The sequence below is a fragment of the Podarcis raffonei genome, chromosome 11 (genome assembly GCF_027172205.1).
Source record: "Podarcis raffonei isolate rPodRaf1 chromosome 11, rPodRaf1.pri, whole genome shotgun sequence".
Lineage (NCBI taxonomy): Eukaryota > Metazoa > Chordata > Lepidosauria > Squamata > Lacertidae > Podarcis > Podarcis raffonei.
In genome coordinates, this window is record NC_070612.1 from 52051516 (window position 1) to 52339873 (window position 288358).

General features: G+C 43.3%; 1 protein-coding gene across 1 annotated transcript; it reads left to right on the top strand.

Moving 5' to 3' along the window:
• The first annotated feature begins 22191 nt into the window (after positions 1–22191).
• ROR2 (receptor tyrosine kinase like orphan receptor 2) lies at positions 22192–181933 on the top strand. Its single transcript, XM_053409288.1, has 9 exons — positions 22192–22596; positions 134007–134084; positions 140210–140497; positions 142060–142090; positions 154870–154997; positions 168735–169049; positions 172475–172720; positions 176375–176577; positions 178851–181933. The coding sequence occupies exons 1-9, from the start codon at positions 22524–22526 to the stop codon at positions 180288–180290; spliced, it is 2802 nt and encodes a 933-aa protein (XP_053265263.1). The 5' UTR covers positions 22192–22523; the 3' UTR covers positions 180291–181933.
• Positions 181934–288358: the final 106425 nt, after the last annotated feature.

The following is a 288358-nucleotide window of genomic DNA, read 5'->3' on the forward strand; positions in this document are numbered from 1 at the left end:
AAACCAAAAATAAAATCTTAAACATTTCAAAAGTACTAGTTACAGGTAGGTAGCCATGTTGGTCTGCCGTAGTCGAAACAAACAAAAAAAATTCCTTCCAGTCGCACCTTAGAGACCAACTAAGTTTGTTATTGGTATGAACTTTCGTGTGCATCTGAAGAAGTGTGCATGCACACGAAAGCTCATACCACTAACAAACTTAGTTGGTCTCTAAGGCGCTACTGGAAGGAATTTCAAAAGTAAACATTGCTCTTTATTCTTCTCCAAAGCTCAGATAACCTACCACATGCTGGCCGAATTTGGAAAATGTACGCAAGGTTGCCGATTTCACCTTTTCAGGCCGAGAACTTGGGTTAAGCTCATTTCACATGTCTAAAGGCTCAGGTTATGCGCTGTGCATGTCACTTGGTAAAGTATTTGTGTATGTAGCACGGAGCTCCACCTCACTATTGGATTCCACCTAGTAATTTGCTTTATTTATATCCCACCTTTCCTCCCTGGGACTCAAAATAATACATTGCGGGTTATGAAAGAATCTCCCATCCAGCCGCTGCCCAGACCTACCCCTGCTTAGTTTTAGCATGATGGCTGCATCATACACCTCCAGGCCAAGCTAGTAAAAATTCTTTGATGCTTCAACTTAAAGCATTCTCCATTGCTTTACATGCTGCATGGCAACCAATAATAACAGCAAAAGTTATCATTATCTTTCCGTTCTCATGGTGGGAGCAGCCGGAAAAAATTTCTGCCTAAGCTGCAAATAGCTACAAAAAGGAGAGTTTGGTCTTGAGCAACTATCAATTTTTTAACGCGTTTTTTTGAAGGAACCATTACGGCATCCACCCCATTTTTCAGCACCATCAAACTTCATTTCTAGCACCGTTGCAATTTTCCATATTTAAATTGTAGAAACAAGGCCCTGAGAAATTAAGAGTGAAATATTCCCTCCTCCTCTCCTTTAGAACAAAAGGTATTTCTGGTTTTTATGAGGGGTCAGAGAGTTCAGACTGCAAAATACTACTCAGGATCTCATTAATGCAGATCGCTGGGGATCTGTTCCTTTGAACGTATCTGGGCTGCTCTTTTTTTCCAAAAAATAATAAAAAAGTTAAGTGTTGAGTTTTTGCTTTTGTGTTTAGGAAGAGGAAATGCCAGAAATATTATAGTGTGTACCGCTTTCCCACATATCACTTCTGATGACATGAAAGCTCGTCAGCATCTGTCTTCTGCATGGAATTGTCCAACATCTGTTTCAGCAACATGTGGCGTGTTTACAGGGGCAAGAGAAACCCGGAGACAGATGCTTTGTGTGTGGACTTGAAAGAGAAGGAAACAAGAGGAAAGATGCCTTCCAAATATTTTTTAATGATTTAGGAAATTACTTCGGGGAGGCGTACAATGTATCAAAGTCCTTTCTGAACTACTGAGGTTGTTTTACATAGTTATCAGGGTTGGTGCGGAAAATCCATGCCATAGATGAGCAGCAGATTGAGATTGGCTCTAAGATATATTGGTCTGTAGCTGAAAGCAGTAGCTGTACTGGTTGGAATGGAAATGCTACTCATTACAGTAGTACCTTGGTTTTCAAACAGAATGTGTCTCAGAAGTCTGTTCAACTTTTGATACGTTCGGAAAGCAAGGCGCAGCTTCCGATTGGCTGCAGGAACATCCTGCAGCCAATCGGAAGCTGAGGAAGTCGCGCCGGACGTTCGGCTTCCAAGTCAAAGTTCACAAACCGGAACACCTACTTCCGGGTTCGCAACGCTTGAGTTCCAGGTTGTTCGTGAACTTTTTATTTTATTTTATTGATGCTTTGTTGACAATCTTATATAACAAATATGGTGTACATCTTCTTGAATAAACAAAAATATAAACAGTATAAACAAAAACCATATGCAAGCAATATTCTATATAATTACAGAAATTAAACTTAATTTATATTTTTACTATCTCTTATTTTCTTATCTATTTACTAACATAAATTAAAAGAATGTAATTGAACTTCCTATCATATCCCGGTGTATACTCTCATTCTGATAATGAATGTACCTGTCATTATTAGCTTATTCTTTATATTTTTTTTCTAATACATTCTTACAATAGTTTGTATCATTTGTCTTATTTCTTATGTGTTTCATTAGACAGGGGAGTTGTTCATGAACTAAGCTGTTCAAAAACCAAGGTACGACTGTATACTGAACTGGAAAAAAATGTTTGAAATAACTTTTTCTAAAAAGCCCGGAGCCTTTCTTTTAGGAATTTTAGGTGTCAAAATACCAACGGAGCAGAAAAGGTTGTGTATGTATACCCCCACAGCTGCATGGATGTTATTGCTCCAGAAATGGACAGAGTATAAAGTCCCGACCAGAAAAGAATGGTAGATGAAGTGGATGGATTATGCCGAAATGGCTGAAATGACCAGAAGAATCAGAAATCAGGAAAACCAAAATTGTAATAAAGAAAGGGGGAAATTTACAATTTATCTTAAAAAACATTTTCAACAGTTAAAATTGCTAGTAGGATTGAAATAACACTTGTAGTTTAATGGTGATTTTTTGCTATACAGTGGTACCTCGGGTTACAGACCCGAGGTACCATGTGCTTCAGGTTACAGACTCCGCTAACCCAGAAATAGTACCTCAGGTTAAGAACTTTGCTTCAGGATGAGAACAGAAATCATGCTCCGGCGGCGCGGCAGCAGCAGGAGGCCCCATTAGCTAAAGTGGTGCTTCAGGTTAAGAACAGTTTCAGGTTAAGAATGGTCCTCCGGAACGAATTAAGTACTTAACCCGAGGTACCACTGTAATGGAGAGGTAAAAGATTTGGATTATTATAAAAGATGCAGGAGGAAATGATTAACCAGAGGACCCACAAAGGGGAGAAGGAAAGTCCAGTCCAGGAAATTCTATGAAATCTGGCAGGGAAGGTTGTCACTATTAATAACCAGGAGGGAGAGGAGGGAGGCACCAGAGAGGTTGGTGTTGTCCAAATGCACTGGCAGAGTCAATCCAGTGAACCAGGAATCAGGACCTCTGTGACCATAGAATGCTGGATTAAATAGGCCTTTGCTCTGATCCAGTAAGACTCTCCTTATGTTCTTAATGTGCGTAGGCAACTGGATGTGTATTGCTAGAGATTTGGGGGGTAGCCCCCTAAACTCTAGACATTAATAAATTGCAGTGTTTTGGTTATTTGGGATGTGAGGGGAGAAATAAAGGCTGCAGGCTAATTCCTGGGCGAGCCTATGCAAAATGACCTGGCCAAGCTCAGACCTAACCAAAGTTTATTTTGGTTAGTATGGTGTGATGAACTATGCACATATAGCAGCTATCTCTACTACACATTTCCGGGACTGATCCATGCGCTACAAATATGTTCTGCTGTGCCCTGGCTCAAATGAAGCAGTATGTTTAATTTCATTTACAGTGGTACCTCGGGTTACATACGCTTCAGGTTACATACGCTTCAGGTTACAAACTCCGCTAACCCAGAAATAGTGCTTCAGGTTAAGAACTTTGATTTAGGATGAGAACAGAAGTCATGCTCCGGCTACAGCAGGAGGCCCCATTAGCTAAAGTGGTGCTTCAGGTTAAGAACAGTTTCAGGTTAAGAACGGACCTCCGGAACGAATTAAGTACTTAACCCGAGGTACCACTGTATTGTCTATTGGTTGGAATGCTTTGCTCTTTGAATTTAGAGAAAAAGGTGTTGGACGATGAATAGTTCAACTACTTTTATTTATTTTAGGGGGTGTGGGGAGAAGAAATCTGTTTGCAACTGGAAGCAAGTTTTCCTTGCATTTTAAAAGTTTTTTGTATTTAGTTTTTGGGCAACAGATGTGTAGGTGTAAAGAAAAATGAATTCAAAAACTTATGCTTGGCATTGATTTCTGTATGAGAAGTATGGAGTAAATCTTGTTGCAAAATCATACTTGGGCTCCCTTACATAGAAGTTCTCTCCCTGATCATGGAAGTGCATTTTTAATTTTTTTAAAAAATTATACTTTTCAAATTTATACATTTCACTAATTGTACCATCATTTTGACATTTCAAAACTTGACTCCCTTCTCCCTCTTTCTGCGGTTCCTTAAATTTATTTTTAATATCTTCTGCATATCCAAATTAGCTTAATTTGCTCGTTTATTCATCTTCTTTAAATATATACTCTTATAAAATTGCAGGTTATTACAATAATCCTGCCAAAGTTTTTTTAGGAAGAAATAGAGGCAATGGCACTCTGCACATGTGACAGAGCACACTTTCCTAAATAAGAACTGCACAAGTCCTATTGTGATGAGAAACAACAACAACATGGTAACATGATAATAATTAAACTTTTGGGTGGTTTTGCTGCACTAGACTAGTATGGCTCCCTATGTCATGCTAAAAAGCACTTTATTATCCAGGGTGAATTGGACTTCCACACAGAAAGCCTACACCCTGCCCATGTCCTATTTTGAGCCTTCAAGTAAGAACATAAGTGAAGCCTATGTCATATCCTGGCTCTCCACACAGTGATTGATTTCACCACAACTTGCTGTGTCAGTAGTAAAAACAAGTTTCCACTTTCAGTTTGAGAGAAGGTCACATCTCACTCAATTTTACCCAAAGTGTTATGAGTCCTGTATGCACTGTGTTGGAGTTCAACACACTCCCCCAAGAATATGCAGCAACTGGAATGGGATCTGAATGTTTTGCGTATTTTACAGATACAGTGGAACCTTGGTTCCCAAATTTAATCCGTTTCGGGATCCTGGTTGATTCCCAAAACAGTTCAGGAACCAAGGCACAGCTTCTAATTGGCTGCAGCAGCTTCCTGCAGCCAATCAGAAGCCATGGAAGCCACGCAGGGCGTTCGGCTTCCAAAGAACGTTCAAAAACCGGAACAATTACTTCTGGTTTTCATCCGTTCGGGAGCCGGAACGTTCGGCTCTCAAGGCATTTGGGAGATGAGATCCCACTGTATAAAAATAGAGCATGTTTACACCTGAGGAAACAAAGACCTCCATGATATAACTGGGGAAACTGCTTCCTGTATTATACACCAGCTGGCGTAAAGAGATGGGGATTCCAATGAATTGGGTATGAAGAACTATCACAGGGTTAGCCTGTAATTTACCTCGATGTACTCATTAGAAAGGCTGCCATTTGCTGCTGCATGCATTTAGCTATAGAATAATGGGAATAAAAAATAGCTATAAAAATTGTGCTGTATGCAGTGTACTTGCAAAGATGTTTGCAGGAACTCTTGCTGATTAGACCAGGCAGTCTTGAGCGAGATGGATTGAGAAAAGAGAAGGCAGTTCCCCATGTCCTTTTATTCAATGTGAGAGCTTGGAATGTCACACAGAGTGACTGAAAGATCAGAGGAGGGCAATGGCAGCAATATCCCATGTCGCAGCAAAGTGCCGTGGGGTGCAGCAAGTTCATGGGAAGTTGTTCACGAAGAAAGAAAAAAGCCACAATTGTCTCATGATCTTTTATAAGAAGAAAGCAAATACAGAAGATATTTGCAAAAGCTGTTCAACCATCTGTTCTGTTCTCACTTTTTGTGGCTTTTGCACTTCTGACAGGCAGAAATCAGAGGTGAGACAGGGCATGAGGGCCAGTGCAGTGGAATGGTTTGAGTGGGAGTGGGAGACCAGGGTTCAAATTCCCATTCGACCATGATACTCATTGCATCACCTTGGACCAATCACAATCTCTCAGCCTAACTAACATCACAGGGTTATTGTGGAGATAAAGAGGAGGAGAGTGATGTCTCTTCTCTTTGGCGATCCCTCGTAGCCGAGTAAGATTGTCTTCCATAAACATGGTTTTAAAAGTTAGTCTGTAAGTGACTGTGGAGGCCAATTCTGAATACATGCGTCCTTCCACAGTGGAGACATAGGTTTCTGGGTGGGAGTTGATCACGGTGAGGGTTTGCCAAGCGTGCCTTCTTCTTAGCACGTTTCTCCCTTTCATCCTGAGTTTGAGTGTCTTCAAAGTCCATGACACCTTTGGTAAAGGCTGTTCTCCAATTGGAGCGCTTGCAGGCCAGTGTTTCCCAGTTGTCGGTGTTTATACTACTTTTTTTAAAAATTGCCCTGAGAGAGTCTTTGAACCTCCTTTGTTGACCACCAGCATTACGCTTTCCATTTTTACGTTCGGAATAGAGTAGTTGCTTTGGAAGACAATAATCAGGCATATGAACAACTTGACCAGTCCAACGAAGTTGATGTTGAAGAATCATTGCTTGGACACTGGTGATCTTTGCTTCTTCCAGTACACTGGCATTAATTCACCTGTCTTCCCAAGTGATGTGTCAAAATTTCCGGAGACACCGTTGATGGAATCTTTTGAGGAGTTAGAGATGGCGTTTATAAGTGGCCCCAGCTTCACAAGCGTACAGTAAGGTTGGTAGTACAATAGCTTTGTAAACAAACATTTTGGTTTCCCTGCAGATGTCCCAGTCCTCAAACACTCTGCACTTCAATTGGGAGAAAGCCGCACTCGCAGAGCACAGGTGATGCTGGATTTCAGCATCATTGTCAGCCCTTATGGAATGATATCTGCCCAGGTAGGAGAAGTGACCGACATTTTCCAACGTTACACCACTGAGTTGGATTTGTGGCACTGCAGGGGAGTTGTTTTGTGCTTGTTGGTGCAGCACTTTAGTTTTTTGTATCACCTTGAGCTGCTTAGAGGAAGGGTGGGCCATGAATGAATGAATGAATGAAACTGAAACATACCATGGCATGAAGTTTGGGTGATGCAAAAGAGTCACCTGTGGAATTTCTGCCTATTGTGCAACTTTTAAATGCACTGGATAATACAAAAGATAGCAACATTTGTTAAGGAAAACAGATATAGTGACACACACACGCACACCCCGGTTGTAATTAGGATCACATTCTGAATAACATAGGACTGTATCTAAATGGTGGCTTTGTGCTAGCAGGAAATGCTTTTGCTATGGCACTTGTCCCTGATCTCCCTCTCCTTCAGTTTTCTAAGCTGTATCCTATACTGTTCTAGAACATCCCCCAATCCCCAGAAACTGCTTTTCAGAGGCTGCAGGTGGCTGCGGTGGGGAAGGATTGGCAAAAATTGGGCGCCTCACTTTGCGCAAGCAGAAAGACTTTCAGCGATAGCCAGGGGCATGGATAGGTACTTAAAAGCGCTACAGACACAAATTTGCATGATCTTTGTAAATTCTAATTCATATGCATAGATACGAGTTTAACTTTAAATGTCACAAGAGGCAAGCTAAAGTCATTTGAATTAATTTAGCCTCCCAAAGTAATATCCTCAACGGTAACCAGGACCATAATCCAATTCAGTTTCCCTGAAATTAATTACCTTCCTGGAAACACTCCAAAGTCAAACCCCTGGACCCCATGAATTCACCCCTGGCAATGTGTCTGGTGGCTGCTGAAGGCCATCATCACTGGAAACAATTCAGTATTTTTCCCTTTACAGTGGTACCTCGGGTAACCTACACTTCAGGTTACATACGCTTCAGGTTACAGACTCCGCTAACCCAGAAATAGTACCTCAGGTTAAGAACTTTGCTTCAGGATGAGAACAGAAATTGTGCTCCAGCAGCGTGGCAGCAGCAAGAGGCCCCATTAGCTAAAGTGGTGCTTCAGGTTAAGAACGGACCTCTGGAACGAATTAAGTACGTAACCAGAGGTACCACTGTATACATTTTAAGCAACCACAGTGGTTAAATAATGTTTAAGAGGGCAGACCCCTCACCTCTCCAGCCCTAGTTTCAATGTATTCTTCTAGACTGAATGATGATTTTAACCTATATTAACAACCGTAGACACAAAATTAGTGTGAGATGATAATTCTAGATGCATTCCTCTGGAATGAAGAAGCACGAACCTGGTGCTAAGACAGTTCTGCCAATGCAAACTAAATTAGATATAACTACTGCTGGGGAAGTGATAACTTTACAAAAGTGGGACCAATTATCTTGTTAGTTCCAACCGTGCATTTTAAGTGGGGGGTGGGGGCTGTTTCAGCATGGCTGTTTCCATGACACTAGTGGGGGGGGATCAGGCCCCCAATAAACAACTAACATTTGTGGTAGGTTGAGTGTGCTGAGCCAGACGAAGTTTCTCTGGATTCTGGAAGCAATTATGAGACCATTGGAAACTTTACGAACTAAAGCCTTAGCAACACCAGATCTCAACAGCAACATGAAAAAACGAGTCAATATATAAATATAAAATAGGCTTTTAAAAAAATTAATCTGTCCAAAGTTTATCGATGGTTTTGAAGTATGTGGCTACAATCCTAAGCGCTCTTCCTGGGAAGGAAGGCTCATTGAATTTATTGGCACTCGCTTCTCAGAAAGCATGCATAGGATCGGGGTGTTAGTCAACTATCAGAAAGCATCTATGGCTTGTAGCATCAGACACATTTTAAAACCAGATGGTCATGCAAGCAGATTTCTGCGTAGATGTTTTTTCATCAAATGGAAAGCAAACAGTTTGGGACCAGATGTTGAAGAGCACCAGCATACATTCTAAAGATGTAAAGGAATAGGATGAGCAAACCAGAAGCTGTCTGCTCTTTAGTACTTGTGGGCCTTTATTTTATGTTTTCAGCATGGAGTAGGAATTTATATGGTGGGTGGTTTTATCCTTCATGAGGCTAAGATTTGGGGGGTTGATTACCGGTATCTCAGCTATGTGACGCGTGAGCATCGTGAGAACCAACAAAGAGGTCTTACATACCCTCCAACATTTCTCCAATGAAAATAAGGGCATCTAATCATCATCATCCATGCTTTTTTCTGGGGGTATGTAGGGGTACGCATACCCCTAAACATTTAATGAATTTTTGTACTTTTGTCCATTTACTGTATTTATTTTTCCCGATTAGAACTATAAAAGGGAGATTTTACTTGAGTCGAAATGAGAGTACCTCTAAACATTTTTTTTAGAACAAAGCACTAATGATGATAATGATGATGATGATGATGATGATGATGATGATGATGATAATAATAATAATAATAATAATAATAATTTCATACCGCATCCATCTGACTGGGGTGCCCCAGTCACTCTGGGCAGCTTCCAACATATATAAAAACATAATAAAACATTAAACATTTAAAAACTTCGCAATACAGAGCTTCCTTTAGATGTCTTCTAAAGGTTGTATAGTTACTTATCTCCTTGGCTTGGTGGTCACATAACTCCATACCCTTCAATATTTCTCCAATGAAAATAGGAACGTCCTAAGGAAAAGTGGGACATTCCGGGGTCAAATCAGAAATCAGGAGAGTTTCTGTAAATCTGGGCCTGGAAAATAGGGACACTTGGAGTTTCTGGTCTTATGCTGAGTCAGACCATTGATCCATCTGGCCTCATACTGTCCATGTCACCTAGCAGCTCTCCAAGACCTCGGGCCTAACTACAAGTTATACACAAGTGTGTTTCATGACACCTTGGTGGCTCCTTAATTTTCATGAAAAGCAGTCTTTTAATGGAGCAGTTTCAAAGAGAGAGTAAAAGGTTTAAGCACTCTTTCCTGTAAGGTAAAGGACCCCTGGATGGTTAAGTCCAGTCAAAGGCGACTATGGGGTTGTGGCGCTCATCTCGCTTTCCAGGCAGAGGGAGCCAGTGTTTGCCACAGACAGCTTTCCGGGTCATGTGGCCAGCAGGACTAAACTGCTTCTGGCACAACGGACACTGTGACGGAAACCAGAGCGCATGGAAACGCCATTTACCTTCCCGCCACAGCGGTACCTATTTATCTACTTGCACTGGTGTGCTTTCAAACTGCTAGGTTGGCAGAAGCTGGGACAGAGCAACAGGAGCTCACCCTGTCGCAGGGATTCAAACTGCTGACCTTCCGATCGGCAAGCCAAGTGGCTCAGTGGTTTAGACCACAGCGCCACTTCTTTCCTGTATTTCACACTCACCCCTTTGGGCTGGTTGCTATGTGCATTTTTGCATAGTGTGTTTTCTGCCCTCAGTCAGAGATCTTTCCCAATCCATCTACCTGTCCTGGCCTTCACTGCCAGACAATGAACTCCAACTCACAGCGCTGTTTCTGCCAAAGGCTTTAATGCATCATTCAGATTGGTACATAGGCAAGGCACAAGTTACAAGGTACAACAGGGGGATGAGAGGTATAGACAAGGGCAAGTTAAGACATTAGTCTAACAAGCAACTCACATTTTATGAAATGAAGATGATTCCATGATTACATCATCCCAATACATGTCAACCAAGGGGCATTTCCACCCTAGGTGGAAGTATGATTTTTAAACCCTACATCCCCTCTATCAGTTCACAGATCCATCTCCTGTTTTGCTATGTGCACTGGGATACAATAACACCTATGTAGCATTTTAAGGGAATTGTCAAGAGATCAGATGCTGAGAACTGTCAAGATCTGCCATAGATCTAAAGCCCGTCAGCTGCACAACAGAGACAGTGCCAAACATTTGAGCAAGTTTGCTCCACAATTTGAGAGCATGAGTTGTAGAGACCACATCCTCCTCTGCATTCATAGCAGCGTTTGGTTTTGAATAACAGATGAAGACTTCTTCCCAATACTGTCTCAGTCTAATGTATTCGCTGTGAAAAGGTGTACAGAACGACATTCTTTGTGTCTGCTTCTCAAGTGTGTAAAACCTTCTCTTGGTGACTTGCCAGGTAATAAGTCTAAGCACGTCTTGGAAGCAATGCGAGTTTTTGAGTCAGCTGGCTTTGGCGGTGGGAAGTTAGCAAGAAGGATGTGTATACAGTTCCAGCTTTTTATGCTGAGCAAGTTAGATATTTTTTAAAGGATGCAATCCACCTGGAGGTTTCTCTGCACTAGGGAATAGAGAAGCCCCATTTAAATGAATAGGAGCTTGCAATACCATGGGCCCCAAATATAATTATGTCATTATATTTATCATTACACATACAGTCGTACCTCAGTTCCCAAATGCCTTGGGAGTCAAACGTTCGGCCCCCGAACAATCGAAAACCAGAAGTGAGTTTTTGAATGTTCTTTTGGAAGCTGAACATCTGATGGGGCTTCTGCAGCCAATCACAAGCCAAGCTTTGGAAGTTGAATGTTTCAGAAGTCAAACGGAATTCCGGAACGGATTCTGTTTGACTTCCAAGGTATGACTGTGTATCCTAACTTTCCTCCATGGAGCTCAATGTGGTGTGCATGATTCTACAACTCACTATTTTATCTTAATAGGGATAGAGCATCTCAACCCCCATTGTTCAGCCCAGACACTGTGGTCCACCTCCGAGGGTCTTCTGGCGGTTCCCTCACTGCGAGAAGTGAAGTTACTGGGAACCAGGCAGAGGGCCTTCTCGGTAGTGGTGCCCACCCTGTGGGACACCCTCCCATCAGATGTCAAGGAGATAAGGAACTACAGTCGTACCTTGGATCCCAAACGCCTTGGCTCCTGAACGCTACAAAGCCAGAAGTAAGTGTTCCAGTTTGCAAACATTCTTTGGAACCTGAACATCCGACGCAACTTCCACGGCTTCCAATTGGCTACAGGAGCTTCCTGCAGCCAATTGGAAGCTGTGCCTTGGTTTCCAAACATTTTGGAAGTCGAACGGACTTCTGGGACGGATTCCATTTTAATTCTGAGGTAGACAACTTTTAGAAGATATCTGAAGGCAGCCCTGTATCAGAAAGTTTTTAATGTTTGACGTTTTATGTTTTTTTATCTGCTGGAAGCTGCCCAGAGTGGCTGGGGAAATCCAGCCTAATTTTATCATCATCATCATCATCATCACAAGAAACCTGTGAAGTAGGTTATCATGAAAGACAGTGACTAGCCCAAGGTCACCTAGTGAGGTTCACAGCTCATTAGGAATTTATAGCCTCTCTACCCATTTCACTACACTATAACTTTTATAAATAAAAATATAATTTAATTAAAAATGGGCAAGAGAGTATGCTTCTCCTTTTGTTATTATTTCTATCATCCATATATTATACTCAGTAGGTAAGAGTTGCCCAAAACAGCTGTATTGAGACAAAATTCACAAATGCAAACTGACTTTTCAGAAAAGGAAATTGACCAGTAATTTTCCTTGTCAGAACTATAATCAGTAAGTGACAGCAAATGTTTAAAGATTCATGGAGATATCACTATAAAGTTTTAATGTGTTATCTATTATTTAGTTTCTAGAGGAGGACCCGTGTTTGCTATGAGAGAAAACAACACAGTGGCAGCTGAACAACCAACCCATTTATTATAGTTTAAATGTTTGTTAGGAAGACCTTGTTTCATCTGATGAGCTAATGTCTGAACATATATTAACGGAGACAGAAGAAATGTGCATTTAAGAAAGAATTTGTGGATAATGTGGATCCTGAAAACATTTGCTTGGAAACAACATATTTATTTCAACATAACTTTCTTCCGATGATACAGAGATCTTCTTCTTCTTTGGCGATCACTCGTAGCTAAGTAAGATTGTCTTCCATAATCACGGTTTTAACAATGAGTCCGTAAGTGACTGTGGAGGCCAATTCTGGATCTAAGGCACTGACCACTGGTTTTATTTTCAAACCATGAAAGTCAGCTTGATGAAACCTGGGTAGATTCCCATGTGTCCACACTAGTGAATGCACTATTTTGTGTATCCTAAATACAGGGCAAAGCTAAAGTTGCTTGAGTGCACTCAGTCATTCTGTTACAGATTCATCACGACCAACCCAAGAGCTTTTGCTGTCTGAAGCGGACAATATTCCTGCCTCCCTCACTTGACTTCAACACTGGCTACAAATGGGACAGTGTTCTCCACATTACATGAAGGCAGCGGGTTAGCTTAGGGCAGACATAGGCAAACTCCGTCCCTCCAGATGTTTGAGACTACAATTCCATCATCCCTAGCTAACAGGACCAGTGGTCAGGGATGATGGGAATTATAGTCCCAAACATCTGGAGGGCTGGAGTTTGCCTACGCCTGGCTTAAGGGGTACAAGGCAAACTGCACAGCACACAGAGCTCTGTCCTCTGCCTTGTTTCTGCTCCCTCCCACAAGCACCAAATTGTGCCAGGCACCTGCGCAGATACGGCACTTCAGGTTGCGGGCTTTTCATAATTGCGAACGGGCCTCCAGAACGGGTCCCGTTCGCAACCAGAGGTACCACTGTAGTACAAATGCCTGGGTGAATAAAAATGTCGTAAGCTGGTGCCAAAAAGATGCCGGTGATGTTTTAATATGTATATTTTGCTTTAAAATTACTTATTTAAGTGGTGTACAATAAAATTAAAACTTCTTAATTACAAACATTCTTCTTGTAAGAAATGCTCTCGGTGCAATGCAGTTGGCAATCTTAAGACATAGGAAAGCCCAAGCCATTTAGAGCTTTAAATGTAAGTCCCAGCACCTACAGACACATAGGAGAATGTTTGCATGGTTCTGAGGCAATATGGAAAATGGACTTTGGATTAAAAAATACCCCCTAGAGTTTCTTAAACAAGCCTTAAGAACCGCTGACCTCCAGGCAAAGAATGCAGCTTTGTTAGCCGTGTCCTCCTGCGAAATGTGCTCAGAATATTTCTGTGGTTGCTTTATGGAATAATTCCTCCCAACTGAAGCCTTCTTTACATGCATACAAAACAAAATAACTAAAATAAGCAAGACAACATACTGTTTGAGTTCTTGTCCAAATGACTTTGACAACTGCAATAAATCACTTTTGAAATGTTTTGCAAGTTTCAAAGAACGAACAGAAAGAGTTTTCAGTCCCTTATTGGGTAAAGTTACACAAATTTACTTTTAACAGTGAAATTAGTGAAATGTAATCCCCCTGTGTTTTCAAGAGAGGGTCATGTTCTCTGGGACAGCTTCTTCTTAAGACTGCGCAGTGCTCTTATAATGAATCTGGACAGTTTGTTAGAAAGAGCAATTGGTTTTTGATCACTTCACTTAGAAGTTACATAGATGATCAGGCTGCAGTTAAGAATAAGAAAACAAACTGGTAAAGCCACATCCATAGCCATACTTTTATTTATGCAGGCTTCAAAGTTTACAACCCTCCACAAATGTTTTCCTCCCCCACCCTCACATTGTTTGACACATGACATGAGTGACAGCACATTGAAACAAATTAATCCTGTAAGATGCGACTCTTCCTGTGCATATTTATTAAAATATCTATATCCCACCTTCCTGTTCTGCAAATCCACAGGGCAGCTATTTTAGCAGGGGGTAAACTGGTTAAGAATATCTACAGCATAACAACAACAACAACAACAATATATTTATACCCCACCCATCTGGCTGGGTTTCCCTAGCCACTCTAGGCGGCTCCCAACAGAATATTAAAAATACGATAAAACATAAAACACTAAAAACTTCCCTAAACAGGGGTGCCTTCAGAGGTCTTCTAAAAGTCAGATAGTTGTTTATTTCCTTGACATCTGATGGGAGGGCATTTCACAGGCCGGGCGCCACCACCGAGAAGGCCCTTTGCCTGGTTTCCTGTAACCTCACTTCTCACAGTGAGGGAACCGCCAGAAGGTCCTCGGAGCTGGACCTCAGGGTCCCCAACATCTACCCAGATACAAGTCCCCCCTGTAAGGCTTTCCATAACTCCCTTTCAGAAGGCAGCAAAGGAGTCCTGCCCTTGCGGATAAGAGGTCCAACCTTGTATGACTTTTCTGTGAGATTGTGGAAAGGTAAGCCCTCGGACTTTGGAGCTCAGGAAAAAAAGATGCATTTCCAAGGAGTGTCATGGGACTAGTGGGAGAGGCTGTGGGTTTGCAGAATCCCAGGTCCTTCCACTAACACACCTTCCCCATGGAACTGCACCAGCCCTGAAGACTGTAGGTAATTCCCCCAGCTGGAATCAATGGGAAGAAAAATGGTCCAATGTCCTGCCAGCAGGCGCCCACTCCAGCTGCTTTCAGATTTCGCTGCTCATTGATTCACTAATCTATTAGTCTTTTTGATTAAGTATATATTGATTGGTAATATATTGATTAAGTAGATATTGATTGGTAATATTACTATTATATATTGATTGGTAATATTACTATTAACTATTAATATTACTATTAACACGGGTGGCGCTGTGGGTTAAAAACCACAGAGCCTAGGGCTTGCCGATCAGAAGGTCGGCGGTTCGAATCCCCGTGACGGGGTGAGCTCCCGTTGCTCGGTCCCTGCTCCTGCCAATCTAGCAGTTTGAAAGCACACCAGTACAAGTAGATAAATAGGTACCACTGTGGCGGGAAGGTAAATGGCATTTCCATGCACTGCTCTGGGTCGCCAGAAGCGGCTTAGTCATGCTGGCTACATGACCCGGAAGCTGTACGGCGGCTCCCTCAGCCAATAAAGCGAGATGAGCGCCGCAACCCCAGAGTAGGCCACGACTGGACCTAATGGTCAGGGGTCCCTTTACCTTTAACATTACTATTTATTTAAAATATATATTTGTATGTGTTTATATCAGCACAGTATTAAAAGATAATCCCAGGGAAAAAACAGCTATAAACTATCTACTGAAGATGCATCAATTCTTTCCACTTACCCATCATTCAGTCCATATTATTGTTGCATGCCATAACCAAAAATGTCTACCAAAAGACTGTTATCAACATATACCAAATCTTTTAAATATTTGTGGCTCTCTACGCAATTGTGTGTATACTAAATATTCAGCGCATTCCTGCATACAATTTTCTTTCCCCCTATCAACTGTATTTAATTCAAGGGAAAGCTTGCTGGTCATTAAAACATCCCATAACTTTTGCTATCTAGTCATCTGCAGCATGCGTCTTTGAGTTTTTCCAAAGCTGAGTGATTAATACGTGAGTTGCTGTCAGCATAAGTTGATTCAGATTTTTACAAGAATGGGAGATTTCCTCTCAATGTAACTCAAGAAGACTATAAGAGGATTTGTCTCTAATGAAGTCAATTATTCCTCTTATTCATTGATGGATTCTTATCCAAACGCTTTGCCGTACAGGCATGACCACAGGGCATACAAATCATTTCCTGTTTCATGTCACTGCTTCTAATAATTAGCCAAACTATACTTATGAACATATCAGGGATTAGATATCATCACATCAATATTTTAAGATTATTATTTTTACTATCATTTAAAGAATAAGCAGGACCGTTAAAAAAGACACCATCTCACAAATCATTTTTTACAATGTGTCCTAAAGTTATTTCTCATTTTTCCCGTCTATTTTGTTTTACCGAGCAATCAAAATCGCTAGATTTGTAGGTTGGGAGGCCACACAAACATTCCTAACAGAGAGGGGTCCATGCTGGTAAAAACCATATGCTAGTACAGGCTTCCTCAACCTCAGCCCTCCAGATGTTTTGAGACTACAATTCCCATCATCCCTGACCACTGGTCCTGCTAGCTAGGGATCATGGGCGTTGTAGTCCCAAAACAGCTGGAGGGCCGAGATTGAGGAAGCTTACGCTAGTGGGACCACATCCATCTGCCGATGGTATATATAGTTCTCCCCCACAACAACCCTGTAAGGTGGATTATGCTGGGACAGTGACTGACCCAAGGTCACATAAAGAGGGTCATGGATGACTGGGGATTAATAATAATAATAATAATAATAATAATAATAATAATAATAATAGAATTTATATACTGTACTACACCCATAGGTCTCAGGGAAGTTCACAGAATAAAATCAGAATATAAAACCACAAAATAAATAATAATAATAATAATAATAATAATAATAATAATAATAATAATAATTTATTTATACCCTGCCCACCTGGCTGAGTTTCCCCAGCCACTCTGGATGGCTCCCAATTGAGTGTTAAAAACAATACAGCATTAAATAGTAAAAACTTCCCTAAACAGGACTGCCTTCAGATGTCTTTTAAAGATAGGATAGCTGCTTATTTCCTTCACACCTGAAGGGAGGGCGTTCCACAGGGTGGGCACCATTACCTAGAAGGCCCTATATAATCAAAATAAAAACAACAAGAACCTAATAACTCTGGTCTCCCGGGTCCTAGTCTAACACACTAACCACTACACCATACTGACTCTGAGTAAATGGAGTAATAATACAAGGAGTGACTGGAAAGTTCGGTGAATGGTCACAGAAATTGGACAGCGAGAAATATTCGAACATACAGCCGGCATCGGAAACCCATGAAATGCTCACAAATTGTGTACTCGGGTGAAGCTGTAACACGAAAGACAGTGTATGAGTGGTTTAAGCCTCTCCATGAAGGGCGGCAAACCATCGAAGATGACCCATGGTCTGGAAGACCGTCAATGAGCAGAAAGGCGGCAGATGTCGACAGAGTTCGTGAGTTATTGATGTGGGATCGGTGTTTGTCCATCCGAATGGTGGCGGAAGAATTGCATAAAAAAGGTAAAGGACCCCTGACAGTCCAGTCGCAGATGACTCGGGGGTTGCGGCGCTCATCTCACTTTACAGGCCGAGGGAGCCGACGTTTGTCCGCAAACAGTTTTTCTGGGTCATGTGGCCAGCATGACTAAGCCGCTTCTGGTGCAATGGAACACTGAGACCAGAGCAGTGCCCAGAAATGCTGTTTACCTTCCTGCCAGAGTGGTACCTATTTATCTACTTGCACTTTTGGGCATGCTTTAGAACTGTTAGGTTGGCAGGAGCTGGGACTGAGCAACAGGAGCTCACCATGTCGCGGGGATTTGAACCACGATCGTTACTGACGTTACTAAGTTGTCCCACCCTCCATATTCTCCCAATCTGGCCCCACCAGATTTCTTTCTTTTTCCAAAACTGAAATCTGCACTGAAAGGGCACAGATTTCCCAACATTTCACATGCCCAAGCTGCTGTGATGAGGGAACTGGAAGCAGTGTGAAGAGGACTTCTCCAGAAGTTTCCATCAGTTCTACAAACGTTGTCAACGATGAATTGTATCTGAGGGGGCCTACTTTGAAGGCCTGCAAGGGATGTATGTTCAAATATTTCTCGCTGTCCGATTTCTGTGACCATTCACTGAACTTTCAGGTCACAACTTGTAACTCTGGGTGACAAGAGAGAGACTGAACTTTGGCTTTGCAAAGCCACAGACAGACTTTGGCCGAGAATAATGCTTTCTGGAGGTTTTTTGGGGAATCAGAATCTTGGGAGGGCTGTGCCCCACTTTGCCCTATAGGGGAGCCTCCACTGGCCCATACCATAATTTTTCACATTTAAAGTACATGACTTCCGATACTGCTGCTAAGAATTTTGATACCGCCGCTAAGGGTACTGGGAAACATAGCTGTGATAGGGTTAAATGACAGCTCCCACGATTCTTTGGATGAAACCATGTTCCTTAAATGTGGGTGAATACAGTGGTACTTACCGTATTTTTCGCTCTATAACACGCACCCGACCACAACACGCACGTAGTTTTTAGAGGAGGAAAATCCGTAGGCATGTCACCCATAGGCATTTCCTCCATAACACGCACAGACATTTCCCCTTACTTTCTAGGAGGAAAAAAGTGAGTGTTATGGTGCAAAAAATACGGTAAGTACTTAATTCGTTCCGGAGGTTCGTTCTTAACCTGAAACTGTTCCTAACCTGAAGCACCACTTTAGCTAATGGGACCTCCTGCTGCTGCCGTGCCAGTGCCATGCGATTTCTGTTCTCATCCTGAAGCAAAGTTCTTAACCTGAAGCGCTATTTCTGGGTTAGTGGAGTCTGTAACCTGAAGCGTATGTAACCTGAAGCGTATGTAACCCGAGGTACCACTGTATAGAGTAAGCAGCAAGTTATTTCTGAGCAAGAAATGCCCCTCTTTCATGACCCCAGACGAAAAACAGAATCGGATCTAAAGGAGTCATGGGTTAGAGGGCAAGGAGAAGGATCACTCAGTTGAGGTCGACCCCTGCTTTCTTCATCGCAAAAAAAGAATCTTAAGTCAGAAACTCTCTTTTTTAACAACTAAGGGAAGGTCTGGCTTGCCTGCAGTAAATCTCCCACTCAAGGTTGGCTGAAGCTCCATTTCCCAGGAAATTAAAAATTCACTCCCTCCTCGTCTGTGCTGACCAGAACTAGTCAAACTGAAGAAACTGGTCCCATGAGAAAAGACACAGGAGATTTTTCGCATGGAGGAATACTTCCTACATGCCTCTTGCTGTGGTGCAAGTTTCCAGGGATATAAACATGCAAAGACTCCTTTTACTGGAACAGCCCTGGAGGAGAGACATGAAATCACTTCAGAGAAAGGATGGCCTAAGATTTAATGCAGATTAGTTAGCTCTTAATAGACTTTTAATTTGTGGTAGGGAACTCGTAGGCCTCTGAAGGGTGCCAAGAGGATATTCTGGGCCCATTACACTGTACAGCAAAGTCCACAATTTACATGGGGGGGGGTTATATTCCAGGGATCGCGCCTGAAGCCAAAATTGTGTATTGGGTTCGTTGGCAGGTGAGATTGCCAAAGTCATTTCCCCCAGTATCCTGCCCACTTTCTAATTCTTTGCCTAGTGATGTGAGGTGAGAATATTCTCTGGAGAATATTCTCTGCAAACTGTAAATTCTAATGTAAGAACCAGTTTTACAACCCACATTTAAAAAATCTAGTACGGTAAATAGTAAGTCAAGCTGTGATATTGCCAGTGTAAGTAATGAATAATGATTTTTTTGATCCAGTTACATGCAATTCTGAAAAGTGAGCTACAGAATTTTTATTTTTTTTTAGTTTTTAAAATGTTATTCATTTAATTGGATGAAGATTTGAGTTTGTATGTATTTCAGCTATATGTAATAGCCTTTTTTCCTATTTTGGCGTGACCTTATTCTTAGCAATTCTATACCCTTGGCCATACAGTATGATTTATTTTTTCCCCAGAAAGTAGCTTTAATGTTTCATGCACTTAAAGTACCTTGGCCTATACAATTATGTGTAACAGCATGTGAGGTGGCCTTGATTTAAACAGTTAACTTTCTATAATTTTATTTAGTGACAGTAACTGTTTTTTGCAGTGCCATTCAATAGAACAAGGTTCCATTTACCAGAGATTGTCAAACTGAAATATATTAGCATATACTGATAATATATTTAATGTTAATGGCTTCTTTTTATGTATGTATATAGTTTTGTTTATCAAGCTGTGTTTTAGTCACCAAAAGAGTTATTAAGCGTTAGAGCTATTAGAAGCACAAGACAGCCTATTACTGAATTTACTTGTATCAAACCTTAACATGCCAATTGTATTTTTTGACTTGTCCTATAACATATATTCTCGAGAATATTCTCCAAAAGATTATTCTCGAGAATTTAACATCACTATCTTTGCCACATGTTTACATGGCTGAATTTGCACAAGTTGCTGGCTTAATGTATGTGGATTGGGCCCTCCAAACCACTCACAACTCAAACCCCATTTGAACGTGGCAAGGAGATAAGAATAAGTCAGTGGCCACACATGTATGTCAGACAGAATGTAGACAGTTGGTAGGAATTTGTAGTCTTTTGATGATAAGGATATGAACTCCCTAGTGCAGGCATAGCCAAACTTGGCCCTCCAGCTGTTTTGGGACTACAACTCCCATCATCCCTAGCTAACAGGACCAGTGGTCAGGGATGATGGGAATTGTAGTTGGAGAGCCAAGTTTGGCCATGTCTGTCCTAGTGGTTTAGTTTTCCCAGACAAATGGCAAGCCCCCAACCAAACCTGGGTAGCAAACTATGGTTAGTCTAAACCAGGGTTTCCCAAACTTAGGTCTCCGGCTGTTTTTTGAACTACAACTCCCACCATCCATAGCTAGCAGGACCAGTGGTGATGATGGGAATTGCAGTCCAAAAACAGCTGGAGACCCAAGTTTGGGAAACCCTGGTCTGACCCACAAACCTGGGTTGGGAGGTGTGGCTAAGCCCGGTAACGACTTAGCTCAACACTAAGCAGCAGAGCAAAAGGGGATGAGCAGAGTGGCTGCGCTGTCATGTCTGGGTGCCGGCCAGCCATGGTTAAACCATGGTTTGGCTTAGCCTGAGGCATGAACCATGACACTGACTGGCTGTGGTTTGCTGGGGTGTCCTCCAGGAGCCTTTCCCAGCCAGCAGGGATTGATCCTGAAATGCAGGAAACTCAGCTAAAGCATCCATGACAGATGGCCATCTCCAACCTTTGCTTAAAAACCTCTGAGGAAGGATAGTCCACCATCTCCTGAGGGAGACCGTGCCACTGCTGAACAGCTTTTACTGCCAGAAAGTTCTTCCTGATGTTTATAGTTCAAATCTCCTTTCTTGTGTAACTTGAAGCCTTTGGTTCGAGTCCTACCCTCCAGAGCCCTTGGGATATCTGAAGATGGCTACCATTGGGCAGTCAGCTCAGAAAGTAGAGCATGAGGAGGGCTAGGTAAAGGTAAAGGGACCCTTGACCATTAGGTCCAGTCATGGCCGACTCTGGGGTTGCGGCGCTCATATCGCTTTACTGGCTGAGGGAGCTGGCGTACAGCTTCCGGGTCATGTGGCCAGCATGACGAAGCTGCTTCTGGTGAACCAGAGCAGAGCACGGAAATGCCGTTTACCTTCCCGCCAGAGCGGTACCTATTTATCTACTTGCACTTTGACGTGCTTTCGAACTGCTAGGTTGGCAGGAGCAGGGACTGAGCAACAGGAGCTCACCCCGTCGCGGGGATTCGAACCGCCAACCTTCTGATCGGCATGTCCTAGGCTCTGTGGTTTAACCCACAGCGTCACCCGTGTCCCATGAGCAGGGCTACCTTACTTCAAAGGTTGATTTGATAGATGGAATTGACGTCGGGTATGTGTGGGAATTTTCCAAAAGGCAGCGCTTTGTCCAAAATTTTGATGTACGTTATTCCTAAAAGAAACCATTTTGTGGTCTTCCAAAATAATAATGATGAAACTAGGCAACCGTACTACTTTTAAAAATACGGCAGCCCTCATCCTTTCTGAAATATGGCAACTCTAAACATGAGACTTAATCGAAGAGTCGTGGGTTCGAGTCCCATGCTGGGCAAAAGGTTCGGTTGGGCAAATGACCCACGAAGGTCCCTTCCAGTTCTACAACTCTGTGCTTCCAGATCTCCATTCGCTCTCCTCCAGATGCGCGCGCCCCTGCCCGAACCAGGCCACCCTTCCCCTCACGCCTCGCGGCGGCGCGCCCCTGCTTCCCCGCTTGCGATAGCGGCGTCGGGGGCGCGCCTTCCCCGCCCCTCGCCTTCCCTTGGGGGCTGCCGTGCGCTCGCTCCGTGCGCGCGAGGAGCAGCGGCTGGCTGGGCTGACTGGGCTGGCCGGCGGGCGAAGGGAGGCGCGCTCCCAGCAGGCGGACTCAGTCGGCGCCGCCGCCGCCGCCGCGTTCCTCCCCTCGGGCAGCGTCCGCTCGCGGGAGGAGGAGGCGGAGAGGAGGCGGCAGCAGCAGCAGCTTCTCCGTCGCTCGACGTCCAGGGAGCCCGCAAGAAGGCAGCATCCTCGGGAAGCGCCGCCAGCAGCGTCCGCCACCTTCGCCAGCCGAAGAGGCGAGGGCGGCCACAAAGGGCTCTTTGTGCGGCGGCGGCGGCGGCGGCCCCTTCGTCCTTCTCTCTTGGCCGGCGCCAGCATGGGGGCAGCCAGCGCCACCTTCGTAGCCGTGCTGGCGGCGTCCGCCTTCGTCCTCTTCCTCGACGCGGCAGGTAAGGCTGGAAGCGCCCCGACGGCGGCTCTCGGGCTGCAGCACCACCACCGCCGGTCTTACTCCGGAGTCGCCCGACGGCTCGCCTGTTTCTCCGTCGGCCGACCCCCGACTTGCTCTCGAGTAGACCCGTGCCACGGGATGCCGTCGAGGGTGCGCGCCGCTCCAGAGCAGCCCCATTTATGCCTTGGAAGGGAGAGCTCTCTGGACTCCCTCGGCTGGGAGGATTACTCTCGAGTTGCCCTATGTAGACTTCGCCCCAAGAGGCGTCGAAAACCAGTTGCTGTCTAGGCAGAGGCGTGCAGGAGGAGTAAAAAGGCGATTTTATTTAATTTTTTTAACTCACGAGTAGCCCGATGGGAATCCGTGGCAGCTCCGTTGAGGGGCGAACCGGTTGCTCTCGAGTAGTCCTGCTTGATGCCTTTTCACCTCGGGTACAACGGCAGCCTTGCGGGGGGGGGGGGGGAGAGCCTAGGAAACTTGCCACCGCGCCCCCTAGAAAATAGTTTATCTAGGTAGGACTTTTGAAGCTGCGCCCTTTGTGTGCTTACTCGGAAGTAAGTTACCTATGTAGGACTTTTGGAGCGGTGTCCTTTTTAATGCTTACTCGGAAGGAAAGCGCGCGGGGCGGCTCACTTGCCAGGATCCGCGCATCTTGAGGCGGAACAGTCCGTCTCGTTGGGTTACGCGAAGGATCGCCGTCTAATCTTGGGCTGTATTGTACTTAGCGCGCAGAAAGGCGCCCTGCAGAGTTCATTGGGGGCTGCTGCTCTCCTGAAGCACCATTGAACATTTACGTCCGTGCACTCGTGTTGGGAGTTGCCCTGCCAAACCCTTTCATCTGCAAAAGCCCAGCAGCGCCATCCTGCCCTCCTCTCTCTCCATCCCACCCCCAGCCCATTATACTTTATTGTGCAAAATAAAAACATCGCAGTATTCCCCACCGGGAGGGAGAGAAGATGGGATGGGGAAGGTGACCATCATGATGCGTAATGGTGGTTTGGAAAGTTTGGTCAGAGTTGCGCGGTTCCATCCAGCATTACGCGCGCGCGCCCCCGCCCCCGCCTCTGTAGGAGACGTGAAGTTTTCACCTTGTGGAGTGAGGAATGGGGACAGGAGATGAGGAAATAAAGGGGATTTCCCTCCTTTTAATTCCACATTATTTTTTCAGTGGGGTGTTGGGAGAGGGCAGACAAAATGTTTTGGGAGCGGAGTGCCCGCCTCTTGCTTAGCGCTTCCAAGAAACCGAACCCATAATGGGCAGAAAGTCCATCACCATCCTCTTGCAGTGGGGATAGTGTGTTGTTGTTTTGGAGTTTTGCCCTTCTCCCCCCCCCCCCTTCCCACGAGTGCTTTTTGTGCTTTCGGAGAGTGCCATTTCCTGTGTGTTACCTGACTGACCTAACCCAGAAAGAGAGCAGAGAGGATCACAGAGCGGGGGGAAGGGGGGAAGCCCGGGCGATCAGGAAACATTAGGATTCGGTTCAACAAGCCTTGCGATTGTTTGGAGAGCCTGAATTCAAGCGGCCCTATTAACATCTGACCTTGCACACTGGCTGGCTGCTGCTGTTGAATGCTTGCCAGCTCGTCCGGCATCTCTCTTTCTCCCTGCCTTAACAGCAGCAAGATTTATGGGAGCTCTTTGGAAAGGGAGGAGCCCGGAGTGTGCAGAGTGAATATGAGACTGGTGGAAGACTTAACAGTCCTTGCAAAAGCAATTGCCTGATCTTGCATTTTATGTCCAGCTGTGGATTTGTGGCGCTTTCTTCTCAGCCTTGCATTTTATCCCCTCCACCCCAGGCGCTGTTAAGACTTAGGTTAGACTGAGGCTTTGATCCTGGGGCAAAAAAATTCTATGGCCAATCATCCTCTTTCCAAGTAATTTTTGTGTGTGTGTGGTTCCTTTGCACTCTTAACTTTGGCTAGATTTGCCCAGCAATGGCAGAGAGATAAGACAAAGTCATTCCCCACACCTTTGAATCATGCTTAATCACTCGGCCGCGGGGTAATTTGGCAGGTAGCCAGTGGAGCTTCCATTTGTTTGGTTTTATTTTTTTAAAAAATTGCACTAACTTTGATTGCCCTGAAAAGGGATCCCATCCCCGATAGAAAAATAACAGGCCCAAACTGCAGATTAGAGAGGGCCTGTTAATCAGTTGCATGTTTAAAAGAACTTTTCTCTTCCTTTTGTTGAACCCACTAATCCATTTACCTCCCCCCAGGAGGTGACAGATGCCTAGATTTCCTGTTATTCAGCTCCAGGGTCCCAGGGTCTTGCCATTTGTTGCTTTAGCATAGGGCAGGAGATAACATTTCTGGCTTTTTTTAGGGGAAAACCTTATGGCTGCCTTGAAGGACTCAGGGCAAGGTTGCAAAATCAACAAGAGCTATATATATATATACACAAGTTGCAAGTACCCTGGATTCTCCCCCTCCCTCCTATGGGCTTTTGTCTCTGTTGGGGAGGCACCTTTATCATTCCCAGACTGAAATACCCCCAGGACTGAGAAATGGCTGAAAATATGATAGAAATTATGTGTGCATGCTCTTTAAAAAGACTTGGGAGCTGCTGGAGTGAGGATAGCAGGCTGTTCTTGTTTGCTGGAAGTTCCAGGCACAAAGTGAGATATAACCTCCCACCCCAACCCCATTTCCTTTCAACAGCTGGATCTGTTTTAGGGGGCCAGCCCTGAAAGCTCCAAAAAGTCTCCCGCCCCTTGTTTCTCACCGCAAGAGGTTCTCCTTCTTCCTTTGACAGATTTCAGGCAGCTCCCTTCACTCAGTGTCATAATGGAGCCCTGTTCTTTTTAACAAGAGTTACTTTTGCTCCGATAACTTGACTGACCTTTGTGCTATTATGAATAAATACTTGTTCTTCTTTTTCCTTTAAAAAAAATAATCACGGGGGAATGCCGTTTTTGCAAAATACTGGAAATATTTTGATTGAGAAATCAGCAAAGTTAGGGGTCGGCTTTCAAGTCTTTTCCCCAGAAGTGCCTTTTTTATAAAGAATCCCATGTCTCTTCCATCTGCAAAAACGTTCTCGGTGCGAGATTCTAAATTGCTGTTTCCAGGTAGTGGTCACACCTTGTTTACTGTGGAATGATTTGACTCTCTTAAAAAACAACAACATTTTGCACATGGTTTCAGATAGAGACTTTTTTGTTTGTTTGCTTTCTTCGGGGTATAGTCTCTTCGTGGGATGTGTTGGAAGTTTGTACTTCAAAGGGACAAAGAGTGCCAGCCTATTGAGTAGCGTAGAAAATATCCACATATGTTTGTGGTTTACTTTGACAAAACGACTCTTGCTGGGACTGGCCTCTCAGAATTTCAGTGCAATAAGTTTGCCTTACCAGCTGTGGGACTTAACACAGTTTATACTTGAACAGGGACGGGTTGGTGCTGTGCAAGCCACTCTTGTTGACCACATGGAAAACTCTCCCATGTTAGACAGGGCATCCATAGATGTGCCCCAGTTGCACAGAGACTCGCTTGCTTGATTTCTCTTTCCCTATTTTCACAATGAGCCAGCGTGGTGTAGTGGTTAAGAGCGGTAGAATCGTAATCTGGTGAACCGGGTTTGCATCTCCGCTCCTCCACATGCAGCTGCTGGGTGACCTTGGGCTAGTCACACTTCTCTGAAGTCTCTCAGCCTCACTCACCTCACAGAGTGTTTGTTGTGGGGGAGGAAGGGAAAGGAGATTGTTACCCGCTTTGAGACTCTTTTGGGTAGTGATAAAGTGGGATATCAAATCCATACTCTTCTTCTTCTTCACAAACCGAGCCTCCACATAATCAGACGCTCTTGTGGAGGTTTCAGCAAACATGATAGGCTATTTGCATGGTGATGGAGAAGCGTTTGTATTACACATGCACCATGGTTTCGTAATAACAGTGGTACCTTGGGTTAAGAACTTAATTTGTTCTGGAGGTCTGTTCTTAACCTGAAACTGTTCTTAACCTGAGGTACCACTTTAGCTAATGGGGCCTCCTGCTGCCGCTGCGCCGCTGCCATGCGATTTCTGTTCTCATCTTGAAGCAAAGTTCCTAACCCGAGGTACTATTTCTGAGTTAGTGGAGTCTGTAACCTGAAGCATCTGTAACCCGAGGTACCACTGTAATGATCCAGAAGATGGTATGATCTGGAGCTATAAAGCTAATTAAGTCATGGAAATTTACTGTTTCATCTTTATTTGGGGCTTTACCCTAAATAAAAGGAGACTTAAGCCTTCCTCTTGATCCATAGAAGTGTAACTTGTACCTTCGTGCCTTAATTGCAAAAAAAAAAGTTAATTGGAAACATTAGGGAGAAAATGGGGTGCATTTCAGACTAATGTTTAGCATTGTTCACTCAGAAACAGTGTTCCCTTCACTCTTAACAGGGTTTACCTATTTAAAATTGCAGTGTAACGTTCTGATCTTATGCACTTTTAGGGTGCTTCAGATGGGGGCTTAATATTGGAAACAGATTGTACTGATATTGCAAATCAGTCATGAACAGCAGTATGGCTTCTTTTTAACTTAACCCATTTTCTGTGGATAGGGTAAATCTGGATTAAATAGGGAAAATACATGCTGAGTGACATATTGATGCCAACAATGTCTTCCAAAAAAAAAAGAAAGAAACTGCAAAAAACTGGTATCACAGTAAACATTCATCTGGAAGCACTCTTTAATTCATTTTAGCTGTAAGACCTCCTTCAGTCATACTCACCAAGCCACATGGGAGCTGCTTCTCTATGGTATAGTCTCACATATGTGTGTAAATATCACACGCAGGTGGCGCTGTGGGTAAAACCTCAGCGCTTAGGACTTGCTGATCGTATGGTCGGCGGTTCGAATCCCCGCGGCAGGGTGAGCTCCCATCGTTCGGTCCCAGCTCCTGCCCACCTAACAGTTCGAAAGCAACCTTAAGTGCAAGTAGATAAATAGGTACCACTTTATAGCGGGAAGGTAAACGGCGTTCCGTGTGCTGCTCTGGTGCCGGTTCACCAGAGCAGCTTCGTCACGCTGGCCACGTGACCCGGAAGTGTCTGTGGACAGCGCTGGCTCCCGGCCTCTAGAGTGAGATGAGCGCACAACCCTAGAGTCTGTCAAGACTGCCCGTACAGGCAGGGGTACCTTTACCTTTACCTATCACATGAATGTGTGCATGCAGTTGCTTTCATTGATTGCATAGTCCATGGGTGGGCAAACTAAGGCCCGGGGGCCAGATCCAGCCCAATCGCCTTCTCAATCCAGCCCACGGACAGTCCGGGAACCAATGTGTTTTTACATGAGTAGAACGTGTCCTTTTATTTAAAATGCATCTCTGGGTTATTTGTGGGGCATAGGAATTCATTCATTTTTTTCTTCAAAATATAGTACGCCCCCCCACCAAGGTCTGAGGGACAGTGGACTGGCTCCCTGCTGAAAAAGTTTGCATAGTCCTTTCAAACCTAATAGTTACCCCCCTTCCCATTGGGGTGCCCATCAGATCACATGATCATTCCCATTCACATATGTACAGTCATACCTTGGTTCTCAAACGCCTTGGTACTCAAACATTTTGGCTGCTGAACGCCATAAAACTGGAAGTGAGTGTTCCGGTTTGGAACCCGAACATCCGACGCGACTTCTGCGGCTTCCGATTGAGTGCAGGAAGCTCCTGCAGTCAATCGGAAGCCCTGCCTTGGTTTTCGAACGTTTTCAGAAGTCAAACGGACTTCCGGAATGGATTCCGTTTGACAACCAGGGTATGACTGTACTGCAATACGTGGCTTGATTTTTGTGGGTACATGGTGACCTAACAATGCAATCCTATACTTGGCTACTCTGAAGTAAGTCCTGTTAAGTGGAACTTAAAAAAGGTAAAGGTAAAGGTACCCCTGCCCGTACGGGCCAGTCTTGACAGACTCTAGGGTTGTGCGCCCATCTCACTCAAGAGGCCGGGGGCCAGCGCTGTCCGGAGACACTTCCGGGTCACGTGGCCAGCGTGACATCGCTGCACTGGCGAGCCAGCGCAGCACACGGAACGCCGTTTACCTTCCCGCTGGTAAGCGGTCCCTATTTATCTACTTGCACCCGGAGGTGCTTTCGAACTGCTAGGTTGGCAGGCGCTGGGACCGAACAACGGGAGTGCACCCCGCCGCGGGGATTCGAACCGCCGACCTTTCGATCGGCAAGCCCTAGGCGCTGAGGCTTTTACCCACAGCGCCACCCGCGTCCCCGTAAGTGGAACTTACTGGTGCACAAACATTCTGAGCCAATGTTCCTGGGATTCCGTTCATTCAAATAAATGTTCATTCAAATAAATGTAGACAAGTAAATGACAATGAATTAAAATATGGCTTGTCTGTTTTGGGGTTCAATAGATTGCAATAGAACATGTTTTAAAGCAGCAACAAAACACCAATAATATCAAGGGGTCTATTCTGAGCATAACTAAGTCTGGAACCAACCTGTCGGATTACAACTATGCACATCTGAGAGTTAAGTTGCACTGAAATTTTTGGAACTTATTCCTGAATAAATATGGCCGTTGGAAAACTAATACCATGAGTAATGCCACTTAGATTGTCATTCATTCAGTTTGTAATGAATTTTGCATTGCAGGCTTTAATGTGAAACCGATTCACTAGTTACAAATATCCATCTCCTTTGTTTTACAGTTAAATTAAAGAATCTTAAGTTTGGGTCAAAGAAGCACTTAAGACTTCCACTAAAAATAGTTCTTCCCAGGGCATGTCCTGGTTTTTGTGTGTGTTTTTTAAGCAGTAGTTATGTCACACATGCTGGGATTCCACAATCTTGTCTTTTGCGGAAAGCACAGAAATGTGGCGGTAGGGGGAGAATGGAAGATTGACAAACTTGGCAGATTAACCCTATTTAGGAAGCTTTCAGTTGTTTGCCGGAAAGCTGATCCTACTTTTTTAAAAAAATACATTTCACTCTGGGCAAGGTGTTAACAGCGCTGAGTATTAGTCGGATATATGGAAGCAATTTGATAACTATTTACAAAAAATGAGCATTCATGCTCTGGGTGGCTAAGATTAAAATGTAAAAAAGTTTTTGTTTCCTTGTGCTGCAAAATGTGCTTGATAAATGTGCCCTAGATTTCACGCCTCTTGCATGTAGTTTGGATACAACTGCCAAGTTAAAAGTTTGTATTCGGTGAACTCATAAGTTAGAAGCATGTAGCACCTGAAATATATAATTACATTCCAGAAAAGAATACTAAGTTTTTCTCAGAGCCCTGATCATTATAAGCATAGCTAACATCTTAAAGGCTACATCTAGCTACATCTAGCTAGTGTCCATGGTTTAGAATGTCTTTGAATTGTGATATGTTTGTTCCATATTTTACTGTTACTTTGGTTCAAATTCTGTTACTTTTGTAGTAGGCTTCCTTGTGTAAAGGAAGGAGGTGCAATTTAAGCTTGTTTGTTCTCCCTGGGCTTGTTTCTTTATAAAAGGAAGCTGTCATTAAGCTCAGTATGTCTGGAAAGTATGCAAGTACCCAAGTCTTTCTAATCCAGTGAGTACAAACTAGTTAGGGCTTCAAAGGGAACGAATGACAGGCTTTTGCTGCAATGAAAGAGACAGCATTGTTTGTTAATCCTGTTTTTTATTGTTATTTAGACTCCTGGCTCCTGTAGCATACCCTGTAACCATTTGGAACAAATAGCAATTTGACATAAATGATTGTCTTTTCTTTGTGTTTTGACTGAACCATGGGAGAGGTTTGAAGTTAAAGGTCCCTTTCCAGCTTACCTTTTGTGCAACTTTTTGTCTGATTTTGAGTCTTTTGCCCTGCTTTCAACAACCTGGTACCCTACAGATATTTTGGGCTCAGTTCTTGGGAATTGTGGCCCGAAACATCTGGGGGGCACCAGGTTGGTGGCGACTGATTTAGCCTGTTACATTTTGTATTTTTAAAAAATAACATGTAATTTAAAGTTTCCTCCAGCGACCTCACTTCAAAACGAAACCTGTAGCTTATCAGAAGGTATTCTGTATTCATAGAGAAAGAAACAAATGTTTCTACTAGGTTAATGTTTCATTTTGAAATTTGCAAATGGGTGGTTAGAATAACGTCAGCTTTCATGCTTTGACACATTTCAAGTTTTGAGAGATGCTTTGAGCTCTGCTTGGTTATTGGAAAAGCATCATACAAATATTGAATCAAATAACCTACCCTATTGAATACAGTGGTGCCTCGGGTTAAGTACTTAATTCGTTCCGGAGGTCTGTTCTTAAACTGAAACTGTTCTTAACCTGAAGCACTACTTAAGCTAATGGGGCCTCCTGCTGCCGCCATAGCACGATTTCTGTTCTCATCCTGAAGCAAAGTTCTTAACCCGAGGTACTATTTCTGGGTTAGCGGAGTCTGTAATCTGAAATGTATGTAACCTGAAGCATATGCAACCCGAGGTACCACTGTATGGCCAAATAAGCTAGTTAACACTGCGATTCCTTGCACACTTATTGACAGCTGCTTCAACTGTGTGTGGGAAATCCTCTTGATTTGCATTTCTGGATGTATCTGTACGACAGATGAAAATTTAAAAATAAATGTAGCCAGGTTGCCAAAATGTGATGAACTTGAATGAAAGGATCCTGTGAGACAATAGCAAGTTGTTTCATGGAAAGAGGTCATTGTTCGCTCAGTTTTTCCGCCTAATCCTTTTGAAGAAAGATATCTTCAAGAAAGCTCTTTGACTCTTGTGAAAAGAAAAGAGAAAAGAAAACAAAGGAAAGCACTACTAAATTATCTGGCTGCTTTGATCATCAGAGAATGGTTGGTCAAGAGGCTCCTCCAACTTGGACCAAGCCGTTGGTGACAACATGTTTCTATCACATTCTTTGTAATAAATAATAATAATAATAATAATAATAATAATAATAATAATAATAATAATTTTTTTATATACTGCCCTATCCCCGCAGGTCTCAGGGCAGTTCACATGATAAAATCACAATCTAAAGGCACAAAATAGATAATAGAAATAAAAACAAGAAGAACCCAATCATTCCCCCTCCCCAACACATTTTAAAAGGGTGTCAGCCAGCCAAGCACTGCTACCATTCACCATATCAAACATTACCTCTATCAACCCATAAACCATCCCCCCTCAACAATATTACAATAGTGCCCATAACTCCATGTGTAATAATTGGTATAATTCCTTTCTCTGACAAAAAAATGATTCCCTACTCCATGGACCCCTTCTTCTGTTGCTGTGAACTCACAGTTTTCTTTCTTCCCTTCAGTTCCTTCTCTACCAGCCAGACTAAGAACATAGCAAGGTCAGGCATTTTCTGGAGCCCAAAGACTGGCAGCTGTGCTGTTATTTTCCCTTGGCATGGGAAGCCAAGAAGGCAGGAACAGCATGAGAGAATTTTCACATTGCACTGTCTTGCTGCTTCTGGGATTTGGGGGCCAACTGAGAGCAAAACGTTGGAGATCCCCTACTCGCTTACAAATGGTGAGCTTTTTATAGAGCTGCCGTGGTATCACACTTGAAATAGACTTCTGAGTAGTCTATGGCTTCTTTCTTTCTCTCTGTAAGCCTTCTGTTGGAAGTTTTGATACCACTAGCAGCAGCTACTACTGCTTTTTTGGTTGTGTTTGTTTAAATGATTGTGCAGTGACACTGCTGGTTTTTATTATGTTGTAGCAATAGTATTTATTACAATCCAGTTCATTGTGCAAGCCATTGCTTTTGCTTTTCTTTGACTGTAGATGTGCACGTACAGTGGTACCTTGCTTCTCAAACTTAATCCGTTCCAGAAGCCAGTTCCAAAACCAAAGCATTTCAAAACCAAAGGGCGCTTTCCCATAGAAAATAATCCAAAATGAATTACAGCGGTACCTTGGGTTAAGTACTTAATTCGTTCCGGAGGTCCGTTCTTAACCTGAAACTGTTCTTAACCTTAAGCACCACTTTAGCTAATGGGGCCTCCTGCTGCTGCTGCGCTGCCAGAGCACGATTTCTGTTCTCATCCTGAAGCAAAGTTCTTAACCCGAGGTACTATTTCTGGGTTAGTGGAGTCTGTAACCTGAAGCATATGTAACCCGAGGTACCACTGTTATCCGTTCCAGACTTTTAAAAACAACCCCTAAAACAGCAATTTGACATGAATTTTACTATCTAACGGGACCATTGATCCATAAAATGAAAGCAACAATCAATGTACTGTACTATAAAATAAATAAGACAGCATTGTAGATGATAAAAATTAAAATATTTTTTCCTTACCTGCACTGATGATAGTCATTGTTTGGATGGGGGGCTTTTATCCATTTCTGCAGACACACAGTCAATCAATCAATCAATCAATCAATCCGTAGCTGAACTCAGTTCCACACAGTCACAAAAGCAAATTAACCGAAAATGCCTCAAACACAAAAATGCAAAATAAATAGCAAAAACAAAAGCACCAAACTTAATCCGTTCCAGAATTCCATTTGACTTCCGAAATGTTCGAAAACCAAGGTGCAGTTTCTGATTGGTGCAGGCTCCCCAGAAACAATAGTCAACAGCAGGTACCACTGCAAAATGGAAGAAACCACTAACTCCCTGGGTAAACATTAATAGGATTATGATGCATCTGTATTATTGTACCCTCTTCTCCCCATGGTTAAACTAGCATTGAAAAGAACTGAGGTTGTGGTCTTCAGATTTAGCAATAGAAAGATGGAACTCAATAGAATCGCCTACCGAACTGAAGTAAGCAAAACATACATGCGGCAGCTAGACTGGTGACTGGGGGCAACCGCCGAGACCATATAACACCAGTCTTGAAAGACCTACATTGGCTCCCAGTACGTTTCTGAGCACAATTCAAAGTGTTGGTGCTGACCTTTAAAGCCCTAAATGGCCTCGGTCCAGTATACCTGAAGGAGCGTCTCCACCCCCATCATTCTGCCCGGACGCTGAGGTCCAGCGCCGAGGGCCTTCTGGCGGTTCCCTCATTGCGAGAAGCAAAGCTACAGGGAACCAGGCAGAGGGCCTTCTCGGTAGTGGCGCCCGCCTTGTGGAACGCCCTTCCAGCAGATGTCAAAGTGATAAACAACTACCTGACATTCAGAAGACATCTTAAGGCAGCCCTGTTCAGGGAAGTTTTTAACGTGTGATATTTTACTGTATTTTTGGTTTCTATGGAAGCTGCCCAGAGTGGCTGGGGAGGCCCAGCCAGATGGGCGGGGTATAAATAATAAATTATTATTATTATTATTATTATTATTATTATTATACAATGTAAACAGGAACTCAGGATATTAGTTGATACATGAATTATGTTCTTCTTGCTTAATGTCCACTTAAGAAAGCAGACTGTAAAGGCTTTCTTTATATAGACATAGAAATTGTTTGTTTATTTATTAAAGTATTTCTATACTATTATATCAACTACATTGTTGTGGTGTGCAACATTAAAAACACCATTGCAACGGTTCAGATAATCATTCAAGGGCCTGTCTGATTAAAAAATAAATAAACAGCTGCAAAGGCCTGGTGGCATAAAAAAAGCCTTCAAGAGACACCTGAAAGTCAAATGCAAGGATGCTGGGAAAAAAATTCTGTTCCACAGCATGGGATCAGCATCCCATAATGCCTGACTTCTAGTCAGAGGCCAGTTGAGCCTTGGCAAAACAGGGAATGCCTAACTGCATTGCTGCAGGTAACCAAGGTGGGATATAACTGCCCTTTAAGATATCATGAACACAAGTTCAGGACATTATACATCAAAATAAGAACATTGGACCTGGCCCGGTGTGCATGTTTTAGCAGAGGTGCCACATGCTTTAAGCCAGGCATGTCCAACCATAAGTTGCCTGAGATCTACCATCCAGTATCCAAAACGGGCAGTGATGTACCACACTCTCCCACGGTTATTCTTCAAGTTAAAGAGATTATATTTGACTGAGCTTATGATAAAAAGAATAACAAATGACAGTCACTTCCATAAAACTGGAAAAGTTAATCATAAATCAATACTTTTTAAAAACTACATACTTCTAGTAATAACATAAGAAAATTACATTGAGGACAGGGTCCTACATAATCAGAACATGATGCATGGATTGTTGTTCACAAAAGCTCATGCCATAATAAATGTGTTAAGTCTTTAAAGTACCTCAGGACTCTTGCTCTTTTTCAAATGAGTCTGGGTTTCCCCCATACTCTCTCGGGTTACATTACCTTCGGGTAACATAACTTTTGGGTTGCAAATGCAGCAAACCCAGAAGTATATCCAGTTTTTGCCACGTGCGCATGTGCAGAAGTGCTCTATCACGCTGTGCATGGGCGCAGAAGCAGCGCCTCATATTGCGGACTTTTCAGGGGTACGTAAGGACAAACGTATTAAATTCGTATCCGGAGGGTCCACTGTATTTCGAAACAGAAATTGGGTAAACTGAACTGCAGAGTTGACAGCCTTCAAGCACCACCTTAAGAACTGGATGAAACCTGTAGAATTCCCCTGGATCCAACCCATCACTTCCTTCCTTCCAACCAGCCCTTTCTCTCTCTGAGGAGCTAGCATGCAGGGCTGCACACTCACCCACGCACCCCCTCCTCGTGGATGGGATGGCAGCAGCCAGGAAGGGTCCCCCACTCCTTTACTCAGTGAGAGAGCTCATCGCTTTACAGTGGGGATGGGGCAAGACAGTCCTCTCCTCGAAGGTTGGATCCTGGAATGTCCAGCACCATCTCTCTCTCTCTCTCTCTCTCTCTCTCTCTCTCTCTCTCTCTCCAAACCAGCCCTTTCTCTCGAGGAGCCAGCACGCAGGGCTTCTCTTGCCCGGTCTCTCAGTCTGCGTATGCCTCCGCCCAGGGCTGTCTTAAGCATATGCTGTGCCGGGGTGCAAAGATCTACCCAGTGCCCCCCCAGGTTGCACAGTTCCAGGTGCACAGGAAGGCGGAGCCAGCCGGCCGCCTCAGCATCTCGATGGCTTGGTCACCTCCGAACTTGCAGCGCAGAGCTGCCCGCAGCAGAAGAGCCTGCTGCAGCGCTCCGACCGATGGGCGGGCTCTTCCCCGGACTCAACTCTCGGGTCCCGGACTCTCGGCCTGGCGCCCCTGAGAGCCCGGTGCCTGGGTGCCCCGCTCCCTTAGCGCCTATGGGTAAGGCGGCCCTGTCTCTGCCCTCTTCATGCCTGCTTGCTTCTCCTCCTCCATAGAGAGAGAGAGAGAAGCCCTGCGCATTGGCTCTGAGAAAGGGCTGTTTTGGGGGGAGAGAGAGATCGACAGATTGCCAAGAAACAATATAGTTAAAGCTATGGTTTTCCCAGTAGTGATGTATGGAAGTGAGAGCTGGACCATAAAGAAGGCTGATTGCCGAAGGATTGATGCTTTTGAATTATGGTGCTGGAGGAGACTCTTGAGAGTCCCATGGACTGCAAGAAGATCAAACCTATCCATTCTGAAGGAAATCAGCCCTGAGTGCTCACTGGAAGGACAGATCCTGAAGCTGAGACTTTGGCCACCTCATGAGAAGAGAAGACTCCCTGGAAAAGACTCTGATGTTGGGAAAGATGGAGGGCACAAGGAGAAGGGGACGACAGAGGACGAGATGGTTGGATAGTGTTCTCGAAGCTATTAGCATGAGATTGACCAAACTGTGGGAGGCAGTGGAAGACAGGAGTGCCTCTGGTCCATGGTGTCACGAAGAGTCGGACATAACTAAACGACTAAACAACAACAACAGCAACAAGTCGATCCCAATCAACCTGTTGGACAATGCTGCTCTAAGCCATCTTCCCCCATCCACATTATGCTGTAAATGGGGTTTATTGACAGCCAGGTAAACAGTGCTTTTTTTGGAAAGCCAGGTAAACAGTGCTGTCCTTCACATGCCACCCTGCTCCTGGGTTAAATGTGCTGTTGAAACATCATGAAATCCCATGTACGTTTCCTAGCACCTTCCTGTGAGCCGCAGCTTGGCAGCAAGGGTTAAATATGCTGCTCCTTTAAGATAAGAAGAACTCTGCCTGATAAGAGATTATTTTATTCTTTTTCAAAGTTGCTGCTCTGTCTGACTCTCTGTTGCTTGCTCTCCCAGTAGTCAGTTTCGTCCCTACTTTTAAAAGTATAAATTTAAAAGATTTTACTGCAAGGATTCCGCCGCCACAAAAAGTTTGAGAACCACTGAGTTACCTGTTTTGTGCCTGCCTTTAGTTACATGAAATTCAAAAGCTTGCATATCCCGCATTACCCAACTTCTAAACACATCCCCTAATAGCTGTAACTTGAACATTTTCTTCAGTAGTTTAGGCCAATCCTGCTTGAATGTGCTAGACTAGTTTTAAGCCATTCAGTAACAGTTCATCTGGTAAGTATTATTTCACAGTGAAGTGGCTGCTGTAACTGAATTTGCTTGCTTTTCCCAATTTAATGCCCTGACATTATTTTTCTATACTTTTGTGTATTTAACTAGAAGGCTTTGCATGTTGCGTAAAGAAAAGATAAATTCAGCCAGGGTTCTGCAGCAGGTTAGAGTTGGGATTAATTGAATGTGAAAGTTAACTTTTCAACACAGGCCTCATAACTGTCTAACTGAATCATAAAACTATCCCAGAAAATGTTTTATTTTTTGCATTGTGAAGATCATTCATAATATTTTTCAGGTTCAGAACATTTAATGTGGAAGTAGTTAATAGTTTTTTGTTTTGTTTTAAAAAAAGTTCAAATTAAAATTGCATCAAGTGAATTCAGACTTTTCTCTAGTGTGCTTCTGCGCATGTGATGATGACCATTCAACGATCTTGTGCAAGATGGGTCTCTTGTCTGTTGCAAACCAGTTGTGCTTAGTATACTTGTCCATGAGTATGATCACATCTGGGTGTAATAAGCTGAAATATGAACGAGCCATTTGGCGCCACACACAACCCCATTGCTCTTCTTCCTGAGCAAAGAAACCACCAAACCAGAAAGCTTTTAATTTACAATACTTTCCTGTTTTCCCCAAACCAGGAAGCTATGGTTGATAGCTTCAGAACAAGCCAAGATATCAAGCCATGCATTGAAGATGGCTTAACATCCAACTTTTTTCTGAAGTTGTGAACTATGTTTTATGAGTTTGGACAAAATGGGAACCTGTAATTAATGGAATACTTTCTGGTTGATGAATGGGCTTTGTGTGCGCCCCAAAACCTTGTTCCCATCTCAGCTTATTAAGCTACAATATGGTTTTCTGAACACTCCCATTGTGTGCACCACATGTTATCAAATGGTATTTTTACAGTGCTTACCGCTGTGTGCTGAGATGTGAATTCTACGCCTGGTCAAAGATGCATGAGACCAGCTTTCTAGGGCTTGTTGCCATTGCACATAAACTTTTCAGAACACTCCATGCTCAGAAGTTATATAAAACGTGCTCTTTTTCAATTGGCCTGACAGGCAGAAGGTTCTTTCATAATAATAATAATAATAATAATAATAATAATATTTATTTATTTATTTATTTATTTATACATACATACATACCCCACCCATCTGGCTGGGTTTCCCCAGCCACTTCTTCCTTTCCTTAAATAAATTTTAAAGGAAATGTATTACATCTAGTTTTCAGGAATCTGCCAAATATTTTTTTAAAAAACCATTGTTGATTATAGCTCTGAATGAGTTTTAAGTGCACTTAGGAATAAGTGTCATAAAGAAGAAATGTAAGTGATATTTAAACAATAATACATTGAACCAATGAATTCAATTTACATGAAAGGAGATTCTGACTAAACATCAGGAAGAAGTTACTGGCAGTAAGAGCTGCTTGACAGGGGAAAGGACTCCCTCAGGAGGTTGTGGACTCTCCTTCATTTGAGGTTTGTAAGCAGAGGTTGGATGGCCATCTGTCATGGACGCTTTAGCTGCGATTCCTCCATTGTAGGGGGTTGGACTAGATTGGGGTCGGCAAACTGAGGCCTGGGGGTGGATCAGGCCCAATTGCCTTCAGGATCCAGCCTGCAGGATCCAGGACCCTGGATTGGTCTGTTCATTCAGGCTGCACCATTTTTTTCTTGCACCATTCCATTTCTCTCCCTCACACACACCGCAGCGGCGCCTCCTCCCTCCCTCCCTCCTCCTGACTTCTCCTTGCCCTGCCTAGAGGAGGAAGGGGGCTGGACTGAGCTGGCTGAGCATCATTTTAAGCAGCCCCTCTCCGGAGCCAGCTCTTTTGTGCTGCTCATCTTCCTTCCTATGCCGCTGCCCTGGTGCTCCTGTGGAACATACGAGTGGAACATACGAGTTCACTCTGCCTACCCACGAGAAGCAGCAGCGGTGGCGGCGGCAGCCCCATGGAAGGTAAGCGCAGTGGCTGGGGCTGGGGCTGAGGACTACTTGCCCCCCATGCCTCTTCTTCCAGCTCCCCCTGGTTCCAATTCTTCAGCCCACCACATGGTCTGAGGGATAGTGGACTGGCCCGCGGCTAAAAAATTTGCCGACCCCTGGACTAGATGAACCCCAGAGTCCCTTCCAATTCTACAATTATATGATTTTGTAGGGAAACTAGTATTGTAATACAGTGGTACCTCCGGTTAAGTACTTAATTCGTTCTGGAGGTCCGTTCTTAACCTAAAACTGTTCTTAACCTGAAGCACCACTTTAGCTAATGGGGCCTCCTGCTGCTGCTGTGCCGCCGGAGCACGATTTCTGTTCTCATCCTGAAGCAAAGTTCTTAACCTGAGGTACTATTTCTGAGTTAGCGGAGTCTGTAACCTGAAGCGTATGTAACCTGAAGCAAATGTAACCCGAGGTACCACTGTACTATGAAGACTAACAGATTTATTATGGCATAAGCAGTAATTTACTAGAGACACTTTATCCGGTGCATGAAGTGTAAGCCTCACTCACGAGGGAGTTGCACGCAGTGAGGTCAGAAGAAAATGAAAAGACAGAGATTGACAATTTAAGTAGACATAGATGGGCAAGCAGGTTGGCATGGGCTTAACTGGATCGTCTTCCATGTCAGTCTGCTCCCTTCCCCAGATTTCCCAGTAAACAAGCTCTGGTTTTTCTGTCAGCAGGCAGGTTTGATCATTTGGGGTCCTTGTCCCTGTGTAGCCCAACTCATGAGTGATGTAGCTAACAAAGGCGTGGCTTGCTTTAAAGTCATGCCATGCCTATGTGGTTCTCATTGTTTTGACTCCCAATCCCACATCTTTCCTGTTGTGGTCAGAGGACGCCTTTGTGTTTTTAAAGCATTTCCTAAGCTCTCGAGAATTACAGTTTTTTCATTCTTTTTCAGGTGGGGGAGGTAGTAGCTATAATTAAGAGGTGCGGTGAGGATTATTATACAGTTATACCTTGGCTCCTGAACACCTTGGGAGTCAAACGTTCCGGCTCCTGAACAATCGAAAACCGGAAGTGAGTGTTCCAGTTTTTGAACATTATTTTGGAAGCTGAACGTCCGACAGGGCTTCCGCGGCTTCCGATTGGCTGCAGGAGCTTTGGAAGTCGAACGTTTTGGAAGCCGAATGGACTTCCGGAACGGATTCTGTTCAACTTCCGAGGTACGACTGTATATGTGTACGTAAGCAGACATAGCTCAGGTATTTTGTATACATAAGGTACCAGACTCACTTTCTAGAATCTCCATTTAAACTTGCAGCGGTTCTCAACCTGTGGGTCCCCAGATGTTGTTGGACTACAACTCCCATCATCCCTGAGCTCTGGCCTTCCTAGTTAGGGGTGATGGGAGTTGTAGTTCAACAACATCTGGGGACCCAGAGGTTGAGAAGGGATGAAAATTTTAAAGGATCTCGGTGCCGCCATGATCTGGGAGAGCCATGGCCTTCTCTGAGATTGGTGCAGTGGCTGGGATTCTGTCAGAAGAAGAAGAAGGAGAAGGAGAAGGAGAAGGAGAAGAAGAATAGAGCTTGCTAGTGGACCCTGAATTTCTGGACCTCAATTCCATCAGTGTCAACACCATAGATATAGATGTATGTAATGCCTTTTTCATTGCCTGTTGTCCTGGCTTTTGCCAAGCCTAGGGGCAAGTTCCCGGAACTGAAGTGAAGTCTGACTGCTGCATTGTGGGGTATCTGGAAGGTAGAGATGTGACAGGAAAGCAAAGTGACAGCAGAATTTCAGTATTGCTCAGACCAAGGAGAAAGCCTGACTATGGAAGCACATGCAAGGCGTTACCAAGTTACTTTCTCTGTTCTGTTAATATCTTGCAGCTTCCTGCTCTGGGCAGAGTTGTGTGGCTGTGTTGAATCATGCAATCGACACAAGATAATATCGCCAATGCAGCCATCTGTAAACAAACAATAAACGTCCATAAAAAATGGTAAAAGTAGTCGTCCCCCCCCCCCCAAAAAATAGGTTTGATGTTGATTGCAGTAGTCATTGTAAAAAAGCTAAAGGACCCCTGGACGGTTAAGTCCGGTCAAAGGCAACTATGGAGTTGCATGGCTTATCTTGCTTTCAGGCCGAGGGAACCGGCATTTGTCCACTGACAGCTTTCTGGGTCATGTGGCCAGCAGGACTAAACCGCTTCTGGCGCAACGGAAAACTGGGACAGAAACCAGAGCGCACAGAAACGCCACTTAACTTTCCGCCACAGTGGTACCTATTTATCTACTCGCACTGGTGTGCTTTTGAACTGCTAGGTTGGCAGGAGCTGGGACAGAGCAACAGGAGCTCACCCTGTTGAGCGGATTCAAACCACTGACCTTCTGATTGGCAAACCCAAGAGGCTCAGTGGTTTAGACCACAGTGTCACCTGCTTCCCTAGTAGTCCTTATATCGCCACCCTGTTCACTGTTTTATTGTGTTGAATCATGCCTGATATCTCTCAGGTTCCAGGTTCAGCACCCATGGTCAGCTGGAATCCTGGCGTTGTCCATATGTACCCGGTTCACTCATTCTCTCGTTATGTGTATTGCGGGGTGAAGGTCTGCTGTGGAACCGGGGTTCTAATCCACACAGGGAGGTATTTGAGAACAGCAGGCTCTCCATTTATCCTCCAACGCATTGTGTGTAGAGCACAGGGGGCTTGGATGAACCTTACGGGGATGTGTATTTGAACATAACAAACTTCCCATAGCAGACACTCAGACTCGAACACATGCCCCCACATGCAGGAATGGTAACCAGTAGAGGGTTATGTGGTGGAGGTGGAGCGAATGGTTCTGACTCTCCTATACCCTTTCTGTGATGATAATTCTGTGCGAGAGGAGAATGAATGAATATATTGAGCTGACGTTTTAGTAAAGTCACTACAGTGACTCCGAAATATTTTGTTTCCTGGATGGCTGCAGACGGTTCACGCTCCATGTGTGAAGTAAGGATTTGTTGGTTCCAGTGTGCATCAACTTTGCACTTCTAATGACCTTTGTCTGCCATTTGTCGTCTCCTCACCAGATTCGGGGAGAGCCTTTTGAAGTTCCTTGCGATTTCCCTGTCCTGAAGAATTTGGCGTCATCTGCAAAGCTGGGCTCCTTCATAACACACCCCTTACTTCATCTAATTGATGAATTAGTGAAATAGGGCAGGTTGCCATTTTTAATTTGTTTATTTGTTCCATTGTTTTATAGGAAGGTGTGGATGTAAGGAGTCCTACTGCTCTTTATCTTTGAACTGACAGGGTTGGTCTCTCTTCTGATTCTGAGTTAGTCACGTCAGATCAGAGACTGCCAAATGGTAATGAAATTTACGTTGGAAAAATGTCCAAAGTTTTATTTCTTCTCCCTTCTCCCATTGTCTTCCCTCACTGGTCTTTTCTTTTGCAAGGGTTATGGTTTACATTGCCTTTCATAAAACGAGAGAGAGGGTGCAAAAAAGTACAAAAACGTGTTCGTTGTTTTAACATTCTGTCGTATAATGAATTATCCTGCATTGGTCATAGTTTGGTGGTTAAGAAGAGACTAATGAAGTGATAAGATATCTCTACTCTGGTCAGTTTAGCCTCTGGAATGGGGGAGAAAAAATAATTTATTTGTTAGTTGAAGCTCAGGGCAGCTTTAAATTGTACTTTAAGATGAAATGCAAAAAAACCCAAAAACTTTTCAGACATTCCTTTATTTGCTGAGAGCTGATGCAAGTTAGCCTTTAAACGGGAAAAAACAAATATTTTTAGCTATAGGGTATCATACATGGCTTCTCCTTCCAGCAAGTTGGAATGCAGAATTAATTTTAATTTTTTTACGTCTTATGCAGTTGAGTATATTTCCTAACTACAGAAGTTTTTTGCATTTGCTTGGCTGTTAGATGTTATACATTTGTGGAGAATGTCTTCCAGCACCATCAGCTGAACTTACCCAAACCGGTTTAAATTTGTTTCTGAGAGAGTTTGTGCTCTAAGGGGCTTCAGTCCAGTGAAAATATCTAAATAAAATAACAATCATTTAATTTCCATTACATTATGGGCTGGTTCAAATGATGGTGAAGGAGGAAATACCATCCAGTAGGTATGTATATGACAGTGCATGCAGCTGTGGCTTTCACTTAATTGGTGTGCTATTATTTACCCTTCTTTGACACCCCTCTCCCCAGAAAGACAGTCTGTATAAGGCTGAAAGCTGTTAGTTTGCTAAGCTGTGTTTCCATGGGATGATCTGGTGGAAGTTGTGGCAAATTCCAGGTAGTCAAGATCCACGACACCCTTGGGAGATCCCAGGGGAATCAAGACAATAGTTTCATAAAGGTCTGAACTTTAGAGAAGCCCTAATCTCTAAACCAGGCAGAGGGCCATCTCAGTGGTGGCGCCTGCCCTGTGGAACACCCTCCCCTCAGATGTCAAGGAAATAAACAGCTATCTGACTTTTAGAAGACATCTGAAGGCAGCCCTATTTAGGGAAGTTCTTAATGTTTGATGTTTTATCGTGTTTTTAATATTCTGTTGGGAGCCGCCCAGAGTGGCTGGGGAATAAATAATAACAAATTATTATTATTATTATTATTATTATTATTATTATGGCATGATCAGTATCCAAGTCCAGCTTTTAAGCTAGTTGAGTGCTAGCTTCAAAATGTGTCTTTTGTTGTTACTGATTAGTTTCTGTGAGGACTATGTCTGCTTAATGAACAATGAGGGCACCTGAGGAAATGGCAGAGCTGTGGATTTAGGTTTCTGCTTGAAGTGTTTTCCTAATGGGAGATTAGGGACACGGGTGGTGCTGTGGTCTAAACCACTGAGCCTCTTGGGCTTGCTGATTGGAAGGACGGCAGTTCGAATCCCCGCGATGGGGTGAGCTCATGTTGCTCTGTCCCAGCTCCTGCCAACCTAGCAGTTCAAAAGCACACCAGTGCAAGTAGATAAATAGGTACCGCTGCGACGGGAAGGTAAACAGGGTTTCTGTGCACTCTGGCTTCTGTCACGGTGTCCCGTTGTGCCAGAAGCATTTAGTCCTGCTGGCCACATGACCCGGAAAGTTGTCTGTGGACAAACGCCGGCTCCCTCGGCCTGAAAGCGAGATGAGTGCCGCAACCCCATAGTCGCCATTGATTGGACTTAACTGTCCAGGGGTCCTTTTTACCTAATGAGAGATGACGATGTGAAAGCCTATTCCTCTGGATAGGTCACAGTTGTTGTTGTTACAGTTTATTAATGAATTACTCTCACTTGGATTGGGCTTCAGCCATTTTGGGGGGACATGGGGCTCTCATGGCATATTCTTGACCCAAATTTGCTCTAAGTGTCTAAGTTACTGTCTGACATGTCTTAGGGCTGGGATGTAACTGGATGAAATGATATGTTTTGATAGTATTGCATGCACATATGTACGTTAACTGTGTATATCATTTCCTCAGTGTGTGGTGCAGGCCCATCATATCAAGTAAAATTGGCTCACTGACAGCTGTCAGCCTGGACTAGTTTGATTTTGTTGTTGTTGTTGCATATAACAACTGCATAGTTGTATAACAACATTTCACCACAAAAAAACTTGGTTTGTTTTAAATATGATCTCCTCAAGAGTTCCTGCTGTATTCCGGCAGCGGAAATGTGGAATGCATCAAATTTAATTTGAAATAGTTTCACAGCTCTTTATTTTACTTTTAAGATCCTAGACATTCATTGTTAATCACATACTTTGTATTCTCATTTACCATTAAGTGCTGCAGTTTGAACATGACATTTCTGAGTGAGAGATGGAAAAGTTTGGATAACCGTTCACATTTGGATTGAAATAAATAATTTCCACTTCCGTGTTGTGTGAATGGGTGTGTTTTAAGCAATTCATAATGGAGTTTGTATCTTTTAAAACGCTTTCCAGGCCTGATTGGAATTTGGCTATTTAGGCTTCCACCTGTCCGTAGTCTCTATCCGTTACAAAAAAACCACTCTTGTGTAGTAACTGTTATTATTGGCTCCAGATCCCCTTCATTATTAATTGTAAGCCGCTCAGAAGTTTAGAATTCCACCAGGACTTTACATGTGTATTTCTTGCTTCAGTTCTGTGGTATTAATAGTCTACTCCATGAGATAAAAGTCGTTCTACTTCTAGGGAAACCAAACAGTTCAGTCTTTGCAATAAAGCACTTTTTGGGTGGTCTGCTCATATGAGGAAATATGAGAAACTGGTCATGAGAGTATTTCTGTTCTTATTGCAGTTTGGGATGGGGGAAAATGAGGAGACTGTGGATGATCAGCTGTAGTCAACATGTGTATTGACTGTCTGTCAGAACTTACACACTTGATAAAGATTTGCTTAAATTCAGTGTTGTTAGCATTTTTCGGGCACCCATAATTTTTAGGCATCTGGGTGAGGGTAACTTCACATGGCCATGCTTTGGTGGGGGGGCATGTAAATATGTACTTTTTTTTTTGGCAAAGTGTTTTTAAGGGGATAACAGAAATCACTGGGTTGAAGCTGACCCATCAATTTACGATGGGGTGAAAGGTTTGCAAGCTTTGAAGGACTCACTCACAAATTTATTGACAGCTGCACAAATTATTATAGCTAGGAAGTGGAAGGGGCAAGCAGAATATAAAATGGAAGAATGGTATAAAGAGGTGTGGGATATAGCTATTAATGATAAATTAACATGTGCCATTAAGGTAAGACTGGGAATATGCAAGAGAAATGATTTTGAGGTGATATGGAAGGTATTTGTAGAATTTATAGTGTTAAAAGGGAAAGGGGTCAAACCATCGCAAGAGGTGTTGAAGTTTTGGGAGGTTGGCTCGTTACAATGGAATGATCTCAGTGGTGGGTTGCACATTTTTATTCTTATTTATTTATGATTACTTGGTCAAAATAAAATCAAAATCAAACAAACAAACAAACAAACAAATAAAAAGAAATACTACACTTGCGATGAGTACACATGTGTGCATTTTGCCATGTCCTGTGGTTGCAGCTTAGCTAAGTAGAAATGTTTGCTGTTGTCTACAGTGCTTTCCCCATAGAACAAAACATTGTGAAGAATGTTTGTGTGAAGGGACTCTGAGCAATTAATTGATAAATGTCTTTTATAAAGCACCCAGACTTTGTTTGATGTATCCTAGCGCTGCAGAGGTTTAGGTGGGGTTTAACTTTAATTTTTTCTTTCTATGCTCTGTCTCGCCAAAATTGTTGTGGTAATGAATTGAAATCAGCCCTTGCATGATAATCCATTGGCGCTCCAGTCTAGATGACATGGAATGCATTTGGTGACAATAAAGTCCCGTCTGTCCCCACATCCTCCCCACCCAATACCAAACACTCACAAAAGTCTTTCAAGACTTTTCTGGTTTCTCTGATGCACCAAAGAGAAATAAAATACCAGCCATGTTCCTCCTCTGCTTCCTTTTAACATGTGCTGGAGTTTTGGCCAATGCCACTGTGCTTTCCATGCGATGACGTGCTTTTACCACTTAACAGCTCTACTTCTCACTTTTGTAATGCCAAAGGGCGGGGATGAGGGATGATTTTGTGTTCTGTTGAATCTGTTTATTTTCTGTTCACTTTTAAGGTAATAAAACTTGAGCTAACACAGTTACTTTTCCACTGGGCTTTTCCAGAGTTTTCGAAATACTTCCTTCATGTACAGATTTTCCAAATGCAAGTCTTAAATAAATGTTCCATTTGCAGAAAGGGCTGGGGAGATTGAATAAGATGATGAGCATTAGAAAACAACCCCAATGCATTGAGCGTTGCAAGTGGCCTCAAATACACCAGCAGAAGTTTGATGTATTGCATGTGTTGGTACATTTTAAAAATATGGATATTGTGTGTTGGCTTGAGCTCAGAAAGAAGCACCCGTGTCTCTGAACTCCTACCACGTCGTTTCTTGTTCCAGAACCTTTTTGGGTATTTATAGCTTGTTTCCACTTGGTTGCCCTTTCCTGGGCCTGCTTTCTTTCCTGCAAAGAATCCAACCCTCTCCTTCCTTTGTTTCAAGCCTTGTGCATACTGAAACAACAGGCGGTTATAAGCTTTCTCCCCTTGCTTCTCTAAGAGGCGTTGCAGCTCCCTTTGGCCTGACACTTGTGCATACCTGCTTTGCATCTAGAATCCTAATGTTGGCTGGAACTTGGTGGGTCATTGAGTGCAGTGGAACTCCCAGAGCTGGGAAATAATTTCAGTTGCCTAGGAATCAGCACTGCATTTTCAGGCATCTGGGATTTTTCCAGCAGTGGGATATCCTATACCTAAAATACCTCTGCCAGATGGCTTTCCCATCTCCTCTCAAAAACCTCTAGAGAAGCAGGTTTTGCAGACTCTCAAGGTAGTGTATTCCCTTTCTGTAGCAATTAGGATGAGATCTCCTTTCTTCTGAATTCATTATTTCTTGCTGGTTTTCTGTTGCTTCTTTCTTTCTTCTGGTGTATTCAAAACCATTTCCCCTACAGCCTAAATAGATTGGACCATGACAGCTGATTCTGCTGATTCAGACCCCATTCAAGTGCAAAGTGTGTCCAATGTTTACATGAGAAAGGGAGTTGAGCAACTTCCCAACTTCTCAGCTGCTTCAGGCATGAACCAGTGGTGGAGCAGAGCTTAGATCAGACTTCCAAATGTGGGACTCTTCAGTGCCTATGGTAATTGTTGGCAGGGAAAGGGCAGCCATCCCTTGCCAGCTTTCTCAGTTTATGCTAAACGTCAAGGAGAGGCAAGGATGGTAGCATTAGTAGACATGTCTGGTTGTGAGTAGCTCACACAAAATATGCCAGTCTTGGGCTTGCTGATCAGAAGGTTGGTGGTTCAAATCCCCACGACGGGGTGAGCTCCCGTTGCCTGGTCCCTGCTCCTGCCAACCTAGCAGTTCGAAAACATACAGGACCACCTCTCCCGGTATGCCCCACGGAGGACCTTAAGGTCCATAAATAGCAACACCTTAGAGGTCCTGGGCCTTAAGGAAGTTAGATTAGCCTCAATCAGAGCCAGGGCCTTTTCAATACTGGCTCCGGCCCGGTGGAACGCTCATGAGACCAGGGCCCTGCAAGATCTGATTTCTTTCCGCAGGGCCTCTAAGACAGAGTTGTTCCGTCTGGCCTTTGGCTTGGAATCAATTTGATTCCCTCCCCCTCTTTCTTTTTTCCCTTTCTCATCCTGTGATGGAACTCCAACTTGGGGACTTCCCTGGCTTTTTTCTGGCCCACGTAGGACCAGTCTGGATAGTTAGCCTTGGTGAAGACCTGATGTTTTCATCCCCCAAAAGCTTTTGATTTGAGTTTCCATTGAAATGAGGCTGCATTTTAATGTTTTAATGTTGTATTTTAATCTTGTTTTTAAGTTGTACTTCAATCAATTTGTTTTTATATTGGTTGTTAGCCACCCTGAGCCCGGTCTTGGCTGGGGAGGGCGGGGTATAAATAAAATGTATTATTATTATTATTGAAAGCACACCAGTAAAAGTAGATAAATAGGTACCACTGAGGCTGGAAGGTAAACGGCGTTTCTGTGCACTCTGGTTTCCGCCACGGTGTTTTGTTGTGCCAGAAGCAGTTTAGCCATGCTGGCCACATGACCTGGAAAGCTGTCTGTGGACAAACACCGGCTCCCTTGGCCTGAAAGCGAGATGAGTGCTGCAACCCCATAGTCGCCTTAGACTGGACTTAACCGTCCAGGGGTCCTTTACCTTTAACTTTTTACCTTGCACCCTGGGTTAGACTGTTTATCTAGGATTAGTACTACTTAGGTTAAAATACTCAGACATGAAGCCATGAAGAAATGTCTGTGGGTCAGCGACCAATTCTAAACCTCCTCTACTTCACAAGTTTAATGTGAGAATAAAATGGGGGTGACCCACAAGCAAGACCTCCAAGCTGTGTTCTCCAACAATAATATTCAGAGGCACGCCATGTCTGATACTGGAGACAACATATAGCTGTCATGACTAGTAGTCTAATAAAAGTGCATAATTCTTTACTTCCCTTTCTTACTTCTGGTTGCAGATTATGAATATGTAGCGGTATGCTGGACCTGTCATAGTATCTTGGTAACAGATGTTGGGCTATATTTATAGAATTTGGCATAGGTGGGGATGTTTGGTAACATGAACTGTTGTACAGTTGTACCTTGGACATCAAACGCCTTGGCTCCTGAACAAATTGGCTCCCGAATGATCGAAACCTGGAAGTGAGTGTTCCGGTTTTCAAATGCTCTTTTGGAACCCAAACGTCCAACGCAGGTTCCGCGGGTTCCTATTGGGCTTCCTGCAGTCAATCAGAAGCCGCGCTCTGGTTTCCGAATGTTTTGGAAGTCGAACGGACTTCCGGAACGGATTCCGTTTGACTTCCAAGGCACGACTGTATTCTGCATCACTTGGAATTGCAGCGGGTAGGTTATTACACAGAAGTAAGTGCCGTGACTGGGACGCGGGTGGCGCTGTGGGTAAAGCCTCAGCGCCTAGGACTTGCCGATCGCATGGTCGGCGGTTCGAATCCCCGCGGCGGGGTGAGCTCCCGTCGTTCGGTCCCAGCTCCTGCCCACCTAGCAGTTCGAAAGCACCCTTAAGTGCAAGTAGATAAATAGGTACCGCTTTATAGCGGGAAGGTAAACAGCGTTTCCGTGTGCTGCGCTGGTGCCGGCTCGCCAGAGCAGCTTTGTCACACTGGCCACGTGACCCGGAAGTGTCTGCGGACAGCACTGGCTTCCGGCCTATAGAGTGAGATGAGCGCACAATCCTAGAGTCTGTCAAGACTGGCCCGTATGGGCAGGGGTACCTTTACCTTTACCTTTAAGTGCCGTGACTACTTTGCTTTTGGCATTTTAAGCTCATTTATAAGCAGAAGTTGTAGCCACAGGGAGTTTTAAGCAGGATCTGGACCACAGCAGGGTGGGAAGAAAAAATTTAACCTTGTCTGCTGCTGTGGTCCACACAAAATCCCCCCCTGCAAAGTTCTTACTTGCTCTTGGAGATAAGATTTCACTGGTTTCAGCTGGAAACAACAGCCTTGGTGGGAGAAAAGCACAGCTTTCTGTTACTTCAGAATGGGGGAAAGCATTGAACTACTTGCTTTCTGCCTCCTGAGATTGTGATACAGCTCGTACTCCCATGGCTGCCATTTTGTGGTCCTCCTATATTGTGATTTTGATGTTTCACATTGTTTTAATGGATTGACATTGGATTGCACTCTACTGTGTATTTTGTTGCAATATGCTGTCCATTGCTTTGGGCTGAAAAGTGGTATATAAATATATAAATAAATGCAAAGTAGTATCTACGTTTTTAAAATGTGCATGTTAATTGTATTCACACAATTAATATCGTATGTAATTTCACCTTGGTAATTTTAAAAAATATTAGTAATATTTTAAATATTTTAAATACATGCCTCTTTAACGAATACTTCAACCAACCAACCAACCAACCAACCAACCAACCAACCAACCAACCAGAAATAATAGTAGATATAGATATGTGTTTGTGGGAGGGAAACGGAGGGAAGTAATTCCTGGAAGGTTTGTTAAGAGATGTATTTTGTAGTTTTCAAAGTGTGCGCCTTTAAATATTTATCTGGAAGACGCATGACTATTTTTAGTACACTGCAGCCCACAATTTGGGAACCTGTGTGGCACAATCTAGATGACAGTAGTATAATAGGTTAAAGGTTAATTTATTAAATACCTTAGCACCCTTAAAAATAAAATGTGAAGTGTGCAAGTGCTTAATGATTACCTGAACGCTTTTGTACTTATTGACTGAACATTGAGAGCTTTATTACTTTGTGAGATATTGGGTGGAATGCTGCCTGCAGATTTTTACCTTCTGTCTCCATCAATAAAAGAGCTAAATAGGAACTTGCTTTAAAAATAATGATATTGAAAAGACGAAAGCCTAAACGGTCACAGAAGGAAGCCGAAATATCATCTGTGAGAGAGCATGTCAGAGCTATGGGCCTGTTGCATTTCGATCACCATGCACAATTTTGTGTCCCACAAGCATGGATGCTTAAAGAAGTGCCTTTTTGTTGGTCCCAGAGGTTGCTGCTACAAACCTCGCCCACCAGACAAACGGTTTCTGGCAAACAAATTGTTCGTAGCTCTTGAGATCCTGCTGTTTTGCTTGGTTGTTGGGGATTCATATGGAACTTGTGGGGGTGTGCTATTCACATATCTGGCTTCCCACCCCATGCATGGAAATGTCCTGGGAAATACATGTATGCACTCCTAAGTTTTTGTGCTTGAAAGGTTCGGCTGGAGCTCTTTTTGCAGCCAGCTAAGAGTTCCATGCGAATGCAATTGAATAACCCTTGTGTTGTTTGATTTTCCTCCCTTGCCATCTGGTTTCTCTCTGTCTCTCTTCCTTTCAGGATAAAAAGTGTTTTTTCAGCTAACATTTTAAATGTCAGGCATGTCATCTGAACATTTAACTTGCTCTGAAACTTACTAATGAAATTTGTTTTCATGAAGAGGGGCCCTGTATCCTCGTCCGCACTTTTCTCTACTGGAAGCTGTAGACAGGTTAGAATGGCAGGAATGTAGTATCTGTTCTTTCATACTCTAATATTAGTTGAAGGCTCATTAAATTATAATACGGCAGTTAGGTTGCCTCGATTACCTGTGCCTCTTTCTGCAACTTAATTATCAGGCCAGAACTTAAGCCAGTCTCTCTCTCAGCATACTTGCGGCGAACACTTTCTTAACCACTGGCTAACTTTTGTGTTGTTGTTTTTTTTAAAAAAACTGGTACTTGGAGACTTAGGGAAGTTAAACAAGAAAAAGAATTTATTTTAAGGAAAAAATTGGTAATACAAAAAATGTGTTAGGACAGGCATAGGCAAACTCTGCCCTCAAACTTTTGCTGTTGCTTAAAACCAGTGAATTAGGGCTGCTGAATTAAAAGAAAGAAGTGGCTTCAAAAACAGAGTTGGGAAGGTTTAATAGTTGCTAAGGCCTGGGGGCTGGATGCGGCCCAATCGCCTTCTCAATCCGGCCCACGGACGGTCCGGGAATCAGCGTGTTTTTACATGAGTAGAATGTGTGCTTTTATTAAAAATGCATCTCTGGGTTATTTGTGGGGCATACAAATTCATTCATTCCCCCCCCCCAAAAAAAATAGTCTGGCCCACCATATGGTCTGAGGGACGGTGGGCCCACGGCTGAAAAAGCTTGCTGACCTCTGATGTAGGGGAATGGCAGGGGGGTTAGCAAGACCCCAGTTGTTTATATATAGAGAGAGACATAGTATAATGACTAAGGCTGCAATCCTAGGTACACTTCCCTAAAAGAAGTCCCATTGAATATAGGAGGGCTTGCTTCTGAGTAGCCAGGCACAATCATTGAGCTGTTGGGGACTGAACTGCGAATCAGGAAGAATGTAGTTCACATCAAATCTGTTGTTCACCAAGTACTCATGAACACAATGTACAAGGAAGTCTCCAGGCTGTGGGTGGCTCTGCGGTCTAAACCACTGAGTCTCTTGGGCTTGCTGATCGGAAGGTCGGCGGTTCGAATCCCTGTGACGGAGTGAGCTCCTGTTTCTCTGTCCCAGTTCCTGCCAACCTAGCAGTTCGAAAGCACACTAGTGCAAGTAGATAAATAGGTACTGCTGTGGCCGGAAGGTTAACAGCATTTCTGTGCCCTCTGTTTTCCGTCACGGTGTCCCATTGTGCCAGAAGCGGTTTAGTCCTGCTGGCCACATGACCCGGAAAGCTGTCTGTGGACAAACACCGGCTTCCTTGGCCTGAAAGCAAGATGAGTGCCACAACCCCATAGTCACCCTTGACTGGATGTAACCATCCAGGGGTCCTTTACCTTACCTTACTAGGAAGTTTTTCTATGCAAGTGTCAAGGAAACAAATCTATCTCTCATTTCAGGAAGACTTCCAGAAGTTCTTGGTGGATTGTACACTAAGCAATTACACTTTTTCAAAATGTACCTATTTGAGAAATGGACTGTGATGGTTTTTTTACTGTTTTTCCTCCTCCTGAAACAGTTTAATATGTGTGTCCAACCTATTTGCCTCCTAAGTCAGGGAAGACAGATGTTCTCACCCCCATTGGGAAATTAGTCTCCATTCATTTTTTTGTCAGCCACGAAACTGCTTTGGGAATTGTAGAAGTCCATCCTATAATACTATTCCATATGTTCAGCAAAGTATTCACGATAGGATCTTGCAAGATGGTCATTGGAATGTTTCCATTGTCTGTAATAAATTTAAAAACTGTAATGCCAGCTACTTTTTCAACTGATTCCATGGTTATGTCTTTCATAAATATATGTAGGTACTTCTCTTGGGATGTTAAAAAGCACTACATGTAAAACTGGGAGAGGAGCTATGTAGAGATAATTATATTTAGTTCAGTCCTGGTTTCTTACTTTTCTCTATTAAAGTGGTGGAAACTTGGTGCATTTTAGACTGCAATTCTTTGCACACTTTCCTGAAAGTGAACCCTAACTGAACTCAGTGGGCCTTACTTCTGAGTAAACATGTATAGGCTTGTATTGTTAGGAGCGCATAAAGGTAAAGGTACCCCTGCCCGTACGGACCAGTCTTGACAGACTCTAGGGTTGTGCGCTCATCTCACTCTAGAGTCCGGGGGCCAGCGCTGTCCGCAGACACTTCCGGGTCATGTGGCCAGCGTGACAAAGCTGCATCTGGTGAGGCAGCGCAGCACACGGAAACGCCGTTTACCTTCCCGCCAGTAAGCGGTCCCTATTTATCTACTTGCACCCGGAGGTGCTTTCGAACTGCTAGGTTGGCAGGCGCTGGGACCGAGCAACGGGAGCGCACCCTGCCGCGGGGATTCGAACCGCCGACCTTTCGATCGGCAAGCCCTAGGCGCTGAGGCTTTTACCCACAGCGCCACCCGCGTCCCCCTGTTAGGAGCGCATACTACAAAACAAATCATCCTCTATAAGCTCTGCTGAAGGATGGTGTATAAATCTTTTAATAAATGCATCCTTGGAAGAACTATATTGGATTCTTGGTGTTGTTTTTCATTATTACTTACATTTCCTAACTTACAACTACTGCCTAAGGGACACAGATTTTTGTGTAGGTAACATTGCAAAAGAAACAAGTTACAAAGGAAGAAATGTTAAGACTACATTTGCAAAATGTTAAGATTCGCAGAGATTAAGCCCTGGAAGTTTTCTTTTTAAAACATGAATTGTACCAAGTAGTTACAAAGTCTTATTTTATCTGATTTGAATAATATACAAGAGGAAAGGGCTAATAGTAAAATTATATGCTCTATAAAGTTGAGTTGGAAAGCTTTGTCTTCAGTTTCAGATTAATCTGCCTAATTACCAGGGTCCAATAAACCACACTGTGAACTTGAGTCCTACTCCATAATATTCCACATTTTGGCTAACCCAGCAGTATTCTGTAGAAAGCCCATGTGCTGTTCCATGTGATTTGAGGGCTTTTTCTGTATAACCCATAGACTACACGGTGTAGTCCTCTGGTCTGGTCACTCAGAGCTCGATCTGCTAAGAAGCTGGTGTGACAGACCACCCAAGATGGAAATGTCTCTTTTAGTTGTACCATCAGCTGCATTTCATATGTGACATTCAACTCACAGACCTCGAGAGTACGTTTTATTATTGCATAAATTGCCACAGCACAAAATGGTAGGCGGTCAGAGCTATTTCATGTGGGATATCTTCTATGCCATTTCAGGAGCCCTATTTTATGTGAATATTACTTGGGTCCTGGTGGAGTCTAGAATTAAAATAAATGGAAACACAAGTGAATGATCCACTATCTCCCAAGTGAAAATATGCCCGAACACAAGCTTTTCAGAATTACAAATTACTTCTTCAGATGAGCACTGTAATGAATCACTAGAACCATTTAATAGACAGGCTGGAAGATACAGATTTTTTTTTGCTTACCATTTAGCTCCTTTCACAGCTCAGTCAGCATGCAGGCACGCTAATTTTCTGGCATTGTTGTGGACATAATGTTTTAATTATTGTTCTGGAAATTTTAAAATAACACAGTCCTCTCATGTGGGATTAAAATGCACTCCTCAAAGTGGCTTACAGAATACTGGAAATATACACAAAATAAGACATTAGCAACCTGAAAGAAAGGATAGGACAATTTTGTGAGGAAGATGTATGGAGGGGGTAGAAGGGTCCTGTTTCGATGGTCTCCCTGATGAGCCCCCTACCTGGCTTTTTTGGGGGGGTTGCTTCTGGCAGCCCAATTTGCAACAGAAGAGTTGTAGTCCTTGGAGGATATAAATGGTGGTGTGGTAATATTTATTCATTTAGTGCTCTCCCTGCATGTTTTGTATAAAGATTCCCACCCTCAAGTCCTCACTTCGTTCTACCTTAATATATTTACAGTGATGAGCCCCAAAGTTTTGCATCTTAAAATTTGAGATTTGAGTTATCTCGCTGGAATTTCTATAGCTTTGGTGCTGTGTCTGCAAAAGTTATCCAGAGTTTTATCCTTTGTTGTGGCTGTGGGGATCGAGGAGGAATTGGGGAGATAAGTCATCTGGGTTGTCCATTGATTTCAATTGGGAGGTGTAATGGTTATAGGGGTTGCTCGTGCGTAAGTTGCCGCCACTCCTGGCTAGGTTACCTGGTTGAACCCTTTCTGTCTGGACAGCCCTTCACTTCATGGCTGTTTCAGTCGCTGGCAGAATCCGTTAGTGGGCGTTTCTTGAACTTCTTCCAGCAAAGAAGTTCTTTGACGCCAAGTCTCCGCCTACTCTCCCTGCGCGGAAGTCTTCTGCGCAGGGAGGGTGTGGGCAGCGGAGGACCCGTGCTCTCTCCGCTGGTCTCCGGTGAAGAGTCCTGGAGCCTCCTCTCCGATTCCCCCATCTGCCCCCCTTCTCCACTGGTGTTACGCTGATTTCCTTCCCCAGCAGATGGGCTGCCTCTCTGCCTGCTGGGACCCTCTCCGGCATCCCTCTGGAGCCTTCCCTCCGCCTCTGGCTCCGATGGCAGTTCCCTGACAGGAGGGATATCTCATAATTTGCACACTCTCTTTTGAAGGCTTAGCTATACCATTGCCAAGGGTAATTCTGTGATTGCAGAGAGTTTGCGTCTCTCAATGGTGGATTCTTGGCAATCTGATCCCCCACCTAGCAGGTATAGGTAAAGGGGTAAAGGGACCCCTGACCATTAGGTCCAGTCGTGGCCGACTCTGGGGTTGTGGCTCTCATCTCGCTTTATTGGCCGAGGGAGCCAGCGTACAGCTTCCGGGTCATGTGGCCAGCATGACTAAGCCGCTTCTGGCGAACCAGAGCAGCGCACGGAAACGCCGTTTACCTTCCCGCCAGAGCGGTACCTATTTATCTACTTGCACTTTGACGTGCTTTCGAACTGCTAGGTTGGCAGGAGCAGGGACCGAGCAACGGGAGCTCACCCCGTTGTAGGGATTCGAACCGCTGACCTTCTGATCAGCAAGTCCTAGGCTCTGTGGTTTAACCCACAGCGCCACCCAGGTATAGCTCTTAACAAAAAATAGTTCCGTAGACGAGTTAAACTGCTGAAAACAATAAAGCTAGGAACAACAGTGTTTTAGTGGTGGTATTTGGAGTAGACACATTAAAATAATTTGTTGTGGGGGTGGGGGTCCTACTCTGAGTATGAGGCTGGATATCACCCTAGCTCTTCTTTGTGTTTGTATAAATGATATTATTGCCCCAATCCAGCAAGGGGAAATGTAGCTATATTAGGAACAGTGTCTCAGGACTGTGAAACAGTGTTTCAGGACTAGACCTTCGAAGCATACAGTGGTACCTCGGTTGTCGAAAGTCTCAGAAGCTGAACGTTTCAGTTTTCGAATGCTGAAAACCCGGAAGTAAATGCTTCTGTTTTTGAACACGCCTTGGAAGCCGAATGGCTTCCACTGAGCTTTCCCCCCAATTTTCTCCACTGAATTTGCAGACTACCCTTAGCGTCTTGGTTTTCAAAGGTTTTGTAAGTCGAACGGTCTTCCGGAACGGATTACATTCGAAAACCGAGGTACCACTGTATTTTATTTTAGTAGTAGAAACTATGCCAATCCTTTCTGAGGAGTTTATTAACTAACAAATCCATGTTTAAAACAAAAATATTTACACATCAGTGCTAGTGTATAGAAAATAAAGATACAGAAACAATATATCTTTTGTAAGAGGGAAAGAATAACCTCTAAGATTCTTCTGATGAATAATCCAATGCAGTGTTGTCCTAGAGGGATTAAAAATATTACAGGAAAAACATGACAAGTTGATAAGCTTTTGCTTGAGGATATTTTTCACTTATTGCTCTGCACCTTGCTGCATAGTCAGTTATGGGGAAAAATGGCAAAGTCATTTGACTGTTGTGTACATTTTTGTTAACTGTCTACTTTCTGTGCCTTCATTTTGAAAGGATTTTGTTCCATTGTTGTTTTTAACTTTTCATTTGTAAAGATTTTCTTTTATTCCTCCCCAACTCAAGAATGAATGTGGGGATTAAGTTACATGGAGAACTTTGTGTATGTTAGATGTCTGAATCGAGAATAAATCTCCAAAATTTTATTCTGTGCAAAATAAAGTGGTTCTCTGTGATCATGCGAATATGATCCTTAATAGTAGGCAATGAACCTATACCTTCTCAAACCTAGGCATATCTCCAGGGGTAGGGAATTCACTTAATAGTATGTTTGATCTTTAGAGTAGGGATGGAGAATATGGTCCTATGGGTACTGCTAGCATAGCCTATGTTTAGGTAGGCAAGTGGGTGCAGCTGTGGTCTAACCACTGAGCCTCTTGGGCTTGCTGATCAGAAGGTTGGCGGTTCAAATCTCCACGACGGGGTGAGCTCCCGTTGCTCTGTCCCAATTCCTGCCAACCTAGCAGTTCAGAAGCACACCAGTGGGTTTGAGCCTCACTTTTGGCAAAAGATTCCTGCATTGTAAGGGGTTGGGCTAGATGACCCCTAGGGTCCCTCCTAAACTCAATTCCCTGATTCTCTGATTCCATGAAACCAATACTCCCCGTCCCATGGATTCCATCTATTCATGAATATCTACCTTCCACACATCACACTCGTGAACATGCAAACACCATTCTGCCTCAACCACATTTGAAACCTCCCATGTACTCACACAAACATATACCAGCCAACATCCAAAAACATGACATCCATTCACGTTCCTGCCCTGGCTTCAATTCAGAAATATCCACTGGCTTCTGTTGACTGTCTTCCAAAGGTGAACTTCCATCAGCCAACATCCACAAACATCAGTCTTCTTTAGCCTTGTAGCCTCCACCAACTTCCAAATTCAAACGCCACTGGCTTCCATCCACCAACATCTGCCAGCTTCTCTTAGGTCCATCATGAGACATCCGCCAGCTTCCAACCACGGATACCAGCAGCCTTCAAGCAAGCAAACTTGCCTTATTATCAAGCCTTAGCATCCCACTGCCAGAGGATTCCCTCCTTCCATTCACCACTTTGCCTCCTCCAAGTGGGAGAAACCTGGGCAGTGCTGAATGTCATATCCATTGCCAGGTGTGTCCTGCTGGAAACAGAAAAGGGCTTTCCCCTTGGCCTGCCTTTATATTCACTCAGTTGCCAAGTGCTTTTGTGACATCACAAGAAACCCACAACCAATGGCAACAGCTGGGGAGGCCTCAGTTTCATTGATTTGAGCCTCACAATGGTGGGTGGACCTATCAGTGATTGTGTGCTTGTTTATTTGGGACATGGGTGGTGCTGTGGTCTAAACCACTGAGCTTGGGCTTGCTGATCGGAAGGTAAGCGGTTCGAATCCCCGCGATGGAGTGAGCTCCCGTTGCTCTGCCGCAGCTCTTGCCAAACTAGCTGTTCGAAAGCACACCAGTGCATGTAGATAAATAGGTACCACTGCAGCAGGAAGGTAAATGGCGCTCTAGTTTCTGCCATGGTGTTCCATTGCTCCAAAAGCAGTTTAGTCATGCTGGCCACATAACCTGGAAAGCTGTCTGTGGACAAACACCAGCTCCCTCGACCTGAAGTGACATCTGTGTCACAACCCCATAGTCACCTTTGACTGGACTTAACCATCCAGGGGTCCTTTACTTTTACCTTTATGGTCAGGTATTATGAGAATTGTATTCCTGCGATATATGGAAGGCTACAGGCTTAGGGACTTGAAACTAATGCAGCAGAATAGTGACATAACAGAGTTTCCTGGGCTGCTCCCCATTCAGGAATATCCCCGTATTTCAAAAGCTAGCATGTGAGGAAGGAGGTTAGCCTGCCTTTTCCACATGAAAATTTTCTACTATTTATTTATTTATTCAATTTATACACTACCCTATACCCGGAGGTCTCAGGGCGGTTCACAAACAAGACCACAACATATAAAATCAAACCCAAAACAATAACCCAATTAAAAAAAACTCCAAAAAGAACCACATTCTAAAAGGGCATAGGATGTTAATCAGATCAACCAATGGTTAAAAAGGAACATTTTTGCCTGGTGCCTAAAGGTGTATAATGAAGCTGCCAGGTGAAGTTCCCTGGGGAGAGCATTCCATAGACGGGGAGCCACTGCAGAGAAGGTCCCGTTCTTGTGTTGCCACCCTCCGGACCTCTGGAGGAGGAGGAGGAGGCACATGAAGAAGATGATCTCAGGGACTGGGTAGGTTCATCCAGGAAGGAGCAGTCCTTGACGTACTGCAGTCCTGAGCTGGTATTCTGTTATTTTGCTAGATGTGTACATTGTCTCTCAAGAGCCATTTAGATGGTGAGACGGTTCCTGGTCTTGTACAATCCAGGAGAAGCTTTACTACTTGATTCTGTTGATTTATATAGATTGGCACCCAGTCAGGCACAGTCGAAATGTCACATTGACCGCAGTGTAACCTGCAACCTCTGCATCAGGCAGGGAAAATGTCATTAATTTTCTTCATAGGCGACACTTCGAGGAAATGTAGTTGAGTATCCCTTGAAAAAATATTTAGCATACTCGGTGGGAGACTGAAATCCAGCTAGTATTTTCAGAAATGATACCTGTCCCATATGCAGTGCCAGTTTATTTACAGAATATTCCTGTAGGGTCTCAGTGTGTAGAAGAGCTGGTGGGAATTGGGAAGGAAAGGCTTAGAATTGCTAAACCTCGGGGAGACAAGCTCTGGGACAAAGGAAGTCTGTTCCAAAGAGACAGGTTTCACTTTAATTACAGTATAGCAAACCACACTGCTGACTCTTAAAATTAAAAGTAGTTCTGGAACTAAATTCCAGGACCTTTGTCCAGCTTTAAGTATTCAACTTATCTATTATTATTATTATTATTATTATTATTATTATTATTATTATTATTATTATTGCTGTACCTTCCATGCCCTTAATGTGAGGACAGGATAGAAACTGACAGTAAGTAATCTAAAAGACTAACACGATTATACACCAGAATATTTAAAAGGTAAAATATATAGACGTTTACATAGGAAGCTTGATGATCAAGATATGAGAATTAGATTATCTGTGTCCAAAACAAAATGCAGTGTGGATATCATAAATCTAGCAGAACAGTGAACATCTGTTAAATTTTAAAACATCACATGTGAACACTTTGCCAATAGAAAATAGTTCTGGTGAAAGTTATTCTGGTCACCTTACTATTTTGGGTGTCTTGTCAAGTTGCTGGTTTTAGAGAGCAACTGTCTGATCAAATGGTTTGCAGAGCATGAGCTGGTGGCTATTATAGAAATAATATGATTCTGCAGGGACATATTAGAGGAGTGTATGTGTTTTAAAGTAGGGCGTTTTCTGTTTTTGTTTTACACTTGAACTAAGTGCGAACATAACTTCCAGTTCAGTATTTATTGAGCGCTTCACTTTGAGGGTGAGGAACCGGTGACCTTCCAGATGTATTTCGACTGTAACTCCAATCTTCCCCAGTTAGCATGGCTAATGGTCACTGATGATGGAAGTTGCAGTTCAAAAAGTTCTGGAAGGCCAGAGGTTCCCTGCCCCTCAGCTTGGACTTCCCTGAGCTTAGCTCTGGATTCTGTACTCATTAAGGGTGTGTTCATGCTTCTCACAGTGCGTATGCATTACAGAGGGAGGTTGTGCCTGCTGAAACCACAATTCAAAGTGTTGGTGCTGACCTTTAAAGCCCTAAACCAGGCACCCCCAAACTCAGCCCTCCAGCTGTTTTGGAACTACAACTCCCATCATCCCTGACCACTGGTCCTGTTAGCTAGGGATGATGGGAGTTGTAGTCCCAAAACAGCTGGAGGGCTGAGTTTGGGGGTGCCTGCCCTAAATGGCCTTGGCCCAATATAGGAGCGTCTCCACCCCCATCACTCAGCCTGGACACTGAGGTCCAGCGCCGAGGGCCTTCTGCTGGTTTCCGCACTGCGAGAGAGGGCCTTCTCAGTAGTGGCATCTGCCCTGTGGAATGCCCTCACATCAGGTGTCAAGGAAATAAACAGCTATCTGACTCTTAGAAGACATTGGAAGGCAGCCTTATTTAGGGAAGTTTTTAATGTTTGATGTTTTATCGTGTTTTTAATATTCTGTTGGGAGCCGCCCAGAGAGGCTGGGGAAACCCAGCCAGATGGGCAGGGTATAAATTATTATTGTTGTTGTTGTTGCTGTTGCTGCTGTTGTTGTTGACTGCTCCTTCAGCACTGCTGTGAACAGGGCCTATGTGTATAGAGCTGCTCCACGTATTTGGAAACACTCATTCTTTCAAAGGCCCTGAGTGCACACAGGAGCTCATATAATGCCAAATCTGGGGATGGTGGGAATCCACTCAGCTGCCAAGGGCTTTTGTGACATCACAAGAAACCCACAGCCAATGGCAACAGCTGGGGAGGCATCATCTTCATTGCTTTGAGCCTCACAATGGCAGGTACACCTATCAGTGATTGTGTGCTTGTTTATTTGGGACATGGGTGGTGCTGTGGTCTAAACCACTGAGCCTCTTGGGCTTGCCAATCAGAAGGTCAGCAGTTTGAATCACCGTGACGGGGTGAGCTCCCATTGCTTTGTCCCAGCTCCTGCCAACCTAGCAGTTCGAAAGCACACCAGTGCATGTAGATAAATAGATACCATTGCAGCGGGAAGGTAAATGGTATTTTCATGCCCTCTAGCTTTCATCATGCTGTCTCATTGTGTCAGAAGTGGTTTAGTGATGCTGGCCACATGACCTGGAAAGCTGTCTGGAAAAAACACCGGCTCCCTTGACCTGAAAGCAAGATGAGCGCCACAACCCCACAGTCGCCTTTGACTGGACTTAACCATCCAGGGGTCCCTTACCTTTACCTTTTTTATCTAGAGTACTTCTGTTATGGGGCAGCTATATAAATTAAGTAGGTATATGTATATGGGAAAAGTAAAATGCCACTTAGAGAAGAAACATTTTCCTTTAAGCTTGAATTGGTTTTATTCTGGATTGTTTTATTTGATGTTTTAATGTGTTGTAGAGCGCTTTGAGATTTTTTTCTTTAAGATATAAAGTTGTATAGAAATGAAATTAATAATAACAACCATAACAATAAGCTTCACTGGAGGAAAAAAATGGCGCCTAGACGTTCTGTTGTGGCCACCGCAACCTACGTATAAGAAGCCATTTGGCGATTAGCTTAGTTTCTGTCACTGGATGGAAGGCATGGTTGGCAACAGTGGAGCGGTGCCAGCATGCCCCATTCTTACCCCCTTTCTCGAGTGGGCACAAGAACACCACTATGTGGGTGGTGTTATCCTGCACTGGCTTCAAGAAGATGAAAATATTATTCTTTAACTGTGCTTTGAAACTGTTCAGGTTCATTGGTACAGTGGTGCCTCGCAAGACGAAATTAATTCGTTCCGCAAGTTTTTTCTTCTTGCGAGTTTTTCGTCTTGCGAAGCACGGTTTCCCATAGGAATGCATTGAAAATCAATCAATGCGTTCCTATGGAAACCGCCTTCAGACCAGGTCCGGGGACAGTCTGTCCCCCGACCTCTTCTGAAGGCTGGGGGGGGGGGACACAAGGGCTTTTCTTCCCACCGCCAGCCTTCAGAAGGCTGTTCTGAAGGCTGGCGGTGGGAAGAAAAGCCCTTCTCCCCACCTCCCACCCCGCAAGCTCCGGGGACAGGAGGGCTTTCCTCCCGACCGCCAGCATTTTAAAAGCCCCCAGGACAGCGGAGACAGCGATCTTCGCTGCCGCCAGCCAGCATTTTAAGATCGCCCCGGGACAGCGGAGAAGTCTCCGCTGTGCCGGGAAGGCAGGCGGGGGGGAGCAAAGACCTCTTCTGAAGGCCGGCGGTGGGCCAAAGTCTTTGCTCCCCCCCGCCTGCCTTCCCAGGCTTTTTGCTTCGCAAGAAAGCCCATAGGGAAATCTCTGGGGACCTCTTTTAAAATGCTGGCGGTGGGGAGCAAAGCCTTTTGGCCCCCACTGGCCTTCCTGGACCTCTTCTGAAGGCCGGAGGGGGGCGAAAGGCTTTGCTCCCCACCGCCAGCATTTAAAAGAGGTCCCCGGAGATTTCCCTATGGGCTTTCTTCTTGCGAAGCAAGCCCATAGGGAAATTCGTCTTGCGGAACGACTCAAAAACGGAAAACTCTTTCGTCTTGCGAGTTTTTCGTTTTGCGAGGCGTTCGTCTTGCGAGGCACCACTGTATTGTTTAATTTTAGAAAGCAATGCATTTTAGTAATGGAAACTTTTCCATGGAAAAAAGCACAATAGTGGGGAAATTTTCCCATCCCAGAGTAATAAGGGCTTCAGTAGATGTGCACTGTGTTTTCCCCAAACAGTTGAATTACCACAATAAGACCCCTTAACATCTATAGTTAGAGAAAAGCGTGTTTAGGTTAAGGGGGGAAATTTCCAGGGAGCCTTGAGCCTGGATACCTCTTTGCTTTAGATATTGAGCACAGTGTGAATCCAAGAAAAACCTTGTTCCTGAGCCAGCTGTGTCCTTCCTCTCTAGATGAATCTCGTGGCAAGTTGTAACCTTTGAAATGAGGTATGTTACCCAAAGGAAAAGGGAAGGCTACGGAGAGAAATTAAGTGAGGTAGAGCACGACTATGTTTGCTGGGGCCAAGCCAAGTAGAAAAGTGGATGCATGTCAGAAGTGATTAAAGAATTCTTCAGTGTAACAGCACAGCCCATGTATAATGGTGACGGAATGAAGGGAGCCTAATAAGAAAAAGAAAAAAAATACAGGTTTGGACTGAGCATCATTATGCATTAATCAGCTCTAAATCATGGATTAAATTGTTCTTAAAAAAAATCAAAAACATTTCTCCCTTAATAATTTTAAATACAATGTTTTCGTCCAAAATAAAGTATTATTATTGTTGTTTTATTATTATTATTATTATTATTATTATTAATTATTATTATACCACCCTATACCTGGGGGTCTCAGGGCAGTTCATGGGGCGGGGGGGAGAATGTCACTCTAGTTTTTTGCTGTTATGTGACAATGGAACAAATGAAAATGGCAATTTGGGGGGGGTGTAGAATCTCAATAAGTGAATTATTTGTTTATAATTGCTTCCTTCTCCTCAATATTTGGACTAAGAGAGCACCTGGAGAATCAGGCTAATATATATTGAGCACCTAGTATATTGGGCTTTGTACCTACTCAGACATTGAGTTTTCACAGCATGCTTCCTTACTGCAGGGAGTGCTATTATAACAACATAAATGGGATTGATCACATGGATGTCTCTAACCAAGCTGGTTTTAACAATGAGTCTGTAAGTGACTGTGGAGGCCAATTCTGGACCCACACGTCCTTCCACAGTGGAGACATTGGTTTCTGGGCAGGAGTTGATCACGATGAGGGTTTGCCAAGCATGCCTTCCTCTTAGCGTGTTTCTCCTTTACGTCCTGAGTTCAAGCACCTTCAAAGTCCATGACACCTTTGGTAAAGGCTGTTCTCCAATTGGAGCGCTCGCAGGCCAGTGTTTCCCAGTTGTCGGTGTTTATACTACATTATTTTAGATTTACCTTGAGAGAGTCTTTAAACCTCTTCTGTTGACCACCAGCACTATGCTTTCCATTTTTAAGTTTGGAATACTGTAGAGTAGTTGCTTTGGAAGACGATAATCGGGCATCTGCACAACATGACCAGTCCAATGAAGTTGATGTTGAAGAATCATTGCTTCAACACTGGTGATCTTTGCTTCTTCCAGTTTGCCAGTCTTCCGAAGTGACGTGTAAAATTTTTTGGAGACACTGTTGATGGAATCTTTCAAGGAGTTGGAGATGGCGTTTTTAAGTGGTCCCCGTTTCACAAGCATACAGTAAGGTTGGTAGTGCAGTAGCGTTGTAAAGAAGCATTTTGGTTTCCCTGCAAATGTCCCGGTCCTCAAACACTCTGCACTTTAATCGGAAGAAAGCTGCACTCGCAGAGCTCATGCGATGCTGGATTTGGTACCTCCTTTCTGGCTGTGTTTCTATTGGATGGTTTCGACCCACATGATTGGCCATGCCCTTTGGCTTGCAATATTTGTTGCTTCCTACATCCCTACACTTTGGGATTCAACGTGGGGTCATAACTGCTCTGTGGAACTGCACTTACTATAAAAAAGTAATATCTTTAACAGGTAGCTATTGCATGCAAGCATTCACCACATCAACAGGGCTTTATTGAATAATTTTACATGATAATTCTAATCAGGAACGTTTTTATGCACATGGGAGCTTATTGCACACTCAGCATTGAATGTTTGCATTCTGCTTGGAAGCTCTGCTTAACCGGGATTTAAAATACTACAGGAAGTGCCGTTAGGAGGTACATTCCTGAAGAACTCAATTACTAAATTTGCAAGCTATTTAAGAAAATAAATCGGGTCTGGCAAAGGGCTTATAAACCTCCTGCAGCTCCATTTGTTTTATACGGGAGAAGAGAGGAACCCAGTCTGAAGGATTTGAGAGGGGAGAGACTCATGTCACAAACTTAAAATTCTGCTTGTTGGATTAACTTCAGTTTAAAGCCAGGGGTCAGCAAACCTTTTCAGCAGGGGGCCGGTCCACTGTCCCTCAGACCTTGTGGGGAGCCAGACTATATTTTGAAGAAAAAAATGAGTACCTGACTTTTAGATGGCCCTCTGCCTGGTTCCCTGCAACCTCACTTCTTGCAATGAAGGAACCGCCAGAAGGCCCTCGGAGCTGGACCACAGTGTCCGGGCTGAACAATGGGGGTGGAGACGCTCCTTCAGGTATACAGGGCCGAGGCCATTTATGGCTTGAAAGGTCAGCACCAACACTTTGAAATGTGCTCAGAAATGCACTGGGAGCCAATGTAGGTCTTTCAGGACCTGTGTTATATGGTCTCGGCGGCCACTCCCAGTCCCCAGTCTAGCTGCCACATTCTGGATTAGTTGTAGTTTCGAGGTCACCTTCAAAGGTAGCCATACGTAGAGCGCATTGATTATTATTATTATTTTATTACTTATACCCTGCCCACCTATCTGGGTTTCCCAAGCCACTCTGGGCAGCTCCCAACAGAATATTAAAAACATGATAAAACATCAGACATTAAGAACTTCCCTAAACAGGACTGCCTTCAGATGTAGTTGTTTATTTCCTTGACATCTAGTGGGAGGGCATTCCACAGGATGGATGCCACTACAGAGAAGGCCCTCTGCCTTGTTCCCTGTAACCTCACTTCTCGCAATGAGGGAACCGCCAGAAGGCTCTTGGAGCTGGACCTCAGTGTCTGGGCTGAACGATGGGGGTGGAGACGCTCCTTTAGGTATACTGGGCTGAGGCCATTTAGGGCTTTAAAGGTCAACACCAACACTTTGAATTGTGCTCGGAAACATACTGGGAGCCAATGTAGGTCTTTCAGGACTGGTGTTATATGGTCTCGGCGGTCACTCCCAGTCACCAGTCTGGCTGCCACATTCTGGATTAGTTGTCGTTTCGAGGTCACCTTCAAAGGTAGCCACACGTAGAGCGCATTGCAGTAGTCTTATTGAAGTCTTCTAATGATAATGTTTATATTTAAAAGATCTTAACAATAATGAGCATATTAAAGGTTGTTTTTTTAAAAAAATGTGGTCACAGCTTCTGGTATGCTTTATTTTTGTTTTAAAAGAGCCCTTCGTGCTACAGCCAATAGCAAATAAACACGGCGTCCCCTGAAATGTAATTGGGCATGTCGGATTGCCATGCTGTGGTTTTGGGTCCCTCACCACATCGAACGAACACAGATGCCTAGATGTTCTGTAGCTCCATTATTTAAGAACTAAGATATTTAAGAACCGTGACAACTTAAGTCCTCACAAGCTTATGGTGGCATCGTGAGTTCCAGCAGCTTTTGAAGCATTTGTTTGTTTATTAAATTTAAATCAACAAGGGCAGCTTTCAAATGGAAATTAAACAAACGAATAATAATTTATTTCAATTTGAATCCTGCCTTTATCTGCCATGATCGCAGGGCAGGTTATGAGACAAACCAAACATCATGACAATAAAATTTGAACATAAGATTTTAAAAAATCCAATAATCAATTAAAAATGGGCTGATAGAGCAATGTGTCAATTCAGAGCTGGTTTACCATATCAATCTCCCATGGGCAAAAGCTATGTCCTCAATTGGCACAGGATCAGTACCAGTTGCATCTCGTTAGGATAGGGCATTCCTGAAGCACGTTGCCACCACAGAGAAGAAGACTTGTCAGTAATGTCTACACTGACTGCCTGGGACGCAGGTTGCGCTGTGCTCTAAACCACAGAGCCTCCTGGGCTTGCCGATCAGAAGGTCAGTGGTTCAAATCCCCATGACGGGGTGAGCTGCCATCGCTCTGTCCCAGCTCCTGCCTACCCAGCAGTTCAAAAGCACACCAGTGCAAGTAGATAAATAGTTATCGCTGTGGCGGGAAGGTAAACTGTGTTTCCATGCGCTCTGGTTTCCATCACAGTGTTCTATTGTGCCAGGAGCGGTTTAGTCCTGCTAGCCACATGACCCAGAAAGCTGTCTGTGGACAAACACCGGCTCCCTCAGCCTGAAAGCGAGATGAGCACCGCAACCCCATAGTCGCCTTTGACTGGACTTAACTGTCCCAGGGTCCTTTACCTTTACCTTACACTAACTGCCAGTGTGAGAGGCTCTCTATGGTTTCAGATAGGGGCCGTTCCCAGCCCTACCTTGCAACTTGGACCTGCTGTGTGCAAAACAGATGCTATACCACTGCAGTATGGCCTTCCCCTAAGAATTGTACCTGACTTTGCTGTGTGGCAGGTATAAATCTATCAGGTTCTGCTTGATGAGGATGATTTATGTTTTTCAATTTTATACATCTATCAGGTTCTGCTTGATGAGGATGATTTATGTTTTTCAATTTTATACATTCCAATAATTTGACAATAATCTTAACATTTCAAAACTTGAGACTTCCTTCCCCCTCTTTCTGCGGTTCCTTAAATTTATTTTTTTATATTTTCTGCATATTCCACATTAACTTAACATATTCATGTATTCATCTATTTTAAATATATGTTCTTATAAACTGTAGGTTATTACAACAATTCTGCCAATGTGCTTAACCGTTTACAGTTTATTTGTAAATATTCAATAAACCATTTCCATTCTTTTAGAAAAAGTTTCTCTTGATTTCTTATTTTTCCAGTAAGTTTTGCCATTTCTGCATATTCCACAAGTTTTTGTATCCATTCTTCTTTCGCTGGGACGTCTTCTTCTTTCCATTTTTGGGCAAGTATTTTTTTTTTAATAAATTTTTATTGATTTTCCAACATATATTATAAGACATTACAAATAACAATACAAAAACAAACAAACATATAAACATGTATAATTTCATAACCTTTTTTCCTTATACCCAATTTCATCGACTTCCCCGTGCCTCCCTTTTCTGCATCCCTGTTTTAAACTTTTTCAGCAACCCCTGATCTAAATTACTTATAATTCCCTTTCATTAACCTTTTTTCTCTTATCCAATCATTTATCGCTGCAAATCTGCTTTACCTTACCCATGACATTTTAACACTCAATAATTTTACAACAGTTCTTAAGATAAAATTTAAATTTCTTCCAGTCTTCTTCCACCGTCTCTTTCCCTTGGTCACGGATTCTGCCCGTCATCTCCGCCAGTCCCATATAGTCAATCACCTTCGTCTGCCACTCTTCCAGCGTGGGTAGTTCTTGTATCTTCCAATACTTTGCTAGTAAAACTCTTGCTGCTGTTGTAGCATACATAAAAAAGTCCTATCTTTCTTTGACACCAATTGGCCTACCATGCCCAGGAGAAAAGCCTCTGGTTTCTTATGAAAGGTACACTTAAGCACCTTCTTAATTTCATTATAGATCATTTCCCAGAAGACCTTAATCCTTGGGCACGTCCACCAAAGGTGATAGAAAGTACCTTCAGTTTCATTACATTTCCAGCATTTGTTATCGGGCAAATGATAGATTTTTGCAAGCTTGACTGGGGTCATGTACCACCTATAAATCATTTTCATAATATTCTCTCTTAAGGCATTACATGCCGTGAACTTTATACTGGTGGTCCATAATTGTTCCCAGTCAGCAAACATAATGTCATGACCAATATCTTGTGCCCATTTAATCATAGCTGATTTAACCGTTTCATCCTGTGTATTCCATTTCAACAGCAAGTTGTACATTCTTGACAAATTCTTAGTATTGGGTTCTAACAATTCTGTTTCTAATTTTGATCTTTCCACCTGGAAGCCGATTTTCCTGTCCTGTTTGAATACTTCATTTATCTGGTAATAGTGAAGCCAGTCTCTTACTTTGGACTTCAATTTCTCGTAACTCTGTAGTTTCACCTTTCCCCCCTCTTGTTCTATAATTTCCCAATACTTTGGCCATTTAGATTCCATATTAAGTTTTTTCACTTCCTTTGCTTCCATTGGTGACAACCACCTGGGGGTTTTATTTTCCAACAAGTCTTTATACCGAATCCAGACATTGTATAGTGCCTTCCTAACAATATGACTCTTGAAACCTTTATGAGTCTTTACCTTGTCATACCATATATATGCATGCCAACCAAACCTATTATTGAACCCTTCCAAGTCCAAAATGTCTGTGTTCTCAAGAAGTAGCCAGTCTTTCAGCCAGCAAAAAGCCGCTGATTCATAATACAGTTTTAAGTCCGGCAGGGCAAACCCCCCTCTTTCTTTTGCATTAGTTAATATCTTAAATTTTATTCTGGGCTTTTTGCCCTGCCAGACAAATCTAGATATATCTTTCTGCCACCTCTTGAAACAGTCCATTTTGTCCACAATCTGCAATGTTTGAAACAAAAACAACATTCTTGGCAAAACATTCATCTTAATAACAGCAATTCGGCCTAACAAGGAAAGTCTCAAATTTGACCATATTTCTAAATCTTTCTTAATTTCAGTCCAACATTTCTCATAATTGTCTTTAAATAAATTCACATTCTTAGGTGTTAAATTAATCCCCAGGTATTTCACTTTATTTGCTACCATTAATCCGGTTTCACTCTGAAACCTCTCTCTTTCCGCAACTGTTAGATTTTTTCCCAATACCTTCGTTTTTTGTTTATTCAGCTTAAAACCTGCTACTCGACCAAAAACTTGTATTAACTCCAAAACTCTTTTTGTACTAGTGTCTGGCTCTTGTAAGGTTAATACTAGATCATCTGCAAATGCTCTCAGTTTGTATTGTTTAGCTCCGACCTGAATCCCTTTAACCAGTTGGTCCCCTCTAATCATGTTGAATAACACCTCCAAAACAGATATAAAAAGTAATGGGGATATTGGGCACCCCTGTCGTGTCCCTTTTTCAATAGCAATTTCTTCAGTAACCACATTGTTTACAATTAATTTTGCTTTTTGTTCAGAATAAATTGCACCTATACCATGTGCATTTTTGGGCAAGTAACATTCTTGCTGCTGTAGTCGCATACATGAATAAATTTCTCTACAGTTTGGGTAGTTCTGACCCTATAATTCCCAAAAGGAACGCTTCTGGGTTGTTGTTTTTCAAACGTTATTTTAAGCATATTTTTCAATTCATTATATATCATTTCCCAGTAAGCTTTAACCTTGCTACAAGACCACCACTGCTGTCGGTGGTCTTGTGGTTGATAGATAGGCAGCTTCATGCATTTCCCTGAAGGACGGAGGCACAAGTGTCCCTTTCCCATGTTACACTGAAACCACAAAAGCAAGAGTGTGAGGTTCGTGTCTGCATTTGCTGTGGCTACTTCTTGTAGGAAGGTCGCCTAAGAAAATGACTTGACTTATTGTATGTGGTGGATTTGTAAAAGGGTAAAAGAGAATTGGAAAATGATCCATAATGAATTGAAAAAAAACGTTTAAAAGTACTTTTCCAAAAAACAAACAAAAAACAACCCAGAGTCCTTTTTGTTGGGGATAATTCAGATGGAAATTCCCAGGTGTCAAAAAAGGTTCTTTATGAATGCCACTACTGTGGCCCGTGTTTTGTTAGCCCCAAAATGGAAAATGAGCGAAGTCCCAACCAAAGAAGAATGGCAACTTAAACTGATGGAATATGCTCAGCTTGTGGATTTAACATATCGAATAAGAAAACAAGAAGAACATACGTTTAAAGAAGATGGGAAAATGTTTATTGAATATATGGGGGAAATTGTGTATATTTGAAAACGTGGGCAGCGTTAAGATAAATTCAGCAGTGTAAACAAGTTTTGTTAGATGTAATAATGGAATACTGAATGGTTTAGTTTATGTAAAATATGCAGGGATTTATGATATACACAATGAGCATGGAAAGAGAAGAAGGGAAGTCATTGGCATTTTAAGGTTATTTAAATGAATATTTTAAATTGTAAAACAGAAAATTTAATAATAATATAATATAAAGACACACAGTTGTTTCCTTTACCTCGCTGACTCTCCATGATTTCATATGGAAATGCCAGGGTTTGAACCCAGGACCTGTTGAATGCTGAGCAGATGCTCTGCCACTGAGCCATGGCACCTCTCCAGTGCAATTGGCCTAGTGGCAAGACCTTGAGAAGAGACTTCCTTACAGAACATAATCCAGGCACTTGTAGAAAACCCAAATCACTTCCTATACCATGTACCGTATTTTTTGCACCATAACACTCACTTTTTTCCTCCTAAAAAGTAAGGGGAAATGTCTGTGCGTGTTATGGAGGGAATGCCTACGGGTGGCATGCCTACGGATTTTCCTCCTCTAAAAACTATGTGCGTGTTATGGTCGGGTGCATGTTATAGAGCGAAAAATACGGTATTCCAGTTACGGGCTTAGTTGACCTGTGGTGTCCCATACCACCCCATGGTCTGATTTCACCCTTATTGAAAGGAATGAGAAGGTGAAACTACCAAACACCTAAGATAACTGGGGTCAATTCTGTCCTCAGTGACTTCTGAAAACAGAGTATGGAAAAATAACTTTGCAATTTCCCTGATCATAAATTATATTTTCTATGGTTATATTTCAAGAGCACTTGAGTTAGGTTTTTTTCTGTTTCAGTAATTTCCCACCATAAATTCTTTTGTGTGCTGCCAAGGGTCTGTTGGAGCTCAGGGGTGAAATGGGTCAATTCTGTTTCTAGTTGGCTTTATTTTGACACAGGAGTTAGCAGACTTAGAGCACTTATTTCCAACTTGTAATACTCATTTAAGAAACTAAAAGAAAAGCTCTTTTAGGTCCTTGAAGTACACAGGACCTCTTTCATTATTTACTATCATCCCAGAATTTCGCCTAGGCATTGTTTTTTGTTATGAACATAATAAACATTTCACTTAAGCATCTCCTCTGTTTTCTTCTTCAGGCTTCCTGGTAGACCCACAAGAAACTTCAGTTAACTTAACGGGATCCAGTGTACTCCAACATTATACTATGTTTTTGGAATGCAGTAACAAAGAAACCTTTCAAAAATATGTTGGAACTGGAATCATTTTGAAATCAATCATATATTGATTTCCAAGCTAGGAGTGGCCTAGCAGAGTGATATTGCAAAATAAAAAAAATAAAAAAGTGTGGGAGTGATAATAAAGTTTTGATTTTAAAGTTAATCTGTGGGAGTTAATTTAAACAAGAATAGTGTCTTGAAGTCTTCTTAGGGCCAGATTTGATGAAGTTAACATGCGGGAGGGCCGACCAAAGTTGTTGAGCTTTTAGGATTGTTTAAAACAATTTTACCCCAGAGATTTTGACCCAGGACATATACTGCCATGGGGGCCAGATTAAATCGACCGGCGGCTGGATTAGGCCCTCAAAATGGTCTTTGGACATGCCTGGCTAAGGAGATAGTGCCTGAAAACTTGTACAGAATTCCCAGAACTCCAGCATATCTCAAATTTGTGGCAGAAAATAAATCAATAGACAAATCATTTTAAACATCAGAAACACCTGCTCTTTTAAGCACGGTTTTCATGGTTCCATAAAGTAATTTCTGCAGGAGTGAGGTTTTTAACTCACCTTTCCCGTTGGTGGTGATTTTTTGTTGCCTGTTGAGGTAAAATAAATTGCAGGTTTCTGTAAGTAACAGAGGAAGGCTTGGGGGCATAGTCTGAGCAAAGCAGGAAGAAGGAATCTTGTGAAGTCTTGAGTAGTATCTCTGTTCTTGTCATTGTACAAGGCAGATGAAAGTCAATTTGTCAGAAGTAATTTATAACTTGTATTTTCCGAAAAGGACACTTCTTTCAGAGCACACAGCCAGCGGTGATGCTATATCTTAGATACTTAGACATTCGTTTCACCTGTCTCTGCTGCTAAGCATAAATTATATGCTTCCTTCGTTACTCGTTTTGAATTTTTGAGTGCATTTGAAGCAGGTGCTACTGTCTGAGAGAGGCAGAGGCACAATTGCAAATTGGAGAACAGCCATATTGGCTTCCATCTTGAATTTCAGATGCAGCTCAATTGTTCATCGCTTAGGTAAAGTGAAATTTATATTCAGTATTACAAAATATATAAGATTCTGCCCATGAAACTAACTTCATTCTCTTGGCCTGCAAACAAGAAGAATCTGCCTTTCTATGTGAGATATCATTTCAGGACAAAAAAAACCACGGGTCTGAATTGTAAGGCTGCTGTCTTAAGCATATTTGCTTAGGAAATAATTCCACAGAAATCTGCGAATTTGCCTTTAAAAGGGGAATGAGATTAAAAGATAACCATATTTCCTGGAATTGAGTTGGTATTCTCCTTCTTTTCCTGTGTTAAAGTCCGTGTAGGTTACGTAAATACACCTCAAAAGTATTCATATTCCGCAATAGGTTGTCCTATGGCTATGTACGAAAAGGCCACTTACTGCCTTGAAGCAGCTCTTACTAAAGCAGCTAGTAATAGCTTTGGACCATAAACATTAAATAGAAGCTAAAATTGCTATAATCAAAAACTGCAGGTAATTAAGAGAATCCTCATCCAGCCACCACAAGAAAACCAACTACAAGTTTGGTGGCCATAGATAATGTTCTTTAGATGGTGTTTTGTGCACCTGGGGAAAACATTTATGCACACCAACACCAGGTTTCACTTAAAATCCATTCCACGACTGTAGCCAGAAGCAATTCCATGCTGCCAGAAATAATGTATTCCAGATATCTAAAATGGGAAGGAATTATCTTCCTTTTGACAACTGCATTTTTCATTTGATTTGGCTTTTGACTGCATGCTAAAATACTTTCTCCTTAGACAAACCATCTCTTATAAAAATGCTGTAATATTTTATCTTACATTTTTGAAAGAGTGTAGGACTTAGTGATGAAGCTTATTATTAGGGCACTGATGGTTTAGGATTGCTTTGGTTGAGTTGATGTTGGCATTTTTTATAATTACTAATGAATTGGTATATTGGTATATTGGGGACACGGGTGGCGCTGTGGGTTAAACCACAGAGCCTAGGGCTTGCCGATCAGAAGGTCGGCAGTTCGAATCCCTGCGACGGGGTGAGCTCCCATTGCTTGGTCCCTGCTTCTGCCAACCTAACAGTTCGAAAGCACGTCAAAGTGCAAGTAGATAAATAGGTACCGCTCCGGCGGGAAGGTAAACGGCGTTTCCGTGCGCAGCTCTGGTTCGCCAGAAGCGGCTTAGTCATGCTGGCCACATGACCCAGAAGCTGGGAGGAAGTTCAGATGCTGGACCATTGCCTGGAGGTGTTAATGGGATGGATGCAGATTGAAAAATGGAAGCTGAATTCAGACGAAAAAGTGGCACTGATATTTTATGTTTCATCTGCAGTTTTATATTGTAATGTTACCCACCATAGGACCATTGTTGAAGGGTTGAGTAAACATATAAATATACTGCCAGTGGGAACACTGGTGTGGGGCGGGGGGCTCTTTAGTGGTTGTGCCCACCCTTCTATGTGGATGGAGAGGCATTTCTTCCCAATCCTAACCCCTTTCAAAGATCTAGGTATTAGAATTGCTGTGTTGGTCATGCCAACATTGTTCCCTTTATTTCAGCAGAACTAGAAAGCATAATGACCCTCCTTTAGATCTGACTGATTGTCTTGGTTCTGAAAAACAGAATGCATTTCCTTCTATTTTTATACTGATCTGCAAACTATGATTATTTGCACATCAAAATTGAAGCATGTTTATTTTGAAATTGGACCCTTTGATCTCCATGGGATTTGCCTCCAAGCCAAAATGTTTACAATGATAGCCTTTCACAGTGGGCTCATCAGAGCTGGATACCTCTGACCACAATATGTTGTGTGGGAAAGGAATTGCGCCCATACCCACCCAGACTTTTGTGTAGAATGCAAATATTTTACGTCCGTATAAAACTTGGCTCAGTTGGAGTACTTTGAGATTTTTCATAGCTGCTGCATGCCATGGCACCCTCCATATCAGCCCAATGTGAATTTCACACACACAGAGAGAGAGAGAGAGAGAGAGAGAGAGAGAGAGAGAGAGAGAGAAATTAATACACTCAAATGGGCAATGGTAACTCAATTGTTTCTCTCAAGGGGTTGACGGCTACATTGTTTCCTGAAAACAGGGCTGGAAAACCAGTGGTTCTTCAGATGTTCTTGGACTCTCAGCAACCAACATCACTGGCCTTTGTTCATGTTGGCGGGGGAGTCCAACAACATCTAGATGGCCACAGGTTCCCCACCCTGTCCCCGAAAGGATTTTGTGAACATCATAGAATTCCATTTTCCCTTCGCAGTTGCCTTTTTTCACACTTTCACGGGCTGGGTAGAGAAGGCGGGAGCAGAATCAGGGTGGCAAGCCTAATAGCCCAAACTATGGCAAGCCTCATAGGCAAAAATTGCTTTCTGCAAGGATATTTTGGCAATGGGTGTATTTGCACAATACGTTTAGTCCAAGGTTCTTGGTTTAGTAAACCATACTGTGCGGGCAGCCCAGTTGCTCCCCCTTTGCTCCCCCTTTTGCACACATGGGAAAACAAACCAGAATGGGGGTAGCTTAGTGTTAGGTCCGAACCTGAGATTGTGGTTTCTTTCACCAGGTGTACTGTTTTTGGAGGACAGGGGGCGGGCAGGTGTGGAGGACTCCCTAGTCCTGAATGGGGAAACTGTGCCCCTGAAGGACCAGGTGCGCAGCCTGGGAGTCATTTTGGACTCACAGCTGTCCATGGAAGGGCAGGTCAGTTCTGTGTCCAGGGCAGCTGTCTACCAGCTCCATCTGGTACGCAGGCTAAGACCCTACCTGCCCGCAGACTGTCTCACCAGAGTGGTGCATGCTCTGGCTATCTCCCGCTTAGACAACTGCACTGCGCTCTACGTGTGGCTACCTTTGAAGGTGACCTCGAAACGACAACTAATCCAGAATGTGGCAGCCAGACTGGTGACTGGGAGTGACCGCCGAGACCATATAACACCGGTACTGAAAGACCTACATTGGCTCCCAGTATGTTTCCGAGCACAATTCAAAGTGTTGGTGCTGACCTTTAAAGCCCTAAATGGCCTTGGCCCAGTATACCTGAAGGAGCGTCTCCACCCCCATTGTTCAGCCCGGACACTGTGGTCCAGCTCCGAGGGCCTTCTGGCGGTTCCCTCACTGTGAGAAGCCTAGTTACAGGGAACCAGGCAGAGGGCCTTCTCTGTAGTGGCATCCATCCTGTGGAATGCCCTCCCACTAGATGTCAGGGAAATAAACAACTACATCTGAAGGCAGTCCTGTTTAGGGAAGTTCTTAATGTCTGATGTTTTATCATGTTTTTAATATTCTGTTGGGAGCTGCCCAGAGTGGCTTGGGAAACCCAGCTAGGTGGGCAGGGTATAAGTAATAATAAAATAATAATAATAATCACCATCATCATCATCATCATCAACAACAACAACAACAACAAAAGATTGGCTACCTGTTAGTTTCTGTATTTCATTGTGCACACGAACTTCAAAATGAAAGTTTTAGTGTGTGTTTGTTTTTGTGTGAGAGAGATGTACTTCCCTTTGGCCTTGGGAATTATAACTTGGTGGGTTAGGGTTTCTCAACGCCACCAGGGACACGGAGCGGGCATTTGCCACAAAGCAACATGCTTGGTTTGTGGTTCCTGAAACTCTTGACAGCCCTTCTGAGTTTGTTTGTTTAAAAAGGAAGAAAACCAGGTAGGTAACCAAGATAACAAAATAATTATATAAGTGCAATGACAACTTCAAAATAAAAATGCTCTGGGAATTTCTTCCTGATCTTATATAGTATATGGAGAATTTTTGCATTTTGTTTAAATCAAATATAACCAGGGTGGAAGTGTTGATTCTTTTATTACAGTTGCAGTTTTTGAGGGAGAACAAATTTTGCAAATGCTTTCTAGTGCCGTATAACCAATAATTGAGAGGAAAAGGCCACCTGCACGAATATTTCCCTTTGTTTTCTTATGTTCAGTTGGGCAGGATTTATGCTTGATTAAGTTACTGTCTTTTATCATAATTAAAGAAAAATGTTGTGGAGAATGAACTAAAAACACTGCTCAATGAAAAACAGATTGTCAGAGCTGAAGTGAAACAAAAGGTACCCTGTCACACATGTTGCCTCCTTTTTCCTGAATAATTACCAGTCAGAAAGATTTATCTGCTGTGAGAATGAATCAACTCTGTTTTAACCATGGGAATAAAAAAAGGAGAGAAAGTATATTTAACATTTCCCCCCAGAAATGATGCTGTAAAGTTTGGCTGGAGTGGTAAGAAAAGGAACCCCAGAAACAGGGACTTTTAAAATCCATATTTTTAAACAGTCTCATTTATTTCTACCAATTCTGCCCCCAACACCAAGAGAAGGTTGGTTGATTTCAACTGAATTTAAGTGTATGATTGTGTACACATTGCTGTTGACTTATGAAAGAGTTAAGTTCTCCTTGTGGTGCCTCAGAGTCTCTCTTTTTAAACGGCGTAGCGAGATTTCCTCCTTGAAATATGTATGCTTCTATCAGACTTAATTCCACAGCCCTCTCTGTTCGTAACTAGCTGCAGTTACCCACAAAGAGCAATAAGCTGTATGAAAATTGTAGAGTAATGCCTTAAGTTAAATGAAGTGGGCAAAACTCACATCTTGGGTCTCGCTTTTCCCTCCAACCCTCTTTGTTTTTAGCTAAACTCGGCCAAGTTTGAGAGGGACCCATCTTAGGCTCGCCATAAGGGAAAACTTGGCAACACACGCCATAAATTATTTGGCATTTTTAACGTGTTTATAGTTTTAATTTAAAGTTGGTTCCACACACCATGTTAGGCGGATGTCAAGTGGTTCTGTCTCCCAGTATTAAGCAGCACTAGTCTTGTGATTCAAGTTGCGTGTCGAGGTCACCAAGCCCAAATAAAACACAATTGACATAATTTTTGGCATAATTTTGGCCACAACTTTATTAAATTACAGAAATGTGAGTGGTTGCTTAGGCATTGGTTGTGACTATCTGACCCCACATGGGGGCAGACTTACATTTGCATGCCCGCGAAGTCAGAAAGAGAAACCATTTTGGGGTGAGAGACGGAGCTGGGTACCATGCCCTCACCTCTCCCCAAATGCTCCCAGGGGGTCTTGTGTGGCCCTAGCCCCTTGCCAGGGGCTCGGACCAAAGCATGGTGAGCCCCTGGATCCCTTTAACGGAGTACTCTTGCAGCAGCAGCATTTGGAGGGGCAGGCCCAGCCAATCCATGCCCCTCCACCAACCAATTCCAGCGAAAAGAGGAAGCTCAAAGCTGCGCGCAGGGCATATAAAGGCTGTCAATCACAAAATGGCAACATCTAAAACTCCCCAGCAACAAGAAGAACTCAATTAAAATGGTGGCCACACTCTTTTCCCGCCCAGCAACAGTGGGGTGTCTTGTTAGCCCCACTGCAACATGTGCTCTCCATGGAGGAGAACACGCTGTGTGGCACATCAGCACCTTAAAATTATAAATGAAGCAACCTATAAGGGTTTCAAAGCTTACCTAGGGTAGTGATAAAGCGGGATATCAAATCCAAACTCCTCCTCCTCCTCCTCCTCCTCCTCCTCCTCCTCCTCTTCTTCTTCTCCTCCTAAACTCAAAGAAGTGATTTTCACCTTTCCCCAGGTATACAGCTGAGCAGCCTCAAAGTCCCATCTTTTAAGTAATAGTGGGGTTGACAGTTCAGTGTGAAACTGTATAGACTGCATTTCCCCGTCATTGGTGAAAATGAAGAATTGGCAAAGGGGAACAAGAAATGTATGCCAACAAAGGGCATTGGGAATTAAACAGCAGGATCTCAACGGTAATTTTGCCTGTAAGCACCAGCAAAAATAAGTCATCATTTCAGGATCTCCAACTTATTTAGCCCCTTTGTTGTTCAACACTTTTGCAGTCTTTATGAAGTTAAAAAAAACTGTTTTCCAATTTCTCTCTCTTATCTTAGTTGTTTTATTTAGGACCGCCTGCGGATAATATTGAAATACAAAATATGAAATCCTTTGCACACTTGGGATGCTACGTTTTGGAACAGCGATATTAATACTTGTTTTTTTTCTGTTGAACTGCAAGTCATGGATTTTTGAAATAAGGCATTTTTAAAAGTAAAATGATTTTTAAAATTTCTTTTCATCATCTACATAAGTTTTAAGACTCACTGAATGGTGAGTCACAGGTGATAAATCACCCTTATTTCCTAATTTAACAACAACAAAAGATATAAATGCCATTTCTTTATTCCATGATTAAAAAATAGCATATGTTTTTCATTTAGGAAGGACTTCACCACTACCACAAAATGCTAGCATAGGAATTACAATGGAAACGTATGTGCCTCCCTTTTCAGAATTAATCCGCGTACAGGTTTCTGTCAACATCAAAAGGAGAACTTTGAACTCTTCAGAAGATGGAGCTGGTTTGTACATTGTGGGGGTATATTTGGTGGTAGCAACGAAAGAGTATATCCTGCTCTTGCAATCTGCACCAAAACTTGTTTCTTTGCGAGGCTATCTCCCCCCCCCCAATAAAAAAATATCAAATATCATTAAAGAAAGATTGAACTAAAACAGATTTCAGAAATGAATCTCAGCTTGTCTCGATGTGGTGATGTGCACCTGAGTAAATAAAATTTTTGGATTGGTTGCGATAAATTTTTGCTGACTTCCTTTCTTTCCAGCGCCACCTGGGATTGTTTTGCATGGGAATGAACAGAATCAGATGAGGTTTGCCTGGAGTCTTTGGGTTTTTTTATAGTTACAGCTTTCTCTGTAGTCCACTATGACATTGACTTTCTTTAGTTCTTATTTGCCAGAGAGAGCAATCTGCTAGGCTTCCTGGTCTCATTGTCAAGGAAAGGAGTAGGATTGTACCCAAAGGTCGTCGTCCCCCCCCATATTATGATCCCATGTAATTCTATGACAAATTAAATACAGTGGTACCTCTGGTTACAGATTTAATTTGTTTAGGGGTTCCGTGTGCACCCTGAAAAAAACCTGCAACTAGATGCGCCACTTCTGTGTACACACGTGGCGCGATAGAGCACTTCTGCGCATGTGTGAGTGGCGAAACCTGGAAGTATGCACTTCCGGGTTTGCCGCGGCCGTAACCCAAAGATTCCATAACCTGGAGGTTACGCAACATGAGGTACAACTGTATTTCTTTTGGAATTGTGAATCTCTGTATAGGATGTTTGTCTTAGCTGACCTTAAAGATCAACTAACCTTAAAGATCCAGCTTTCAGTTGGATCTAAAGTTGTGTGAATTGGAAGGTTACCCATGCAGCTGACCTTTCCGTTCCTCTTATCCTCCTCCTATGCCTTCTAAGTTTTGTCAGTTTGCATTTCTTAGTACAGAAAGTACTGATCTGATGTGTGATCTTTCCTGTTCTGCTTAATTCAAGAGGGTTCTGGAAGGTTTCTTTCTATGTGAAAGAAACAGGAAGAAGGTTCTTGTTTGGGTTATTCCTTCTGATAAGCAGAGTACAGCTGGTTTGAACTTGTTCTGTTATCTTTCTGTCAAGGTCATGCTGACTATAATAATCAGGCCAGAAGGAGCCTGGGTTTCACTTACTTTATCTTGTCTCTCTTTGTTCTGGTGTGGTGTTCTGTTTTGTACACTATAGCGTTAAGGTTAGTCTTATTACAGTGGTACCCTGGGTTACATAGTTTCAGGTTACATACGCTTCAGGTTACAGACTCCGCTAACCCAGAAATAGTACCTTGGGTTAAGAACTTTGCTTCAGGATGAGAACAGAAATCGTGCTCCGGTGGCGCGGTGGCAGCAGGAGGCCCCATTAGCTAAAGTGGTACCTCAGGTTAAGTTTTAGGTTAAGACCAGACCTCCGGAACGAATTAAGTTCTTAACCCAAGGCACTACTTTATTATACTTTCCCAAAAAAGGGAATGTAGACCTTATGGTGGTTATGGGGGAGGGAATCCTCTACACCAATTTTATGCCATGCCCATTATCAATACAGACGAAGAGTAGGATATATATATATATATATATATATATATATATATATATATATATATATGGTAAAAAGGTAAAGGACCCCTGGATGGTTAAGTCCAGTCACTCATCTCGCTTTCAAGCTGAGGGAGCTGGCGTTTGTTCGCAGACAGGTTTCTAGGTCATGTGGCCAGAATGACTAAACTGCTTCTGGAGCAACGGATCACCATGATGGAAACCAGAGTGCATGGAAACGCCATTTACCTTCCTGCCGCAGTGGTACCTATTTATCTACTTGCACTGGCATGCTTTTGAATTGTTAGGTTGGCAGGAGCTGAGAATAGAGCAATGGGAGCAGGGATCTTCCGATGGACAAGCCCAAGAGGATCAGGGGTTTAGACCACAGCACCACCCGTGTCCCGAACAAACAAGCACACAATCACTGATAGGTCCACCCGCCATTGTGAGGCTCAAAGCAATGAAGATGATGCCTCCCCAGCTGTTGCCATTGGCTGTGGGTTTCTTGTGATGTCACAAAAGCACTTGGCAACTGAGTGGATATAAAGGCAGGCCAAGGGGGAAGCCCTTTACTGTTTCCAGCAGGACACACCTGGCAATGGATGTGACATTCAGCACTGCCCAGGTTTCTTCCACTTGGAGGAGGCAAAGTGGTGAATGGAAGGAGGCAATCCTCTGGCAGTGGGATGCTAGGGAGCGATAATAAGGCAAGTTTGCTTGCCTGAAGGCTGCTGGTATCTGTGGTTGGAAGCTGGCGGACGTCTCATGATGGACCTAAGAGGAGCTGGCAGATGTTGGTGGATGGAAGCCAGTGGCTTTTGGATTCGGAAGTTGGTGGAGGCTACAAGGCTAAAGCAGACTGATGTTTGTGGATGGAAGTTCACCTTTGGAAGAGAGTCAACAGAAGCCAGTGGATATTTGTGGACTGAAGCCAGGGCACAAACATGAATGGATGTCATCTTTTTGGATGTTGGCTGGTATATGTTTGTGTGAGTACATGGGAGGTTTCAAAATGGTGTTTGCATGTGCACGAATGTGATGTGTTGAAGGTAGATATTCATGGATAGATGAAACCCATAGGAGGGGGGGATATTGGTTTCATAGAATCAGATAATCTAGTTTGGGAGGGACCATGAGGGTCATCTAGCTCAACCCCTTACAATGCAGGAATCTTTTGCCCAATGTGGGGCTCAAACCACGACCCTGAGATTAAGAGTCTCATGTATTTGTATTTTCATGTTGTATTTTCACGTTGTGAACCTCCCTTTGATCTTTGAATGGAGAGCAGTATTCAAATTTTAATAATAATAATAATAATAATAATAATAATAATAATAATAATAATACATCTAAAGGCAACCCTGTTTAGGGAAGTTTTTAATGTTAAATGTTTTATCGTGTTTTTAATATTCAGTTGGGAGCCGCCCAGAGTGGCTGGGGAAACCCAGCCAGATGGTTGGGGTATTAATAATACTAATAATAATAATAATAATAATAATAATAATAATAATAATGGTGATGATGTTGGGAGGCTGAAGTTAGCAGGTGAAGTCACCAGGCAGAAGCCAATGTCAGGCCTGAGTGATGCTGTCAGATGGTAGCTATCAAGCCATTAAGCCTGGCCATCTATGAGGTAAGATGAAGCAGCCCGCCTTGGCCTTTAAAATCATAGAATCATAGAGTTGGAAGGGTCCCTGAGGATCATCTAGTCCAACCCCCTACAATGCAGGAATATGCAGCTGCCCCATATGGGGCTTGAACCTGCAACCTTGGCGTTACCAGCACCACGCTCTATAAACAACTGAGCTTTCCTGAATTAGTGTTATATAAATATTTGTATAAATATTTTTAAAAAACAACAGGAAGCTGTTCACACATGCTCTTCTGTTTTGGCCTTGAGGGACTGCTTTCTCTGTAAAGTTCCACTTCTAATCTTGTAATAAAAAAGGGAAACAAAATATGATCATTCCATGGCAGTCAGCACCCAGGCAGATACTTCAATGCAAGCAGTAGAGTGGTAATTACTAGCTTTCAGTACCCATTAGTATCAAATTTAGATTAATTTTTCTTTTGGGAAAGCTTTCCATGACTGTTGGTTAAGGAAAACCACATTAGTTTACGATTGACAGGATGATTAATTTTTCAGCATTTTTGTCAAATGTACATAAATCAAAGGTGCCAAAACACTTGATGGCATCTTGTCTCTTCACTGTGGGCTGGAAAGTTGCTAGGAAACATGCCGTCATTGCTAAAACCACTTTTCTGCTGACTTCAAACCGGTTTGTGGTTCTGTAATGCCAGACTATAGGGAACCAAAAGATATCTGAATTCTTCTTCCCACCCATTCCTAAATTACTGACTGACTGAATTGTGTGTGTGTGTGTGTGTTGTGGAGAGAGGGACATATATAGATGGCTGCTGTTCTTTCATCCATCAAAAGAAGCAGCACCTCTGGAAGTCAAAATCTCTGATGGCGTAGAACTAAAATTGGTTTTAAAGAGCAGTTACGTTGCCCTTAAGTCCTGTTTAGCAACCAAGTAGGCTTCTTTGTGGGGAACTAAGGTATTTCTGAAAATGAAAATTGAGTTGCCATCCTCTGAAACAGGAAATAGGAAGTTGGGATCGTTATAACAACTCACACCAAGAGCACCTGTCATCAATCTCAGAATTTCTTTACATAGTGAAGATTTATTAAAGGGGAGGGTTGAGGAAATGGTAATCATGGTTGCCTGAGTGCAATGATAAATGAGAGTTTTAAGATTTCCCTCCTTTTATTCCTTTAGGTTTATTGTGCCATTTATTTTTCAACCTTTTCTTCTTTTCCTTTTCGCTAAAGATCACCCAGCATCTTTCTTCATATGAACAATCTGGACACCCTGCCTGAAAAAAAATAGCTTTCTGCAAGGGTCTACAATAGGGGTGCCCAAACCTTTTTCAAAGAGGGCCAGATTTGATGAAGTAAACATGCGTGAGGGCCAACTGACGTTGTTGACCTTTTTTTTAGGATTGAAGTTGTTGACCTCCTTCCCCCCTCTTTTTTTACAATTTTACCCCAAAGTTATTGATCTTTTTTTTAGGATTGAAATTGTTGCCACAGGGGCCAGATTAAACAGACCTGTGGGCCAGATTAGTCCCCTGAAACGGACTTTGGACATGCCTGGTCTGCAACAACTGAGCTTTGACACTGGGAAGTCCAGTGGTAGATTCAGCCATGAATGACTTTCCCTTTCACATTTGTGCTATGTCTTTCCAGTGAAAATATTTCTTCCTCCTGGCTTTCCAAGCCAGATCTCCCATCTCTTGCCTGTGCTTTAAAGCTGGCTTTACAGGTAATTAAAGCAATCTTGCCAAAAAATGGAACATACAGCACAACACAACTTCATTGCAAGCAGGAAGCTTTCCTGTTAAATTTCACATAACTCTGATAGGGAGTGATTGTGATAGGTGGGGGCGAAGCCACAGTTGCCTGAAAAAAGCTACTGGCACATGCAGCGTGATTTGAAATCTTGCTGTAAATATACTGTATTTGTGGTTCCCTTTGTAACCAGTGGCGCCAGGAATTGGTCCCAGGGTTTTTATTTTTTCCTCTTAGAATGCTTCATATTTTATTACATTATTAAGTTTTAAGTGCTATTGTTCCATATTTGGATCATTAAAGGCTTTGAGGTATGCCTTCGCGCTCCTAAGAAGTATGGATGTCATCAGGATCCCAAGGAGTGTATGTTTTCTGTATCTTTATTTTAATGTCGTTCTTGACTTTCTGCCCAGGTTTGGGTTATTAGGTTTTCCTCTCTGCTAGAACAGAAATTAATCTAGTTTTCCCTTTTCAGTGCACAAAGGACCCTTCTTTTTAGTTGTAGTGAGTTAAAGTTTTACTGTAGCCAGCATAACTGTATATTATTGTTCTCCTTTTTTCCAAAGTAGAAGCAGTCCATTTATTTTTATGAATGTTTCAGTTGTAAAAAGGTGCTGTGTCTAATTATGAAATATTAGGTTATATTTTGACCTGATTTCCCTGCTTTCTCAGATACTTTGATGCAGTAATCTCCCTGCATATGGCGTTTTAAAAATATGTAGTTCAGTTTGAAAAGTACTGATCATCCTCTTTTTGCTGTCCAAAGCAGCAAAATGGTGCAAACTGAGGCTGTGAATTTTATTTAACTGGAAAGGAATAGATTGAAATGGGCACTGTTGAAGTAAAGGTAAAGGGACCCCTGACCATTAGGTCCAGTCGTGGCTGACTCTGGGATTGCGGCGCTCATCTCACTTTATTGGCCAAGGGAGCCGGCGTACAGCTTCCGGGTGATGTGGCCAGCATGACTTAGCCGCTTCTGGTGAACCAGAGCAGCACATGGAAATGCCATTTACCTTCCCACCGGAGCGGTACCTATTTATCTACTTGCACTTTGATGTGCTTTCGAACTGCTAGGTTGGCAGGAGCAGGGACCGAGCAATGGGAGCTCACCCTGTCGCAGGGATTCTAACCACTGACATTCTGATTGGCAAGTCCTAGGCTCTGTGGTTTAACCCACAGCGCCACCTGCGTCCCTTATTGTTGAAGTATATAGTCATTTTCCCACAGGGGTTACGTTTCTGGGTACCATGACTGTATGGTGGAACCTTGGTTCTCGAACTTGATCTGTGTCGGAAGTCCGTTCAACTTCTGAAGCTGTTCTTAAACCAAGGCGCGGCTTCCGATTGGCAGCAGGAGCTTCCGGCACTCAAGCAGAAGCCGTGTTGGACGTTTGGCTTCTGAAAAACATTCGCAAACCAGAACACTTACTTCTGGGTTTTCGGCGTTCGGGATCTGATTTGTTCGTCAACTAAGCCATTCGAGAACCAAGGTACCACTGCACGTGAAATGGTGGGGAAACAATCTAAAAAGCCTCCAAACACCCTCTCCGCCAAAGTCCACCAAACTCCACCATAATTGCTCCCTCCAAACCTCCTTTCTCAAACTCCAACTCTCCACAAGCTGCAAAGGCTGCTGGGATTGCTAACCATTACCCCTCTCTTTTTGTGCTGTTTTTGCAGGTTCATTGCTCTTTTGGGGGCAGTTTTTGCCCTTTCTGCACCTTTTTGCAATTTGAATTCAGTTGTTTTTTTTAATGGATGGATGGGACATTTGCATGCCGAAATCTCGTATCTTCTCATGAAGCTGTGTGTTCTGCAGTGCTGCCCATTTGTGTAAACCTTCCATTTAGATCACTGCTTTGGAACTTTTTTTTTTTTTTAAGAGATGAGTTGGGGGGAAAATACCTTCCAACCTGATTAAACAGAACCTACTCTCTAGTTTCGGGACGCGGGTGGCGCTGTGGGTTAAACCACTGAGCCTCTTGGGCTTGCTGATCAGAAGGTCGGTGGTTCGAATCCCCGCGACGGGGTGAGCTCCCGTTGCTCGGTCCCTGCTCCTGCCAACCTAGCAGTTCGAAAGCACGTCAAAGTGCAAGTAGATAAATAGGTACTGCTCCGGCGGGAAGGTAAACAGCATTTCCGTGCGCTGCTCTGGTTCGCCAGAAGCGGCTTAGTCATGCTGGCCACATGACCTGGAAGCTGTATGCCGGTTCCCTCAGCCAATAAAGCGAGATGAGCATCGCAACCCCAGAGTCAGCCACGACTGGGCCTAATGGTCAGGGGTCCCTTTACCTTTACCTTTACTCTCTAGTTTCAGTTCTATTGAAACATTTAATGTCACCTGGTAGATTCCATATGGCAGATATTTAAAGTAGTCTTCCCCTTAAGAAAAAAGAAAAGAAAAGAAAAGTGCATTCGTACCTCCGGTTGTGGACAGGATCCGTTCCAGAGGTCCGGTCATATCCCAAGGTTTCCACAACCTGAGGATCGCTTCTGCGTATGCGTGCGGGGTGAAACCCAGTAAAATACTTATGGACTTGGTGCGCACCCCCCCGAAGTTTACGTAACCAGAGGGTTATATAAACGGAGGTACGACTGTACTTGCAGGAGGCTGTGAGTTTGAGGAAGAGTAACCACATCTCTGTAACCATTTGCAGAACTCAAAATCAACCCAAGCTTAATTTCCATCATTTGGGGGCGGGGGGGGGGAGGGGGAGGGATAGAGGTCTATATCTCGTATAGTTCTAAAATTAGCTAAGGCGGGAGAGATCACCCCCTGTTATTGCCCTGCTCACACATTTCATTTGGCTGCTTTTCATTAAAGAAAAAAAAATGTCTAGACTCCCCAGACTGTCACTCACACACCTGCCATGTAGCATCATCTTGCACATGGCTTGTTATTTTGCAGAAATTGAAATATCTAAATGTAAGATGTTCCTTCTAAGCCACAAAATGCTGCTAGCTTTAAAGAAGCATGGATATTTATTATGCATAAAAGGATACAGTGGCACCTTGGTTTATGAACTTAATCCGTTCCGGAAGTCCGTTCTTAAACCAAAGTGTTCTTAAACCAAGGCGTGTTTTCCCATAGCAATGGGTGGGGGACTCAATTTACAAATGGAACACACTCAACAGGAAGCGAAACATGTTCTGCTTCCAAGGCAAAGTTCACAAACCAAAACACCTACTTCCGGGTTTGCAGCGTTCTTCATCCAAGTTGTTCATAAACTAAGCTGTTCTTAAACCAAGCTACCACTGTATATGCATCCCATGCTGCATATTATGAAGGCCCCCAAATTTATTCTTTGACTTTGCAGTACTTTAGCAAATGGGAAAATCTTTGACCACTGCACTAAAGCAATGGAACTTTTCTAGCCTGGAATTTGTATAGATAAATTAAATCAGAAGTGCTAGGCAGAAGATAATTTTGGTTGCTCTCATGGAAGTAAGAGGTGGAAGCAGAAAACTAGAAGAAGACAATCAGTATATTATGACATCTTATTACTTTTTAACTTTTTAACGTTTAATAGACTATTGTATTTTAGTATTGTGTTGGAAGCCGCCCAGAGTGGCTGGGGAAACCCAGCCAGATGGGTGGGGTATAAATAATAAATTATTATTATTATTATTATTATTATTATTATTATTATTATTACTATTATTTACTGCTAGCACATACCCCAATAATATTTGGAGCTCTTTGTGCTCTCTGTCTCCAGGTAACAAATATCTCCCCACGTCCACCAAGGGGGTCTGTTTTTAAGCTTTCCATTCAGACAGAGGAAAGGCAAGGTGTGGTTTAGAAAATGTTGCATGGAAATCATCTTGAAAAGGGTAAAATGTAATTGATAATTTTGATATTGTATACAGTGCTACCTCGGGTTACAGATGCTTCAGGTTACAGACGCTTCAGGTTACATACTCGGCTAACCTGAAAGTAGTACCTCAGGTTAAGAACTTTGCTTCAGGATGAGAACAGAAATAGCGTAGTGGAGGGCAGCAGCAGTGGGAGGCCCCATTAGCTAAAGTGGTACCTCAGGTTAAGAACAGTTTCAAGTTAAGAACGGACCTCCGGAACGAATTAAGTTCTTAACCTGAGGTACCACTGTATATGTTTGTGCATGGAGTATTCCTTAGCATTGCCTCACGTTGCAAGTGACCTTTCAAACTGTGAAGCAAATTTTAAAATGGCCAGTAGGTAACTGCTACCTCCAGCTGCAAAATATGGCATGAAGTCATACACCAGCAGCTAAAGACATTGAACAGGGCTTCTGAGGCAGACCGACGCAGCTTTCCTGCCGAAGGAGACCTTCAATTACTGGAGGAAAAGTGATAGCGCTCTTGAGGCCTCTGGTTGAATGAGTTTACTGTTTTTGCATTTAATGCTTTCGAGGCTCTGACTATTCATCTTGCAGCCGCCAGAGCTGCTTGATTTAGTTGTGGTTATTGTTCGCGATGTGTGACCTTTTAGCTCAGGAGAGGCAGGAGGGCAGAGGAAGAAGGGGCCTTGTCAGAATTTGGATGGATTTCTGGGGGCAGGATTGATGCATGGATAGAGGGCAGTGTGAAAAGAGTCTTTCCCATGAGAAAAATGTATTTCCCCCTTAAACTTGCTTCGATGGATGGTACATGTTTTATGTTCAGTAATGTCCAGATTGGGTTTCGGCTAGTAAACCAGGAGGCAAGACTGCAGTGCGGCAGAAACTGTTACATGGTGTTGAACTATCACTTTTATTTAATAGAGGAAGTTTAGTATCGCTCTCAGCAGGCATAGTGGGGAGAGCAGACTATCCAATTTTGCCTTTTCAATGCTCAATAGTTCATCTCTGTCCCCTGTCTCCCTCTGTGGAGGGAGGCTGTCAGTCATCCCACTGGTGGTCAGTCACCCCTACTGGGGAACTAAATATCCCTTTCCAAGAAGGAATTGTCAGCAGTTCTTCCTTCCTAGGGGTGGGAATTTCCATGAGAGACTATACCACCTGAGAAAGCCTGAGAAAGAATTCAGGACTTTGAGATCATGAGTGGTGAATATGAAATCTCTTAGACTAAGGATGGTGATTAACTTTCTTAGTCTTCCTACGTGCCTCTTCATAAAAGGGACATCTAAAGAACAAGTGTTCTGGGCTTCCTATCTCTCCCAATGGACAGGTCCAAAGTCTCTGAGTATCTAGTAAGATCATTGATCCCCTACTGGTGAGGCTCGCCGACCTCCCGCAAAAGCAAAAATTGGACCTTTTGCTGTTAGGCAAAGATCAGAAGATGACCTGGATGGTCGTCAGATTCTGTGTACAAATCTGTAGGCGCAGACCATCGCCCAACTCAAAATAGTCCGGCATGAAAATCCCCAAACTCAGTTCCATGGGTGACTCTGAGTCAACTCCCTGGGATAGTTTATTGTTGTACATTGTTTCTAAATTTATTGTTGTACATTGTTTTAATTGTCTGTTTTAACCATATTTGCACATCAGTTTCTAATGTTGTGAGTGTCCTCTATTTCAGAGGCTTCTACATTGCAGCCTCTTATAGTTGTTTTAACTGGGAGTCTTTTAGTTCTTATGCTCTTACAGTTGTTTTAACTGCGTGTTTTTATTTGTTTTTAGTTCTTACCTGTTTTAATTATCAGTTTTTACCCATCCATTATCCGTGTTTAATCTTGTATTTTATTCAGATGTTTTATCCTATGCTTGTTTCTTTGTCCTTATTTGCTCTAACAATTATCAGTTAAAAAAATAAATAAATCCTAACTGCTATTTTATTTATATGTTGTTGTTGTTGTTTGTTTGTTTTTTATCCTGGTCTGTGACCGTAATAAAGTTCATTCAACTTTCTTAGTCAGAGCTGGGAACCAGGCAGAGGGCCTTCTCGGTAATGGCGCCCTCTCTGTGGAACGCCCTCCCATCAGATCTCAAAGAAATAAACAACTATCTGACTTTTAGAAGACATCTGAAGGCAGCCCTGTTTAGGGAAGTTTTTAATGTTTGATGTTTTATCGTGTTTTATCTGTTGGGAGCTGCCCAGAGTGGCTGGGGAAATGTAGCCAGATGGGCGGGGAATGAATGAATGAATGAATGAATGAATAATGGAACAAACACTTAATTGGCTCCCCTCCCTTCCAATTTATTTGAGACACTTTCAAGTCAACCTCCTGAGGTCCAACTTCCTACCATCCCATTCACCCAAGGCCATCTCTAGACTCCCCACCTTGAACTTCTCAATTTTAGTGGAATTTCCTTTCCAGTGGCTTTTGATCTGGAAAAATGAGCACAGCTCACAAAATAGAAGTTGTAGACTCAAGTAGCTCTTGGATTCCAAGGCTTACTAACGGTCCAGTTCTGGGCACCACAGTTCAAGAAGGACACTGACAAACTGGAACGTGTCCAGAGGAGGGCAACCAAAATGGTCAAAGGCCTGGAAACAATGCCTTATGAGGAACGGCTAAGGGAGCTGGGCATGTTTAGCCTGGAGAAGAGGAGGTTAAGGGGTGATATGATAGCCATGTTCAAATATATAAAAGGATGTCACATAGAGGAGGGAGAAAGGTTGTTTTCTGCTGCTCCAGAGAAGCAGACACGGAGCAATGGATCCAAACTACAAGAAAGAAGATTCCACCTAAACATTAGGAAGAACTTCCTGACAGTAAGAGCTGTTCGACAGTGGAATTTGCTGCCAAGGAGTGTGGTGGAGTCTCCTTCTTTGGAGGTCTTTAAGCAGAGGCTTGACAACCAAATGTCAGGAGTGCTCTGATGGTGTTTCCTGCTTGGCAGGGGGTTGGACTCGATGGCCCTTGTGGTCTCTTCCAACTCTATGATTCTATTCTATGATTCTATGATTCTATGACCTCATGAGCTCCCTGGAAAACGGAGGTGGATGCATGCATCCATTTCCCCAACCAGACTGAATCAGCAGCCCACTGGCTGTATTCTGAACTAACTGAAGTTTCTGAGCAGTCGTCAAAGGCAGCTCCATATACAATGCATTACAATGGCCAATCCCATGCAGAAAATACTTTTTATGTATGTGACAACAGCCACACAGATGTTACTAGCCCAGAGGTGAAAAGAAGAAAGAGTCCCTACTAGAGAGGAATGGCAAACCAAACTGTTGGATTATGCCGAAATGGCAAAACTGACCAGAAACTCAGGAACCAAGAAGACAAAAACTCCAGGAAAGAATGGTAAAAATTTTATAATTTATTTAGGAGACCACTGTAAGCAGATGACAACATTAGCAGGATTTTAATATCGCTTGTAATATAACAAACACTTTGGATAATTATGGATAGATACAAAATATAGGTTATGAAATAATATGCAGTTGAAAATGTTAACAATAAGACCTATGGATGGGATGGTAGGAAGTCTTGAGATTCAGAGAAATCTCTACATACGGATGTGTATTTGATATTATTATAAACTTACATTTGTAAAACCAAATAAAAAATATTTCAAAATAAAAATACAATGGTCAATCCCAGATATTACCAAAGGATGGAAAACTGTGGCCCAGCTATCGCTGCTCAAGCAAGCAGCTGGCATACCAGCCTAAGCTAATGAAGGACACTCCTTGCTCATAGAGCAGTAATGATAGCCAAACTTGGCCCTCCAGCTGTTTTGGGACTACAACTCCCACCATCCCTAGCTAACAGGACCAGTGGTCATGGATGATGGGAATTGTAGTCCCAAAACAGCTGGAGGGCCGAGTTGGCCATCATCTCTGCCATAGAGGCTACTTGGACCTTCAGTAACAAGCTGGATCCAGGATCTACTGTATGAACTTGATCCTTGTAAGGCAAGTGTAATCCCATTCAGAACAGATTGAACGCCAACTTCCTGAACAGAAAAGTCACCTACCCACAGAACCACCAGCTTCTTGGGACTGAGTTTCACTTTTTTGACCCCCTATCCTGACCATTATTGATTCCTGGCACTAATACTTCCAGAGCCTCACCTAAATCCGATGCAAAAGAGAAAGAGAGATGGGTGTCATTATTACACCTGATTCTTCCAGGATTGTGAGCAAAGTCCAAAGCAATCGTTCATCAACAGGGAGAAAACACCAGCTAGTCACATCTGTTCTTAGAAACTTGGATCTTTTTGGTGCCAGGTGGGATATCCGGTAGGATTTTGGGAGCAATGATATCAGGGAACAAATATGGTAATTGACTGAAGACAAAGGAAAGCTGTTACTTTTGGACTGGATTTCCAAGGTACTTTCTCTGAGGAGGAAACCATAGCATTCCCTAGACTCACATTTATGGCTCACAGTTAGTTTCAATACTCAAGATAAATCTCTGCTTTCTCCATGACACTTGTGAATTTACATCATCTGTGGAAAGAATGTCGTATTGATTCCTCGTTAGGGAATGAGTACTTTGAGCAACTCCTATGCAGGTGTGTAAACTGGCTTTCTCTATCCCAGCTACATACTCCAGTGTGCTTTGCCCTTTGTTCCTCCAAACCTCATGGTCAGGGATCACATGTTTTAGATACATTGTAAGCTGTGTTTTACAGGGACGCGGGTGGCGCTGTGGGTAAAAGCCTCAGCGCCTAGGGCTTGCCGATCGAAAGGTCGGCGGTTCGAATCCCCGCGGCGGGGTGCACTCCCGTTGCTCGGTCCCAGCGTCTGCCAACCTAGCAGTTCGAAAGCACCCCCAGGTGCAAGTAGATAAATAGGGACCGCTTACTGGCGGGAAGGTAAACGGCGTTTCCGTGTGCTGCGCTGGCTTGCCAGATGCAGCTTTGTCACACTGGCCACGTGACACGGAAGTGTTTCCGGACAGCGCTGGCCCCTGGCCTCTTAAGTGAGATGGGTGCACAACCCCAGAGTCTGTCAATAGAAAGTAATGCAAAATGGATTAGTCTGTTCCAGACTTTTTTTAAAAAGACCCAAAACAGCAATTTAACATGAGTTTTACTATCTAACAAGAACAATGATCCATAAAATGAAAACAAAGATCTATACTATACAAAAAAATCAAGACAGTATTGTAGATGATAAAAATTAAAATTATTTATTTTTTCTTACCTGCACTGATGATAGTCATTGTTTGGATGGGGGTCTTTTATCCATTTCCGCAGTCACACAATTAATCAATCAGTAGCTGAACTGGGTTCCACACAGTCATAAAAACAAATTAACCGAAAAAGCCTCAGAAACAGAAACGCAAAATAAATAGCAAAAGCAAAGTGCCAAACTTAATCCATTCCAGAAGTCCGTTTGACTTCCTAAATGTTCGAAAACTAAGGCGCAGCTTCTGATTGGTGCAGGTGCCCCGGAAACAGTAGCTGACAGCCGCACCAGAAGTTCAGCTTCTGAAAAACGTTGAAAAACCGGAACACTTGTTTCCAGGTTTTTGACATTTGGGAACCAAGGCGTTTGAGTACCAAGGAACCACTGTACAGAATTGCAGTTGTCAAGGACTGTCTTCTCTGATAGGACCTGCATAGAGGTCTATTGCCTGATGTTGCCAATGTGCATGATCAGGAAGAGGACCTTTTGAGTCATGGTACCCCATTTGTGCCATGCCCTTCTTCCAGGTTTTTGGCTTTTGAGAACCAAGATACCACTGTACTTCAACTCTTGTATCCTCTTGAATCGCTCCTAGTTCATAGCTTTGTGTTGAGCAATTCTAAGTGAAGAATGGCCTTTACAGTTCCCTTGTGGCTGATTATTGGATTTCTGCCCTCGATAAACAGTGTAGAGTGTGGCATTCTATATATTTAAACAATATATATTTAATATATATATATTTAAACAAAAAAATAATGTGCCCTTACTACAAGCTTTCAAGCTTCTGTTCTCCATATTCTTCAGAGTATTAAATTTTATAACTTTTATTTATTTTGCTTTCTTTATGCCTTCCTCTTCAGGTTTTGTGACCTTTTACGGTGTTGTGCGTGTTTCTGTTTTGACCGAATGCTGCCACCTTTTGTTTGAAAGAAGCGCATCCCATCATCTTTCAACAAGCAGAAACCATATTTAGAAATCTTCCGCAACGGGTTGTCTTAATGGTCTTCTTAAGCTGATCTTGTCCAGCTAATCTTCTTTGTAAACTAGAGCCTCCTCAGGGCAGACACTATCTTAATCCAAAATCTTGTGAAGCATCTTACGTGCTTACAGCACTGTATCCTTGTTGAATGTTCTTTCTGAAAGTATCCTGTTCCTTCCTGCACTTATCATTCAACAGTAACAAAAAGACATTTCTGAAATTCACCTCTCTTGTGTTTTTGTTTGTGGTTAATAATTCCATCTTTGTCCCTTTTTTTAGTGCAATTTAACAATTAAGAGTGGAATTCAACATCACTATTACAAACGTTCTGTTTCTGCAAGCATATCGGAATCTCCCTCTCTAAATCAATTTCATTAAGTGTGTGGGATGGAGAGAGGGAAGAAAGTCCCATTGTGCTTGAAGAAGTTCTTGTGCAGGGCTTCAGCAGCATAGTTTTGTTAAAAGAAATTGGATCAAATGTTTACTTACCCCATTATAATATTACAATAAAATATAACATGACAAAGATTCCTGATAGCCCTCAGCACAATGACATCTCTTTTTCCCCCAATGGAATTTATTTAAATCAACACTCCATTGATGCTTCTGGCAGAGAAACACAGTTCACTGACATAAAATATCCTTGATGTTTAGGAAGCGTAAGAAAATTAAATGCTTGTTCATTGAATAACATTTGCAATTAGCCAGACCCAAATATATTGGAGAACAGGTTCCAACAGAAGAGGCTGTCAGCTCTTGAAAATCCAGGTCCTTGGGGTTTGGTTTTGTTTCGTTTTTGTGCTTGATGCATTAGCTGTAGCTTTCTCCATAATGAAAAGAGTATCCATAGAAAATCCTGAAAGATGTATTTATGCAGACTAAGTTCCCCGCCACCACTCCAGGAGTTCATTAAAGAATCTGTACATACTGAATCAACTATCACACATAGGCAGTGTCTGAGGACGGCTTTGCATGTAGAGAAACTGTAGTGCTATGCAGGAAATTATAAGGCTGATTTTTCAAGTCTTTGCTATGTGTGTTTGTGGATTTACTTTTGTGCATTTTCCCTGTCCCAACACTTCCATTGGCCATTCTGGAACCCGAGTCTCTCCGCTTAATCCCATTACAGTGGTACCTTGGTTCTCACACTTAATCTGTTCCGGAAGTCCGTTCCAAAACCAAAGCGTTCCAAAATCAAGGTGTGTTTTTCCATAGAAAGTAATGCAAAATGGATCAATCAGTTCCAGACTTTTAAAAACAACCCCTAAAACAGCAATTTAACATAAATTTTACTATCTAACGAGACCACTGATCCATAAAATGAAAGCAATGATCAATGTACTGTAGTATAAAATAAATAAGACAGTATTGTAGATGATAAAAATTAAAATTATTTTTTCTTCTTCCCTGCACTGATGATAGTCATTGTTTGGATGGGGGGCTTTTATCCATTTCCAGTCACACAATCAATCAATCAATCAATCAGTAGCTGAACTGGGTTCCACACAGTCACAAAAACAAATTAACCGAAAAAGCCTCAAAAACATAAACACAAAATAAATGGCAAAAACAAAAGCGCCAGTACAGTGGTACCTTGGTTCTCGAATTTAATCCGTTCCAGAAGTCTGTTTGACTTCTGAAATGTTCGAAAACAAAGGCACGGCTTCTGATTGGTGCCGGTGCCCCGGAAACATTAGCTAACATTAGCTTCTGAAAAACGTTTGAAAAGCGGAACACTTACTTCCAGGTTTTCGGAGTTTGGGAACCAAGGCATTTGAGTACCAAGGCATTTGAGAACCAAGGCATTTGAGAACCAAGGTACCATTGTATTCAAGATACAGTTACCCTGCTGCTGCCAGGATATTTCCCCTACTGTTGCCACAGCCATGATTTTGTGTGAGCGGGTAATGTGCAAAAGTGACTGCTGCCTATAAATTATACATGGGGGCAGTCTCCTTATATTGCCCCTCTCCCAGTGTGGTCAACGGCAGCGAAAGCACATGAGGGGCTGGAATGAAGGGGCTTACCTTGACCTACCGTACCAGGAAGTTTCCTAGCATGAGATCTAAAATCTACAGGTAAAGGTAAAGGGACCTCTGACCATTAGGTCCAGTCATGGCTGACTCTGGGGTTGCGTCGCTCATCTCGCTTTATTGGTCGTGGGAGCCGGTGTACAGTTTCCGGGTCATGTGGCCAGCAGGACTAAGCCGCTTCTGGCGAACCAGAGCAGCGCACGGAAACACCGTTTACCTTCCCGCTGGAGCAGTACCTATTTATCTACTTATACTTTGAGGTGCTTTCGAACTGCTAGGTTGGCAGGAGCAGGGACCTAGCAATGGGAGCTCACTCCGTCGCGGGGATTCGAACTGCCGACCTTCCGATCGGCAAGTCCTAGACTCTGTGGTTTAACCCACAGTGCCACCCGCGTCCCTTAAAAAAATCTACAGGTGCATAATGACAAATCTGCACAGAGGGTACTTATTTGCAATGGCTTAGTCCAAGGACTCATTGTTTGGAAAGACCTATTAGCGAAATAGCTCGAGATGTTTCTGCTTGCAGAGCTGACGCGATGTCCTGGCAGGCTACAGAAACCTAAGTACAAATTAAATTACTTTTAGATGCAAATCACTTTCTTACAAGAAACCGTAACATTTATAACCTCTTCAGCAAGAGAGCACATGATGATTTTCGACGTTGTGTTGCGAGTTATATAAATCAGGCATGCCTGTGGTTTTAGTGCTATAAACTTTGTTAGGATTTGAAGAGCAAGATACTGCCTTGAACAGAAATCAAGGGGGAGGAAAACAGTATTAGAAAACTTGAGTAAAATTATTAAATAAGTTGTTTTCACGTATTATCTGCTTCTGATGAGGGCAGCGTGACATGAGCTGTAAAACCTGGGACCAAATCTTAATCCTCAAACCATTATCTAAGGCCTGAATGGTGCTTCAAAATCCTCCCTCTTTAAGCCCACCCATAAACAGAGACATTTTTGCCAGCAGACATAAGGCAGAGCAGCATTCTTACGCTGGACTGGAAAAGCAACAATTTCCTGGCAGAGAGCACACTTGGTCAAGTTATAAAAGTGGTTTCACTTGAACAGAGCCCATGCTATCAACTTTTATTAGGGCACTGTTTATCTTGGACCTTGTGGGAGTCAGGAGAAGTTGTTCAAATGGAACTTTTAGGTAAACCTTTGTGCTGCATCTAATGGGCCGTGTCTTCATGAAATACAGGACTTAGAAAGTACTTTATTTAACTTTAAAGCCAGTTTTCGGCTTTGAATATTGCACTTGCGCTGACGTTATGCAGAGGTAAACAAGACCCATTTTTGTCTTTCCAGAACTTTGTTGTTTTGGCTCATAGCACTTCAGTAAAATGTTGCCTCGGCTTTGAATTAAAACATAGCTGTTAACAATAGCAGTTGTATAGCATAACAGCCTACAGAACTCTTGTCCATACTTTGGTTGAACTGACAAAATGTATTCAGCGTATTCTGGCAAGTGTAGATAAAATATGGGCATTATGGAGAGATGTTGGGGTATTATTGGGTTGTTCTTGTTGTTTTGAATTTTGATTTTGTTCTGTGAACCGCCCTGAGACCTCCAGGTATAGGGCGGTATATAAATTCTAATTCTAATACTACTAATAATAATGTTAAACGTTTATGGGCTTGGCAACCTTCTGGTATGAACTGGCTTTTTTAATTGGTGGCATTTGCCTGGTCTGCTCATGAATTCTTAGAAGCCAAACATGATGTCATAGTTCAGGCAGGTCCGAGGTTTTTTTTGGGGGGGTATTTATTCCTTATGCAGAACAGTTCTTTCAGAAAAAGAACTTTCAGAAAAAAGTATTTTTGTACACACCTAAGCAAACGAAGCTCCCTTATTGTAAGAACATTTATCCATCGATCTCAGTATTGCTAAACTGACTAGCCATGGCTACCCCGGGTTTCAGAGTTGGTACTTTATCATTCCTACTACAGTTGTACCTTGGAAGTTGAACAGAATACGTTCTGGAAGTCCGTTCGACTTCCAAAACGCTGGAAAACCAAATCGCGGTTTCCGATTGGCTCCTGCAGCCAGTTAGAAGCCTCAGAAGCCTCAGCAGACGTTCAGGTTCCAAAAGAACGTTCGCAAACTGGAACAATCACTTTTGGGTTTGCGCCGTTTGGGAGCCAAAACGTACAAGTTCCAGAGTGTTCGACAGCCAAGGTATGACTGTATAGGGTTGGAGGAATTGAACTTAGGCCCTTTTTTTTAAAGCAAGTACAGTGGTATTTTCGGTTGCGAATGGGATCCATTCCGGAGCTCTGGTCGCATCCTGAGGAATTCGCAACCAGAGGTGCCACTTCTGCGCTTGTGAGCGGCACGTAGAGCACTTTTGCTCATGTGCGCGTGGCGAAACCCTGAAAAATACATAACCAGAGGTGAACGCAAGTAGAGGTACCACTGAATATGTTTTCCACTGAACTGTCATCCCTTCCCTAGTTCAGGACTTGAGACCAGCTGCATTGTTGAGTTGGCTAGGTCCCCCAGCCTCAAACATAAGGGTGTTTTACATTCATGGGAGAAGATGGAGATGAAAATTTCATCCAAAGCTACAGTGGTACCTCGGTTTAAGAACTTAATTCATTCTAGAGGTCCGTTCTTAACCTGAAACTGTTCTTAACCTGAGATACCACTTTAGCTAATGGGGCCTCCTGCTGCTGCCGCGCCACCGGAGCACGATTTCTGTTCTACATCCTGAAGAAAAGTTCTTAACTTGAGGTACTATTTCTGGGTTAGCGGAGTCTGTAACCTGAAGTGTCTGTAACCTGAAGCGTTTGTAACCCGAGGTACCACTGTTTTCCTTAGCAACTTTTTCTACCTGCTCTGCGTCGCATCACAGCTGCAAGTTTTTTTAAAAAAAGACTGTTTCTGCAGAGTTGAAATTTGAATCTCTCTGAAGTTAAATGCAGATTGCTCCTCTGGCTGCGACTAGGTCCTTAGAAGTTCTAGATGTGCTCTGATACAGCGAAGCCCAGCTGACGGCATCTGTAGAGCCAAGGTCATGGGTTAGAATGGAGGGAAGTTGTAAGATGAAGAGAGTGAAGAAGAGTTTTGGATTTGATATCCCGCTTTATCACTACCCGAAGGAGTCTCAAAGCGGCTAACATTCTCCTTTCCCTTCCTCCCCCACAACAAACACTCTGTGAGGTGAGTGGGGCTGAGAGACTTCAAAGAAGTGTGACTAGCCCAAGGTCACCCAGCAGCTGCATGTGGAGGAGCGGAGACGCGAACCCGGTTCCCTAGATTACGAGACTACCGCTCTTAACCACTACACCACACTGGCTTGTGTTAGGGATGAAAGAATTCACAACTGGGGAGACGGCAACAAAAAGATTATATTTTGGAGTACAATTGTCCAGGAAGATCTCTATTCTACCGCTCCTCCTGATTTTTCATTCCCCTCCTTCCCAACCATCACATCATTCCATGATAGGAAGGCCATCTGTTCTGCCTTGAAGAGGCCAGATTTGATGGGCTGTTCTGGTCCAAGTCCTGTTTAAAGATAAGGAACCTAAACTAGGAAAATAGGAGGCTTGGCCCTTCCTCACAAAATATCTATGTAAATTTCAGACACTTTGTCCCTATTTTACAGGGACATCCCTGATTTAGAGAAGCCGTCCTGGTTTCTGATTTGATCCCGGAATTTCCCACTTTTCCTTAGGATGTCCCTATTTTCATGGGAGAAATGTTGGAGTTATCCAACCCCCAAGCTGTCTGAAGGCAATTCTGTATAGCAGGCTTCTTCAAACTCGGCCCTCCAGCTGTTTTTGGCCTACAACTCCTATGATCCCTAGTTAGCAGGACCAGTGGTCAGGGATGATGGGAATTGTAGTCTCAAAACATCTGGAGGGCCGAGTTTGAAGAAGCCTGCTGTTTAGGGAAGTTTTAAAAAATGTTTAATGTTTTATTATGTTTTTATATACATTGGAAGCTGCCCAGAGTAGCTGAGGCAACCAAGTAAGATGTGTGGGGTATAAATAGGAAAATTTTCATTATGGAATGGGACATCCCTATTTTCATCAGAGAAATGTTGGAGGGTATGAATGAATGAATGAATTTATTAATACGGTCACAGACCAGCGTCAACACACACAATATCACAGATCATAAAAAATAACAGAAATACAAGGGACAATATGAATATAACAAGGATTTAAATATAAAAATTAAAATTAATTGTTAGCGTGCCCCCTGTAATTAACATTTAGGGGTTTGGTCATTATAGGATACCAACTGCTTCCTGCGATTGATTGCAGACGCACAGAATTTAGCTACATTTAGTGTAGTCTTGGGATTCTTGTCCTCTAGCAGTAGTTTTAAACTATAGAATTCCGATTCTTTCCTGGACTTTTGCAAAACAGGTGTAATAAAAGTCAAACGTGTATCCTCATAAAGACGACAACGTAATAGTACATGTGAAGCCGTTTCAACTTCCAACGAGCCACAAGGACAGACCCGTGCTGTGTATGGTTTACCCTCAAATCTGCCCTGATGTAAGGCAGAAGGGAGAACGTTAAATCTGGCGAGGGTAAAAGACCGTCTGTATTTGGGTACCTGAAGACCTGACAGATAGTTAGCTGGAGAGAAACCTCTCCCATGGTCCCTTATTGCTGGATGTTTGATCATTTCGCTCATGTGGCATTGTAGTTCTACGTCCCAGATACGCTGGCGGATTATAGTCCTAGCTTTCTCGAAGCCTGTCGCTATCAGGGTCTTCTGTGGGATCCCCAAGCCTTTAAGCTTTTCCAGCAGTGTAGCTTTCCATCTGGGAAGGCGGACTAAGAGTCATACACGAACTAAGAAATTGAATTTTTCTAAGTTATTCAAGCTCCTGGAGGGTATGAATTTTTAGTAAGTGATCATAAATTTGCATCTGTACAAATGCTCCAACAAATGCAGATTTTATGCAAATATCTGCAGTGCAGCTCCTCCTCTTCTTTGGCAATGTGTCAGTGGCTACCTTAGCCACTGAGCACGCTAAACTCTCATTGGGATGTTTTGGGTCTCTCAAGATTTTATTATTTCCCATAGACTGGCTTTTGTAGGTTCCTCATGCACTAGAAATCAAATCTCTCTATATGCCAGTAGAGAAGATCTACATTCAGGGGCAGATGCTAACATTTGGATTTGGGTGTGGCATAAAAATAGTTTTAATTTAGCAAGTATTTCCTGAATGCTAATTTTATCTGGTCACATTTCATATTCTACAGCAGTGGCTCCCAAACTGTTTTCTCCACAGACCACTTCAAAGTTGCTGAGGATCTTCACAGATCACTCAGATTTCCTGTTCTGTCCTAGATTCAGTATTGTTTAATTGTATTTTTATACACTCTGCAGCCTACCTAAATGAAGCTTGCAGACCACAGGTGGCCCACAGGCTACAGTTTGGGAACCATTACAGTGGTACCTTGACTTACAGATGCTTCAGGTTACAGGCGCTTCAGGTTACAGACTCCGCTAACCTAGAAATAGTACCTCGGGTTAAGAACTTTGCTTCAGGTTGAGAGAAATCGGTGGCAGCGGGAGGCCCCATTAGCTAAAGTGGTACCTCAGGTTAAGAACAGTTTCAGGTTAAGAACGGACCTCCAGAACGAATTAAGTTCTTAACCTGAGGTACCACTGTACTCTACAGTTTTGTATATGATGTATGTTACTTTGTATTTTGTGACGTGGGTGGCGCTGTGGGTTAAACCTAGGTCTTGCCGATTAGAAGGTCGGCGGTTTGAATCCCTGCGACGGGGTGAGCTCCCGTTGCTCGGTCCCTGCTCCTGCCAACCTAGCAGTTCGAAAGCAACTCAAAGTATAAGTAGATAAATAGGTACCGCTCCAGCGGGAAGGTAAACGGCGTTTCCGTGCGCTGCTCTGGTTTGCCAGAAGCGGCTTAGTCATGCTGGCCACATGACCCAGAAGCTGGACGCCGCCTCCCTCGGCCAATAAAGCGAGATGAGCGCCGCAACCCCAGAGTCGGCCACGACTGGACCTAATGGTCAGGGGTCCCTTTACCTTTACCTTACTTCGTATTTCCTTTTGCTGTAAATTCCTTAGAGGTCTGTGATTATAGGTGATTCATAATAAACAAATTTACATGCTCCCATATTGCAAACTCAGAATTAGCTTCAGCGAATGGGAGTAACCTGTTAAACTTCAGCTAGTAACCTTGCTAGTAATAGTAACCTAAAGCATAATATATGTGTTCATCCTGGCAAGGTATCACTTATATACGGAGGTTTCAGGATCTGAGTGTTGGTTGATGCTCTCTTATATCAATTTGCATCTTCCAGATCAAAAGTTTATCTCAATACAAAGTTTTCTGCAGTTATTTCCCCTTTTAGCATGACCTCCTAATTTTTGAATTGGTGTTTTTCTTTCTCCCTCTCAACAGGCAAGACACTCTTTAATTTGCAAAAGGAGGGAGAATTCCTGGAATGCAAGCTACCTCCTGTTAGCCTGCAATCATGGGGTCAATTTGCACTAATAGCACCAAAGCAGCTGTTGCCCTGAGGGGGTACAGAAGTGCAGTTTCTCAACCAGAGGCCAAAGGGAATAAGAGCTTACTTGCTCTTTCAGGAGCATTATCCAAACACCACTAGGCAACATGAAGGACAATAAGACAGGGATCAGACTAATCCATTTGCTGCATCAAAGGCAATGAAGCCTTTAAAGTCTTACTTCGTCCTAAAACTGGCAGCAATTTTCAATTATGCCTTTATTGACAGATTCAGATGCTTGTTGTCAACACAGCTAGTTTATTTGGATCCGGCATGATTTATAGGGCAATCTGAGATCTTTTTTCTTTTTTCAAGCCTATTTTAAATTCGATGCAAGCAGTAAGAAGACACTTGCATAGCATCTCTCTTCTGTGGCTGCATGAATAGAATAATAATAATAAAAATCCTTAGTACAGTGGTACCTCGGGTTACATACGCTTCAGGTTACATACGCTTCAGGTTACAGATTCCGCTAACCCAGAAATAGTGCTTCAGGTCAAGAACTTTGCTTCAGGATAAGAACAGAAAACGTGCTCCAGTAGTGCGGTGGTGGCAGGAGGCCCCATTAGCTAAAGTGGTCTTTCAGGTTAAGAACAGTTTCAGGTTAAGAACGGACCTCCAGAACGAATTAAGTATTTAACTTGAGGTACCACTGTAGCACCTTAGAGACCAACTAAATTTGTTATTGGTATGAGCTTTCTTGTGCATGCAAGCTCATACCAATAACAAACTTAGTTGGTCTCTAAGGTGCTACTGGAAGGAATTTTTTATTTTGTTTTGAATAGGTCTTAGAGATGCTGCGTTTCCAACTAAGCCCAACCCAGATGGCAAATTTATCCATGCAGGATCTGAGTCAGTGTGTCCTCAGATATAGCCATTGTTTTAAGCAATTTGCTGACGTCTGACCTTGGCCCCTAAACGGAAGATCATTTCAATGGTTGCAAACTGTTGTTGCTTTATATTGAGGGTGGCTGCAAATAGTGTCCTCCTTAAAAGAGGGCACGTGTTGCGGTGAGACCTGAAGACTGACCCTCTTGTTGTGGGTGGGTATATTGGACAGCCACAACAGCCGATTGGTAGGTCCCTCATTGCTGGGTTTAATCTGGCCAATGGGGTGCTGTCTCAATGGATCAAGGGTCTGATAAATACCTTGGGGCTTGCCAACCACCGGTTGTTCATTAGCTTGCCAGCACTGAACAAGTTTTTTTGTGTGGTCCTTTAAGCAGGTTAGCTATCCGGGGAAGGAAGCATATAAAACATAGATTTCTTACTTTTATTGCATGGTGTTTATACACTTGACTTTGTCATCATTGACTTTGTTCTGTGAACCGCCCTGAGACCTTCAGGTATGGGGCGGTGTGTGTGTAAAAGATAAAGGACCCCTGGACAGTTAAGTCCAGTCAAAGGCCACTATGGGGTGCGACACTCAACTTGCTTCAGGCTGAGGGAGCCAGCGTTTGTCTACAGACAGCTTTCATGGTCATGTGGCCAGCAGAACTAAACTGCTTCTGGCGCAACGGGACACCGTGACAAGCCAAAGCGCATGGAAACACCATTTACCTTCCCCCCCCACAGCGGTACCTATTAGTCTCCTTGTGCTGGTGTGCTTTCGAACTGCTAGGTTGGCAGGAGCAGGGACAGAGCGACAGGGATTTGAACCACCAAACCTCTAAGCCCAAGAGGCTCAGTGGTTTAGATCACAACGCCACCCCTGTGCAACAATGTGTGTGTGTGTAACAACAACAAGAACAACAATAATAATAATACCACATACCTACTAACTGTTTATTGAAATGAGAATATATTGTCACTCTCAAAATGTACCTAATTGCATCACAAACATTATATAGCAGGAAAATACAACTGCTAAGTAAATAGCAGTAAATAACATTGTGAAATGAATCTCATATCCTCTTTTCCCTTTCCATACCCCTTTCTCATACAGAGGTAAAGCTATTTTAGCCCTATTTTGAAGTTCCAATGCCTCACCCAGTTAGAATCATGTGAGGAAGGGTGGGGACAAGCAGACTAGATCTGCCCTCCAGTTTCTGCCCTATCGTCCATCACGACTTGGAAGGTTAGCTTCTGTTGTGGAGAGCCTGAGCCACTCATGTCAGTTCCCTGTGCAGTTTAGAACCCTGGAAGATCAAGGTTCTGGATCATTCAAGGCACCTACATGAGTAGTAATGATCTCCCAAGTTATACTTCAGACTTTTGGAGGGCAACAAGGACAGAGATGGAGTTAGCATAGCCACCTCCATCTCCCCAATGGTGTGGGAATGTCTGAATCCTGTTATAGGCTATAGTTTTGCTGCTCACTCAATACACTTTATAGCTATCACCTCCTCTATAGTTGAAAAGAGAATTGATTGAGAGACAGTGAACAGGAATGGAAAGAAGTGTTTTCCACATTATAAGGCCATGAACTGACTGTTTAGAATAAATTGTTGGTATTTGAGTTACACAGTTTATTTCTTTTTTTGATCCGTTGCATATGTTAGGCTGTATCTTTTAATGTTTTGTGGAATCTTTTAGGAAAGTGTTGTGGGACTTGCAAGAGAGGTATGGGCACATAAGGGAAAGAAAGAGCACCGTATTTTTCGCTCTATAAGACGCACCAGACCATAAGACGGACCTAGTTTTTGGAGGAGGAAAACAAGAATAAAAATTTTGAATCCCAGAAGCCAGAACAGCAAGAGGGATCTATGTGCAGCAAAAGCAATGATCCCTCTTGCTGTTCTGGCTTCTGGGCTAGCTGCTTAGCCTGCATTCGCTGCTTAAGACACATACACATTTCCCCTTACTTTTTAGGAGGGGAAAAGTGCGTCTTATAGAGCGAAAAATACGGTATATGATGGAGAAACACCACAGACTCTGCGGAGAGGTAAAAGTCATCATTCAAAACCATTCTATGATTTCCTTTGAACTTTTCACAGGTACCCTCAGCTGCTTTTAAATATACCTTTGTAATTCCAATTGCCGTAACTCTGCAAATCTCTACAGAAAAGGGCCTCGAATCCTGGATTTCTGGAAATGAGATTCTGCAGCAGATTCTGTATGTCACCATCCAAAGAGAAACAGCCTTACAGGAACCTGCTGCTTGGATATAGCTGTTGGTAATCAACCAAAGGGAACCCCATAACTAATTACAAGCACATGAGAGTGTTTATACGAGTATGAATACATTCCTAAATTGACTGATTCTGTGATCTGGTGCAGCATATGTCTGCCAGCCTTTTTAAAGGTCTGTAACTTGTCAGATAAACTCTTAATTTCTCAGCTAGTGAGAGAGCACAGCTGCTGTGTGGGTCCAGAGGAACAAAAATATTTCAACAAAAGGAGACTGAGCTAAAAAAAGGTAACTGCTATTGGAAATTACACACACACACACACACACACACACTGCTGAATAAATAATAAAATAGCATTGCTTTTCATATTGCAACTGTGTAACTCAGTTTGATACAAAAATTTAAATGTGATCTCCATAATTTGTCCTATTAATTTAAAAATGCTTTACATCACACACACTAAAAAAAAACCCGCACACATGTTGCTAAATCACATCTGTAGTTTAATTTGAAAAGCTTCCAAGATACGTTGCTTACAAAATATGTTGTGGTTGAGACACCAGCCTGATTACAAAATGAGTGTTCATCATGTCAGTTGTGAAAGGCAAATGTTATTTGTTTACTCAGTTTTGTTTGTTTGTTTGTTTAAAATGTAGCAAATGGAAACCTGGAAAAAAAAGCTTGTATGCAAAGTGTATTCTGGGAAGGTAGCCTTAAAGCTCCCAAAATAGTTGCCTGAAGTGACCACCTCACTCTGCCCAATGGTAGGACCGCCCCCCAAGTCAGAGCTCATGAGGCTGATTCCCTGAGTAGAATGAATTACAATTGACCACTGGCCATGCTGATGGAGTTGTGGCCCAACACCTCGAGGGCACTAGGTCCCATAGCCCTGGGTTAAACAATGGATGCTTGCAACCAGGTAAATATTTAGGGTAACCTCCCCCAACCTGGCACCATCCAGGTGTTTCAGACTACAATTCCTATTATCCCTGACCAAATGCCCATACCAGCTAGGTAAAGGGATGCAGATGGTACTGTGGTCTAAACCACTGAGCCTCTTGGGCTTGCCGATCAGAAGGTTGGCGGTTCAAATCTCTGCGATGGTTATGAAAACCATAACTTTGTAGTAGACACTTTTGATTGCTATTCACTCATATTCAACTTAATGAGGTCCAGGGATGTGCCAATAGATATTGTCAGGATGGGTCAGGCAGCCATTCATGAGCATAGACTTCGGTGGAATCTACACACATCCAAAAAATATTGTGAAAATGCTTTTTTCTACTTAAAAAGCGTTTTGATAAATTATATTGAATTTGCCATAGCTTACCATCGCATCTAGTGTTACATTTGTATATTGCACTTCACAACACATTTAAAATGTTTTATTTGCACCTCTACAGCTGATTCCTTGGAAGAATCACTCTCTAGATCAGGATTCCTAGGTCAATAAAGGGTAAAGGTAAGATAAAGGAGCCCTGTACAGTTAAGTCCAGTCAAAGGTGACTATGGGGTGCAGTATCAGCCCTTTCGCCTGGTAGGCAGTATGAAGATTTTGGCTCAGTGAAAAAGTCCGTGCTGAATAGTGGGTATGGTATGAATACCTGGAGTTAATGCTTTTTGCCAGGTCAGCAGTGAAATATATTTGACTTAAGGCTTTCAGCTCCTCCAGCTTCCATCTTAGGCTAAGCCACTGAGCCTCTTGGGTTTGCCAATCGGAAGGTCAGTGGTTTGAATCCCTGCGATGGGGTGAGCTCCTGTCACTCTGTCCCAGCTCCTGCCAACCTAGCAGTTTGAAAGCATGCCAGTGCAAGTAGATAAATAGGTATCGCTGTGGCTGGAAGGTAAACATCATTTCCATGTGCTCTGGCTTCCGTCACAGTGTTCCGTTGCGCCAGAAGCTGTTTAGTCCTGCTGGCCACATGACCTAGAAAACTGTCTGTGGACAAACACGAGCTCTCTCGGCCTGAAAGCGAGATGAGCACAGCAACCCCATAGTTGCCTTTGACTAGACTTAACCGTCCAGGGGTCCCTTACCTTTTTTAAAAAATCTGATGCATGAAGTGGGGACATTAGTGGGCAGGCATATTTGAATACGCTATTCATTTTGCTTTGCCAATTTATCGCCACTAGAGAGTGGGCTATACCATCTCTGATGAGTTTGTTTATCCTTTTGACTGCATCTCCACTAGAAATAGGAAGGCCTGGAAAAAACCTGGAAAAATTGGGGGGGGGGATAAACCCAGGTCTTTCCCCCATTTTTCCCAAAGCCATTTTTTCCTGGGAAAATTGAAAAAAACAAAAACAAAACAGTTTGATATAGTTTGAATATACCACACACTCGCCCCCCTCCAATTTTCCAGGAAAACAACAGCTTTGGACAAAACCCTGGGTTTTTCTTCCAAATTTTCCGTTTTTATTTTCAGTCCTTCCCATCTCTAAACCCTTTCTAGCTCATGAAATGCCACAATAAGTGATTTTCCAGATATGAGGAACCCTTTCTAGACCAATCTGGCTGCTCCAGATACAAAAGTGGACAGAACAGCGAGTGACAATTTTATCTCTTTTTAAATAAAATAATAATAATATGACATTGCCCTCAAGTACTATATCAGATGGCAGAAATAATGTTATATTTTAAAGAGAAAATAATTCCAACTTTATACATTTCCCCTATTTTTAGAAGCGTTTCCCCCTGATCTTGTGTTCTAGATTGCTGATTATTGTCCAGTCATTTGTGCACCTATGACTTCTACCACATAATTTTTCTTCCATCTGTATGTATGAAAGGCAGCTGGAAAATTTTGTATTTCAGTCTGCTTGACAATCAAGGCAATATCACATTTTCCAGCAGAGGAACAAAATCCTTGCTGTGTGATTTAACAGTCAGCTCTTGCTTTCAGAACAGTGTGCACTTTGTTTATCTGAGGATTAGTGAAAATCCCATAATTCATCACTAGTCTGTCAGAAGCAAGTTTTAGTTGATTTAGTGCTTCATTCTACATTGGAAATGTATACACTTTTACCTTAAATGTTTAATGTTCTTTCTCAAGCACTACTTTATGGCATCACGTTCTATTTATAATAGCTTCAGTTTACTTTTTGAAATGACAGCTCATATTAATGAATTAAGAAATGCTTTATAGAACATTGCTAGAGAGATAAAGACATATGACCTGATAAAATGTCTTCAGGAGACTGTTATAATACAGAAGTTGTATTTTAGGGAGACTGTAAATTTATTTTCACATATACATTAGCCTATCAAATACTGATAAAAATTTCAAGTAGGTTATTAAATCGAAAACAGAAGTATACTTTTACCTTATATTCAGGTTTTCCCCCATAGTAGGTCTTGCAGCTACTGTATTTGGATTAATGTAAATAATCTGATATTGTAGTTAGAAATATGTCTATGTATTTTGATTTTTTCCGCATCATAGATTGCTTTGAGATCTGTGAATAGCAGGTGATCTATAAATCAATCAAAATGATAAACAAACAAAATACAAATAATAATGTATGGGAAGCAGCAGTCCATTAAAGCCATCCATTCATGCAGAATATCCGAACTCCGCCCCCCCCCCCAAGGTACACTGGATAATTACCGTATTTTTTGCTCTATAAGACTCACTTTTTCCCTCCTAAAAAGTAAGGGGAAATGGGTGTGCGTCTTATGGAGCGAATGCAGGCTGCGCAGCTATCACAGAAGCCAGAACAGCAAGAGGGATTGCTGCTTTCACTGCGCAGCAATCCCTCTTGCTGTTCTGGCTTCTGAGATTCAGAATATTTTTTTTCTTGTTTTCCTCCTCCAAAAACTAGGTGCGTCTTGTGGTCTGGTGCATCTTATAGAGCGAAAAATACGGTAACTGCCACTTAGAATGATGTAAGGACACCAGTGTTTTTACCTAAGAAAACTGTCACTTATTTTCCCTTTTCGTAAGAAACCCAGTCCCATCACAGATTCCACATTGGCCTCTCATTCTACATCTAGTACTTTATCAGATTTTATATTATTGCAAGGCTGTTCCCAATCTGCTCTTCTCCTATCATAGCAAATCTTTCCCCCACTGGCAGCTTCTGTATAAGAGGAGTTAAGATCACACCACTAATGTCTTGGCTTCTGAAAGGAAATCCCATCTCACTGAGGTCATAAACACTCACCTTTGTGCTGGGTCTGTGAGCCCTACTAAGTTTAATTATGAAGTCTCTGACATCTGTGTTAGGTGGGCTAAGAACCAAAAGGCCAGGTTGATAAAATATTGCATTTACCGTATGTTTTTAAAGCACTGAGTGGATTTCGAAGGCCTCATTTGCATCCAGGCAAACATATGAGCTCACAACTCATTAGCACTAGATCTCATTTCTCAAGGTTAGGATTCCACTTTGGGTTCACAGGAGTATGATGGAAAAACCAGAGGGGCAAATCCAAATACGAAAATGTATACTTTGTGTATTAGCTCGAGTCAGTGTCTGCCAACTATCTCCTGCTAACAAATGGTTTCCATGAGAGTCTAACCAGTTTATTTGAAACTTCCATAATCCTAAAATTGTGGCTAGTAAGCTGCAGGAATGCCTGTACAGTGGTACCTCGGGTTACAAACACCTTGGATTACAGACTCCGCTAACCTGGAAGTAGTACCTTGGGTTAAGAACTTTACCTCAGGATGAGAACAGAAATTGCGCAGCGGGGGTAGCGGGAGGCCCCATTAGCTAAAGTGGTGTTTCAGGTTAAGAACGGACCTCTGGAATGAATTAAGTTCATAACCAGAGGTATCACTGTAAACTCTGATTCAGTACCATAGTTTGTGATGTTGTATTGGCATGGCAGTGTGAACCCCCAATTAGTTTGTACAGCAAGTTTTAGGGGTGGGACGGGATTAACTGACAAATTTTACTCAAAGGAATGTTTTGTGTGTACAGTGGTACCTTGGTCCCCAAACTCAAATTGGTTCTGGAAGTCCATTCAACTTCCAAAACGTTCGCAAACCAAGACGTGGCTTCTGATTAGCCCCGGAAGCAATGCTGACAGCCGAAACAGATGTTCGGCTTCCAAAAAAACGTTCACAAAGCGGAACACTTACTTCTGGGTTTGCAACGTTTGGGAGCCGATTTGTTCGGGAGCCAAGCTGTTCAGAAACCAAGGTACCACTGTATATAAAAAAGTTTCAACTTTTTTTAAAAAAGGGCCACAATGTAAAACCACCACAATTTAGGGATAAAAAAAGGATAGGAACCAGCTTAATTGTATACATCTCCATTAAACATTAAAGAAATATCCCAACTAAATATCAATTAAAGAAATATCCCAACTAAGTTTTCTACTGCTGCATCTGTTCAAGTTTAATTATATGTATGCAAATTTGCAACCCCGGAAAACAGCAATGTTACTGTTTAAACGACTTGTATAAATAGTGAACCGCTCCATTAACAAGAATATAAATAAATTGAGACAGGTAAGAGTTCTCTAGAGCTCCAAGTTTAGGTTATGCAAAAACTTCAACAGCTGTAATTTGTAGGTCCTTACAGACTGAGAGGTGTGACTGATGTGAACTGTAGGAATCAACATTTGGTGAATGTATATTTTGTCACTTTGCCAAAAGCCAGGACTTTGCGAATGCTGCTTTCAATGTCCACAGTCTTTGGATAAGGATACATCTCTTTCTAAAACAATTCCTTGGAAGAGTATTAAGATACACATTATGAGAGCAACTCAACATAATGCTAGATCTATCTATCCATAAGGGCAAGAATTTCTGCTTGCTTGCTTCAACAATATTTGCTGTCCTTATGCTGTATGCTGTTCAGGGGGTTCTGCTTAACCCCATGAGCCATTTTTTTTGGGGGGGGCACAGAGGCTTGGGACAAGAGGGGGTGGGAGCCCTGTTGTACTAGCAAAAATCCTTGTGTGGGCATCTGCTACTGGAACTGGTCATTTAAATCAGAATATATACAGAAATAGAATATATGATATTGTTAGTTTTTTGACTACTTTCTGGACTTTTAGTACACATAACTGAATGCCTTCTAACTTGTGCAAAGTACTAGAAATGGCCCCCAAAATAATGAGCATAACTTAAAGGTTTTATTTTTAAAAACAAACAAACACCAAAACCAACTAAGGCAAATAAATATGCCGATTTTAAAAAGGGCATCTAATGACACCGGTTAATTTTCATTGGCTCAGTGCCATTTTAAGCAATGCAGATACAAGGTTGGGTGTATGGAAAATATCATCCCCGAAAACAACTTGCAACAGTTTCTGAACTGAATTGTAAGTGCAGAAGGTAGCAGGAAGAAAGGGAAAATATACACAAGAAGTGACGTAAAAGTGAACTGGCTTTTTCTACATTGGATGAGATGGTCTTTCATTTGGCACCTTCCGCTGGTTAAATTGCAAGCTGGCTTGTTATAAATCTTGCTGCAAAGCCGTTACTTCAAATCATGTTCAGCTTCACTTGCTTAAGAAAGTGGAGGGTGCAATTGACTTTGTTTTGTGACATTTTAGAGCCATCTTCTGGTTAGCTTTATATATTAAAAAATACAGTGGTGTGTAGCATTTTTGGATGCTTGTCACATGAACGGAAAAAAATAGCAGTTGTCTTTGATCTGTTGATGAGCTTTTTTTTATAAATCACTACCATCCATGTAAGGGACGCGGGTGGCGCTGTGGGTAAAACCTCAGCGCCTAGGACTTGCCGATCGTATGATTGGCGGTTCGAATCCCCGCGGCGGGGTGAGCTCCCGTCTTTCGGTCCCAGCTCCTGCCCACCTAGCTGTTCGAAAGCACCCCTAAGTGCAAGTAGATAAATAGGTACCGCTTTATAGCGGGAAGGTAAACAGCGTTTCCGTGTGCTGCGCTGGTGCTGGCTCGCCAGAGCAGCTTCGTCACACTGGCCACGTGACCCGGAAGTGTCTTCGGACAGCGCTGGCTCCCGGCCTCTTAAGTGAGATGAGCGCACAACCCTAGAGTCGGACACGACTGGCCCGCACGGGCAGGGGTACCTTTACCTTTTTACCATCTGTATGGAGAGGGGGGGAGATAATGTTTCAGGGGTGCCTGGTGTTCTTTCTCTCTTGAGTATTTAACACAGAACAGTGAGTGCTCCAGAGATGTCAGGTGGTTATTTATCAGGTGGTTATTTATCACCCCACCCCACTTTCAGTGCACACAACACACCTTACATTGTCAAGTGTTAAATTGTGTAAAACCTATATGGAAATTGTAAGTCTCCACATCTTGTAAGCCCCAGATATAACCTTCAAATGAGATTATCAATAGCTGGTTGCCACACAAACTTTATTTGTTGGGTAGAACATGTTGTCAGAAGCTGACATTTTAATTAGCTTTTTGTCATTGGTGATTTACAGCGGCCTCTGAATTCTTAACACAGTTTAGACCAGGCATGTCCAAAGTCCATTTTGGGGGCCTAATCTGGCCCGCCAGATGGTTTAATATGACTCTTGTGGCAGTTTATTTCCTGGGGTAAAATCCTAAAAAAAAGTTCAACAACTTTGGTCAGCCCTTTGGTCAGCCCTAACAGCCCTTCACTTCATCAAATCTGCCCCTCTTTGAAAAAAGTTTGGACAACACTGGTTTAGACTGTGTGTGCTCTGTGTGTGTGTTGTGTGATAGACTTTTGGGACTATTGTGTGGATTAGTTAGTGCATTTAGAAGATTTGCCCAGGGATTTCTGATCAACCCGAGACCATGTTGTTCATTGTAAATCAAAGCACCCTTCGTCTCACCTCCTAAATTGCATTGATATCTCAACATTTTAGCTGTGGTGCTGAATGGGGAAATCGTAGTCAGTTTGGATATACGAAATGTTGAATGCACCGTTAAATATTCAGTAACATAAATTAAGTTTGAAAGGTGTTAACATAAAGTACAGCCAATGTGGTACCCTTCAAATCAGACCCAGCCAGTGTGTTCAATGGTCAGGGATGTTGTTGTTGTTTAGTCGTTTAGTCATGTCTGACTCTTCGTGACCCCATGGACCAGAGCACGCCAGGCACTTCTGTCTTCCACTGCCTCCCGCAGTTTGGTCAAACTCATGCTGGTAGCTTCAAAGACACTATCCAACCATCTCGTCCTCTGTCATCCCCTTCTCCTTGTGCCCTCCATCTTTCCCAGCATCAGGGTCTTTTCCAGGGAGTCTTCTCTTCTCAAGAAGTGGCCAAAGTATTGGAGCCTCAGCTTCACAATCTGTCCTTCCAGTGAGCACTCAGGGCTGATTTCCTTAAGAATGGAGAGGTTTGATCTTCTTGCAGTCCGTGGGACTCTCAAGAGTCTCCTCCAGCACCATAATTCAAAAGCATCAATTCTTCGGCGATCAGCCTTCTTTATGGTCCAGCTCTCACTTCAATACATCACTACTGGGAAAACCATAGCTTTTACTATACGGACCTTTGTCGGCAAGGTGATGTCTCTACTTTTTAAGATGCTGTCTAGGTTGGTCAGGGATAATGAGTGTTATAACCTAACAATATTTGGATGGCACTACATTGGTTATCCCTGCCTTAGAAATATTTTTCCTTCCTTCATTTGATCTCTCTCATTTTCTCATCTGACATTCCTGGTCACACAGAGGCCCCCATTAAACACACTAATTACTAATCATTGTTCAAATTACAGTAGATATATTTTTTGTTAAAAGTGCACAGTGGCTACATGGCTGTAACAAGGAATTTGCACAGGCAACAACATGAATAGTTTAATGTCATACAAGTGTTCCTATGCTTCCAATAGTCCCCTTTCATAATCAGGGTTGCTCATCAATTTTGATGTCTGGTTCTTCACAAGAACAACTATTCTCTAGCCAGAAACTTGCGTTTGAGGTTCCTCCACAGTTCCTTTTAATTATTTTTAACACTTTGCAGGTTATAACAAAAGAGAGAACTGTGGTTCTGGTTTTTAAAGCTATTTTAATCTCCAAACCCCTTTCAGTATCATAGATTATGATACCTCTTGAGTATTTGAAGAATTGCTGCTTAAATAAGGTTTGCAAGAACTACAAGTCAGGTGGCTGTTACAAGAAGTTGTGTTGTATTCTGTGAGTTCCTATGCGCCAGGAGAACCAATAAATTTTGCCAACAGGTGTAATGGTTGTGGATAATCACTGTTAACTCTGGCCAGCTGGGCACTTTTCCAGAACTTAATAAGAAAAATTCCAGACTTGAGAACACACTCTATGCACTTTCGGAATTTTTGGCTGCAACTTGAAAACTTAAAATGTTCTGCGGACCAGCCTTTGCAAGAGATTTTAGTTTCTTCTGTTGTCATTTTCAGTAAATACACAGCTCTCTTCAGTCATTATTTGCTGCTTGAATACATCTGTGGAGTGACATATTATTTAAAGAGTGTTTTTACAATGTCTCAATTTAGAAATAATACAAAATGTTCAGGATGCTACCTTTGCAAAAAAATATATATTGGACCGATTTGATTTAGAAGAGTACAGCAGCAGCTTTTAACATGCTGGCTGAATTTGATCATTCATCAAAGTTGTTCCAATGAATGTAATGAGAACATAAAAGTCGAGAGTCAGTCAAAATGAGTTTACTATTTAAAAAAGAGGACACACACTTAAAGTTTTGACAGCTACTGCAATTTTATAGTTCATCTCAGAGCTGCAGCTACAGCAATCTTCCCAGCCTTTAACTCTTGCTGGAAAGAGAGAGATGGGAAGGAAACCTGCTTAAATTCCTTAAATTTCCCTCCCCAATCTTGGAGCTGGAATAGGGGGCAGAACCCATTATAGAAGTTGCCAAGATGATCTCCCCACATATCTTCAGCTTCCATTCCGCAGAAATATTTTTTCCCCTGCTCATTACTATTGCTATGGCAAGTGTGGCAAGTGTGATTTATTTTTTTTAAATGTCGCCTCTCCCAAATCAGTGGTACAGTGGTACCTCGGGTTACAGACGCTTCAGGTTACAGACTCCGCTAACCCAGAAATAGTACCTCGGGTTAAGAACTTTGCTTCAGGGTGAGAACAGAAATCGTGTGGCAGCGGCAGCGGGAGGCCCCATTAGCTAAAGTGGTACCTCAGGTTAAGAACAGTTTCAGGTTAAGAACGGACCTCCAAAACGAATTAGGTTCTTAACCCGAGCTACCACTGTATTATGTGTAAATGTGAGATTTGAGTACTAGACATATTGCTACTTCTGGTGAAGAGTGAGATGGCATTTCTCCAGTATGCATAAAGAAATCAGCCAGAGTGGCAGTTGAACTTTACTTCAACGCTGACAAGGTTCTCTCTCCTAAAATGGATGTTACTGGCTGTTCAGAGTTCCAGCTAGCCATTGCTTCACAGCACAGCAATCCACCCTTTCCTGCTTCAGTTATTATTTCAAACACTCTACATCAGTAGTAAATAATAATAATAATAATAATAATAATAATAATAATAATATATTATACCCTGCCCATCTGGTTGGGTTTCCCCAGCCACTCTGGGCAGCTTCCAACAGAATATTAAAAAGACAATCAAACATTAAAAACTTTACTAAACAGGGCTGCCTTCAGGTGTCTTCTAAAAGTATGAAAGTTGTTTATGTCTTTGACATCTGATGGGAGGGTGTTCCACAGTACCGGTGCCACTACCGGGAAGGCCATCTGCCTGGATCCCTGTAACTTCACTTCTCACAGTGAGGGAACTGCCAGAAGGCCCTTGGAGCTGGACCTCAGTGTCTGGGCAGAACGATGGGGATGGAGATGCTCCTTCTCCAGTTGGTGGTCCATGGACCCCTGGGATCTGCATCACCCACCCAGGGAGTCCATAGCACCATAATTAGCTGATTGGGAACCGCTGCTCTACATGCCAAAGCTACTGAATCTGCTTGGTCCTCACTGGATTGCATTTCATAGAATCAAAGAATTACATTTGGGCTGCATTTCATCGAATTTCATTTGGGTTTTGCAATGCAAATTGGGATTTGTTCCAAGCAAAAGAAAAAGCCAGGTCTACGGGGATATCAGACTCCTTGCATGACCCTAATCAGCTCTTTGGATCTCAGTTGTAGCATTTACTATATCAAAGAAGTCAGGTAACAGTGTCAGAGAATTGCCCTGAAAAGAAACTCAGAGGTAGCAGAGAGGCAAAGTCTTTGAGTTTCGGGGGGGGGGGGGGGAGAGAGAAGAGAAACGAGTTACAAATATTTGTGGAGCAGCTCTTGGAAAGATACCATACCAAGTTCTTTAGTGGCTGCATAATCCTTTGCCCTCGTCTTATCTAAGTGTGTGTATGTAGCAGGCTTTCAAACCAAACACTTTCTTTGATGTCCCTGAGTTAGTACTTAGGAAATTTTAAGGACTTAGTAGAAAATTTGGTGGTGGGAGTAACCCCGGTGAGCTTGAAGGCTTTGGGTTTTCAAAATAGCAGTACAGTGGTACCTCAGGTTACATACGCTTCAGGTTACATACTCCGCTAACCCAGAAATAGTGCTTCGGGTTAAGAACTTTGCTTCAGGATGAGAACAGAAATCGTGCTCCGGCGGCATGGCAGCAGCAGGAGGCCCCATTAGCTAAAGTGGTGCTTCAGGTTAAGAACAGTTTCAGGTTAAGTACAGACCTCCGGAACGAATTAAGTACTTAACCCAAGGTACCACTGTAAATGAAGGGAAGTGCAGTATGCATCAATTGTTACACTTCGTATTTTAGACAAGGGTTTCTTTTGAAAAGGGAAGTACCAAATTTTGCGAGGTTTGTGACCAAACAAGAAATGGGGATGTAGAAAGCTGCCTTATAGTAAGACAGAACATTGTTCTGTCATGCACAGTCTTGTTTATGCTGACTGGAAGTGGCCCAGACAGGAGGGAGAACAGAGAGGGAGGGACAGGATGAGGTGGCACACACACACACACACACACAGAAAGCAGTTCCTGTGGACCAGTGTCCTTTCATATGAAGAAGGTTCCTTATGTATGGTTTATTCATTGAGACCAAGAGTAGGTCTCAAGACTCGGAGATCTCCCTCTGCGTCCTATGTCACTATCCATAGAATGTGACACTTTGAAAGCAGGTAGTGGGAGAAAAGCAATGACAAACCTAGACAGCATCTTAAAAAGCACAGACATCACCTTGCCAACAAAGGTCTGTATAGTTAAAGCTATGGTTTTCCCAGTAGTGATGTATGGAAGTCAGAGCTGGACCATAAAGAAGGCTGATCGCCGAAGAATTGATGCTTTTGAATTATGGTGTTGGAGGAGACTCTTGAGAGTCCATGGACTGCAAGAAGATCAAACCTATCCATTCTTAAGGAAATCAGCCCTGAGTGCTCACTGGAAGGACAGATCGTGAAGCTGAGGCTCCAATACTTTGGCCACTTCATGAGAAGAGAAGACACCCTGGAAAAGACCCTGATGTTGGGAAAGATTGAGGGCACAAGGAGAAGGGGACCACAGAGGACGAGATGGTTGGACAGTGTTCTCGAAGCTACCAGCATGAGTTTGACCAAACTGCGGGAGGCAGTGAAAGAAAGGAGGGCCTGGCGTGCTCTGATCCATGGGGTCACGAAGAGTCAGACATGACTAAACGACTAAACAACAATAAGTGGGTGGAGAAGCTTGGACATTAGCATTGATCTTTCTATATAGGCCAGGAACATCAAAGTACCAAGAGTCAGCGATGTTCTCCCTGGCTAAAAAAAGGGGCAGTGAACTACCCATTCTAGTGGTTGGGGGGGAGTCTAAGTTGCTGAGCTTTGGGGGTGGGGGGGGGGGAGAAAGGGCATGGTGATCTACCAGTAGATCACGATCTAGCTGTTGGACATCACTGCGTCTAGAAACTCCGGATTAGACTATTGCAATGTGTTCTGTGTGGAGCTGCCTTTGGAAGATGATTAATAATAATAATAATAATAATAATAATAATAAATTATTTATATCCTGCTCATCTGGCTGGGTTTCCCCAGCCACTCTGGGAGGCTTCCAACACAATATTAACAACACAGTAAAACATCAAACATTAAAAACTTCCCTTAACAGGGCTGGATTCAGATGTCTTCTAAAAGTTAGATAGTTGTTTATTTCCTTGACATCTGATGGGAGGGCGTTCCGCAGGATGGGTTCCATTACCGAGAAGGCCCTCTGTCTGGTCCCCGTAAGCTCACTTCTTGCAGTGAGGGAACCGCCAGAAGGAACCTCGGCGCTGGACCTCAGTGTCCGGGCTGAACAATGGGGGTGGAGACGTTCCTTCAGGTATACTGGGCCGAGGCCATTTAGGGCTTTCAAGGTCAGCACCAACACTTTGAATTGTGCTCAGAGACACACTGGGAGCCAATGTAGCTCTTTCAGGACCGGTGTTATATGGTCTCGGTGGCCACTCCCAGTCACTAGTCTCGCTTCTGCATTCTGAATTAGTTGTAGTTTCCAGGTCACCTTCAAAGGTAACCCCACGTAGAGCAGTAGCCCAAGCAGGAAATAACCAGAGCATACACCACTCTGGCGAGACAGTCCGCGGGCAGGTAGGGTCTCAGCCTGCGTACCAGATGGAGCTGGTAGACAGCTGCCCTGGACACAGAATTGACCTGCACCTCCATGGACAGCTGTGAGTCCAAAATGACTCCCAGGCCGCATACCTGGTCCTTCAGGGGCACAGATACCCCATTCAGGACCAGAGAATCTTCCACACCTGCCCACCCGCATAAACTTCAGCTATTTCAAAATACAGTGACTTTTCTTTGTGGCAGCCCCTAGATTTTGGAACTCTCCCCTGCAGATGTGAGTCTATCAACTTTGTTTTAGCTTTTGCCATGCTGAAGGCATGGTCCTTTACCATGGTCTTTGAGAGGAAATGTATTTTGTTCCGAGGGATACACTTCTCTTGCTGTATGATGTTGTGTTCGATTAGGAACAGGCGTACTTGTTTTACTTGTCTTATAACCTGCTGTGGGACTTTATGGTGAAGGGTAAGAAAGCTAATAAACAAACAAACAAACAAACAAACAAACAAAAGCATACTGGTCTGCCCCATGCAAAGTTGTGGATTGAAAACTTCTATACATTTTTATCTCTATCAATTTTGTGGGTTACCTATTGAAAATAATATTAATAATAATAATAATAATAGGGAATCCTGAAATAAAATAGGAGGCTGCAGTGGAACCTCCCCATCCTTAGTTGTAAATATCAGGGGATTATATAAGGGGGGGGTGGAATGTTTTAAAAGTTGGATGCTATTATTTCTTTTTGTACATGTCACTGCATTCTTAAAATAAAAAATGTTTTCAGATTAAGGTTTTTTCCTAAGCAAAGCACTGCTTAATGGTTTTTATGGGACAGTAGGGTTCTTTTTAACAGATGAAATAAAATAAATAAATAATATCGTTATAGCCTTATCCTTAAAGGCTTCAATATGAGACAGCAAATACTACTTATACATTATATTTATACTTGCTCTTTTTCACACAAAAGGGAATCTTGAAAAATCATTTGTTCGCCAGATTTATGGAGTGTTAGCCAATAAACTATGATTATTTTCAGCCTTTTGGAGAGACTGGGTTTTTTGTTTTTTGCTGCGTTGTTCTCACAGCCAGAAGCAGTAAAGTAATAAATCATGCAATAATGTCATGGATAATTATAATGTTTCTTGGTGTGCTTTGAGCTGCAGGTGTGTTCAGCCGTACTATTTGGTGCACTTAAGCCACTTTATTTACAACCCAGGCAATGAAATGTTTTTGGAATGTTTCCTCATTTTCAGGAAGGGTTTTTATTTGGTATAATACTTAACCAACATTTACCATCTGTTGTGAAGGCAAATATTCATTTCATTGTGCAGTTTAATGCTGATCTTCATTCATTAACTTCATATTTTAACTATGTTATTTCTAAGCTAAAGATCAGCAACAGATGTGGTTTCTACAAGTAGATGTCTGTAATGGTTATCTAGACGGTATATTTAATACTTCAAAAGTAAATAAGGGCTTGGAGCAGATTGATATCCCCTGCAATCAACTTCCCTTAATCAACTCCCTTAAAATTACTGAGATTCTGTAAGAAATTGTATATTTTCCCTTCTAAACGAGACATCCTAGTTGGAGCAGCTGGATGGCTAAAATGACATTCTGGACCCCCTTTTGCCCCACCCTACAACTAAGAGTAACATGAGAGTAACATGTGGGCATTTTCCACCAGTCCAGAAACTAGCTATGTGTCCACATGCGTTCATGTCACCCTCCATATTTCCCAAGGATTTTGTGATCAGGAGTTATTTAAGATTTGCGTGTTCAGACCCAGAGACCTCCCCCCTAAATAAACACACATTTGACTCAAATTTTAGTTTTGGGTTTTGGCAGAATTTAGGCCACAACTTTATTGATTACAGAAAAGTGAGCGTAGGCTCTGGTTTGACTAGCTCCCTGCCATGCAGGTAGCACTGACCCAGGGCTCCAGCATAGGTCAGCCAAGGGTGAACACCTGAGATAGGTGGAAAGCCCAGGAAAAGACTATGTCCACTCCCCAGATGCTCCCCTGGATTCAGACATGGGCACAACCCCCTCTCAGGGGTTGACAAAACCGAATTGAGTCCCTGGATTCCTTTAATGGAATACCCTTCACATAGGGATGGTGAGACTGTTCTCCCATCCCTATATCCTGAACCAGTGCCTATCCGCAACCTTACAAGTTGTGACGATTTGCTATGCGGCAGGCGAAACCCAAATGTCAACAGCCAATCAGCCAAGTGGGGAAAGTTCCTGCCGTGCCCCTGTCCCAACGACAGACGACACACGATGGCATAGCAAGGTCAAGCGCAACAAGCCCTAAAAGTAGGGAGAGGTGGGCGGGTGTTCCGATGCACGAGCCGAAAGAGGAAGCTCTGGGTCATGTGCATAGGCATATATAGGTCCCTTGATCCATTTAGACTGCACCCCATTGGCCAGATTAAACCCAGCAATGAGGGACCTGCCAATCGGGTGTTGTGGCTGTCCAATATACCCACCCACAACCAAGAGGTCAGTTTCCAGGTCTCACCGCAACATGTGCCCTCTTTTAGGGAGGACACGATTTGCCTACATCTCCTCTGTTCTGAATGGGACTTGTGTTCCTCTGAATTGGGCCCTACTTGGGAATAAACAGGGCAGAAACAAATGCATATGTGTATCTTTTCTCCTGTGGAACTGCACGGGGAACTCACAAACCTAGTCCAGAGAACAAGGCATGTTACAGTGTGCTACCAAACTCTGGATACCCAACCTGTGTACGGCATTGGATGTTGCTACTGTGGTTATGGCTATCTCAAGCTATGTAGCACACCTTCATGCAAATAAACCAACAGCTCAGCTGAGCACCCACACAATTTAGTTTTCGGGCACCAACTATGCTGTGAAGTTAATAAATGGAGCAAAGTGTCGGTCTGAATTTAGGGATGAAGAAACAAGTTATGTTTTACTCTTCCATGGGGTTGTGTGAGCATGCTTTATGTCGTTTCTTGCCCTCGTGCACTCCCAGATTGCTACTTCCTTTTTAGTACAAAGCATACTGGCAAACTATGGCTTGCTCTTACCTTCCAAAGTCAGCCGTGATTTACAATCCTGGCTTGGATAGCAATCCATAGTTTGTTGGTTTGGATATACAGTCATACGTTGGCTCCCGAATGCCTTGAATGTTTCGGTTCCCACACGATTGAAAACCGGAAGTGAGTGTTCCGGTTTTCAAACATTCTTTTGGAAGCCAAACGTCCGATGGGGCTTCCAGGGCTTCCAGTTGGCTGCAAGAGCTTCCTGCAGCCAATCAGAAGCCATGCTTTGGAAGTTGAATGTTTTTGGAAGTTGAACGGACTTCCGGAATGGATTTTGTTCGACTTCCGAGGTACTACTGTACCTGCAAATAATGGTTTTTGCTAAAGAGAAGTGACTCCCTTTGTATTAGAGCATGGGGAGTGCTCTAGCACAAGCCATTTTCTTGTAGTGCTAAACCATAGTTTGGTTTTATGTCTGAGCTGAGTCTTATGGGATGTAGTGTTCCTACTAGACTAGTTTCACTTTCATTCTGTTTGACTTTCATGATGAGTTTAATGTATTTTAAAGCCTGTTTACATAAAGTCATTGTTTGCTCTTTCATCCGAACCATCTGTGATTTGCCCTTGCCTGCAAACCAGGATCAAACCGTAGTTTCCCTGTTCAGACAAAATGACAAACCATGGTTTCCTGAAAACTAGGACCAGAATTTACTGGTACGAGAGGACAAGGGAGCATTCGATGCCCTAGTCTCCTTGAGCCTTTTTCTTATGTCTTATTAGTCTAGGAAGGCTGTTCAAATTTTCCTTGTTGAATGTCAGCCAAGTCTCAACAGCGGCAGGCGTAGCCATTGCCTTGAGCCTCAGATCAACTCCCCAAGAGCCTTTGCTCTCTCATTTAGAGTTTCTTTGCCAAAAGGAACTGCACTGATAAAGTGTAGCATTCCAGAGGTAAGATTTTTTTAAAAGAAGAAAGCAAAATTCTGCCTTCTGCAGAAACAATATGTACTCCCCTGTCCCAAAGCTAATCAGGGTTTTATTGCCCAATGTGTTATTTTTTAATATAAAATTACTTTTATTGATATTATGCACATGCCTTTGTATTGGTTTTAATCTCAACAAACATGGCATTTGGTAGAAAAGAGCACAGTAATGACTTTCCTTACATTCTGTTTTTACGGGCTGCTTATGAAGAATGAAGTTATACAATGCTTTAATAGTAAATTTGTGCTGTGGCTGCAACACTGGACCTACCTATCTGGGAGTAGTACTTCTGAATCAGGGGTGCCAACTTCAATAAAATATTGGGGGGGGGGAGTTAGCCCTGCCCTAGCATAATTGATCACATGATGCCACGCACACACATTACTTGACTGAAAATGTCACATTGCCAGCTGGATCCAGGTGATGTCATTTGGCTTCAGTCTTCCATGTGGCAAGATTGCCGTTACTCTGAATTCGGCATGAGACGAAAATAATTTGACACTGAAATCATTAGTTTTACTTGTTTAAGGAAGTAAAATGCCTCTACGTGTGTGTGTTTATCATGTAGTTTAAACAGGAAGTTTTCCGGCTTGTCCATTTGTCCCTGTTATTTTTATTTCAGGCAGGAACTGTAAATTGTGGAGACAGTGCAGGTCCTATCCTTGCATTACCATGAAAGGGATGCGCAAACTGTAGCTGTAACTGCCTCTTTGTAGACTTTTCAACACCCTTTGCCGTTTTTTTAAAATATCTGTTGCCAGGAGCTGCAGATGTTGGGGGATAAATTCCCATGAAAGGGTATGATTCAGCAACCCAAAGCAGCTTGCCTTTCGCAGCCAAAGTAATTAGATTGGCAGCTGAATTAAAAACCTACAGTGGCTTCTTTGTCTGAGGAGTTAGAGACGTTGATAACTGACGGTGGGCCAACGAGAGTGCAGCCAAGGAAATAATAGAGAGCTTGACGATATTAATTTGAAAGATACTTTCATTTATTGTCATGCATTGTTCACCTACACATGTGGCCCCTCCAGAAAATTGTTTCATAGACCTGTGACTCCAAGCAACAAGCTGATGCAGTACCTCTTCCATTTGTCCACATGACCAGTAGATTTGAGGATTATCACTGCGTGTACCCACCTCTCATCTGCACCCACATCTTTGCTTATTTAAACTCAAGTGGGATTTATTTTAATCTCTGTTTCAATTATCCTGCACATATAATTTCCTAGAATAATATGTTAATACCCTACGTCTACGATACCTCCTAAATCAACCTTCCGTCATCCTTCAGATTAATATAATCAAATATTTTTGCTTTGTAAATCTCGTGAGATTATGTTGTGTTGGCAATTATACAATTACACGTCAGAGATGGATTCTCTCCCAGACGGGGGTCCACAATTTTTCTATAGCCTTTGTTATGTATTCAGTGGTCTGTGTTTGCCTGAACTTGAGTCTGGACTAAGGATTCTGAGCTCCTGATTCGATACATGATATCCAATCGCAGAACACTTCAGGATTTCGGCCTCTGCCATTGGCCCTTAAACTCTGAGTCATGATTCGCAGCTGGGAAGTTTGGACAGCCAATCACGTTGGGAGTGGGAGTGGCCCAGGCCTTCAGAAATGTATATAAGCAGTTGCTTTGCCCCTGCCGCCCTTTCCAGATCCTTCTCGGTTTGGCCATGTGCTGATGGGATGCTGCAAAAGCAGTGACAATGCAGTAAATAAACCACCACCACTGTCTTCTTCCCAGCCTTTAAGATGGGAAGTGGGTGAAGATTGCCACAAAATTGCAGGGATTGCTATGACTGCCCCATCCTGCAGCTGCAGGTTTGGGAGAAGATTGTGGCTCATTTGGCTTGGCAGAGAGCAGATGAACTCTCATAGCGGTGAGCAAAAATGAGGGACATGGTTTGTGAAGTGTTGTAACTGTGTTTATGTGGGGCTTGTGTTATTTCACAATTGCTCCAGTTTTCAGGTGTTTGGCGATTTGCCCTTCAGCTGACCAAAACAATACTACCAGATTAGTAGAACGCGGGTGGAGGTGTGGTCTAAACCACTGAGCCTCTTGGGCATGCCAAACAGAAGGTTGGTGGTTCGAATCCATGCAACGGGGTGAGCTCCCGTTGCTCTCTCTCAGCTTCTGCCAACCTAGCAGTTTGAAAGCACGCCAGTGTAAGTAGATAAATAGATACCACTGCAGTGGGAAGGTAAATGGTGTTTCCATGTACTCTGGTTTCCGTCACAGTGTTCCGTTGTCCCAGAGGTGGTTTATTCATGCTGGCCACATGACCTGGAAAGCTGTCTGCAGACAAACGCCAGCTCTCTCAGCCTGAAAAGCAAGACAAGCGCCACACCCCATAGTCGCCTTTGACTTTACTTAACCGTCCTGGGCTCCTTACCTACTACTACCAGATTAGCCCACAAGTAGACATGCTGAGCATGAAGATGGTTTGGAGCACAACTGATGCAGCACACAATAAAACAGCAGCAAAAACATAGGTGGGGAAGCCTAGAATTGTCATGACCTGGAGTGATTCAGAAGTTGTTGGGCTGCAACTCCCATCATCGTTCAGAGTTTCTATTGCAATCAAACAGTGTCTATTTTTTTGTTAAATAGAAATCCCTGACCATTCGCCATGCTGACTGGGGCTGAGGGAAGTTGGAGTCCAATAATTTTTGGGGACTATAGCTTTCTCCTTGCAGTTGCAATTCTCTTTTTTTTCTTTTTTAAAAAATATATTTATTAAGATTTTCGAATTTAATACAATACAAAAAAAACAAAAAGTCAAAAAGAAAAAAAAGAAAAAGCAGAAAAAATTAAAAACACATAAAGTTCACAAAATCTATTTTTCAATAACATTTCCCTGACCTCCTCATACCCCCCTTTCTTGTATTCCAATTCAAATTGTTAATTCAGCAAATCCTTATCCATAATTTTTAACCTATTTCTATGCTTAATTTAACATCTTATTATTTTACTTTTCCTCTTTCATTCATTTCCTCAATTTATTTTTGCTAACCTTATTTTCCTTTAATTTAGTCCATTTTAAAACAAACCAATTTTACCTTATCCAAACTTCAACATCAACACTTGTACCTCAATACACATTCTTAAAACATTCTTTCTAAAGTCGACCCAGGTTCCCTTCCACGAATTTCCCAAATTTCATACACATTACCAAAACAAAATGAAAGCAAAAACACATTATAATTATGTACCCTTTGGATTCCCAAGCCCCACACCCCCCTTTCCCGGTTTCAGTCCCCCACAAATATCCACCAGTCTTAATCTAGTATTAGCCTGGAGACCTCACATCCGAGGCTCTTAATTCTCTCTCAATTCCTCTCTGCTGGTTTTTCTGATAGTCCTTAAAATTAAACACCAAATCTCGGAAAAGCTCTGGCCCTTCAGGATCCACATTTCTTCCAATCAGTCCTCCATACTTAAAGGTGGGGCCCAAATCTTGTTTCTTACTCCTTTCAAAACCAAATGTCCCCAAGGCTCCAACCTCCACCTTAAGCAAATTTGTAATCCTTAGGTCTTCAGATCTCCACATAAGGAGATCTCTCCTTTTTTCCATCTCCAATTCAGGCCAGATTTTCCACATCAAGTTCTTATGCAGTTGCAATTCTCACCTCTCAATTCTCATCACCAAGCTGCTCTACCACCGTCCACCTTGCCTCCCTGTTTTGCATCAGTTTATGTAAATGGTCCCAAACCACACGACTTGTCACTATTCTTACCCAGCTTGCAGACAAAAAGTTGGTAGCGCTCTACATGGGGCTACCTTTGAAGGTGACCCGGGAACTGCAACTAATCCAGAATGCGGCAGCTAGACTAGTGACTGGGAGTGGCCGCTGAAACCATATAACACCAGTCCTGAAAGACCTACATTGGCTCCCAGTACGTTTCTGAGCACAATTCAAAGTTTTTGTGCTGACCTTTCAAGCCCTAAATGGCCTCTGCCCAGTATACCTGAAGCAGTGTCTCCACCCCCATCGTCCAGCGCTGAGGGCCTTCTGGCAGTTCCCTCGCTGCGAGAAGTGAGGTTACAGGGAACCAGGCAAAGGGCCTTCTTGGTAGTGGCGCCCGCCCTGTGGAATGCCCTCCCATCAGATGTCAAAGAAATAAACAAATACCTGACTTTTAGAAGACATCTGAAGGCAACCCTGTTTAGGGAAGTTTTTAATGTTTGATGTTTTATCGTGTTTTTCATATTCTGTTGGGAGCTGCCCAGAGTGGCTGGGGAAACCCAGCCAGATGTGCAGGGTATAAATAAATCATCATCATCATCATTGGAACCCTAGCTGGTAAAAGCGACTGTTACCAGTTGGCATCGTTGCCCAAAGTGATTCTATGTGACCTTAAAAGTCCTTAAAAGCTCAGGGCATATTTTGGAGAGCATTTCTTCCTGAATGAGTCCTCTCACCTTTCCAAATCAGTGGCCAAGATCATTTGAACCAGCATGGCCTTTACAGCTGTGTTCCTGAGACTCTGACCTGAGTTCCCTTTGAAGGTTCAACAATCCTCCTCTTGTCTTGACCTTTACAAAGAGATTGCAAAACTCACCCTTTTCTGGAAGGCTTGGGACTAAGTTGCTTTTTCAATTATTTAAAGGAATACTGTGCTGCTGGATTTGTTTCTCATACTTGTTTCTTGTTTGTAGAATATACTATTGGCTTTTATTTTCTTTTAATGGCTTTAATTATTTTAAGTCACCCCAAGCTTTCTTTGGAAAAGTAGGACACAAGTGGACAAAATAAATAGAAATAGGGAGAGGGAGAGAAAAGAGAGGATAAGACACAAGAATTTTTTGAGTGGGATAGATCAGCCATGCATGTATTCGGATTTCGGTCATTGCTTTGGCTCCAACCTTATACACCTAGGAATTCAGTATTAGAATGGTATTGAGACTGCTGTGCCCCCTCCCTGCTCCCCAGTGCCTGCTGCAGGATCCATTGAAGTTTTTCATCCACATAACGTGGCAACTATCGTCCCTTTGTTTCGCCTAACTCAACCTGGGTAATGAAATGGAACTGCCGTGTCAAATTTGGCCATCAGCTCACTTTAACTGCCTATCACCCTTCCCCAAAGGTCAGCAGTTCATTTCACATACCTGTCTATGTGTGGATTTTTACGACCGGCGTATAAATCAACCAATGAAGGAGAGCGATGATATCCCACAATACTATCTTGCAGATAAACGTCTGAGAAATAAATTATCAGCAAGTTGCATTTGGGGTCCTTTGTGGGTTTATTGCATCGATTGTTTAGCTCTGAAGGATCCTTTCTTGTGCCAGATTTTCGAAGAAGGTTATTGACATCCTGGTTACCAAGTTCCACAGTAGCTCTGGTCATTTGTGCTGCTGAACACTACGTGTGGTTGTTTTTTTTGTGCTGGCACACAGACTGATTTGTAATCATTTGGTGATGGAATATCATGGCTAGGCTTCTGATATCAGTAAAAGGGGCTTTGTATAGCTTACATGGGACGCGGGTGACGCTGTGGGTAAAACCTCAGCGCCTAGGACTTGCTGATCACATGGTCGGCGGTTCGAATCCCCGTGGCGGGGTGCGCTCCTGTCATTCGGTCCCAGCGCCTGCCAACCTAGCAGTTCGAAAGCACCCCCGGGTGCAAGTAGATAAATAGGGACCGCTTACCAGCGGGAAGGTAAACGGCGTTCCGTGTGCTGCGCTGGCTCGCCAGATGCAGCTTGTCACGCTGGCCACGTGACCTGGAAGTGTCTGCGGACAGCGCTGGCTCCCGGCCTATAGAGTGAGATGAGCGCACAACCCCAGAGTCTGTCAAGACTGGCCCGAACGGGCAGGGGTACCATTACCTTTAACTTATAGCTTACATGCTGAAAAACATAAGAAGGAAATAACAAAGCATGTTGGGAAGAATGAATCTATTTGAATTGGATATATGCCTATGAGAATGAACTGGTAGTGTTTGTATTTGGCTACACTTTGGGAATGACTTCAGTAAGGAGAAACTGGGATCAAAATGCTCTGCTAATAACACTTCCCATACTTTATTAGATTTTCAGAACATTGTACTTCTTTCCATTCTGTTTGTATATGAGCCTCAGTTTGGAAGTCCGTCTTTAAGAGACATGAGCACATGGTCATATATTGACATTAGAACCTGAGATATGCAGGAATCTCTTGCCCATGCTCACCCCACTTCTCATCCCTTTATGGACCATAGTTTCCTGTTTTGTTCAGACAAATAAACCATGGTTACCATGTTCAGAACAAGCCAGGATACTAAATGAACTGGTTTAAGATCCTGATTTGTTCTGAACCTGGTAACCATAGTATACTGGTAACAGTTACAGATAGGTAGCCGTGTTGGTCTGCCATAGTCAAAACAAAAAATTTTTTTCCTTCCAGTAGCACCTTAAAGACCAACTAAGTTAGTTCTTGGTATGAGCTTTCGTGTGCATGCACACTTCTGTATCTGTATCTGAAGAAGTGTGCATGCACACGAAAGCTCATACCAAGAACTAACTTAGTTGGTCTTTAAGGTGCTACTGGAAGGAAAAAATTTTTTTGTTTTGATACTGGTAACAGGCAACTATGGTCAATTGGAGACTTCAGGGTTAATTGCTGTGAATCACAAAGGAGTAAGATAAAGGGTGAATGCAGGGGCAAAAGGTTTGATCTGAACTGAAGCCAAGAATCTGATCTGATTACCTTTGCTAATTGTATTACTCTCCCACCCTTCCCATAGACTAATGCTCTTTTCCGTGATATGGACCAATATTAAATTATTCTGTTGCTGTTTTTCTTCCACAACACAAGTATATGATTTCATGGCCAAATAACTTTTGACCAATAGGCTTCTGACATTGCCTGTATACACAGGTGGCACTGTGGTCTAAACCACAGAGCTTCTTGGGCTTGCTGACCAGAAGGTTGGTGGTTCGAATCCCTGCAATGGGGTGAGCTCCCGTTGCTTTGTCCCAGCGCCTCCCAACCTAGCAGTTGAAAAGCATGCCAGTGTAACTAGATAAATAGGTACCACTGCGGTGGGAAGGTAAACAGTGTTTCCATAATGCGCTCTGGTTTCCATAATGGTGTTCTTTTGTGCCAGAAGCGGTTTAGTCATGCTGGCCACATGACCCGGAAAGCTGTCTGTGGACAAATGCTGGCTCCTTCAGCCTGAAAGCAAGATGAGTGCCACACCCGATATTCATAGAATCATAGAATCATAGAGTTGGAAGAGACCACAAGGGCCATCGAGTCCAACCCCCTGCCAATTTTGACTGGACTTAACCGTCCAGGGGTCCTTTACCTTTACATTTTACCTGCCAAATTAGGAAAGTTCATGACTCCATTGTGGGATAAGCAATGACTTTTTCTGGCATGGTAGTTGAGTCAGATCTTGGTAAGGATTTGGACCGTATTAATTCACTGCATGGCTATTTCTGAGTTGTTGACGGGACCCTGGGCATATGGAACTTTCTAACCGGGCGCAAATGAGGAAGTGTATTTTGTTTGTGGGTTCAAAAGCAAAAGTGTGGGGATAAACTCGAGCAACCTTGACCTTTGTAGAGTAGGCTAGTTTCTTTGCACTCATACACCCTGCTCTGTCCTCCTTCCAGACAAGCAAGAGGCATCATTCAAGGACCCATTCCAGTCAGAAAAAAACACCCAGAATGTGAAGCTTGGTCAATGAGGTGTGTGGCATGGGGGACATTCCAAGGGCCGCATCAAGGGGTGTAGAAGGCACATTCGGCCCCTGAATCTGAGGTTTCCCATCTTTGTTGAAGAGATAGGATGTGCCAGTGTTATTTTCATCTGCTAAAAGAGGATCACAGATTAAGATGCGGGAATTGGAAAGGAAAATAAAAACCTGTGAGAGAAGTACTGGTAACAGTAGAAAGAAATGGATTCACGGGTAGTTATTGAAACATCTACAAATACTTTAAATGTTACACTGTTGCTGTGAAAGGAAAGGAGTATCTGTTGGACCAGGTGGTTCATTTGTGGTTTTTCACAAAAAATGTACAGGCAAAGTCTCATGGTCTTTATGACACACAGTCCAAAGTCTGGCATTGCATTGACTTCCAATTTGAAAACGTCTGGTCTAAAATTTAAAAGAGGATAGATTTTTTTGAAGGTGACTTTTCTAGGTCAGGGTTTCCCCCCCTAAATTAAATTTTAAAGGGAAAAGTTTGTAATGACATGTCTGCCTGTGATGTATAATCTACATAACGTAAAGAGGATCTTATAAATTTAATGCAGCTTATTCATACAGATTTTTGTTGGTTTTTAAAAACTTTCTGTGGCTTGTAATTATCCACTGATAAGGCACATATGGGGATAGATGTTTTTGCCAGAAATAAACACACTGAGCTCACAAAGCTATTATTAAAGTTCCTTTTTTTAAAAAAATGAGAAAATGCTTTTGTCTCTTTCCATCTTGATTTGAGGGATTGAGAAATCAGGAAGGAATGCAGGAGGGTGGGAGCTGGGAAATGAGATAGCCTCCCTGTGTTTGGTCATCAATTTACTCCTCCTGTTTCCCTGTCTCCAGGATTCCTCTAAATAGCTAAAGAATTGGAAAAAAGGGGGAAGGAATTTGAATTTTCTCTAAGCAAAAAATATATCTGTTTTTCAGTGTGTGTGTGTGTGTGTGTGTGTGTGTGTGTGTGTGTGTGTGTTTATATGAACAAATTGAGGATTATATTTAGGAATTATAGTTTGGGGGTGTACACTGTCAATTCCTGATTCAGTGGTACCTCGGGTTACATACGCTTCAGGTTACATACGCTTCAGGTTACAGACTCCGCTAACCCAGAAATAGTGCCTCAGGTTAAGAGCTTTGCTTCAGAATGAGAAGAGAAATCGTGCTCTGGCGGCGTGGCGGCAGCGGGAGGCCCCATTAGCTAAAGTGGTGCTTCAGGTTAAGAACAGTTTCAGGTTAAGAACGGACCTCCGGAACCAATTAAGTACTTAACCTGAGGTACCACTGTAATTTTCTAAATGTCACTTTTCTGTAGCCAGTAAATTCTGTACAAATGAAGGAACCGTTGGCCAGTGTATTTCAAGAGCAGCCCATCAATTTTGTTGCATGTTCCGCTCAGATGGTGGATAGGAGTAACACTGAGATCTCCAGCACCAGTGTTCCTTTTCTTCATTCCCCCTTTATAGATAGGAGTTAAATAAGAAGGCTCTACAACTAATTAAAGAAGCATTCTTTCCATATCCAGATTGCAGTCCCATGACATAACCGTTTCTTGGAGCTTAGCTTTTGTCTGTACAGTTCCTAGTGTATTATTTCCAAAGAATGCCTTGCGGTATTGATGACGACACAGGCAGGTAGACAGCAATCCACAGTTAGATTATACGAGGATTACAGAAGCAGAGAGTTACAAAAGTTCTCTGTTTTGTATTTTGTTCTTTGCCCTTGAACTTGGTGCAAGACTTATGGAAGATTAGGGGGGAAAGGCATAAGGAACCACCACAATCTCTTCAAGTAAAGACCTGTATGTGCATCAAACAATTCCTCTGCAAACATGTTTTGGGTAGTTCAAAAACACTGGTCACTAGAAGAAATCCAAAGCACAATCAAATACTGTGTCCTTTTTTTCTGACTCCAGGAACATATAGTTCCACTTCCCTTTGGAAGTGAGAAGGAAGGAAAACTCACATATATTGGAATAGCAGGGGCATTTTACCAGACACATACTTCAGCATTTCTGTTTTATTTACCTGTTCTTGGAAATAAATCTTAACGCTCTGGCATGAAATGAGGTGACTGTCATCAATAAAAGCTAAGATCTGATCTCCCGGGAAGACGATGGATATAAATTTGGATGCGCATTTTTGTAGTTTACTGAATTTGCAAGTCAAAATAACATCCTAGTGAGAGAGGGAAAAGATAAGCTGAGTATGTGAACTAGATTTTGTGTTAAGTGCTTTGTATTTTTGTTTATTTATTTAGGCGAAATGGAAATACCGGATTCTGACGATCCTTTAAGCCAAATGGATGGACATGACAGACCAGTGCCAACACACAAAGGTAATAATAGTTTATTCAAATATTAGTCCTATCAAAACCTGACAGCCAAAGGATTTGTTTTATGATCTACTCCCCCCCCCTTTGAAAAAACGCTTATGTCCCTGTGGAGATGGCAGTATTGAGTCAGTGGCTCATGTGCACTCTTTATAAAGATTTGAGGAGTGAGGTTCTTACCCCTCTACTATTGTCCATATTGGGTCGCTCAACCATTGCTACTGTGTCCTTCCTTCTAGCAGATCAAGATGATCAGGTGACCGCAAAAACTGCAAGGTTTTTAGCTAAGGCAAGAGGCTTGGCGGTTTAGACCACAGCGCCACCAGCTTCCTGAATAAACAAGCACACAATCACTGATAGGTCCACCTGCCATTGTGAGGCTCAAAGCAATGAAGATGATGCCTCCCCAGCTGTTGCCATTGGCTGTGGGTTTCTTGTGATGTCACAAAAGTACTTGGCAACTGAGTGGATATACAGGCAGGCCAAGGGGAAAGCCCTTTTCTCTTTCCAGCAGGACACACCTGGCAATGGATGTGACATTCAGCACTGCCCAGGTTTCTTCCACTTGGAGGAGGCCAACTGGAGAATGGAAGGAGGCAATCCTCTGGCAGTGGGATGCTAGGGAGCGATAATAAGGCAAGTTTGCTTGCTTGAGGGCTGCTGGTATCTGTGGTTGGAAGCTGGCACATGTTGGTTGATGCTACAAGTGGCTAAAGAATCAGGAAGCTCCTGGCAGCCAATCAGAAGCCATGTCAGATGTTCAGGTTCCAAAGAATGTTCACAAACCGGAATGCTCACTTCCAGGTTTGCGGCGTTCGGGAACCAAAACATTCGACTTCAAAGTTTTGTGCCTTTTTGAGCAACGACCTGCAGTGCAGAATTTGGAGAAGTGCCAGAACTGAAGGACAACTGCATTCTGATTTGACTATAATCCTGGGAAGTGTGAATCACGCTGGTTTGCTTTAAAATAATGAGCCAAATGTATCCCTGGAGCCAGCAAGTTCCCTTGCCAAAATTCCTCAAGGTTTGCTGCGATTGCTGAATTTCCTGTGTTTTGTGCAAAATTGTCCAGCATTTTCATCAGCGCTTTTGCCTCCAGCAGTTGTCTCGTATGCTATCCCTCCTTCAGCCAATCCACCTAAATCAGTTACCTTCTCTTCTGCTTTGTGCCTCATGCCTACTCAATGCCACTGATCAAGAAATGAGCTGGGGGAAATTGAAAGATATTTTTATATATACATTCTTTGCACACCCAAATCTCTGTCTGCTATTTCTTTTTTTCTTTTTTGAGGGAGTGGGGCAAATTGAATTATACCTAAATATCCCGAGTAGCGTTGGGCACGAAGGAATGAAGTGATCTGTTAGGAAATGTTTCCAACAAGAAAGCCTTCTCTAAAATTTGGTTTAATTTACTCTGCCGTGATTTGAGTTTAATTTACTAGAACTTCAGATACTCTAGCGTATGCTTACTTATCTTTAAACATCTGAGAGTTGAATAAGTGAACCTTATGTTCCTAATGCTACCGCTGACATGCACTCTGCGTCGCTCCAGCATCTCAGAACAGAACACCCTTTTAAAAACAACTTTTTGATTACCGCAGGCCTTTTCCTTTACAAGCTTTTTCATAGCACGAATTGCAATTTGGAATGTTATACTGTGGAACATTCTAATAATTGCGCTTGGCTCTCTGCCAGACTGCATGCTTTCTGGCTGCGTAACACACACCTATCCTGTTTGAATCAACCTGTCGAGCAGCTGATGCGCAGTGGAACTAAAATATGGTGCATTCATTTTAAGGCAGTCTTCATTTTAGCTGAACATGGATGTGTTTAATTCCAGTCCTGTTTCTCCTTATTTTGCAAGCTGCTCTCGTTGTTGTTGGGGGTTTGGGGGGGCAAATTGGTTTGCTTCCTCTGGATAGCTGTGTTATAAAATGCAAATCCATGTGTTGTATTTGAAACAGCTACATTAGATACACATTTGGGCACCTACTGTGGTTTACGGTACTTGATGGATTTTGTATCTTGCATTTGTGGAAGCAGCTATAAATATGTAAACAGCTTGTAAATGCAAACGGTAGTTTGTCAAGTTTTTATAACAGCACGAGAAACAGAAAGCAAAGCCAAACGCATCTGACTGTGGAAATAAGTTCTTGAGAGAATTGTTCAGTACAGTGGGGGAAGCATGCAAGTATCATCATGAACTGTGAGACTTCGGAAATGTCTCTGAAGAATGGAAGGGCCACCAAACTGAATGCAGTCTGCCTGCCCAACAGCTTAAGACCATCATAGAATTATATAGCTGGGAGAGACCTCAAGGACTGTCTAATCCAACATGGCCAACATGGGTCACATGCCCCACGGGGGAGAGGCAATTGATTTTTAAGGGGGTAAATCAAGAATGAGTTTTATATATATAATTTTTATTAGTTTTTTTAACATATCACTTTCAACAGTAATTAAACATACTTTTACATCTTATTCAAATTTTTGACTTCCTGTCTGAAAATGTTCCAATCTAATCTCTCGGTATGCATTTCTTATCTTCCCTATTACATTTCAAACTCATAACCAATATCTCTATCTTTTTCTACTTTGTAACACTTCGTATATTTCTCCTTACAAAACTTCTTGTAGTCCTACTAGCGTAATTTGTTGATTACAGTTGCTCTTCAAATAATTCATATACTTCTTCCAATCTTCTGTAAATCTCTGGTCCCGCAGGTTTCAAACCCTTCCTGTCATTTTGTCCAATTCTGCATAGTCCCTTAATTTCGTCTGCCATTCTTCTTTCGTCGGAATTTCTTCTTGTTTCCATTTCTGGGCTAACAATACTCTTGCCGCAGTTGTTGCATATAAAAACAATTTAACATTTTGCCTATTAATGTCTTGACCTAAAATACCAATTCGAGAATGAGTTATTAACAGTGAATCGCCTTTTAGGCTTCCTCCACGTGAATAGGAGTTGACTTTTTGAATAATAAGAATTATATGTCATGGGGTGGGGGCCATCAGGATTTTGGGGGGCACAGCCAAAAAAAGGTTGGGAACCACTGATCTAATCCAAACCCTGGCAATGCAGGAGTCTCAACTAAAGCATCTGTGATAGCCAACCATCCAACCTCTGCTTTAAAACTTCCACTAAATCAACAAAAATTGTGCCATCATAATAATAAAGGCATGGGGAACTGGATTCATCTGGTAGGCCAATTCCTTATTCACAACTGCCACCCTGGCCTGGTTAATCACCGGCCATCACAATGATGCCAGATGACCTGTTTTTGCCTGCACAGAGAGAGCTTGATTAGCTCCATGCACTGTGCTTTCCAAGACCGGACAATCAGCTTGGCAGCTGCTAACTATCAGGTCATCAGCAATGCCTGGAACCCCCAATCGGCCCAGTGGCATCTCTACTTCCTCTACTCAGGTGGTCCACAGCCTTGTGGTCAAATATGGAGGCCTGGTGGGCCTAATCTGGCCTGTGAGCCACAAGATTCCCACCCTTGTTCTAGGCCTTGACAATCATCATGTGTGTGATATCGTTGCTGAGTCCTTACTTGCTTGTCCCTCTGTTGCTCTTATTACCTGCACAGTGAATTATGTATGGTGATCGAAGCCCTACAATGACGCCTTCTAGGAAGAGAGGATAAGCTGAAATCAGAAGAAATAGGGTTTTTTCGGTGTTGGCTAGTGTTGTGGAGGGTGGCACTGTGGTCTAAACTACTGAGCTTCCTGGGCTTGCCGATTAGAAGGTTGGCGGTTCGAATCCCCACGATGGGATGAGCTCCTGTTGCTCTGTCCCAGCTCCTGCCAACCTAGCAATTCGAAAGCACACCAGTACAACTAGATAAATAGGTAGTGCTGTGGCAGGAAGGTAAACGGCATTTCCATGCGCTCTGGTTTCTGTCGCGGTGTCCCATTTTGCCAGAAGCTACTGTTAGGTCCATCATGAGACGTCCGCCAGCTTCCAATCACAGATACCAGCAGCCTTCAAGCAAGCAAAGTTGCCTTATTATCGCTCCCTAGCATCCCACTGCCAGAGGATTGCCTCCTTCCATTCACCACTTTGCCTCCTCCAAGTGGGAGAAACCTGGGCAGTGCTGAATGTCACATCCATTGCCAGGTGTGAACTGCTAGAAATAAGGGCTTTCCCCCTGGCCTGCCTGTATATCCACTCAGTTGCCAAGTGCTTTTGTGACATCACAAGAAACCCACAGCCAATGGCAACAGCTGGGGAGGCATCATCTTCATTGCTTTGAGCCTCACAATGGCAGGTGGACCTATCAGTAATTCTGTGCTTGTTTATTCAGGAAGTGGGTGGTGCTGTGGTCTAAACTACCGAGCCTTTTGGGCTTCCCAATAAGAAGGTTGGTGGTTTGAATCCCCACGACGGAGTGAGCTCCCGTTGCTCTCTCCCAGCTCTTGTCAACCTAGCAGTTTGAAAGCACGCCAGTGGAAGTAGATAAATAGGTACTGGTGTGGCAGGAAGGTAAACTGTGTTTCCGTGCGCTCTGGTTTCCGTCATGGTTTTCTGTTGTGCCAGAAGTGGTTTTGTCATGCTGGCCACATGGCCCAAAAAGCTGTCTGTGGACAAACGCTAGCTCCCTCGGCCTGAAAAGCGAGATGAGTTCCGCAACTGTCCAAGGTTCCTTTAATATGCTGAACCCCCTCCTTTTTATCAATTAGGTGGGCTGTAATAACTTTTTAAAGGCTGTTTTTAATGAGGGTGTATAAGAGATAGGGCCCTCTATTTTTTAATGCGATGTCAAGCTGATGATTTTGGGTATTATTTTTATATAGTTTCAAGTTGTTTTTATATATGAATTCTGAGTGCCTATCCCCCCCCCCAATTTGGATTTTAAAGATAATTGTGGTATGAATTTGGCAAAGGACCTGCTACTGCAGAGGTTGTTTGTGCATCACTAGGAAATAACCCAACAACTCAGCAGGTGTGCAAATGATGAATAATTAAGAAAATGGAGGGGGCACATTTTTTACTAGAAAAGGAGCAGGTAACAATAGGCAAAAGCAAGCCAAATAAGTGGTAGTTAAATTATATCCATTGCAGGCTCTAGCCTTGCCATGATATCTCAAACTGCTGCAAAAAAATATTGAGAACTGTTAGTGATTGTTGCACCATTTCAAAGGCAGGTGTAACAGTGTTCTGTGAGTGGGAAGAATTTACTGTACTGCCTCAAAAAAATTATAAAAGGCAGGGTGTTATGTGTTATGAGCAAATTCATTCACAAAACTGAATAAAAATGTTAAAACAATAATTTGAAACTGAAACTTTTTTTTACTAGAAACGATTTGAACTATATGTCTACTTAAGGGACGCGGGTGGCGCTGTGGGTAAAAGCCTCAGCGCCTAGGGCTTGCCGATCGAAAGGTCGGCGGTTTGAATCCCCGCGGCGGGGTGCGCTCCCGCTGCTCGGTCCCAGCGCCTGCCAACCTAGCAGTTCGAAAGCACCCCCGGGTGCAAGTAGATAAATAGGGACCGCTTTATAGCGGGAAGGCAAACGGCGTTCCGTGTGCTGCGCTGGCTCGCCAGATGCAGCTTGTCACGCTGGCCACGTGACCCGGAAGTGTCTGCGGACAGCGCTGGCCCCCGGCCTCTTGAGTGAGATGGGCGCACAACCCCAGAGTCTGTCAAGACTGGCCCATACGGGCAGGGGTACCTTTACCTTTTATATGTCTACTTAAGGCTTGTTATTTCATTTTATTGCTTAATTTTGTGTTTGTTAATAGGAAGTAACAGAATATTGTAAGTAACCATTTTTGGTTGAAGAGCATGTTTTGAGCATGCTAATTTTAAGCTGAAACAACCAGTTTCCTAATTATTCCAACTCTGTCATGAATCGTTGAAGTGAGGCATGAGGATTTCTGATCAAGTGACAAATCAAATCAGAGTACATATCGAGAATACTTTTTGGTTAAGCTTGTTTCTACAGAAGCAAAGAACTGTCAGTCCAGGTCTCAGATCATCATGTCTCTTATCTGCACAGATAATGCTTAATTTTAAACACCACAGACCTGAAGTGATTTTCTAAAACTGTTCATAAATAAGTGCCCCCAGGCAGTTGCTTATCCCAGCTCAGCTTTGATCTCTTTTTGATCTCTCCCCTTTTCAGGCTACTTTTTGACCTTTTTGGAACCAGTAAACAATATCACCATAGTCCAGGGCCAGACGGCCATTCTCCACTGCAAAGTCGCAGGAAATCCATCACCAAATGTCAGATGGCTAAAAAACGATGCGCCCGTGGTTCAGGAACCAAGAAGGATCACTATAAGGAAAACAGACTATGGCTCACGACTTCGAATCCAAGATCTTGACACCACCGACACGGGGTATTATCAATGCGTGGCCACAAATGGGATGAAGACGATCACTGCAACAGGAGTTCTGTTTGTAAGGCTGGGTGAGTCACTTTGTTTTAAACTGTGGCTTTTATAGCTAGGTTTATTGCTTTATAGACTAGCTCCTAGTTTTCACAATCACAAAATGAGAAATTAATTCACTGGGTCCCCCCCCCTTTTAGAAAATAAATTGCAACATGAAAGAAAATCAATAAAGTCCTTGCCCGAGGCATCCTCCTCAGCACAGAACGTCTGGGTTGAACCTGATACCATTTACTAGTAATAAAAGAAAGTAGATACAGATGGAATGGTCTGTAAATATGAAGTTCAGAGAACAGCACAAATGTGAATTAAGGTTTAGTCGAAGGCACAGAGAGGCAAGCTTCCATTACTTCACATTTCACAGTACTGCTTGAAGTCATTCTGTTCTCACTGGCCAGAAGAATTAAGTAGCTGTTCCCCATCTGGTATTCATAGCTTTGGCCCCAATCTTTGCACATGATGCCTGTGGCAGCTAGCAGCTGACTGTTTGCTGAAAACCAGCACGTGTCTTTTACTGTACAAAGGATACCCCCAAAACTGTATTGACTGAACTGATAAGTTGCACACTGGGTTTTGTATTGGGGTACGGACCAGTTTGAAGTCTTGGTTGTAATGGCACTAACTATGAAGGATGCTGTATCCTCTATGCATATTTGTTATAATAATTGCAACAGATTACTTAAATAAATAATAATAATAAGAAGAAGAACAATAAATTAAATTTATATACCGCTGTGGCGATCACTCAGGGTCCCCGGACGTTTCACTGTCTATTGATCCCTGTGCCGCCACTTTATTTCTCGCTGCCACCACCCAGGCCCTACCTGGGACAATACTGAGTCCAGTCAGGGTTAAATTGGAACATAAACTTCTGTTTATTTATTGCAGTTTAACAAGCGTGTGGTTTCATAAACGGTATTGGTGAATTACAATCATGGGGTACCTATCCATACCTATAACTTCTGCTACCTGCTCTCACCTCTCAGATATTTACAGTGGTGCCTCGCAAGACGAAATTAATTCGTTCCGCAAGTTTTTTCTTCTTGCGAGTTTTTCGTCTTGCGAAGCACGGTTTCCCATAGGAATGCATTGAAAATCAATCAATGCGTTCCTATGGAAACCGCCTTCAGACCAGGTCCAGGGACAGTCTGTCCCCCAACCTCTTCTGAAGGCTGGGGGGGGGGGGACAAGGGCTTTTCTTCCCACCACCAACCTTCAGAAGGCTGTTCTGAAGGCTGGCAGTGGGAAGAAAAGCCCTTCTCCCCACCTCCCACCCCGCAAGCTCCGGGGACAGGAGGGCTTTCCTCCCGACTGCCAGCATTTTAAAAGCCCCCGGGACAGCGGAGGTCTTCTGAAGGCAGTCTTCTGAAAGTCTTTGCCCCCCCCCGCCTGCCTTCAAAAGCCATCTGGGATAGCGGAGAAACGCGCTGCACTTCTCCACTATCCTGGGAAGGCAGGCGGGGGAAAAAATACTTTTCCCCCCTACACTGAGGAAAAAGCATTGTTAAAAAGAGTGTACTTGTTTTAATGCTATTTTCCAAGAGCCAAAGCTATTTAATAATTTCTCTTTGTTCATTTCTAGGTCCAACACACAGTCCGAACCACAATTTCCAGTAAGTACTACTTGTGACTAATTTACTGGGTGCCCTAAGTATTTTGATGCAAAAGGCTCAGTCATAGAACCATTAAATGAAGATGGAAGTCATCTCATGTCTTTACTTTTCAGAACGATTGAAGAGATACTTGGAAACAAGGAGAGCATTGTGCTTTATTTGGTTTCACTTTGATAAAATTCTTTTGCCTTGTTTCTGCAGGCAGGTTTTATGTTTTAGAAGGGCAATATAGCACTACATTGTGATGGTATTTGTATGGCGATAGTTTCAGAACACTTAATGTGAGCAGAAAACAGCCACGCGCCCCTATAATTCTAACTTTTACCCAGTTTATTTTACTATTACCCAAAAACTCAAGTTAAATCAGATTCTGAAGACGTTATTTTTGAGTAACATTGTAATATGAATTGGTTTGTACTTCAAGATTTGTTCTTCTTGGCTCTTAATTTATCACAGCTTCATATTAAATGGGAATGTTTCTCTTTCCCTTTCAAGATATCTGAATGTATTTTGCATCCATTTATATAATTGCACACATTTGCTTGTATGGTATCTCAAGGATTGAGGAGATAAGACTGCACAGTTGGAAACTAAATTCATAATATTGTCAAGTGTGAGTATTATCTCATTTATCAAAAGGGCCTGAAGGACAGCCAGAATGTATGACTCAGATGTAAGTTCTTATTTTCCACCCCAAAAGGTTAAACTTGTTTGGGGCCACATGGAGACAGAAATTTATAGGAGAACGTGTGTTCATTCTCTCAGTTACTCACACACATATCAATAAAGAGTTGAATTGTCCATTGTTCAGCTTTTGTTTCAGGGCTGTTTCATGTTCTCCATTTTCTACTCAGGATTTTATTTCTTTGTATAAAGCACCCATATACGTTCACTTATTTCACGCTCACATGTTTATTAGAGATGACTGGGAACTATTGAGTTGTACTCTGGAAAAAAGTTGAGGGAATTTGGATTTGAATACCCACAAAACTCCCAATACCCATCCCAGAATCTCAGACTCTAGAAATCCTGCTCCAATTGTGCATTTAATAGTTTTCCCAATCATATGCCAGTGGTACATTCATGCCACTACAAAAGCAACCCCTGTCAGATTCTGCTTGGAAACAGCTTCTGTCATCATGCTTTGTCAGTTTAAGAGGCTTAAGTACATAAGTGGCAAGGTATAATGTACCCTTAAAGCCTCCTAGACAACAACAGCAGCAACAACAATTTTATTTTTTGTACTCCACCTATCTTACTGGGTTGCCCTAGCCACTGTGGATGGCTTCCAGCATATACAAAAACATAAAAAATGTAACATTATAAACTTCCTGATACATGGCTGCCTTCAGGTGTCTTCTAAAAATTGTGTAGTTCTTTATTTTCTTGACATCTGATGGCATTCCATAGAAAGGGCGCCACGACCAAGAAGGCCCTCTGCCTGGTTCCCTGTAACCTCACTTCTCGCAGGGAGGGAACGGCCAGAAGGCCCTCGGAGTTGAACCTCGGTGTCCGGGCTGAACGATGAGGGTGAAGACGCTCCTTCAAGTATACAGGGCCAAGGCTGTTTAGGGCTTTAAAGGTCAGCACCAACACTTTGAATTGTGCTCAGAAACGTACTGGGAGCCAATGTAGGTCTTTCAGGACCGGTGTTATATAAACTCGGTGGCCATTCCCAGTCACCAGTCTAGCTGCCGCGTTCTGGATTAGTTGTAGTTTCCGGGTCACCTTCAAAAGTAGCCCCACGTAGAGCACAGTGCAGTAGTCCAAGCGGGAGATAACCAGAGCATGCACCACCTTAGTGAGACAGTCTGCGGGCAGGTAGGGTCTCAGCCTGTGTACCAGATGGAGCTGGTAGACAGCTGCCCTGGACACAGAATTAACCTGCGCGTCCATGGGCAGCTGTGAGTCCAAAATGACTCCCAGGCTGCGCACCTGGTCCTTCAGGGGCACAGTTACCCCATTCAGGTCCTACCTTATATAGGACCTTAATCCTATATTGTAATAGTGAACTCATTCTCCAAGTGTTCATCTGTTGGTAACCAAAATGGCACCATCCACAGACACAAAATAAGTATTAGCAGGTTCGGGGGAACCCTAAGGCTTTCAGAAGTGAAGACAACTTAGAATTCCCGTTCAATCAGAACGGAGAATGATCAGCAGGCATAGAATGCTAACTGACTCAGGGGAGGGGACTGGATTGCAGGATGGGGGGGGAGGCATGAACTGGAGTGTACTGGGAGAGGCCATGGGAAGCTGGGTGGAACCCCAAGCAGAGCAATCCACACTGCAACATTTTGTTACAGGTCCCACTTCTAGGTATAAGAAGTGTTAAGGAAATAGTGTTTTCCTTAAAAGCACCTGTAGGTGGATTCCCAGGGGACGCGGGTGGCACTGTGGGAAAAAGCCTCAGCGCCTAGGGCTTGCCGATCAAAAGGTCAGCGGTTCGAATCCCCGCGGCGGGGTGCGCTCCCATTGCTCGGTCCCAGCGCCTGCCAACCTAGCAGTTCGAAGGCACCCCCAGGTGCAAGTAGATAAATAGGGACCGCTTACTAGCGGGAAGGTAAACGGCGTTTCCGTGTGCGGCTCTGGCTCGCCAGAGCAGCGATGTCATGCTGGCCACGTGACCCGGAAGTGTCTCCGGACAGCGCTGGCCCCCGGCCTCTTGAGTGAGATGGGCGCACAACCCTAGAGTCTGGCAAGACTGGCCCATACGGGCAGGGGTACCTTTACCTTTACCTTTTAGGTGGATTCCCAATTAAGAGATGTATTGTCTAACCCTGATTTCATTGTAGTTCATAGCTATTTCTGGTAACACGATTGGAAATATACAGTCATACCTCGGGTTACAGACGCTTCAGGTTACGCGTTTTCGGGTTGCGCACTGCGCCAAACCCGGAAGTACCAGAACAGGTTATTTCCGGGTTTCTGCACTCGCGCATGCACAGAAGCACTAAATTGCGCTTTGCGCATGTGCAGAAATACCAAATCGCAACCCGTGTGTGCGCAGACGCGGCACTGCAGGTTGTGAACGCTGCAGGTTGCGAACGTGCCTCCCTCATGGATCACGTTCGCAACCCGAGTGTCCACTGTAGTTTGTCACTTAAATATTTAACTTTCCTAATATTGATTAGCCATGGGTGCAGAAGATAAGAACTTTTTTGGCATTTCGTAGTTTTACATAGGCTGATTCAGTGGAAACAGAGCTTAAGACACTGTGCCACACTAAGCCAACAGAATATTTTGGTTTCTGAATATTATGTGAATGTCCTTATTCGGTTCTTAAGCTCATTGCTTATTATCGTGAATATGAAGCTGAGGCCCTCTAGAATGTCTAATGCAAATCTAAATAGATTACCACATATTGTATAAATCAAGTCAGTTTTTAAGTGCAGTCAAACTAATCGAACAATTTATTCTTCAGAAATCCCATTTTAAATTGCCATGTGTTTTCTGTTGACAAAACAGGGATGAGGGGTGGAAATCAAATGTTCTTTCTCTAAAAATCTCACATTGTTGATTATTTGTTGAGGGGGCATTCTTCAACAGTTATTGTAAAACAAACCAAATACTCCATCTAAAATGTATTGCCATTGTTGTGAGCTTGAATTGGTCGCAAATAAGTGAACTAAAAGCACAAAAATAGCAAAGGGACTGTCAGGTGGAAGCTTTTTAATTAATGGGGGGGGGGATAGTCAAGCTATTTGCCTTTGTTTAACTTTTCCCTATATATAATAACAACAAACTTATATGAAAGTGGGTGCTTATGTAGTTAAAACAGGCGTAGGCAAACTTGGCCCTTCCAGATGTTTTGGGACTACAACTCCCATGATCCCTAGCTAACAGGACCAGTGGTCAGGGATGATGGGAATTGTAGTCCCAAAACATCTGGAGGGCTGAGTTTGCCTATGCCTGAGTTAAAATAACACTATCTACACAGCAGATGGGGTGTTTCAGCAAGCTAGAGGGAACCAAAAGCTTCACAAAAGTCCAAAAAAAAAAGAAAATAAAGACCGGGGAGCCACAAAACCCTAAGAGAGGATATAAATAGCTCAGTAAAGACTGGTTATGTTTGATAGGCATGGAATGCTGATTGGGCATTAGGGGAAGAGAAAACAAGAGGAAAGGAACATGGAAAGCAGTGTTCCATATATCTTTGGACAAGTAATAAAGGTAAAGGTAAAGGATCCAGTTAAATTTGACTATGGGATGCGGCGCTCATCTTGCTTTCAGGCTGAAGGAGCTGGCATTTGTCCGCAGACCATTTTCCAGGTCATGTGGCCAGCATGAATAAGCCACTTTTGGCACAACAGAACACCGTGATGGAAACCAGAGCACACGGAAACGCCGTTTAACTTCCTGCCACCGCGGTACCTATCTATCTACTTGTACTGGTGTGCTTTTGAACTGCTAGGTTGGCAGGAGCTGGGACAGAGCAACAGGAGCTCACCTCCTCGCAGGGATTCGAACTGCTGACCTTCTGATTGGCAAGCCCAAGAGGCTCAGTGGCTTAGACCACAGTGCCACCCGTGTCCTGAATAAACAAGCACACAATCACTGATAGGTCTACCTGCCATTGTGAGACTCAAAGCAATGAAGATGATGCCTCCTCAGCTGTTGCCATTGGCTGTGGGTTTCTTGTGATGTCACAAAAGCACCTCTTTATCAACTTGTACTGGTGTGCTTTTGAACTGCTAGGTTGGCAAGAGCTGGGACAGAGCAACGGGAGCTCACGCAGTTGTGGGGATTTGCACCACCGACCTCGGGTTAAGAACTTAATTCGTTCTGGAGGTCTGTTCTTAACCTGAAGCACCACTTTAGCTAATGGGACCTCCTGCCGCCGCTGCGCTGCCAGAGCACAATTTCTGTTCTCACCCTGAAGCAAAGTTCTTAACCTGAGGTAATATTTCTGGGTTAGCGGAGTCTGTAACCTGAAGCGTATGTAACCTGAAGCATATGTAACCTGAGGTACCACTGCAGTTGAAAGAAAGAAAGAAAGAAGTACAGTGGTCCCTCAGGTTACATATACTTCAGGTTACATACACTTCAGGTTACAGACTCCGCTAACCCAGAAATAGTGTTTCAGGTTAAGAACTTTGCTTCAGGATGAGAACAGAAAATGAGCTCTGGCGGCGCAGCGGGAGGCCCCATTAGCTATACTGGTGCTTCAGGTTAAGAACAGTTTCAGGTTAAGTACGGACCTCCGGAACGAATTAACTACTTAACCCAAGGTACCACTGTATTCTGAAAGCGGGCATGCCTATTTAGCTGGAATTCTGAACAGGAATGCCCTACTCACAATGCTTTGTCTTGCTTGTTCCATGTTTATAATCCTTTCTAGTCTTTTTCAATGAAGTATTGATTTGTCTTCATTTGATTTATCTTTTGACTTAGAAAAACAACAACACACAATGCATCTTTCAGTTTAGATCTTTCCTCCCCCCAAGTTGTACAGTGAACCTCTACCTGCGACCATAATCCATTCTGGAGGTCCGTCCAGAGGTCGAAACAGGTCGCTGGGAGAGGTGCCATTGTGCGCAGGCGCAGGCAGCAATTGCCTGCTTCTGTGCATGTGTGAAAGGCGATCGCCGCCTCTGCACATGCGCAAACAGCAGCAAACTTCCAGTTACTTCCAGGTTTGCCGTGGACGTTGGGCAAAATGGACGCAAGTGGAGGCAGACATAAGAAGGGGTTTGACTGTATCTATCCTCATGTCACACCATAATATTCCTAGGGCCTCCCCCCAGTTGCCCCTGCTAAGGTATTCATTACAGTTGCCAATAGAAATGAGCTTAAAGCTGATCCATAGTTTAATCTACTCTCATAAGGAATCAACGTCTGCAGCCACATCTGCTTTTCACTACTGTATTGCTATCCTCGTACATGTCTACAATAGACTGATTATATGTCTCCAGCAGACTCTGTGGCCAGAGGCACCATTATTTCAATAATACAAGAACACTGCCTTACCTTTTTTGCCAGTAGTTAATTGCATTTCTTTTTGAAAGGATTTGTTGTTCTCGGGTAGCTTAAAAGGATGCTAAAAGTAGCTCAACTATGGGGAAGTAGAAGATACGAATGTACTGGCCTATGCAGGGGTAGACAACATGTGGCTCTCCAGATGTTGGACTCCAAATCCCATCAACATGTCCAGTGATGATGAGAGATGTAAGTGCAACAACATCTGAGAGCACCATGTTGACTCTGGAAATTGTAAAGATTCTATTCTATTCTATTCTAGCCATTGACTGTTTCCAATGTGTAACTGATTTAATTAGCCAGTTTATTGCAGTATGCTGTATGCTGTGAAAGAGTATGATGACCATTATTTGCAAACTTCTGCAAAAGCAAAAAATTGTCCAGTAGCACCTTAGAGATCAAGTTTGTTCTGGCTATAAGCTTTCATGTGCATCCACACTTCGATGCAGGTGGCGCTGTGGTCTAAACCACAGAGCCTAGGGCTTGCCAATCAGAAGGTCGGCAGTTTGAATCCCTGCGACAGGGTGAGCTCCCGTTGCTAAGTCCCTGCTCCTGCCAACCTAGCAGTTCGAAAGCACATCAAAAGTAGATAAATAGGTACCGCTCCGGCGGGAAGGTAAATGGCGTTTACGTGCACTGCTCTGGTTCGCCAGAAGCGGCTTAGTCATGCTGTCCACATGACCCGGAAGCTGTATGTCGGCTCCCTCGGCCAGTAAAGTGAGAAGAGCGCTGCAACCCCAGAGTCGTCCATGATTGGACTTAACGGTCAGGGGTCCCTTTACCTTTAAAGTGGTACTGGACAATTTTTTATTTCTTTTGACTGCGTCAGACCAGCACGGCTACCTACCTGAATCTAGAATTCTGGAAAAGCAGTATCAGTCCACAGTTGGCAACTTGGCCACTGCAGATTGAGAGGCCTGCAAAGACCGGAGACAGCACATGCTGGAAATGTAAAATTAAAGAGGGTAATTTCTTCCACATGTGGTGGACTTGTGACGAAGTGAAAAGATTTTGGGGACAAATTTATGATGAATTAAAAAAAAATTTGAAATATACCTTCCCCAAAAAACCTGAAGCGTTCCTTTTAGGTATGATCGGAGAGGAGATCAAAAATGAAGACCAAACATTCTTTCAATACGCAATGGTGGCCGCCAGGATTTTATTAGCGCAAAACTGGAAAACCTCTAACATCCCCACCGTCAGAGAATGGCAAATGAAACTATTCGAGTATATAGAATTAGCGAGAATGACACAAAAGATCAGGCATCAAAAAAATGTAAAGCTCATGAATGATTGGAATAAATTTTTAAGTTACATTGAAGTTAATTTGGGTATTACTAAAATCACAGTGGGTGGAATTTAAAACCTGCAATGTATAAAGCTGATATAATACAACTGCAGAAAGGTTACGAGTTTACCTAGCCTAAACTGAGATGGAAGGAAGTCAATTGAGTGGTGTTTGTAGGTTTGTTTGTTTTATGTCTATATGTGTTACTTCAGTTTTTCTTCTCTGTTGACACTATTTTTTCTCTTTTATCTATTACTTTTTTAATGTCTTTGTGCTCTTTGATGTTGTTTTCAAGAATTCAATAAAAAGATTTAAAAAAAAGAGAGAGAGGCCTGCAAAGAAAGAAACACCAAACTGAAGGAGAAGCGCAACAGAGGCAAGGTTTAAGTGAACTAAATTTCAGATATCAATGGCTTTTCTTCAAGATATAGCAGCCTTAATGCAGGTTAATGTGTGGTCAGCTTCGATGTTCTAAAGCAGCTTTCCCCAAACTTGGGTGTCCAGATGTTGCTTGACTATAGTCCCCATCCCCCCAACCCCCAACCATGCTGGCTGAGTGTAACGGGGGGGGGGGAGGCATTTGCAAAGGTGTGCCACTGCCCTGCACTTCAAGTCTTCTATGTACTTTGCATCATGTCTGGCTAGAGCAGTGGTGGTGAACCTATGGCACGCGTGTCAGAGTGGGCACTCGGAGCCCTCTCTGTGGGCACGCGTGCCATCGCCCCAGCAGAGCCATTCCTGGGGGTTTTCAAAGTTGGCTCGCCCCCCCCCCATCGCCTCTCCAGGTGGTAATCGCTCTGTAGAGTGTGCACTGCCCACAGCAGCGTAAAGTGCAGTTGCGTGCCTGCCAAGCGGCTGATTTCTGGCCGTTCCACTCCCCCCCCCCGCCATGTTTGGTGTGATTGGTTGGTGCCACAAGCAGGAGATAGAAAGCAGTGGCAATGAGTGTGTTTTTTGGCTGAGTCAAGGGCTTTTGTTAATTTGTTGGTTCCTGCGAGCTTTGTGAGTACAGTGGTACCTCAGGTTACATACGCTTCAGGTTACATATGCTTCAGGTGACAGACTCCGCTAACCCAGAAATAGTGCTACAGGTTAAGAACTTTGCTTCAGGATGAGAACAGAAATCGTGCTTCGTCGGCACGGCAGCAACAGGAGGCCCCATTAGCTAAAGTGGTGCTTCAGGTTAAGAACAGTTTCAGGTTAAGTACGGACCTCCGGAACGAATTAAGTACTTAACCTGAGGTACCACTGTATTGTTTTCCTCTGCGTCGTGTGCTGAAGTGTGTTAGTGTTTATCAGCAACAACACCCCCCCATATTAGCTCAACAACGGTTTGCAATCCCCCCCAAAAAATATCTCAACAACTCCACACAACGCCCCCCCCAAGCAGAAGGGCACTCCTCCCAAGAAAAGATCAATAACTCTGGTTAATCTCACCCCATTTCCTTACAGTATATTTATTTGTATGTGCACATGCAGACAATCATTATTACCCAATATTAAATTGCCGTGTTGGCACTTTGCGTTCAATAAGTGGGTTTTGGTGGCAGTTTGGGCACTCGGTCTCTAAAAGGTTCTCCACCACTGGGTTAGAGCACCCCTTTTCCAATGTTTCCTGTTCCATCCTGTCCAAAAAATGACTGACACCACTACAGCCCACTCACGACTGTTTCAGGAGACTTGTTCTTTCCAGTATTGAGGTGAAATCCACGCAATTTGCCTTCCTTGTTCTCTCTGGCATTGGTTGTTCCTGCAACCTGCGTACTATCAGGCAAGAGCAGTCGATGCAAATAATATTTGGTGTGATTTTGGGGTGTAGGCAGCAAGAAGCAGCCTTCTTTCATTGCAAGGTGCTTGGGGCAGAAAGGGGGTTAGGAAGAGATGCTGCAGCAATGTTTCTCCATAGAGTTTGTCCAGACTGGGGGCCCCTAAGAAGGCAGACGAGAGATGAAGAACAAGAGCAGCTTTTATCTGCCTGCAGTGATAAGGAATTGACATAAAAGAAGCAGAAAAATCCCTGCAGAGAAGCACCCGTTACTTATATTACACATAATATATAGCAGCATCTGTCGTACTTCAGTTCTGAGTAAAATAAGCCTTTTTTATAGCATGATTTTATGTTCTCAATGTAGATTAGGCTATGTGCCTACCTATTCTCTTGCTACTGAAGACAATATAGTTATTATGTTTATATGCCCTCTGGCTCAATCACATGACAGGCTGTGTATAATAGATATCTTAGGCAGTTAACATGCACTGGGTTCTATCTGCATTTATTCTTGCATTTAGCTTGTTTGATTTGTAAAGAAAGGCTCCTTTGTTCTACAGGTATCTTTCAAACCTTTGTCTGGGTGGTGTTAGTATGCTACAAGCCTAATTTCACTAACCCATGAATCTAATGGCACAGAGGAAATTATCTCTAGTAAATCTTCAAATATTGCTTTGACGCGGAGTCTACAGATTTGAGTTTTAGTTAATGAGTGAAACAAAATCTCAGGGTCACTTAAAAAATCAGCAGCACATTTTATTCATTAGTCACTAATTCATTAATTGGGCATCGCCTTTCCTAAATGCATTTATTGGTTCTAATGAATTGAGTAATGGTGATGTTGAACGATGGCTATGGGATAGGTGCTGTTGATTTTAAGTACCATCACTCTCTGTGTGTTTTTACCTACTCACGAGGAGAGCAATTTCATTGCTGTAACTGACCGACGCCAGGATATATGCTATCCACACACAAAAAAAACGGGTGAATGACTACTGCTAATTATGTAATAAGCACTGTCTTTGTACTTTCTGCATTTTGTTTCCATCTAACCTCCCCCAGGCATGTAATCCAGGATAATGCATTCATCTGATGAAGTGGCCTGTAGTCCTCAAAGCTTTGCCATAATAAATTTAAGGCACCACAAGTCTACGTACCAGATGCAGCTGCCCTGGACACAGAATTAACCTGTGCCTCCATGGACAGCTGTGAGTCCAAAATGACTCCCAGGCGGCACATCTGGTCCTTCAGGGGGCACAGTTACCCCATTCAGGACCAGGGAGTCCCCCACACCCGCCCGCCCCCTGTCCCCCCAAAAGAGTACTTCTGTCTTATCAGGATTCAGCCTCAATCTGTTAGCTGCCACCCATCCTCCAACTGCCTTCAGGCACTCACACAGGACCTTCACCGCCTTCACTGGTTCTAATTTAAAAGAGAGGTAGAGCTATCATCCGCATACTGATGAACACCCATCCCAAACCCCTCGATGATCTCTCCCAGTGGCGTCATGTAGGTGTTACTGAACACAAAGCACTCGTTTGAATTCTTGTCATTACCGAGACAAAATTAAAATGATCTTCTAGGTGGCCCCTTAAGCCATGTTTTGGCTCCGAAGATGTGAAAGGTCTAGATTTCATTTCATGTTTAACCTCAGTCAAATTGGCAATCTCTGGTTTGAAACTGAGTCACTACCGTGTGGTTAAGTGAAAAGTACATGAACTCTTTGTGAACTGGGAATGAGGCTGTTCCTGTTTTGTTACATCGGTTCCCCTTTCTGTTTAGCGCCACACTCTGTGATGACTTTAGTTATTGTAAAGTGTATTGAATACCAGTCGGGGAGAGGAGAAATTGCCCTAATTGGTGCTTCTGCTGAAGTTTTGTTGGGAAACAATAACTCCACGTGTGCAGAAAGGGCTTCGTTTTCAAAAAAATATTCCATCCTACATAAATACATTATATTAAATTATAGATGTCTATGCTCAGCATTTCCTACATCCATTTAGTTCCTATGTTCTATGAACTTGGCTGACCTAAAGCTTGCAAATACCATTGTGCTGTTCTTGGCCATAATTGCAGCAATAATTACAACAATGCAGCTGCCTAATTGCCACAACAAACCATACATTTATTGTAGCCCATCTTTGACCTTCTCTGCAAAGTTAACACATTCTTTTTAAGAAATCAAGTCGGTGCAGGAATCTGAAAGTCTTCATACTATCCCTCCTGGGCTGCATCTCTTTGGTGAGAAGGAGAAATGTTGATGCTCTGGCTTAAGAATAGGAGACTTTCCGTCTGGCTTAGCCAAGCAATTGCTGACTAAAATAGCAGGGGAAATGCAGTAGTGACCAAATCAGGCATCCCCAACTTGCAGCCCTCCAGATGTTTTGGCCTACAACTCCCATGATCACTAGCTAACAGGACCAGTGGTCAGGGATGATGGGAATTGTAGTCCAAAACATCTGGAGGGCCAAAGGAGTGAAGCTACCGGGAACCAGGCACAGGGCCTTCTCAGTGGTGACACCCACCCTGTGGAATGCCCTCCCATCAGATGTCAAAGAAATAAACAACTACAGTGGTACCTCGGGTTAAGTACTTAATTTGTTCCGGAGGTCCGTACTTAACCTGAAACTGTTCTTAACCTGAAGCACCACTTTAGCTAATGGGGCCTCCTGCTGGCACTGCGCCGCCGGAGCACGATTTCTGTTCTCATCCTGAAGCAACTATTTCTTAACCTGAAGCACTATTTCTGGGTTAGCAGAGTCTGTAACCTGAAGCGTATGTAACCTGAAGCGTATGTAACCCGTGGTACCACTGTATCTGACTTTCAGAAGATATCTGAAGGCAGCCCTGTTTAGGGAAGTTTTTAATGTTTGATGTTTTATTGTGTTTTTAATATTCTGTTGGGAGCCGCCCAGAGTGGCTGGGGAAACCCAGCCAAATGGGTGGGGTATTATTATTATTATTATTATTATTATTATTATTATTATTATTATTATCTTTCAGAGTCTTAGTAACCTGCCATCCCTAGCATTAAAAGGAATGGCTTTTTTTTCCTAGCAATGGTACTCTGGAGCAACTCCATTTAAGCTGGATACATTAAGCAGATTTTTAGCAGCCCAGACAGTAATTCAACATATGCATTAGGTTCTACAGAAGAAAAAAAGAATTTGGCATTAAATCTATAGGAGGGGGTGGGAGAGAAGGACGTTTAAGCCCTGATTTCATTCTGTTTATCTAAGCCATAGTTCAGAATTATGCCATATTTTAATTAAATCTTGGCAAGGCCTCTTTTGCTATTCGCTTGCAGGAAATGAAGAATTGCAGGAGGAGGCAGGAGAAGAGAAACAACTGCTTGCCTAATTGCATCGCATGCCGTTAAATGCCAGCAATGTGTTATGAGGTGTAACATGATACACATTGTGGTCTCAGTTGGACAGCCTTTTAATAGAATAACCTGCCACATCCTATTATCATTAGCATAGGATTTCTAAGATAATTCTTGTTTTCACTTTTAAAAGGTCCCCCCTTTACTTCCTTGAATTAATACGTTCATTGATGCCCTTCTTGTTTCCAGAAACATTGTCTGGTGAAAACGTGAGATGAGAGACCAGTATCTGGAGGAATGTAAAATGTCAGATTTAACATTTCTCTGCTGCTGTTGAAGGACATATTTCTTTAAAATTCATCAGGGACAGGCAGACATCTGCAGATGTACTTACAGGCTCCCCAATTTGTCTTTTGCAGGGAAGATTACCACGAAGATGGTTTTTGCCAGCCTTACAGGGGAATTGCTTGTGCTCGCATCATTGGCAATAGGACCATTTACGTGGATTCCCTCCAGATGCAAGGGGAAATTGAGAACCGAATCACCGGTAAGCCTGCATGCCTCTATCCTTGTCTGAAAACATTGTATTTTACGCAAAAGCCTGAAATCCAATTTTAACACTGTAATGAATGGAAATCAAACTGGGTACAGCATTTTACAGCCTGCATCATAGAATGAATTGCGGCAATGTGTTTTCCCTATTACGCAGTAGCTTTTGCAGTTCTCCTGAGGTGGAATTTGAAGTTCAAGGAATCTTTCTCAGGGCTTTAATATATGTCTGGGGAAGGGTTTCCTCCCTTCACTTTAGTTCCTGCTTCGGGGCAACAAGAGTACAACTCTAGCCTGAATGTAGAGCTGTCCACACAAAAAAGAAACCTCTTTGGAAAAACCGGAGTAATTTCCCCCCCAGGGTTAAACTGTTTGTTTATGTTGGGAGGCAGTGATCCCAGGTCAAGAAGGGGATACTTCAATTTCCCTAAAGCAGACACCTTTGCCTACCTGCATGAATAATTGGATGCTATCTCATATTATGGCACCTTGATGAACATGGTCTTGTTCGCTTCTTATAGGGCACAGGGATTTGGAGTATCTGGATTAACTCTTGAGGTGGAATGATGTCTTGCATGTTGCAGGGGGAGATTGATGAATTTCATGAGGTTTCTTTTCTGCTCACATTGTGTTATTCTGTGGCAAGGCTGGTGCCAGACTTTAGCAAGAAGGGGACGACAGAGGGTGAGATGGTTGGACAGTGTTCTTGAAGCTCCCAACATGAGTTTGACCAAACTTTGGGAGGCAGTGGAAGACAGGAGTGCCTGGCGTGCTCTGGTCCATGGGGTCACGAAGAGTCGGACACGACTAAACGACTAAACAACAACAAACCATGGTACTGTGGAGGATCTCACCCCTCCAAAAACAAACCAACCACAAGGCCTCTGCCCAGTGATTTTTGACCACCATCATGCCCTGCAGGCCCCTGGATGTCTCTTAGTGGTGGGCAGTGGTGGCACTTTTGTATTTTGAGTAGCCAAGTAGCATGTTAGGGTAGCCATGGCAGATCACAGTTTAGTACTGTTTCATTGTTGTTTAATCGTGTCCTACTCTTCGTGACCCCATGGACCAGAGCACGCCAGGCACTCCTGTCTTCCACTGCCTCCCACAGTTTGGTCAAACTCATGTTGGTAGCTTCGAGAACACTGTACAACCATCTCGTCCTCTTCTTCTTGTGCCCTCAATCTTTCCCAACATCAGGGTCTTTTCCAGGGAGTCTTCTCTTCTCATGAGGTGGCCCAAGTATTGGAGCCTCAGCTTCAGGATCTGTCCTTCCAGTGAGCACTCAGGGCTGATTTCCTTCAGAATGGATAGGTTTGATCTTCTTGCAGTCCATGGGACTCTCAAGAGTCTCCTCCAGCACCATAATTCAAAAGCATCAATTACGATACGATAATCTTTATTGTCATTGTCCCATACAGAACAACGAAATTGAAAAAATCTACATCAGACATTCAAAAACCAACAAGCTTGCTATCCCACCTATCCCAGCCTGGTTAACCCCCTAAAAACTCTTGATACCCCGTAATTAAATACAATATACTCCCATAGGGATTACCTTACACTGCGTTTAAAACCAAAATCGCATTTGGATAGAAACTGTTTCTCAGGCGGCTAGTCCTAGTCTTTGGCAATCAGCCTGAAAGCAAGATGAATGCTGCACCCCATAGTCGCCTTTGACTGGACTTAACCATCCAGGGGTCCTTTACCTTTACCTTTACCTAATAATTAATAATAATAATACAATGTTATTTTTTTATTTTTATTTTTATAATATTTTTTATTAAACAATTTTTATATTAACACAAAACATACAAAAACAAACAACAAACATTAACAGAACAAAAAACAAGTACCATTTCATATCCTAATTTCTTAAACCTTACTTCCTCGACTTCCTCTTGCTTCCTGTTTCTGTATTCCAAGTTCTTACAATTATTCAGCGAATCTTCCCTTATTTTACTATAAATTTATGTTAATCATCCTTATTCTCTCTGTCTTAACCATTACTAATAGTAACCATTTATTTTAAGCCCAACATCATTCTAACTGTCATTAATTTTATAGTATTTCTTTAAGTAATCCTTAATAATACAATGTTATTTAACCTCCCTGCGGCTAGAGCGCCGGTGGCGGAAAACTCATTCTGAATCAGACCGGACACGGGTTAGAGCTCAATGTCGAGCCTACCAAGTGGCAATGGCGACGGCGAAGAGGGCCTTCTTCGCCGCCTCCATTGCATCTGCAGAAAACAGCAGCAGGAGACTTTTTCAGGTGGTTCGCAATCTATCGGAACCACCTGTACCACCGGGGCCTGGTAGGGACCCCAAGATCTCCTGCAATGCTTTTGCAAAGTTTTTTGCAGATAAAATCGCTCCGATTCAGAAGGAGGTAGACTCCACCGTGGGAGCAGGGCCAGGGCAGGAGAGTGCTAGAGTTCTGTCTGGTCCTGTTACATGGGATCAATTCCAATCTGTTACCTCCGAGGATGTGGACAGGCTGCTTGGACAAGTGAAACCGACCACCTGTCTCCTTGATCCTTGCCCATCCTGGCTGATAAAAGCGAGCCGGGAAGGGCTGGGCGATGGGCTCTGCGGGGTGGTGAATGCTTCCCTCTGTGAGGGAGCCTTCCCAGACCCGCTGAAAGAGGCGGTCATTAAACCGCTTCTTAAAACAACATCTTTAGACCCGGCCAATTTGGCCAACTATCGCCCAGTCTCAAATCTGCCATTCTTGGGCAAGGTGATTGAGCGGGTGGTTGCTGAACAACTCCAAGCACGCCTGGAGGAAACGGACCATTTGGATCCCTTCCAATCGGGATTCAGGCCTCACCATGGGACTGAAACTGCCTTGGTCGCGCTGGTTGATGATCTCCGGCGGGCTAGGGACAAAGGTGAGAGCTGTTTCCTAGTTCTGCTGGATCTCTCAGCGGCCTTTGACACCATCGACCATAACATCCTTCTGGACCGTCTAGAGGGGCTGGGAGCTGGGGGCACTGTCATACAGTGGTTCCGCTCCTTCCTCCTGGGCCGTGTCCAGAAAGTGGTGGTGGGGGATGAGTGTTCAGACCCCTGGGCTCTCACTTGTGGGGTGCCTCAGGGTTCTGTCCTCTCCCCCATGCTTTTTAATATCTATATGAAGCCGCTGGGAGAGATCATCAGGGGGTTTGGACTGGGTGTTCATCAGTATGCAGATGACACCCAGCTCTCCCTCTCCTTTAAATCAGAACCAGTGAAGGCAGTGAAGGTCCTGTGTGAGTGCCTGGAGGCGGTTGGAGGATGGATGGCGGCTAACAGATTGTGGTTGAATCCTGACAAGACAGAAGTACTGTTTTTGGGGGGACAGGGAGCGGGTTGGTGTGGGGGATTCCCTGGTCTTGAATGGGGTAACTGTGCCCCTGAAGGACCAGGTGCGCAGCCTGGGAGTCATTTTGGACTCACAGCTGTCCATGGAGGTGCAGGTTAACTCTGTGTCCAGGGCAGCTGTCTACCAGCTCCACCTGGTACGCAGGCTAAGACCCTACCTGCCCGTGAACTGTCTCGCCAGAGTGGTGCATGCTCTAGTTATCTCACGCTTGGACTACTGCAACGCGCTCTACGTGGGGCTACCTTTGAAGGTGACCCGGAAACTGCAATTAATCCAGAATGCGGCAGCTAGACTGGTGACTGGGAGTGGCCGCCGGGACCACATAACACCGGTTCTGAGAGATCTGCATTGGCTCCCAGTATGTTTCCGAGCACGATTCAAAGTGTTGGTGCTGACCTTTAAAGCCCTAAACGGCCTCGGTCCTGTATACCTGAAGGAGCGTCTCCACCCCCATCGTTCAGCCCGGACACTGAGATCCAGCGCCGAGGGCCTTCTGGCGGTTCCCTCATTGCGAGAAGTGAGGCTACAGGGAACCAGACAGAGGGCCTTTTCGGCAGTGGCGCCCGCCCTGTGGAACGCCCTCCCATCAGATGTCAAAGAGATAAATATCGTATTTTTCGCTCTATAACACGCACCCGACCATAACACGCACGTAGTTTTTAGAGGAGGAAAATCCGTAGGCATGCCACCCGTAGGCATTTCCTCCATAACACGCACAGACATTTCCCCTTACTTTCTAGGAGGAAAAAAGTGAGTGTTATGGTGCAAAAAATACGGTAATTACCTGACATTCAGAAGACATCTTAAGGCAGCCCTGTTCAGGGAAGTTTTTAATATGTAACGCTGTACTGTTTTTAACACTGATTGGGAGCCGCCCAGAGTTCCTGGGGAAACTCAGCCAGATGGGCGGGGTATAAATAATAAATTATTATTATTATTATTATTATTATTATTATTATTATTATTAATTCAATGCTCTTGCAAAGCAGTTATATACCTGAGTAGTAATTGGAATCGAATACCTGTCAACATTGGGACTCACTATGCAACCTTTTGTTTTGTTTTTAACTATTTGTATATACCCTCTGTAGTCTACTGCAAAAAATAAAATGTTTGATATGGTGGATCTCTTCCAGGAACACCTTCCCCAGCCTTATGTCCACCAGATGTTTGGGACTCAAAACTTCCATCTTCTCTGACCACATGGCCAAGTCTGATGAAAGTAGAATCTAAAACATCTGGAGGGCGATAGTTTGGGGAAGGCTGCCTGGGACTCTGTGATAGAACTCATGTTTGGCATGTACTGAGTTCCAGGTCCAATTCCCATCATCCCAAGCTAAAGCTGGAAAAATCTTCTGTCTGAAACCCAGGAGAGGAACTGCCAGTCAGCTCCTGTACTTCTGTGCTCCTATTCAGAGTTTTGCGTAGGGTGTATATTTGCTTTTATTTAATAGGTTTTCACAGCAAAGGCTCAGGCTCCTGTTGTACAGCAGTGATTTTTTAGAGAACTCTGCAGTTACATACAAAGGGTCCAGTGATTCAGTGTGCATAGTTATCGGGGCTTGTAAGAAGCCATAATCCAGAGAACCGTGCTCCTCCACATGTAGAAACAAGAACAGCTGTGCTCTGCAAAAAGGCATGAGCAAACTTGAACACAGGAGATGCACACAGTAATCCAAATGGGCTGCTTACATGTGTCTATAAATGAACTGCAGAAATAATCAAGGCTTTCTGGCTTTCTCCTTGGTCTTGCCATTGTAGCTTCCACAGGTGAAGAGGCAAACTGGGAGTTAAGCCAGGGAAAAATAGAATGAGCACTCCAGCTGCATAGCCTGATGAGACGTGGGTGACACTATGGTCTAAACCACTGCGTCTCTTGGGCTTGCCAATCAGAAGGTCGATGGTTTGAATCTCCATGACAAAGTGAGCTCCCATTGCTCTGTCCCAGCTCCTGCCAACCTAGCAGTTCAAAAGCACACCAGTGTGAGTAGATAAGTAGGTACCTCTGCAGCAGGAAGGGAAACTGTGTTTCCATGCGCTCTGGTTTCCATCACGGTGTCCTCTTGTGCCAGAAGCTACTGTTAGGTCCATCATGAGACATCTGCCAGCTTCCAACCACTGATACCAGCAGCCTTCAAGCAAGCAAACCTGCCTTATTGTTGCTCCTTAGCATCCCACTGCCAGAGGATTGCCTCCTTCCATTCACCAGTTTGCCTCCTCCAAGGGGAAGAAACCTGGGCAGTGCTGAATATCACATCCATTGCCAGGTGTGTCCTGCTGGAAACAGAAAAGGGCTTCCCCCCTGGCCTGCCTTTATATCCACTCAGTTGCCAAGTGCTTTTGTGACATCACAAGAAACCCACAGCCAATGGTAACAGCTGGGGAGGCATCATCTTCATTGATTTGAGCCTCACAGTGGTGGGTAGACCTATCAGTGATTGTGTGCTTGTTTGTTTGGGACACGGATGGCACTGCGGACTAAACTACTGAGCCTCTTGGGCTTGCCAATCAGAAGGTTGCCAGTTCGAATCCCTGTGAGGGGGTGAGCTCCTGTTGCTCTGTCCCATGCTCCTGCCAACCCAGCAGTTCGAAAGCACGCCAGTGCAAGTAGATACATGGGTACCGCTGCGGTGGGAAGGTAAACAGTGTTTCTGTGCACTCTGGTTTCCGTCATGGTGTTCCATTGTGCCAGAAGCAGTTTAGTCATGCTGGCCACATAACCTGGAAAGCTGTCTGTGGACAAACGCTGGCTCCCTCGGCCTGAAAGCAAGATGAGCGCCACAACCACATAGTCACCTTTGACTGGACTTAACCATCCAGGGGTCCTTTAACTTTTACCTTGTTACCTGATGGTCCCCTTGCCTCCTTGGAAAACACTTTTGAAGGCATGGGATCCTGAAAGTGGGCACATTTGGGACACTTGTAATATTGAGACAGTTCTTTATTATGCATTGTTTTGAAAGTATAGAAGTTCCCTCCTATCGTTGCCCCAGATATTTTGGGTTGATGAGTAGTTCACTGTAAAGTCTGTTCAATGTAAAAGCATGAGAATCAAACTGAAGGTGGCAAATCTTAGAATGAGGGAAATAGAACAAAGATATTTTTGTTCTAGGAAAAATCAGTTTTCTGGCGGTTCTTTTTTTAAAAGGAAAAAAGAAAAGGAAGTCTACATTTGTAACTGTTACATTAGTTTTCACTTTAAGCCACTGAAGCATGTGGCTATGGGAATGGAAAATAGTGACATCTGCAGTCCAAACAGGAAAATTAATTTTAAAAGACTTCTTCAAGCACTGTGGTAGTAAAACTTTTCAGTGTAAAGTGTGAAACATTTCTGAAATCTCTCTTTTTTTTGCAAAGAAAGAAAGAAAGAAAGAAAGGGGAGACATAGGCTGTGCTTTTGTCTTTTTTCTGTCTTCTTTAAGCCCAGCTGACTCATATATTTTATTTGTGCAATACACCTCTTATTACTGCTTTTGGCACTGAAGAAAACTACCGTGGGTTCCTGTACTTCTAAAGGAGCCATGGGCAAATCTATTATTGGTGTTTAGGGAAGTCAGTATTGGAATAAGCTGCTTTGCAGTACTGGAAAGGACTTGTGTGCATTGCCATATATTGCTAAAACTCCATCTTCATGCACCCAATTTCCCCAGGATTGCTATATTCCGCTTCAATGCCTGTACTTTGTTTTGTCATCTAATAAAAAGAATTATTTGCTAGGCAATTGTTGGCAAAAAAAATATCTTGTTTAATCTGCCCAGTGCATATACAGATCCAGATGTTTTGCAAACAAGTTCAGACATCGGCCAGTAGTGAGCAAGGAGATTCCATATCCAAGCACCTCTTACAGGAGATACAAAACATGAGAGAACTAGTTTGTATTGAACCGTGAACCTTCTGAACCACTGGATCTAATTTTCTGACTTGTAACAGAGTGCACCAAGTTATTCCTGGTCAGAGAATAGCACCGTGCATTTTTCTACAAGGACAGCTCTGAGTCTCAGTTGTGATATACTCCTTTCAAGCATCCAGCCTCTCTCTACCCAAGACACTGGGGCCCATTGAAGACCAACCTCCCATCGTACCCACCACAGCTGGTTCATTCTCTGGTGCTTTTCCTTGTACAGCTGACACAGCTGTGACTGCACTGTCCAGAAGATTATAGAAATAACTGCATGGGATTATCTCTGTAACGTTTCTCATTCATATGCCCCATCTGTTTAGCTCTCTAGACATCTTCCATTTCCACTGCACAAAATATTACTATTACTATTATTATTATTATTATTATTATTATTATTATTATTATTATTATACCACCCTATACCTGGGGGTCTTAGGGTGGCTCACAGAATAAAATCAAAATATAAAACCACAAAATACATAATAAAAATCAAAACAACAACTCAATAGCCCCCCTTCCTGAAAAACACATGTTAAAAGGGCATAGGATGTAAATCGGATCAGCCAAAGGCCTGGTTAAAGAGGAACGGTTTTGCCTAGTGCCTAAAGGTGTGTAATGAAGGCGCCAGGTGAACTTCCCTGGGGAGGGCATTCCACAGATGGGGAGCCACCACAGAGAAGGCCCCGTTTTTGTGTTGCCACCCTCCGGACCTCTCGAGGAGGAGGCACATGAAGGAGGGCCTCAGAAGATGATCTCAGGGAATGGGTAGGTTCATATGGAAAGAGGCGGTTCTTGAGGTACTGCGGTTCTTACTTAGCAGCTGGCAACTTCTATAGATTATCATGGGGCAAGTGTACAAACCTTTTCACTTTAACCAGCTTTAGGGTTTTTTTTAGTAAACTTGTCCTCAGTCCTGGAGGCGTAGAGAACTGTAAAATGTAAACTGACGAGCAGTATACGGATACGCGATTGTAGCAGGTGACCAAATTGTGGTTGCACTTTCAGAAATTGCTTGTTGACTGCATTGTAAACTCACATTTGCATATGTGATCCCATGGTGAAATAGGTGTGTTCAGGTATGACTCGAGACCTCCCACATGTAGGCAGTTAAGTCTCAATGCTTTTATTGACTGAGTTTCCTTCTGTTGATTCCTGATGTGAACCATTTGTGTTTGTTTGTTTTGTTGCTATTTTGTTAATGTCATTAATATTGTTTTATAGATATGAATGCTGTCGTACTTTGTGAGTCCTATAATATGATTTTTGGTGTAACTGTGATGTTAAGCTTATTTTTTAGTTGTCTTGTTAATAGTGTTACATAGATGGAAATTGTTTCACAGTATTTGGGATTGTTTTACTGATGATTTCTTAAGTATTCTATACAATTTATGCTGTATTCGTGATGTTCCATTATGTTATTTTTATGTAAGCCACTTTGGGATTTATTTGAATAAAAAGCGGCAAAGGAATAGAAGCAAGCAAGCAAGCAAATTTGATCCAGGGTTGCTAAAGAGGAAAATTATCTGGCAGCAGTTATCCCAAATATGAAAATTCCTCAACTATTTTATGTTCCCTTCCAAGTATTCCTTTTGTAGTGGGCCCACGATCTTTACTTATCTTGGCCTTCTTCTTATCTGCATTCTTTTTAAAGGCCGGCTTGTTCAAGGATGCTTTGCCATTGTTTGAAGTCATTTGGTAATTCATTATAATCTTTAGTGCAGCTTACTAAAGTCATTAGCAAATATCAGGTTTCTTCTGGTACACTCACACTTTTCACTTAACCTGGTCCTGACTGCTGTAAAGGGCCTAGCCCAAAATTCTGACTACAAGCTCCGTGTGATACTCCGGTTTGGCCATCTTGGGAATTGCTCTGTTCAGTTACTCAGCTTCTTGAAAAAATCTCTGCCCAACCAAGAAAATTAATCAGTACTATGTTTGTCACTGAGTTCAAAGGTTATTCTAAGAGTGTAGGAACACTCTGTGGATAAGACAATAGGATGATTAACGATAGAGCTGCTAGGTAGACCAAACAGACAATTACGAGAGAGAGAGAGAGAGAGAGAGAGAGAGAGAGGTTGCTGCTGCTGCATCAATAGAAGTCTAGTGTCAAGGGGAGTACAGTGGCACCTCAGGTTAAGTACTTAATTGGTTCCCGACGTCCGTTCTTAACCTGAAGCGCACTTTCCCATTGAAAGTAATGGAAAAGGGGATTGATCCGTTCCAGACAATGGAAAACACCCCCTAAAACAGCAATTTAACACGAATTTTACTGTCTAACAAGACCATTGATCCATAAAATGAAGGCAATAATCAATGTGCTGTACTATAAAATAAATAAGACAGTATTGTAGATGAAAAAAGCAACTTTTTTTTTACATGCACTGATGATTGTTTGAATGGGGGGCTTTTATCCATTTCTGCAGTCACACAGTCAACCAGTAGCTGAACCCCAAACCCCGCACGATCCCCAAAACAATGGCAGAAGGCAGAGTCCCCCAAACGATGGAGCAAAGCAGAGGCAAAGGCACAGGGCAGACACACATAAACAAATCCCAAAATCCCTTGCAGAATCCCAAAATTTTCCACTCCCCCACTCCCACAGGGTAGATGGGCTTACCTGACTAGGTGCCACCCATCTGGCTATGGCTGGGGATGGGGCAAGGGTTGGTAAAGGGCTTTTTGGCCCAGGCTCACCCTTGTTTTCTTAACACTGCTCTTGGTCTTCATTAGGTAAGTGTTCCTTACCTAACTTTGGGGCTGGGATGCAACCTGCTGGGCATCCTGCGGATGTCGGGGCCTGGCTCCAGGCAGTTGCGAAGGCCTCAGAGAGCTCTCGCAGCTGGAGGCTGATCGCGGAGCCTCCACAGGCCCTGCGGATGTCTGGACTTGGCTCCGGCCAGCGGTGAGGCCTCCAAGATCTTGGAACACTCACTTCCAGGTTAAAACTGTTGGTAACCCAGAAAAACATAACCAGATGTACCACTGTGATAGTACCACTCTATTCTGCCTTAGACCACAATTGGAATACTGTGTCCAATTCTGGGCACCACAGTTTAAGAAGGATGTTGACAAGCTGGAACGTGTGCAGAGGAGGACAATCAAGATGGTCAAGGGTCTGGAAGCTAAGCCTTATGAGGAGTGCTTGAAGAAACTGGGTATGTTCAGCCTGGAAAAGAGGAGATATGATAGCCATCTTCAAATATCTTAAGGCTGACACATGGAGGAGGGAGCAAGCTTGTTTTCTCCTGCTCTGGAGGGTAGGACTCGAACCAATGGCTTCAAGTTGCAAGAAAGGAGATTCTGACTAAACATCTGGAAAAACATTCTGACAGTAAGAGCTGTTCAGCAGTGGAACAGACTCCCACGAGAGGTGATGGACTCTCCTTCCTTGGGGGTTTTTAAACAGAGCTTGGATGGCCATCTGTCATGGATGCTTTGAGAGCCAGTATGCTGTAGTGGTTAGGAGCAATCGACTCGTAATCTGGAGAACCGGGTTCGCGTCCCCGCTCCTCCACATGCAGCTGCTGGGTGGCCTTCGGGCTAGTCATACTTCTCTGAAGTCTCTCAGCCCCACTCACCTCACAGAGTGTTTGTTGTAGGGGAGGAAGGGAAAGGAGAATGGTAGCCGCTTTGAGACTCCTTCGGGTAGTGATAAAGCGGGATATCAAATCCAAACTCTTCTTCTCTTCTTTAGCTGAGATTCCTGCATTGCAGGGGTTTGGATTAGATGACTCTTGTTGGCGTTCCTTCCAACTCTAAGATTCTATGATTTTATGAAAGTACCCAGGGGAGAGTTGGGACGCGGGTGGTGTCGTGGGTTAAACCACAGAGCCTAGGACTTGCCGATCAGAAGGTTGGCAGTTCGAATCCCCGCGATGGAGTGAGCTCCCGTTGCTCGGTCCCTGCTCCTGCCCACCTAGCAGTTTGAAAGGACGTCAAAGTGCAAGTAGATAAATAGGTACCGCTCCAGCGAGAAGGTAAACGATGTTTCCGTGCGCTGCCCTGGTTCGCCAGAAGCGGCTTAGTCATGACCCAGAAGCTGTACACTGGCTCCCTCGGCCAATAAAGCGAGATGAGCGCCGCAACCCCAGAGTCGGTCACAGCTGGATCTAATGGTAAGGGGTCCCTTTACCTTTTTAAGGGAGAGTTAGTTTCCATTTTGTTCCATTTCGAGAGTGGGGCAGAAGACTTTTTCCTGCTCCGCAGCATAGCTGCCTGCCAGGGAGCTGCCTTCACATGCAGAGATGTGTTTGTAATAGTGTGTGAACACCTCTGTGTGTGTGTTCAGTAAGTATACACACATGCTTGTATGTGCTTTTGTGTAAGATCTGATAACCAGTTTAAAACCGACAGTGTATTTGAAACAAGCATTTCTAGTCCTAGGCAATGTACACGCTGTAACTTTAGAACACACACTTTCCCTCAAAGAATTCTGGGCACTGTAGTTTTCCCCTCACAGAGTGACCATTCCCAGCAACCATTAACAAACTATAGTGCCCATAATTCTTTGAGGGACAGAATATGCTTTGAATGTGCTTTATGGTTGTGGTGTGAGCCCAGCTTTTGAATAAAAGGCCAAACAAAGGAACATGTTATGATGATCATGTAGTGTGAACTGTGCCAATGGGAAGGAACAGCTTATGCATTAGGAAAGGAAGGTGGCAATTTCTTGGGGCACTAAGTAATTTCATTATTCTGTCTTTTCCTTGCTTCCAACAATTTGCACTGGGAGGACATGCAGATTTGTCATGAGCTGAAAGCTATAGAACAATTGGGAAAGTGGAAATCTACCTATATGTAGGTGGGACCTGTTTCATGCATCACACCTGTGATACATGTTTTATTTCCCTAACTTTTAAATATCGAAGAAAATTCAAGTGATAAATGTCAGCATTTAAGCAGCAGTTGATGGAAAAGCCAGGAGAGGGACAGTCTCAACTCTGTGATTATGACATACAACAGCATAGGCAAACTCGGCCCCTCCAGATGTTTTGAGACTACAATTCCCATCATCCCTGGCCACTAGTCCTGTTAGCTAGGGATGATGGGAATTGTAGTTCCAAAACACCTGGAGGGCCAGAGTTTGCCTATGCCTGACATACAACCTATGACGAACACTTAGCTTGTGTATCAGCCAAAAATGTATTATTACATTTCCATCCAGTGTTTTTTTCCTTCCAAATTGTGCTGTGCGTGTTTCAGCTTCAGGAGTGGAAAAATGTATGTTATGTTATACATTGATCCAGCATAGTGATTTAAAAACAAAACAAAGCATGAGTTGAGGCAGACCTCACTAGGGTTTAGTCATGGGACTCGCTTCCCGTGCCAGGGCTCAGCAGTGAAACATGTGAGGCTATACTGTGGAACAACATGTCTTTGATCATGCTCATTGTGGGCTTTATCTCATCACTCAGTGAGTACCGCTAACCCCAGCACATCTGGGATTTGATGGCAGAATACAGGGTGCGACTTCCAGACAGATTTGAGCATCTCTGCTTGGAACCAGTAGGATAATGTGAAGCTTTCCTTTCACAATCCTGATCTGTCAAGAGCCTCATCAGATGGTCACTCGTCAATGGGTCATGGCAGGTTGTCCTGCCGTTGAAAAGAGGGGGCTGCAAAAGGAGACGATGCAAAGATGCCTCAAAACTCTCAATGTTGTAATCTACCTTGAAAACATGATGTTCTGTAATAATAAAGTTTCCTTAAAAATAAAATAAAAATAAAAAAATGCAGAGGTGGCTGACCAGATTCAGTGGAACCTCAGTTGTGGAATGTAATCTGTTCTGGAAGACTGTTCAACTTCCGAAACATTTGACAACTGAGGCGCTGTCGGCAATTTCCATTGACAAAATGGAAAAACACGCAGTGGAAGCCATTCGACTTCCAAGGCACATTTGAAAACAGAAGCAATTACTTCCAGGTTTTCAGCATTCGGGTTCCGAAACATTCAGCTTCCGAGACACTCAAAAACCGAGGTTCCCAAACATAGGGAAAAGGAAAAATTTTCAAGGGGTGGGTGGTCTGTTGGTGGGTGCTTTTTCAAGTGGCTACCATTGTGATATTCAGGGTGATCATATTATATACACCACAATATAGGTGCGATCAGACTTACTCAGCCGTTGCAAATTATACTGCTTTGACCACCTCCTCTCGCACCAAAGAATGGGAATATTCGTGATTATGAAAGTTTTGAAAATTCTGCATCTGAGAGAGAAATCAGTCTGGAATTTGCAGCGCAGATGAGTCCTCTTGTACTCTGTGAATGTGACGTCAAAATATCAGCTTTGGTTATACACATGAGATGCCTATGTATCTAGCATAGTATGTTCTCAGTTCTTTTATTAATGCTTTTAATTTGGTAGCCTGCTTTGAAGTTGTTTCAGTTGTGGGAGATCAATCATAATGTGTTGTGTCTCATTTTCTGCCTGAACTAAGTCTTAATGTTTGCCTTGCCTTTCTTTCCAGCTGCATTTACCATGATTGGCACATCCACCCATTTATCGGATCAGTGCTCCCAGTTTGCCATCCCATCTTTCTGCCACTTTGTGTTTCCTCTCTGCGACGAGCGTGCTCGGACACCTAAACCAAGGGAGCTCTGTCGGGATGAGTGTGAAGTTCTGGAGAATGACCTCTGTAGGCAGGAATACAACATTGCTAGATCTAATCCGCTGATTCTGATGCAACTCCAGCCACCCAAATGTGAAGACCTGCCACTGCCAGAAACCCTGGAGGCTGCCAACTGCATAAGGATTGGAATACCTGTAGATCGGCTCAACAGGTGTAAGTTATCTTTCTTGCTTTTTCTTTTGTGCAAATGTATCAAAATCAGCAGGGATGCGGGTGGCGCTGTGGGTTAAACCACAGAGCCTCTTGGGCTTGCCAATCAGAAGGTTGGCGGTTTGAATCCCCGTGACGGGGTGAGCTCTTGTTCTCCAGTCCCTGCTCCTGCCAACCTAGCAGTTCGAAAGCATGTCAAAGTGCAAGTAGTTAAATAGGTATCGCTCCGGTGGGAAGGTAAACAGCGTTTCCGTGCGCTGCTCTGGTTCGCCAGAAGTGGCTTAGTCATGCTGGTCACATGACCCGGAAGCTGTACACCGGCTCCCTTGGCCAATAAAGCAAGATGAGTGCCGCAACCCCAGAGTCGGCCACGACTGGACCTAATGGTCACGGGTCCCTTTACCTTTACCTATCAAAATCAAATAATTGGCTTTATACATTTAAGCATTGGGTTTAAAAAGGACGAATAAGTTAACTAACATATTAAATTACCCATTATAGCCTGGGAAGCTCAGTTGGTTAGAATGTGGTGCTGATGATGCCAAGGTTGCAGGTTCGAACCCCGTAAGGAACACCTGCATGTTCCTGCACTGCAGGGGGTTGGACTAGATGATCCTGATGGACAGCGTCTTGCAGTAAATAAATAGAAAGAGCACACAGAGTCAAAGGTCCAAAAGAAAAACTTTTACTAAAAGGCAAAGGCTTGTTACAAAACTTCCGAAAAAGACTTCAGACACACGAGGTACAAACGAAAGTAAGAGAGAGATGAAGAGCAGATCGCTGAGCACAGGAATTTATCTCTCCTGGCTTTAAATGACCTCGAGATACTCAAAGCAATGGAAAGAGAAGAAGGGAAGTCACTGGTATTTTAAGGTTGTTTAAATGAATATTCTAAAATGTAAAACAGAAAATTTAATAAAAATTATAGAAAAAAGGGAGACAAAAAAGAGAGAATAAAGCTGGCTTGAAACTAGGCCGAAGCTTGCGTGAAAGTAGGCTATGTGGCTCTTGGGCCCCCGCTTCCTTATTCTACCTTTAATGTGTCACAAGATACATGACATTGTTTAGACTTCTGGGCCAAGTACATTTTACTACTGTGCTACAATGTATGGGTTGCATCTAATCATGTTGTCCCGTTAGTGCAAGGACTTCTGCAAGAAGAGCTTTCCTTTCCCTCTTGGATACCCATCCCCACCCCATCCGCCATTTTGTTCTGGGAATTCTCAAATGCCTGGAAAAGATTGGTGAGGGCAGAGAAGGATGGGAGAGGAAGTCCCATTGTGCAGGCAGACATACTTGCACTAATGGGACAGTTTTGTTGGTCTCCTGTTTTTACATTTTAAATATTTTTCAGCTACTGGTGGTAGGATAATGTTGGCTGCTCCTCTTTTGCTTTTCAGGTCTAAATTAGCAAGTAAGCTTTGCTTAGGCTTTGAGAGCAAGCAGTTAGGTATCCAAAAAGCAATGCATTGGATTGGGCAAAGGAGGCAAGATGGATGGTGAAGTTTCCCCTGATGATAAAACATACCTAGATTTGGCATCCTGTCTTTCTGTTCTGATCTGAAAGGATCTAACACCGACTGTAAAACAATAGAGGAATACAAGAGAAGAACTGCATTTCAGTGCAGTGTTTTTGCAAGAGAAATCCTAAAACTCTCTTGCAAAATTAGCAAGGGTTGTTTCATTCCATTGTAATGCTTTAAATGTGCATTCCTCTGCAAAGCAAAAGCAATGTGCTGAATTTCATGTTCTTTCTTTCTCGGCTGCTTGGGGCGTACTTGGAAGGGGAGTGAAGTCCGCTGGTGAGAAAGAGGAACAGCAGATGTCAAATCATTCTTCTCCAGCTTCTCTCTGTAAGATGTAAAGGGTTGTTGCCAGAGGAATGCAGATGCTGCCCCAGGCACCTGAGATGCTGCCAGACCTCCCTGTTAGAAAAGGCTGCCCTCCTGCATACTAACCTTTTCCAGCTTCATTGTTTTCAGTAAGATGCAATGTATACACAGTGCTATGGCACAACCTTTGTGCTGTTGTGAAGTGCTTGAGGTGTTAAGAATCCACAGCGGAATAAGTCTGCTGGAAAAGGGAAGCACTGACATCTCTGGAAAGGGAATTTCTCTACCCACAAAACGACACGCCTGAGGCAGCAGGCCAGTACAGATCACCTTGTGCAACTGGAGCGATTTTTAATGGGATACATAAATATTATGAAACTGGTACAGTTGTGTTTATGGAAGTGAAGCAAAACCAGATACAGGATAAAAATAAAGAACAGGGCTGAGGATTAGAAAGTTGCAGGGAAAGAACAAGGAAAAGAATTTTTTAAAAGGAGCAGAGGAGGCTAAGCAGGGGGTGGGGAACAGCAGTTTAAAGATGGGGTGCAAATTTTGGTGGGAGTTATGTGGTTCAGATATTGGTTTGTTGGCCTTCATGCCGTGACCTATTTGGTTTCTGAATTGCTGCTTTATTCATCTTTTTCTTCTTTGGCGATCACTCGTAGCCGAGTAAGATTGTCTTCCATAAACGCAGTTTAAACAGTGAGTCCGTAAGTGACTGTGGAGGCCAATTCTGGATCCACACGTCCTTCTAGAGTGGAGACATAGGTTTCCAGGCGGGATTTGATCATGGTGAGGGTTTGCCAAACGTGCCTTCCTCGTAGCACTTTTCTCCCTTTTGTCCTGAGTTTGAGCATCTTCAAAGCCCATGACACCTTTGGTAAAGGCTGTTCTCCAACTGGAGCGCTCGCAGGCCAGTGTTTCCCAGTTGTCGGGGTTTATACTACTTTTTTAAAATTTGCCTTGAGAGAGTCTTTAAACCTCTTTTGTTGACCACCATCATTACACTTTCCATTTTTAAGTCCAAAATAGAGTAGTAGCTTTGGAAGACTATCTGTACAACATAACCAGTCCAACAAAGTTGATGTTGAAGAATCGTTGCTTCGGCACTGGCGATCTTTGCTTCTTCCAGTACACTGGCATTGGTTCGCCTGTCTCCCAAGTGATGTGTAAATTTTCCGGAGACACCGTTGATGGAATCTTTCGAGGAGTTGGAGATGGCGTTTAAAAGTGGTCCACGTTTCATATATTAATTTATTCATATAGCATAGTCTAGCTGATGGGAAAGTCATACATATTGGGTTATTCTTGTTTGTTATTGCAAGAGTAAGCCTTTTCACTCATCTTTCACTTTTGGATCAGTTAGTTAATCTTAGGTGAAGCTTTTTCTATGAAAAAGAGGCTTAAGTCATGTTGAAGCAGATGAGTTTGCTAAGAAGTGATGATGCATACATTTCTGCACTGCATCACAGTGGGAGTTTGCCTTTTCCTGACATAGAGGTCGGCAAAACAACAGATTTACTAGACATAGGAAACTGTTTTGCAAGGGGAGGATTGCTTTGTGTTAATCATCTTCTGCCAAACTACTTCTTGCAGATCACCAGTGTTACAATGGCTCTGGAGCAGATTATAGAGGCACCATCAGTGTCACAAAGTCAGGCCACCATTGCCAGTATTGGGACTCTCAGCATCCTCATCCCCATCACTTGTCAAGCACAGAGTTTCCAGAGCTTGGAGGGGGACACGCATACTGTCGCAATCCTGGAAGCCAGATGGAAGGTCCCTGGTGTTTTACACAAAACAAAAACGTACGCATGGAACTGTGTGAAGTACCTTCTTGTAGTATGTATTATTTTTCTTCCCTGCTTCTAGAGTGTTTGTAGAAAAAAATAGTTGTAAAGCAAATCAAAGGCCTTTTCGTTGCACCATTTCGTGTTAATGCATTGTTTGTTTGTCAACATTGAAGCCAGGGGGATTTAAGTGCATGTAATTTATGGCCTGTACTGCTGCTATTCTTGGGTTTGAGGAAAGCAAGACTAATCTTTCAGGTTTGCAGTTTATCTAATGATCTTACCTATTATTGGGTGAACGTTTGCCAGGAGTCCTTGGTCAAGATTATGTAGATTGTACTTATAATGTACAGGGTGTGGGTGGCATTGTGGTCAAAACCACAGAGCCTCTTGGACTTGCCAATCAGAAGGTTGGCAGTTTGAATCCCCGCAGTGGGGTGAGCTCCCGTTGCTCTGTCCCAGCTTCTGCCAACCTAGCAGTTCGAAAGCACACCAGTGCAGGTAGATACCGTATTTTTTGCTCCATAAGACGCACCTGACCATAAGATGCACCTAGTTTTTAGAGGGGGAATGCAAGGGAAAAAATATTCTTTAAAGGGAGTGCTGAGCATGTATCCCAGGCTCTGCTCAGCGCTCCCTTTCACGATCCGTGTGGAGCGTGTGTGCGGCGCTTGCAGGCTTTTCCCCGAGGAGGGAGAAGCCCCCAAGAGCCGCACACACGCTCCGCGCAGCTCTTTAAAGGGCTTTTCCAGGAGGTGGGGGAAGGAGGTGGGGGAAGGGACAGAAGGCACTGTGATCCCTCTTGCTATTCTGGCTTCTGGGATAGCTGCGCAGCCTGCATTCGCTCCATAAGATGCACACACATTTCCCCTTACTTTTTAGGAGGGAAAAAGTGTGTCTTATAGAGCAAAAAATACGGTAAATAGGTACCGCAAACGACAAACGGCATTTCCGTGTGCTCTGGTTTCCATCACGGTGTTCCGTTGTGCCAGAAGTGGATTAGTCATGCTGGCCACATGACCCGGAAAGCTGTCTGTGGACAAACACCAGCTCCCTCGGCCTGAAAGCAAGATGAGCGCCACAACCCCATAGTCACCTTTGACTGGACTTAACCATCCAGGGGTCCTTTACCTTTACCTTTTTTACAGGAATGAGCTTCAGTGCTCCTTGGGCTTATGCACTCCTCGCTCCTCAATCACAGCTGCAAGGAATGGATTGAAAGCATCTATGTCCATTTTTAAACTAATTGCAGTTGGTTGTTACATCTGACAAGGGCAATTTGTATTTAGTTTAAACAACGGTTTATTGAAAAAGCAGGCTGAAACTGTGGTTTATGACTGACCAGTGTTGCAGTGCAGATATAATAAGAAACACTGGCCAGTCATAACTAAGCAGATTATCCCACTCCCTTCTCTTCAGCAAGTAACAAAGGGAGGAGAGAGGACATGGAAGAAAGAAGACCCATTTTTGTAACACTAAACTATGGTTTAACATAATGTGTGAACTGGGTTGTGATTGATGGTTTGCACTATAAACTCTCTTCAGAAAATGTTCTCTGTAGTATGCCAAATTTCATATCTGAGAGTTTGGGAGCATAGCCTAAAAATTCAACATGCAAATGAGTGCTTTGTACATGTGCCAGTAATTCATTCTTGTGTCACACTAAATGGTCCTAAAGGACAGAGCTTCACACTCAGCAAAAGGATGCAAGAGGCCTTCCTGGGTGGTACTACTTCAGATAACAGCTGGGAAATTATTATTATTTATTAAATTGATATATCGCCCTTTATCCAAAGATCTCGGGGCGGTTCACAAGATAAAAATACAGCATAAAAGCAGGAAATAAATAGCTAAAACAAAGCAAAAATCCCAATGGGATCATGTTGTTGAATACTTCTTCTCCCTGATTTATTAATCTTGTATTAATATATTAATTGCTTCCATTTTATTGTTACTGATTTGTTGCTTTTAACTTTGCATTTTTGTCCTGTTGCATTTTCCTGTAAACTGCTTTTATGGTTCTTACATATAAGTAGGCTATAAATATTAAAACTAGACTCTGTTGCATGACTCTGCTGAACAGATATATTAGTCAAGGTCCTGTTGGTTTTACAGATTTTTCCTAAAGAGCACTTCTCACTTCAGATCTTGAATTACTTTTATTATAATTTAGTCAGAAATTAGTCAGTAAGTGATCCAACTGGAAAGTTACATAGGAGGGCAAAGGCTATATAAAATTTAACTGTACAAATATATAATTGCTAGTTGAAACATTTGTTTATTTTATCTATGAATATTTGCTGGGGATACTCTGAATTCTGCTTTATTCATTCCAATGTGATAGTCTCTTTGGATATGTTGATGTGCATATGAAGCTGCTGCATTTTCTGTTCAAATGAATGAAGCAACTCTCCTGGGAGCATGAATTCTATGTGCATCAGAGTCCTATACCACTGAGTCTCTTGGGCTTGCCGATCAGAAGGTCGGCGGTTCGAATCCCCGCAACGGAGTGAGCTCCCATTGCTCTCCTGCCAACCTAGCAGCTCAAAAGCACACCAGTGCAAGTAGATAAATAGGTACCACTGTGGCGGGAAGCTAAATGGCATTTCCGTGCGCTCTGGTTTCCATCACAGTGTGCCATCGCACACTGCTGGCCACATGACCCAGAAAGCTGTCTGTGGACAAACACCAGCTCCCTTGGCCTGAAAGCGAGATAAGCGTCGCAGCCCCATAGTCGCCTTTGACTGGACTTAACTGTCCAGGGGTCCTTTACCTTATACCTTTTTTATTTAAGCACTCATCTGGGGCCATAGGCAAGTGAGGAGACTGTCTCTAAGGGACAAAGCAGGCCATGAGGGGAAGAAAGCCCCCTTCTCCATGCCCAGTAAAGAAATGCAGTGGGCTGATGGGAAAAGGTTGGCTACCTAACCCAAATATACTAGTAAAAAAGTTTGCAGGCTTATAGCAAGGCTGGTGTGCCTTATTAGAAGTGGCCCATATGAGTGGCTGTTGAGCCACACCCTGACAATGTGGCACAATCTTGGTGTATTTCCTTGGAAGGAAACCCCAATGTATTCAGTTGGACCTATTCCCAGGTAAGTGCCATAGGATTGCATCCTTTCAAACAGAAATGCAGTCGTACATTGGATCCTAAACGCCTTGGTACTCGAACGCTTTGGCTCCCGAACGTCACAAACCCGAAAGTGAGTGTTCCGGTTTGCGAACGTTCTTTGGAACCTGAATGTCCAACGGGGCTTCCGCGGCTTCCAGTTGGCTGCAGGAATATCCTGCAGCCAATCAGAAACTGTGCTTTGGTTTCCGAACATTTTGGAAGTCGAACGGACTTCTGGAACGGATTCCGTTCGACTTCCAAGGTGTGACTGTAAAGCATTGTTATTTGTGTATTCAGAAAGTTCAGTTATAGAGTGTTATCTATGCATGACCAGTGAGTGCTGGTTGGATCCATGTAGCTTGTATTTATTTTGCATTTCAACTTCTCTTGGACCATATTCACCCCTTACTCTTAGGAATTTGAAATCTGTTGGCAATTAATGCAATATTATGATTGGGTTTACCATTGGGTTTCCATGTGCGGGTGCATGTGCTGAAGTTTAATCTCTTGGTGCTGGTTGTGTGCATGCACTTATTTCCATTACGTGTGAATGTTTAAGACTCCTCCTGAAAATGTGATTTTTTTTCCAAACAGGTCCACGTGACAACAGCAAGATGGGGATCCTCTACATCCTGGTACCCAGCATAGCAATTCCTCTGGTTATTGCCTGCCTTTTCTTCTTGGTGTGTATGTGCAGGAACAAGCAGAAGACATCTGCTACTACTCCGCAGCGTCGCCAGCTGATGGCATCTCCTAGCCAGGATATGGAAATGCCTCTCATTAATCAGCACAAACAGGTACCATTTAAACAAGAAAAAAAAGACACCAGGTTTTATCCAGTGGTAGCTTTACAGTGACAGGAAGCATCTCCTTGCACAAGGCAAGAAACTCAATTTTTGCCAATCCTCCCCTACCATCTGCAGCCCTCAATGCCGTATCTTAGACCAGAGATGGGTCCTTAAGGTGGTACAACAGTCCCAGCATGGCCAATTTTCAGTGATGATGGGAGTTGCAGTTTGACAATATCTAGAGCAGGCTTCCTCAACCTCGGCCCTCCAGATGTTTTTGAGACTACAATTCCCATCATCCCTGACCACTGGTCCTGCTAGCTAGGGATCATGGGAGTTGTAGGCCAAAAACATCTGGAGGGCCGAGGTTGAGCAAGCCTGATCTAGAGAGGTGCAGGTTCCCCAGCTTTTATCCTCCACTGTTCCAGAAACTCCCTCAAAAATCAGGAGCAGCTTTCTTGGGGACATAGCGGGCTAGATTAAGTTGGGAGTGGGATTTGTGAAATTCAAGTTCCCCACCCCGTACACGGTAATTTTCAGATAGCACTCAACCATCATTGGACACAAGCCTGTTTCCGCAAGCCATTCACATGCCCAGTGAATTGAAAATCTTCAGTTATGAGATATTGAGGTGGAAATGATACCACTTCCAGGTGGAAAAGTCAAAATTAGAAACAGAACTGTTAGAACCTAAAACTAAGAATCTGTCAAGAATGTACAACTTGCTGTTGAAATGGAATACTCAGGATGAAACGGTGAAATCTGTTATGATTAAATGGGCACAAGATGTTGGACATAATATTATGTTTGCTGACTGGGAACAGTTATGGACCACAGGTATGAAGTTTACGGCATGTAATGCCTTAAGAGAGAATATTTTGAAAATGATATACAGGTGGTACATGACCCCAGTCAAGCTTGCAAAAATCTATCATTTGCCCGACAATAAATGTTGGAAATGCAAGGAAACTGAAGGTACATTCTTTCACCTTTGGTGGACGTGCCCTAGGATTAAGGCTTTCTGGGAAATGATATATAATGAATTGAAAAGGGTATTTAAATATACCTTTCTGAAGAAACCAGAGGCCTTTCTTCTGGGCATAGTTGGCCAATTGGTGCCAAAGAAGGATAGAACTTTTTTCATGTATGCTACAACAGCAGCAAGAATACTCATTGCAAAATATTGGAAGACACAAGATTTACCCACTCTGGAAGAATGGCAGATGAAGGTGATGGACTACATGGAATTGGCGGAAATGACTGGCAGAATCCGAGACCAGGGAGAAGAGTCGGTGAAAGAAGATTGGAAGAAATTTAAAGACTATTTACATAAATATTGTAAAATTAATGCATGTTAGAAGGATGTTGGATAGAAAATAAGTGGTTTCCAGCTGTAATGCTTTAAGAGATATGAAAAAAAGGTTTACAAATGGGTAAAAGTTTAATGGTAAGGATTTACTGAACTAACAAACTGAAGTGGAATACAAAAAAGGGAGGTATGAGGAGGTCTGGGGAAATAAGCGTAAGGAAGATATGTTATGAAAATTAATGTGTTTTTAATTGTTTTTATTTTGTATGTTTCTTTTTTTTTGTTATACCTTAAAAACTTTAATAAATATCTTTTAAAAAAAAAAAGGAAATGATACCAGTTCCGGTGACTTTTAGGGTTAGCAAAAAGGCCATTGTGTTAAAAAGTAGTAGTAGTAATAATAATAATAATAATAATAATAATAATAATAATAATATTTATTTATTTATACCCCACCCATCTGGCTGAGTTTCCCCAGCCACTCTGGGTGGCTCCCAATCAAGTGTTAAAAACAATACAGCATTAAATATTAAAACTTCCCTAAACAGGACTGCCTTCAGATGTCTCTTAAAGATAAGATAGCTGCTTATTTCGTTCACATCTGATGGGAGGGTGTTCCACAGGGCGGGCACCACTACCGAGAAGGCCCTCTGTCTGGTTCCCTGTAACATCGCTTTCTAGAACATGAGGAAAAACATAAGCCACTGGGATGATCCTGTTGATAAACGCATGGCAGTTTCTTTTACTTGCTGCTTTAAGACTATTGAAATACTCAGACATGAAATATTTTGTCCTGTATGTGAGTTTGTAAAACAAATGAGATCCCTTTGAGTATAAACGTAAGCCGAATGCACACTTTGATCCATAGCTTTCTTCTTGTGAGAACCACCTAATAATTTGCAACATTTTACTTTGATTTAGAATGGAACTATTAAGAGAATGATTTTATTTTATTATTATGTTTTATTTTCAGACTAAGCTGAAAGAGATCAGTCTCTCCACAGTGAGGTTCATGGAGGAGTTGGGCGAGGAGAAGTTTGGGAAAGTTTATAAGGGTCACCTGTTTGGTACAACGCCAGGCGAGCAGACGCAGACAGTTGCCATCAAAACCCTCAAGGATAAAGCCGACTTAGCCCTCCGGGAAGAATTTAAACATGAAGCGATGATGAGGTCAAGGTTACAGCACCCAAATATTGTTTGCTTACTGGGAATAGTGACGAAAGAGCAGCCCATTAGTATGATTTTTAGCTACTGTTCCCATAGCGACCTGCATGAGTTTTTGGTTATGAGATCCCCTCATTCTGACGTCGGCAGCACTGATGACGACAAGACCGTGAAGTCCACATTGGAGCCAGCAGATTTTTTCCACATTGTGACTCAGATAGCGGCAGGGATGGAATACCTGTCAAGCCATCACGTCGTCCACAAAGATTTAGCCACTAGAAATGTATTGGTGTTTGACAAACTCAGTGTGAGAATATCCGACTTGGGCCTTTTCAGGGAAGTCTATTCTGCTGACTACTACAAACTCATGGGGAATGCTCCTCTGCCTATACGGTGGATGTCCCCCGAGGCAATCATGTATGGCAAGTTTTCCATTGATTCCGACATCTGGTCCTACGGAGTGGTATTGTGGGAGATCTTCAGCTACGGCTTGCAGCCTTACTGTGGCTATTCCAACCAAGATGTCATCGAAATGATAAGAAACAGGCAGTTTTTGCCGTGTCCCGACGACTGCCCTGCGTGGATGTACTCACTGATGTTGGAATGTTGGAACGAATTTCCCAACCGAAGGCCAAGATTCAAAGACATCCACAACAGGCTGAGAACCTGGGGGAACTTGTCGAATTACAACAGCTCGGCACAAACGTCCGGGGCGAGCAACACCACGCAAACCAGTTCCCTCAGCACAAGCCCCGTTAGCAATGTCAGCAACACTAGGTACGTTGGACCAAAGCAGAAAGCGCAAGCTTTCCCTCAGCCACAGTTCATCCCAATGAAAGGACAGATACGGCCGATGGTTCCACCACCTCAACTCTACATTCCCGTGAATGGTTACCAACCGATGCCGGCCTACGGAGCTTATTTGCCCAATTTTTATCCCGTGCAGATCCCGATGCACATGGCTCCTCAGCAGATGGCTCCTCAGATGATTCCAAAACCAGGCTCCCATCACAGTGGCAGTGGTTCCACAAGCACGGGATACGTAACAACCGCTCCCTCCAATGCCTCGGTGGCGGACAGGGCTGCTCTGCTGACTGAAGGTGCAGATGATGCTCACGCCGCAGAAGATGTTGCTCAGAGTCTGGTCCAGGAAGAGGAGGAGGAAGAGGGCTCAGTGCCCGAGACAGAATTATTGGGTGATAATGACACTCTTCAGATGGACGAGGCAGAATTCCAGACAGAAGCCTAGAGGTGTTGCCTTACTACAAAGACAAAATGGGGCACGTCTTCAGTCCACTGGAGACTGTTGTCCTTTTGACTTGCATAGTCAATGTGCTCCCCTCCCCCTTTGGACTTTTACACACACTATAATCCAAAACCACCTGAGATGCAACAATAATGACATATCATGTTTAAAGGATTTTTCTTTCCGGCAGATGTATGCAAATATGAAGATTGGGAATTGCTGTTTCTGAATCTAGGGTTGATTGCAGTTTTTGCAGGGAGGCTGCTTTTATAATATACTGTTGCTGTGCAACAGAAAGTGGAAATGCATTGCACATCATGTATATCTTGAACTCTGATTGTAATTTTTTTTTAAAGAATTCTGGCAAAATCAGTAACCAAAAAAAGAGAGAGAGAGAGAGTTGGTCAACAATAACACACAGGGTTGTTCTGTATGTGGAAAAGTGCTTAAGGTATAAGGGACATCCTACAAACAGAATCTTTGTCTTTTTGATAGAATTGATTTGCAGGGGGGTTATTCAAATATAGGTAAGAAGAGACAGGTAAGAATATTCTTCCAAATTTGAAATATAGCTGAAGTTCAGGTAAGAAAGCAGAATGACTGGTATATCTTAGTGACTGAGCATTGCATCCCGCCCCCCGCCCCCCCCGCTGAAGAAGTGAATTGATTTCCATTATAAAGGAATGGAAGTATAACATACATTTTAGCAGCAAATATATTTTTCTAACTAAAGTAAGTGACCTGGTAGGCTTTGCACTAACTGAATAAGCCAACCTCTTTTGCCTGTTGTGGTCAAATCTTGATAAAGGGCTCAGAAATACATTAGCACATATTATTGATCGTGTTGATCAATAAGAATTTTAAACTCATTTTGAATTTAGTTAAAAAGGTGCTAGAAAAACACATACCCTCCTTTGTTTTTCTTTTTAAAAAGAACCTTTTTAGAGATTGTAGATCTTTAAAGACCAAAATAAGCAATATTGTATAGAATGTGTGGATACATGTTTGATGCTTTTTGGTGAGATGAATCATGTACAGACTTTGAAATGTAATTTATGTTTTGTTACATTTTATATGGGTTTTTTATTGCAGCATTTGGATCTTTGAAAAGAATGCCTATATAACTTAACCGTTTACATTATGCTTTGTAATATTTTATTGGGATTGGGATTTGTATGCTTTGATATGTTGATAAATACTGGTCCAAACATTTCATAGCCATACATTTCATACATTCTGTAATATAAATATTCCCTGAATTGTATTATAATGTAGCTACATATACATTGTAGTTCTAGGCTGTAAATCCATCACATGGACTATCTAAGAAAGCAGCACATAAATATTTGATTAATTTGTAAGATGTTGTAAAAAGAAAAAAGAAAAAAAATACACTGTAAATGTGGAAATTCTCATTTCCATTCTGCCATGTTTTACCATAATAAACTGTGCCTTTGCGAAGTACATTTGGGTTACGTGAAGCACACATTGCAATTTGCAGCCTGTCTTAGTAACAGGAACTGCTTAACTGGTTTCCAGTTTATCTCTTGAAATTTGCTATGCACTGGTAGGTAAACAATGAAAAGCTCTCTTGCTTGTTAATATAAATGTGAGTTGGAGAATATCAATAAATCATACAAATAAAATTGAAGTTTATTTAGTTTATTAAATGTGTTGATGACCTTTGATACTGTAATGCAGCTCAATTTAAGAACTTTCTCTTCCTGTGCGCCCGTTTTCTTATTCATGAGCATTGCCATGGTGGCACAAAGAGAATTGTATGCCCAGAGTCCAATATGGGAGACCAATTCATTCATTCGTTCATTTTAAATGAATGTTTTGCATCCAAGCGGTGCCCCTCTGTCGACTGAAAATTATCTCATTTGCTGGAGCTTTCCACCAAAGGATTGGGGACTAAGGCGATCTTCAGCGATCTTGTGCCACCTTCCATGCTGTTCCGAAAGATCCTTCAAACCTCTGGAACAGATCTGGGTTAGGGATGACAAGAAAGGAGGGGAATTGTTGAAGATCCCTGTTCTGTTGATGGAAGAATCCACTGGGTCAAAGAGCCTTCCATCCATAGTTCATACTAACAGGAGACAACCTGAGGACATCTCAATAGCTTTACAATGCAATAAATACACTAGTGGCCAAAATTGTGGAAACCTTTTGGGAAAAGTGTATTTCTGAGGTTTGATTACTCACGCCACCACCTTTTTTGGAGTAATACCATAAAATTACATATCAGTGGAAAGATAACTTAATGAAGAAGGTAATGCAACAAAGTGTGTCCAATTATCTGTATTCTATCAAAAGTTATAGCCAAATAACCAGAAAAAGGAAGCACAACTTTCTTAGGTTGATATGCAGTAGCTTTTCTTCATTTGAATGTAGCCAATGAGCATGAATGTTTAGAGAGCCAATTATGTGTTGTTGTTGTTTAGTCGTTTAATCATGTCCGACTCTTCATGACCCCATGGACCAGAGCACGCCAGGCACTCCTGTCTTCCACTGCCTCCCGCAGTTTGGTCAAACTCATGCTGGTAGCTTAAAGAACACTGTCCAACCATTTTGTCCTCTGTCATCCCCTTTGTGCCCTCCATCTTTCCCAACATCAGGGTCTCTTCCAGGGAGTCTTCTCTTCTCATGAGGTGGCCAAAGTATTGGAGCCTCAGCTTCAGGATCTGTCCTTCTAGTGAGCACTCAGGGCTGATTTCCTTCAGAATGGATAGGTTTGATCTTCTTGCAGTCCATGGGACTCTCAAGAGTCTCCTCCAGCACCAGAATTCAAAAGTATTAATCCTTCGGCAATCAGCCTTCTTTATGGTCCAGCTCTCACTTCCATACTGGTAAAACCATAGCTTTAACTATACGGACCTTTGTTGGCAAGGTGATGTCTCTGCTTTTTAAGATGCTGTCTAGGTTTGTCATTGTGTTATGAGCCATCAAACCTCGGAAATACACTTTCCCCAAAAGGTTTCCACAATTTTGGCCACTAGTGTGAATAAATCCCATAAGCACTGAGATGTTTTCTGAAAATGTTTTGAAGGTGCTTTAGTGCCCACTTCTTTGGTCACTAATGTCTGAATTTTTGACTTATAGGACATCGGTACTTATTGCTGAACTCTTAACTACACTGTTGGAATAATGGGAGCCGCTCTTGCCTAACATAGTAGGTTACCTAATTCTTACCAGAGAACTCCTTACTCGTTGCATCATCGTTGACTCCAGCAGTATTTTTGGCCACCAACCTTCAGGAGGCCAATAGACTTCCAACCTTATTTTTTGTTGAACTAATCTCAGACACATATCTAACCAGGAGGAAGAATTTGACTGAAGACATGCTTTCCATATATGTGCTAGATTCCAAATCTGGAAGAAAAAAATAGGAGGCACATAGGAACATTGCCGACCTTACAAATTTTAGATCCCCAGCCATTGGTGGCATCTCTGTATAACAAGCCCATTGGTCAAAATTCCATCTCTAGCAATTTTGTACACTTCTGATAATTGCGTCTTGTTCCTGTCTGATGCCCTAATTTAGCTACTGAATCCATAAACAACTTCTTCATTTTATAAACATTTATTTGCACAGGAATTTTTAAGGATGGATTTTGAGTCAAAAAACAAGGTGTTGTCTATTTTAATTCACTTCTTCATTGCTCCCAATACAGATTTGTTCAATTTCCTTTTCACACAAAAAGTCCAAAAGGAGTTCTCTAATTATTATAATTAATACAGGCCAGCAATGTCTTTTCTCTAATTGAACGTATCACCTTTGCCTCCGGTAACTTCAACAACCATGTCTCCATATTAAACAATAATAAATATTTCTGTCTTTGTCCATATAGTAATCTCTCCGCTGTGATCATATATTGAGATATTATTCAAATATATTGAGATATTATTCCATAGTTTTTGTTATATAGCCATTAATTTGCACCCAGCTCTTTATCTTCAGTTCCCATTTCCTGTTGTGTTTGCCATGGTATTCCATCCTTATCTTTTAGAAACACTTCCATTTATGCTTCTTCATTTCTTTTCCCTAGTAAAGCACCAAAGATTTGATAGCTTTTTTCCTCTGAGTTCACTCCAAGTTGCCAGATCTCTCTCCATCCACGACAATTTCACTGTTTGGCTGTTTCATTCCTCCAAACACCACAGTGAAGGAGAAGAAAGTCCTAAAAATGGTACAGGCTTAGGGCATAAAGTTAAAGCACCAGTTCACAGCCAGAATTTAAAAGTAGCTGCTGATGTGTGGAAACATCAATCATCAATAGTTTTAAAAAGGAAGGGACTTTCTTGAACAGGCATCTTGATGGAGATGCATATGGTAAGTTCATTAAGGAATTTAAAAACCTAACTAGAAGCTTCATTCTGTTGCAGAAATATTATCCTTTTAATACAATGATGGGGATTGAGTTGGAAATACATGCTCAGCTAATATTTTCTTAATTTTAATGACTTCTGAAATGAATTTTCTGTTTGAAGTGAAACACTGAAAATTGTGTTTGATGCATTAATTTTTGCACTCCACTTTTCAGCTGCCACATGTGTTTCACTGTTGAATAAGAATATCTTACAATTATGTTCATTTAAAGTGATTTAATTCTCAGAAGGCTTGAGGCACTTAGTACTGTTGAATTATCTTTCAAATTACCCTCAGAATTAAACAGATGTAGTATGACAACAGTCTGCCGCTCAACTGTAGCAACAGAATTGGGTAGTAACAGAAAGGCGTTGCCATAACTTTGGATTATTAACCTCCCAAAAACTGTCCTAATGGAGGACAGAACTCTATTAACCCTAGTTGCCAGTGAGAGACTTTTAAGTATTTTATTTTTTTTATACACCAAGCATGGAGGAGTGAGGCACAACAAGTGAAGGTGATATTCTGAATCACAGCAGTGGTTCACAATTATTTTTTTTATGGAGTAACCCCATGAACAAAGTATTATTTCTTGGACTTATGAACAAGCGTCCATAGCATCTAGGGCTTTAGGTACCTGTGGCAACCATCAGTTCCATTAGCTACAGGCAGCATCAGATTCCATTCCAATCCTCTCCCCTCTGGCAATTCAAAGCTTACCATCTTGGCTAATAATAATAATAATATTTCTGCCCTACCCATCTGGCTGGGTTTCCCCAGCCACTCTGGGTGGCTCCCAACAGAATATTAAAAACACGATAAAACATCAAATATTAAAAAAACCCTAAACAGGGCTGCCTTCACGTGTCTTCTAAAAGTCAGATAGTTGTTTATTTCCGTGACATCTGATGGGAGGATGTTCCACAGGGCTGGCGCCACTAGATTTTAATAGATCTTAGCTAGTTTATTTGGAGTCATGTATCACCTGTACATCATTTGAAGGTGAACCGGACACTACAATTAATCCAAAATGTGGCAGCTAGACTGGTGACTAGGAGTGGCCGGCAAGACCATATAACACTGGTCCTGAAAGACCTTGGCTCCCAGTACGTTTCGGAGCACAATTCAGCGTGTTGGTGCTGACCTTTAAAGCCCTAAACAGCCTTGGCCCAGTATACCTGAAGGAGCATCTCTACCCTAATTGTTCAGCACGGACACTGCGGTCCAGCTCCGAGGGTTTTCTGGTGGTTCCCTCACAGTGAGAAGTGAGGTTACAGGGAACCAGGCAGAGGGCCTTCTCAGTAGTGGCACCTACCCTCCCATCGGATGTCAAGGAAATCAACAACTATCTGACTTTTAGAAGACATCTGAAGGCAGCCCTGTTTAGGGAAGTTTTTAATGTATGATGTTTCATCGTGCTTTTAATATTCTGTTGGGAGCTGCCCAGAGTGGCTGGGGAAACCCAGTCAGATGGGTGAGGTATAAATAAGAAATAATAATTATTATAATTACTACTACTACTACTTGGGAGCTCCCAGCCAGAGTTCAGTAGGGAAGAAGGGATCATCCTTATTATCTGTGAGAGTTTGGTTTTGTCACAGCCTTTGTGAGAGAAATAAAGCCTGGAAGAAATAAGCTCCTATTTGCCCTATATATGGGGACTTAGGGAGTGTTTTCTCCTTCTCCCTCTCTCTCCCCTCCCCTCTTTCACACACTTCACCCTGCGCAGATGTTAGGGGGAAGAGACACACCTTGGCTGCTCTCTTCAATCGGGCTTCTCATCCTGAATATTGGAACTGATTTCTCCTCCAAGGAGGCACATTTCAGACAAAATTGCTCCTGCTTCCCTATGGAGCCTCATCAGAAGCTCATTGCAGTAGCCAACGTGGTGCTCTCCCAAGGCTGGGCTCTCTTAACTCCCCTTAGTTCCAGGCAGGGTTGTTGAGAACATAAAATGAGAAAGGAGAGAGAACTAGGCGCACACCTCCTTGGGGGTAGAGAAATGTAATAAATAAATAAATAAATTAGTCACACACACAGTGTTAACATTTGCCATTAGTAGGAGTAATTATGTATGACTTGGAGTACAGAACAGTGAGTCTATGCAGCCACCTGCTGGAAAATATGACTAACACCAAACTACAATAATCTGATGCACAAAGAACATTTTGTGTTGCCCTGTGTGGGAAAAATTCAGTGACCACGTTGCGGCTTTTTTCTTCTTCTAATCAAATAAAAAAAAGGAGGCTCTCAAAATAGTCTGTAGCAAGGTCAGTGGCCCAAATTGCAGCCAAGTAGCTGATTCACAGGGCCGTTCAGAGAACAAATAAGAGATGTGTGACTCACAAGTCACTTCTCGCTCTGCGTTTAAATGTCGGACAGTTCCCCCTCAAAAGTCACAAATAGGGTAATATCAAAGGAGGAACGGTTGAGAGAGTTGGGTATGTTTAGCCTGGATTAGAGAGAACAGGGAGGAGATACGATATATTAACAAAACTGTAATTCAGGCATCTCTTGCAGAAGGAAGATGCATGTGCAGTTGTACCTTGGAAGTCGAACGGAATCTGTTCCAGAAGGCCGTTCGACTTCCAAAATGTTCAAAAACCAAATCGTGGCTTCTGGTTGGCTGCAGGAAACTCCTGCAGCCAACCAGAAGCCTCGGAAACCCCGTTGGATGTTTGGCTTCCAAAAATAGTTCACAAACCGGAACATTCACTTCCGGGAACTAAGCTGTTTGAAATCCAAAGTATGACTGTTTTCAAAAAGCAGCTGCTTCTCTGCTCCCAAACAGCTGTTTGACAGACCCAACATGATGCTTATACGTATCTAAAAAAATAGATCACATGCCTTCAGAAAGCATACCTGTGTCCTTGAAGGTAGGAAGAGGCCTTCAGTATCTGTCACTTTGAGGCAGACTTTGAATAGCCAGCTGTTCAGCAGATTGCTGTAGAAAGTGTAATGTCACAGAACAATCAACAGGCTCTTCACTTGCATTCCTTAGTGCAAGGCTGACTATTTCTGTGAACGTCATTAGCTCACTGTTGACATAGGGGCTATCTGGAACTCACTGCATCAGTGGCGGACTCTCCTTCATTACCCATGTTTAAGCAGAGGCTCCATTTCCTGGGACAGCTCAGTCGGTAGAACATAAGACTCTTAATGTTAGGGTCATGGGTTTGAGTCCCATATTGAGCAAAATATTCCTGCATTGCAGGGGGTTGGGATGGATGGCCCTCGTCATCCCTTGCAACTCTACAAATTCTATGATTCTATATCCAACGTGGGTGGTGCTGTGGTCTAAACCACTGAGCCTCTTGGGCTTGCTGATCAGAAGGTCGGCGGTTTGAATCCCTGCGACAGGGTGAGCTCCCGTTGCTCGGTCCCAGCTCCTGCCAACCTAGCAATTCAAAGCACACCAGTGCAAGTAGATAAATAGGTACTGCTCTGGCGGGAAGGTAAATGGTGTTTCCGGGCACTGCTCTGGTTTTGCCAGAAGCGACTTAGTCATGCTGGCCACATGACCCGGTAAAACTGTCTGCAGACAAACGCCAGCTGCCTCGGCCAGTAAAGCGAGATGAGCACCACAACCCCAGAGTTGTCTGTGACTGGACTTAGCTGTCAGGGGTCCTTTACCTTTACCTTTTTTCTATATCCACTTATCTGAGATGCTGTACCAGAAGGTTTCCTGCATTGCTGCAGCCTTTCAGCTGTCACACTGAAAGTGGGTGTTTGGGCTCCAGCTTCCATCAGCCCCAACCAGCATATGGGATTCCTGCAGCAAATGGAAGGCCACAAATTCCCCTAGACTATGAAGTCCCTTTCGTATGAGTCTATATGAAATGAGTCACATGGCTCTAATAATTTTTATTAGTGTTCAATTACAATAATCCAGTAAGAGCCTCATTATAACAATGCCAAATTATAATACAATTACTTACACCAATCATTCAGATGCCAAATTATACAATTTAGGTGCCCCCCATGTGCTAGAATTGATGGTTTGATTATTTACTTTATTTCTGCATTCCAAAATCTTACTAATTTCAATTACACTCAAAATAACAATCCCTTATACAAAGTAAAAAAAAAAGTCAAAAAAAATGTTTATTCGGCTTTACACCCATCATGAAACAAAACACAACAAAACAAATCAAATAAAACAGCGGACTCGTACAAACCACAAGTAGTATAACACAGTTCACAACTCACAAGGACAGATATTAGCCGTTCATAAAAAAAAAGTTTAAGATTAAGATTAAAAATTTTAGGCACTACACTAAAATCAATATCTGATGTCATTATAGAAAATTCTTATAACTATCAATAATCAGCTAACATTCCATTCCGTCTCTTGTACGAGAGGACGGCTGTTAGGAATTTAGCAACCTGTAGGGTAATATAAGGATCCACATCTTGAAGAACCCAGGCAAGCTGTAGGTCTACTGGTTTGTCAGCCATAGGCTGGATTATGGAGTTTAGTATACTAGCACGGGCTGAACTGTACAAAGGGCAGATAAACATAACATGATGTAGAGATTCAGATGTTTTCATTTCACAAGCACACATTGAAGAGACTTGGCCCTTAGTGAATCTATGTCTCAGCACGTTTGTTGGAAAGACATTGAACCTAGCTCTAATGAAGGCATATCGGTGAGACGCGGCCATAAGCGAAGTTAAGTAGGACGGAGCGCGGTAGATAGGGGTTATGCCAAAATTTAACAGCGAGCAGGCTCCACCACCAGCTACGAAATTTTGGTATAGCTCCACATCATCCAGCCTTTGATCTATACACCTTTTTGCCACATTTAGATCCAGTTTGAGCAATTCAGTGGGCGAGATCTCATAGGACAGCAATTTGGCATGGATTTTTCCTGACCACAAATTTGTAAAGTCATCTCGCCACATGCATTGTATGAGATAGTGGTTCGGGAGTTTATGCCATAGGGATATCCAATAAATCAAAACTCACCTCCATATAACTAGCTCCACTGAGGGGATCTTCATTTCTAAGCGAATAGCCGCATTACTTACGCATGTTGGTAATTTTAGAAGGATCCCTTATACAACTGCAAATTTAATGACTTCCATTCGTATCGACACATTAAATGATTTATAAACTTACAGTTGAAGCATTCAAACTATATCCTTGTTCTTCCTGTGTGTGGCAATTATTCTGTCCGTGTTGTATCTTCCTGTCCTTGTAAAATATTATGTCTATCTTTTCCCAGCCATTGCTGTTCTCCATCATGCTGTGGGCAGAGCTAATATCCCATTGTTTTTTCAGAAGTTCTCCATCCCTCCATCTCATGCTTCGTTGTTTTGCAACTTGAGCAGCAGCTGCAAAAGTCACACTGTCCCAATAAATATCCTGTTTTTGCCATTTCTCTCTCTTCCTGGGAAGGAGAGTGATCTGTTGAACTTCAAATAACTCAGTGAGTCACAGGGCTGTACTGTATGCATCTCAAGTCCTAAAAGAGATGCGCAGCCATGTTGCTTAAGAAGAGCCATTCATTATCAGTTGTGGTTTCCCCCTTTAAAATACACAGAAGTCAGGCTGCTGTCCTTAACCCCCCCATGCAGTTTAAAGGAAAAAGTCACGTAAGAAGCATACATGACACCTTTTCAATGAGATAGTGCTTGCGTATCTGTACCCATGTGCAAAACACTTTTATGAGGATGTGGGTGGTGCTGTGGTCCAAATCACTGAGCCTCTTGGGCTTGCCAATCAGAAGGTCAGTGGTTCGAATCCCCACAATAGGGTGAGCTCCCTTCGCTCTGTCCTAGCTCCTGCCAACCTAGCAGTTTGAAAGCACACCAGTGCAAGTAGATAAATAGGTAACGCTGCAGCAGGAAGCTAAATGGCATTTCTGTGCTCTCTGGTTTCCGTCACGGTGTCCCATTGTGCCAGAAGCAGTTTAGTCATGTTGGCCACATGACCTGGATAGCTGTCTGTGGACAAACACCAGCTCCCTCGGCCTGAATGCGAGATGAGCGCCGCAACCCCTTAATCGTCTTTGACTGGACTTAACCGTCCAGGGGTTCTTTACATTTTACCTTTATGCATGTGCAAAACACTTTTCTGAGAAGGTGGATTAAGGATCAGAGGGTGGTGTTTTACATAGTGTCCAAATATTGGTCCTTGGTCTGAATTCTTCATGGGGTTCTTTGCAAACCATGTTACAGGGACCCTGTTCATCGTAATGAACTGTATATCAGGAAAGGCTGCAGGACATTTTCTGCAGCTAGGAAGTCCCTTGTCTAAACCCCACCATCTCGTGGTACGGCCAAAGACAACTGTTTGAAATGCTGGTCGGTCCCTCCCAGTCACACCGTAGGCAGCATTCAGCTGGATCCGTGGTTCCCAATATGGGGCACACACCCCACAGGGAGGCAATTTGATTTTTAAGGGGGACAATTGGAGAATGAGTTATTAACAGTGAAGGGCCTTTAGGGATTCCTCCATGTGAATAGGAGCTCACTTTTTGAATAATAAGAATTATTTGTCACCGGGGGTGGGTCAAGTTTTTAGAGATGCTTAGGTGGGGCATAGCAAAAAATAAAAAATAAAAAGGTTGGGAACCACTGAGCTACATGGAGCAATGGTCTGACTAGGTATAAAGCAGCTTCCTCTACAGTAAAAAAAAGGGGGGGAGTTGTTTTTCAAGTCATAAGGTAAAGGTAAAGGGACCCCTGACCATTAGGTCCAGTTGTGACCGACTCTGGGGTTGTGACGCTCATCTCGCTTTACTGTCTGAGGGAGCCGGCGTACAGCTTCCGGGTCATGTGGCCAGCATGACTAAGCCGCTTCTAGCAAAGCAGAGCAGTGCACGGAAACGCCGTTTACCTTCCCGCTAGAGTGGTACCTATTTATCTACTTGCACTTTGACGTGCTTTCGAACTGCTAGGTTGGCAAGAGCAGGGACCGAGCAACGGGAGCTCACCCCTTCGCGGGGATTCGAACCGCTGACCTTCTGATCGGCAAGTCCTAGGCTCTGTGGTTTAACCCACAGTGCCACCCACGTCCCTTTCAAGTCATACATAGAGAAATATTGTATTTTAAGCAGTTGTAGTAAAGAAATTGTAATTGCCGTGGAGAAAGACCATTGGAAGGAGTGAAGAAGGCTCCTGATAACATTCTCACAATCAGATCATCCAGAAGGAATGTGCTTTTCATTAAAGACCGTATTTTCTGATCTTGTTGCTATTCAACTCTTCCACTCAGCCCTGGAAAGAAGACATTGACATCTGTTGAGAACCTAATACACCTGTAATGTGAGCCTTTGTTGTAAAATTCTGAACTGGTGAGCCTACCATGTAGTTTGTGTGCTTTCCCACAAGGTGGTGCCCGCAATCAATCGTTGGCTTCGTGCTTAGCAGCGCAGTGTCGTTCTCTGCAGCCCGATTCCGATGGACCGGTATGCCCTCCTAGCATGCGAAGCAATAACAAGGCAATTACAAAATAATGTTCTCCGCTGAGGATGTGGCGCTTGTTGTTGGACGTTAATAACTGATAAAACATTTGCCAATGATGAGCGCTTCCCCCCTGTCTTGAGGCTATGGAACTGTTTGCTTTGCTGAATGATTTTCAAGTAGCATACATGAATATTCATGAACTGCACATGAATTAAATTATCAAGGCATCTGTTACACCATCAGGGACTTACTGCTATGCTGGTCACTTGCTGCGCAACTGGAAAACCCCAAACATTTAATAACTCCTCATCGAAATGAAAGGTTAAACTTTATCGCCAGTGACTGCTTGTGTTTATGATGGTATTAAACATAACAAGCTTTTTACACAATTACAGACAGATCCTTCTCTCTCTCTCTCTCTCTCTCTCTCTCTCTCTCTCTCTCTCTCTCTCTCTCCTTTCTCTTTAATGGGCCATTTTAAGATACCTTGAATACCAGGCTACTTTCAGAATCCTTTGTAATAGTAACTAAGAATAGGACAGCATGTGAAATGTGATGTTTCTTACACTGTCTGTGAAGGCTGCCATCTGAAGGAGAAGCAGCAAAATGATTAACTTCGGTAACCGTGAGCATCAAAGATGGCAACTGTGACTTAACATTGAAGTGGGGGGGAACAAATCTTTGGGTGAGGTATACTGGATATTAAGGGAAAGGAGCACAGATTTCCTATTTCTGCTGCAGACATTCTCCGTATTGGTGTGACTAGTCCCTGGTTTCTGGGAAACAAAGATGAATGTTGGAACAGATTCAGACTAAAGAGGTGAAACAAAGGTGATCAATGAATAGGTGGCAGGAACAATCAAGGATGACAGTGGATCCTGAACCCTCTTGTCAAACTTCAGGGCTACAGTGCTTAGTTGATTAATTGATTAACTGATATATTTTAAAAGCTGATAGTTTAAAAAGATGCCTTGATTAATTGGGCAGCAAGGTTTCTTGCACGGAAGTTCAGTGTGAGTACTTATGAAAATTGAAAATCACAATCCTCATATTGAGAAAGACAGCCCCTTTTCTGTGTGAGAGAGAATGGAAAAGAGCTTTCCTGAGATGATGTTACTTTTTAGTTGATGTGCACAGACAATGTTCATATGGATTGTATTGTCATATGCAAATTTCATAAATATATTTATTAACTGACAAGCTCATAGGATAATCTCCAGTGTTAGCTATGCTCATTGTAGACCCTAAGTCCACAGATGTTAATGCGTCTACTGGCTAACGCTGACTAACACCCATGCAATTTAACAAATATTACTTAAATTGGCAAAGAGCCTAGTGACATCCTAAAGACTTGACACATTTATTATGGCATAAGCTTTCTGATGAAGTGATGCCCCAATGAAGTCAGCCCACAAACATTTATGTCTTGATAACTTTGTTAGGCTGCAAGCCTAGTCCTACTTGGGAGTAAGCCCCATTGAATTCAATAGGGCTTAGAGAGCCTCTGTGGCATGTTCTCCACAACAACGTCCACCTAGTGCTTTCTCTGACATCTTTCCAGCATCAAGTAAGGGCTTACTTTTCGCCTCCCAGGCTTTAGATGGACTGAGATAATGCTATTTTGCTGTTGCTGCACTGCCAAACCTTGCCGTAGGGTTTTTTTGTGGAGGTTTTTTGTGGGGCAGAGGGTTAGGTAAAGGGATCCCTGACCATTAGGTCCGGTCGTGACCGACTCTGGGGTTGCGGCGCTCATCTCACTTTATTGGCCGAGGGAGCCGGCGTACAGCTTCCGGGTCATGTGGCCAGCATGACTAAGCAGCTTCTGGCGAACCAGAGCAACGCACGGAAATGCCGTTTACCTTCCCACCGGAGTGGTACCTACTTATCTACTTGCACTTTGATGTGCTTCGAACTGCTAGGTTGGCTTGAGCAGGGACCGAGCAACGGGAGCTCACCCCGTCACGGGGATTCAAACCGCCGACCTTCTGATTGGCAAGTCCTAGGCTCTGTGGTTTAACCCACAGCGCCACCTGCATGGGGCAGAGGGTTATGTATATATAATTGCAGGTGCTTTATATGAATTCTGTTAATGGTAAAAGGTGTTTATGTTTTTAAGTGCAAGCCACATGGAGAGCTTTGAGTAAGAAGCACCTAACAACAGATAATAATAATAATAATAATTAATAACAATAATAATTTATTTATACCCCACCCATCATGCTGTGTTTCCCCAGCCACTCTGGACAGCTTCCAACAAAATATTAAAATACAATAGTCTGTCAAACATTAACAGCTTCCCTAAACAGGGCTGCCTTCAGCAGAGACAGCTGAGGTTGTGCTGTTAGTTCATGGGTAGGCAAACTAAGGCCCGGGGGGCGGATCTGGCCCAATCGCCTTCTAAATCCGGCCCGCGGATGGTCTGGGAATCAGCATGTTTTTACATGAGTAGAATGTGTCCTTTTATTTAAAATGCATCTCTGGGTTATTTGTGGGGCCTGCCTGGTGTTTTTACATGAGTAGAATGTGTGCTTTTATTTAAAATGCATCTCTGGGTTATTTGTGGGGCATAGGAATTCGTTCATATATTTTTTTCAAAATATAGTCGGGCCCCCACAAGGTCTGAGGGACAGTGGACCACCCACCTGCAGAAAAAGTTTGCTGACCCCCGTGTTAGTCTTTTAAGATGCTATAAAACTGTTCGTTAATTTTTCTGCAGCAGTCTGCTATGGCTATCCTTCTGGAATGTCTTTATAATCAAGTGACCATCTTGCAGTTAAACCCCCTTTAAGAAGTACCACGTACTTAAACTTCATCTAAACTAGTTAAGGCTGATCTAAGAAATGACTGGATGCATGTTCTTCATTTGCACTGAAACATCGGCAAGTAACATCTTTCAGTCCACTTCCAAATGAAACCACACACACACACACACACACACACACACACACACACACCTTCCATGTGTAAAATTAATGCCCCAAATACTTAAGGGGAGCTGAGAATTGAGAGCACATCCTAGTTAATGAGACAGTACTATGATAATGAATAAATAACAAGGAGGTAAATAATTGAAATGCATTTTTTGAAATGATGGGGAGGGGATATTGTAAACAAAGATGGGACAAAGACATTGGGAAACTCTTTATTCTCCCCCCTTCTTGTATTCAGATTCATTCCATTAAAACTTTATTTGATTCAGAAGTGACTGCATGAATACGCTTACGTTTGCTGCATTAATTGCCTCTCCTTACAGTCATAGATCATCAGAGCAGTGTGTTACTTTGGCAAGTACAGTATATTCTCTGCTCAAAAGAGGTTCTAACCAGAAACAGCTGTCATCTTATCTCTCTGCTCCCATTGCCACCCTTTTCATTATTTTGTTGTACAAGATAAATCCTTGAAATCTATCAGGATCCTTTTCAGATTAAGCACTGAAAGAGGTGATACCTGCAGATACCTCTTACAGCTCCCCCACCCACAGTATAATCATAATCATAATTTATTACATATACCCCGCCCATCTGGCTAGGTTTCCCCAGCCACTCTGGGCGGCTTCCAACAGAATATTAAAAACACAATCAAACATTAAAAACTTCCCTAAACAGGGCTGCCTTCAGATGTCTTCTAAAAGTCAGATAGTTGTTTATTTCCTTGACATCTGACGGGAGGGCGTTCCACAGGGTGGGTGCCACTACCGAGAAGGCCCTCTGCCTGGTTCCCTGTAACCTCACTTCTTGCAGTAAGGGAACTGCCAGAAGGCCCTCGGCGCTGGACCTCAGTGTCCGGGCAGAACCCACCCCCCAAAAAGCAGCTTCAAGTGGGAAGAATGAGCTTAGCCTCCTTTCCATTCATCTCTCATGTGCTCCAAAACTTCCTTCTGCCACTTTCCCTTCCATTAGGTTCCCAAACCTGCATCTGGAGCCTTAGAAAGGTGGGAGGGGAGAGATTTTTGGATCAGGTAGTGCAAAAATATTTCATTCCTGGCTACCAGGTGGTACTCACTACCAGGTGAGAGTTGTATGGGCATGGAAGCTCATCATTTCCTAAGGTGATACACATCATCCGGGCTGTGCACTGTGTACTGGGCACGTTCTAAAATGGCTTCCTGCACAGAGGTTCCTCAAGAGGCCACAGAGCCTAAAGAATGGGTGAGATGCAATATGGCATGAATGGGCATCTGTTCGTGTAATAGGGCTTCTCCCTCCTGCAGCCCCCACATGCCCCCAAAATCTGTTCCACTTAGTTAGGGATTCTTTTTTCAGTGCCCCCCCAGTTATCCTTTATGTTATTTTTTTCTTTAATTTATTTTATTTTGACAAAGTAATAATCATAAATAAATAAGAATAAAAATGTGCACTCAACGCCGAGACCATTCCATTGTAACTATCCACCCTCCCAAAATTTCAACACCTCTTGCAATGGGTTGACCCCTTTCCATTTTAATAGCTACAGACACCCTCCATATCTCCTCCAAATCATTTCTCCTGCATATTCCCCTTCTTTAATCTAATTCTAATTTGTTATTTATACTACGCCCATCTGGCTGGGTTTCCCCAGCCACTCTGGGCGGCTTCCAACAGAATATTAAAATATAATAGTCTATTAAACACTAAAAGCTTCCCTAAACAGGGCTGCCTTCAGATGTCTTCTAAAAGTCTGGTAGTTGTTTTTCTCTTTGACATCTGGTGGGAGGGCGTTCCACAGGGTGGGTGCCACTACCGAGAAGGCCCTCTGCCTGGTTCCCTGTAACTAGGCTTCTCACAGTGAGGGAACCGCCAGAAGGCCCTCAGAGCTGGACCTCAGTGTCCGGGCAGAACAATGGAGGTGGAGACGCTCCTTCAGGTATACTGGACCGAGGTCGTTTAGGGCTTTAAAGGTCAGCACCAACACTTTGAATTGTGCTCGGAAACGTACTGGGAGCCAGTGTAGGTATTTCAAGACTGGTGTTATATGGTCTCGGCGGTCGCTCCCAGTCACCAGTCTAGCTGCCACATTCTGGATTAGTTGTAGTTTTCTTACCTTAATGGCACATGTTAATTTATCATTAATAGATATATCCCCCACCTCTGTATACCACTCTTCCATTTTATATTCTGCTTCCACTTCCTAGCTTTCATAATTTGTGCAGCTGTCAATAAATTTGTGAGCAAGTCCTTCCTAGCTTGTGAACCTTCCACCCCATAGTAAATTGATAATAATGCTACCTCTGGACTTTCGGTCAGCTTTAAGCCAGTGATTTCTGTTATCTCCTTCAACACCCTTTGCCAAAAAAAAATTGTACATATTTACACCCCCACCACATGTGAATATAATTCCCTGTTTCCTGGCATCCCCTCCAACATAACACTAAATATTCCTTTCATTTAATCTGACTGGTGCCTTTATGTTGATTTTAAAGTTGGCTTACCACCTAGGTGTTGAAACAATCTGTCTTGCCAATCACCAGAATCGATTGAAACAGAAATAACATTCTTGGTAATACATTCATCTTTGTAGTCAACACTCTACCTAATAGATTCATTCTGTTCCAAATTTGCAAATTTCTTTTAATATATTCCCAGGTTTTTAAATAATTAACTTAATACAAATTTATATTGCTTGCTGTTAGTCATAGAAAGACAAAACTTTCCAGCCACCTAGCAAACAATCTAGTTCTGTAGTTAACAACAGGAAACCAAATATCTGTCTTCAGAGATATGACAATAACTTCAGATGAAGAGAACTGCATCACCTCCGTATCTTCCATGTGACAGAAGTGACCTTTGCTATATATACATGGCATGTTGTGAAGTTATGGACACAAGGAAGTTATAATTAAGTTGTTGGTTTCTGCATTATTATTGCACTTTACAACTCAATCAGTTTTGTGCTCTTTAGAGCGGGGAACTGCCATTGCTACCAATAAGATATTTCAGCTGATGTTGAGAGAAAGCGTGTTCTCCCTCATGGAGAGCACATGTTGCGGTGGGGTCTGCCGAGCCACCCCTCTGTTGCCAGGCAGAGTCTCTAAAGTGGTCCTAGGGCAACAATTGGTTTGCTGGCTTGCTGGGGTAAAAGTTATGTTGCAATTTCTGTGGGAGGGGTAAAATGTTTAAATACTCTGCATGCAGCCTGGAGCTTTCTCTTTGCTGTGTGCAACGGATCACCCGCCCACACGCCCTAAAGTAAGGGGTTGTTGACCTTGCTATGCCTGTCATGGGGTCGTCTGCCGTTGGGGCAGGGGCCTGGTAGGAATTTTGTCCATCTGGCTGATTGGCTGGGCCATTTGGTTTTTGCCTACTGCGTAGCAAATCGTCACAACTTGTAAGGTTGCGTTTAGGCATTGGTTATAAATTGGTTGGAGGAGGGGTTAGGATAGGCTGGGCCTGCCCCTCCATGGCTGCTGTGGAAAGGGAATTCCGTTAAAGTAATCCAGGGGCTTGCCATCTTTTCATCCGAATCCCTGGAATGGGACTAGGGCCGGCAAGCCTTCGGGGAGCATGCGGGTGAGAGTTGAGGGCCTGTGACTCAGCTCCATTTCTCCCTGATTTTTTCCCCCTTACTGGCTTTCGGTGGTGCCCGGAAGTCAGTTCTGTCCCCAGGCGGGGGGACAGATAGTCTTAACTAATGCCTAAACAACCACTCACGGTTATGTATTTAAATAAAGTTGTGGCCAAAATTATGCCAAAAACCTTAAACAGAAATTAAGTGTGTGTTGTGAGTTATTTGGGGGGTGGCTTGGGGACCTCGACACACAAAGAGCATAACTTAGTGGTAGAGCAGTTGGATTCCATAGAGAAAGTCCCAAATTCATTTCCCGGCATCTCAAGGTAGGACTGTCCCGTCTGTTGTTGTTTTTTAATATATAAGATATTTATTAAAGTTTTTGGAAATACAACAAGAAAAATAAAAAACCCTCATTTTAAACAAGAAAAGATGAAATACAAAAAAAAGAAAAAAAGAAAAATCAAAAAGAAAAAGACAGAGAATTGAGATCCATTAAGCAAAAAAGAAAAATCAATAAAAAAAGCACATCTTCCCATTACTGATCTTTCATTAGCTTATTTCTCTGACCTCCTCACACCTCCCTTTTTTGTATTCTAAGTCAATTATCCATTTCAGCAAATCCTTTCCCTCTTTTCAAATTTTTGTCCTGTAAATTTATCTTGAAATTAATATACCATTACTTTCCCTCCTTTCACCAATTAACAGTCTATTTTTCCTAAATCTTTGTAACATTTCTGCTAAAATCACATAAATTCATTCCGACATCCTTCTAACATTCATTAATCTTGCAATGTTTCTGTAAATAGTCTTTGAATTTCTTCCAATCTTCGTCCACCGACTCTTCTCCCTGGTCTCGGATTCCGCCAGTTCATTTCCGCCACAAGGACTGTCCCCTGTCTGAAACCCTAGAGAACTACTGTCAGTAGACAAGGCTGAGCTAGAGCGGCCACAGGTCTGACGCAGTATAAGGCAGTTTCCTTCTTCCGTGCCTTCATAGGATTTGAGACAATATGACCTTTTGGGGGCCAAACTAGATGTGATAATTGGTTGTTTTTATGCAGCTCAAAAAGATGTGTTTTGCTTTACAGTGCATTGACATAGGTGATTATTATTTTCCCCCCTTATAGCATTTTTGTTATTTTTGGCATGAAATACAGAAGAGGTTGGCCTTTAAAACAATTTTCCTGCTCCACAGCCTTTCCACTTGAAAAATGAGGCTCCGTTTCAGGTAGCGCAGAAGCTTCGCTGGAAGTGAAATATTTTTGCACTATCAGCCACAAGTTCATAGAATCATAGAATCATAGAGTTGGAAGAGACCACAAGGGCCATCGAGTCCAACCCCCTGCCAAGCAGGAAACACCATCAGAGCACTCCTGACATATGGTTGTCAAGCCTCTGCTTAAAGACCTCCAAAGAAGGAAACTCCACCACACTCCTTGGCAGCAAATTCCACTGTCGAACAGCTCTTACTGTCAGGAAGTTCTTCCTAATGTTTAGGTGAAATCTCCTTTCTTGTAGTTTGGATCCATTGCTCCGTGTCCGCTTCTCTGGAGCAGCAGAAAACAACCTTTCTCCCTCCTCTATGTGACATCCTTTTATATATTTGAACATGGCTATCATATCACCCCTTAACCTCCTCTTCTCCAGGCTAAACATGCCCAGCTCCCTTAGCCGTTCCTCATAAGGCATCGTTTCCAGGCCTTTGACCATTTTGGTTGCCCTCCTCTGGACACGTTCCAGTTTGTCAGTGTCCTTCTTGAACTGTGGTGCCCAGAACTGGACACAGTACTCCAGGTGAGGTCTGACCAGAGCAGAATACAGTGGCACTATTACTTCCCTTGATCTAGATGCTATACTCCTATTGATACAGCCCAGAATTGCATTGGCTTTTTTAGCTGCCGCGTCACACTGTTGGCTCATGTCAAATTTGTGGTCAACCAAGACTCCTAGATCCTTTTCACATGTACTGCTCTCAAGCCAGGTGTCACCCATCTTGTATTTGTGCCTCTCATTTTTTTTGCCCAAGTGCAATACTTTACATTTCTCCCTGTTAAAATTCATCTTGTTTGTTTTGGCCCAGTCCTCTAATCTGTCAAGGTCGTTTTGAAGTGTGATCCTGTTCTCTGGGGTGTTAGCCACCCCTCCCAGTTTGGTGTCATCTGCAAATTTGATCAGGATGCCCTTGCGTCCATCATCCAAGTAGTTGATAAAGATGTTGAATAAGACCGGGCCCAAGACAGAACCCTGTGGCACCCCACTAGTCACTCTTCTCCAGGATGAAGAGGAACCATTGATGAGCACCCTTTGGGTTCGGTCAGTCAGCCAGTTACAAATCCACTGAGTGGTAGCATAGTCAAGACCGCATATTACCAGCTTCTTTACAAGAATATCATGGGGCACCTTGTCAAATGCCTTGCTGAAATCAAGGTAGGCTACATCCACTGCGTTCCCTTCATTTACCAGGCTTGTAATTCTGTCAAAAAACGAGATCAGGTTAGTCTGACATGACTTATTTTTCAGAAATCCATGCTGACTATTGGTGATCACAGCATTCCTTTCTAGGTGCTCACAGACTGTTTGCTTAATGATCTGCTCCAGAATCTTCCCTGGTATTGATGTCAGACTGACTGGGCGGTAATTATTTGGGTCCTCTCTTTCCCCCTTTTTGAAAATAGGGACAACATTTGCCCTCCTCCAGTCTGTCAGGACTTCGCCTGTTCTCCAGGAATTCTCAAAGATGACTGCCAGTGGTTCTGAGATCACATCTGCCAGTTCTTTTAATACTCTTGGATGCAGTTCATCTGGCCCTGGAGACTTGAATACATCTAAACTAGCCAAGTATTCTTGTACTATCTCCTTAGTTATTCTGGGCTGTGTTTCCTCTGCTGAATCATTTGCTCCAAATTCTTCAGGTCGGGCATTGTTTTCTTTATCGGAGAAGACTGAGGCAAAGAAGGCATTGAGGAGTTCAGCCCTTTCTGTGTCCACTGTTTGCATTTCACCATCTTCTCCTCTGAGTGACCCCACTGTTTCTTTGTTCTTCCTTTTGCTACAAACATACCCATAAAAGCCTTTTTTGTTGCTTTTAACCTCTCTAGCAAGCCTGAGTTCATTCTGTGCTTTAGCTTTTCTGACTTTGTGTCTACACGTGCTGGCTATTTGTTTGAATTCCTCTTTGGTGGTTTCCCCCCTTTTCCATTTTTTGTACACATCCTTTTTTAATCTTAACTCAGTTAAAAGTTCTTTAGATAGCCACCCTGGCTTCTTTAGGCACCTTCCATGTTTCTGTCTCATTGGTATTGCCTGAAGTTGTGCTTTTACTATCTCCCTCTTAACGAACTCCCAGCCATCATGAACTCCCTTTCCTTTTAGTATTACTGTCCATGGGATCTCACCCAGCACTTCCCTAAGTTTTATGAAGTCGGCTTTCTTAAAGTCAAGAAATTGAGTCCTAGTATGCTTGGCTGCTCCTTTCCGCTGTATAGTAAACTTCAGAAGAGCATGATCACTCGCGCCTAATGATCTTTCCACTTCTACCCCACTAACCAGGTCATCAACATTGGTTAGGACCAGATCTAAAATGGCTGTTCCTCTTGTTGCTTCTCCCACTTTCTGGACAATGAAGTTGTCTGCAAGGCCAGTGAGGAATCTGTTTGACCTTATGCTCTTGGCTGAGTTTGACATCCAACAAATATCCGGGTAATTGAAGTCCCCCATTACTACTATCTCCCTTCCTTTTGCATGCTTGGCCATCTGTTCCAGGAAGGCATCATCTATTTTTTTAAAAAATATTTTTATTAAACAATTTTTATAGCCACACAAACAATCAATACATAACAACGACAAATACATAAACAAATAATAACAAAAAAAAAACAAGTACCATTTCATATCCTAATTTCTTAAACCTTTCTTCCTCGACTTCCTCATGCCTCCCTTTTCTGTATTCCAAATTCTAATCAATTACTCAGCAAATCTTCCCTTATTTTACTTTAAATTTAAACTAATCTTCCTTATTCTCCTTGTCTTAACCATTGCTAATAGTAACCATTTACTTTCCAGTCCAACATCATTCTAACTTTCATTAATTTTGTAGTATTTCTTTAAATAGTCCTTAAACTTTTTCCATTCTTCTTCCGCTGCTTCTCTTCCCTGATTTCGGATTCTGCTCGTCATTTCTGCCAAGCCCATGTAGTCCATCACCTTCATCTGCCATTCTTCCAGTGTGGGTAGATCCTGTGTCTTCCAGTACTTTGCAATGAGTATTCTAGCTGCTGTTGTAGCATACATAAAGAAAGTTATATCCGTCTTTAACACCCCTTGGCCGACAATGCCCAAGAGAAAAGCCTCTGGTTTCTTAGTGAAGGTATATTTAAATACCTTTTTAAGTTCATTATAGATAATTTCCCAGAATGCCTTAATCTTCGGGCACGTCCACCAAAGGTGAAAAAATGTACCTTCCTTTTCTTTACATTTCCAACATTTATTATCAGGCAAATGGTAAATCTTTGCAAGCTTGACTGGGGTTATGTACCACCTATAAATCATTTTCATAATATTTTCTCTTAAGGCATTACATGCCGTAAATTTCATCCCGGTGGTCCACAACTTTTCCCAGTCAGCAAACAAAATATTACAGGAAGGCATCATCTATGTCCTCCGTTTGGCTTGGGGATCTATAGTAAACTCCCACAATGAGGTCACTGTTATTCTTCTCTCCCTTAATTTTGACCCAAATGCTCTCACTTTGGCTTTGAGGTTCTAAATCTTGGATCTCTTCACAGGTATACACATCCCTGACATATAACGCCACTCCTCCTCCTTTCTTGTCTGGTCTGTTTCTCTGAAATAGATTGTATCCCTCCATTATTACATTCCAATCATGGGACTTATCTCACCAGGTTTCAGTGATGCCTATTATGTCATATTTAGTTTGCTGTACCAAGAGCTCAAGCTCATCTTGTTTATTTCCCATGCTTTGCGCATTAGTGTACAGACATTGAAATCCATTAATCATTCCCCCGTGTCTCTTATTTAAGGATTTTTTCCTCCCACCACTAGGTCTGCGTGCTGTTTGCTCCATTCGGTCTATGACATTTGGATGATCATCTTCATCAATTGATAGACTCCTACCTTCAGGAGCACTGTCGCCCTCCCCCACATTAGTCAGTTTAAAGCCCTCCTGATGAGGTTTCTGAGATTTTTTGCAAAAACATTCCTCCCAACCGTTGTGAGGTGCAGCCCATCGCTTGCCAGAAGTCCATCTTCAAGAAACTGCAGTCCGTGATCTAAGAATCCAAACCGTTCCTGTTTACACATTTGCGAAGCCAGTTGTTCACTTCCACTATTTTTCCCTCTCTCCCTGGGCCACGTCGTTCAACTGGGAGGACAGATGAGATGACAATTTGTGCATTTAATTGCTTCAATTTCCTGCCCAGAGCCTCGTAATCTCTTTTGATCTTCTGGAGGCTATTGCTTGCAGTGTCATTGGTTCCCACATGAACCAAGAGGAAGGGGTATTTGTCAGTGGGTTTTATGATTCCTTGCAGTTGTTCAGTCACATCTTGGATCTTAGCCCCGGGGAGACAGCACACTTCCCGAGACATCTTGTCAGGCCCACAGATCACTGCTTCTGTTCCCCTCAGTAGGGAATCCCCTATCACCACTACACGCCTCCTCTTAGGTCTGGTCGGGGTTCTTCCGTGAGCTGTCCGTTCTAAGGTCGCCTGCACATTCCCTGAGGACTGACTTTGCTGCTCGTCTTCATATACCTGATCAACTGTAATGAGGGAGAGCTCCTCAAATGGAGTCTGCTCTTCGTCTTCCATGCTAGGGGAGAGGACCTCAAAGCGATTGTGTATTTCTAAACAATCAGAGCGAACCCTGGGCCTCCTACTTCTTTGAGTCACGTTTCTCCATATATCTGGCTCCTGTGTTGGTGAACTCGCCTCCTTCTCAGGGGAGTCCCCTGTCTCCTCCTTGGTGGAGACGGTGTGCTCTGTTGCTTCCAAGAAGAGCTCCAGCTCTCTAATTCTTTGGAGCGTAGCTACACGTTCCTCCAGTTGCTGGACTTTGTCTTTTAAGAGGGCAATCAACATGCAATTGCTGCAGGTAAAGCTGCCTGCAACCTTTGGCAAGATGGCAAACATTGCGCAGGAACCACAGGCGACTGCAGCTGTTCCCTCACCCTCCATCTTGAGAACGTGTCGTTGGGGGTGACTACAGCGGTCCTCCATCATAAAAAGTGTGAAGACAGGACAAATAAATCCCCCCAAAAAAACCTAGGTCTCCCCCAACAAACGTTTGAGACTAGCTCCCCTAAATCTAAAAGATGGATCAAACTACCTCAACAGAAGCCCTGCCCCCTCTGACCTTTGCACAGAGAGAGCAGCTAATCAGCCACAAGAAACACACACAAGAAAACCCTTTTTGTTCCTTCTTCAGCTGCGGCCCTACAAGCTCTACAAGTTGATGTAAGTTGTCTGCATTTGGAATTGTAAATGAGCTGGGAGACACCTCCGCTATGGATTTTTCAAATTCACTTTATAACACATGGGAATTTCAGTGCCATTTATAATTCAAAGCAAGGCAATATCTAACAGCGGCAACATGTATTTGCCCTAAATGATAATAGTTAGACTGAAGTCATGGAAACCAATTATAAACAATAGCTTTCACACAATTAGCTAGAAGTGGAATTAGTTCAGAGGTTCTAAAGGTAAAGGTAAAGGTAAAGGACCCCTGACAGTTAAGTCCAGTCGTAGACGACTCTGGGGTTGCGGCACTCATCTCACTTTACGGCTCCGAGGGAGCCGGCGTTTGTTCACAGACAGTTTTTCCGGGTCATGTGGCCAGCATGACTAAGCCGCTTCTGGCGCAACGGAACACCAAAACTAGAGCAGCACATGGAAACGCCATTTACCTCCCTGACGGAGTGGTACCTATTTATCTGCTTGCACTTTTTGGTGTGCTTTCAAACTACTAGGTTGGCAGGAGCTGGGACCGAGCAACGGGAACTCACCCCATCACCGGGATTCGAACCACCGACCTTCTGATCAGCAAGCCCAAGAGGCTCAGTGGTTTAGACCACAGCGCCACCCACCAGCCCTTAATGTAGTGCTATACTATCCAGCAAAGCCAAAATCATTTTATAATATTTACTGAATAGTAAATCCTATTCAGCAATGGTCCTTTCCAATGTCAAAAGTATTCTTGCTACTTCCCAACCCAGCATAAGTTCTGGAATCCTGAGATCATTTGTGAGCATGCATGCAGGTATTTGTTTTGTTGTTTTTTAAAATATTTTTGAAATGAAGGGGGGGCGTTGTTATAAGATTTGCATAAAAAGGCAGTAAAAAATAAAAGAAAAATAAAAGCCAGGCAAGGGTTTGGCATCGCTCTCATAAAAGCCTGCTGCTTCCTTCCCTTTCCCACCTCTTGTACCTGCAAGGGCAAATTTCTCTTCTCTATAATACTGTATATAAAATCATAAGTGTGTTGTCATGCTGCAGTTCACTTGGCCACAGACAGGTGGCACTGTAATCTACAGTGTGATGAGCTGCTGGGCGAGCAGGGGGAAAGCCCAGAAAAGGAGAGGAAGAAGATCTAGAGGATGAAGACAGCCTGGGGAAGCAGGATAATGGTCTGAGGGATTTTGAACAGGGTGGTAATGGGTTTTTCGTGATATAAAACAAGGGGGGGGGGGCTTGGCCATGTGTAAAGGGGGAGGGAGGTGTTGGCAGGGTTAGCAAGCAAAGCGAGCATAGCCCCTGGTTGTTTTTATTTTTATCACAGCTCTTTTGTGCAAGAGCAGTTCTTCACAAAAGAGCTGTTGTAAAAGAAAAAACTTACTAGTTCTACGCAAAACTGATGGATATAATGAGAAAATCCAAAACTATGGTTATGAAAGAATGGGAGTTCTTAAATGAGTATTTAAAAAACTGGGGCTCGACTACAAAAATCTGGTTGTGTTTAGAATAATCTTGTGCGTGATATAAAAAATACAAAGTGAGACATTAAGGAAATCCAAAGGGAAAATATGAAGAACAGAGGATCTCATGAACGGCTTATTAAAAATGCGTGAGGTAAACAGTGGAAGTTTTTTTTAAAAAAAACACACAACCCACTTTATTTAAGGTAGATAAGGACAAGATGAAATTATACAATTTAATACTGTATAAATATAGATGTGAAATGGCTACGTATAGTGAATACTTATCTACTTTTAAAAATTTTCACCTATGATCTTTTTCTTTTACTTCTTTATTTTTTCTTTGTTCCTTTTTTTTCTTTTTTTCTGATATCTTATCTTTCATTTCCCTCCTTTATTGTGAATAGCATTTTATAGAGGTATAAATAACTGTAAATATAAAAAGAGACAAAATATTCTCTATTTCCCCCCCTTGGTTATATGTATTTTCTTTTGTTGTAAATATGTATGTTTTCTAATTTGTACTTAATAAAAATATTAAATAAAAAGAAAAAAAACTTACTACTGCAGATGGGGCCTGAATGTGATGCAGTAGTATCTTTCGCATCCATCGTCATTAGCAAAACAAAAATAACTTGTCGGTAAGGTGAACCAGAGCTTCGGGCTCCTCTTCCTCCTCCTGCCCCCTTTGCCATATGTTGTTTTTCCTTTGTTTACTGCAGTTGCTCTAAGCCAATTCTGTAGCATTCTGCTCTCCAGAAATAATTTTGAAATAGCTTGGCGGAAGGCCACCATATCAAATACCCAGCGTGTTATAAGAGCACACACAGTTTAAAAGGCGACAGGTAGTTGCATCCTCTCAGAGGAAAGTGGTTTTCAGGTGTGTGTGGTTTCTTTGCAGAGTAGGGGACCTGCCACTGTCTTTCCAAGCAACAAGAAAATGTCTTTTTTTATGATAGATGCTTTTGTGCCAAGGCTCCTTTCCGAGATCTTTCAGGCATCTCTCTTCTCAAGGATGTCAATTATTCAAAAACAATTTTGTATAATCTTACCGGTGAACTAAATGGAAGCTCTAAGTGCTAAGCTTCGCAACTTTGAAAGCCAAAACACTTCTGCTGAAGTGAATGAAGATTTAGGTACTTTAACACAGTAGCTCCTATTTGAAATATTAGCTTTTTCTCCTCCTATGTCTTTGTGTCATGAACTGCTCTGTAAAAACGTACTCTGGTCTTCCGTAGAAACTCTTGCAGCAGGAACTTCTTTTTTTATATATAATATTTTTAAATTAATTTTTAGCATACAAAAATTTTAAAGACATATCACACAAATTATTATACATATGTCCTTGTTTGGACTTCCTTCAGCATCTCTGATAGCCTTCCGTCTTGATTATTTCTCCTGTAATTCTTAACTTAATATTGCCTTTACATTTTCTAACAAATCATTTCTCCCTTTCCATTTTTACAATATTTCTTAAATCACTCCTCACAGAACGTCTTGTAGTCCTACAAACGTAATCTGATCATCACAAATACTTTTCAGATACTCAGTAAATTTAGTCCAGTCTTCGGTAAACCTCTGGTCCCGCCGGTCTCGGATCCTTCCTGTTAGCTTGTCAAGTTCCGCATAGTCCATCAATTTCATCCTCCATTCTTCTAATGTTGGTAGTTCTTCTTGCTTCCATTTTTGGGCCAATAATATTCTTGCTGATGTTACTGCTTATAAAAACAACTTACAATCTTCCCTGTTTATATCATTTCCAACAATACCTAAAAGAAATGCTTCCGGTTTTTTAATAAAAGTGTATTTCAACATTTTTTTCAGCTCATTATATATCATCTCCCTGAAGCATTTCACTTTTTTACATTCCCACCACATATGATAAAATAATCCTTCTTTTTCTTTACATTTCCAACATTTATTACTGACTTTATACATTTTTGCTAACCATCTATACATAATCTTCATCACGTTTTCTTTTAATGCATTACATGCAGTAAATCTCAAACCTTCTTTCTATAGATTGACCCAATCACTTAACTGAAGGCAGCAGGAACTTCTTATGGTTGTTTTTTTTTAGTGAATAGCTAACACCCTCCATTCTTTTTGTTGGGCTGCTTGCCTAAACTTGATTAAATGTCAACTTCCACTGCCAAACAATGGCAATCCCAGACAAATTTTGTGTTTGCCCAAAAATTAAGAAGCAAACTAATTCCCCCCACCCGGGTCATGTACATGTGGTCATCAACATTCATTAGTATATGCCCCAAAATGTACATTAATATCTGTATTTATTCGTATGCCTTCTTTGCTGCCTTCACTGCCACTAGGTAGAACTAATAATGAACCCTCGCCAATGTTCAGTTGCATTCAACTGGAATTTTCCTCCACTCATCATTGAGCCATCTCCCAGCCAATAATAATAATAATAATTTTATTGTTTGTATGCCGCCCATTGCGCTGTGGGTTAAACCACAAAGCCTAGGACTTGCTGATCAGAAGGTTGGCGGTTCGAATCCCCACGACAGGGTGAGCTCCCGTTGCTTGGTCCCTGTTCCTGCCAACCTAGCAGTTCAAAAGCAAGTCAAAGTGCAAGTAGATAAATAGGTACCGCTCTGGTGGGAAGGTAAATGGCATTTCTGTGCGCTGCTCTGGTTCGTCAGAAGCGGCTCAGCCATGCTGGCCACATGACCCAGAAGCTGTACGCCGGCTCCCTCGGCGAGATGAGCACCGCAACCCCAGAGTCGGTCACGACTGGCCCTAATGGTCAGGGGTCCCTTTACCTTTACCTTTATGCCACCCATCTGGCTGGGTTGCCCCAGTCACTCTGGGTGGCTCCCAACAGAATATGAAAAACACGATAATTGTTTCCTTGCCCTAAGCTCTGCCATATACCAGGAAGCCAAGTGGGCAAAGACTGCTTGGGAGCAATCACGTCAGTGGCCCAAGGCATTTGAACATTGCAGAGGTTGGCCAGGGCTCTGACAGGAGTGCCAGTCATATAAGCTGGAAAAAGCCCCCTGAGCTGTTTGGAAACCCATTGCATCCTTCAAGGGTGGACCATCCCAACAGAATGTGTTCAGCGAGAGTTATTCCCAAGAAAGTGTGTCAATTCTGTGTCCAGGGCAGCTGTCTACCAGCTCCATCTGGTATCCAGGCTGAGCCCCTACCTGCCTGTGGACTGTCTTGCTAGAGTGGTGCATGCTCTCCTGCTTGGACTACTGCAATGTGCTCTATGTGGGGCTACCTTTGAAGGTGACCCAGAAACTACAACTAATCCAGAATGCGGCAGCTAGATCAGAGACTCACTGTGGCCATCAAGACCATACACCACCAGTCCTGAAATACCTACATTAGCTCCCAGTACGTTTCCAAGCACAACAACAAGTGTTGGTGCTGACCTTTAAAGCCCCAAACGGCCTCGGCCCTGTATACCTGAAGGAGTGCCTCCACCCCCATCGTTCAGCCTGGACACTGAGGTCCAGCTCCGAGGGCCTTCTGGTGGTTTCTTCACTGCAAGAAGTGAGGTTACAGGGAACCAGGCAGAGGGCCTTCTCAGTAGTGGCGCCTGCCCTGTGGAATGCCCTCCCATCAGATGTCAAGAAAATAAACAACTATCTGACTTTTAGAAGACATCTGAAGGCAGCCCTGTATTGGAAGAGTGGCTGGGGAAACCCAGCCAGATGGGCGGGTTATAAATACAGGTAATTTATTATTATTATTATTATTATTATTATTATTATTATTATTATTATTAATTGAATTGCTCTCACTCGCCTTTAAGAAGCCTCCCTGAAATCAATGGGGTTAAGTTCTGAATGAACAGAGGATTATGCTATGAATTACCCACTGGGGTTTCTATCGCAAAGTCAGATAAAATTAAGATTTCAAGCACTTTGCATGTTTGAAAATATGACCGGCATTTCTCTCTCATTTAATTTAAATATATTAATCCATAAGGGAATGGTCAAATTTGTCTATTATTCTATAGATAATAAACATATCTAAATGATTATATCAAATTGAACACATAAACAACCTAAAATCATAACACAACGTCCCCCTAAAATGCCAGTGTTTGACATTGCAATTTACTAGAAGCATCCAGGACTTAGAGCAGTCATCTCATAAAGAATTCACATAAGCCTCCACCTTCTGGGAATTGTTCAGTAATGACGAAGAAACTAATCAAATAGCATTGTAAAAATAAACCACTCCGTGTGTATAAAAATAGTTGGCCCAAAATAATCCTCTCACAAATCATTCCCTTCATCCGCATGATGAAAATGTTTTTGACTTGCTTCCAACTTCTATCATCCTCATGGGGCATCTTATAAAAAGATGCCTAATCAAGCAAAGCATCAATCACAATCACAAAGAGGGACAAAAGATTACAGGGAAAATAATAATATTCCTAATAGCTAAACTTCTCTACCTCAAAGGGTTGCCTGCTAATGAGTCACATATTTTTCTGATATTGATCTGATGTAACTGCATGTGCCTAATATGCATATATTAGGTGGAGTAGAATAATTAAGCAATATAAACAGATGTTCTATAATGAAACGCCCATTTTTCTCGGCAAGCGTTCATAACGAGAAAACTAGTTGCTTCATTGAGAGCCTTTTATGGCTTGTTCTCATGCTCGATATAGCTATCTCATAGGGCTGCATAAAGGTAAAGGTAAAGGGACCCCTGACCATTAGGTCCAGTCATGGGCGACTCTGGGGTTGCGGCGCTTTATTAGCAAGGGAGCCGGCATACAGCTTCCGGGTCATGTGGCCAGCATGACTAAGCCACTTCTGGCGAACCAGAGCAGCGCACGGAAACGACGTTTACCTTCCCTCCGGAGCGGTACCTATTTATCTACTTGCACTTTGACGTGCTTTCGAACTGCTAGGTGGGCAGGAGCTGGACCGAGCAACGGGAGCTCACCCCGTCGCGGGGATTCACACCTCCAACCTTCTGATCGGCAAGTCCTAGGCTCTGTGGCTTAGACCAAATCCTGAAAAGCACAGGATTTGGCTAAAATTGTAGGGTCAAATTAAATCCAAAGACACACACACACACACACAGAGAGAGAGAGAGAGAGAGAGAGAGAGAGAGAGAGAGAGAGAGAGAGAGAGCTTTGCCCTGTAATTTGAACCCTGCTATAATCTGAGTCCTGCTTCACACAAATTTATTAAGGTCATCTTGCACAAGCTACGAAGCTGTCTGATCCTGCCTGCATTCAAATTATCATACGAAATAATGATTTAGAGTTGTGTACAACGCAGGTGGTGCTGTGGTCTAAACCACTGAGCCTCTTGGGCTTGCCAATTAGAAAGTTGGCGGTTCAAATCCCTGTGACTGGGTGAGCTCCCGTTGCTCTGTCCCAGCTCCTGCCCACCTAGCAATTTGAAAGCACACCAGTGCAAGTAGATAAATAGGTACTGCTGTGGCGGGAAGGTAAACGGTGTTCCCGTGCGCTCTGGTTTCCCTCACAGTGTCCCATTGTGCCAGAAGCAGTTTAGTCCTGCTGGCCACTTGACCCGGAAAGCTGTCTGTGGACAAACACCAGCTCCCTCGGCCTGGAAGTGAGATGAGCGCCACAACTCCATAGTCGCCTTTGACTGGACTGGACCCTCCAGGGGTCCTTTACCTTTGACTTTACAAGGGTAGGAGCAAAATGTAGCGAGACTCAGGGTTCCATGCTGCCTATCTCTTCCCCTCTTCCCACATGGTCGTAGAGACGTTTGGATGCTTTCACTTCCACTTTTGATTAACCACGATGTGTCATGTCATCTGGAGACATAAACTGGTTTGCACTAACAATTCTTCGTTTAAAACAACCCAATGTCGAGCCATGGTTCCTGAAACTGGCTTGTTTAAACTAACCATGGTTAAGATTAACCAGAGTTCTGGGTCTGGACAGCATGGTAAGTTTCAAACTGCTCCTCAGACTTGCAAGAGGAGAGGGAGTGTGCAATCGAAGGCTCAGTGCAACTCATTCCTGTTCATGTACATTGTGCTAAAAGGTTTGGTTCTTAGCAGGAATTGGGTACGTTTGCAAGTTTTTCCTTCATTTTATATCAAAATTCAGTATGAGATGGTAATTGTAAAATATGTGATGGTAGAGTGAGGGTTTTTTTGGTTTCTTTAAAAAAAATACACTGAAGCCTAGGTATATCAGTGTATCCAAATCTGAATTGTCAAATTGTGTTATTACTGTTATTATGGTTTTTGTTGTATGTGTCTTTTGGGGTTGATGCTTGTATCGAAAATTTGATTAAATAAATGAAAAGAAAAAACCACAACAACACACTGAGGCTTTTGAGACAAATGGGTCTCCAAATCTATCTATCCAATCCAGGGTTTCATTTTTCCAAGACAGACTATGATGTGAATAGATGCATTTAATGGGAATACAATTTCTTTAGAAGTTTTTACGTGTCTAATGTTCACTGCCTTCTGAAACGCTCCAGCACACTGCTGTCTTTGTAAGCGACTGGGTAACTCCATGCGTGCGTGCAAACCAGCTGTACCTTAATGCACCCAGCTGCATCATTTTCTCTTTTTAGAAAAAAATATAAATAAATAAATGTGAGTTGGGTTTTGCTCTCCTCCTTATTTTTATTCATGCGATAAATTGCAATCTGCGGACTGAAACTAATCCATAAACACTTTAAAGAAATGAAATTGGCGGCAATGAATGGGGGAGGGGGAGAGAGAGGAAGAAATTGAATTTTCTACATGTTTGTATATTCGGGGAAAGTAATATAAATAAATAAAAGCGTGTGACCAGCTTTCTATGACTTCTGTGGGGTAAAAGTGGGTTAATGTGGAATATAGTTAATCCTGCCTCTATGGAACAATCTGATGCTACAGATTGGGAAATCCACAAACCTCCACCTAATATTGCTTAAGTGTCAGGGACTGTGCTGAGGAGGGCTGCACTGAGGAGAAATAGTGGGGGCCTCCCCCTCCCCTTCCCCCTGCTCCTGCTCCAGATCCTGAATCTTCCCAGGAGCAGGAGGACAGTATAGATTTGGAACAGTGGTTTTCAGAGGGACATAGTTCAGAAGGCAGAAGCTGGGAAATACTGGATAGGGAACAGCTAGGAGAAGAAACACTGGGAGAGAGAAGGTTAACAGATTCACAGTCTCTGGACAGCATTCATCCGCTCTCCCCAAGGTCAAGAAGAGCTCAGAAAGTCTCAGAACAGAAAGCACAGAGGGTACAAGCTCAGATTACAAGACATAGGAATGATGTAGATAAATAGGGACGGAAGGGGGTGTGATCCTTAATTGGGAGCACCGCCATTTCTAGGAGATGTGTTCTTTGTTCTCTCACTGTGATTATTAAAGTTTCTAACTGGTAAGATGTTCCTTTCTTTGATCTTCTTATCTACTGCCACAGGGGCAGGGGGAGGAAGCCAATTCCCTGAATCCTGACATTAAGGGGTACAGCATCTTAAAAAGCAGAGACATCATCTTGCCAACAAAGGTCCATATAGTTAAAGCTATGGTTTTCCCAGTAGTGATGTATAGAAGTGAGAGCTGGACCATAAAGAAGGCTGATCGCCAAAGAATTGATGCTTTTGAATTATGGTGCTGGAGGAGACTCTTGAGAGTCCCATGGACTGCAAGAAGATCAAACCTATCCATTCTTAAGGAAATCAGCCCTGAGTGCTCACTGGAAGGACAGATCCTGAAGCTGAGACTCCAATACTTTGGCCACCTCATGAGAAGAGAAGACTCCCTGGAAAAGACCCTGATGTTGGGAAAGATGGAGGGCACAAGGAGAAGGGGACGACAGAGGATGAGATGGTTGGATAGTGTTCTTGAAGCTACCAGCATGAGTTTGACCAAACTGTGGGAGGCAGTGGAAGACAGGAGTGCCTGGCGTGCTCTGGTCCAGGGGGTCACGAAGAGTCGGACATGACTAAACAACTAAACAACAACAAAGCATCTGATGGAGTGATTCCAGAGTGGTATGAGCAGGATAGCGTGGGATGTCACTTTCTTGCATCCTGCTACATGGACCATGTGCTAGAGCCAGTGTGAGGGGTGAGCATGATCAGGCACCAGCTGACATCCTCTACCCCAGTAGAGGGCCCAGTGCTACTCCTGTCTGTTGCCCCTTGCCCTTGGACCCTGGTAGAGGAACATTTTGGGGCACCGCAAAAGATCATGACGCTGACAAAAGCTAAATTGTTCAAATCACAGCACCTAAAATGGACGCCGTGCTCTCACGGCACGGTGCCCCACTTTTTCTTGGACACTCACTGGGAATGAAATTGGGAAGGTTTACCTTTACATGTGAATTGAATTGAATTTCTCTCCTATCCATAAACGTAGCTGCTAGACAGTGGGGTCTCCAACCTTGTGGGGCAAATGGGCATGGTTGGAGTTTTGAGAGCATCGGGGCACCAGTCAAAAAATGGCAGCTGGGAGCTTCTGATTTCCTGCCATTGCCGTTGGCTGCTTTCCCAGAACACCGGACCCCAATTGTGCAGGTTTTCAGGGTTAATATGGGAGCAATTGGCCCTGCCGACCTCCCAGGGTAGGGGGGGACTGGCCGTCACCAGCAGTTTGTCTGGCAACTGCTGCTCGCTACAGCAGGGGGCAGGGACGCTGGGTACGAGCACTGCATGAATTGGCAACTCTCCAAAGTCATCACCATGAGTGGGAGATTCCTGTTTCCTAAAATCATTAAAATTTGGACTAAGAAACAGGCATGTTCTGGAAAGGAGGAGATTTTTTAAAAAGACCTGCCAAACAAAACTATCACTGGATAGTCCAAGGTGTGGACTTGAAATGGACTTTCATTGCTGCGCTTTGATTTAAGTAGGGTGAGCGATTTTCTCTTTTATATTCTTACATTTGCATACCTCACCAAGAAAGAAGTAATTACTCAACAGGAATGTGGGGGGAACTGTTAAAATCAATTTGATATTTGGCTGTGCAGCCATCTGTGGAGAGCCCCAAGGCAAAATTTGATAAGATTTGATATGAAGGAGGCTTGGGCTGAGAAATGTGGTGGCTGTGGCAGTTCTGTGGCACAGAAGGAAAATAAATGAACTCCCCTTGGGAGGGGGGGCGAAAGACATTCAATTGATTGGGAATATCTCATGCAAAAACTGCACTTTCTCTGCATGGACTATCTTTATACCTGGATTAAAGTGAAGGTGAATTTGTGATTTGTGGCTCGCTCCCCCCAGGGCACAGGGGGAGCTGGCTTGGATCCCTGAGGAAAACAATGAACAAATAATTACTGAAACTGTGAGATATAGCTCGCGGCATTGTTTTTCTATGGAAAATTCGTATTTGGAGCAAGAACTGGTTAAAAGACTTGGAAGGTCGCTGTGCCATAAATCTTACTAATTGAAGAAGAGTTGGAAGAGCACCCAGAGCATTGGAAAACAAAAATAATATTGGAATGAAGGAAGGGGCAATTAGGATGACTACGCCTAAATCATTTAAAGAAGTACAAAAAATGCCTCTTGCATTTGAACAGACTTATGGATTTATGAATCGCAATAGAAAGCTGCACACCTGTGACTGAAAGAAGACGTTAAGATCAGAATGATGAAACTGGGGAAAAACAAGAGAGACAAACGCAGGAACAACTGAAAGAGACTTTCTCTAGACATCCAGAACATGGGACGCTCCCTTGAAATTTCTTTTTAATTCGGATGTATAATTGACATTATTGTTTGTATGATGTGGCAAGATTTGATATTTACAAAAAAAGGGGGGGCTGCTGGTGGAATGTGGCATAACACAAAATGGCTGCCGGGGTGGGGGTTAAAAACAATACACAATGAATCCTGTCTGCTCCCCTTTAACATCACAGATGAATCTGGAAACTGACCCAACAATTGTTCTCTTATTTGGAGAGGGCTGTTGTTCAGTGTCCTAGCGCCAAATCATTATGTCAAGTCCCCAGTATGTCAATCCAAATGTCCAAAGTCCAAACTGAAATGCCATCTCCAACTCCTTGAAAAGAGGCTTCAATTCTCCCATGAATAGTCTGCCATGTTGGTTTCTTATTTTTGCTGTTAGTTTAGCCAGCTCCACATAGCGAAGAAGAAGAAGAAGAAGAAGAAGAAGAAGAAGAAGAAGAAGAAGAGGAGGAGGAGGAGGAGGAGGAGGAGGAGGAAGAAGAAGAAGAAGAAGAAGAAGAAGAAGAAGAAGAAGAAGAAGAAGAAGAAGAAGAAGAAGAAGAAGAAACCTTCTATTTTATTCCTTCCCTGTAAATGGCGGGGAAGCTTCTGTTGATGGTTTCAGGGTGGCTATTTTTTGATTCAGGGCTCTCAGTATGATGGATTTTCCATGCCTCAACCTTTCCACTATACCGTGAGATTCCGGATGTAAATGACAAGAAACTCAGGTGCCATGCCCTTCTGAGTAGGGAACAAGCATAGTCCATGTGGCCCCACGATGCTTTCACACATCCGAACTCCCGATAGTTCCCAGTGCATCTCTCCAGTGATGAAAACTATATTGCCATCTATTAACAAGTATATCAGCTGCAGGACTGTATGCCGTGGGGGAACATTCTGTTTTTTTATTATCTCTTTTCACTCCTCTGTTCCTCAGTTGCATCCCGTGAGATTTGCTAATGTGTTCTTTTCCTTGCTTATGACTTCCTTCTAATGTCAGGGGGTAGAAGAACAGCAGCTGCAGGTTAATCTGACCTAAACACTTGGACGGAAGCACCACTGAATTGACTGGTTTATACATGCAGCAGAAATGTGGCGAAGCTTATCGCTGACTGTACAACTTCTGCAGATGGGGAAAAGGATATGGTTTCATAATCTAAAACAAAACAAAACAACCAAACCAAACCAAACCAAAAACAGCATGCTAGGGAGAAGGCTAGGCTGCATTTCTCCATGAAGGGTGTTTTTTCTTGTGGGTTTTTTCCTGTAGCTGTATACAGAGTAAAAATGTAAGGTAAAAGACCCCTGGACGGTTAGGTCCAGTCAAAGGTGACTATGGGCTGCGGTGCTCATCTCACTTTCAGGCCAAGGGAGCCAGTGTTTGTCCACAGTCAGCTTTCTGGGTCATGTGACCAGCATGACTAAACTGCTTCTGGTGCAACAGGACATCGTGACGGAAACCAGAGCACATGGAAACTCTGTTTACCTTGCCGCCGCAGTGCTACCTATTTATTTACTTGCGCTTTTGAACAGCTAGGTTGGCAGGAGCTGTGACAGAGCTACGGGAGCTCACCCCGTTGTGGGGATTCAAACCGCCAACCTTCCAATCGGCAAGCCCAAGAGGCTCATCGGAAATAATGGGCTATCTGAGGCAGCCCAGCAAATGGTAACCTGCCCCATTCCTTGCCCAAGCCAAGGCAAGACATTTTGGCACCAGAGGCGGAAAATCCCAACACTTCACCCACGTGAGGATGGGAACCAATGGGTGTTTTACTGCTGATGGAACATGTCCGTCATCAGAACAAAGAAAGAGGCAATTTTTGACAATTCCTGCTTCCCCTACACCCCTTGAAATCTGGTTCAGGGTTCACCCAAATTTCCTGGAATACATTTGGTATCAAGAAGGGGAGGAATTGCCAGACATTGCCTCCCTTCCCATTTTGCTGATGAGTACCTTTTGTCAGCCAGTAGATTCCATCCTTAAAAACTGACAATTGCTTGCCTTTCATAGTAAATCCTGCTGCTTTGGGTTAGTCGTGAAAGGAGTTATGCTGAGGGAACCTTATTAGGATCTGGCTACAAACCATCGTTTATAGGTTTATGCAGGGCCGGGCTATCCATGAGGCGAGCTGAGGCAGCTGCCTTGAGTGAGAGAAAGACAAGGTGTCATCCTCATGGGTGAGATACTGCCGAAATGTCGTGAAATCTCACCAAAATCTGCTGAGATCTCGCGAAAAATCTGCTGAGATCTCATTAGATTTTGGCGAGGTCTTGCTGGAAGCCACCACCATTTCACAACCCAGGTTAGGGAGGTGGCAGCCCCTCGCTTTTTGCCTCAGGTGGCAAAACATGACACACCATCCCTGAGTTTATGGCCTAGGATTTTCAACATTCCAAAATTCTTTCCTATCCAATGTTGGTCAGAATCAAGCCTGGCTGCATTTTGTTACCTTTTCACCTTCATTTTTGGTAGAAAAATATATTTTGGCATTCCCAGGAAATGCATAATGTTGTTCACCGAACCTGAGAGTCAGGACGCCCTGTGGTGTCATGGATATATGGTTTGTGTGGCTTAATATTCCTCTCTTGTTTCTGATGATGGCAAAGGGATTTTTCTCTCACACAAGTGTGTTTTAATGAATAACTGCCCATCAACTATACCAAACATGAAAGAAGCTATTTAAATTCTATGCAAGTATAGCTGTGTGTTTGACGCAGCATAAACCATTTAAGAATTTAAGAGTTTTCTGTGCTCACATACTCGCTGGGAGTTTTGATTGTTTTCCTTGTGTTTAATGCTCTAACATATAAAATTAAATGCTTTTAATAAAGGCTATTAACTTTACAATCCTCAGTAAAGTCTTTGTAATTTCTTACCTCGATTTCTTCATCTTTATTACAATCTGAAACTACCCTTGTCCCAACAGGCAGGTAATACTAAGTAAGAAAAGAATACGTTTGAAAACGGACATATTTTTAATTGTTTTTGTCATAAGCTGACAAACACGGCTTATGACAAGCTATGCTTTGAAGACATGGTGAGAGTCTTGCTTTTTTATGCTTAACATTCTACAGGAATGCATCTTGGCTTCATATAAGCCAGACACAACATTTTCTCATATATATTTAATACCTATGTGCTCCCAGACTAAAAATAATAACCCATTAAAGTGGAGTTAAGATTAGGAGTATAAATAATTCAAGGATTAAGAAAAGCGAGGTCACAAGTTTATCCAAAATGAGTAGTATATACCAGAACTACCCAAACGATATAGAAATTTATTCATGTATGCAACTGTAGTGGCAAGAATGTTACTTGCCCAAAAATGGAAAGAAGAAGTCATAGCAAAAGAAGAATGGAGACAAAAACGTATGGAATATGCAGAAATGGAGGAACTTACCGGAAAAATAAGAAATCAAGATTACAAAATTTTTATAAAAGAACGGAAATGGTTTATTGAATATTTACAAATAAACTGTAAACAGATAAGTACATTGGCAGGGTTATTGTAATAACCTGCAGTTTTGTAAGAGTATATATTTAAAGTAGATGAACAAATGAGTTGATTTGGAATAGGCAGAAAATATAAATTTAAGGAATCGCAGAAAGAGGGGGAAGGAAGTCGAGTTTTGAAAGGTTAAAATGATTGTGAAATTATTGAAAGGTATAAAATTGAAAATCATAAATAAAAAGGAAAAAAGAAAAGTGAGGTCGCAAGTTTATCCAAAATGAGTAGTATATTAATGCTATATAAAGATGGGGAATTTATTGAGTCCCAGAGCTACATTCTTCTATGGGCAACCTTTTTGGGCCTGCATGTAGGGGGAAAGTCCAGAGGTCAAAGTGGCTTTGAACAATAGGCTACATTCTTCCCACACAAGAGCGAGAGATTTCTGCATGCATATATCCATCCTTCATCCAACTGAAAAAGCAAGATGAATTATCTCAGTCCAACCAGAGAAAACATTTGAGGGGCTATGGAGAAAGACCAGTGAGGGATTTAGCCTGGGAAGAGAGAGGAGCCAGGGGAGGATTTTGGGGGACCACATCTGGCCCCTGGGACTGAAGTTGCCTAGATCCCTGGGAAACACTGGCCTGCGAGCGCTCCAATTGGAGAACAGCCTTTACCAAAGGTGTCATGAGCTTTCAAGACACTCAAACTCAGGACGAAAGGGAGAGGCACGTTTGGCAAACCCTCACCATGATCAACTCCCATCCCGAAACCTATGTCCCCACTGTGGAAAGACGTGCAGATCCAGAATTGGCCTCCACAGTCACTTATGGACTCATTGTTAAGACCATGATCTTGGAAGACAATCTTACTCGGCTATGTGTGATCGCCGAAGACGACAGTCTGCCTTTTGATTCAGGGCGGCTCTGTGTTTCTTTTCAAGACGTTTTCCAGCAATACTCTAGACGAGGGGTCGGCAACGTGTGGCCCATGGGCCAGATGCGGCCCTTGAAGACCATTTTACTGCCCCACAAGCTGTCCCCAAACTGAGCCACCCGCTCAGTGAGTCCCCTGCATGCTGCACTAAACCAGCGTGGTGCGGCATGGGGACTGGCCAAGCGGTGCCGGAAATCACATCTGCGCATGCGCAGATACCGGAAATCGCATCTCATATGTCCAGACACCAAAAATCGCATCTGCGCAGGATGATTTTCGGCATCTGGGCATGCGCAGAAACGATTTCCGGTGCCACAGACATGTGCAGAAGTGATTTTCGGCATTGCACTGCGCCAGTTCGCCCCCCCCGGACGATCTCTATGGGAGTGATCCAGCCCATGGCCGGTAAACCTTGCCAACCCCTGCTCTAGACCTCACAGCTTCTGTAACTTCTGTTATGACAAGTGAAGAGAAAACTCCCATTGAAAAAGAATGCCTGACTCTGTCACTGGTGGGTGCAGGCCATTTGATAGTCATTAGTGGCGCTCACCAATTGTGGCCTTGCCTGTCCTTGTTTCTGTCTCTGGTACCCATCTCCTGCCTCATCAGTCGTCTCCTGGCTTGCCATCAAAAGACAGAGACTGGGCATGGGCATTTTTGGGTTTTGGCACTCGGCAGCAAACCATAATGATCTCCTAAATCTCCGAAATGAATCAGCCTTTCATAGATGCAGCATTCACAGCCCTCTTCAGGCAGTTTGACTCACCAGGTCATGGAAACCTTATGCTAGAATGGGCCTGTTTGGTTGAGCAAATATTGACTTTCAGCGACTGTTTCGTTCTGAGTCCTGACTAGTACAGCTGTGAGTTATTTAGCAGCTTGCTCATGAAATGAACTGTGGCGTGGCTGATTATGTCACTGAAGTTCTGGAAAGCAAGCAAGAAGGAGGCTAATCTGACAAAGATGCAAAATGGAAGAACACGTCTGAATACCTGTTTGCTTCCTTAAATCTGGTATGGCGCACTGCTCAGTGTATAGTAGGCCCAGTTGCTTTTAGCTCCAAGAAATCATTTGGCAGCTTATGACTGACAGGAATCAGTCACCTGTCTCTACTGGCTCTGATTCTGATGCATTAGAGTTGCCAGACCTTGAGATTTCAGGACCCAAATCTAGAGGGCCACCCCACCCCATGGTGTGATGTCATATGGGATGGCCCCAGTCATGTCATGGGGTGAGGTCTAGTGATGCCATTAAGCATGGCACAACATTCAGCATTAACCACAGTCGCTGAGAACATGCCATAAAAATAAAAAATATGAAATCTGCAAATGAGCAAATATGGTTGGAAGTTGCAATAGGAACTCTAGATCAGGGGTGGCCAACTCCCAAGAGACTGCAATCTACTCACAGAGTTAAAAACTGGCAGTGATCTACCCCCTTTTGGGGGGTTCAGGTCAAAGTTGCTGAGCTTTTTTTAGGAAGGGGAAAGGCCTGTTTTTTTGGGGGGGGGCAGGGCAAAAATGTTGAGGAGCCAAACTTGTTGAGCTTCTTTGGGGGGAGACAGTGATCTACCAGTGATCTACCACAGACATCCAGTGATCTACCGGTAGATCACAATCTACCTGCTGGACGTGCCTGCTCTAGATAAAGAGGTTGTTCTTATGCTTATCATGAACTGTTTTCGTGGACAGCCGGCATTAAAAAATGTTTGGAATGCTTCTTTGCACAAGTTTTTTTATTAGGAATTGTAGTTACCGATATCCCAAAGGAGCAGAAAAGACTTTTTATGTATGCGACAACAGCAGCACAGATGCTATTAGCCCAGAGATGGAAAGAAGATAAAGTCCCTACCAGAGAGGAATGGCAAACCAAGCTGTTGGACTATGCTGAACTGGCAAAACTGACCGGAAAGCTCAGAAACCAAGAAGACAAAAACTTCAATAAAGAATGGGGGGAAATTATAATTTATTTAGGAGACCACTGTAAGCAGATGAAAACATTAGCAGGATTCTAATAACACTTGTAATGTAGGAAAGATCATGGACAATACGAAAAGATATAAAATACGGATTATGAAATAAATATAAATATAAAACATTGGCTCAGTATTTCGGTGTTTGATCTAGGGAAGGGTTTGTATCAACACCTGACCAATGAGGAGCAAATGGCAGAAAACCATGGCTAAAAAAGCCACCTCTATTGGTCTGTCACCCCCCCCCCCAACTGTATTACCTTGGTTATGAAGGCACCCTTAAGACGTTAAACAAAGATTATGACTTGCGATCTCGATCACACACAGTCTGTAGTCCGCTGGCAGAAGGAGCACAATATGGGCATGTCTTTAAGTTAAAATCTTACATTAAAAACCTCACAGTACCAAATTATCGAAGGCTTTTCACCAAAGCCAGACTAAACGTCTTTCCTTCTGCAGTGTTGGATGGCAGGTTGAGAGGAGTTCCCTACCAGGACAGACTTTGCTCATGTGCTCAAGACATCAATTCCATAAAACATATTTTGTTGCACTGTGCAAAATATGAGCAAGCCAGGGCCTAACTGATATTACCCTTGCTGGTACCTTTCCCGGGAAAATCAGAGGCTCACTATGTCAGGTTCCTATTGGAAGACCGGACAAATGCTAGAACATTACCAATGGCCAAGTTTTTATTGGTGGTTGCAAGAACCAGTGATCCCTATATTCTGAACGAAATGCTTGTTTAACCTGGAGGTAGGCTGTATGAATTGTGTATTGCTTTGTAACTATTTGTTCGGTCTCTGTACCGTAATAAAGATTGATGATGATGAATAATATGCAGTTGGAAAGGTTAGCAATAGGGCCCATGGAGAGGAGAGTGGGAAGTCTGGATATTCAGAGAAATATCTAAATATGGATATGTATTTTGTTTTCTATAATTCTACACTTGTAAAACCAAATAAAAATTAATTCTAAATAAATAAATAATGCTTCTTTGCACAACCTTGCTATTTTGCACCCAGTGGAATTGGGGAACAGTCAGGAAATGCCCATTGCACTCCTGTCCAAGGGCAGTTCAGTACCTGAGTTAGGCACATGAAAGACCAACATGAAGCAGTCAAGTGTCAAGCAGGAAGAATATTGGCAGGTGGAAGGCAGGTGTGTTGCTCCTTGTGTTGCAAAGCAATACTGGAAGCTATTGTCTGAAACAACAAATGCCTGTGGATTGTAGAAGAGTCCTGTCTTCTTCTCCTTTGGTGATCACTGGTAGCCAAGTTAGATTGTCTTCCATAAACACAATTTTAACAGTGAGTCTGTAAGTGACTGTGGAGGCCAATTCTGGATCCACACGTCCTTCCACAGTGGGGACATAGGTTTCCAGGCAGGAGTTGATCACGGTGAGGGTTTGCCAAGTGTGCCTTCCTCTTAGCATGTTTCTCCCTTTCGTCCTGAGTTCGAGAGTCTTCAAAGCCAATGACACCTTTGGTAAAGGCTGTTCTCCAATTGAAGCGCTCGCAGGCCAGTGTTTCCCAGTTGTCAGTGTTTATACTACATTTTTTTTAGATTTGCCTTTAGAGAGTTGTTGAACCTCTTTTGTTGACCACCGGCATTACACTTTCTATTTTTAAGTTCGGAATAGAGTAGTTGCTTTGGAAGACGGTAATCAGGCATCCGAACAACATGGCCAGTCCAGCGAAGTTGATGTTGAAGAATCATTGCTTCGACACTGACGATCTTTGCTTCTTCCAGTAAACTGACATTCTAGTTTTGTCCCAAACCCTATCTATAGTCTAATCTATTTTTGGTTGTTCCTTTCATCTTATCTCTTATGGACCCTTATCTTCATACCAGACACCAATAAATAAGAAAGTCAGGTAGTCTGCAGACATTAAAGTAAAGGTAAAGGGACCCCTGACCATTAGGTCCAGTCGTGGCCGACTCTGGGGTTGCGGCGCTCATCTCGCTTTATTGGCCGAAGGAGCCGAAGTACAGCTTCCAGGTCATGTGGCCAGCATGACTGAGCCGCTTCTGGCGAACCAGAGCAGAACACGGAAACGCCGTTTACATTCCTGCCGGAGCGGTACCTATTTATCTGTTTGCACTTTGACGTGCTTTTGAACTGCTAGGTTGGCAGGAGCAGGGACGGAGCAACGGGAGCTCACCCCATCACGGGGATTCAAACCGCCGACCTTCTGATTGGCAAGCCCTAGGCTCTGTGGTTTAACCCACAGTGCCACCCATGTCCCCTCTGCAGACATTACAGAGGGATAAAACAAGTCACCCAGGCTGGGGACTATAGAGTGGCTGGGGAAGCCCAGCCAGATGGGCAGGGTATAAATAATAAATTATTATTATCATCATCATAGCAGCCAATGGTGCAGGAATGGCTCTCTGGTGTCACCCGATCCCCAGGGCCCGGACGTCTCTGGGCTGTGGCCATGTCTAAAACTATGCCTGGCGGTTGCATAGTTGAGGCTGAAATATGGCGATTAGCATATATTTTAGAGTTGTTTCTTCTGCGCGCTGAACTGTTGAGTGACAGAAAGTCAAGGGGACATTAGAGAAGGGGATTTGGAGCTAGTAATTTTTGTGGTTTACGAGGTGGGGGGGCACAGCAGGGGTCATTATATTCAGGCAGTTTTTTGTTCCCCAAATGCTCTTTCATCCAAAGAGCTTTATTGCATTATGCCATGTTTTGAGCCCGTGTTTGTAATATCACACTGACTTATCTGAAGCGGCTTTGAAAATGAGCGTTGCCTCCTTGCGAGTCGGATTCAGGCCTCATTAAAATTCATCCACAGCCAGTCAGAAGCTCAGAGCACTTTGCTGATGTTGAAAAGCAGAGGAGACCCTTTATTATATTATATCCACCACCCACCACCCTGATAGGATTATTATTTCAAAGGGTGTCCACATGAAGAGACCCCTTGGCTTTCGGTTGATAACAGTTGGTGGTTCCTACTGGGAAAGCTGGGCTTTCATGAAGGCACTTCTGAGACGCAAGCTAGTCAACGGTCTCTCAAGCCATCTCTATTTCCCTACATAATTGCATTACTTCGGTCTAGAGGGGGCAAGTCTTGAGGCTTTAATTTCAAGCCCCTCACGGCATCCAATACTGCAGACAGAGGGTGATGTTCAACTTAAGTTTTATTTTTTTATTTTTAATATTTTTTTATTGGTTTTTACACATATTTTCCAGCATAGCATCCTTTTAAACACCATTTTCAATTTTTTGGCTATCACAGCCTAAGACTGATGGTTTTCTAAAGTCTTTCTAATTATGCATTTTATTACTTATAATTATTGCTATTAACTCAAATTTCCAATACATTTATTCTTAATTCTTTTCACAATAATTTATAAATTACTCCTTACAAAACTTATTTTAACCCTACAAGCGATGTCAGTTGCTTACAATTGCTTTCCAAATATATTGAAAACTTCTTCCATTCTTTTAGGAAAATCTGGTCCTGCTGGTTCCGAATTTTCTCTGTTAGTCTTGCCATCTCACCATACTGCATCAATTTTTCTTGCCACTCTTCTTTAGTTGGTATTTCTTCTTGTTTCCATCTTTGGGCTAATAGTTATCGCTGCAGTTATCGCATATAAAAACATTATCATTCTTACGAATTTCTGTACCCACCATACCCAATAGAAGGGCTTCTGGTTTTTTAACAAATGTATATTTCAACTTTTTTTTTATCTCATTATAAATAAGTCCTTCACTTTCTTACATTCCCACCACATATGGTAAAAGGTACCCTCTTTTACTTTACATTTCCAACATTTATTATGTGTTTTATACATTTTAGCTAATTTCGCTGGTGTTATGTATCACCTATACATCATTTTCATCTTATTTTCTTTCAATGCACTGCAGGCAGTAAATTTTATTCCCTCTTTCCATAATTTTTCCTAATCTTCTATTTGTATATTATGACCAATATCTTTGGCCCAATGGATCATAACTGATTTAACGCCTTCATCTTTCAGATGCCATTCCAATAATAATTTATACATTTTAGATAATATTTTAACCCTATTATTTAATAACTCCAATTCAAATATTGATTTTGTACATCCAAATCCATTTTTGTTTTTATCCTCTTTAAACGTTTCATTGATTTGACGATAATGCAACCAAAAATTCACCATACATTTTACACCTTCATATGGCTTTAATTTCCATTGGTTCTCCTTCTCTATTACTAGTTCTTCATAGGTGGCCCAGTTTTTCCTCATATTTGTCTTTTTTACACTCATTGCCTCAAGCGGCGAGAGCCACCATGGTGTCTTACGTTCTAGTAGATTTTTGTATCTATCCCACACATTACACAATGTCTTTCGAAATATGTGGTTTCCAAATCCTTTATGAACTTTTACTTTATCACCAGCTTAAGTTTTAATCAGAGTAGACCCACTGAAATTAATGTCTTATAAGAATTCTAAAGTCTCAAATATAGAATACATTCTTAAATGCACACATATCTAAATATACAAACTATGTGTCTGAAATAGTACGGGAGAGCAATCCTGAAGTCGTTTTGACTCTCCCAGATATTCCTCTGCAGTAAGTGAGGCAAATGGGGAAAGCCTTCTGTCAGGGGCTCAGGAGCAGAAGCACAGGGGAGAGAGGAAATGGAGAGCGAAGGGGAGGAATCCGAGGGCAGCGTAGGGGAGTATGACAGTGACCCGAGAGATTCCATGAGCTTCTCCAGCGAATCAGAAGATTCCCAGAAGGGGGTGCCGATGGTCAGGGCAAGGGGGGTCCCAGGGGGGACGCACCAGAAACAAGGGGCGAGCGGGGACTCCCAAAGCAGCAGCGGGGGATCAGGACCAGCTTCCCCACCAGAGCGTAGTGGGGGGGAAGAGTCACATGTGTCAGGACCAGCGTCCCCTCCAGTGGGGAGAGAAGATGAGTCAGGGCTGACCACGCCTCCATCGGAAAGTGGGGGAACGGAGGGGAGGTCAGTTCCAGCTAGCCTCCCCGAAGGGGGGAGCAGTGACAGCAGCAGTGCAATGGTTAGGAGGAAGGTCGCAGGTTGGGCGCGCGCGCCAAGTTCAAATGTACAGGCGCGCGGGACAGCAGGAAACCCGGATTGGGAACCAGGTCCTAAAGCCCGCCGGAGGGAGGGGGAAGATTCAGGGGAATCAGCGTCAGAAGGATAGGCAGAACCAGAGGAGGAAAGAGCAGAGGAAGAGGTGGAGCAAGGCTAGAGTCTTAAACTGGTGTCTGGGGGGAGGAGATTCAGACGGAGCTTCAGCGGTCTAGAGTTTGAGACGTAGGGCTGCACGCTGCGGCTGTGAAAGTGAAACTGAACTTCAATAAAGACTTTTATACTTAACAACGAAGCGGCGTTGGTCCTTTGTGAGCTGGGACCTCGGGCAGCTCTGACACCTTCCCACTGATTTTTTGCTTACAAATCCTGTCTTAAGGGCATATTTGTGTATGAATAGGGTGAGCCTGTGACCTGGATTACTATTCATTACTATTAACCATCACAAAAGAGTGGCCAGGCTGCCCAGGTAATGCAACCAGCAACCATCATTAGGTATCCTGGGAGACAGGAGTTCTGCTATAGACCACCTCCTATGATGTACATGTGATGATTTTGGGGTGGCCTTTGGCTAAGGGGGTGGGCAATGTCTTTAATGGTTCCTGCACACTTTTGCTCAGGGTCTCTCCCTCCTTGGAAGGAGGGCAGGGAATTCTGTTGCAATGGGAAAACAAATATCTGCTTTGCTTTCCACTGGATCCTGTCTCCACCCAATCTTCTTTGACTGATCATGGATTTAGGGGATTCGTCGCCCCATGGGGAGTTGGGCAGCAAAAGCCAAACCCCAATTTTAACATCAAATGAAGATGACTTAAGTTAGAGCCATTACGTTTAATAGGTTTTCCCTGAGCAAAACTTGCTTGAATACCTCCCAGAGATTTGAAGCAGCATATGTGTGTTCTGCACAACAGTGGAAGTGTTAAAAGGGTCATTCAGGGTTTATGGAAGACAGGGGCTCATTGTATCTTCATACATGGCACAAGTTTGTGGACCCAGCTCCCCTGTGTACTAACACCCCCATTTCACAGATCAGGAACTGATGCTTAAGGGATTGCCCCACCCCCCTGAGACATTAAAAGCAGGCTTTTGTCCTCTGCCATGTTCCATGTATGTCATATGACAGTGCTCTGTGACCATTTCAGACTTCAGCTGAAGTATTTATTCCAATGGTTGACCTTTGGCTATTGGGATCTTTTCTTTTCAGACTTTTTATTGTGCAGATGATCTTTGAAGGGAGGCAAGGGCTGAAATGAGCGAAGCTGAAGATAGATACAGGATGTACCAGAAGCCTTGAATATGATGGGCTTTTGATTGCTTAGAAGCTCTTTGGGAACAAAACAGGAAATAGCTATTAATGCTCCTCTCTAGTTCAGCGTTGCTATACAATAGCTTACAGCACATTTGTTTCTGGTTGTCTCTCCTCGCACATTCGACATGCATTCTGTGCTTTTATGGGTTGAGTTATATGGAGGATGTTGATACGTCCTTAAAGTTTTGTGGCTGCAGCTTTGTTTCAGTTATCCTCTCTGCCTCCTCACTTAGAACACACACACACACACACACACACACACACACACACACACTTATTTTTATTCTTTTCATGGATACAATCGAGAGGCCTCTAAAAAATATGTGGAGTTTTGCAACAACACACACACACACATCTAGGGCTGCCATACGCCCAGAGACCTTACTGAGATTTCAAAGGCAGAATTTAGGTTTAGCTCAACAATTACGGTGGTTTCCAAAAAAGAAGCTCAACAACACTTTCTTTCTTTCTTTCTTTCTTTCTTTCTTTCTTTCTTTCTTCCTTCCTTCCTTCCTTCCTTCCTTCCTTCCTTCCTTCCTTCCTTCCTTCCTTTTAAATTTATTTCTTTGGTTTTTCAAATTAAAATTTTACAGTCACATATCCAACATACATCACAAAAACAATATTCCAGAGAATCTCTTGGACTTCCCTCCTCCCCTTTGTGGGTCCTATTGTTGATCATTTCCTCCTGCGTCTTTTATAATAATCCAAATATTTTACCTCCCCATTGTGTCCAAAATTCACCATTAAACTACAAACTACAAGTGATATTCCAATCCTACTAACGATTTTAACTATTTACAATGGCCTTGAAGATAAGCTTTAAATTTTCCCTAGTCCTTATTAAAATTTTGGCCTTCCTGATTTCTGATTCTTCTGCTCATTTTAGCCATTTCGGCATAATCCATCAACTTCACCTGCCATTCTTGTCTGGTAGGGACTTTATCCTGGTTCAATCTCCAGGCCAGTAACATCCACGCAGCCATGGTCGCATACATAAATAGTCTTTCCTACTCCCGAAACTCAACAGCTTTCAGGGTGTCCTCTTTTTTTACTTTTTGGAATATGGCAACCCTACACAAATTAGGCCTGGACTTTTGCTTGCCTCCCCTGGGCTGGGCTGCAAATCTACTCCCAGGCAATATGAGGATGAATGTATGCATATAACGGGGTTTGCCCCAGAGTCGCTTTGTCAGATAGTGGGCTTACCGTATTTTTCGCACGATTGGACGCACCGGACCATAGGGCGCACCTAGTTTTTTGGGGGGGAAATAAAGGGGGAAAAAATTCCCTTTATTTCCCCCCCAAAAGCAGGTCAGGGAAACCGAACCAGGTCGAGGAACAGCGGGATAGTGGCGCTGCGCCTCCCTGCTGTCCCCCGAGCTTGTGGGGCTGGCTTATGTCTGCCCGGCGCGAGGGGCGCTCTGCTTCAGGGCGCCCCGCCCGCCGGGCGGCAGGCTGCTATCCGCAGCTTGGGGAGCCTTGCGGGGAACTCCTGCAGGGCTCCCCACCCTGCGGATGTCTGCCCGGCGCGAGGGGCGCTCTGATTCAGGGCGCCCCACCCGCCGGGCGGCAGGCTGCTATCCGCAGCTTGGAGAGCCTTGCGGGGAACTCCTGCAGGGCTCCCCACCCTGCGGATGTCTGCCCGGCGCGAGGGGCGCTCTGATTCAGGGCGCCCCGCCCGCCGGGCGACAGGCTGCTATCCGCAGCTTGGGGAGCCTTGCGGGGAACTCCTGCAGGGCTCCCCACCCTGCGGATGTCTGCCCAGCGCGAGGGGCGCTCTGATTCAGGGCGCCCCACCCGCCGGGCGGCAGGCTGCTATCCGCAGCTTGGGGAGCCTTGCGGGGAACTCCTGCAGGGCTCCCCACCCTGCGGATGTGTTCCCGAAGCGCCGGGCGCTCTGCTTTCAGGGCGCCCGACGCTCCGGGAAGCAGGCTGCTATCCGCAGCCTAGACATCCCTGCGGGATCTCCCGCAGGGTTGCCTAGGCTGCGGATGTGTTCCCGAAGCGCCGGGCGCTCTGCTTTCAGGGCGCCCGACGCTCCGGGAAGCAGGCTGCTATCCGCAGCCTAGACACGGCTAGCGGAGCGCTAATCCCGAAGCTTGGGGCTGCGGAGCTCAGCGCGCCCCAAGCTTCTGGGTGCCGGCAAGGTCTAGACGGCTAGCAGAGACCTTGCCGGCACCCAGAAGCTTGGGGCGCGCTGAGCTCCGCACGCCCCAAGCTTCGGGATTAATGCAGCGCTCCGCTAGCCGTGGGAGAGCTGGGTCTCCCACGGCTAGCGGATAGCTTCCTGAAGCCTGGAGAGCGAGAGGGGTCGGTGCGCACCGACCCCTCTCACTTTCCAGGCTTCAGCGAAAGCCTGCATTCGCTCCATAGGACGCACACACATTTTCCCTTGCTTTTTAGGAGGGGAAAAGTGCGTCCTATGGTGCGAAAAATACGGTAACTACTGTACATGGGTGTAGCCAGGATTTATGGGGTTTTCTGTTCCAGACCTGAGCTACTTGCAACGCCATTGGCCAGTTCGCAGAAGCCACACCTATCGCTCAGTCAGGTTGCCAGCTGCGTCACTGGAATGCACAGCGAGCATTTCAATTTCAAATATTCTGATTATTTCTACTTTTGGTTGCGTATTTTTATTTATTTACTTGATTAAGAGGGGGGTCAGCTTCCCCCTGGCTACACCCATGCTTAACCTAGCTGACCACCATTGGGGTAAAGCAGGAATGGGGAACTCTGCACCCCACGTGTTGGGGGGACTGCATTCCTTCCTGGGAAAGCTGCCACGAGCCACATGGCAGTGGAGAGCAGAGCCAGAGGTTGGAACTGTGTGGAGCAGGGAATGTAGAGTTTAACTTTGCACAGGAGGCTGGTTTCTGCACTCCGCTCTCTGCCCTCCATCCAGGTGAACAAGAGGCATTCAAGGACACAATCCAGCCGCGCAAAAACCCACAAGGAGGGTGCAAAGCAGGATGAGCGAGGACTGTGACCTGGGAAGAAGAGGTATGGCCAGGAGGGTTTTTGGTCTGGGGAGGGTGCCAAGGGCCAGATAGACAGCATTGGAAGGCTGCATCCAGCCCCCCGAGGTTATGGATGCATATGAATATGATCTGGGAGCGGCCGCCGAGACCATATAACACCAGTCTTGAAAGACCTACACTGGCTCCCAGTACATTTCCGAGCACAATTCAAAGTGTTGGTGCTGACCTTTAAAGCCCTAAACGGCCTCAGTCCAGTATACCTGAAGGAGCGTCTCCACCCCCATTATTCTGCCCGGACGCTGAGGTCCAATGCTGAGGGATCTTCTGGCAGTTCCCTCACTGCAAGAAGTGAGGTTACAGGGAACCAGGCAGAGGGCCTTCTCGGTAGTGGCGCCCGCCCTGTGGAACGCCCTCCCACCAGATGTCAAAGAGGAAAATAACTACCAAACTTTTAGAAGACATCTAAAGGCAGCCCTGTTTAGGGAAGCTTTTAATGTTTAATAGGTTATTGTATTTTAGTGTTTTGTTGGAAGCCGCCCAATGTGGCTGGGGGGACCCAGCCAGATGGGCGGGGTATAAATAATAAATTATTATTATTATTATCTGACGTAACTGAGGACTTTTGTGATTTGGAAAAATGCAGCGACGTGAATCCTCTCAATGAGTCTGATGCATATGCAGTGGTTATTAAATGATAATCTTTCCCATTGTTTTCTGTCTTGTTTCTTTACTCTGTAGACTGAGCTTCTAGTACAGGATGTAATGTACATTCCACACCTGGTTAAACCTGATAATTTCCTGCTTTCATTCACCGAAGCTTTAATTTAAACCAGAATTGCCCAGCCATATCTAAATGGTGTTGTGCTTGTGGCCATTGATCGCGGTTAATTTTCATTCCAGATTACCCAGGTGCCTTTTGGACTGACCCAGGGGGCTTTGTCCCTTACTGGGAACCAGTAACATTACCTGGTCCCACATTCACTGATCACACATGAAGAGAGAGTGCTTTGTCTGCAATGCACCTTCACGATGGACTTAGTGGACCATTCTGGGCTAGTGCATCACATGATCTGGAGGTGATGATAAGTCCTGAGCCATATTCTGGAGCCATGCTTATCTCCTGCTATCCACATCACTGCCTCCTTTCTCTTGCAATTCTGTCTCAGACCCTGTAAGGCAGTCCTTGGAGCACCCCACAAATGCCTAACCTTGGCTCCCATAGGTTCGGGTCGGGGGTCACAAGCAAGAGACTTCAGTCAGGAGATAGAAGCAAAACAGTGGCCTGTAGGCCTGATGGTTATTGTTGCAACAAGACTTCCCGTTGCCACAAAGATGAAGCAGCCAGAAGCCCAGAACAATGATTACATCAGTTACAGAAATGTATAGAATGTCCTGGGAGATTGAAGTGTTCTCCTACTGGTTTCTCTGTCTTGTGATTCTTGATGTCCGATTTATGTCCGTTTATTCTTTGGCGTAAGGTTTGGCCTGTTTGTCCAATATAGAGAGCTGAAGGACACTGTTGGCATTTGATGGCATATACAATGTTAGACGATGAGCAATTAAATAGTCCCGAGATGGTATGTGTGATGTTGTTGGGGCCAGTAATGGTGTTGTCCGGGTGTATGTGGCAGCAAAGTTGGCATCTGGGTTTATTGCAGGCTCTGGTGCCAGTGTCCGTGTTACGTCTGGTTGTAGTATTATTGTAGTAGGGGAACACTTCAATCTCCCAGGACATTCTATACAAGATCTCAAAGTAGCTGTTTTACTACAAAGGAATTTCAGAAATAGACTGGAAAGAGAAGCTGCTGAATTGCAACTCATTACCAAACTTAAAACCATGGAGAGACCTGGTCTGAACAAAGACATTGGATTCTTATCTCATTATACATGACAAAGCCATTTTTCACCTTCTCACCCCTTGCTTTTTCCTGTAAGACCTATTGCAGTCGTTAAGAGTCGTCAAGAGGCTCATCACAGCTATCTGCCAATCACCCATTCCCACCACCCTTCTGAGTAATACCCCTCCCCACCTTCTTACTATATAGAAGGTTCTGGCAACTTCTGTTTCAGTGTATCTGAAAAAGTGTGCATGCACACGAAAGCTCATACCAAGAACTAACTTAGTTGGTCTTTAAGGTGCTACTGGAAGGGAAAAAAATGATTACATCAGTATTTTAAAGTTTCCCAAAGTTTCCCATAATCCAGTTAGTTTACATTTCTTAGTGCAGAACATATTGATCTGATATGTAGAGATCTTTTCCTATTCCAATTAACTGAAGAGGGTTCTGGAAGTTTCTCTGTGTGAAAGAAACAAGCAGAAGGTTCATGATGTTTGGATTATTCCCTCAGAGAAGCTGAGTACAGTAGGGCCAGAAGGAGCCTGGGTTTCACTTTCTCTTTCTCTCTCTCTCCCTTCTGATGTAGTGTTCTGTTTATACAGTCATACCTCGGGTTACAGCCACTTCATGTTGCTTTTTTTTGGGTTACGGACTGCCGAAACCCAGAAGTTCTGGAACGGGTTACTTCCGGGTTTCAGCAGTCACGCATGCGCAGAAGTGCCAAATCACAACCCGCGCGTGCGCAGACGCTGCTTGCGAACGCTGTGGGTTGCGAACGTGTATCCCACATGGATCACGTTCGCAACCCGAGTGTCCATTGTAGGGTTAAGGTTTAGTCTTATTATATGTTACTGTAGGTTTAAGTTAGGGGACGCGGGTGGCGCTGTGGGTAAAAGCCTCAGCGCCTAGGGCTTGCCGATCGAAAGGTCAGCGGTTCGAATCCCTGCGGCGGGGTGCGCTCCCATTGCTCGGTCCCAGCGCCTGCCAACCTAGCAGTTCGAAAGCACCCCCGGGTGCAAGTAGATAAATACGGACTGCTTACTAGCGGGAAGGTAAACGGCGTTTCCGTGTGCGGCTCTGGCTTGCCAGAGCAGCGATGTCACGCTGGCCACGTGACCCGGAAGTGTCTCTGGACAGCGCTGGCCCCTGGCCTCTTGAGTGAGATGGGCACACAACCCCAGAGTCTGTCAAGACTGGCCCGTACGGGCAGGGGTACCTTTACCTTTTATTAGCTTTAAGTTAAGTCTGCTGCAACTGGATTTCCTATGGACAGGGCCAATCCTGAATGTATTGGATTTGTGACCATTACGTTCATTTGCCTTCAGTAGCAGTAAAGCTCTGCCGGATGAAATATAATTGCCTCTGGTCTATTTTTAGGGAATCTTGCAACATGGTTAAGTTTTTACACTGCTAACTATACATTGGAATCTGTTCTGGATCAATACTGAGTCGAATTTAAATGACAAATACATCTCAGGATCAGAGGCGGAGCTAGCTGCTCCGGAACCCGGAGCGGCGCACATGTTGTGCACCTGGGGGAGGGGCAAGCTTCCTGCAGGGGTGCAGCGAGCTTCCATGGGGGGCGCCACCCGCAGCAAGCAGCAAGGATCCCAGGGGGGCACTGCCCGTGCCGAGCTTCCCAGGGGGTGGGGCGATGATGTCACCTCCCCTCAGGGATGACACCCGGGGCAGACACAACCACTGCACCCCCCTTCCTCCGCCAGTGCGCAGGATGTATCACCAAGACGTCACAGGAATGTCACAGAAAATGTGTGATCTACCCAGGCATGCCTCTGTCACTCAAATATAGTCTTTCACACTTGCTCCATCACAATACAAAGGAAAGCATTTGCAGTTTCCTGGTCCCTGAGTCAAATACACCCCTTTGTCTTGTCCGGGTTTCATCCCACTATGGGTTGGGTAGGCATTGTGACTGAGATGGTTATCTGTCTGATGCTCTTGAGGCAGGATATCACCGGTCATGACTACCCCTTGTACAAAACCTACAAAATTGGTGAGCAGCCACTGAATATCTTTCTTAACCATGTAGCTGCTATTGCTGGCTGGCTTCTGATACAGCTCATGAAAGGACTCCACTTGCAGCTCAGTTCAGGCAATGACTAATTCTTTCTGTATTATAGTGACTCATTATTTGTTCTGAGAAACAGCCTTTCTTAAGTCATGGTGCCCACTCGCTTATTCTCCCCGCCTTCTAAATGTACTACTTATCAACCAAAGCAGAGACATGACACTCTTAATTTTGACTTGGAAATTCTCCTGCAGTTGACTCCTCCGTGTTTTGTTAAGAAAAGTATGGTTTTTTTGCACAGCTATATGTAAGGAAGGCTGGTTATTTTCTGTATTTCCAGAGTATTTGGAATAAAATCTGGAGTCTAATCCAGAATTTCGATTTGTGAGCATTTCCTTTACATACTTAAAATAGAAAATGCATGTTTCTAGCCTTCAAGATTTTTGAAGACCATTCTATTCTATTCTATTCTATTCTGTTCTGATCTGTTCTGTTCTGTTCTATTGATTTCCTTTATATACCTATAATACAAAAGGCATGTTTCCAGTCTTCAAAATATTCCAGCAGTAACTGTGGGCCAATTTACATGTTCTGGGTTTTCTTCAAGGTTAGTCACACCCTGAACAGACCTATTGAAATTAATAGGCATAATTACTAGGATCCATTATTTTCAATGGGTCTGCTTTACTTAGAACTTAGTCAGATATACCTCTGTGGTTTTACAATGGTGTTAAAATATTATGAGATGTGTTGTCTACTTATCAGAACTGGAAAGTCTGAAATGTGAGCATGTCTTGCATACAGTTCAGATCCACACTGCAGCCAGACCTAGCAAGTCTTTTCTTTCCTTAAACTTGAATTCAATCAAAGAGATGCATACACGTGAAATAAAATGTAGGGTACAGCCATCCGTATTTGCCCTCAGCCTTGGATGTGTCTCAACAAGGTCCATGGCATTTCTGTCTCTTTCCAGTTACCTCTTGATAGACGACTGATGGGGGAAGCTGTAGAAGAACTTGTGATTCAGTAGGTTGCGTCATGCTAAATAGGCAGCTTGTTAGTAGAGCGGAATCCGCAAACCAGGTGAGAACCTATACTTGTGATTCACGAGAACGGTTAGGAGCAATTTGCCAGCTTCTTAACTTTCCCCTTCCCTGCACAGTGTGCCATGACTGTTTGACAGAGTGACTCAGAATTGCTGTTGATGCTTTTCATGTTGTCTTCAGCTGCATATTTGAACATTTTGAGACCTCTTCAGACCTTCCTTTCACTACATGAATAAAATCGCGTGGAGGAGGAAGTGGAGATTGGACCAGCTCACCCCCCCACCCCCTCTATCATTCTCAATGAGTAAGAGAGCCACGTTTAAAAAAAGGTCAAGGTAAAGGACCCCTGGACAGTTAAGTCCAGTCAAAGGCGACTATGGGGTTGTGGCGCTCATCTCACTTTCAGGCTGAGGGAGCCAGGCAGAAACATTCTTTTTTAACCAGGCCTTGAGTTCATCTATTTGACATCCTATACCCTTTTAAAATGTGGCTCTTTTCTGGTGTGTGTGTGTTATTGGATTGTTGTTTTTTAATCTGATTATGTATGTTATGATTTTTTTTGTGAACCTCCCTGAGATCTCTGGGTATAGGGTGGTATATAAACTCTAATAATAATAATAATAATAATAATAATAATAATATAATACAGTGGTACCTCGGGTTACAGACGCTTCAGGTTACAGACTCCGCTAACCCAGAAGTAGTACCTCGGGTTAAGAACTTTACCTCAGGATGAGAACAAAAATCACATGGTGGCGGTGCAGCGGCAGTAGGAGGCCCCATTAGCTAAAGTGGTACCTCAGGTTAATAGCAGTTTCAGGTTAAGAATGGACCTCCAGAATGAATTAAGTTCTTAACCCAAGGTAAAGGTAAAGGTAAAGGTACCCCTGCCCGTACGGGCCAGTCTTGACAGACTCTGGGGTTGTGCGCCCATCTCACTTAAGAGGCCAGGGGCCAGCGCTGTCCGGAGACACTTCCGGGTCACGTGGCCAGCGTGACAAAGCTGCATCTGGCGAGCCAGCGCAGCACACGGAAACGCCATTTACCTTCCCGCCAGTAAGCGGTCCCTATTTATCTACTTGCACCTGGGGGTGCTTTCGAACTGCTAGGTTGGCAGGCGCTGGGACCGAGCAGCGGGAGCGCACCCCGCCGCGGGGATTCGAACCGCCGACCTTTCGATCGGCAAGCCCTAGGCGCTGAGGCTTTTACCCACAGCGCCACCCGCGTCCCATAACCCAAGGTACCACTGTAATAATAATGATAATGATAATGATAATGATAATGATAATGATAATGATAATGATAATGATAATAATAATAATAATAATAATAATAATAATAATAGAAGCAGCTCCTAGGTGTCAAGAACAGAGCCACATCCTTGCACCAATGAGGACCACAAGCTGGAGGCTGCCTTGCTAAGTTCTTTGGGACGTCGGTGTGTCATGGAATCAATGGAGAATGGAAACTGAGACAGTATTTCTACTCTTGCAGCAGAGGCAAACTAGCCTCAGTACAGCACAATCCCATGCTCATTAACTCACAAGTAACTGAGTTAAATAAGGCTCAGTCCGATTACAGCCCGAGTTGGGCGCAAGCTGAAAGATGCAAATTAAGATCTGAGGAAAGACCATCCCCCACAATTCAAGGTGGTGTTTCTGTCAGTTTGCATTTCTTAGTGCAGAAAGTATTTATCTCTTGTATAGAATCATAGAATCATAGAGTTGGAAGAGACCACAAGGGCCATCGAGTCCAACCCCCTGCCAAGCAGGAAACACCATCAGAGCACTCCTGACATATGGTTGTCAAGCCTCTGCTTAAAGACCTCCAAAGAAGGAGACTCCACCACACTCCTTGGCAGCAAATTCCACTGTCGAACAGCTCTTACTGTCAGGAAGTTCTTCCTAATGTTTAGGTGGAATCTCCTTTCTTGTAGTTTGGATCCATTGCTCCGTGTCCGCTTCTCTGGAGCAGCAGAAAACAACCTTTCTCCCTCCTCTATGTGACATCCTTTTATATATTTGAACATGGCTATCATATCACCCCTTAGCCTCCTCTTCTCCAGGCTAAACATGCCCAGCTCCCTTAGCCGTTCCTCATAAGGCATCGTTTCCAGGCCTTTGACCATTTTGGTTGCCCTCCTCTGGACACGTTCCAGTTTGTCAGTGTCCTTCTTGAACTGTGGTGCCCAGAACTGGACACAGTACTCCAGGTGAGGTCTGACCAGAGCAGAATACAGTGGCACTATTACTTCCCTTGATCTAGATGCTATACTCCTATTGATGCAGCCCAGAATTGCATTGGCTTTTTTAGCTGCCGCGTCACACTGTTGGCTCATGTAAAGTTTGTGGTCAACCAAGACTCCTAGATCCTTTTCACATGTAGTGCTCTCAAGCCAGGTGTCACCCATCTTGTATTTGTGCCTCTCATTTTTTTTGCCCAAGTGCAATACTTTACATTTCTCCCTGTTAAAATTCATCTTGTTTGTTTTGGCCCAGTTCTCTAATCTGTCAAGGTCGTTTTGAAGTGTGATCCTGTCCTCTGGGGTGTTAGCCACCCCTCCCAGTTTGGTGTCATCTGCAAATTTGATCAGGATGCCCTTGTATAGATATAGATATCTTTCCTATTCCTATTCTACTTAATTCAAGAGGGTTTTGGAAGCTTCTCTGTGTAAAAGAAACAAGCAGAAGGTTCATGATGTTTGGGTTATTCCTTCAGAGAAGCTGAGTACAGCTGGCTTAAACTGGCTCTGTTATCTCTTTCTGTCACGGTCATGCTGACTGACTATAATAATAAGGCCAGAAGGAGCCTGGGTTTCACTTTCTCTTTCTATCTCTTTTCCTTCTGGTGTGGTGTTCTGTACATAGTATGCTTCGTGTAAAGGTTTTAGACTTATTATAAGTTATTGTAAGTTAAGTCTGCCACAACTGGGCTTATTATGGACAGTGCCAATCCTGAATGTTTTGGATTTGTGGCCATTATGCTCATTTGCCTTCAGTAGCAGTCAAGCTCTGCTGGGTGAAATATTAATTGCCTCTGGTCTATTTTTTGGAAATCCTGCAATGTGTTTAAGTTTTTAATCTGCTAACTATACCTTGGAATCTGCTCTGGATCAATATTGAGTAGAATTCCATGACAGTTTCCTATATAAGTTAGCATTCTGGAAGCCACTGTTCCACATTTTGAGTTATACTCAAAAGGACCGAGAGGCGTCAGTGCCGGAATTATTGTGAAAATAAGAATTTGGGAGGATGGCATCAATTTTTGTCCTCCCTCAGCACATTACCTGTCTGCTCCAGGAGATGCATTCACGTTCCAAATTATTTCAGCCGACATTCAAAGTCGCTTTGATTGCCTTTTGCAAAGTTTATTTAAATGACAAGGTTTTTTCCTTACTTTCTGTGCTTTCCTTTGGGTGCTTTGATTCAACACGACTACTTTCCCCTAGACACAATTGTCATTGTCTGTGCTCAGAGGACTTTGTGGACGTTATTTCTGTCATATTAAACCCTCTAAAGTAAGCCAGTGTTATTTCCCCGTGGTTTATCCTGCAAAGTTGAACATGTTTAAGGCTGCCTAGTGGCCAATGTGAGATTGGAGCCAGAGCCTTCTTGGCACATAGCTCATGCTCGTCGTTACTATACTACACCTGCTCTTAATGCTAAAATGGCTGTCTTCCACATCAAAGTCATCGCCTTCTTTGAACTGTGCCTTTGGAACTTTTAGAATGCATTATTGTCTTTTCAATCTGTATGTGGTCTCTCAAAGGCCACATTTATTCAAAGGGACAACATGACATTTTCCATTATGTTTAAATTAAACATTAGTTTCTTATCTCCACCAAGTGCCCTTTAAAATATCTTTAGGTACATCCTTCCATTTTATCTTTTAATTGGCTTACTTTGAAGAACTGCTTTATCTCATGTTTAAATATAGAGCCATCATCATCATGTTGGGGATGGGATATTTGTTTTTGTTTTGTATTGTTAATTGTATTTTTACTAAAGATTTCTTAATTTACAAAAATATGTGCATTGTCTCTTTTTTGTGAGACATTAGCATTGCATACATTGTTAGGTTAGGAAGAAAAGGGGGGAAAGAGGTAGAGGGGGAATGGTGAGTGGGGGGGTTGGGTGGCAATGCTTCAATTATTCTACTTAGTATATGTGTGGGCTTTTGTGTCAGCTATTCCTTTGGTGGTGAGAGGTTGGGGTTGGCCTAGGGCAGGGGTCTGCAACCCGCGGCTCCGGAGCCGCATGTGGCTCTTTTACACCTTTGCTGCGGCTCCGGGGCGGATACTAGCGAGGGGAGGAGGCGCATTGTGCGCCCCGACACTCCCCACTGTGGCGGGCGCTGTACTGGCTGTGACGCCGCATGGGGGCGGGGCGTGCGTTAGTCACTCACCGTCCCGACGTCACCTTCCCGCCCGCCCGCCCGCTACATTGTAAGGGGCATGTACGCTGGTCACTGCATTGAAAGGGGGCATGTACGCTGGTCACTGTTTTGAAGGGGAGTGAAGAACACACACACACACAAAAGGTAACTTGTTAATTTAACATTTATTTCTATGAGGAGGAGTAATTCTGAGGGGTCAAACAAAGAAATAATAAAAAAGTGACAAAAAAGGTATTTTTATAATGACGAGTTTTGCGGCTCCCAGTTTTTTTTTTCCTTCGGAAACGGGTCCAAGTGGCTATTTTTGTCTTAAAGGTTGCAGACCCCTGGCCTAGGGTGTGGTTGGTTGTCTTTGATTGGCTGTAGTGAAATTTGTTTTCATGTGTGAGTGGTGTGTGTGTGTGTGTGTGTGTGTGTGTGTTTGGATCAGGTTAGCCAGATTAATTCATATGCTGTTGATGGGTTTTTGTTGTTGTCTTGTTGGGCTGTGTGTGTGATAAAGGGGAACCATACCGGGTGAAGGCGTCTTCTTCTGTTTGTCTCCGTGTCAATTTCAGTTTGTTGCTTAGTTTTTCTAATAAGGCTGTTTCCCATACTATTTGATACCAGTGGTCCATGCTTAGTTCTGACAGGTCTCTCCAGTGTCTGGCTATGATGCTTCTGGCCGCTGAGATTAGGTGGGTTATGAGCTCTTTGTGATGTAAGTGGGCATTATTATCTGGGAAGATGTTTAGGAGGGCCAGTTCTGGAATGACTTCTAATATTTGCTTAGTTGTTTTGCATATTTCTTATATGGTTGATGTCCAAGAGTTGGGTTTTAGTTTAGTTTTTTTTAAAATATATATATATATATTTGAGGAGGGCAGAGAATGTTTAAAATATGGAAAGAGTATGGCAAAATAATATCAGCATTCCGGATAAGAACCTAGTTTCATGCCTTGTTTTGCAATGGAGATACATTTGGTCGTTCTGATGGAATTATCCGTATCTGGAAAGGGAATTAAAACAGCAGCAACAGCCATAATCGCAAAAATTAATAACATTTATATAGTGAGCTAAACTTCTTCAGCTACAATTGTCAACCGGAAAATAATCCTGGGTCACGACAGATGAGAAGTTGAGCCTGAGAGTTAGCGTGTCGTCATGTGTGCTCCATCATGGCAAACGCAAAATTCAGTTTCGTTCATCGTGCAGCCTCTTTGCCACAATGTTACACCTGAGAGATCCTTCCTGTTTGTGGGATGTAACATCACTGAAGCAGTCAAATACAACATTTCCTGTTTGCCCAGAGTGGACACACAGGGGGATGTTGCTCCAGCCAGGAGGACTTCCTGTCACACCTGGTCGGGAGCTTCCTCTCCCTGCATGCGACCAGGTAAGTGTTGATGTCTGGCACTGCTTACTTCCTTTACTAAAGCCCATATTTGCTTTAGGGTCCCATGTAATACAAGCACCTCTCCTCGGAAGGTAATTGTTGCAAAAGTAATTTTAATCCTCATTTCTTTCTGTCCTTATAACACATGACCTCGTATGACCTGGCATGAAGCTGCGGTTGTAATTACTGATGTAATGACTTGGTTTTTTTATTATTCACTGCAGCCATGCCCTATTAGATGTTTCCTCTTACATGGGCCTTTTAGCATGAATTTGTTTGATCCCTCTTCTTGAAGAGGCTCATCCATATTTCCAATTCGTTTGCCAAAGTATTTGGAAGCACAGAGATGGGTGGAAAGATTTTGATTTTCCATGCTTTAAAGCTGACAACAATATTTTGCTTGGGATGTAGTTTGTTTTGGCTACCGTAGGCTTAAACCATGCCAAGAGCTTTAGTTAGTAGTGAGGGCGTGCGGCGGTGTCTCATTTGGTCTGGAAGATGTCCAAAACATTTCAGTAATCAGGTGCTTGGAAAAGGAAACTGTTTACAAAAGGTGACATTGAGCTAAATGGCGGATAGAGCAAATTTGGATAACAAGGAGTTTTATGTAATAGAGCTTCGACGACATCTGCAAATGGCATAGCACCTCAGATCAGAATGATCTTCGGCCGTTGCTCTTAAATTTTGGAGACGTATAAACCACTTAACAGTCTGCTCCTGTGTGTGCCTACTCAAACATAATCCCATTAGGTTCAGTGGGACTTACTCCCAGGTAAGTGAGGACAGGATTGCTGTCTGAATAAGTGTTCCAGTTATCTCTGCCATCTAAGCTGCTCTTTTGATTTAGGAAGTGTTCTGTGTTTTAATAATAGTATAAAAGAGGTTTAGAGATATTTGTGAGGGTATCTGCCATTGTTAAAGATGAACTTTCCTATTAAATGAGTAAGTTTTGATCTTCAGACTGCATCCTTGGTTATTCCATAGATGACAAACTCATGTTTTGTTTTGTTTTGCTTTATTAGCTTTTAAAGATAAATAGCTCCTTTGAAACAGGATTGCATTTTCTCTCTCTTTCTCTGTTTATTCAGCATCTTAAAAAGTGACCTCATCTAATGACTTTGCCCCAGATATGATTGAAGTTTGTCAGACACTGATGAAGTGGCAAAATAACTTGCTTAAAAATGCCACTCCTGGGACATTAGTAACCTCGGGGAAAAAATGCTCAGTCGTGTGGCCTGTAGGTCCTATGTTCCAGGAGAACCCAGCCTAGGGTGGGACAATATGTGGTCTCCAAGAAGCTGATTAAATGGGAATGGGCAAGAAGCTCTGAAGACTTTGGAGAGGAATAGCTTGTTTCTTTTGATTTCCACTTGGCCATAACTTGAAGTGAAGGGCAGGGATTTGCATGCTACTCCCATCATAGCTCGGTGACTTCAGGCGTTTGCTGTTGTTGCTGTTTATCAGCCTGTCAGTGCATATGGTACTGTAAAAATGGCATCTGCGGCAGTTGAGTTTTTGAAGAGTTTGCAGTCAAAAATTTGTCCATTAGATCAGACACAGCAGACACTTCTCTCTCCAGTTCTTGTCTGGCTGGTGACAGATACTTTATCAGTTCTCACTGCTAGTTGAAATCTTCCTGGAACATGCTCAACCCTTTGATCGGACCGCAAACTACAGAACATCATCTGCTTCACTGTTACTCAGGGTCCTATTTGGAATTGCACGAATCGTTATTAAACAACAAATATCACCCATGGTGGGCCTGTTCAGGATTGGGATTGTGGCATCCTGGAAGACATAGCTTCAGTGCTATTTCTTAAATATCTCTAATGTCCAGAATATTTAGTTTATCCAGAATTTACTCTGCTAGAGCTTCAGCTAAGAGGGGACGGCGGAAGAAGACCACCGATATGCTTGAGATGCAACAAGCTTCAAATATTAATAATAAATCGTTTTGTGTGTTTCTTTAAATCTTTGATGTTCTCGTCAGACGAAGCACTGAGCAGGAAAAAGAAAGCGAACTGCCTCACTGTTGATGTCAGACTTGACACCAACACACACACATGAACACATGCACACACACATTTCAGTCTCAGATGAGTTGTTGACGCCGCAAGTGAGACATTCAAGGGAGCCAGAGAACGGTGACTTCTTTCGTCAACGGCTCATTTTGACTCACCTTCCAAATATGCAGAAACAGCTCCGCCGTAATCTGCCTCAGTATGGCGTAGTTCACTTCTGTGTTGATGGCTTTATCCCATATTTATACTCTTTATTTTTATTTAGCTGTTGTACACTGCTGAGAGAGTTCTTAATAATAATACTAAAAATATATTGTACAGTGGCAAATAGTCAAACCTCTCCAACAACTCTATACTGCATTACACTACCACATACAGCACTTTGCATCGACAAACTTCACAGGTATAGCCCCTATATTTTCACTATGATGTAGCTATTATTGTTACAGGATTAGAGTTGAACTAAATGATGTCAGGGACACGGGTGGCGCTGTGGGTAAAACCTCAGCGCCTAGGACTTGCCGATCGCATGGTCGGCGGTTCGAATCCCCGCGGCGGGGTGCGCTCCCGTCGTTCGGTCCCAGCGCCTGCCAACCTAGCAGTTCGAAAGCACCCCCGGGTGCAAGTAGATAAATAGGGACCGCTTACCAGCGGGAAGGTAAACGGCATTCCGTGTGCTGCGCTGGCTCGCCAGATGCAGCTTGTCACGCTGGCCACGTGACCCGGAAGTGTCTGCGGACAGCGCTGGCTCCCGGCCTATAGAGTGAGATGAGCGCACAACCCTAGAGTCTGGCAAGACTGGCCCGTACGGGCAGGGGTACCTTTACCTTTTTACCTAAATGATGTCAGGAGTCCCCTCTGACCCTGTGATTTCCTGTAGATCTATGGCAGGGGTCAGCAACCTTTTTCGGCCATGGGCCAGTCCACCGTCCCTCAGATCATGTCCGGACTGTATTTTGAAGGGAAAAAATGAACGAATTCCTATGCCCCACAAATAACCCAGGGATGCATTTTAAATAAAAGGACACATTCTGCTCATGTAAAAACACCAGGCAGGCCCCACAAATAACCCAGAGATGCATTTTAAATAAAAGGACACATTCTACTCATGTAAAAACACGCTGATTCCTGGACCATCCGTGGGCCAGACTGAGAAGTCCATTGGGCCACATCCGGCCCCCGGGCCTTAAGTTGCCTACCTCTGATCTATGGGATCTGGAAAAGAGGAGGGTTACTACAATGGTCAAATCACTTTTGTTTTTTAAATAAGTGGTCCAGGTCAGGTCTGCTAAATGTAGAAATTGATGGGTCATCTGTTTCTGGTCCATGTCAATTTTACATCAGCTTATTTATAAACCTGCTCCATCTAAGTTTTTGCATTAATCGGAACGTATTTTTAAAAGAAGTGTGCCCAAAAATTTTTCCATATTTAAATATGAACAGTACTTACATACAAATGTTATCACAAAATATGTATTTAAATCATATTTTATCTCTATGTACACTTTTCTTTATCCTAAAATGCACATTTTAAAAATAGTCTGGTATTTTTGACCCGAGAACTGTAACATGTAGGGTTGAAAACTTCCCTAACTGAATGGATGTTAATCATGGGATGTTAATCCCATGGTTAGAAGGTACAGGTCCGAGTGGTTTCCTGTTTGCCCTGCCACTTCCCCCAGGAAAACCTGCTCTTTACTGCTGAATTAGAACAAACGTCAATCCATGGAAAACCCAATTGATGTTTGCTCCAATTCAGCAGTAAAGAGTGTTTTTTCCCCGGGGGAAAGTGGTGGAACAAGTGGAAGGGAAGTTATTTATGCTAACACTTATCTGAGTGTGCAGTCATGGATACTGTATAACATGCTGAACAACTGAGCATCAGAGGTGAAAATACTGTTGTAGTAATGTGGAAAAAAACTAATAAACTGTAGATTTATTTTTTTAAGAAGTGTGAAATCCAAAGCATAATTCTAGTCCAATCTATGTAACCACCTGGGAGGTGTGAATTAAGCCAGTGCATTTTAAGCCACATTCTCCTTCAATCTACAGTGGTACCTTGGTTTAAGAACAGTCCGGTTTAAGAACGATTCAGTTTACAAACTCCACAAAACTGGAAGTAGTGTCCCGGTTTGCAAACTTTACCTCAGTCTAAGAACAGAATCCAAACGGTGGAAGGGCACCAGCGGTGGGAGGCCTCATTAGGTGAAGCGTGCCTCAGTTTAAGAACAGACTTCCAGAATGGATTAAGTTTGTAAACCGAGGTACCACTGTAGTTAAGTGTCCCATTTGTTTGCGTCATGGGCCAGGAGTCGGCTTCACCTGCTGAGCAGCAGCCTGAAGGAGTAGAAGGCAAAGTGACTCCACCTGCTGCTGATCAGCCTTCTTGCTCCTGATGAGAACCAACTGGTTCCACCTTTCTTTTCAAATCATTTTTATTTGATTTTACAAATGCAAATTAATTACAGTGCCAAATGCATACCCATTAAAGGAGATTTCTCTGAATCTCGTGACTTCCCCCAGCCTCTCCCTGGGTCCTGTTGTCAACATTTCCAACTGCATATCATTTCATAGTCCATATTTTAAATCTGTCCATATTGTCCATATTACTTGTTACATTACAAGAGTTATTAAAATCTTGCTAATGTTTTCATCTGCTTACAGTGGTCTCCTAAATAAATTGTAAATTTTCCCCATTCTTTCTTGATTTTTTTTATCTTCTGGATCCCTGAGCTTTCTGGTCAGTTTTGCCATTTCAGCAGAGTCCAACAGCTTGGTTTGCCATTCCTCTCTGGCAGGGACTCTTTCTTCTTTCCATCTCTGGGCTAATAGCATCCGTGCGGCTGTTGTCGCACACATAAAGTCTTTTCAGCTCCTTTGGAATTTCAGTACCTATAATTCCTAATAAAAAAGCTTTTGGTTTTTTAACAAAAGTTATTTTAAACTTTTTCTTCTTCTTTTTAATTAAATTTTTATTGAGTTTTGTGCAAATACAAACAAGACTCAACATAACAAACAAATCTACAGAAAACAAAGAAACAAAGCAAAAAACAAAAACAAGCGGGGGAAAGGAAAAACAAAACCATGAACAAAAATGAAGTGAAATTAACTGTACAATACTATCCAAAAACATCAATTCTCAAACAAAATACTTCCCCTTTTGGAATAGATCTCTTTAGTTATTCTATTTATTTTCGACTTCCATCTACCTCACCACAATTCATTCTATCTGATACAGTTTTTCCTGTATTTCAATTCATGTCCTCATCTTGGTATAAGGAAACATTTTTTCTATTCACGGATTTATTCTAGGCACAATGTGGGTTATCTGTGAGAGGTCTAGTACTGTGGCCCTACCTTATTTATGTACCCCTATGATGTTATAGTTTATAATTATTGTGTAATGTTTTATTTCTGATTATCGGTCGAATAAAGGAAATTGATTGATTGATTGATTCTAGGCACAACCAAATTTTGCTTGTTGAATCTTGTCTCATTAGATAAGTGTTAAAGCAAAAGTAATTTTAAACATTTTTTTCTTTCATTATATATCATCTCCCAGAAAGCTCTTATTGCCTTACACGACCACCACATATGATAAAAGGTACCTTCTTTCTCTTTACATTTCCAGCAGGTATTTGTACTTGCTCTATACACTTTTGGTAACTTAAGGTAAAGGTAAATGGACCCCTGACCATTAGGTCCAGTCATGACCGACTCTGGGGTTGCGGCGCTCATCTTGCTTTATTGACCGAGGGAGCCAGCATACAGCTTCCGGGTCATGTGGCCAGCATGACTAAGCCACTTCTGGCGAACCAGAGCAGCACACGGAAATGCTGTTTACCTTCCCGCCAGAGCGGTACCTATTTATCTACTTGCACTTTGATGTGCTTTCGAACTGCTAGGTTGGCAGGAGCAGGGACCGAGCAACGGGAGCTCATCCCATCGCGGGGATTCGAACCGTCGACCTTCTGATTGGCAAGTCCTAGGCTCTGTGGTTTAACCCACAGCGCCACATCATTTTCATACAATTTCTGTTCAGTGTACAACATACTGTAAATGGTTTTAGCTTTCTTAAGTGACTCTGGAGCCGACTGAGCTGCTAGCGTTAGCTCCGCCTCCCCTTCTGTATCTCTGGAGCAGACTGGAGCAAAGCCTGCTCCAACACGGTCTGCTCCTGTTGTCCCGCCCCCCAGGTGCCACGGATAGGCTGGAATTTGAATTGGGTTTGGCAGGAACCCGTGAAGCACCGCAGTGGCCAGGAGAGAAGAGCAACAGCCGGAAGAACAGCGTGGTCTCAAGAGGATAGAGAAGACGCGTGCCATGCCCCAAACGCAGCCCACCAGCGGACCTGGGGAGCCGCCATTCTTAATCAGAGTTTTCAGCCTCGGTCAGTTGCTAGGAACAACATTTGGCGTTCCTGGCCAGACGTCGCTGCTTCTTGCTTCTCGTGGCCTTGGACCCTTGGATTTCTTGACTCCTGGGTCATCTGACTATCTGACTCCTGGGTCAACTGAGATACTTCTGACCTTAGGACTGGACCTTGCGTACGGACTCTGCCTCCAGGCAAGAACCCCCCTGAGACTCGACTGGTTGGCTGGCTTCTCCCTCCACTGAGCTCTGCCATGGCTGGCAGCAGAAGACTACGACAGTTAGGGAACCTAGAGACAATATGTTGCTCATCAAATTGCTAAAGGCACTTTCCCCTGTCTTCTTGCTCTGTCCTGTAGGTGGTAGTGATGTAATCTAGGTGTCTTTATGCGTGTCACAAAGAAGAACAGACTGAGTGAGGCAGAGATACACACAGACCCAGTGACCTCATTGAAAAAAAAGGAAGAAGAAGAAGAAGAAGAGGAGGAGGAGGAGGAGGAGGAGGAATAATTTATTATTTATATCCCGTCCATCTGGCTGGGTTTCTCTAGCCACTCTGGGCAGCTCCCAACAGAATATTAAAAACATAATAAAACATCAAACATTAAAAACTTCCCTAAACACAGCTGCTTCAGATGTCTTCTAAAGTCAGATAGTTGTTTATTTCTGGTGGGAGGGCATTCCACAGGGTGGGCGCCGCCACCAAGAAGGCCCTCTGCCTGGTTCCCTGTAACCTTACTTCTTGCAGTGAGGGAACCGCCAGGAGGCCCTCAGAGCTGGACCTCAGTGAATGAAGGGGGTGGAGAGGCTCCTTCAGGAACCTGGGTACAAACTACATCACTGGAGTTCTCAGCGCTTGGAGAATCGGGGCATGCATATTGTAATTTATAAAGACACTGTACTGTGCCCTCAAACCCTGGTTTAGCATTGACCTGGTTCACATGTCACGCTAAGGCAAACTTTGGCCTAGTGTGAGTACACAGGCTCCCAGGGAGGAGACTGCAGCTATTTTCTCCTCGCCAGCCATTCTGCTGCTGCACGAAGCTAAATTAAGCTATGCCATCTGAATGCGGGGTTGTGGTTTAGTTCTCTCTTACTGCTAGCATCGGAAGAGCTAAACCATGTGCCGTGGTTTAGACAACATGCTCAGCCAAGTCATTGAATCAAAGAATTGTTGAATTGGAAGAGACCCCAAGGGGCATTTCGTCCAACCCCCTGCAATGCAAGATTCTCAGCTGAAACATCCACGACAGATGTCCATCCAACCTCTGCTTAAAAACCTCCAAGGCAGGAGAGTCCACAAGCTCCCAAGGGAGACTGTTCCAAGTCATGAATTAGCTCAGGGCAGCACAGTAAGCCTGCAGCTTATGTGCATTTAACTCTCTCTCTCTCTCTCTCTCTCTCTCTCTCTCTCTCTCTCTCTCTTATCTTTACTGAAAGTTTAAAAAGTACATAATTTTAAGTGCACTAAACATGGTGAGACGTAAATAAAAGAAAGAGAAACAGAACCATGTAAACGGGAAAATTAAGGAGGAGGGGACACCCAAAACTGTATATTTTACAAGGTTGTTATTGTACTTCACCAGATCTTAACCTATTACAGTATTTGTAAGAATGGATTCCAAATATCATTGAATTTGTCCATGGCAAGTCTACATTTATATGCAAGTTGTTCATGTGTTGCGAGTTTGTATAAGTCTTCAATCCAATCGTAGAAGGGAGCCGCATTTTTATTTTCCCAATACATCAGTATCAGTCTTTTTGCTGTGGAAGGGGCACAAAGAGTCCACTCATATTGTCCTTTTGTAAGGTACCATGTGCTGGGTATATAATTCAACAGGATATTTTGCTCTGTAAATGTAAGGTTGTTCCGTACAGTTCTGTTGATAGTTTCAGTTACATTCTGCCAAAAATCTTTCAATATAGGACAATGGAAAAAATATGTCTTAGAGAAGCATCAACCCTATTGCATCTCCACCAGTTAGATAGCCCATTTTCAAACAAATGTAATGGGGACCAGTATATTCTAAATGTTATTTTTGGTTGTATGTGCATTGAACTTGTGCGCAGTTAGCTTTATGCACATCACAAAAATAAAGAAAGGGGTTGAAAAGGGAACAGCCATCTGGGGAAGAAGACTTTGGCAATTCCACCCGCCATTGAACCCAATGATTGTTTTTATTTTGCTACACTTGATTTTGGCTTTAGGCATGATCCCCAGAACATAAAACATGTGTATGTTGCAGGGTTACTGTACAACAGCAGAGAAGGGGAGCAAAGTAACCACAGCCTGCTCTCTGGGAGCCCACGCCTTTGCATCTTCGTGCTAAGCCATGATTTGGCTTCGCATGTGGTGTGAACCAAGCTGTTGTGTGTTGCGATGATCCACAGAAAAAGCAGTTGGCATTCCCTAACGTTAGCACTTATTTGCTGGTAAAGAGGAACTGGGGGCGTGTTGGGAACTTGCTTTGGAGGAAAGAGACAAATTACATTTTAAGACAATAAATAAATTGATGATGATGCATCCAGTGTTACAGCTAATCATGTGGTACATGCTATCCTATACATTTCATGCTGCCATGGTGAGCCTTAGGATCAGGCCGTTATTTAATATGCATTTGTTGAGTGAATTTAAAAATCACAACATCGCTACTGGAAATGCTGTGTATGTCATATGTGTTTGCTTAGCATAAGACACCCTGCTAGGAATGTTAAATAGGCTGTTGTGTTTACAACTCTCTGAGATGGAAGGAGATCAAAAACCGAAAATAGCTGCAAGTTGTACAGTATTTGAAGAAGCTTAATGTACTTTCTGCCTATTTTGAATCACGATCAGTATGAACAGCAAAGGAATGGAAATCTGAACAGTGTGGCTTTCATAATTTTTTGGTTCACTGTTGAGGTCAGGCCAGGAACAGACCAAAATATAGTTGCTAGGGATGGGCGCGTTTTCGCTGAAATGGGTCAAAAGGGCGCAATCCTAATTTCCTCTGATTTCCCTGTAAAAAGAGACCATTTCTGCCTCTTATGTTTATTTTCTCTTGGGAAACTTTTGTTTGGCTTACAAAAATACTGCGCAGAGCTCTCTCTTAAGAAGTGAAAGCCAAAATACCTGGGATGCTCAGTGTTCTGTACTTGTGTTTTGCACGTTTAGCTTAGCTTTACGGTGCAATGACGTCTTACAAATGAACATGTTGCATTTCATGGAATGAAGGGCTCCTAATCAGAAACTGTTTAGGACGAGGCTGATGAGTACTTTACACGAACGTATAGCTGTGGTGAAGTCTGGGGAAGTTTACAGTGTCATCTGTGTTCATAGATTTGGCTGAATGTATGGAAGTTTGGGAATGGGGCCAGGTCCCCATTGCATACATACATTCATGGAGCGCTCTCTCTCTCTCTCTCTCTCTCTCTCTCTCTCTCTCTCTGTGTGTGTGTGTGTGTGTGTGTGTGTGTGTGTGTGTGTGTAAATAGCCTTTCATGAGCCCTTTTCGGGTGTTAACTTGTACAAAACAAATATATCGGGAAAGGCTCAACTCTCCACCCCTGGAATGTCTGTAGGAAAGCTATAGGTAGGGAAGCTCCCCTTAGATGTTTGATACTGAATGCACACAGATTTGGGGCGGAACCTGCCTCCTGTGTGCACATTTATTATATAATATTTTAAAAAATAATTGTTAATTGTACCCTGTCCATCTGGCTGGGTTTCCCCAGCCATTCTGGGTGGCTCACTTCCCTAAACAGGGCTGTCTTCAGATATCTTCTAAAAGTCAGATAGTTGTTTATTTCCTTGACATCTAGTGGGAGGGCGTTCCACAGGGCAGGTGCCACTACCGAGAAGGCCCTCTGCCTAGTTACCTGTAACCTCACTTCTCTCAGCGAGGGAACCACCAGAAGGCTCTCGGAGCTGGACCTCAGTGTCCGGGCTGAACGATGGGGGTGGAGACGCTCCTTCAGGTATACGGGAATGTCTTTAGGAAAGATATAGGTGGGGAGGCTCCCCTTAGATCAGACATGTCCAAAGTCCGTTTGGGGGGCCTAATCTGGCCCGCCGGTCAGTTTAATCTGGCCCCTGTGGTAAAATCCTAAAAAAAACCCTCAAGATTATTTGTGAGTTGGGGCAATCCTGTGTTTTGGATGGAGGGGAGCTTGTAGTCTCTGCCTGCCCATCCAAACGCTGGGGTATCCCGTTAAAGGTATCTGGGAGGATTGGCCATGTTCATGTGCCCAGGCGGGGCCAGGGCCAAAGACACTCCCCCAGACGGCAGTCCCTGCAGGGGTCACCCTATTTGATGTAAGTCTTAGGAACCCTTGCCTGGATTGACCACACGTCACTTCCGGCGGGCAGGCCAGGAGGATCTAGATTGCCTCATGCCCAAGCCAAACCTCTTTCATCTGTATTCAATAAAGTTGTGGCCTGTTTTGACCCCAAACCAGTCTTATGGGTCTCTTATTTATATGGGTTGAGGTATGGAAAGCCCAATGCCTGGTTCTGCAACACCCATCAATCATGACTCTTGACCATGCTGACTAGGCCTGCTGGGAATGGAAGTACGTCAAAATAAATTCATTACCTTGCTACGCAAATACAGTTATCACAATACACAAATTGCAACAGGATGGATAATAATAACTGTAAACATTTTATTGGTTATTTCCTAACGCAAAGGTCTAGCCCAGTATGTGCAACATATACAGGTCATATGTACGGTATATAACCTATGAGACTAATTACAATATTAATACATTTCTTCTTTTCTTATCTTATTTTTTCTTATTTTTTCTTCCTGTAAGTTCCTGTATAACACAGTCCTTAGGCTTTCTTATTTTTTCTTCTTGTAAGTTTCTGTATAACACAATCCTTAGATGGAAACAGAAAAGTCCTCAGGGTAATGAGAACAACACAGCGGATGTAGACTACTGGCACAAGCTGGCTGGTGTAAGTGCAAACTGCTAACTTTGGCAGAACAAGGTTTCCGGATATCTCCCTTGTTTCACCCCAGAGGGCTTCCTCAGCTGATATTAAATCTATACAATATAAATAAATACATGGTAATACAATATTTGGTATCCAAGGTACAATAATAGTGAATATTTCTAAAAAATATAGTACTGGAAAATATAGTCCACAAATATTATTAAGTATTAAAAAATCCAGAAGCTGTACATACCGTCAGTGTGTATAACAGGTACATAAGTAATTGTACATGAATGAGCTCTTAATCATCCCTAAGACATCTTAATATGGGCTTTGGGGGACAGGGGTTCAGTCTGTCGGTTCCCCGCAATCTACACAGAAACAGTGGCCTGTGCTAATCTCTTAATAACGGCAGACAAGAGTACGTGTGGGTCATCGGTGCAGATGGCACACTTCATAAAGTGAAAGGATGCTCTGAACCTGGCCTCATGGCACTTTTGGCTTCCAAAATTTGATTCCCATTACAATGCTGAATCAAGAGCACTGGATGGTAAGTTGTGCGTTTCCTTGTTTCTGTGCATGTTCAGGGGAGTGCTGGGAGGGAGCACCGAATCTGGGACTAGGTGCAGAACCCAACATCAACATATGGAACTGGCAGTAGCGGTATAAGGGGGGTAAATTATGAAAGAAGAAGAAGAAGAGTTTGGATTTGATATCCCGCCTTTCACTCCCTTTAAGGAGTCTCAAAGCGGCTAACATTCTCCTTTCCCTTCCTCCCCCACAACAAACACTCTGTGAGGTGAGTGGAGCTGAGAGACTTCAGAGAAGTGTGACTGGCCCAAGGTCACCCAGCAGCTGCATGTGGAGGAGCGGAAACACGAACCCGGTTCCCCAGATTATGAGACTACCGCTCTTAACCACCACACTGGCTCAGAGGTGGCACAGAAGGGACAATATATATTTGTAAGTGGGGAAGAAAGAAAAATAACAGCACCTATTAATGACAGGAGTTCAGAAATGGACGGGGCAAGTGGGGGAAGCTCCTTATGTGGGGGGGGGCATGTGTTTGTGCCCCTGCCTGCCCCCCAGCACCATCTATGGGAACTAAATGCAGCATCTCTGTTTCCATGTTGTCTGTGCTAGCCTATGGGAAGGCTAGTCCAGTGTTTATGCTGAAAATAGAACTCTTCTGTCTTCTTCTGATAAGAAAGGCTTAACATAAAAGTCAGTGGTGAAGTTTGCAACTGAATAGTTTCATTCCTCTGTACAATGCCACAAGGCACAAACAGTAATCTTATGCAATAAGAAAGGATAATAATAATCCTTTCTCTGGTTTACCTTTGAAGGCCGATGGCCTCAACAGGAATGGTTAGTTCATGGGATCATCGCTAAAGCTCTGGTGTTTCTCGTTGAAATATAATTTGCAAAGTGGCAGAAGCTAATTATTCTCTGAATTTGGCCTTGGTTGTGGAATTTTACAAAGGACTCTGAGCTATTGCAACCCCCCGCCCTGTGCTTTGTGCATTATTTCCTTGTAAAATGTTCAATTCCTTTGGAAAATTCCTGGCCCATCACTAGGACTTTAGAAGATGGTTTGCCCCTGCAAAATGGAGATTGAAATGTGTAGTATTGTAGGAGGTACAGTTTCAAAAACACTCCCTTTGTATTGTCATTGTATTGTCAGAAGCTGCTATAACCTCTGGTGACCTTACCCCCCAAGAAATTTCCATTACAAAGAATAATACATGAGCCATCTTTTATCAGTCCTCTTTGAGTCTGCAGTGATGGAAATAGCAGAACATATTAACATGCTGAAAAAGGCAGACAGATATCGTTGACAAGAGATATAAGATCCTTATACGTCGGGCAGAAATGTAGTATTCAGATTTCTCTGCTGGTATCTCACAGAGACATCAACTATCAGGCTTTGTGCTGCTGGGCAGAGACTCCTTCAATATATTATTAGTCAATTTAGCATTTCAGCAAGCTCTGAAGTGTCTGAAATAGTTGAGGGATTGGGGCTACGACAGAAATAGATAAGACCTTTGGATAAAACAGCTTAGCTGTGTTTAAGAAAATCTCCGTAGGGTTTAAGAAAATGTTGATGTCATAGAATTGGTAGTTCTACCAACATTCTTCTGGAGTAACATCTACGGTAAAACTATAACCACATCCCAGTTACAACCGCTTCCTGACCTCCTCTACTACAGACCGAGGCAAATCCCTCTTGAATGATGGCGTGAATCAAGCCAGTTAAAACACTGGAGTAGATAGAAGCAACAAAATGGGATCTGGAATATTTTGTAGTCTTATCTCTCTGTATGCAACTGAGCTACAGTAAGTCTGGAGCCTCTGGCACATCAGCCAAGGATTTAGCTTGTGAGTCATCCATGAGAATTTTCTCAAGGAGGGGATTACCGGACAACCTACTACAAGACTTGCAAGAAAGAGCTTGAGTTGCAATAGACCAGAGCAAACCATGTGACAAGGCAGGGCAAGGGGGAGAAATTCACTTTGGTTGGAATTTTTAAATTCAAACCTATCCAGTTTGCACTTTCCGAAACAATATGTGAACAGGAAGACAACTGATGGTTCCCTGTTATTGAGCTGGTTGACAAATGGAGAACTGGTGACTTCTTCAAGTCTGTCCCATCAACTCCCATCAACAGTGAGAACTGTTGAGTCTGTCCTTTGCTGAATAATCTGAGATTGTAAATCTCTTGAGCCAGTTAGTGTCCAGAATAAGTAAAATCATTTGTTATTGATTATGAAGATGATGTATAGATGGTACTTGACCCCTGTAAAACTAGCAAAGATTTATCACAATAGTGATAACCTTTGTTGGAAATGTAAAGAAAAAGAAGGTACTTTTTTCCATATGTGGTGGACTTGTCCCAAGGTGAAAGACTTCTGGGAGAAGATTTATAATGAACTGAAAAAAATGTTGAAATATACATCTATTAAGAAAGCAGAGGCCTTTCTTCTTGGAATAACAGGTTTAGAATTGCCCAAGAAAGATGTTAAATTATTTTTGTATGCCACAACGGCCGCCCGAATATTACTTACTAAAAATTGGAAAACACAAGAACTACCAAAAGTGGAAGATTGGCAGATGAAGATGATGGACTTTTCGGAGCTAGCTGACCTGACTGGAAGAATCCACAACCAGAAAGAAGAGGAGTTTCAAGAGGACTGGAGGAAATTCAAGGACTATTTGAATAAATATTGTAATATAAAAAAATTGAAATTACTTGAAAGAAACAAATAGGCCTAGGATTAAATTAAGTTATAATTAAATAAATGGGATTTAGAATGTTAAGAAAAGTGAATAAGATGGACTATAATTGGAAATTGTTTTAGTTTAATAATGATATTGGAAAGCTGTTACTTTTAATTACAAGGAAACTCAGAAGGGAGGGACTTGAGGAAGTCAACCGAGATGTTTAAAAGGTTGGTTTTGTGAAAAATTAAGTTTGTTGTTATTGTTTATCTGCTTATTTTTCCCCCTTCCCCCCTTTTCTTTTCTTTTTCTTTTCTTTCTTCTTTTTTCTTTTTCTGTTTTTGTGTATCATTTTGCTTTGCGGTTTGTGTTATCACTGTGGAAAATCTAATAAAAAATTATTAAGAATTTTTTTTTACAAAATTATTTGTTATTGTGATGATCTTCTTCTTTGGCGATCACTCGTAGCCTGGTAAGATTGTCTTCCATGAACACTGGCGAACTAATGCTATACAAATTGAACCATGGAAAGAGAAGGGAAGTCATTGACGTTTAAGGCTGTTGAGTGAATATTTTAAATTGTAAATTAGAAAACTTAATTAAAAAATGATACACAAAAGAAAAAAGAGAAGCTGACCAGCAGCAGAAGGTGTGGTGGACTTTTCCAGTTGGCCTGTAATGACATCCTTTGTATTCCTCATCATTAATGAGCTAATGCAAATGATCAGTCCCTGCTCAACAGGTATGTTAAGCTGGAAACACTAGGAGCGTGTCCTGCTGACAGGTGGTTTGTCCCAGAGTTTCTAGTACACTGTGTACTGACTAAAAACAGCTTATACAGAGAGAGAGAAATGTCTAGACTAGCCTCAGAGTACAGTGGCCTCAGCATTTCTTTTACCCTTCCTGGTCAGAGACCTAAACATTGCAAAACAGCCTGGGTGTTTAGACTGCGATCCCAAGTGCGTGTACTTGAAAATAAGTTTCACTGAAATCTATAGGTCTTCTGGGCAAGTATGTCTGGGGTCAGGGCGACTTCTTTCCCCACATCTTCTTCCTACACAATATTGTTGAAAACGTAATCTTTGGTTTCCGCATCACTAGAGAGTGCCGCAGGAAGCTTTGCTTGCTATTCTTAGGTTTTGCAAAGCTGAACTACCCATGTGGGCATGCTTCTTAACTCCTGCTCTGAAGCCACATTTCTTTCCTTCCTTCCTTCCTTCCTTCCTTCCTTCCTTCCTTCCTTCCTTCCTTCCTTCCTTCCTTTCTTCCTTCCTTTTTGACATCTTTATTGAAAGTTCAAAAAGTACATAATTATATCTGCACTAAACATCATGAGACATAAATAAGAGAGAGAGAGAGAGAGCGCACCCGTGTAGCAGGGAAAATAAAGAGGGGAGGAAACCCAAAACGGTATACTTTAAAAAGTTGTTAGTGTACTTCACCAGATCTTAACCTACTACAGTATTTGTAAGAATGGATTCCAAATGTCATTGAATTTGTCCATGGCAAGTCTGTGTTTATATGCAAGTTGTTCATATGTGTAAGTGTTCGATCCAATCGTAGAAGGGAGCCACATTTTTATTTTTCCAGTTCATCAGTATCAGTCTTTTTGCTGTGGTCAGGGCACAGAGAGTACACTCGTATTGCTCTTTTGTAAGGTTCCATGTACTGTGTACATAATTCAAGAGGATATTTTGCTCTGTAAATGTAAGGTTGTTCCTTTCAGTTTTGTTGACGGTTTCAGTTACCTTCTGCCAAAAATCTTTATCTCTAGCCACGTTTATTTATCTCTAGCACACATTCCTCAACAACTCGTCTGTGCCCTTTCCAGGTACACAAAGATGTGTGTGGTACATCCAGGATTACAGCCTGGGCCAAAAAAGAACAGTTTGGCCTTGGAAAAGACACAACAAACATGCAGCAGAAAGAAAGCAGCAACAGCATTCTTGCCATGATAATGGTCTCAAAGTGTACCTTCTGAAAGATACATAATACTTTCCCTTGGTCTCCAGACTTGGTCTCCATCACAGCAAAGCACAATTCACAGTTATTTGTATTTTTCAGCAGTACAATTGTCAAATGCCCATTAGTTTAAGAGGAGGCGCTCATAATTCATAATTCTCAAAGAATGCAATGCCTGGACTTTGTTTCTAAATAACATAAATTTATTTCTAAATAAGCTCCCGCTGAAGATGGGAAGTCACTTTTTCATGCTGCATGAAAAACAACAAAAAGTTCTGCAGCATCTTAATGGTAGCACATTTGTTGTGGCGTCTACACCTTTGCAAAGGATCCATCATCAATCTATGACTGACTGTGGCAACAAATGGTTTGAGTGAATCTGGACTAAAATCATGTTGGTTGCATAAATTCACCTTAAGTGCACATTGTCCTATTTCTTTGATGGATTCCTCATTTGTTTGGTGGATCGGCTCACAGGAATGAAGGAGGTATGACAAAATACAGGCAGTATCTGCAAATCTGAGGTGGTGTTGAGTTTTAGCAGTGTGTGTGTAACATCTGTTCATTTACAATTTAAAAACTGGAGGTTGAGGGAACACGTAAACCTCATAAACAGGATGGCCATGTACCCTACTTTACAGAGGACAGTTTGAAGGGCTTTCCTATATTTGGGGGGACCCTATGGGTTAAACCACAGAGCCTAGGACTTGCCGATCAGAAGGTCGGCAGTTTGAATCCCTGCGACAGGGTGAGCTCCCGTTGCTAAGTCCCTGCTCCTGCCAACCTAGCAGTAAGAAAGCACATCAAAAGTAGATAAATAGGTACCGCTCCGGCGGGAAGGTAAACGGCGTTTCTGTGCGCTGCTCTGGTTCGCTAGAAGTGGCTTAGTCATGCTGGCCACATGACCCGGAAGCTGTACGCTGGCTCCCTCAGCCAGTAAAGCGAGATGAGCGCCGCAACCCCAGAGTCGCTCACGACTGGACCTAATGGTCAGGGGTCCCTTTACCTGTACCTTTATATTTGAAAGGCTGTCGGGTCCAAGTCCAGTTTTTGGAAAACAACCCAGGAAGGTGCAGGTCACATTTTAGCTGAAAACTCCAAAGTGCTGCCAAAGACCTGCAAGTTGCCCCCTGCAACATTGGGTGGCTGCATTTCCAGTAAGATACCCCTGGACAGTTAAGTTATGGTTACCAGATTTTTTTCAATGAATCCGGGGACACTTTTTTTTCTTTGAAGCTGAGTAGCAACAGGGAGTCAGTAGTGGGGATGGTGAGGCAAAAGACCCCGGGCCCAAGCACACATGCATATTGTATAAAGGTGCAAAGCCCTTCTTTCACACCCTGTGAAACCTAAATGTGCAGGATTTAGAAAAAAAAAACCTGGGCAACGCCTGCCCACCCACAACTCCTGAGCCTCCCCCGATCAGGCAAAACAAAGGGGGGAGGGGGGAGGAGATCGGGGGAGGCTCAGGAGTTGTGGGTGGGCGGCCGTTGCCCAGTTTTTTTAAAACTCTGCGCATTTATGTTTCACAGGGTGCAAAAGAAGGGCTTTGCACCTTGCCTGGCAGAGAAACCGCGTGCCCTGAGCCCCTCCTGGGCAACAAACGCCCTCCCACGACTCCCAAGCCTCCTCCAATCTGTCAAAACAAAGGAGGAAGGGGGAAGGAGATCTGTACCACTGAACATCCCTGGTTCCTCTTCAGCAGTGGTGGCAGCAGCAAGCTGCAAGCAGCTCCTGAAGCCAGCTAGAGCCAACTGCACTACCAGGTAGGCTCCAGGCTTCTGAGACTGCTGCTGCCACGTTTCCTGGGGTCAGATTTGCAAATCCGGGGACAGAATTTGTCCAGGGACAGATTTGCAAATCCGCGGGCTGTCCCCAGGAAGCGGGGATGTCTGGCAACCCTAAGTTAAGTCCAGTGAAAGGCAACTATGGGATTGTGGTGCTCATCTCGCTTTCAGGCCATGGTAGCCGGCGTTTATCCACAGACAGCTTTCTGGGTCATGTGGCCAGCAGGACTAAACCACTTCTGGCGCAACAGGACACCGTGATGGAAGCCAGAGTGCATGGAAATGCCGTTGACCTTTCCACCGCAGCAGTACCTATTTATCTACTTGCCCTGGTGTGCTTTTGAACTGCTAGGTTGGCAGGAGCTGGGACAGAGCAACGGGAGCTCACCCCATCGCATGGATTCGAACTGCCGACCCTCTGATCAGCAAGCCCAAGAGGCTCAGTGGTTTAGACCACAGCGCTACCCGCATCCCATGACTGGATAACAGCCCCACCAATGGAAGAGTGAGATGATAGCCTCAGGCGGTAGGTGGAGGACAGTGGCGGAAGCCACTAGCTGTTCTCCCCTATCTCCACCCTACTTTGGGGGGGGGCAAAGCTTTGTGTACCATGCAGTCCATTCTGGGTCTGGGTCTGAAAAGACTGGAGACTTCTGCTTTAAACCGCAAGTCCACATATAGCACAAAATACAGAACCACCCACATGGTTTTTACTAAGGCTGCCATACGTCCAGGTTTTCCGATTTTCGGCAATTCAACAAAAATGTTCAGGGAAACTCGGACGTGGGGCAAGGGGTGGTAATATTTTCAGAAAAAGCATTTTAAAATACAAAAAAGGCATGGAAAATGAGCGAGGCCCCAACTAAAGAAGAATGGCAACTTAAACTGATGGAATATGCGCAGTTTGCGGACCTGACATATAGAATAAGAAAACAAAAAGAACATATGTTTAAAGTGGAAAATGTTTATTGAATATATGGGGGGAAATGGTGTACACTTGAAAACATGGGCAGCATTAAGATACATTCAACAGTATAAGTAAGTTTTGATGGATGTAATAATGGAATACTGAATGGTTTGGTTTATGAAAAATATGCAGGAATTTATGGTATGCAATATGAACCATGGAAGGAAGAAGGGAAGTCACTGATATTTTAAGGTTGTTTAAATGAATATTCTAAAATGTAAAACAGAAAATATAATAAAAATTATAGGAAAAAATATAACAAAGGCCAAAACCCTAGATTTTGGGGGGAGATGCTCTCCAAAAAAGCTCAACAACTTAGAGCAAAAACAAACCAAACAACAAAACTCAACATCTTCATCTGGGTTTTCACTTGGGGGAATAAGGCAACCCTACTTTTACAGAATGTCACTCTCAGTCGAAAGCTACAAACAGAGAGTTGGCATGAAAGATGCAGAGACGCTCAACTTCAAACGTTTGTGCTGGTGCCAACAAAAACAGCACTGTGTGTGCCAGAATGCACGCATTGCATCAGTGTTTATTCAGTGCTCTTAAATAAAAATAAAACATAAAAAAGAAAGTTGGGCCAGAGCCAGCCCTGAAAGAAGCAGGCTAAATACCAGGAATATTAGTAGTGCTGCCCACATTTCTATCAAAACAGAATTAAGACAACTATGCTTAAAACGGGTTTTAAAGGTTACAAAGGATTTTGAATGGGCTGTACTTAAGACTTGTCTTAACTCCCACAGTTGATTCTTGGGTGTGAACTGAGAAAGGAGTGTCAGCTGTAATTTTGAAGGCAACACAAAGGATTGGTAAAACAGGCAGCAGCTAGGCATGTCGGGTGTGGGTGTTCTTCAGTCAGAAGAAGATTGCTGGGAATGATCAGGCCAAACATAGTACAGTGGTACCTCGGGTGCGGACCAACCATACCTGGAGCACTTTACAGCATGTTATGGTCTAAGAGAAAATTATATACAAATGATTTATTGATGGTATCTAACACTGAGTAAGTTAGCAAAAATGTATAAATCAAAATCAAATAAGTGTTGGAAATGTAATGCGAATGAAGGTTCTTTTTATCATATGTGGTGGTCTTGTAATAAGGTTAAAGCTTACTGGGAAATGATATAAAATGAAATGAAAAGGATGTTTAAAATAAACTTTGTAAAAAAAACCCCAAAAAACCCCCAGAAAGCTTTTCTTTTGGGAATTATAGGGACAGAGCTACCTAAACTGTATAGAAACTTATTCATGTATGATTCTACAGCGGCAAGAATATTACTTGCCCCAAAATGGAAAGAAGCAGAACTCCCAGCTAAGGAAGAATGGATACAACAGCTTATGGAATATTTAGAAATGGTGAAACTTACTGGGAAAATAAGAAATCAAGATAACAAAAAAATTAATAAAAGAATGAAAATGGTTTATTGAATATTTACAGATAAATTATAAACAGATAAAAACATTGACAGGCTTACAGTGGTACCTCGGGTTACAGACGCTTCAGGTTACAGACGCTTCAGGTTACAGACTCCGTTAACCCAGAAATAGTACCTCAGGTTAAGAACTTTGCTTCAGGATGAGAACAGAAATTGTGCGGTGGAGGTGCGGCAGCAGTGGGAGGCCCCATTAGCTAAAGTGGTACCTCAGGTTAAGAACAGTTTCAGGTTAAGAACGGACCTCCAGAATGAATTAAGTTCTTAACCCGAGGTACCATTGTACCTGCCAGGGTTTCAGACAACCTTACAGAATCACTGTACCCCTTATATTTCAACACCAAACCACCAATCATTTCCCAGTCATTAGGTAACGCTGTAAGGTAATGGTACACTTAGCCAATAACGACACAAAACTAATTAAAACTAATTATTAGTCTTTGAGAGCAGCGTGAAGCTAGAAGCAGCTGTACAGGCAGCAGCCAGTGAAAAGAGTACATGAATATCCTTTCTTCTTAAATTCTGAGCACTGTCATGACACCTTTGCCATCAAGTCGATAACAGTAAAAGATGCAATAAAGGGAGAAGCAAAAATTCCGGAACATTTGCTTGTGCTTTTTGTACATTTAGTGTGTGAGTCAAATAAAAGACCCACCAAAATAAATATTCTTTCTTGTAACTTGAAGCCATTGCCTCGAGTCCAGGGGCACAGCTAGCTGCTCCTAGTGTGGGGCCCCAAGCAACCGCATCACTCCCAGGGCATGCTGCAGGCCAGGCCCTGCAGTAAGTGCCCCCCCGGTGTTGTGCCATTTTGTCACCCCCCCAGGGATGACACCCAGGGCTGCCTGCACCCCCCGCACCCCCCTTCCTAAGCCCCTGCTCGAGTCCTACCCTTCACAGCAGGAGAAAACAAGCATGCTTGTTTGTGTTTGTTTGTGGTGCGAGAGGTAACCATATTTTATTTTATTTTGTCACTTCATGTTAAGAGTCAGATATACTGCCAGGAGGGGATGCGGGTGGCACTGTGGTCTAAACCCCTGAGCCCCTTGGGGTTGCCTATCAGAGGGTCGGTAGTTCGAATCCGTGCAATGGGGTGAGCTCCCATTGCTCTGTCCCACCTCCTGCCAACCTAGCAGTTTGAAAGCACACCAGTGTAAGTAGATAAATAGGTACTGCTGCGGCAGGAAGGTCAATGGCGTTTCCGTGCACTTTGGTTTCTGTCACGGTGTCCCGTTGTCCCAGAAGCTACTGTTAGGACCATCATGAGATGTCCGCCAGCTTTCAACCACGGATACCAGCAGCCTTCAAGCAAGCAAACTTGCCTTATTATCGCTCCCTAGCATCCCACTGCCAGAGGATTGCCTCCTTCCATTCACCAGTTTGCCTCCTCCAAGTGGAAGAAACCTGGGCAGTGCTGAATGTCACATCCATTGCCCGGTGTGTCCTGCTGGAAACAGAAAAGGGCTTTCCCCCTGGCCTGCCTTTATATCCACTCAGTTGCCAAGGGCTTTTGTGACATCACAAGAAACCCACAGCCAATGGCAACAGCTGGGGAGGCATCATCTTCAATGCTTTGAGCCTCACAATGGCGGTTGGACCTATCAGTGATTGTGTGCTTGTTTATTTGGGACACGGATGGCACTGTGGTCTAAACCACTAAGCCTTTTGGGCTTGCTGAACAGGAGGTTGGCAGTTCAGATCCCCACAGCGGGCTGAACTCCCGTTGCTCTGTCCCAGCTCCTGCCAACCTAGCAGTTCAAAAGCACACCAATGCAAGTAGATAAATATTTACTGCTGCGGTGGGGTGGGAAACGGCATTTCCGTGTGCTCTGGTTTCCATCACAGTGTCCTGTTGTGCCAGAAGCAGTTTAGTCATGCTGGCCACATGACCCAGAAAGCTGTCTGTGGACAAACACTGGCTTTCTTGGCCTCAAAAGCAAGATGAGAGCTGCAACCTCATAGTCAATTTCAACTAAATTTAACTGTCCAGGGGTCCTTTACCTTTACCTTATACTACATTGTACAAATGCAGGAACAATGGGCATGTGAGAAGGATCAGTGGCAACGGGAAGGTTCCTGGAATTCTAAATCTCTGGTCTTCAATTGATATGTTGGGACCCACAACCCAATCCAAGGAGCACAACTATCATGCAATTAAGAAATGGGTCCCCAATATTTGTTTGATTTCAGGATGTGTCCTTGGTCTGAAAAGTTTTGAAGATACGTCTTTTAAATCATGTGAGACATTGTGCCGGCTACAATTGTGTTAAAGAAACAGAAACTGAATCAAGCTATGTACCAACTAGGAATGGGTGAATCTGTCATTTTTCATTTCTCTCAGTTTCTACTTTTTCCAATCCAGTTCAGTTCTGCAAATTAGTTTTCATTTTTTAAAAAAAATCTTCCTGGAATTCCTCAGCATCTTAGTGTGAATTTCTATTAATATACACATGTTTGTGTGCAATTTTGGCTACATTTTTTGGAAAGCATTTTCCAAATTAATTTTGTGTGTGTTATTTTTACTAATATATGCATTTTTAAGAAATAAATTTATTTATTTGGATTTTCAAATTAAAATTTTACAGAGATATCAAACATAAATCATAAAAACAAGATTCCAAGGAATCTCCTGGACTTCCATCCTCCCCTTTGTGTGTCCTATTATTAATCATTTCCTCCCACATCTTTTATGATAGTCCAAATTCTTTACATCTCCATTGTGTACAAAATTCACCATTATACTACAAGTTTTGTTCCAATCCTACTAGCGATTTTAACTGTTTACAATGGTTTTTAAGATAAATTATAATTTTCCCCCATTCCTTATTAAAATTTTGGTCTTCCTGATTTCTGATTCTTACGGTTATTTTTGCCATTTCAGCATAATCCATCAACTTTATCTGTCATTATTCTCTGGTAGGGACTTTATCTTCTTTCCATCTGTGGGCCGATAACACCTGCGCAGTCGTGGCCACATACATAAATAGTCTTTTCTGCTCCCTTGGGATTTCAGTCCTGCTAATGATTTTAACTGTTTACAATGGTCTTCAAGATAAGTTATAAATTTTCCCCATTCCTTATTAAAATTTTGGTCTTCCTGGTTCCAGTCATCGGCATAGTCCATAGTAATATATGCATTTTGCTGGGATTTTATTCTTGTTTTATTTTGGAAGGTGGGACTTGGAGATGTTAGCCTATAAATGTGAACAGAATCATATTTCCTCCCCATCCCTAGGCACCATTTGATGAGCAGCAGGCTACCCAAGAAGGAATCAAATTATCAACAAAGTTTGTAATGAGAGTTGCATGGGCAAGTTATGGTGCCCAAGTTGACACTGTTGATAGAAATGATGGCATCCGTCTGCCTCTGGAGACAATGGAAGAGTGTGCCTTTGTGGGTGAAGTCAACCTGTTGGAGAGCTACAGCGCTTGCTGTGGCTGTAGCGGCCAATACAGCAGAGACATGTTTTGTTGCAGCTGGGGCAGATGAAGGCATCCAGTTGTGCTGCTGCAGCAGGACTGTCCATGCCGCAGCTGATATCTGTTCTCAACATGTTGCATGGGAGCTCTCAGAAGAAGAAAAATGCTCAAGACTCAACAGCAAAAATTAAAAGATACCACAGCTTTTTGTTGGAACTGGGGCCAAACAGAAAAAGACGATGAAGATCAAAGAACACACATTTGTAAACTTGATGAAGGCAGAAGATCTGTGATTTTGGAAAATTATGAAGCTTTCATCCACTTTGTGGATGGTGTTTCTGGCATTTGATATATAGGAAATTCCAGTGTGGGCTTGTTAGCATTCCAAAGGAAATCACAAAACCCTCCGGAAATCAACCAGTTCCAAACATCATTACAGATTGTACAGAAATAATGAAGAGATCTGTCAAAATAGCTGAGGGTATGCTTATTATTGTGACTTATCATTTGCCGTTGCATTTACAATACAAGCAAATGAAAAGTCCCAGATTTGACATAATGTTTGGCGGATTTGACATCTGCATGGCATGTATCAAGGCTGCGCTTTTTGGAGAAATCTGGAGGCAGAAGTTGAAGTGCTTGCTGAAAGATCACTGAAGGGCTCAGTACAGGTGTCCACTTCAGGAGATGGAGCTGCAGCTATAGAAAATCTGTCCCAGTTGCGACATGCTTTCAGAAATAGTCGAGGAGCTTTGCTGTTTTGTGACACGCCTTCAGAATTCAAGCTCTGACTGATGAAACGAAGCAGTGCATATGCGAAATTCTAAGTAAAACTGAGTCAGGGATGGAGAAACTCCCCTATGAGAAAAGGTTACAGTATTTGGGGTTTCTTATTTTAAAGAAAAGATGAGTAAGAGGCAACATGAGAGAAGTGAATAAAATTTTGCAGGGTGCTGAGAAAAGGCTATAGAGAAATGTTTTGCTCCTTCTCTCTCTTGGAATGCGCTGGCATCCGATGCAGCAGAATGTTGGAAGGCTTGGGACAGACAAAGGGAAGTATTCAATGCAGTGCACAGTTCAAAGATGGAAGCTGCTCTCACAACAGGCCACCAACTCTGATGGCTTCAAAAGAGGATTAGGCAAATTCATGGAGGATATCAACGGCAACTAGCCACAATGGCTTTGCTCTGCCTCCACAGTTTGAGACAATAAAGCTTCTGAGTACTGGTAACTGGAAAGCACAGGAAGAGAGAGTGCTGTTGTACTCAAGTCCTGTACCTGCACAATTCCATACCTGGACAAAATCATAGCTGATGTCAGGGACCATGCTGCAGAGGGCTGCACTGGGGAGGAATGGTGGGAGCCTACCCCTCCCCCTACCCCTGCTCCTGATCCAGATCCTGAATCTTCACAGGAGCAGGAGGACAGTATAGATTTGGAACAGTGGTTTGCAGAGGGACATTGTTCAGAAGGCAGAAGCTGGGAAATACTGGATGGGAAACAGCTAGGAGAAGAGGAAACAATGGGGGGAAAAAGGTTAACAGATTCACTGTCTCTGGACAGCATTCCTCTGTCCTCCCCAAGGTCAAGAAGAGCTCAGAAAGAGGCAGAACAGAAAGCACACAAAGTACAGAGGGTACAAAATCAGATTACAAGACTAGGAATGACGTGGATTAATAGGGACACCAGGGTGTGGGATTCTTAATTGGGAGCACCGCCATTACTAGGAGATGTGTTCTTTGTTCTCTCACTGTGATTATTAGACTTTCTAACTGGTAAGAAGACTCCTTCTCCTTTGTTCTGCTTATCTACTGCCATGGGCGGGTGGGGAGGCAATTCTGACAGCTGATCCAACATCAACAAAAACCCAGAGACACCATATTATCTGATACAAGTGAATCAACGGTGGTGATTGGTGGAAGAGAAGACTATTAAGTCTTTCCTGTCCTTTCCTCCAGAATCTGGTGAGTGGTTCAATTTTAGGAGTGAAAGCAAAGTCCATCTGTTGAAGACTGGTTTTATATTAACCTGTGAGCAATGGCAATTTCTCTGCTGATTGATTCATGTTCTTCCTTCTAAGAACAGCAAAACTCTAAGACTGAAAAAGAATGTGGTGAACCACATAAGAAGTTTTAAAAACTCGTGTAGGCAGTTCCTCATAATGAGTCATGCACACTGCTAATATGCAAGTAACATACCTAATTAAGTTCGTTACTTAATACATTCATAACTGTTTTACAAGGCGTACTGCTTGCACACTGGGAAGTCCTATCACGCTGTTAAGTACATAGACCATGATGAGTTATATGGCTGTCACACAGCATGCCTCTTGACTAAAAGGTAAATTTCACGAGAAAAACTAGCATTGTTCAGATTCAGGAGTTTCATAGAACTGGCCAGGAGGTGCCCATGTGATGGGCAAAGACCCCTTTCTGTCTCCAGTACACCCACACGGCCATGACTTCAGCATTGCCGTGCCCCACCCCAGTCCTATCCAAAGTCTAGTCTTAAATACATATCATTCCATGACAGCCATGGGCTGATTCAAACAGTCATACTCCAAGAAGATATAACCATCTTATGGGTCAGTACCACTTCAGCGCTGGGTGGCGCTGTGGTCTAAACCACTAAGCCTCTTGGGCTTGCCCATCAGAAGGTTCGCGGTTCGAATCCGTGTGACAGGGTGAGCTCCTGTTGCTGTGTTTCAGCTTCTGCCAATGTAACAGTTCAAAAGCACACCAGTGCAAGTAGATAAATAGGTACTGCTATGGCGGGAAGGTAAATGGCGTTTCCGTGTGCTCTGGTTTCCGTCATGGTGTTCCGTTGCACCAGAAGTGGTTTAGTCATGCTGGCCACATGACCTGGAAAGCTGTCAGTGGATAAATGCCAGCTCCCTTGGCCTGAAAGCGAGATGAGCGCCACATCCCCATAGTTGCCTTTGGCTGGACTTAACCGTCCAAGGGGTTCTACCACCTCAGCAGAAAAGTTGTTTTCAATCTTATCCAGCTGCTAACGTCGATTTCCAAGCCTTCTCTCTGTGGTGGTGAATCTAGACATGTAACACTGTATGCTTTTGACTCTCCACAGGTAAAACGGTCACACTGCAAACATTTTCAGCCGGTCAGTGTTTGAATTGCCTCAAATTGTGACCCTGTCCTCTTTCTATCATCACCAGAATAATGAACTTACAGACTCCTGTAAAGAGGAGTCGGTGAGATATTTTCTGTGCTTGCAGACAAGCCATCTATTAAGGTCTTGGCACAAACCTCGTTTCATGGACATTTGCAAAATATATATATTTCTCTGTGAAAATATATCACCCGCTCCCAGATAATCCAAGAACATGATTTTGCCAACTTCAAGGATGCAGCGGTGTGTACATGAGGCCACTTATGTTCAAACTTCCAGAATTTTTATTTAACAGGATTTGAATAACACTTAATTATCATCATCAGCAGCAGCATCATCATCAAACCTTTATTGCATTAGCATACAGCCATAGCAGGATAGGACAAAAATGCTAGAGAGAAGCAACCCAACAAAATTCAAACGATATTACTGGCAATTGTGACATTTAAATTACCCTAAAACAATAATATAAAAATTTAGTTGCCAGCACCGGGAATCTAAAATGCAGATGTATATAAAACATATAATGGCCCCAAAATAGGCTCGGCACATTAGGTTAAAAAGGTAATACAAAGAATTAAAACAGGTCCAGGTCTGGGACACACTACCCAATCAGTGTAGCCCTGAATTTCAAAGCCTGCACTATAAAGATTGCCACCCCACGTGAAATTTGGGGATTTGCGTCCACAAGAAGCGATTTCAAACAGTCTTCCTTAATTATCAAAGCCTCCTAGCAGTTTACATAAAAGTTCCTGGTTCCACAGAGATCCCTGTAAGGAGGAAGGAGGAGGAGCTCATATTTGCTCCTTTCACTGACGTGGATGAAAGACAGCCCCCTTTTGGTCCCTTTTGGTCCCCCTGCCCAACACAATGGCCAAGGAGTTATGGGCCTGATAGAGGCAGAAGCCCATGTAGGCAGGGTGTCTGTGTCTGTGTTCCCAGAGTGCCAGAAAAATGACAACACTTGGAATGCAAGCCAGAAAAGGGAAAGCCTGGGGGAAAGAGGGGGGTGGAAATATTGTTTAGGCCAGGGTCAGCAACCTTTTTCAGCTGTGGGCTGGTCCAGTGTCCCTCAGACCATGTGGTGGGCCGGACTATATTTTTTGGGGGTGTGTGTGAATGAATTTCTATGCCCCACAAATAACCCAGAGATGCATTTTAAATAAAAGCACACACTCTACTCATGTAAAAACATGCTGATTCCCGGACCATCCGCAGGCTGGATTTCTGAAGGCGATTGGGCCCCATCCGGCCCCCGGGCCTTAGTTTGCCTACCCCTGGCTTAGGACAATAGTGGATGACTTCAGAGGCTATGAAGCAGAGCTGAACTAGCTTTGAGAGATGAGACACTGTAGCATCGGAACTGATAGATTCTAGGGGTTGCACAACAGTTTCTATCCTCTCCCTGCTTATGTGGTGGAGCAGAGGCTTAGTGATACCCACAAATGTCCACAGAATATTTTGGGGTAGGGGGCAAAGTAAAACACAGAAAATGGGGAGCAGGCTACTTTCTCACAAGCAATGAGAATAGTTCTTTACCACAGGTTCTACAAATGCTGGACACTCACTCTCCTTAAGAAATACCGTATTGGCTCATGTATAAGCCGCACCCGAATACAAACGGCACCTTTAAAATTGGAGGGGGGTGGGAAGGAAAAAAGAAAAGAAATACCTGAATATAAGTCACTCCATTCCTTGCTGCTCCTGGCTGCATACGGGGGGGGGGGGGGCTCTGCGTTGCTGGCGGCCTTTTCCCTTACCTGCTCTCTCCCTTCCCGGCCTTGGGGGAGAGGATGGGGGACTACGTGTGGGGCAGGAGCCACTTTGCCACGTTCCTGGTGCTGTTTACCCCATGCTCCTCCCCCCCCCCATTTTTAAAAAAAATTATTTTCACAAAATTATAAACAAACAAAACACACAAACAAACAAACATAAATCATAACCTTATTAAAATTACACTTATTAACATTGTTAAGTGACTTCCTCACTTCCCCTTGGTTGAATTTCCATGCATATCCTTATAACAGCTTTCCAAATCCTAATTCTTATAAACTTAACTTACTGCATTAACATCCTTATATCTTTTCAATTCAAAATTGTACTTGTTAAACATCACTTAACTTACATAAATCCCTAAGCCAATCTGTTGCCTGCAAGCTATTTCCAATTAGTTTAACTTAACAAATTTAGCTAAATAATCGTTAAATTTTGTCCCTTCTTCCTGATGTTTGCCCCACGCTCCTGGCTGCATACCATAAGGTTGCGAATATAAGCCACACTTTAACTTTTCACAGTCAGAATTTGGGGCAAAAAGTGAGGCTTATATTCAAGCCAATACGGTAAATAAATAAATGCTGGGAATCTGAGGATCATGGTTGGTCCAGGGGGACAATTGCCCTGCTCCCTTTGGACACCCATGTTCATCCCTGGCAAGGTACTTTGTGTGTGCAGGGAGCGCACACGAGGAAATGAGAGATAAAAAGGGAACTTGATAGGTTTGTCGAGTTACAACTCCATTCAGCATCTCACTTTCCTCCCCATTAAAGCGAAGCTTGCAGGACCATCTGTCTGACAAGTGTGAATTAAGCCTGGGTCTGTCGCAGTTGGTTAGCTAACTTAATGATTCTGAGACCTAGAGCACAATTAAAAGCTTGAAAAATAAGAGAGTGGCAAAGGAGAACGAGACAGCTGCTTAAACTGGGGAAAAAGAGCAGTATATCAGATATTAAGGGTGAAATCCCGCAGTGCCGTTATGCCAGCTGAGGGCCCCTCAGATATTGCAGAAGCTCCACTTGGACAGCACAATGCCGCCGGCATTGCAGCTATGCCAATGGAACTCCCCCGATATGGCAGTGGGACATTCCAATGGCAGAACCAGCCAAGATACACTAGGAGGAGGGCAGCCCAAACAGGAGAGAGACATAGGTGGGTACAGGAGAGGAGCAGACTTACACCACATCCCATGCTCCTCCTCCAGATCATGGCTGGGTCCCAGTCGATGGCACAACTTTAGGTCAGTCCTTGGATCTGATGCAGGAAAGTTCCCTTGCATGTACTACAAGGGGGAGCCGTTGCCCCTTGAAGTATGCTTGTGGAACATGGACCACTTAGAAATGCCATCTCCAACTCCTCGAAAGATTCCATCAACGGTGTCTCCCCCAAAATTTACACATCACTTGGGAAGACAGGCAAACTAACGACAGTGTACTGTGGTACCTCGAGTTACAAACGCCTCAGGTTACAAACGCTTCAGGTTACAAACTCTGCTAACCTGGAAGAGTTACCTCAAGTTGAGAACTTTGTCCCAGGATGAGAACGGAAATCGTGTGCCAGCAGCGCAGTGGCAGCAAGAGGCCCCATTAGCGAAAGCACACCTCTAGTTAAGAACAGATTCAGGTTAAGAATGGACCTCCAGAACAAATTAAGTTCATAACTAGAGGTGCCACTGTACTTGGAAGAAGCAAAGATCACCAGTGTTGAAGCAATTGTTCTTCAATATCAGCTTCGTTGGACTGGGCATGTTGTTTGGATGCCTAATTATTGTCTTCCAAAGCAACTACTCTATTCCAAACTTAAAAATGGAAAGCATAATGCTGGTGGTCAACAAAAGAGGCTTAAAGACTCTCTCAAGGCAATTTTTTAAAAAAATGTAGTATAAACACCAACAATTGGGAAACAGTGACCTGTGAGCGCTCCAATTGGAGAACAGCCTTTACCAAAGGTGTCATGGGCTTTGAAGACGCTCAAACTCAGGACAAAAGGGAGAAATGTGTTAAGAAGAAGGCATGCTTGGCAAACCCTCACTGTGATCAACTCCCTCCTGGAAACCTATGTCCCCACTGTGGAAGGATGTGTGGATCCAGAATTGGCCTCCACAGTCACTTACAGACTCACTGTTAAGACCGTGTTCATGGAAGACAATCTTACTTGGTGATCACCAAAGAAGAAGACTGCCATTCTAAGAGAATGAGGGTGAGTTCATGGTGAGTTCTGGCACCTCTTTTTCTAGATTTCTAAAAATCAAGTACCTAGTCCTTAAGTATACAACAATACAGTGGTACCTTGGGTTGCAGACGCTTCAGGTTACAGACTCTGCTAACCCAGAAATAGCACCTCGGGTTAAGAACTTTGCTTCAGGGTGAGAACAGAAATTGCGTGGCAGCGGTGTGGCGGCAGCAGGAGGCGCCTTTAGCTAAAGTGGTACGTCAGGTTAAGTTTCAGGTTCAGAATGGACCTCCAGAACGAATTAAATTCTTAACCCGAGGTACCACTGTAGTCCAAAACTAGCAATGCCTGCTGAAGCTTGAGCAAGCTGCAAAGCCAAAAAGGAATCCTAGTGTGTCGTAACACTTTGTCCCTCCCCCTTACGACTAGCAGAATTCAGCAAAACAAGGTCATAGATGCTGATTTGCATGACACATACAGTTTCTGCAATTCAACTTTTACCTTTGCCCTAGAATTGGGGTAATCTTTGGGTAATGGTTGTAAGTAGTTTTGGGTCGCCCTGGGCAAAATAAAGTGACTAATACATTAAATAAATAATAATAGTATTTTGGCACAAGGTTTAATTTTGTTTTTCGAGAAAAGGATATACAGTGGTACCTCGGGTTAAGTACTTAATTCGTTCCGGAGGTCCGTTCTTAACCTGAAACTGTTCTTAACCTGAAGCACCACTTTAACTAATGGGGCCTCCTGCTGCCACCGCGCCACCAGAGCACGATTTCTGTTCTCATCCTGAAGCAAAGTTCTTAACCCGAGGTACTACTTCCGAGTCTGTAACCTGAAGCGTATGTAACCCGAGGTACCACTGTATAGCTGTAGCTGTATTTTTGTTCATTCAATTGCTCCTATATAAGAGGCAGAGAAGCGTCCTAAATATATTGATATGACATGTATGGTACACACACACACACACACACACACACAATGATCTTGCTGTTATTTCAGGCAGCCCTTTAGAACAGACTTTACTACTGTGCGATTCAGAGCTGACTGTGTGCCAGCATGCGGCTTTCTTGATAAGGGTGGAAATATCATAAATAAGAGGCTTTGATTGCCTCCCCTCCCTCCTTCCTCATTCCTCATCTTTGTATGAATCACACGGGATGAGTTGACAGCACGTCTGAGACGAAGATCCCACCAAGACGATATTAACAGTGCTGCTTGCCCACAAGGGTTATTATTAAACGCTATAATATTAGAGACATGTGCAGAGCTCTCATTCTTCCCCTGCCAACACTGGGGGTGGGGTGGGGGGAATAAAAGGAAAGAGAAAGTGTTTTTGCAGCATATTGGAACAAGCCCTGGGTTTTATGCAGCAGATGCTCTTCCAGCCACGCAGCATGGATGATTTCATAGATGAGGTGAGTTTACTCATCGCCAATCACACAGGCTGCATCGCCCCCCCCACCAGCCAGCACTGAGTCATCACTCCTCAAGTGGAGGCTTTCAACGGCAAACTAGAACTCTACAGCTACAGTCACGGTGACCTTTTCTGTCATTCACCAAAACGATTCCCCCTCCCTCTGTTTTAGTTCCAAGCTAAACCTCTTGTGCTTTAAAAAAAAATATTAAAAATCTGGGATTATTTCTGTAACTTGTACTGCCGTCATCAAAAGGCATTTGCCACCTTTCAGGATTCGTGCTTGAATAATTGCTTTCCTTAAAGGCATTCGTTCCTTCCCAGCTGCCTACGTATAAATCCAAAAATTATCAAGGCAGTAAACAATTTTCAAAATAAATAAACAGGAAGGAAGGAACGTGTCTCCTCGCTTTCTTGCTTTATCTAACTCTGTTTTAGGGAAGTGTTTCTTTTCCACCTGGTGGCAGGCCAGTCGTGGGTGAGTGTGACCTCTTGCACATCACACACAAATGTGTAGGACACATATATGCGCATGCAGGACCTGGGGCTCGCTCCTTAGCTGATTTGTGCAGATCAGCGCAATATGGGGATTGTCACCTCCCCCTTGCTCATCAAATAACCAGTCTGATGACCCAAGAGTGGGGGCAATAAACCTCTCCACCCATCCCTGTCCCATATTGGTTTTATTGCTTTTTCTCCTTGTCACTGCCATAATGGGTGAGCCCTTTGGGAGTAATTTGCTTAGTGGAGGGCAGCTTGGGCTGGTGGTTAACAGCCCCTGGACTAAGCAAAACAGTAGGAATTATTTTTACTAACTCTGGTGGCAGTGGATTGGGTTCTCCACGAGCAGAACTCTGCTTATGCAATGGAATTTCCCCTTCCTCCCCACTGTGGGATGGGTTTTATAGGGTAGGGGAGAATATATTTATTGCAATTTATCCCTCCAGGCACCCATGTGTATGGGTTGAACAGAGTTCCAAAATCCCATCCTAGGCAGCAAAATTGAAAGCACAGGAATAAGGCTAAAAAACATTGTATTGAGCAAGTCCAGCTAACAAAGCATTCTGGCTTCCCCCTTCTTACCCTGCTTAACAAATAATAAGGCAACAACTTGCAAAGTAAGCTTAAAAATAAGATTTACCTACTTTATAATCATGAATTGGTGCATCGCAGTGGCAGCAGTAAAAACTATGCAGGTAAAATACTTATATGTCAGGGAGTGGCTGGATGAAGAGGAGTGCTGGGAGGGACCAGTCGGGGAACCCTCTAAGGGAGCCTGAGGAGGAAGGCTTAGAGCGCAGGGAGTGGTGGTGGGGCACTGAGGACAGGTCAGAATGAGAAGGAAGAGAGGAATGGTTGGATGCTGAAGAGGCAACAGGCTTTAGCGAGCAAGAGGAGTCGGGTGCAGAAAGCAGTTCAGAGTCAGCTGATGAAGCAGAGGAGGAGGGCGGACAGCTGCTGCAGAAGCATCGCAGGCGCTTGCTACTCGTACTGTACTAAGCTCCCCTACCCCTTTGTCTCCAAGGACACAGTGTGTGTGTAGCACAGGGATCAGCAAACTTTTTCAGCAGGAGGCCGGTCAACTGTCCCTCAGACCTTGTGGGGGGCCGGACTATATTTTTTTAAAAAAATATGAACGAATTCCTATGCCCCACAAATAACCCAGAGATGCATTTTAAATAAAAGGACACATTCTACTCATGCAAAAACGCCAGGCAGGCCCCGCAATTAACTCAGAGATGCATTTTAAATAAAAGGACACATTCTACTCATGTAAAAACAGCTGATTCCTGGACCATCCATGGGCCAGATTTAGAAGGCGATTGGGCCAGATCTGGCCCCCGGGCCTTAGTTTGCCTACCCATGGTAGCAGAACAATGGGCACAGATCCCACCCCCTGGTGTAGTTTGAGGCTGCTTGGAAAACATCCGGCTGGGGAGGAGACTTAGAGGGAAGTAGAATGCAAAGACCTTCAGTCTTAGCAACTGTTTTATAGGGGCCAGTCCTCTTTGTAGGCATTGCTGCCTTGTATGCTGTTTTCTTGAATAAAGAGATAGCTTTTCAGCTTGTCTCTGCGTCTTGAGTGCCGAGCTGCATCTGAACCAGCTGTAACATTATATTTACAGTATAACCAGCTTGTGCCTGAAGCTAGGGCAAGCACAGAACACTCACGGCTGCTCGAAAGAAAAGAGAAAAGAACAGGAAGTACTATATGCTCCTTCCTCTCCAGGCGAAATGACATCACACAGAGCCCTCTCTACCAATTGTGTTTCTATGGTCTGAGTTTTTGCCTGTCAACAATACAGCTCTGTGGACTGAGCCCCTTCTCATGTTAACTAGCAAGAATATGCATTTCTTAGATTTGGCTGCTAATCTCCACACCCTCCCCGAAATCTGCTTCACTCCACAAGCGGAAGTCTGTGTTAGTGGAACAGGAACATTGACTACTGTCAAGGAGCACTACATATTAAAACTAGTCAGCATCGTTCAAGCAAAGCCTTAGAAAACCAATATTACATAAACTCTGTCAAAAAAGAGAGGGGAGCATTCCACTTGATTTTTTGTGGGGGGTTGTATCTTGAACTCTGTTTTTGATAACTTGTGGTTGGAGGCACAGAGTCTGCACGCAGGGAAAGCAAAGCAAAACAACAGGAGTCAGAAGCCAATTTATATCCTTTCGTCAGTCGAAATGAGACAGTACAAACTGTTTAACTCAGCTGTGGAGCTACAGCCAGCATGGCACATACAAACTAATCACTGTTCACAGTTGGTGTGAGATGGTGTCTGTTGTTTGCTTCTGCTTCCTGATTCTGGTGCACGGTGATCTGGGTCAAGTGGTTTAATCAGGCTGGATTGATGGGCGAGATGTGCCGCTTTCTAGCAGGTAGTTGGCAATGACTGTCTGCTATCTTGTAGTTCTATGATTCTATTTTTAAAATGTATCCCAACTGGGGAAGAGCTGTAGCTCGGTGCTGTGATGTGTTTTGTATCTTAAAATCTGAAGCCCAAATCAAATACGATATGAGCGGCATGGCAGTGATCCTGAAAAATGCCTAGAGGTGGGTGGAGCTGCATTATTTTATGGCAGCCTGGTACATAAGCCCACAGAGTTGCTAGCCTACTCAAAAAAAAAATTTTTTTTAATTGCCAGCCTGCTAAAATCCCAGTAGCTTTGTTTCCAGGGTGTAAACAGAGGCTAGCACCTTTTACAAGAATTGCCTTCTACCAAGTCAACTAATGGAGGAGTGATTCATTCCCTCCTCCCAACTATCAGATTTCCTCTGCAGCTACCATGGAAATCAAGTGGGCTGGCAGAGAAAGGGTGGAATAATTCATCCCTCCTTTACCAACTTGCTAAACACCTGGATGGAACTCCAGGTCACCTATGCCAGGCAGAGGCAAACTTGGCCCTCCATGTTTTTGGGACCACAAGTCCCATCATCCCTGACCACTGGTCCTGTTAGCTAGGGATCATGGGAGTTGTAGTCCCAAAACATCTGGCGGGCCGAGTTTGCCTATGCCTGACCTATGCTTTCTAGGTGAGCAGGGCTGGCTCTACTATTAAGCAAAGTGAGACAGCCTCCTCAGACGGCAAGTTTTAGGTGACATGAAAAGGCCAGCAAAATGTTTGTTATTGAATTACTGTTATATTCTTACTGCCAGGAAGGAGGAGAGGAGCTTGTGCGATTTTCTACCTCAAGTGCCAAAATAATTGGATTGGCCTCAGATGTCATGAACCTTGGCTCGGTGTGGGAGACAGATCACCACTGGCTGCTTCAAGCGGCAAATGTCTTGGTCCACCCCAGCAAGGGAGCTGTTAGATAATCTAGTGTCATGTTTGCACACAATGTTTGGGTGCTACCTTGTCCCCTCCACGCATAGAGCAGCCACAAGGTGCAGCATGGCATAGGACTAAGTCCACATCGTAACACCAAACCATGTCATTCTCTGTCTGTAAAGAGGACATTTCCATCCATACTGCTAGGATGAAAAAGTTGGAGGAAATCTGCCCGTACTTCTAGAGACCAGCAATATCGACAAAGAGCCCAGTTTCTCTCTGTCAGAGAATAACAACATTGTTTGATATCAGTGGGACGCAGGTGGCGCTGTGGGTAAAAGCCTCAGCGCCTAGGGCTTGCCGATCGAAAGGTCGGCGGTTCGAATCCCCGCGGCGGGGTGAGCTCCCGTTGCTCGATCCCAGCGCCTGCCAAGCTAGCAGTTTGAAAGCACCCCCAGGTGCAAGTAGATAAATAGGGACCGCTTACTAGCGGGAAGGTAAACGGCGTTTCCGTGTGCGGCTCTGGCTCGCCAGAGCAGCTTCGTCACGCTGGCCACGTGACCCGGAAGTGTCTCCGGACAGCGCTGGCCCCCGGCCTCTTGAGTGAGATGGGCGCACAACCCTAGAGTCTGTCAAGACTGGCCCGTATGGGCAGGGGTACCTTTACCTTTTGATATCAGTGTCAGGCCACAGATTCATACTTGGACCATCATGTGCAGATTTGTTTGAAAGTTCTGGATTAAATGGACCATCGGTCTGGCTCAGTATAGTCCCTGTCTCTGATATATGGACCAAAATACCTTTGACCAAATGCACATAATTGCTTATATTTGCGGTAACCATTTCCTTTGCCTCCCAACTCAGCCCAACTTCTGGTCCAATGGTTCATCTGATTTGTTTGGCAGAAATTGTGGCGGGTTTGTGTGTGTGCGCGCGCGCATGTGCTACTGTTCAACACACATTTAGGTGGTTTGTGGACTGGACTGCAGTGTAACTAAAGCCAGATCTTCCTGTTTAGCCAAATTTAGTTAAACTCATATAAATAATGTCTATGTTCAAATAGAACAGAAGTGGTTCACAGGTCACTCACACTAGTATTCTCCCCCAGAAGGAATGCATCAATAGGACATGGAACAAACGTCAATTTAATTTTCTTTATTGAATTTATTTATTTTGTTTTTCAGATTAAAATGTTACAGTCACATGTCTAACATACAACATAAAAACAAGATTCCAAGGAATCACTTGGACTTCCCTCCTCCCCTTTGTGGGTCCTATTGGTAATCATTTCCTCCTGCATCTTTTATAATAATCCGAATCTTTTACCTCTCCGTTGTGTCCCAAAATCACCATTAAACTACAAGTGATATTCCAATCCTACAAGCGATTTTAACTGTTTACAATGGTCTTTAAGTTACAATGTCAATTTAATTTTCAAAAACCCTAGAGCCCATTAATGGCGCCATTATTGTTTTTTTCATATTTCTGTTATCTGCATTATGATGTCACACTGTTCCACATTGTGCATGTTCAAAAACGCATATGTCATTCACAATTTTTTTACTAAGGAACAGGCCAACCCCGGACACACTCACTCAAGGAAGAAAAGCAGGGTGCTGTATTTTTTTTTTCTGAGGCAAAAGATTATTATCAGCAGCAGACAGCATCTGTTCACTAGCAAGCACATCTGCCAGTTCACACAGATTAAATAATCACATTTCTAGTCATTGTAATTTTTTTTTAAATGTCTTCTCCACAACCCCCCAAATCTGGCCTGGTCCCAGCACCCGAGAACGGAGCTGTGGCGCTAATTGCCCTAATCCTTGTATTGTGTATTTTTCTGCTTTATTGAGTATTTTAATTATGGACGGTTATATTTTAATGTTTGTGCAATTAGCTTGGAAGCTTAATTTGGTATTAAGTGGAATATAAATTAATAAATAATACAATTTCTGCATGCACAACATATAGAAAACATTGTCTGGCCTTACTGTGCCAGTGTCATAGATGTTCTCAGGAAAAAAAGGACCAACTTAATTTCTTTCTTCCATTGCTGCATTTGTTTTGGAGGTTGATGAGGACATGAAAAGGCTCAGGCTTATGAGTTGCTTCCAGATGGCTGTTTTTTGTTGGCTCTTTGTACAGATAAGTTTTTTTGCAGTGTCCACACAATGCCAGTGTCTCTCAACAACAACAAAATTAAAATCTGGATTTTACCTTTCCAGGGAAAATCTGATGAATAACCCATTGCAAATTAACTGTTTGCAATACCTGAGCAACTCAGTTACAATATTAAGCCCTCGTCTGTAAGCACCCTTTTTTTTTTACAATAATTTTTATTAGTTTTCAATTACAACAATCCAATGATAGCCTCCTTTTAGCAATGCCAGATTATAATACAATTACTAATCCCAATCATTCAAATGCCAAATTATAGAATTAATTTGGGTGGCTTCCCACGTGCTAGAATTGATGGTTTGATGATTTACTTTATTTCTGCATCCCAAAATCTTATTCATCTCAATTACCCTCCAGTCAAAATAGCAACCCCTTATACAACAACTAAAATATTAATGACATCCATTCATATTAACATATTAAATGATTATCTGTATTAAATTCGTGGTAAATATTAAATGATTATCTGTAAGCACCTTTAGACATTCTTGATTCCACACTGGTACAGGGAGTGTTTGAAACCAGCTTTCTGCACCTTGTCTGCTTGACATCTAAGGCCCTATTTCAGGAATTCACAGATATATTTTGTTAGCCTACTTGAGACAGGTTGAACCTGACAGAAGCCTATTGATAATGGCAGCATATGGCGATTTAAATGATGCTCCCAATTTTGTGGATCTCTGGAGGAAACCTGATAGGTGCTGAGGAACATCTGGTTCCAAATGACTCATTCATTAGAGATGATGTTCTTCAATGCGTTGTGTCCTCTGGCAACAAGCGCATGGAAATTAAGGGGAGCGAAAGTGTCAGAGGGAAAATTACACACCAAGGGGGCATTTAATGGAACACAACATGTATAGGTGATTATATGCAAATACCAGAAACTACAATGCCATACAGAGTGATCTGAAGTGTCTGGTGCCAAAGGAAAAAATAGTGGGGATGTTAGCAATCTACTGGTTTGCTGATCAGCAGAATAGAGTCATTCTTGGACATAAAATCTCTAGACGAATAGTGGTCACATATATCTAAGAAGGTGTAGATTCCCATAGGTTTGGAAATGGACTGCATGCTGACTGGGGCTGATGGGAATTGTAGTCCAAAGCATTTGGAGGGCACGGGTGGCAGTGTGGGTTAAACCACAGAGCCTAGGACTTGCCGATCAGAAGGTCGGCGGTTCGAATCCCCGCAACAGGGTGAGCTCCCATTGCTCGATCCCTGCTCCTGCCAACCTAGAAGTTTGAAAGCACATCAACGTGCAAGTAGATAAATAAGTACCGCTCCGGCGGAAAGGTAAACGGCGTTTCCGTGCGCTGCTCTGGTTCGCCAGAAGCGGCTTAGTCATGCTGGCCACATGACCTGGAAGCTGTACGCCGGCTCCCTCGGCCAATAAAGCGAGATGAGTGCCGCAACCCCAGAGTCGGTCACGACTGGACCTAATGGTCAGGGGTCCCCTTTACTCTTTCCTTATGTTTAGTGCACATATACTGTAATTATGTACTTTGTTTGTTTGTTTGTTTGTTTTTTGCTCAACACACAACAAAAAAGCACAAAGTAAACCATAGAGAAAGTACCATCAGTCATGCCATACATAAAGAATTAATATAAATTTCATAATCCTTAAACTGTAATGGTCTCTTCTTTTTAAACCCAACTTCCCATCTACTCCATAATTCAAATTACCATTCTTTACTGCCAATACATGTTGTTACTGTCATCTCAAATCACTTCAAAATATGTTAAATCACATAACTGATGAACAATATTGCTGGAATCCCTCGGCCAGTAAAGCGAGATAAGCACCACAACCCCAGAGTCGGCCACAACTGGACCTAATGGTCAGGGGTCCCTTTACCTTTACCTTAGACAGGTGAAGGCTATTTGAGAGGGTGTTTATTTTTCCAGTGGCTTTATAACAGCAAAAATCTCCTTACATTACAGTTACTGCAGTTAGTGCAAAAATGAACCCTGTTCTAAATTTGACACTTAAAAAATTATTCCAGGAACCTTTTTAAAAATACCGTATTTTCCCGTGTATAACACGTCCCCATGTATAATTTGGGGGCTCCAAATTAAGAAAATGGGGGGGAGATTGCCCAGAGTTGCTGAGCTTTTTTTAAGGGGGAATTGACGAAAATCACTCACCCTGGACTTCCATCCTCCCCTTTGTGGGTCCTACTGTGAATCATTTCCTCCTGCATCTTTTATGATAATCCAAATCTTTTACCTCTCTATTGTGTCCAAAATTCACCATTAAACCACAAGCGTTGTTCCAATCCTACTAGCGATTTTAATTGTTTACAATTTTTTTTAAGATAAATTATTATTTCCCCCCATTCCATATTAAAATTTTGGTCTTCCTGATTTCTGATTCTTATGGTCATTTTTGCCATTTCAGCACAATCCATCAACTTTATCTGCCATCCTTCTCTGGTAGGGACTTTATCTTCTTTCCATCTGTGGGCCAATAACATCCGTGCAGCCGTGGTCACAAACATAAATAGGCTTTTCCGCTCCCTTGGGATTTTGGCACCTAGAATTCCTAAAAGGAAGGCTTCGGGGGTTTATTTTAAGAAAAAGCTATGTTAAACATTTTTTTCAACTCATTATATATCATTTCCCAAAATTCTTTTACTACCTTACTGTAAAGGGAATTGGGGGGTGCTTGTGCGTAAAGGGTGCTGCAGCTCTAGGCAACGTTGCCTGGATAAACCTTTCCCTGGCTCGACAGCCCTTTCTCCATGGCTGTGTCAGTCGCTGGCAGAATCCGTCAGTGGGCGTTTTCTGAACTTCTTCCAACATAAAAATTCCTTCACTCCAAGTCTCCGCCTAGCCTCTCTGCACGGAAGTCTCCTGCGCAGAGTGGGCGTACCCAACGGAGGTCCTGGGCTCTCCCCGCTGCTCTCTGTGGAAGAGTCTCGGAGCCCTCTCTCCGCAGTCTCCCCTTGCTTCCTGGTGTCCCTCCTATTTCCTTCCTCAAAGGAAGCTTGCTCTCTCTCCCTGCTGGTCCCTTCTCCTGCATCGTCAGGGAGCCTTACCTCCACCCTAGGCTCCGATGGCAGTTCCCTGACACTTACCGTATTTTTCGCTCTATAACATGCACCCGACCATAACACGCACGTAGTTTTTAGAGGAGGAAAATCCGTAGGCATGCCACCCGTAGGCATTCCCTCCATAACACGCACAGACATTTCCCCTTACTTTTTAGGAGGAAAAAAGTGAGTGTTATGGTGCAAAAAATACGGTACATTTCCACCAGTAATTTCTACTGTGGCTCTTGTGGTAAAGCAATTTTTTTCACTGGGGGCACCAATACACCTCCTTGCTAAGGGCACAAGGGACCTCTGCCTCTAATCCAGTGGTGGGGATGAAGAGAAACACACACACACAAACCAATACTATCTACCGTATAGCTTTTTGGTTTCTTTCCATCTCTATTCCCAGCGCTTCCTCTGAGTCACAGACTGAAGAAAATGGAACAGTGCCACTACACTGCCAGCAAAATATTGAACAAAATTAAATGAATCAGCTAAACCAAAAGGGAAAAAAGAAAGTAAACAAGTCTGTCAGATCTCTTCTGGATCTATGGCAGCCTCACTTCCACTTTCAGTTGGAATTAGCCTTCCCATTTGTTTTTGCTAGGCAGTCTCAAATCCCTTTCAATCCATATGGATTCCTTTAGGAAAGTCTTTTGAGGACCACATTAACCCTTCCTAACCTGCTTCTCCTCCACTAATTGAGTGTGTTTCAGGGCCCTCCTCCATCACTGTCTAATAATAATAATAATAATAATAATAATAATAATTTATTATTTATACCCCGCCCATCTGGCTGGGTTTCCCCAGCCACTCTGGGCGGCTTCCAACAGAACACTAAAATTCAATAACCTATTAAACACTAAAAGCTTCCCTAAACAGGGCTGCCTTCAGATGTCTTCTAAAGGTTTGGTAGTTGTTTTTCTCTTTGACATCTGGTGGGAGGGCGTTCCACAGGGCGGGTGCCACTACCGAGAAGGCCCTCTGCCTGGTTCCCTGTAACTTGGCTTCTCGCAGTGAGGGCCCTCAGAAGGCCCTCAGCACTGGACCTCAGTGTCTGGGCAGAATGATGGGGGTGGAGACGCTCTTTCAGGTAAAGTTATAGGTAAAGTAAAGGAAAAGGACCCCTGGACAGTTAAGTCCAGTCAAAGGCGACTATGGGATTGTGGTGCTCATCTCGCTTTCAGGCCAAGGGAGCCAGCATTTGTCCACATACAGCTTTCCAGGTCATGTGGCCAGCATGACTAAACGGCTTCTGGCACAGTGGAACACCGTGACAGAAACCAGAGCATATGAAAATGCTGTTTACCTTCCCGCTGCCACGGTACCTATGTATCTACTTGCACTAGCATGCTTTCCATCTGTTAGGTTGGCAGGAGCTGGGACAAAGCAACGGGAGCTCACCCCATCGCACGGAGTTGAACCCTTGACCTTCTGATTGGCAAGCCCAAGAGGCTCAGTGGTTTAGACCACAGCACCAGCTCCATCCCAAATAAACAAGCACACAATCACTGATAGGTCCACCCACCGTTGTAAGGCTCAAAGCAATGAAGATGATGCCTCCCCAGTTGTTGCCATTGCCTGTGGGTTTCTTGTGATGTCATAAAAGCACTTGGCAACTGAGTGGATATACAGGCAGGCCAAGGGGAAAGCCCTTTTCTATTTCCAGCAGGACACACCTGGCCATGGATGTGACATTCAGCACTGCCCAGGTTTCTTCCACTTGGAGGAGGCAAACTGGTGAATGCAAGGAGGCAATCCTCTAGCAGTGGGATGCTAGGGAGCGATAATAAGGCAAGTTTGCTTGCTTGAAGACTGCTGGTATCAGTGGTTGGAAGCTGGCAGACATCTCATGATGGACCTAACAGTAGCTTCTGACACAACGGGACACCGTGACGGAAACCAGAGCGCACAGAAACACAGTTTTCCCTTCCCGCTGCAGAGGTACCTATTTATCTACTCACGCTGGTGTGCTTTCAAACTGCTAGGTTGGCATAAGCTGGGACAGAGCCATGGGAGCTCACCCCATTGCATGGATTCGAACCTCCGACCTTCCGATCGGCAAGCCCAAGAGGCTGAGGGGTTTAGATCATAGCATCACCCGCATCCCTGTCTTATATTGCTCATTGGGCAAGGATTGTGCCATTCCCCTGTTGAAAGCACACCACTGACATTACTTAAAAAGAGCAGTGGAGGCAGTAGTATGGTGCTTCATTTCCCAAACACCTGGGGTATCAAACCTGCTGTCAAGTCATGCCCTCTGATCCAGCAAAATTTCTCCCCTATCTTTCATCCCTGATCAGATAGGTGACGGTGGGTATTCAATGAACAAACTCCAATTCAATCTCATGTTCATTTTTCAGTCTCACGTCCGAAACATTGACACCTGAAAGCAAAATACTGAGATAGCTCAGTTGGTAGAGCAGGAGATTATTAATCTCAGGGTTATGGGTTCGAACCCCACATTGGGCAAATGTTTCCTGCATTGCAGGAGGTTCAACTCGATGACCCTTGTGGTCCCTTCCATGTCTATAATGCTGTGTTTATAAGTAATAGAGAGCTCTGACTCAAACTGAGCTCTAGATCTTAGGTACATCAAGCATGAAGTCCTATGAAAGTATGTCATATACATAGTATTACTTCAAAGTGAATCAGGATGACTCATTTTATGCTACCCCAATACAAACAATGTTTCTGTGGAAATGAATGCAGGGATGGGGTGCAGGGATAAGAAGAGTGATGACAGGTTTGTCCAAAGCTGTGAGCACAGCATACTACAGTCTTTCTTTCTTTCTTTCTTTCTTTCTTTCTTTCTTTCGCTTCCTTTATAATTTCTAGTTTTATACATTTCAATAATTTTACAATCATTTTGACACTTCAAAACTCGACTTTCTTCCCCCTCTTTCTGTGGTTCCTTAAATTCATTTCTTATATTTTCTGCATATTCCAAATTAACTTAATTTGCCCATTTATTCATCTACTTTAAATATATACTCTTATAAAACCACAGGTTATTACAATAATCCTGCCAATGTTCTTATCTGTTTACAGCTTATTTGTAAATATCAATAAACCATTTCCATTCCTTTTAAAAAGGTTTGTTACCTTGATTTCTTATTTTTCCGGTAAGTTTTGCCATTTCTGCATATTCCATAAGTTTTTGTATCCATTCTTCTTTTGCTGGGACTTCTTCTTTTTTCCATTTTTGGGCAAGTAACATTCTTGCCGCTGTAATCGCATACATGAATAAATTTCTATACAGTTTGTGTAGTTCTGTCCCTTTAATTCCCAAAACAAAGACTACTGGTTTTTTTTACAAACATTATTTTAAACATCTTTTTCAATTCATTATATATCATTTCCCAGTAAGCTTTAACAAGACCACCACATATGATAAAAAGAACCTTCTTTCTCTTTACATTTCCAACACTTATTTGATTTTGATTTATACATTTTTGCCAATTTACTCGGTGTTAGGTACCATCGATATAACATACAGCATACAGTTTCTAATGGATGTATAAATATCAGTGTGCTTGTTTGTGTGTGTGTCAGTACATGTATGAGCCTGCTCTTCCGCAATCCATAATCATGGATATGTTGTCTGAATAAGGCTGTGGAAACACCATACATTCAAAACACATGACGTCTCCCCTAAGAATCCTGGGAACTATAGATAGTGGCATAGCATGGGTTACCAGTGTCCGGGGCTGTGCAGACGTGGAGAGGAGGAAGGGGAGAAATGGATGGAATATTCATGCACATTCAACTGCCAAATGGCATCTGGGCCACCCAGGAGATTGCAGCTGCAAAGATAAGAAAACAAGAGTCATTCTGTTGTCTGGAGAGGTCACTTCCTGGTTTGCATGGAGAAGCCGTTTTCAACGGAGCCCAGTGATGGAAGCGCACAGAGGCGGTACCGGGTGTCTAATTTTTGCACCCATAACAATTTTGCACCCAGGGAACTGCCCCTGTGGACCCCATGCTATGCCACTGGTTAAGGGTACTAGGAATTATAGCCTTGTGAGGAGTAAACAACAGTTCTCGTGATTCTTCGGAGAAAGCCATGTACTTTAAAGGTATGGTGTTCATGCAACCTAAGGCTACTATCTTGCTAAAGAAAGAGAGAGACGTTTCAGGATAAATTGGAGACAATGCAAAGCTTGCATTAGGTGGCCAACTCCCAAGAGACTATGATCTACTCAGAGAGTTACAAGCTGGCAGTGATCTACCCCATTTTGGGGGGTTCAGGT

Coding starts and splice junctions, on each gene's coding strand:
- ROR2 (XM_053409288.1), top strand. CDS start 22,524: ATGGGGGCAGCCAGCGCCACCTTCGTAGCCGTGCTGGCGGCGTCCGCC. Junction 154,998..168,734: donor AATTGAGAACCGAATCACCG/GTAAGCCTGCAT, acceptor CTTTCTTTCCAG/CTGCATTTACCATGATTGGC. Junction 169,050..172,474: donor TGTAGATCGGCTCAACAGGT/GTAAGTTATCTT, acceptor TACTTCTTGCAG/ATCACCAGTGTTACAATGGC.